This window comes from Candoia aspera, chromosome 15 (genome assembly GCF_035149785.1).
Source record: "Candoia aspera isolate rCanAsp1 chromosome 15, rCanAsp1.hap2, whole genome shotgun sequence".
NCBI lineage: Eukaryota > Metazoa > Chordata > Lepidosauria > Squamata > Boidae > Candoia > Candoia aspera.
This window is the reverse complement of record NC_086167.1, coordinates 10,241,533-10,526,587: the sequence shown is the minus strand read 5'-3', so window position 1 is coordinate 10,526,587 and position 285,055 is coordinate 10,241,533. Positions and strand designations below refer to the sequence as shown.

The 285,055-nt window shown below is 44.5% G+C and overlaps 11 protein-coding genes across 14 annotated transcripts; 5 read left to right on the top strand and 6 right to left on the bottom strand.

Annotated features, from left to right (window-relative positions):
* Positions 1-4,950: 4,950 nt before the first annotated feature.
* GP1BB (glycoprotein Ib platelet subunit beta) lies at positions 4,951-7,025 on the bottom strand. Its single transcript, XM_063315711.1, has 2 exons — positions 6,886-7,025; positions 4,951-6,311 (listed from the first exon to the last, which is right to left on the bottom strand). The coding sequence occupies exon 2, from the start codon at positions 6,301-6,303 to the stop codon at positions 5,698-5,700; it is 606 nt and encodes a 201-aa protein (XP_063171781.1). The 5' UTR covers positions 6,304-6,311; positions 6,886-7,025; the 3' UTR covers positions 4,951-5,697.
* A 7,003-nt stretch (positions 7,026-14,028) lies between these two features.
* Positions 14,029-28,258, bottom strand: SEPTIN5 (septin 5). Of its 2 annotated transcripts, XM_063315455.1 has the most exons (11): positions 28,125-28,258; positions 24,403-24,499; positions 21,981-22,067; positions 21,122-21,245; positions 20,685-20,819; positions 19,511-19,628; positions 17,847-17,948; positions 16,832-16,928; positions 16,249-16,384; positions 15,934-16,036; positions 14,029-14,943 (listed from the first exon to the last, which is right to left on the bottom strand). In XM_063315455.1, the coding sequence occupies exons 1-11, from the start codon at positions 28,212-28,214 to the stop codon at positions 14,887-14,889; spliced, it is 1,146 nt and encodes a 381-aa protein (XP_063171525.1). In that variant the 5' UTR covers positions 28,215-28,258; the 3' UTR covers positions 14,029-14,886. The 2 variants fall into 2 exon arrangements, with proteins under 2 accessions (XP_063171525.1, XP_063171524.1); XM_063315454.1 differs by lacking the exon at positions 28,125-28,258 and having other exon boundaries at positions 24,403-24,615.
* A 28,878-nt stretch (positions 28,259-57,136) lies between these two features.
* On the bottom strand, positions 57,137-102,049 carry LOC134505635 (septin-2). Its single transcript, XM_063315457.1, has 13 exons — positions 102,027-102,049; positions 93,687-93,739; positions 92,311-92,410; positions 88,879-88,965; positions 87,901-88,024; positions 85,203-85,337; positions 83,861-83,978; positions 78,097-78,198; positions 76,397-76,542; positions 74,626-74,709; positions 72,272-72,329; positions 67,152-67,243; positions 57,137-58,003 (listed from the first exon to the last, which is right to left on the bottom strand). The coding sequence occupies exons 2-12, from the start codon at positions 93,711-93,713 to the stop codon at positions 67,175-67,177; spliced, it is 1,050 nt and encodes a 349-aa protein (XP_063171527.1). The 5' UTR covers positions 93,714-93,739; positions 102,027-102,049; the 3' UTR covers positions 57,137-58,003; positions 67,152-67,174.
* Positions 81,746-203,704, top strand: LOC134505632 (protein HIRA). Of its 2 annotated transcripts, XM_063315451.1 has the most exons (25): positions 167,658-167,842; positions 175,118-175,180; positions 176,644-176,754; positions 177,956-178,046; positions 178,294-178,388; positions 179,747-179,842; positions 180,516-180,676; positions 181,804-181,971; positions 182,705-182,818; positions 183,881-183,951; positions 186,834-186,939; positions 188,012-188,233; positions 188,709-188,794; positions 191,622-191,816; positions 192,656-192,826; positions 193,578-193,770; positions 194,449-194,550; positions 196,154-196,302; positions 197,057-197,218; positions 197,326-197,384; positions 198,463-198,568; positions 198,994-199,116; positions 200,752-200,915; positions 202,248-202,336; positions 202,667-203,704. In XM_063315451.1, exons 1-25 carry the CDS (start codon positions 167,806-167,808, stop codon positions 202,781-202,783), a joined length of 3,051 nt encoding a protein of 1,016 aa, XP_063171521.1. In that variant the 5' UTR covers positions 167,658-167,805; the 3' UTR covers positions 202,784-203,704. The 2 variants fall into 2 exon arrangements, with proteins under 2 accessions (XP_063171522.1, XP_063171521.1); XM_063315452.1 differs by lacking the exons at positions 167,658-167,842; positions 175,118-175,180 and adding an exon at positions 81,746-81,751.
* Positions 113,285-115,557, top strand: CLDN5 (claudin 5). The gene has a single exon (XM_063315594.1). It carries the CDS (start codon positions 113,524-113,526, stop codon positions 114,181-114,183), a length of 660 nt encoding a protein of 219 aa, XP_063171664.1. The 5' UTR covers positions 113,285-113,523; the 3' UTR covers positions 114,184-115,557.
* CDC45 (cell division cycle 45) lies at positions 128,168-141,199 on the bottom strand. Its single transcript, XM_063315336.1, has 18 exons — positions 141,129-141,199; positions 140,163-140,222; positions 139,255-139,347; positions 138,596-138,733; positions 137,730-137,867; positions 136,865-136,920; positions 136,657-136,705; positions 136,212-136,273; positions 135,698-135,748; positions 134,537-134,656; positions 133,678-133,809; positions 133,104-133,202; positions 132,144-132,305; positions 131,894-132,032; positions 130,844-130,927; positions 129,604-129,722; positions 129,270-129,346; positions 128,168-128,258 (listed from the first exon to the last, which is right to left on the bottom strand). The coding sequence occupies exons 1-18, from the start codon at positions 141,177-141,179 to the stop codon at positions 128,194-128,196; spliced, it is 1,695 nt and encodes a 564-aa protein (XP_063171406.1). The 5' UTR covers positions 141,180-141,199; the 3' UTR covers positions 128,168-128,193.
* Positions 142,087-154,821, top strand: UFD1 (ubiquitin recognition factor in ER associated degradation 1). The gene is made up of 12 exons (XM_063315419.1): positions 142,087-142,284; positions 143,955-144,087; positions 146,691-146,723; positions 147,465-147,586; positions 148,661-148,791; positions 149,902-149,974; positions 150,686-150,754; positions 151,088-151,153; positions 152,147-152,194; positions 152,456-152,544; positions 153,346-153,427; positions 154,371-154,821. Exons 1-12 carry the CDS (start codon positions 142,282-142,284, stop codon positions 154,443-154,445), a joined length of 924 nt encoding a protein of 307 aa, XP_063171489.1. The 5' UTR covers positions 142,087-142,281; the 3' UTR covers positions 154,446-154,821.
* C15H22orf39 (chromosome 15 C22orf39 homolog) lies at positions 156,695-159,420 on the top strand. Its single transcript, XM_063315511.1, has 3 exons — positions 156,695-156,765; positions 157,578-157,745; positions 159,196-159,420. The coding sequence occupies exons 1-3, from the start codon at positions 156,742-156,744 to the stop codon at positions 159,322-159,324; spliced, it is 321 nt and encodes a 106-aa protein (XP_063171581.1). The 5' UTR covers positions 156,695-156,741; the 3' UTR covers positions 159,325-159,420.
* On the bottom strand, positions 160,071-165,573 carry MRPL40 (mitochondrial ribosomal protein L40). Its single transcript, XM_063315510.1, has 4 exons — positions 165,458-165,573; positions 164,384-164,470; positions 162,274-162,432; positions 160,071-160,658 (listed from the first exon to the last, which is right to left on the bottom strand). Exons 1-4 carry the CDS (start codon positions 165,514-165,516, stop codon positions 160,349-160,351), a joined length of 615 nt encoding a protein of 204 aa, XP_063171580.1. The 5' UTR covers positions 165,517-165,573; the 3' UTR covers positions 160,071-160,348.
* A 1,875-nt stretch (positions 203,705-205,579) lies between the features above and the next one.
* On the top strand, positions 205,580-256,752 carry PPIL2 (peptidylprolyl isomerase like 2). The gene is made up of 20 exons (XM_063315453.1): positions 205,580-205,679; positions 207,299-207,348; positions 209,207-209,252; positions 209,451-209,513; positions 210,696-210,747; positions 222,067-222,118; positions 225,229-225,320; positions 226,800-226,889; positions 228,816-228,891; positions 230,717-230,877; positions 231,436-231,511; positions 233,145-233,251; positions 239,839-239,928; positions 241,652-241,685; positions 247,464-247,581; positions 248,556-248,612; positions 251,326-251,398; positions 251,538-251,600; positions 253,211-253,347; positions 254,731-256,752. The coding sequence occupies exons 1-20, from the start codon at positions 205,648-205,650 to the stop codon at positions 254,819-254,821; spliced, it is 1,560 nt and encodes a 519-aa protein (XP_063171523.1). The 5' UTR covers positions 205,580-205,647; the 3' UTR covers positions 254,822-256,752.
* A 6,856-nt stretch (positions 256,753-263,608) lies between these two features.
* YPEL1 (yippee like 1) lies at positions 263,609-280,466 on the bottom strand. Of its 2 annotated transcripts, XM_063315674.1 has the most exons (5): positions 280,306-280,466; positions 273,270-273,552; positions 266,758-266,801; positions 265,608-265,716; positions 263,609-264,348 (listed from the first exon to the last, which is right to left on the bottom strand). In XM_063315674.1, the coding sequence occupies exons 2-5, from the start codon at positions 273,384-273,386 to the stop codon at positions 264,259-264,261; spliced, it is 360 nt and encodes a 119-aa protein (XP_063171744.1). In that variant the 5' UTR covers positions 273,387-273,552; positions 280,306-280,466; the 3' UTR covers positions 263,609-264,258. The 2 variants fall into 2 exon arrangements, with proteins under 2 accessions (XP_063171744.1, XP_063171743.1); XM_063315673.1 differs by lacking the exon at positions 280,306-280,466 and having other exon boundaries at positions 273,270-273,908.
* Between the last annotated feature and the right edge of the window lie 4,589 nt (positions 280,467-285,055).

The window sequence follows — 285,055 nt, the reverse complement described above, 5'->3', positions numbered from 1 at the left end:
TTCTGTAGGGAGACACAAAATCTCTATATGTTTTCTCCCATATTGCTGAAGCAAGGTCAGCAGGAGGCCGGGGCGGGAGGGGGCAGAGGCCTGGCCCAACGAAACCCCCACCACCACCTCCAGTTAGATTAACATTTTATTCAGAAGCCTATTTATCAAAGTCAAGAGCACAGCATAAACTGGCACCAGAAGGGAAAAAAATGTCTGGGCAGCTAAGACGATCACTTTGTTTCTATCCTTCTAATTCTCTGGCTTAACTTTACCCCAGTTTGTTAACCCTCAGCCCCACAACTTGGTAGGTTGGATCTGACTTTGACTACCAATGCTGGCTCTCATGAAAAGCATTCTGGATATTTAATGTGAAGGGAATGGAGTGAAATAGCTGAGCCCCAATGCCAAAGTAAGCTGGGTGGGGCAGTCTTTCAAAGGTGCTTTGATTTAAATTCAGAGTAGAACTGAACCTTTTAGATGTTCGGAAAAAGTTCTGAAGCTGTTTTTCCCTCCTTTCTGCTCCCCCACCCCAAACAGGAGAAAAGAAAACCAGGTTGTCAAATGTTCTTCATCACACTTGTGGCATCTACAATTTTTCCACCCTTGAAATCTCCTGGAATGGCCTTCTCTCGCCTTGATGTCCTCCAATACAGGACACAGGACATAGGTTCCTGTCATTTTATATCCCACTTAATCTAGATCTGGAAGGGGGGAAAAAACTTGCTGTAGACTGCGCATACTCTTTCCTCCAAATCTTAACAGGGAAAAAGGGAGGGGACAATCTTCCCCAAAATCTTAAGAGGGGAAAATATTCTGCAGTGTGGCAGAATGTTCCTTTTTGCTGCTGTGTTCTCGTAGCTCACCACCCAGTTAATTCACGAGATGCAGCCACTGACATTCTTTAAGCTCTTACAGGAAAACCATACAGTACAGTATGTCTGTAATAAACCAAACAGCCTTACTGGCTTTTAAATCAGCAGAAACAAGCAATTAGAACAACTCCTGGGGAAGAATCAAGAAATGCAGCAAGAAGACCTCAGAGCAGGACCTTCAGTAATTTGAGGAAACAAGAAGTGGCATGATGGGAATCCTACAGTGCTATCCACACCTTAAGTGGCACCTTTGAAAGACTGTCCCACCCCAGCTTTTTTTTTTTTTTTGTCTGCAGGAACTTTCACTGCAGGAACTTTTTTGACAACCTGGTTTTCTTTTCTCCTGTTTGGGGTGGGGGAGCAGAAAGAAGGGGAAAAAGCTTCAGAACTTTTTCCAAACATCTCTCCTAAAAGGTTCAGTTCTACTCTAAATTTAAATCAAAGCACCTTTGAAAGACTGCCCCACCCCAGCTTTTTTTAATCTACAGGAACTTCCAATGAAGCCCAATACCAGAGTTTCAGGACAGAAACAAGGTGGGCCTTCTTCACACAACCCTCATTCACCTATGGCACAAGATGTTGTGATGACCCCCAGCTTGGACCTCTTTTGAAAAGGATGAGACCCATTCAGAGAGAAGGCTATGAAGTCTACTAGCTGTGAGGGTCATCATGTTTTCAGTTGCTGAGGAACCTCAAGAGAAAGTTATTTCCACCCTCAGTCTTGCATATTGAAACTAATTCATGAAGTCTTGGATACTGTTCTGTCAAACTTGTCCTGTATTTAGCCTGGAGAAGATTGAGGAGGACCACACCACCACCACCACTTGATTTCTGCCCTAAAGTAGAACCCAATCTCATCTCTTTCAGCTAAAGGTAAGTGGGTTTCAGTTGAACCTTGGGGGAAGCTGTCTTAATGATCACTGCATCCCCACAACCATTTGGTAGGAATTCTCCATCATGGCATTCCATGTATCCAATCAAGGTTGGACACCGTGGTCTCCAAAACCTATTCCAATTCCATAATTTCCTTTTTTAAAAAATAACTTTATTACTTTTCAGAATATAATTAAAATACAAAATATAGAATATAGAATATAGAACAAATAGACTACAGAACTAAAGAAAAAAGGAAAACTGTAAAAGTGCAGAAGAGAGAGAACAGAAACAGAAGGTGACTTCAGACCTTCTCCAATACAGATATAAATACATTTACAAATATATCTCTTACCATTAGTTAAACCTTAGTCACATTATTTCTATCAAATCAAGCCATTTAATTTATACCCAAAATCAAAACTTGATTTTTTTCTGACACAAGCAAGTAGTCTAAAAGTGGTTGCCAAGTAGAAACAAATCTGGAAACAGTGTTTTCTCTTATCAGCGCTGTTAACTTGGCCATTTGGACCAGCTCCATCAGTTTGATAATCCAGTCCTCTACTGTAGGTGCCGATTCCATAATTTCCTGATTAGCATCCATTGCTAATGCGTTATGCCTGCAAAATCCGGCAGGCCAGCCCATCTATTAAGTAAAGTGTCTACTCAAGCAACAGACCTGTAGGGTCGGTAACAAGGTAGCAAATTGTGTGTTCTTATACATTTTCACACTGTTTGTGAAAGACGCAGGATCCTGTAATGGTAGCTTCCAGATACCAAACTAACTGAGTTGGCTCTAAGCCATGATTGGCAGTGTGGAATAAGAAGGCATATTGTATACTATTGGGCTAACCTATCAGAAAAGTTTTAAGTTTGGGGCGTGGACACACCTCACATAGATGGCATGGAAAGAAACTGTGTTGCAAAGGGTTTTCAATAATAATAAATTTTGTCTGGTGATGTTAGCAATACAGAAGGAGGCACAATCCTATTGCTGATGGATGTTAACCAGTCATAAGAATGCAGCAAAGTGTGTGTGGGGGGGGGGATTCCTTATTTCTACTACTGATGTATTATAGCATATATATTATAGCTTTTTTTAAAAAAGGAAAAAATGTATTATAAAACTGTGCCCAGTGATAGTTGCTCTATTGTATTCATTAATGGAATAGAGAAGTTTTATCATTCTTCTTCTCCATCTGCAGAGGGTGGTCAAATACAGACAGCTGTTAATAAAACAACAAAAATTATCCCAAGAAAGGTGGAAGACAAACCCCAGGAAAATTCCTCCCTTGCGCAGACTGGTTTTTGTACAAAATCGATGTCAGCATGTTCTCTAACAGAGCCATTGTCTGAGAAATAAAATCTCCCTTCTTCTCTGGCCTTGATCAATGGAAAGAAGTTAACATCTGTCCTGGGAGGGACCGCACCAATTTGCTAACAGAGGGATGAAAGATGGGAAAAGAAAATGCTGTGAAGTTTGAGCACCACCTTCTGGGGACAAAGAAAACTTTCCACTCTTCTGCAACTGAGATTTTGGGGGGGGGGGTTAAATCAAAACTCAATGTACATCAAAAAAGGTGCAAAGAGAGAGAGAGAAATTAAGCAACGTGAATTGAGAGCATAAGAAACATAATTTGTTTGCTTTCGAAAACTGCCTGGATAAAATCAGTCATAAGCATGCATGTTGAGGAAGAAATAAAACACTTTCAGATAGAGATGTAGATGCAATCGTTGTCTACATTCAGGGGGCCTCAAAAGTCAAGGACAATCATTTTCAGATAGGGTCAAATGCTTGAGAGAAATCTGTGGGGTGGGGGAGAGATAGGCTTGGGAGATAGGACTGATAGATATTGATTGATTGATTGATTGATTGATTGATTGACAGTGCCAAACACATTTTATTCACTTACAAACATCCACAGCAGTAAAGCTATTCCATATTTTTTTTCTCCTGCTCCTAAATACATTTTAAACTTCTTCATAGCCTGAACACACATTTTTGACTATGGGGCACTCTGCCCTAAGAGAATGAATGAAAATCTGTAGATATATATAATGATCTGCCCTCCACCCAATGTAAGGTAAGATGAAGAAGCTGAAAAGGGTGGGGTAAAAGAAGGGAGAGAGGGAAAGTGAATGGCCACGTCCTTGCAGTGAATTTTAGTTCCACCTATTTTGAGTGTGCGCCCCCAATCAATTCCTTGCAAGGGAATTCATCCAGATGATCAATATTCGAAAATAGGATTTCAAATATTGTCAGTGTTTCCCCAAACATCAACAAGAACAGTTTATTTTCTATTTTGAATTTTATTTAGAACTATATCATGAGCCATTATGCCAAGCAGATAACATCCAAGGGTTGCAATCAGGAGGAAGGGGAAAAACACTTAAAGAATAGAATGCTAAAGCATGGGGGCAAACCATTCTTTTTTTTTTAAAAAAAAATGAAACACTGACATAGCATAAAGGAGAAATTTTAAAAGCTACACTACTTGCAGAACATGGTCAGAAACACAGCAAAGCTCTCGTAATTCCAACTTAGTTCAGAAGGCAATACAATTTGGTGAACAGCAACTGTGACATTCTGCTTCTAATCCTTTCAAATCATTCATATCATTAATTCTCAATATGACAGTGATTATTAACTGGCTTTGGAATTCCAAGGAACTGCCAGAACGAAGATGAAAAGGAAGAAAACCACAGGAGCTGTGAAAGATCTAAGATGGAATCAATCTGTTAATTAATGTTCTTCACAAACATCCCCCCTCACCATTGCTAATTGGACCAGATAAATGAGATCAGTTTAACACCAACAGCCAGCATATTGCAGGGCTTAATAAAATGGATGTAGATGTTCATCAAAACCGCATATGGCCACCAAAAGCTGGGGAGCAGACCTCAACTTCTCCAAAAGTTGTTTCCAAATCATATTTTTTAATGTAAGAGGATTCTAACTTTATTGAGTATATATTAAATACATATCAATAGATATTAGGATATGTATTCTAAGAGAAGAAAATATATCCAATAGAAGAGAATATAAGGTGTGTTTTATCAGGTATGTTAGTGAATATGCAACTGGAGAATAATCTTATCAACTATGTTTAGTTTTATCTCAATCTGAATGTAAATTAAAGCTAGCTAGCTAGCTAGCTTGCTTCCTTCCTTCTTCCCTGTCCCTCCCTCCCTCCTTCCTTCCCTCCATCCCTCCCTCCCTCGCCTGGGCCCTGTTACTTCTGCTTCTGGCACTCCACTCAAAATCCAAGGGTTAGGGTTAATCTCAAGACCTTAACCTCAGAAAAAGGCTGGTATCTCTGGTCTAGAGATCTGTGAATTCAAACCCATGCTGAACCACAAGAAATACCAACTCCAACTAAATTCCTAGATTTTGGACATAACCACAACTCTTCCCACTTTTAATAGAAAGAGCAAAAACCAGTCATTTCAACCCCACTGCACTGTTTGAAAGAACAAGGAGCTAGACATGACAATCGATTTTGAGAAGAACCCAGAATAATATCTCTCTGCTGTGTAATCTAGTTAACCTGTGTAATAACTGAAGCTAATCCAGATTGGAGGGAAGAAAGGCCTATTAATATGTTGAAATAAAACAGCAAAAGCTGTCACATGCTACTTGAAAGAGTAAAAGAATACTGGAGGATTATATATAATAGGGGACATCAGACAGCCTTTGGCACAATGGGGCTCAATCATGGGCCAAAAACCATTTTTTTCAATTATTAAAGAATTCTACAGAGTGCAAGTACCAAATGGTGGCACAGCAAATGCCAACCTTTACCATTTTGCCATTCTGCAATTAAGTTTATCCATCCCAAGCATTCTGTGTAGAAGCCTGCTGCTTCTTTTTTAAAAACAAACATCTTCCGAATTCCGCCTAAAACTTCCAAGGTCCTCCAGGAAATAAGGCATTTGGGAAAAAGCTACTGGAGGATGGGGATCAGTCGATACTGTTCTTACTAGTGCTTTCCCATGGATCCACATTCTCATAGAACTCTGCCCTTGCCCTCTTGGCTTCCTTGGCTACCCGCTGGAACCTGCAGATGTAGAAGACAATCAGAAGTAGCAAGATGGCCTGCACCAGGATGAAGACAAAGAGGCAGATCTGTGCCACCAGAGCCACACCACAGTACCAGGACTGGCAGGTGGAAATGATCTCATCTTCTGACAGGTAGGTTATAATCCGGCCTTGAAGATGGGCAGGGGATGAACACACCACGTCACGATATAGAGTCCGGTTCTTTTGCCATTGTAGCCAGGAGCGCAGATAGAGAATGTTGCAGGTACATTCCCAAGGATTCCCCCGCAGATACACAGCCTGAAGATTGTGCAAATTGTCAAAAAGACCTTTGGGAATGAAAGTGAGATAGTTGTTGTTGAGATAGAGCTTGGTCGTTGAGGCCGCAAAGGAGAGGGGGATCACGTCGTCCGTGAGATCTGTTGACATGCAGTCAATGGTGTGGGCAGCACAACGGCAGGGCTGGGGGCAGTCTGGGGTGACAAGAGGGAGCAAGCTGAGGCTGAAGAAGCAGTAGAGGGGATTCATCTTCTACTCTGAAAGGCACAGGAATCATTAAGTAGAGCACACTGTTTGTAAAAGCCCGTTAATGACTCAGGAACTTATCACCACCACCACCACCAGAGGGGCAGAAGCCTGGTGGTAGAGTTTCCTGCCAGTTTGATATTGGAAACCTTCAAACCAAACCCTAAAATAGGCTAAACATAGTTTAAGAAGCCAAGAACTGTAAACTTCCCACCACCCTCACAAATCACAAAGAAAAAAATCCAGAGAATCATGGATTGGCCTACTTGACATCATCATCATCATCATCATGGCACCCTGGGCCATGTGAAAAAAATGTTAAATATAACATCAAAAGACTGTCCATCCTTGGGCACTAAGTTAGTGGCCCAACCAAAGTTTTACATGGAAAAGGTGCAACATTCAAATATTGGGCATCTCCCAACTGAAAGACTCGAAGAGTTGGAAAGATATTTCTCTATCAAATAGGCTGGAAAGCTCCTGATGATTACCCCCAAACAATAATGGTCAAGGTGGACCCGTAATCTGACTTGGGACAAAAAAAATTTGCTGTGTAAACTGAAAGAAAACGGGTTGAGAACTTACCTCTCTGGTATGCAGCGTCTCTCTGGAATGAGAACTGAAGGACAGCTGGCTGGTACAGCAACAAGCAGCAGAAATAGAGTTGATAAGCTCATGCATGTTTCAGAAAGATAACAGGAGCACTTGTTCTCCTTAGTCATTCTCTGGAAATCCCTGGAGGTTGCCCTGTGACAGGGCCTTTCTTTCAAGCTGACATCTCTGAGCATCACATTTCAAAAAGGCTTGAGCGCAAGGAATGGTAGAGTTGTAGCAAAGCCTATCGATGGGGTCCCTGAATTATACATCATCTTGGTTGACAACACTGTGGTTCATTATTGAATTGAGTTTAACCACCTACTGAGCCCGTACAGGACACTGACACATGAGGCAACCAAATGAGTTGCATTTGCAGCATGCAACCCCAAAAGGTGCTGACCAGGGTTCAAACTAACCATGTTCAGTGGGTTCTGGGAATGTGGCCACGGTTCTCTCATTGTCATGGGTTTCCTAAAGCAATCGTGCTAATATTGAGAAGGAAATTCCACTGAATCTAAGGTGGAAGTTAAAGAACCCTAGGGTTTAATCCTGTGCCCATGGACCCCTGAGATTTCCATTAGTCTGCAAGCAAAGAGTCTACATATTCTTTGCTTGCAGGCTAGTTCAACATGGCCCATTCAACTAGTTCAACATGGTTCAGCGTGGCCCATTAAGCCGTCATGTGGTTGGTTTCCATCTTGTCTAGATCCAGCTACTGTAGTTTGTACACCATGTTTACAGTGTGTGATTCCAACCCAATTTGGTTTATTGATTCAACTACCTTTAAACTATGGTTTAGTATGATGGGCGTATCCAGATGTTTGCTAGCAGTGGTAATGAATCAAGGCAGCTTAAAAGGCCAGTCTAAAATGATATTCCGTATTCTAATTATATGTCAATGATTTTATCTTGCATAGAGGCAAAGCCCCAAAGATGAATCAGTAGAACGCACAAGAGCAGCAAGCTGATTGGACTGAAGGGGAGGGAGGGGATTCAAAATCTGTATTTAAACAATACTTTTAATAAACCGAATAGGTTTTTTAGGTAAGTAAGAGCTTCAATATGGATTACAAAAAAAGAGCCAGCGTGGTGTAGTGATGAAGGTGCTGGATGAGAAATAGAGAGACCCAGGTTCTGGTCCACCATCAACCACAGAGGCTCCCTGGGGGACTTGGGGCCAGTTCCTCCCTCTCAACCCAAGAGGCAAAATGGCCCAGTGGTGAAGGTGCTGCACTAGGACCAGAGAGACCTGGTCCCTCTGTCTCAACCCAAGAGTCAGTGTGGGGTAATGATGGTGATGGACTAGGAGGGGGAGACTCAGGTTCCAGGCCCCTCAGCCATCGAAGCTCCTTGGGGGACTTGGGGCCAGTCCTTCCCCCAGTCCTCCTCCTCTCCTCACAGAGTTTTTATTCAGGGAAAAGATTAGCAGAAAAGAAAACCGCATTCACTGCCTGAAGGACAGGCTGGATGGAAACCAACTAACCCAACAAACCAATTGTAGAGCCACTCCTACCATCGTGAACCAGCATCTCCTTCAATAACCAACCTAGGGCCAAAAAAGGGCAAAGTCACAATTTGTTCCCATCAGATAGGAGAAAAGTTCTAGCCACAACAGCCAAATATTTCCTCTGGTAGACACCCAGGAGCTGACCGCCCAAAACAGATGCTGCCTTGATGGAAGAGCGAAAATTCGCCATGCCCTGTGATAGAAGGAAACGTGCTGTGAAAACGATGACTGGCCCCTTGGTTGGATTTGAACGTCTCGGAGCCAAATGCAATAAACCCAAGGTGCTCAGCCTGAAACTTTTCAAATGAATGACAATTCTATCCACTAAAGCAGTCTCTCTCAATCTTTTGGCCCTGGAGGAACCCTTGAAATAACTTTCAGGCCTCCGGGAACCCCTGCCCATTCAGGCTTAAACATAGGCCAGAAGTTACAAAATTGTTATATTCGTTTCATGGGTGGGCCTGTCCATGGGCATGAACAGTGTCCTTAAACTGAAAATGAAGACTGAAACTTACCTCTTTCATGTGAAGTTGTCTGAATTTGAAATATTTTTTTAAATAAATTGTGTTCTCCCAGGGAACCCCTAGTGACCTCGTGTCAAACCCTAGGCTGCCACGGAACCCTGGTTGAGAAACCCTGCACTAAAGGAATGGGGCACCATTAGGGATAGACCATGATCCCAACCCCTCTTTTCTCCTTCTACTTTGTTGGCTCCTTCTCATGACTGCCTCTCCAGGGTGGCATTTTTTAAAAAATGACTCTAAGAGGTCCCCAAAAACCAGTCCTTTGGATGCAAGGTCCCCTCAAGTTCAGCCCCGTGTCCTGATACAGACTTCGTTTCTACACCGTGATCAACAACAGAGATACATGGCTTGTTTCTGTTTTTTGTTTGTTTGTTTACTTCTTTGATCAGTTCAGGTAGTAGCAAACATAATAATAATAATAATAATAATAATTTTAATAAAATGGAGATATTTAAAAGGTCCCAGATCACGATGACGAAATATTCCACAAAATATTTACAAAACGGAACGAGGAACCAACGAAAGCGGAAGGCGACGCAGGAGCAAGAGCGACAGAAGGCAGAATCGGCATTTAGAACAGGACCGACGGGACGGGGAAGCAGCTCGCAAAAATCCACGGCACAGAGAACAGCCCCCCCCTTTTCTTTCTAGGAAAATAAATAAATAAAGGCATGCTGAACGGGGCTATGAAACAAGCACAGATGTTGGACCACATCACTCATCGTGGGTGCAAGTCAGCACATTAGCACAGAATTAGGCTCCATGCTCTTCCCTGGAAGGTGCAACATACCTAGGAGAGAGAGAGAGACAGACACACACACACACACACACACACACCAATGCTTTTTTGTTTTGCAGGAATGAGGAGGAGGAAGCAAGATTCTTTAATGGGAATTTTCAAAGTATGGGAAGGGGGGAAACCACATTTAAAATCCCTATGAGTTTCTTCCCTTAATTTGGACCTCAATGCTCACCTAACCTACTTTAAAAATGAATACTGGTTATTAGAGGAAGATTGCAAAGTTTAGGAATGGGTTTTTCTGCAGTCTATAATTCAGTCATCTATTTATTGCCTGATGATCAAAGAATGTCCAAGCTATAGGCCTGTGTTTCTCAACCTCAGCAACTTTAAGACGTGTGGACTTCAACTCCCAGAATTCCACAGCCAGCATTGCACACATCTTAAAGTTGCTGAGGTTGAGAAAGTCTACTATAGGCACTCCACATGTTCCACTGGGGAACAGGAACTTCAAAAAATCAATGTGGCTTGTGCAAATATTCCATGCTATGAATCGATCAACGCCATCCCATCCATTTGACAAATGACATCAACAGCTTCCCAATCTAGCTGGACCAATTTGGAGATCTTCTACTCCTGCTATTTGAATGGTCTGAAATGATCCAAAGGACATCAGGTTCAGTCTGGAGACACCATCTAAATTGATTGGGACATCTGGCTTGAAGCAGCTTGATTTCCCAAATCAGTTTCAACCTGTGTCAAATCGGATTCACGTGTCTCTAAAAATCCACCAGACTTATTTTCTTTGGAAGGGTCCCAGCAGGCTCAGAACTCTTGTTAAGGCAGCTGTCTTTTAAAAGCACAAAAAATAAACCACCCCTCCACCTCTCAACTCCAAATTTTAACTACTTCTTAGACTGCAACCCCATCCCTTCCACTAAACTTTTCTAAACCTTTGTTTTTAAGTTAAAATTTTCTAAACCCTAAACATCTTCCTTGCATGTTGCTGAGGATGGTCTTCTTCCAAGACTAAAGAGAATATCCTGCCCCTCTTTGCACAGACAAGAACGAACCCAGCTGCAGAATGGAGATTATTTTATTCAAAGGCAATTGTAAAATGTAAAGTTTCTTAATGACCTTCCAAGAAAGCTTTTTTGAAAGCCCTTAGGAAATGCAGAAAAGAAAGCAGCTCTACGGATGAACCTTAGCTTTTTATGAGACATCATTCCCCGTCTTTCTCCTGACTGTTCTGGAACCTGTAGGGGTTTTTTAATGGAAAAACGGGCATTGCAAAATGGTCTGATATCTTTATCTTTCAGCATCTTGGTTGGGAAAACTCAGGGTCAAACCATGGAAGCTGAGGGTGCACCAAGCATTATCTTATCACTCATCTTACCTACATGGCCATAGCCCTGGGGAAGTGCTATATATGCTGCCTGGCAGAATATAAATCTGACTAATAAATAAAATAAATCTACCACGATGTGAATGCAAGGGCCTCTTTAAAGGCAAGGAGCAGAGGAGGGCCATGTTACTGCAATCCTACCACAAGTTCACAGCTTCCTGTAATACCATCCAAAATCTGCAATCTCAAACATGGACACTGAACACTGGGAGTGGACAATCCATAGTGCCACAGGCCAGTTTTCCCGAGCCCCTTTTGAGTGACACAGGTACACACCCCACCAGAAATAAGGCCATCAGATTTCGCTGGCAAAGTGCTACAACTGCGGGACCAGGGAGGAAAATTAGTGCATAAACCTTCATTAAGTCTTACCCCCAAAACCAGACCTACGAAAATTAGTGATGAAAAAGTAATCGTCCCAGTCCCGTTCTAGCATTATCGTATTTGAGTCCTAGTCACTGAAAAAAAAATATTCACCAAAGTTTCCCAGCCATCAGAAAATTGAGAGCAAGAGGATACAATCATCTTCCCCAACTTTCCAGATGCTTGGACTAACTCCCAGAATTCCCCAGGAAGCTTGGTCCTTGCTGAGGATTCTGGGAAGCGAACCCCCAGCCCCAGAGGTTGCCCTGGCTGTCGAAAGCTGACACATCGTCTTGTTTCTTTCCAGAAATGAGTGCATGAAGGAAATTTGGTTTATTCCTATTTGTACAGTCATATTTTGTTCACACATTGCACTGAAACTGATTCTGGATCCGGTTTGCACAACATGATCAGTCATAAACTCAACCAGAAGACCTAATTCACATAACCGGCTAAGACACACACACACGAAATAGTTGTGTGTGCTGTGGAAAGATTTGGCTAGATTTAGTTGGGTTCCATTTTTTTACCGTTGTCGTTAACTAACCTAGTAAATGCTGCAAGAATCCGGCCATTCTTTTTTTCCACCAGAGGCTTGCTGGACCGAAAACTTTGGGTCAACTCAGAAGCCTCCAAAAATGGTTGCAAATTTTAACTTTTAAAGTGGCAGGAGAGGAGAATGATTAACATGTAACTGGAAAGTCACGGTACTGACATTTCGTTTTAACCAGCAACTGAAATCCAATTTGTCTGTTTTTCCCCAGGTTTCCGGCCATTTGGTCTCCAAATATGGCCCTCCCTTTGAAAAAGGTTGTGAAATGCTCAGCTAGAGTGAAACGAGGGTTGGCAAAGACATGGGGATGAGGATGCCTTACTTTCTTATTTTAGAATAATTCTTTGGGGGGGAAAGAAGCATATCTTTCCTCAACAGGGTATGAAACTAGCATTAAAAAAGCATCCAGCTGGTTATATCCATGGCTTGGGGGAGGGGGCGCAGAATCCCTATCTCTCCTCAACAGGCAAAAGTGTTATCATGAAACACATCCTTTCGCTTCTCTTTAAAAAACAACAACAGAGAAACACAGAAAGCCAAAAAAAGGCTTTGCAGCACCAAGTTGGCAAGAAAGAAACAGTGGGAGAATATGTGGGGAGTGGGATGGAAAGTCCCAAACATTTTGGATTTGAAAGCAAAATGGTACATCCAGGTATGTGGGGATATCAACACAACCCGTTTGCAGCCTTTCAAAGCAGCTGCTTCTTTTCCTGGATCGCACAGCCGCAGAGGAAGGCGCTATACGATCCTGGGAAAAGGTAGAGTTGCAAACTGGGTTTGTGCCCTCCGCGGGATCCAGTGACCAAACATCATCTAGGACTGCAATTTTTATTTAAGATGGCCCCTTGTCCTCAGCCCTACCCTTCCAATTGGGTTCGAAGTGGCATGCAAATGCAGACGAGACGGGCTCAGGAGCTGTCAAGGAGAGGGGAAAAGGGGGAGAAACACCAAAAAACAAGCGGGGGGAGAATAATTCGCAGGTAAAATTGCAAGCAGGTGTGTGATCAGATTAAGGGCAGCTTCCTTCTGTTCCGTTTTTTGCTGTTTTCTGTTTCCAGATGCATCAGGCAGAACAATAATAATTTATTACATTTATACGCCACCCGACGCCTAGCAACTCTGGGCAGGGAGTGATGTCTTGGGTAGCAGATGGTGAGACTGGTAGAAAGATGGCTGTCAAGCAATACGCAGCCCACCAATTCGTCTGTCCTCAGTCATAGCCGAGAAGGTATCCAGTCCTACATTGAGGCCAAAGATCTACTGTACATGAAATACTTCTAGCATCAGCCTCTCCCCTTACCTGGATTTCCCAGAATGCCCTTGGGCTCCACCAAGGGCCCTGTGGCATCCTGGGAATCCAAATGGGCCCCTTCTTGCAATCCAACACGTTCACAGAATGTAAAATGTAACGGCTGGGAGGTACCCAAGGAATCACCTAGAGTGCAATGCACGAATCCCTTATTTTGGAAGTGGGTTCACCAGCTCAGAAATAAAAACCAGGGGAAGCTGGAGGGGGACCAAAAAGAAACTAGGAAGCCAGCAAGGTTGTTGGATGCAACACTGTCATTTTGCCCTCTGGTAAATAAACGTTTTGTGTTGGACACAGCCACTTGAGCATCGGGGACATCCAAAAGTCTCCGCGAAACCTACCTGCCTATCTTTATCATGGAACAAGGATGTGCCTAGCTGGATTGCGGCTTGGAAGGATATTTTGATCTGCCTTAAAATATCCGCTCTCTGCCTACAATCTACCAGGCCCTGGGAGTCAATAAGGCAGCCATTGATGCCACCACGCTCCAAGCTTTGGAGCTGCAACATTGCTGGACTCACCCACCAGCCTTAAGACCACAAAACCCACGATGCCCCCAGGAAATGAACCAAGCTCCTCGCATGGGGAGCATTTTTGCACTGAAGCAAAAATGACTGAGACCCAAGGGAGTCAAGAAGAAAAATGTGCTCCAAGCTTTGTTCCTGCATAGCGGAAACTGGGAGAATATCCTGGAAAGACATTCTCCGGGAAAGCCCAGAGAAAGAATCTACCAAGAACCAATACAGATCTTTATCGGTGGATCCTGTTTTTATCTGTGTTTGGCAAGAGAGGCAATGCCAACCTGTGTGCAAAGACAATACTGAATCTCACAGTACAAACAGAAACCTTGGTCACTTGGAAAAGTCACACATCTCTGGAGAGACAGGTCATTGAAAGGAAAGGCAACAATTTGCATTCTCATTCACAAGACATTTCACACTTTCTTCCACCCTGCCCGCCAGTCCAAAAATGCCTTGTGTTTCTTGGAGGGTGGAGCAGGGTGGAAAATCAGCCAGGAACGACGACACCCATCAAAAGACTGTCCCCAAACACAGCCAACTCTCTGCTACTTGCCTCAAACCGGGCCAGGGGAAAAAAGAATGAAAAAAGCGTGTTCTCCAAGCAAGATCAAATCCGTCCAGGAAGTCTCACAAGCATTTCATTCAGAGTATTACTCAGCATTTTGTCCCCACAAGAAGGCGGGTGTTAAGGGAGGGGAGGGAAGGCTTGGAAGAGGAGGAAGATCACAGCACCGTGGTTAGGAGTAAACATTTACGTGCATGTCCACAAAGTCCTCAATTTTCATATGCCCCAGAAATGGATTTTTTTTCTTTTTCTTTTTTTTAAATACCAGAATGCTCTCGGAGAAGAACTTAGTACACCTATTCTGGAGAGGGGAGGTGGACCATCTTCCCATCTCGCTGACATCTTGCAGACCATTCTTCAGCTCTGGAGGGAGAAAGTGGGTGGTGCCCCTCGCTCACAAGTCTCTTTGCTTGTTTTAATCACAGGAGAAACTTTCCTAAAGCAGTTATAGGCAGAAGGACACCAGGGCGCACCCCCATTGCTTTCTTCATCCTGGCTTCATCTCACTGCTCTTGAATTTGCTGCTGCATCTTCTGCAGCATCTCCTGCATTCTCCGAAGCTGCAGCAAAATAAGAAAATGAGTGGGATCACAGTTCCATTAAAAAAAAAAAATGAAGACAGCCTTTCGTTATTAGCTAGACTTCAAGCCCTTCCACTCATCTCCACAGCCTGTAGCTCTACTTTTTTAATTAATCCATTCAATTGTGTCTGATTCTCAGAGACTGCCTGGACAAGCCCCTGCAGTTTTCTCAGCAAGGTTTTTCAAAGTGGTTTGCCATTGCCTCCTTCCTGGGGCTGAGAGTGAGTGACTGGCCCAAGGTCACCCAGCTGGCTTTGTGCCCAAGGTGGGACTAGAACTCACAGTCTCCCGGTTTCTAGCCTGATGTCTTAAACCACGACACCAAACCGGCTCTGTAGCTGTACTAATGCAGTGCAAAAATTGCATTTGGGGATTCGATTCACAGACGGTTGGATCAATTCTCTGAAACAAATCAGCTTTCAGAACTGAATTGGAAAAATGAATAGCATCATCAAATCAGATACCTTAAGGTTAACTTAGCCAACTCTGCTCAGGTGAAGAAACAACTTTTTCCTAATCAATTTGGAAATCCAGCTCAGATTGAGGCAAATCAGTCTAAGCATCTGAACCGAAACAGGCGAATTGATTCTAACCATGGCATCAAATCAGATCAATTTTCTTGATCAAACTGAGGACTTGAGTCACTGCTTTGCCCAAGTCTAATTTCTATGTTACAATACAGCCTTTGGAGATCGTGCTAATGCATAAAAGATCACGCTTGCACTCATATGTTTTTACTCAAACTGCATCGTAACACTAGCGGTCACATCTGCAAACTGCATGCGAACTACCAAACCCACGTTGCATGGCTACATGAGCTAAACAATCATTCCTGTGCTTACACCAGTGAACACAAGCTTCTGCCAAGTCATCAATACAACCATCAAAAATCACACGGCTCCCTGAACCATAGTTACATAGGAAATTGAGCTGGTACTTAAAACTTTATCAGCATCTCCGGCAGCCTACCTCTTCATCCTTCATCTTGATCAGCTTCTCTGTTTCGGCATCTGGGGTTGGAAGTGGCAAGATTGGGATTGGGCTTTCTATCCTGTTGTCCTGAGTCAGTTTGCTGAAAAGGCGGAGAAGGATTTAACCTTAACTTCTTTAAATCAACTTCAGTCCTTCTCTGCTGTAATCAAAGAAACTCCTCCCATGGAGTAAGCCGTTTTTCAAGTCTCAGCTATGACCAAGACATCTTGGTGCACCTCCCAACCATCAGCAGCTGCCGCTAAGGGCTAACTTACACATATCTGTCCATATCCGATGGATCAGGGAACCCACCTGGTCATCTGTTGGATGCACTGGGCTCGATAGTTCTCATAATGAACATCGCATGTGACATCTTTCAGGTCATGCATATGAGTTCGGATCAGCATGTTCCGTAGCTTCACGAAGTCACAGTGCGCTTGGTTTTCCACTACGGAAGCACAAAGAAGTCTTTTTGGAGTTTGGTGGCATTAACAAATCAAGCCATCACTAAATTAAAGAGAGTCCACCATTGCATCCTGTACCAGCAAGATCATTGATTCAAGTCAATGAAGAAGAAGGAAAGAGATCTTCCCATCTAGCACTCAATGTTACCTCCATGATAGATATCCATCCATCAATACTTCACATCTCTGCAAGGACAACTGGGAATGTCTTCTAGTTGGATTGGAATATGCCAAGATCAACCAGCATTGGTTCTAACCTTGAACTGACCCACAGAGTTCCAGAAGCAGTCATAACTAAGGTTTTCAGTCTGCTTTGGGCCTCAGAGCTACATTGCTCCCAAACTTGGAAGTTTCACTTAGATTTAAAAGAAAATATTTTAATAGATCCCTCTGTCCCTAGGGTCAGTGTAAAATTCAACAAGACAGTTTACCTTCCACAATGCCCCAGGGATAGAGTCGTCCTCGCACCCTCTGCCCCTTGGCTTCAACCACCGTGTTGCTGCCAATGACTGCAAAGGGGGCACTCTCCTGGAACAAAGGAACAAAGTTATGAGAAGTTAGAAGAACCAAAAAGAAAGAGGTTGCCTTTCCAGGACACCCATCAGGAAAACAGACAAGTTTACAAAGAGGACCTGGTTGAAAGCTTACCCAGGTTGATCTTGGCTTTTGAATAGACAGCAAACCCTGGGCACATTTGATGCAACAAATACATGTTTATCTATGTAGGTTAAAACTCTCATTGACCAAAAGGGAAGCGGTCTATGCTTTTTATGCTTTTTAATACGACTGTTTTTGACATGCTTATTGTTTTATATTTTTTGCTGTATGCTACCCAGAGTTACTTCTTTGTTTATTTTATTTACTATGGCTGCCCAACTCACACAAAGTGACTCCAGATGGCTTACAGATAGCTTCTTGTGAGCAGCCGTATAAATTTGATAAATACATACATACATACATACACATACATAACCCTGCTTCTATTCAGACTATTTTTGAGAAAGAAGTATTAACTTTTTCCCCAAGTGAATTGAGAAATCCAAATCAAATCTTTCCAATTAAACCATTCTACTCAGATATCCTCACTGGATCAGCTCCCAGAATCAAATTGCAAATTCAATTTTGGCTGATTTGCAGACACCGTGTTGATGCCCCTCTGCCCCATTTTTGACAGAACTGCCCTCCTGTAATTATCTCATTCTCCCTTCTCCCAACCCCCCAATTTTTGCCTCCCTTCCCAACCCCCCAACCCCCAATTCTCCCTTCCCCCAACCCCCAGGATAAAAAGGTTGCTACAACTGGGCACTCAGTATCTGTAACCCTTAAGGCAATGGAATGTTCAAAGGATTAATCATTTTTATGCAGCTGAAAAAAGCTATGCACCATCTTAATAATCTTGTAATATAATATATACCTGAGTCGCATTAACTATGTAAATTTTCTCACCTTCAGCTCTCGGTCTTGTTGCTTGAAGTCTTCATCTTCATCAGAATCACATTCTGGAAACTGGTAAACTTTAATTCCAAACTTATCAATCTCTTCCCGGATCTAACACAGGGATAATTAAAACCATATTACGCTGCGCTGTAGTGCGATGTATTATCTGCCCTTTGTCATACAGGCACAATGCTATGAAAACATAAGTCCTGTTGGGTTTGGCAAAGGGATATTTTTAAGGTCCTCTGAAGTCCCCAAATAGTTGCTATTTATTTACTTTTCTTTTTTTTAATATATCAATTTTTATTAGACGTTTTAAAGAAAAGATAAAAACTAGCAAAAACTCATGTAGAATAAAGAAAGCAAAGGAAGAGAAAAAGACAAAGACAAAGACAAAGGTGCAGAAAGAAAAGATAAAAAGGAATAGAAAGAAGCAGCTGCCAATTTTCTTGGCGGCAAATACAAGCACGATTACAGAATTACCTCTTACTCTAAGTAAAGTGGTCACTTTTTTCTATTATCTAATTTTTTCCTAATCATCAAAACTACAAGTCATCAGTGCATTTTTTTTTTTTTTTTTGGTTTCATGCAAAAAGTCCACAAGGCATTTTTGGTCAGCCACAAATGTAGATATTGTCTTTTCTCTAATCAAGGAAGTCAATTTAGCCATCTCTGCAAATTCCATCATCTTCACCAACCATTCCTCTGTTATGGGTGGGGTTGAGCCTTTCCACTTTTGAGCACATCATAATAGCTAGTTATTTACTTTTCTGCTGGATGAACTATCACCACTGCCCACAGGGGAAGGGTGGAAATACACCTTCTCCAACCTTTCAGAGTCTAAAACCAATTACCTACAATGATCTCCCTTGAGAAATCACATGGGGTGAATGGCTAAAATAGAGCTCTCCATTATCATTGCTCCTATTGATTTTGGAGCGCCCTGCAAGACTATCCCACCTTTTTTTTTTAATCGTATGGCATAGCAGTTGGGTGTTCATGCTGCTTTTTCTTGCTGGGAAATCCTTGTGAGGTCCAGCAGCCAGATGTGTAGACTATTTAGCCATGACAAGTCACATTGCCTGGGGTGTACCATGAGGAGGCTGGTCTACATTGCACCGAGTTGGGCTGAGAGTGAGTGACTGGCCCAAGGTCACCCAGCTGGCTTTTGTGCCTAAGGCGGGACTAGAACTCTCCTACCACACCTGATTGGCTTTTGGGCTGAGAGAAAGTGACTGGCCCAAGGTCACCCAGCCGGCTTTCGTGCCTAAGGCGGGACTAGAACTCTCATTCCACGCCTGATTGGCTCTTGGGCTGAGAGAGAGGGACTGGCCCATGGTCAACCCGCCGGCTTTCATGCCTAAGGTGGGGCTAGAACTCTCCTACCACGCCTGATTGGCTTTTGGACTGAGAGAAAGTGACTGGCCCAAGGTCACCCAGCCGGCTTTCGTGCCTAAGGCGGGACTAGAACTCTCATTCCACGCCTAATTGGCTTTTGGACTGAGAGAAAGTGACTGGCCCAAGGTCACCCAGCCGGCTTTCGTGCCTAAGGCGGGACTAGAATTCACAGCCTCCTGGTTTCTAGCCCAGCGCCTTAACCACTAGACCAAACTGGCTCTCACTATCCCACCTGATAAACCCTTTCATTCGGATATAAGTAATTCCCCGCTCACCCGTTCTTTTAGCTTCTTGATCTCGGAGGGAACAAGGCAGTCGGCTTTTGCAATGAGGGGAACAATGTTCACTTTTTCATGGAGCGCCTTCATGAATTCCACATCAACTGGCCTTAATCTGCAACAAAGAAAGGTGCAGTATGCAAAAGGGGGTGAAAGACAAAAAGAGAAAACAAGGTTCCCTTCTGCCCCCAAAGTGACCATTTCTTCATGTAACTCCTCAGTATCTGATCCCTGAGCTATACACACAGAACAGAGGGGTGGACAGATTAAACCAGTGTTTCTCAACCTTGGCCACTTGAAGATGTGTGGACTCCCAGAATTCCCCAGCTAGCTGATTGATGTCGGCCTCAGAGGGTAAACCAGATAGGAATCACAACCAGATGAACTGATTCTACTTTATTGTAAAGCTACATTGACAGAATCTTGCAAGTCTGAAAGTACAATTCTCCCCCTGTCTTGGGAGGGTCCCTCCTGAGCCTCTTGCCCCACCCATTATGTAGCTGTGGGCTATGCTATCTCTTACCTGACCATTCCTTAGGCAGTGTCTCTGGGCCCAGTCTCCCAAGGTCTTTTCCACATACATTACATCACCCTCCCCTTCAGGCTCATCCCCCCCATCTCCTTTACAGCCCGAGAAACTAGGGAGGGTCCCTCCTGAGCCTCTTGCCCCACCCTCTATCCAGCTGCAGGCTATGCTATCTCTTACCTGACCATTCCCTAGGCAGCATCTCTTTGCCCCATCTCCCAAGGTCTTTCCCACATACATTACATCACCCTCCCCTTCAGGCTCATCCCCCCCATCTCCTTTACAGCCCAAGAAACTAGGGCGGGTCCCTTCTGAGCCTCTTGACCCACCCTCTATCCAGCTGCAGGCTATGCAGTCTCTTATCTGACCATTCCCTTGGCAGCGTCTCTTGTCCCAGTCTCCCAAGGTCATTCCCACATACAATACATCAGCAAACACCAGTTGTGTAATCCATCCCAATCCACAGGGTTGGCTTCTCATAAACAAAGCTAGATGTGGAACTAGAGACATTCCCTCCCAACTGAATTCCAAAACTAGAAGGGGAAGCAACTTGGATGTGGCAAAGGGAAGGTGTAACAGCTGTAGCAGATGCATCAACACTCACTTCCAAACAATATGGCCATAACCGTTCAACCTCAGCCTTACCCGTGGCCAAAGGGCGAGATGAAATAGAGGCAACAGTGCACTCGATTGTCTTGGATGTTCTTCCGGTTGAGGCCACTCTCATCCCGGAAGTACTGTTCAAATTGCTGGTCGATGTAGTCAGTGATCGGCTTCCAACTGGAAGGGAGCAGCAAACAAGAAACATGAGAGCAATGACAGTTCCCAGCATAGGTGGCTGTGAAAAAAGTTAAGGATGACATTTTGGCTGTGTTGAGACATTGAACCAACTTAATGGAAGATCTGGTGGCTGCATTCCCAGAATGTGTTAACTTTGGTTGGTTTTAATCTTGATTAATGTTTGTGTGTGTGTGTCTTTGTGTCTCATGCAAACCCCAGTTTTTGGAGGAGTGCAGCGAATGGATGAATTGAAAGGAGGTGCATTGTGGGCAAACTCAGCCAAAGGAGAAGGAAGGACTCACCACTCTGAGTTGTTCACGGCATCTCCGAAGCCTGGGGTGTCAACTATTGTTAGCTTCAGCTTGACCCCTTTCTCCTCAATGTCCACAGTATGTTTCACAATCTCTACCGTCTGATTTATTCTTTCTTAATAGATAAAGATGAAGGAAAAACAACAGTGGAGTTTAGCAAGTCCCTAAGTCCCAACCAAGACTGTGACTCAAGAGTCATTCCCAGGCTGCATCTTCTCTCCCTCTCCTCCAAAATAACCAACGTGCTGGGTGGTCTTGTCACTGCCAAGACATTGGTAAACCACTCCTGTATTTTTACCAAGAAAACCACATGGACAGAAAATTCATGGCGAAATCTGTCCATCTGGTTGCTAAGAGTCAAAAAAGACTTGATGGCACATAATCAATCAATCAATCAAAAGCAAGGACAATATGGCTCAGTTTCTCTCTAATTCTGCATGCAACACCCTTCAAAGCATATATAACAAGCAAACAAGGATTTGTAGGCTAACGCAAACGTACTGTAGTTCTGATGGTTTGGGTGAGATCAGGTGGGGTGGATGATACATACTTCCCTGATGGATTAAAAGGACACAATGGAAGATTTGAGGATTATAAGGGACAGACTCATCCATTACACTGAACCACACTTTCAGCAATCCCATGATGCAGCTCTGGGCCAGGAAGGATCCCAGTTGGTCCATGAATCAGCTCATTTTGTAAAACAGACCCCTCTAGGATTACAAAGACACCCACCCACCCACACACACCAAGCATAAACAATTAAGATCCAGAAGCTGTAAACTTAAACTTTAAGGGAATCATGCTGTTGGCTGGCCAAAAGAGTTTCTTATATAATTAATAATGGTACCCTCAGCATTAAGAAGCTTTCGGTCTTTGTAGAGATCTGTCAGAAACAGGCTGTTCACCAGGGTTGATTTGCCCAGACCAGATTCTCCTAAAGGGGCAAGAACAAACAGCAGATTTATTAAAAAAAACAAAATCTTGGAACAAGTCTGGAATCTCAAGATGTTGCCAGCCTTCAGAAATGGCACAACAGAATGAACAGTATCTTCTCTCTGTATCAGATATTCTTATTTAGAACACTCTGCCCTTGGACAGATACAGCATTTTGGTCTAATTTTTAATCTCCCTTCTCAGTGCTTGCAGAAAAGTTGTGTTATGTGGACAAAGGAGGGTTTAGACACATTCTAGGCCCAGGTCAAACCATGAGCTGGAACAAGAACATCCCAAGGACAATTTCTCTCTCAACTGCTGGAGCAGGAAGATATTCCAAAATAACTGTTAGAATGGCAGGACCGACTCTTGGGACATTTGAAGATTTAAAAAAACCCTCATCTGAGGATATAAACAGGGCCTTTCCTTGGTATGGATTAACCAGCTATTGGCTTTCACCCATCTCAAAGAGGGAAGCAGAGAATAACCAAGGTCAATAAGCACCTGTCTATTTTTACAACTAATATGGCCAACTCTAATTGAATCTTGTAAGTCCACCCCCTCCAGGTACATCTCACAAACAGTCCTATTTTGATCTGTAGGTGTTTTGATGATTCTGCATTTTCAGCTCAAAAGTTTGCTGGCTTCTTTGCAACAGCATAGACTCTTTCAATTTGCAACTGCTTTCTAAAACCAACCAATATAGTTACCTTTTTTTTATACTTATTGGACCATTTGATGATGCAGTTTGGTGCTTTGCAGTTCTCAAATTCAGCACTAGTTGTGTTTCACAAGCCACCTGGTGGTTTCAAGGATTGTGCATCCTCCCTTAGGAAGTTCTTTCAAGGAAGAATAAGGACCACCAATCCCAGCTAAAGCGCAGTGGGGGTGAAAGTGAGCCACCAATCAGTCAAAAAGACTTGTATCTTAACTCCAGGTTGCATGAGTTTTCTACTCCCAAGGAAGGGTAAAATCTAATCATCATCATCGCCAACCACTCACAAGTGCCAGCAGATTTATTTATTCATTTATTTATTTTCTATCCTGCCTTTATTATTTTTATAAATTACTCAAGCTGGTGAACATACCTAGAACTCCTTCCTCCTCTTTTCCCCACAACAACAACCTTGTGAGGTGGGTTGGGCTGAGAGAGAGGGACTGGCCCAAGGTCACCCAGCCGGCTTTCATGCCTAAGGAAGGACTAGAACTCACAGCCTCCTGGTTTCTAATCTGGTGTCTTTCATCTCTAGACCAAACTGGCTCTGTGCACGCATTTATCAATCCCTGAAGTTCTATTATATGGGAAACGAAAAAAGAGGAATAAAAAAAGTCTCAGATGCAGAAAAGATCACGGATTCACCCATGTAGGGGAAAAAAACATGAAAAGCAGTATTCAACATTAACAAGTCCCAATGCTTTTCAGTCAAAAAGACCGTCCATAATTTTGTAAAAAAAAAAAAAAAAAAGTCTGTGTGTGGGTCTGTCTTTATTCTGGAAGCAAGCAAATGTTTTCCTAGGATTTAAAGTTTGTCGTGATGAAAACCTGTTTATGCTTGAATTAAACTTGGCTTTGTCTTCAGAAGGGAGGGAGGGAGGAAGAGACAGAGACACAGAGAGAGAAAGAAAAAGGAAGGAAGGAAGGAAGGAAGGAAGGAAGGAAATTAAACATTTATCTCTTTTGATAATTGTGATTCATCCACCCCTAGAGGGCCACAGCCTGCCCACCTCTAGCAACGATGAGGTTTAATATGCAAGCTATTCACAAGTATACTTTGGGTGGCCATTCCTAACTGATTTTGGATGATCTTGGAAGATGAAGGCCAGACTGGTTAGTAAATCCCAGAATTGTAGATTAGACTGGGAAGCTGAAAAACCACCTTAAAATAATTAAGAACCTCATCCATGTTGTTGTTTATTCATTTAGTCGCTTCCGACTCTTCATGACTTCATGGACCAGCCCACGCCAGAGCTTCCTGTCGGTCATCAACACACCCAGCTCCCCCAGGGACAAGTCCGTCACCTCTAGAATATCATCCATCCACCTTGCCCTTGGTCGGCCCCTCTTCCTTTTGCCCTCCACTCTCCCTAGCATCAGCATCTTCTCCAGGGTGTCCTGTCTTCTCATTATGTGGCCAAAGTATTTCAGTTTTGCCTTTAATATCATTCCCTCAAGTGAGCAGTCTGGCTTTATTTCCTGGAGTATGGACTGGCTTGATCTTCCTGCAGTCCAAGGCACTCTCAGAATTTTATTAAAATAATAAAATAATCTTAAAATAATTAAGAACCTCATCCATACTTGTCCTTAAAAGAATATCCTGAATCTGGGTGGTCCTTACCTGCCACCATGAGGGTGAAATCAAAGCCCTTCTTCACAGATTTCCGATGAACTTGATTGGGCAGGGTGGCAAATCCCACATATTGCTTCTCATGGTCCTGAGAGGGAGAGATAAGGAGCCATGGGTCAGACTGGAGAAAGAGGAGAGAATGAGAAAGAAAGCAAACTCCTGGTCTGCACAACAAATACATTGACTCTTGAGACTGGCTACCATTGAGTACAGTCGAAGCTGTTGGCTTAATGGGCTCTTATAGGAGATTCCACCCACTTGTCAAGAAGATCTCTATTAATGGATAAATAATGGAGGCTGGGATAGAGGTGGTGGTCATAATCCTGCCTATCCATTGGATAACAGCCCCAACAAGAGACAATGACATGCCATTCAGATCAAATGCCATAAGGAGAAGAAACTAGAATTGGAGATACATTGCTGGTAAGCGGCACCAGAGCAGTGTTTTCCATCCTGGGTATCTTCCTGAAGTAGGGACTTCAGCTCCCAAACTCTCAGCAATGACCGTGCTGGCTGGAGAATTCTGGGAGTTGAAGTCCTCACATCTGGAAGCTGCCCAGATTGGGAAACTCTCTATTGGACAGTGAACAGATGTTAGCTGAAGCCAAAGGGGGTTGGGAGAAATCCCCTTTCCTTCCCCAACTATGTTGAGTAACATCTCCCATTTTTCCAATTAGTATACTGGCTGGAACGATGAGAGCTGTAGCCCACCAGGCTTCAAAGCCACCAGGTTGAAGCTGGACCTAAAAGGTGACACTTGAGTATGCTAGTCCTTTCCATCAGCCCAGGAACTGAAACATTCATATAAAATTTCCACTTTATGTGGCAAAGAGGCTCTTAAACGCACCATTCATAGTTCCCACTAACTCAAGGATAACCAGACAACCAGTTTTTGCTCCTGCTCTACAGAGGTTTCTTTCTCCCAAGCTGCCATCTTTAAGGACTACTAATTCAGTATATCTTGTCTGCTTTGTGTCCACCTCCAGATCTCTGTCCATGGATCCTCTCCATGGATCCCAACATCCAGGTGCAAAGAGGCAGGTCTGCTTGTAGGGAGTAGCAAGATCAGGCACTCGCCAACATCTCAAAAGCAGAGTGGGACCCACCAACCTTCTGGAGCTTTCATTTCCACCAAGTGTGGAGTATCCAAGCATAACTGAAGCCTAAGAGAAATCTCTGCTTCTCCGTTCTGGCCCTTCACCATTTGCCTTAGAAGGTGTGCCACACAAGGCTTCCTCAGATCTACTATCCAGCACTTCCCAAACTGATCCAAATCAATTGGCATACCCCCATTTTACAGTTGAGAAACACCGAGGCTGAGAGGTTACCACTACCAAGCAAATGTCTTTCCTCTTCTCAAAGTCTGGAGCCCTGAAGATCTATTCCAAAGCAACCAGGGATCTATCAGGAGGCCCTAATCAATAACTGGCCCTTCTTGGTATATATCATTTGCCAGTCTTTCCAGGATTTCAGACATAATTCAGAACCTATTCATCCCCAGAACACACAGAGGAATTGTGGACTTTCAGATGTTCTTGGATTCCCAAGAACAACAGGACCAGTCAGAGTTGTGGGCAGCTGAATTCTCAAAATTTCTGGAAGAGTTAGTTGCAGGTACCCTAACTTACTGGACAGCAACCAAGAATAAATTTGCTGGAAGAGCAAGACTTTGTTAATTGACTCTGTCCTGGAACAGCTTCAGAGCAAGCCAAGAATGTAGAACAGAACTAAATATCTCAGTGTTTTTACTGAATGTTTGTACATTTGAATGTATTTTATTAAAGTTCGCCCACTTTTGTGCAGGTTTTATCTTACTTGTTACGACCGATGGGGAAAACAATGAAACGCACTGAATTGAACTGAAGGTTTCTTGTCTCTAGCAAAAGTTTATCTAAGTTTCTACTTGCAATTTGCTTTTCTGTTTTTGCTCAAAAGAAAGCGTGCTTCGGGCTGAAGCCCTCGATCACACGGCACGCTCAAGCTTAAACCCTGGCTTCCAAGCCTCCACAGCTGGGTTCACACCAGATCCCAAACCAAAACTGAGGAAACCCCATTACAGCATAGAACAGTGTGCAAATCTGGGCCAAGCTGCCCCTTTCCAGAATGATCCCCAGCTTTTGTGAGTAGAAGGGAAAAGAACCAGTCCCTCATCTCTACCTTGGCATAAGAATGACTCAACTGGTCCACTGGCTTCTTCTCAAAGAAAGAGCGAAATGCAGGAATGTCATTTCCTGCAAAGCCAGAGCAATGTTGATAGGAAAGCACCATGAAACAGCAGAGCACAGGCATGCATACCACAATCTAGTTGAAATATAATCTGCCCTTTCTTTGATACATTTTACCTTCTCAAGTCAAGGCTGGCACACAGTGGCCTCCGAAGCAACTCAACACATTTTTTAGGCAATACAAACACCCCCAATCTAGTGCCCCCTAAGTGTGTCTGATTCCCATCATCAAAGGCCACGCTGGCTAGGAATTATGGGTGCTGAAGTCCCATCCATCTAGAGGGCACCAGAGCCGGGATGTCTTCAAGTCACAACTGCTGAACCGAGTCACCATTTTTATGGCGGATAAAACAATCATGGCTTCTTGGCATCATACAGGACAACTACAGTCGCACATGGGAGATGGGTGGCTATATACATCAGATAAATAATAATGAAAAGAAAGGAAAGAGCTTCTCTGGGGAGCTTTTAAGCATGAAACAGACTTGTCTTCAATTGAAGACCCTTCCCAAACTACTGAAACAGCCTGCTTTACTCTTCAAAGGGGGCATTTTTTGAGATTTGAATTCGGGGAAAAAAATGCATACCCCTAGGAGGACGTGACACAGGTTTTTCAGCTATTTGTCTTTGTAATAGGCTCCCATTATTATCACACACACATACACACACCCCAGAGGAAGAGGATGAACAGAGCGAGAAAGAACAGCCAGGGGAATACAAGGACAGGACCTTATCTGAATATTTTAAATAAAATAAAATCCGGGTGTCCATCAGATTCTGGAATTCCAGATTACTTCTCAACGGCCTGACCCTGGTCCACAAACAGTTGCTTTCCGGAAGGTGTTCTCTGTAAATCGGGACACACAGTGACAGTCCTGAGCTGCTATTCTCATTAGACTCAGCTTGGCTGTTCAATTCTCAGGAACTGGACAGTATTTGTCTGACCCAAAACATCATCATCAAATCATAAGCCAATTATTGACCACCATACAATGCACACCAATCTGCTTGCACCAGCCCAATGCTCACCTCGCCAACGTCCACCCACTTCTCCTGTTTGGGCAATACTGGGCTGAGGGCTGGGAAGAATTCCCCCAGGAGAAAATGGTGGGGAGCTCCCCCCCCAAAAGGCAGCCTCCCAAATCGTCATCTCAAAAAGTATTCCCCCTCAAATGCCCATGTATAATTTTTCTTCCTCCTCTTCTCTGTTAACACATCCAAATTAGAGCAGCCACGGAAAACCACCAGTTGAAGGAGAACATAGAAATGAGGTCCTTGGCTTTGCCCATTGCTCCACTGCGGCGCACTTGCAATTCTCCCTTCAAGGTCCAACTCTCAGCAATTTTTGTCCTTATCCTCTTCTTCCCTTCATTTTAGAAGCATCTTGGGCAGCAAGATGCTTCTCCTGGGGCACCCTTCTATCCAACCCCCTTCCCTTCCTCTTCCCCCTGCCCAAGCTCGGCCCTTGATCCACAAATATTCTGGTACCTTCAGCTTGGCCGAATGAGCGCGCTGGGCTTGAGAGCGGGGTAAAAGCAGCTTTGCAACTAATTGCTCCTGCAGAATCATAGAATCCATCCGAAGGAGCAGCACAGAAGGCCCCCGGGGAGCCCCAACGTCTAAAACTATAAAGGGATAAACTCGAGGACAGCCCCATTCGGGAGTTCTTATCCAGTTTTGCCAAACTGTATCTGGCCGTCAGCAGTCCGCCCACACACACATACGCACTCGCACCAGCCAGAGGGCTAGAATTTCCTGTCCAACTCTTACAGGCTTGCTCAGAGGGGGAGGGGGGGACACAAAGGGGAACATCAACTGCAGCTTACAGGAGCGAGCGGTTTTCAGGCTGATCGTGGCAGCACAGCCTAGAAGTTATAATCAGGGCTTTGGGATAGGAGTTGGGGGCAAAAGCCCAGCACCACCCCTCACCTACTCTCAATGGGGGTCCAGGGAAGGTTCCCCCCACCCCAATCATGAGAGGACAGCTTGGCACATGTTGGGGCCAATGGAACCATGCCCGCTGAGCACCTCAAAGGGAAACCTGGTCATGTTAAGTCCAGAAACTAGGGTTATCTGCTTGCCTTGGGTGTGAAAATCTCTGCCAGCAAAAAAAGTGTTGGTATGCAGAGATATGGGCCCTGGTAGGTCCAGATTCACTGAAACACATACAGATTATCATTTTTTAATGGTAATTTTGGTGCCCACATAAGGCAAAGATTATTTCGGAGTCAACACACACAGGTCCTTCTTCTGTTGAGGGTGTGTTCCTCTACCAGGTTCTTCAGCTAAAGAGGTGTTTTTGCATTTTGTTACAGTAAATCCGAGCTGCAATTTCTTTCAACCACTTCCCAATTTTACTTCCTTTTGCCCAAGTCAACTGCTGTGCAATAAGGGAGCAGCCCCTTTGCTTGACAACTTGCTAGAAATTTATTTATATATACGATTAATATTGCTTAGTTGCGTCACCTTTCTGCAAAATATATTATTCTGGGTCTTCTGAGATGATGGAAAACAGATCCTGGTCTTCTCTTTGATGCCTCTTTAGATACCAACCATGTGCAGTCTTATCCTCTCATAATCTTGTATTTTTTCTCCTCTCAAATTCCTTTAATCTTTCCTGGGAGGACTTAGTTTCTAATCTCCTGATCAATCTCCCCATCCTTCTTGGCATCTGCCCCAGTTTCTCTGAACCTTTCCTAAAATGTGGTGGAGCAGATTGGATGTAGTATTTGAGGTGGGGTCTGGCCAGTGTAGAAAAAAATGTATTCTTGCCCACCAAAGCATACTTCCTTCCATGCCAACTGAAATTGCATCTGTCTGTTTAGCAGTCTGCTGACCCTCTTCAGCTCCAGCATTAGGGTCCTTTTCACACATCCCTAGTACCAAGCCAGGAATTCTGACCCCACTCCTAAACTGGTGCATTTGGTTTCTTTCTCCTAACTTGGTGCCTTCAAGACATTCTTGACTCCTGGTGGCTACCAGGACAGGTTCCTGTAGTTTTCTTGATAGCATTTTCAGAAGTGGTTTGCCATTGCCTTCTTCTTCTTCCTAGGGCTGAGAGAGAGGGACTGGCCCAAGATCACCCAGCTGGCCTTGTGCCCACGACAGGACTAGAACTCACAGTCTCCTGGTTTCTAACCTGGCGCCTTTAACCACTTCACCAACCCTCTTTCAATTCTGCATTTGCCTCTAGTCAATTTCACTCTGTTTTTTTCAGCTCAATTCAAGATCATTTCAGATTTGGTTTCCCTCTAAGGCCTAAGCTATCCTTCCAGTTTGGGATCATCTGCAAAGATGACAAGCATTTCCTTGACCTCTTCGTTTTTGTTTTTTTAATTAAGCATTTTAAGGAAGCATAAACAAGAAGGAAAAGAAAAGAGATGAAAAAAGAATAATGCATGTAGAAGTAAAGCACAAAGAAGGATCTAGAATTTCAGAGATGACAGTTTTCCAATATATCATTAATTATTTATGTGTTACAAAATAACATTATATAACTTTTAAAAATTAGGACTATTAAGCTTTAAGCTAAAGATACATAAGGTTACTTGTCAATTTGGGGCCAAGTCCCTTTCTTTATTCCTTGTTCTCTTATTTCTTTATTTGTCCTTATCAAATTTATTTATCAATTTATTTTATTTACTTATATTTCTTGTTTTCCCCCAAAGTTTTCCTCTAAATCTGTTTGGTTTTTTTTCCCTCAACCTTACTTTCTACAGTGTAAAATTACTTCTTTGGTTACTTATCAATTATTTTGGGGGTGAACCCCCATCTCCAAGTTCAGTAAGGGCTGAAAATTCCAGGGATGACATATGTCTATATGATTTTAAAAGGTCATTGAAAAAAAAAACACCCTTCCTGTCCAGTGTCCATAAAGGAATGCAGAAACTATTGCAGAACGGAGGAATGACCCCATTTTGATTCTGTGGTTATAAGATGGGGCAGAGGGAAACTCCGCCTGGCTTTCAAGATTGCGTTCATACCCTAAAGCAGGGTTTCTCCACCAGGGTTCCATGGCACCCTTAGGTTCCGCGAGAGGTCCCTAGGGGTTCCCTGGAAATCACGATTTATTTAAAAAATTATTTCAAATTCGGACAACTTCACATGAAAGAGGTAAGTTTCATTCTTTAGTTTTAGTTTAAGGACACTGTCCATGCGCATAGACAGGCCTACACATGAAACAAATAGAATAATTTTGTAACTTCTGGCCTATATTTGAGCCTGAATGTGCCGGGGTTCCCCAGGGGCTGAAAAATATCTCAAGAGTTCCTCCAGGGTCAAAAGGTTGAGAAAGGCTGCCCTGCAACAAGAAAGTAGCATTGTGGTGCCTGTTTCCTAAGCTCTTCTTTTTTTCCTGATTGACTGTCAACAGCCTGTGACTACTAAGCAAACTCAGGGTTTATCAGGGTGATGTTTTTTCCATCTGGTCTTTTTCCAAATTAAGATGTTGTTGCTATTATTATTATTCAAATGTTCAGTTCCCTTAGGCATGCCAATACATCCTACTTATTTCTCACCAACCCTGATTCAGGCTCCCTGGAGTTTGCTGTGAAGGGCGACCGCTTCCAGCCTGCAGAAAGACATCTCCATAATGAATCAACTTTTAAAAGATGTTGACAGAGACAGTGGGAAGACATCCAAGTGACCGAAAGGTCCAAACTGCCCCCCCCCCCGCCCACTCCAAGGGCAGCATTTCCCGACAGCATCATTCGGAAAGTTAAAAATAGGATGTTTCATCCCAGCTGCTTCATAATCGGAGCAAGGGTGGCTGGGAGAATTTCCAAGAACCCCGTTACGTCCTTTCACACAACATCTGCTACAGCTTATCACTCCCTGATCCCGCTTTCCAGGACTTGCTTGAATTATGATCAGGGTCAGGCCCAGGCCAAGAACGACAAAGAATCAATCCAGCCACACTTCAGTTCTTTATTTGCTAGCACCGTATAGACAGAATCTTGCCAGACTAAAGCTGCTCTACCTAACCCAAGGAAAAGCTCTAGGGTAGGGCTAGTCTGAACCTCCTGGTTTTCTCACAATTGCCTCCTGGACTGTGTCTCCTCTTATCTCGTTCTCCTCCTTGGAATGTGCTCCCTCCATCCTGAGAACCAGCAGCATTACTGAAATCCACCACAACCATGTTCCATGGATGCCAACGGGCGTTTTGCAAAACCTGGAAATTCAAGGGTGTTTGGGAAGGTTTCTAAGCCTTAGCATCCTGGGAGATGGGTCACTCATTTAATTGGGTTAGGCAGATGTTTGTCTCCTCTGCAGGTGGCTACAAAATAAGCCGGTGGCACGTGCTGATCTTGGATCTCCCCTGCCAGGATAAAGCACGTGTTTTAAACTGTGTCTTTTTTCTAGCTCTCAGACCCAAAAGAAAAACCTCTAGTTTCAAATGCAGAACTCTTAAAACGCGGAGGAGATAAGAGCAGCCATCAACGGATCGACTGAAATCCTCCAGATGTGTCTGTCGGGTTTTCATTCAAAGGCATCAAGAGTTCCAAGAAGATGGTGGGGACAGAATGCTCGGATCGTTCCTGGTTGCTTCAACAGCAGCTGCGGACTTGGAAGGACAAAGACACTTTTTCAGAATGGCCAAAACCCAATGCACAATCTGGTGGTACCAAGCGGTAGACGGGCTGCAATATAGCAGCATTTGTATTCAAGAGTCATTTGAAACTTGATGTCTTTGGGGTTCCCAAATATCCATTCCACGAGGAGACCAGGGCTAAAATCATTACAGGTAGTCCTCACTTAATGACCACAATTGGGACTGGAATTTTGGTTGCTAAGTGAAACAGTCATTAAGCAAGTCTGACCCAGTTTTATGACCTTTTGTGGCGGTCAGTAAGCAAATCACCATGGTCATTAAGCAAATCACGCAATTCCCCATTGATTTTGCTTGTCAGAAGCCGGCTGGGAAGGTCGAAAATGGCGATCACACGACCACAGGATGCTGCGACGGTCATAAATATGAATCGGTTGCCAAGCACCCAAATCATGATCACACGACCAGGGGGACGCTGCGACAGTCATAAGTGTGAGGACCGGTCACAAGTCATTTTTTCAGCACCGTTAAGTCCAAACCATCACTAAACAAATGGTTGTTAAGCAAGGACCACCTGTATTTCCACTCACACTTCATCAATTTCAACGGTTTGGGATTATGTTATGGCATCCCAAGGAACAACCATTTCATGTTTTAAAATAATTTTTATTCAATAAATTTTAACGAAATAAAAACAGTACCAATTTTAGAAAAGAAATGAAGAAAATAAAGAAAAATAGTGAATAGATAAGAAAATAGAAAAAAAGGAAAGAGAAAGGAAAGAGAAAGTTATAAAGCAGCAGCTTCTGATCTTCTTAACAGTGGTTATAAATGCATTTATATTTTACCCTCCCTCTCTAAGATTACATCTTTCCGTAGTCTACCCTTTATAATCATTAAACCCATAAATCACAAGTTTATTTTTTTCTTTCTTCAACAAAAAGTCCATAAGGGGTTGCCACTCACTAATAAATGTAGTTATTCTCTAATCAGACAAGTCAATTTTGCCAGCAGTGCTAGTTTGGTCATCTTCACTGACCATTCTTCCATGGTGGATATTTCAGAGGAGGGACTAAAACCGTGTTTTAAAAACAGACCCACTTCCACCAGTTAAACATAAATGTCAGATTGCAGAAGTGATGTGTGCACTAAAAAGTCAACTCTGTAGCTTTGGGGCATCCTCTGATTTCCATTTCTCAACATCAGCCACCAATTTGTACGCGTTTTATTGCAACATCATTTACTTACTTAGAAAGGAAATTCAGCAGTCACCCCAGCTACCAATGACTTGGACTTGGCCCACAATACATAGAATTAATGTTAGCCATTTTAAACAGCTTTGCTCTAAACCAGTTCAAGTCTCTGTCTTGTGCTGCCCACTCTGGCATTGAGATTATCAACTCCCCTCGATGGCTGCAAAATTCAGCTAGACCAGCAGAGGGACGCCGAAGACCATGATATGGATGATTCCCATCTAGCCTTGGTTGTGAATCATTGCCCATCTTCAGACGTTCAAGAAAAAAGGAGGAATTTTATATCTCTATGGTCTTCTTGACATGTCCTCTCTGGGTTGCTCAGCAAAATTTGCATGCTTGTTCACTTGCCCCTCAGCTTCCCCTAAAAAAATAAAGAAAAACAAATAGGATGGGACAAGAAAGAGCATTGGGCTCCTGCAGGATTTTGAAGGCGCTGCAGGTTAAACCGCTGAGCTGCTGAGCTTGCTGATCAGAAGGTCGGCAGTTCGAATCCGCGTGGCGGGGTGAGCTCCCCTTGCTAGTCCCAGCTCCTGCCAACCTAGCAGTTCAAAAACATGCAAATGTGAGTAGATTAATAGGTACCGCTTCGGCGGGCAGGTAACGGCGTTCCATGTAGTCATGCCGGCCACATGACCACGGAGGAAGTGTCTTTGGACAAACGCCGGCTCTTCGGCTTTGAAATGGAGATGAGCACCGCCCCCTAGAGTCGGACATGACTGGACTTAATGTCAAGGGAAACCCAAGATTTCACAACAGGGTCAGATGAAATTGGAAGATCTTTTTGCAGAATTGCTCAGAGGAAATGCCTCTCTTCCAGTCCAGCAAAAAGGAGGAGACAGAAGCAGAACGCAGATTTTTCTGCTCAACAGAATCGCATCCAGGGGTAGCTTCTGTGACATCCCCTTCCAAAACATTTCTTGGATATCTCCTTCAGCATCATTTGAACATACAATGAAAAATCTCATTTGGTACACGCAGACCTCGTTTTATTGCACTGTGCAGATGTTGCCTTTTTTTTTTTTTTACAAATTGAAGACTTGTAGCACCCCTGCTTCGAGCAAGTCAGTTGGCGCCCTTTTTCCCACAGCACTGGCTCACTTCGTGTCTCCGTGTCACATCTGGGTAATCCTTGCAATATTTCAAACTTTTTCACGATTATTAATCAGACGATGATTAGCATTTTTTTTAGCAATAAAGTGTTTTTTAATTAAGGTGTGTTCAATGTTTTTTTTAGACGAAGTGCTATTGCACACTTAATAAACTACAGCAGTGTTTCTCAACCGTGGTGGCTTTCAGATGGGCGGACTTCAACTCCCAGGATCTCCCAGCTAGCAGATTGGCTGGGAAATTTTGGGAGTTGAAGTCCACACATCTTCAAGCTGCCAAGGTTGAGAAACCCTGTTCTACAGGGGGGCAACCGCTGAGTAAATATGAGTCCCTCGTCTCTATTTCCACCACAAAGACTCAAACCAGGTTTGGTTTATTAAAAGCTTTCATCAAGGAAAAAGCTACAACTTGTCCTTCTTCCACCCAAAGTTTTCCCTGGCCTCGATGAGGACCAATAAGGGCTCAAAATCTTACGTTTGCCAGCCAGCAATATCAAAGCAACTAAACGGGATACAGAATGAATGGAGACAGATACTGAATGTAAAACACGGGTCCAACTTTTGATGCAAAAAAGGACAAACCCATCCCCAAATGCACCCCCCCCCCATCACAATCATCCCTTTGTCCAGAATGAAATCAAAGGAGCCTAGAAAAGCAATGTCCCCATCTGACACATTGGGTGGGAAAAGCACTGATTTATAAATGGGCAAATTATTTCACCCAAAAGAGCTGCCCATCAATTAAAGTTGGCGGAAAACCAATTTTATTTCAAGTCCTTGGTACAAGAAAGGGTCACTGTAGAATAATGGAATGCGTGCTTTGCACAGAAAGACAGAACATCCAGACATCACTCCAAGCCAGTGTTTTTCAACCTTGGCAACTTTAGGATGAGTGGACTTCAACTCCCAGAATTCCCCAGCCAACCTGCTGGCTGGGGAATTCTGGGAGTTGAAGTCCACACATCTTAAAGTTGCCAAGGTTGAAAAACACTGCTTTAAATCCTACCCCTGGATTATCAAAACACAATGCCTGCATTCACAAACCATCAAAACAAATCCTATGGTAGTTGGAGAGGAATAGCCAGGTTATGATAAAGGCTGAGTTCACACAATACACTGAATCAGAAATGTCCCCCTACACCATTTTCAGCCAGCCTAAGATGTTGGGGGAACCCAGCCAAAAAACAGATCAGAATCATTCTCGCAGGCCAACATAATAATTGAAGCTCCCTTGCTAATTCTTCGTTTGCTTCCTCTGTTTCTCCTGAAGAAATGAGCAGAGTGCAAAACCAAGCCAGAAGAAGCCAGTTTTCTGAGTTTCAACATTAACCCTGTTTAAAGCAAGCCAACATGTAATAAATATAACCAGCCAGGTGTAAAACAAGTTAAACCGAACAGAAGGCAAAGACAAGACAACCTCATTACAGCTTATTGTGTTATATAAACGCGTTGCAGGCCACCCTCACTCTTTATTTCAAAGAACTTTCTCTATTTTTATACTGTCCTTGGGTGGTAGTTATTTTTTTCTCATTGTTTTTACAGGAAAAAAGAAGAAAGGATATAAATATTACATATTTAGACATACGGTATTAAAATAGCATTATCCCAAAGTTACAAGAGGGGGAAAAGGGAAATTGAAAACTTCACTGGTTTCCAGAACAGAAAAATGATACACACACACACACACCACCCCATCACAGTAGCTAGCATGGTTATATATAGATAGATAGATAGATATAGATATAGATATATAGATATAACCATGCTAGCTACTGTGATGGGGTGGTGTGTGTGTGTGTGCTAGCTATATATATTCGAAAATTGTGCCAGTCTTCCTGTTCCAACAAAAAACAAAGAAAACGAAATATTTCAACAGAATTAAAAAAGAAGAAAGGTGGAAGGGTTTTCAAAAACTATCTGGCCAACTTCTTTATATATTTATATTTAATAAATGTATACAGCCACCCATCTCATATACAGTACATGCCTCTGGGTAGCTAACAATTAAAACAAAATAAAAACACAACTGATAATTAAAAACATAAATAACACAACCCAGCATAAAATAGCAGCTAGGAATAATCACAACACTTTAATACAGTATAACCAAAAAGCAGGCTCACCCACATTATCAGGACCCCAGGCTTGACAGCAAAGCCAACCTTTTCATGCCTTGCGAAAGGCCAGTTTTTCAAATTCCCGTCATACGTTTCACGAGACAAACTCTCTCTCAAGGCACCATCCCTGAGCTCCTCATTCTAGCTAAGCCATCGTTTTAAAATTCTGTGGCCTAGAATGAAAAAAGCAGTTAGGCAGAAAATCATGCCCATCACTGGAGGACAAGAAAGGGAGAAAGATTTGGTGGGATTCAGCCAAGTGGAATTCTTTCAGGAAATCCATTTTGCCAACAAATGCACCACTGAGTCATTGATGCTGGAAAATACACCTGTTTCCCTATCCGCCCAGCCCTGAGGGGAAAACTGTTCTGGTCCTCGATGTACAAAACTGTGATAAAGGAAAACTCCCTCGCAAAAAGTGAAGTTTCTGCTCCAAATTAAAACCTAAGGCATGAGATGCAGCCAACAGCTTCTAAGAGCGACAGTCCCTGAATCAGGAAAAAGGTCACTATTCTGCGGACATTCTCCAAAATATAAAACACCGAGGTGGTGAATAGTGCCAGAACAAATTTGCTGGGCTAGGTTTCTAGATCTCATGATGGTGGAAAGCGATGAAATGCCCGGCGAGAAGATCTTTCAGCTCTGAGAAGTTTGCTCATTCTTGCATAATATGACTTCTTCCAACAGTTTTCTTGTTATAACTCAAAACAAGAGAGAATGCAGCTCCTGTCTCAGGTTGCAGGAGGAATGGAAGGAGAGGAGGGAGAAGGAGAAGGAGGAGGAGGAGAAGGAGAGAGAGAAGAGGGAGAAGAGGGAGAAGAAGGAGAAGGAGAAGGAAAAGAGGGAGTAGGAAAAGAGGGAGAAGGAGAAGGAGAAGAGAGAGAAGAGGGAGAAGGAGAAGGGGAAGGGGAAGAAGGAGAGAGAGAAGAGGGAGAAGGAAAAGAGGGAGAAGGAGAAGGAGAGAGAAGAGGGAGAAGGAGAAGAGAGAGAAGAGGGAGAAGGAGAAGGAGAAGAGAGAGAAGAGGGAGAAGGAGAAGGAGAAGAGAGAGAAGAGGGAGAAGGAGAAGGAGAAGAGAGAGAAGAGGGAGGAGGAGAAGAGGGAGAAGGAGGAGAAGGAGAAGGAAAAGAGGGAGTAGGAAAAGGAGAAGGAGAGAGAGAAGAGGGAGAAGGAGAAGAGGGAGAAGGAGAAGGAGAAGAGAGAGAAGAGGGAGGAGGAGAAGAGGGAGGGGGAAAGAGGAAGAGGAAGGTTATATGCTCCCTGTCCATCAGCAAAGCATTGTATAATTATATAATACACTTGGAGAACACCAAGTCTGGCAAGGCGCGTGTAACATCCCCTCTACCCCGTTCAGAATTTTCATGAAGCGCACATATAATTTGTTTATTCTTGCCTCATGCAACTACGATCCTCCTCCAGTCTTTCTTATTTCTCCTCCAACTGCCTGAGCTGGTGAAAAACACCCGTCTATCAGCAACTACATCCCCTACTCGCTCTCCAACCCTCCAAAGTTGGCAACCGGATGGCTCGCAACGCCCCGAAACTCGGCAGACAAACTCCCTTCTGTACGGTGTGAAAAGTCATCTGTTGACGATCCAGAAGGGGGGAAAAAAAACACACGTGTGCTTTTTTCCCCAGGCCTAGCCAAAGTTCTTGCAGCACATTGGCCCTTTTGCTCATTTGGGGCCAAGGTAAAGAAAATAAAGGGCATGAAAAAGCTCACTAGGTCTACCGGTTACGCTGATTTTCCATAATCAGGTTTCGTGAGGTCGGTTAAGTTCATAGCAGCCTCGTTTAAAGGATGAATTTGTCCAGCTCAACATGTTTGGCTGTACTGCTGTTTTTGGAACTGGGCTTCAGCATTTCAAAACAAGGAAAAGAGAAAGAAATGGGGCTCCGATGAGAGCCAGCTCCTTCCTGGGCTTATCCAGGAAAGGGACCTGGGGTTTCAAGAGATTTACGCTATCAGAATCGAGAGGTGATGAAGCCGACATCTAAAGACACATGAAAGCTCAGCAGCCCATCACCCCTTTCGTGTGCTCCAAGCGGCGGATTCGGTGGCCAACATCCCTAGCCGAAAGTTGCTGATGAAGAATCCTGGCAGCCAGATGGGACAATAAGCAATCTCTCAGCCTTGCATGGTAAACCAGATAGGAATCAAAACCAGATGAGCTCGTTCTACTTTATCGTAAAGCTACATTGACAGAATCTTGCAAGTCTGAAGGTACAATTCTCCCCCCATCTCCTTTACAGCCCAAGAAACTAGGGAGGGTCCCTTCTGAGGCTCTTGCCCCACCCATTATGTAGCTGCAGGCTATGCTGCCTCTTCTCTGACTGTCCCTAGGCAGCATCTCTTGGCCCCATCTCCCAAGGTCTTTCCCACATACCATTACATCACCCTCCCTTCAGACTCATCCCTCCATCTCTTTTAGAGCCCAAGAAACTAGGGAGGGTCTCCTCTGAGCCTCTTGCTCCACCCTCTATCCAGCAGTGGGCTAGGCTATCTCTTATCTGGTGGTTCTCTTGGCCCAGTCTCCCAAGGTCTTTCCCACATACCATTACATCGCCTTCCCTTCAGACTCATTCCTCCATCTCTTTTAGAGCCCAAGAAACTAGGGAGGGTCTCCTCTGAGCCTCTTGCTCCACCCTCTATCCAGCTGTGGGCTAGGCTATCTCTTATCTGACCTTTCCCTTGGCTCCGTCTCCCAAGGTCTTTCCCGCATACCATTACCCAATCTTTTAACAGCTGGAGGCCATGCCTTTTCTCATTCATATAGGTCCATATTTATATGCAGATATATGCATATGTGTACATATGGTGTTTCTCAGTCTCCATAAGCTGCAGGGGTATGGCAGTAACAACTCTAGAAGGGAATTTTCAGCCACCTATAAACATCTTCAGGTGTTGCTTTTTGCTTACAAAGAAGAGAAGGACTGTTATCCTACTTATTTTGCTGGTTGCTTTCTTAAAAAGTAGAAAAGAGCACCGCTCATTTTTAGCCGTTGGGTACCAAAATTGGGTGGCATGCTGTTTTCAGGGTGGAGAAGATGCAGAAAAGAGGTAGGGGGCCCAGCCAGTTCAGTGTAAAGGGAAGAAGGAAGAACCTTGAGGAACAGGAGGAAGAGCCGCAACCAAGACAACAGCCAGATAAAAGAAATCTAAGTCCGGGCCAGAATTGTAACCTAAGAAAGCATCCCAGGTAAGACCCTCCCTAGTTCTCCTGAAGATAAGGGGTGGGGGGAGAGTGCATTCAGGCTTGCAAGATTCTGTTACTATAATCTTGGGAAGCTAAACAGGGTTGGACTTGATTAATACTTAGATGGGAAGGAACACCACCAGGAAATCCACTGGCCATAGGCTGAACAGAGACATCAATAATCTGAGAGCCAGTATGGTCTAGTGGCCAAGGTGCTGGACTAAAAATCAAGAGGCCATGAGTCCTGGTCCTGTTTTAGGGATGAGCACTGGCTGGCTGACTCTGGACCAGTTGCCCCCCACCTCTTAGCCCAATTCACCTCACAGGGCTGTTGTGGGAAAAATAGGAGGCGGGAGTATGAGCTCAGTTTGCTACCTTGAGTTGTCCAAAAATAAAGGTGGGATAGAAATCTAATAAATAAAAAAAAATCACCCCCCAAGCAATGTCAAACCACTTCAATATTGTTGCCAGCAAACAACACAGATGTTTCCATGAAGTCCCTGGGAATTTGCTTTATTTATTGTGTGAAGTTGCTACCCCGCCCCAATCCCACATGACTCTGGTCAGCATAAAGCAAGAAGCAAATGTGCATAATCCCAACACCCCCAGATTAAATGCAGATGATGGACACTCCCATTTGGACATCATTGGCCTTGCAGAAACCATACAGCCATCCCTTGTCCCATGTGCCTGTGGGATATTTATTTTATTTTCTATTCCACCTTTATTATTTTTATAAATAACTCAAGGCGGCGAACATACCTAATATTCCTTCCTCCTCCTCTTTTCCCCACAACAACAACCCTGTGAGGTGGGTTGGGCTGAGAGAGAGGGACTGGCCCAAGCTCACCCAGCCGGCTTTCATGCCTAAGGTGGGACTAGAACTCACAGACTCCTGGTTTCTAGCCCAGCACCTTAACCACTAGACCAAACTGGCTCTCAGATTATTGACGTCTCTGTTCAGCCTATGGCAGGGGATTTCCTGATGATATAACAATGAGATGGGCTATGGGTACCTCCAAGGGTAGAGGTCCTTGAGAAGTTCTCAAGGAACACGTCCCATAAAGCCATTGAGCCTGCGTCAGTCCCTCATCAGCCTGATGGGATGTGTTCCTTGAGAACTTCTCAATGGAGACTTCCCAGCCTCAGAAGCTGGACTAGCTAAACCCCTGATTTAATCCAGGAGTAGCCAACATACCCCTAACCTCCATTTGGTCACTTCAAGGCCTTCTCCATCCACAACTGTTGAAAGCCAGCAATGGGAGTTGCCGACATTTGTTGACAGGAAACACCCAGGAGCTATATTAAGCCCTAAAACAGGCCAACTGTTCAAGAAGAACTGGAACAGAAGCCAGACTTCCCCCATAAATCCAGAAAAATACACAAAATCTGGCCATCCCCCACCTATATAACTTGGCCTCCACTCATTTGGCAGCACTGCCCCACCTACTGCAGCCTTCGCCATCCCAGAAAATGATGTGGGTATCCCCTAGCTATGCACAACTCTTTCAAGCCCAAATTGAGAGAGAATTCAATTTAAACCATTTACCCATTGTCTCTCCTGCAAAACAGCCACAGGGTTAAGCTTCTCGATCTTTAAGCCTGCCGTTCTGACCTGCTGCCCCCTGACATGTCTGACTACACGCCCCATCCTCCCCAGCTGTCCCAGCAGAGGCTGTCCTACAGAATTCCTGCTGGACATCGACAGAAAAACAAGTTCAGTTCTGTTTCGGCATCCCCCCACCTCGAGCGCTGCTACCCTTCTGAACTTGGAACCCAAACCAAACAAATGGTGAGTAGGTCTAGCATTTGTTGGAAAGGTGTGAAAAGTTTTGACTGCGTAACAGGGAAGTTGTCTTTTGGCAACCAAGTCTTGAGCCCAAGGCCACCTTGGCAAGCTCAAAAAACACACCCATCTCACTATATTCTTTGGCACCGGAACGGCTATTCCCACCCTAGGCTGTCAATGAAGGCATCCAGGCAGAAATAACTCGGTTGCTGCAACACCTAAAATGCTGTTTGATTTGTCTTCCTTATGAGAAGACATTTTCTTCCAGTTAGCTTCATCCCTGAGACGACACCGAACCAACATCTGGAAGCTTTTCACGTCGAGCAAAGGCGAGTGTGGGAAGTCCCAACCAAGCAGCCGTCTCCATCCAAGCACCCTCCAGATGTGCCGACTGCAACTCCCAGAATTCTCAGCAAGGGCCACGCCATCTGCAGAATTCTGGGAGATGAGATCTACATATCCGGAAGGCGGATAGGTGGGATCAGGGTATCGAAAGAATGTTGAGCAGGTACACCATGAGAAGTTGTCCGTCCCTTATTTTGACATGAAAGACGGAGAATTCAGGCCTATCGTTCGCTCGGCGTTTCGCTACCCTGGGATGCAACAATCAGCACGCACAAAAAGGAGGATGAGTAAATTCAGAGCCCAAAGTTATTCATAGCTACTAAACCCAAAGGCTGCTTATTGTGTGCTGAATCACAGGCCCCTCCTGGTTGGTGGGTGTGTTTATAAGCTTTCTTAATGCAGCTAGGGAGCCACTATGTAACCCCAAACAGGCTGGACCCCTGGAGGAAGCCCAGCCTTAGGGTTCATCTCCTCTTCAGTTATGAATTAAAAATTCCAGCAGCTTCAGCCATCTATGCTCTGTGGCACATTTTTCTTTCTTCATTACATTTATTGAAAACTTTCACATAACAACAAACCAAAGGGAAAAAAAAACAGAAAAGATAAAGGAAACCAAATTTAAGGAACCTATAGATGACTTCCAACCTTCTTTTCAACAGATAATTATGTTCTTATTGTCCTCCTCCCTCTTAAGTATTTCACAAGTCCCTTCACCCCTTCATTCAGTCCTCATCTTTCTTAAGTCTTCAAATTCATAAATCATCCATTCTCTAGGTATGTCATGAAGGTGCACACACCTGGCCCTCAATAGGTGGAAACCACAGCATGACATTGCAACGCTGGTCTTGTTGTTTCAACCAAAGCAGTGAGAACCTGCAGGTGACACCACCAGAACAGGATGGTCTTCACTGCCTTCCAAAAGGGAAGTTGGGTAGGAGCACCTCAAACCTTGGGAGAAGGGTGTTCCATCACACAGGGGCCACCAATAAGGAGGACCACTACTAGGTCCCCACTTTCTTTGCTTCACATGCGGTGGGATTCCCTCATCATCCCCTCTTGGGGTGAGCACACCAGGGCAGAAGACAAGCCACGTTGGGCTTGATAGAGCAACACCAGCATCTTGAACTAGACTTGGACATTATTGGCAACCAATGCCACAACAGCAAAACTGGAGTTAGGCTCCTAAACCTCACGTTCCTTGTGGCAACTGGAATGTTGCATTTTGGACCAGTTGCAATATATAGCACATACAGGTAACATGTAGAGAAAAGTCTCTTTAAAGTAGATATGTAGCTTTCCCAGTATAGCACAGAAGTGGTTGTCTTCTTCTGAGAGGTTTCCTCAGCTTACCAGTCTACCCAGCACCTCATAGATCACTGTATAAATACACTCAGACACACGCATGTATCTTAACACAGAGGCGCACATTCCTGTACCATCTAAATTTTGCTCAGCCATAAGCAGTACTCTGTCAGCAGCTCAACGCACTGTAAAAATCCAGCTATGGTTTACAGACCACCATTTTGGCTTAGTTGCATGAAGCCAATTGGGGCTTTGACAAAACGTGGTTTAGCATAACGTGGGAACCCAGCCACACACATAAATGAACACCTACCGCAGTGTTTTTCAAACTTGGCAACATTAAGATGTATGGACTTCAACTCCCAGAATTCCCCAACCAGTCTGGGAGCTGAAGGTTGAAAAACACTGATCTAGAGGTATCAAGGCCCCAACTGAGCTGTTCCTGCCTTCTGTCCTCCAGAAAGTAGAGGCCTAACGTGGTTTTACGGTCGACTTGCAACCATGTCCCGATACCAGCTGGCACCAGCGAAGAATGTTCCAACGAGAATGCGGCTTTCAAACAGGAGAGCTTTGTATGAACCACCAACAGAAGCTGGCTTGAAAGAAAAGGGTCACAGCGCTTCGTGGCAGCCCACTGCCTTTCCCCAGGAGCCGAAACGCTGCAGAGCAAAGAAATTTAGAACGCCAGAAAAGAGGAACTCGGAGATCCGTTCCTACTGGGCCTTTGAACAGTTTTTATACTAAAAGGTTCCAGTCTGGAATTCTCCCAGCAGGGCCTAGAAGTGCGGAAGCTTCATCAGACATGCTGCACAGAGTCCCCCCCATCACCCAAAAATGACAGCACTCCCTTTGATGTTCCACAACTGATTTTTCTTTTTTTTAAAGGGGGGGCAGAAAAAACGAGGAGCACAGTCTAAGACTGTGGGGGGCCTTCCTAATCCTACACACTGGATTTTTTTTCCTGCCAATTGCACATGTGATTCAATTCCTCTGCGCTTCAAGTATTAGGAAGAGTTGGCTTTTAATCCAGGGGTGGGCAGCTTGTGAACACGCGCGCACGCACACCCGTTGCCCCAAGTAACTTTCTGCAAAGCTTGGAGCTGTCTCCAAAATCCAGCTCAAAAATGGAAGCTGTGTTTTCTACCACTTGGAGATGTGAAGCACACAAAAACTGTAGCGTGGACCACAGAAAGCATTTCATCCTGCTTCACAAAGGGGGAGGACCCACAACCCACCCCAAAATAAGAAATCACACCCTGCCTACACGTGATGACATCCAATGGGAATTACAGAACTACTTATCACCAGGTCCAAATACATGAAGTGTAACCATTATCTACAATGAGTGTTACCTTGGTCTATTTGTGGCAGCCCAAGACTTCGTACAAGACAAGATGGCACATCGCGCAAAGCTGCAGAAGTAGGATCAGCCTAAGAGTCCCAATTTATGACTTGTATTTCTTGTGCATTGAACAATTCCCTTGTCCCTAGAAAACTGAATTTGAGAGCTGCAGCCCACAAGGACTGCAGGTAGTTCTCGCTTAACAACCACAACTGGGACTGGAATTTCAATTGCTAAGCAAAGTGGTCATTAAGCAAATCCAACCTGATTTTACCACCTTTGTTGCAGTGGTCATTAAGTGAATCACCACCGTTAAGCAAATCACACAGTTCCCCATTGATTTTGCTTGCCAGAAGCTGGCCAGGAAGGTCGAAAGCAGTGATCATGTGACTGCAGGACACCGTGATGCTCATAAATGTGGACCAGTTGTCAAGTGCCCAAACTGTGATTGTGTCATGGGGGGAAATACTGTGATGGCTGTAAGTGTGAGGACCGTCATAAGTTGGGTTTTTCAGCACCGTCGTAAGTCCAAACCGTCATTAAACGAATGGTTGTTAAGCGGGGACTACCTGTATGGCCTTATGCGCACTAGAAAGCCAAGATCACTGAACATTTGGCCAGGAAGGAGAAAAAAAATCTTTTAATTTGCAACTGAGCCTGAATGCACGGCTCTGAAATTAGGAACGCTGGTACGATCAGCAGAGGCTGATGGCGGTCCAAAGGCTCCGAAAAGAAGGAAGTTTGTATTTAAAAAAAACAACCTTCCACTTTCTATTCCCAAAAAGTTGAGTCCTGCATGACAAACCCAGCATATGCACAGGAGCAGCCGTTCTCTCCCAGCACAATGTATTTATCTGCTTGTAGCATGAATAATTTAGCAGACGGGGCCTCACTCTCTCTTCAGCCGGCTTCAAAATGTGGATTTCCATCTGCGGGGGTGTATATAGGCCATTCTCAATTTCGCTACACAGTAGTGTCAAGCCGAAAGGCGCCCTATATTGCAGAAGTTCCTTTCGGGGTGGGGTGTTATCTGGGGCGGCAGAGAACCTACTCTATCAAAACTGTCTGGCAACAGCTGATGTCTGGCCAGATGTCTCTTGCAAGGCAACAGGTCAAGGGGTTGACCTAAGATGATCGTCACTTGACCCCCCATCTGACCAAGAATCTAACTGCCCAAGGGCACCAAGCAAGCCACAGGCCTTGTTACATCAAGGCGCTGCTCCCTTTTAGCAGGCAAAAGCAACAGTTACATTTCAGTGCCAAGCCCAGCTTTAAGTTAAGCAAAGCTGGGGTGGTAGGAGATTTGCAGCACACGTTCTCAAATGAAGGATCTGTTTTTGATGCCTACCAAAACATCACTTCTAATGCAGCGTTTCTCAATCTCTGCAGATGTGTGGACTTCAGCTCCCAGAGCTCCCCAGCCAGCAGGGGAAAGAAATCCTGCACAGAGAGCTGAAATTGACCAGGAAAATTAACTCCTCTACCAAGATGGAAAAAAAGCTAAAAGCAATGTCAATTTCAAAGTCACTCTGCATCTCTGTTGGAGACATGAAAGAACAGGTTAGGGATAGATTGCCTTGGAGAAAATCTAATTATGCGGTCGCTAGGTGTCAACAGTGACTTGACGGCACATAATCAATCTTTGCATCTTTTTGCATTCTGTGGCCAGAGAAAGGCAATGCAAAGACTTCCTCTCTCTCGTGCAGAGATCTGTCCACTGAGATAGCAGTAATTCCCCAACCCAAATTGAAATGGCCACTTTTGATACATCAGAAGCTTCAACAGTCAGCCCCATTCCAAATGGATGGATCATCAGGGTGTGGAAAGACTCTGGGTTTGTCTGACTGAGTAATATCTTATTTAAAAATGCTTTAATCTTGGAGCTGAGTCTAGCGGGAAGTATAATGAAATTAAGAGGGGGAGAAAGTTCGGCATCCTCCTCCTTCCAAATCCTATTATTTCTTCCCTGTTCATTTCAACGGGCACACTACATTTCCACTAAGGACCATACATTATTCTCTTCCTCTCTTCACACCAACCTGGTGAGGTAGGCTCGGGCTGAGAATAAAGCAACCTAGCAAATGAGTGAGATTTACAGCTGCTGCAGAGACAAAACCCAAGTCTCTCAGGTTTTAACTCAACACTTTATTATTCAAATTTTGTTACCGCTCATCCCCCCCAAAGAGAATGTTCTCTTTTCATTTAGATGGAAATGGTATTACCATATTTTAAACACTCCATCTGGCTAAAGATTAAAAAGAGAGACTAATATTCTTTGCAATCGACAGGATCTGAAAACTGCTTATCTTGTGGCTTAAGCTTAACCCAGCTACAACTAGATTAGCAACAATTTAACTACCACTCCTGGTACCCTCTGCTACCCAGAATAAACTGGCTGGGGATGCTGGGAAGGCCCTAGGGTGGGCAAAGCAATTTACCCCAAAGGAAAACTAACTTGGGAGCAATTTCACAGATGGCGCACATGAAAACAATCCTCTGATACTGTAATTTCCACTGTGATGTGGGTGGATTTGGAAGGGGGGAACCCTTCCAAATATAAATGCCCTTCCTGTCCCTTTATGAGGAAGAAAAAAAAATGGGGCATGCAGTAATCTGGAGGAGTCCAAACAAATCAGCAAAAACTGGATCGGCTTGCTCTGCAAAGCAGAACCCCTGCAATATGGAAACTTGCTCAGCCAGCTTGGTAAATGCCCGTGTTTTGAGCCATCAGGAGCCCCATGGTGGCCTTGGGAATCCTGCTTTGGAGCGTCCGGGTGAAAAAATTCAGCCGATGACGACGAGGTCCTGCAGAGCGGCAGGCAAGCCCTCCATTTCTGCAGCGCCAAGCTTTTTTCCTGCATAGCCCACGAGGCAGATGTAAAAGGAATCCAGTTGAGGGATGCCTCGTTTGCACTCCACCTAAATTAAAGGAACGCCTCAGATCTGGGCAGAGTGTTTTCATCAGCAATAAGCTGGGGATTGCTGGAGGAACTCCCCAGGGATTGCATTTCTGCACGTATTTATGCAGGCCAGTCCCTGAAGAAGCCTGCAGAAGGACGGGGCGGGTAGAGAGGGCTGATATACTGTATATTGGGGAAAATATTGAGGTATATCAGCAGCATTGGGCATTCGCTCTGCCCATGGAGACCGAGGATGGCATAACACCACCCTGCTGGGTGGGATTAAAGGTTTCACCATCCCTTCACTCCATTTTGCACAGCAATCAAAGAGATGCCCTGCTGGAGATGGGGGGAAAAAGTGTATTTATTCTACAAGCATCCCCTGGGGAATATGGAGCTGTGGTTGGGTGTATTGGAAAGACAGCAGGTTAAAGAAGGCTGGAATGGAGCTTCAAGTTCCACAAAGTGGTGGGGCCACCAGTGTCTCCCCAGAAGTTGGACTGCAACATCCAGCAGCCTCACCTAACATGATCCATGGTGAGGGATACTAGGTGCCTCTCACTTCATCTGGTCCCTCTCCAAGAATGTGGACTTCACCTCTCAGAATTCTTGCCAATACCTGGGGAATTCTGGGAGCTGGAGCTGTACAGCTCAGGAGTGGTAAGGTTGCAGAAAACCTACAGATTTCTTCGCTAGGATCCAACCTCCATAGAGAAGATCTCAACCCACTCACGTTTGAGGCCAGTTCTTTAATCCTGCCAGCTGATGAGGTACAACCTCCTATGCGCCTTCCCCCATAGAGTTCAATCACGGCAGATGGAATTAGGCGGCTGTTTTAAACAATCCCATGCTCTTTCCCAAACACGTATCTGCACTGTTGGCCTCCCGTTTAATATTGCTAGTACGCACAGCAAACGTGTCTCTGTAAGAGTGTGCAGATGCCTCCCGTTGCTTAGCAACAAGACTGGATGGAGATGCAGAAACGTTTTCGGCTTCTAGCAATCTTGCTCGGGCTATTCTTAGACCACGTTTCCGGGCCCGTTTTTCGCTCCCCGCCTGATCTACAAAGACACGTTGCACGTGTCTAAGCAGGATTTGGAGGTGACCCAAATGTCACAGAGGGCAACAATGAATTCAGCCCACCGGAATTAAGCAACATAATTACCTTGGCTCTGAATTTCTCACTCCCAAATGGGGCTTTCATCAACAGACACGCAGACGATTGGAAGCCAAGTATGCATATTTATAAGCAAAATGCAATAAGGCCGATTCACCGCAGAGATGTTTAGTTAAGCAGAATATAGGCTGGATTCTCACTAATATGTAATGGAGTCTGTGGTTTGTGAACCAAGCCCCTGCAATTTGTAAACCATGACTCATGGCTTAGTATGATGAATGAACCTAGCCTATGGTTCTAGATAATCAGCAGTATAATAAGATTAAATACATTAAAGCAATCCATGGTTTTACATAAGCCCAGCCTCACTCTCCATTGAGCGCTGTGCAGTTAACTTCCAGTTATTAACATATCTTCCAAATCTTTCCATAAACATCCTTATTCCATTTCAATAATTATATCCAAAAATCAGGAAAGGAAGAATATTGATGTTTTTGAACTTCACTGTTGGAGAAGATTCCTGAGAATGCCATGGACAGCCAAGGAAGCCAACACATGGATCATCAAACAAATCAGCACAGAGGTCTCACTCAAGGCACAAATGACCAGGCTCAAATTATCATATGTTCTGGACACATTATGAGAAGACCTTTTGAGATGTCCATAATGCTAGGAAAGGCAGAAGAAAGAGGAGGACCAGCAGCAAGGTGGGTGGACTCAGTTACAGCGGCAATGGGTGTACCTTTGGAAGACCTGAAGGACCAGGATAGGGACGGATCATCCTGGAAAAGGACTATCTATGTGGTCACTGAAAGATGGCATTGTCTTTGTGGCACATAATTAATTATACCCCATATCTGCATGAAGTCACATTACAAAAACTACGACTTCAAACAAAGCTGATTTGAGTTGGCTCGGATCAGAATTCCCCCTCCCCACAAAACTCTATTGAAACCCCACAATCATTGTCTGTCAATTCAAACACAATCACCTGTAAATTATGGCTTGCTGTATCTTAGCAGCCAAATCACTTAGATTTAAAGAAGAACGTGTACCGTACAGTGTATGACTACGGAACCAATCTGTGGCACCTCACAACCTACCACACCCTTTGCTGGGATCACGTGGCCATCTGTCAATAGACCCAACCGCTCGAAGGCACTGCAGGCGGGTGCCACATTCCTGTTCCTGAATACTCTGATGCACCTTTTGGAGATCAAACCCAAAGGGTCACACACCCAAATATAGCTAGATTGACTGAATCCAACCCATGTCCAAAAGATGTTGATTGTTGTTCTGGCCACCACTGACAACAGACCTAGCTGCCTTTGAACAACCAGCATGGTCAGTTGTGAGGGATCCTGGGGACTGTAGTTCACAACATCTGGAGGACCACAAGTGCTCTGTCCATGAGTTAAACTATTAGTGCAGCTAATTGAAGACAAATTGTGTTGACCAGCAGGTCACCAAGTTGATTTATACTAGGCAGGTTGGTCACCTCCATACAGGGGAGAATTTGAGGACCTCCAGATGTTGATGCTGAATTATAACTCCCAACTCTCCAAACTGGGATGGTGAAAGATGCTGAGAGCTGGAGTTCAGCCACCAATGGAAGGTCACAGTGTTCTCACCTGAAGGACTCTCAGATCTATCAACGGTGTTTTCCATTAGCCAAAGCTTTTGCTGAGGGAGAGAGCCAGGTTGGGCCCTTCACCATGTAAATCTGGGGACTCCTAAGCTGCATTCTTCGCACTAAAGCATATCATAATTATTAAGGATCTTGATCCATCTCCCTCCCTGGGTAGAAAAGGAGGAGTTGGGGACAATCTGAGCATGCTTGAGAAACACCACCAAGGAGGAGAAAGAACAGGAAAATCAGCCAGGGATGGGGGAAAAAACACAGCAGAAGGAACAGCAAGGTTGCCATGTTAGCTCAACCAAGCACAATCCAATTCACTCCCTAAAGTGGTTTCCTCCAGCCTGGAGGTTCCCCTCCCTCCTTGGCCATCATGAGGAAGAGTCAGGCAACTTATTCAGAGGCACCGGGCGGAGAAAGACTCAAGGAGGCCAATTTACACTCCAAATCCTTCTGCCTCAAGTCTTTAGCATCTGTATTCTCTCCCTCTCCAACCACTAGAGCAGGGAAACCCAAAGCGTGGATTCCTGCTCCCATGTCTTCATCCTGACTCCAGCCACAGCTTCCTAAGATATCAAGAGCCACAGCACAATCCTTTTCCTCCTTAGATGACAGGCAAACAGTTATTTCAGAAGGGGCAAATAAAAATCTTCTGCATCTCTCCTGGAACCCAACCTGCCCTTCTACCAGAAAATAACAACAACAACTAAATAATTCTGCATCTCTCCATCCATACGAACGGATATGGCTGCACAAAGTGAGCACTCCAAAGCCAGCCAGCAAAATTGCAGATAAACAATCTTTCTCCCTGCCACAGAATTACATCACCCTCCCTCCCCCCACGCCCAGCATCTCTCCAGGGAACGAAAACTCGGCAGGCCGAAAGGATGCTGAGAAAAACAGCCCCAGACCATAACAAGGCAAGACGTCTCAGAAGCCTGCTTTGAAATTGCAAACTGCTCTGAGGGACAGAGAGACGCACACGCACATCATCTTGCTTGGCTTGGCCCACATGGCCGGAGTATCTCAGCAGGCTCGCCTGTTGCCAACCAAGCGACAAGGCGTGGGATTTGCCCCCCCACTGAAATCTGCCTGTCTGCAGGAAACCATATTCCTGCGGGGGTGGGGAGTGCCAGTAACCCTCTAGGAAGGCTGGGCTTTACTCAGCCTCCTTTTATTAGCATAGCAACAGTCTCTGTAAAATTGAGGGGCTCGGGAAAAGAGGGGGATCTACTTGTTTTTCCCTGAAGCCGGCAAGAAAATGGAAGTGCCCCCCCCACCTTAGCATCATCTTGGATGACAAGCCAGAGAAAGAACAGGGAATTAACCTTACCTGTTTTTCCTCTGCGGGAGGGAAGCAAAGACGGGCAGTCCCCCGCCGCGGCCGATGGAAGAGAAGAGCAGAGACAAAGCAAAAATTAGAGGAAGCCCCCGCCTGAGGCTCAAACGCCCGGAAAATGCGGGCAGGTTTTTAAAATGTGCCTTATTTCCCACCCACCCCCCAAAAAAACACCATCCCAGCTCACCTGGGTTGACCAGCTTGCTTTTGTACCGCAAGCCTGTGCTCATCTTGAGGACCCTCGCCCCCCAGAGGGGATTTGGGGCTTCCTGGACTCGGGGTGGCTGCCCCCCCGGCGGCTACCTCCCCCTGCAACCCGCGCCCGGCCACCCACCCGCTTTCCGGACAGCGAGCCCTGCCCCACCGCCTCCCCGCCCTACAAACGCGCGGTAGCTCAAAGCGGCTCCGGTTACTCCGCCGCCGGCGGCGCCTGCTGCATCGGAGAAGCTGAGCTTAAAGAAGGTGGGGTATTAGAAAAGGGGGGAGGCGGAGCTAAAGGCTGCCTGGCCCCGCCCACCCCTCGCCGGAAGCCAATCAAAGCCCGGACCTAGGCCGGCCGATCTGCGCTGCTTTCCAGCGGGTAGCGCCTGCTACATGGAGCGTCTTTCTCATTCCCCCAAGGTTTAAAACCGCGGAGGAAGAGCGAGGCGCGTCTCCCGGCCCTTTCCCATCCTTGCTTTGCGTCGAGGTCACTTTAGGCGCTAGTCCTCATGGTTTGGCTGAAAATAGAGGGCCTCTGGAACTAGTCCGGTAAGGCAGCACCTTCTGCTTCCCGCGGAGCTGGGCGGATGGGATTACCCAGAACTGCCTGACAGCGTAGCCAGTGGGGATTCTGGGAGTGGCACGTCCCAAGACATCTGAAGGAGGCAGGCTCTCATTTAAGCCCCCTGCTATGATTGGAGAACGGCCTCGTTTTGCTGCAGCCCCCCGCCTCTCAAACAGAAACAGTCTTTGAGCCATTATGCCTCTCTCAGCCCCAGAGCCAGTGTGGGGCAGTGGTGAAGGTGTTGGAGTAGGAGTGAAGAGACTCAGGTTCTAGACCATCAGAGATGCAAAGTCCCTGTAAGTGTTTGAGCCACTCCCTCCCTCTCAGCCCAAAAGCCAGGATGGTCCAGTGGTGAAGGTGCTGGACTAGGAATGGAGAGTCCCAAGTTCTGGTCCCCCCTCAACAGCAAAGTCAGGATGAAGACATTGGAGCAGGAAGCCTCCATGTTCCAGTCCCTGCTAAGCCACCAAAAATCCCTGGAGGTCTTGGGGTCAGTCCCTCTCTCAAGGGGGCCCAAGAGCCACTGTGGTGCAATGGTGAAGATGCTGGACTAGGAGTGGGGGGACCCAGGTTCTGGCCCCCCCTTAGCTGTGGAGGCTCCCTGGGGGACATTGGGCCAGTCGCTCCCTCTGAAGGCAAAAGAACCAGGGTGGTCCATGGAGAAGGTGCTGGACCAGGAGTGGGGAGACCCACGTTCTGGACCTCCCTTGGGCATGGAAGCTCTCTGGATGATGGTGAGGGGGTTAGTCCCTCTCTCACAGCCCCAGAGGTAGTGTGGGGCAGTGGTGAAGGTGCTGGACTAGGAGTGGGGAGACCCCGATTCTGGTCCCCCCTCAACCACAGAAGTTCACCAGGTGATTTGGGGCCACTCCCTCTCTCTCAGACCAACCCACCTCACAGGATTGTTGTGGGGAAAAATAGGTCTTGTTCTATGCTAAGATATAAGTACATACCAAATAAAAAATATGACATGAATATACTCCTGAATATTTATTATGCCTCCCCCTGTAAGGACATGGGCTTCAAAGCCAGATCCATCCAGTGAGAACTTTTTCCCGAAGGTTTTGAACTTATGGTGCACATGTGCGTTTATTTACTATTTCTACTATTTCTTATACTGAACTATATTCTCGCAAAGCAGTTTGCGAGCACTATAAACAACTGCCAATAAAAATACCATAAATATTTTAAAAAATGAACATGGACCATCCGTTGATGGTAACACACCAGTGGGTGGTAGGAATGAAAGAAGAGCTCAGCTGCCTTCTTTCAGATATATTAATTTCCGAACAATTACAATATATCAAAACAACACCAAAATAAACTTAAAATGTATAAGCAAATGTTCAGGCCACCCAACTGCCTAGCAGGGTTTCTCAAACGGTTCCGTGGCACCCTCGGGTTCTGCAAGAGGTCACTAGGGGTTCCCTGGGAGATCATGGTTTATTTAAAAAATGATTTCAAATTCAGGCAACTTCACATTAAAGAGGCAAACTTCATTCTTCATTTTCAGTTTAAGAACACTGTGAATGCATATAGACAGGCCTACCCATGAAATGAATAATTTTGTAACTCTTGGCCTGTATTTGAGCCTGAATGGGCAGGGGTTCCCCGAGGCCTGAAAAGTATTTCAAGGGTTCCTCCGGGGTCAAAAGGTTGAGAAAGGCAGCTCCACAGGAACACAATTTTATGTAGGGTAACTTAGTAATGGACAAAAATCTATTTAGAACTGAACACAGTAAAAATAATCTCATTGCATGGGGTTGTGTGTACTGAAAATATGCTAGCATTCGGATATTTCAAACCTCAGCTCTTCAGCCTAGGTTGCAACATACAGTAAACCATGGTTTGTTTCATGGTGGTCTGTTGAATCAACTGTAATAGCACTTGCATTATGTGACTCACACAGGCTGATCATATCTGGAACCAACCCTGGTAACTTCCAGATGCCTAGAGTTCAGCTCCTAAAATTTCCCACAAAGGTATGTATTAAGCAAAACCAGCTTGTGATGTTACACCATTACACTGTAACCCCAACAGTAGAAAAAATGTGAAATTAGGCATATAAACTATGAACGCAGTTGGTGTCTTTGGCTTTAAACCAACATAGTCTACCATCCTTTCCCAGCTAGATCCTCTTCCCAGGTAGATTTTAGCTCCTAGAATTATCAAAACTCGTTTGGAGGACATTTGGCTGGAGATACGTGCCCTGCGTTTTTATTTGAACATGAATCATTGATGCTGTAAATCAAACAGCTTCTTTTGGGAAGTGTTGTTGCAATCATTATTTCAAGCTGTCACTTTTTCTGCATAAAATACCTCCCTCCTGAAAATACCACACACACACACACACATACATACACACAGCCCTACCAAGCTGATTGTCTCAGTAGCGATAATTCTCAATAAACTCTCCGTTTGATTCAATCGATAAGGCCAGGGATGCGGTGAAGAGAAGATCAGTAAATGCTTCCATCTTCACATGGTTTTCAAAGGCTAGACAACCACACGACATTAGATATTCAGCCACATCATAAACAAGACCAGTGGGCAAATAATATTCAGCTGCTGAATTGCTGGAGAATCTTTCTATCCGACTCAAACAGAGACTACACAGATCATATTGCAGTTTATTCAGAAGAGAAGGCAAAGGGGGAAATGTTGTTTTGTCTGGACGATGACTAGGATGGTGAGGAATTTGGAAAATGAGCTCCACCAGAGGCAACTGAACAGATTTTTTGTTATCCTGATAACTTATGGAACAGACGGTTAAGGAGAGATCCAAACAGTCTTTTCAACACCTGAAGGATCATCATGCACCAGATAATAGTGACCAATCTGATCTCAACTATCAACTCAAGTTCTTCATTTGAGAAACTGACTCAGAAAATCAAGTCAATTCCATTTTCCAAATTCCATTTGAAAGGGCATCTGATTTGATCCAACTGGGCAAGTTCAGCTTAGAGATTCAGTTGGGGCAATTCAGTTCAATTCAATCTCCGAATCAAATCTTTGCACAGCCTGGGAGCATCTCGGTCCTCCTTTATCCTAAAACATAGGATTAGAACCAACAGGTGTTAAGACATAGGGAAGATGATTTTGGTGACACCAAATTAAGAGAAATTTCCAATGATAAAAGCTGATCAACACTGGAATGGTCTTAATAGGCAAGGGATGTTTCAAGAGAAGCTAGTCAGGGATTTAGATGCTTTTTCAAATGGAACGTAGCAAAGGATTGGGTTGAATGATCTGCATAGACCTTTCAAATCTACAACTTCTGATTGCAATGTTTCTTGGACCATGTGAGGAGCCTTCTGCCAAATTAAGAACTCTACATTCCTCAACTTGGCACCTTCCAGAAATACTGGGCCTACAACTTCATGGATTCCCCACCATTCCTGGTTGTGATTCCTGGGAAGTGCCATCCCAAAGCTGTTGGAAGGCATTGGGATAAAGGAGACTGGTAGATGCATGGACTAGCCTGAAGGAATGGAAAGTGGTAGCTGGTCATGAGCTCTTCAGGTCCAGTTTTGAAGTTCTAGGTTAGGTAAAGCTGGACTGGTCTTCCCTGCTCTTATGAGCCAGGCACTTCTTGAAAGTTCAACAGTTTCCACCTTCTGATAAACCTCTTCTCCACTATTTATTCCACCATCCCTTTCAAAATCACCTGTGCTGGAAGCGAGTCAACCTTTGCCATCCTCTTCCACCTGGCAACCACTCTGTGGGCATGCATGGGTGTACATCTGCTGGGAAGCTGGCATAATGCAAGGCGAGGCATCAGTCTCCTATGCTTCCAAGAATGCCTCTGAGGTCCACAAAGGCCCCTTTAAGAAATAAAAACGATGGGCCATTGCAACACAGTGCTTTGGATAAAATTCCATCAGCCACAAAAAAGGGCACACCAGGGACTGTAGAATGAGCTGGGTAGAGATTTTTATTTAATTAGTAGGTTACTTTAAGGTCTCATTATTCCTCCTATTAGCAATTTAGCTGACATTGCAAATTAACACCTTTAATTATTATGGTTGTCTAGACACCCACTCTTATCCCTGCGCATTTGTTTCAATGCATTATTGTTGAGTTGGATGTTTGAGCATTAATATCGGTTGACTGGGTTGTAAGGGAATTTACTGGAGTGATTTGTAAGTATGATGCCTTTTTATTCAGGTAGCATGCTTTGGCAGAGGTACCAAATAAGTACATGTATTATTATTACCACTATTATTTACAGCTTGCCTTGTCAAAAATGGGAATTTGGTGACTGGCCACGTCCATCACAGCAACAGCTGAACGAGCGACCCGTGCGTGGATTCTCTAAGAGCATCCGTGCGCTCTCGGCATTCCAGATGTGCCCAGCCAACCAAAAAATTGTTCCAGATGTGCTCGGCTGGGCTGAAAAAGTTGGCTGGCCCTGCTTTAAACTGAGAGCTCTTATAACTGCCAAGCACGGCAACGTTTACAGCTGGTGAAAAGGCTCCGCAAGATTTGTTCCAGAAATAGAGAAGGTGGGATTTAAATGGGATTTGGTCAGTTCTTGAAAAATGGCTATTAAGGAGGCAGTCAGAAGGTTGTACCCCTGCCTAGCATAGTCCAGCTCTGCTTGATTCTTTTTCAAAATTCAGAAGATGTCAAGAAAGGACACTACTATCTACTTACCTTCCCACCTGCTGTCCAGACCTCCAGAAATTTCACCCACAGCTTCATCTCCCTCTAAAACCAACTGACAGAAAACCCAGACTCTGTTTTCTCACGTTGTTTCCATTTATTACAAAAACTGTCAGGAAAATTAGTGTCATGATGCATATAAAATCTTTGAGCATTTATACCATTGTTCTCTCAACTGAGCGAGACTTACACTTGATAGAAAATGTGGCTAGAACCTAATTCCTGAAAAGCCATGACAGATCTTTTCGGAAGCCTCCGAGAAAGTACGGCCTGTAATATTATACCCATGATTTTTAAGGCATGGTGGGTGAAACTGTCCAAACGTTTCACATCGCTGACATGATAAAGCTTTACTGTTCTGTACCGTTGTTTTTTTTTTAAAGGGAGCACCAGAGAGGAAGAATTTGATCCCAATAAGACCTACAAAGCAGAGAGAAGAATGCTATAAACTCACAAGGTGCAGAAGAGTTTTGCAAGTCTAACTAAAATATAGTTCTGATAGGGCACATTTATAGTCAAGATTCAGGGATTTGCTTAGGGAACAAAAGTAGAAAAGTATCAAGAACCAACTTGGCAAAAGAGAAGAAGGAGAAAAAGGAATAAATCCTGCTTCTAAAGGCTAGTACGTACAACGTGGCTTGTTAACTTGGGATTTCAAAAAAAAAAAAAAATTCAAGAGACACATCGAGGGGCAGAAAGGAGAAGAAAAATAGGTTCCACATTGTTATGATATATTCATGCATATGAAGACATGAAAGAAGACATAAGCAAGGTTACACATGGATAGAAGGGTACGTTTTCCAATATGAACTCCAAGGCTTTTAGCTGCACTGGGTCATATTCCAGACCTGGGTCCAAGGGCATGAACCATTCAAATCCATTAGTGTCGTCATTCAAATTCAATTAAAGCATGGCCCCTTTTTCTTAAGACCATCAAGTGACCACTGTAAGGAAGAGAAAAAGGCAAGCGTTTAGAAGGAAGGCTGGTGTACTCCACATATCTCAAAGCAAGCTATGCCCTGAATTTTTCATTCTGGTATTGGTTTTACAGGCAGGATGAGTTCAGCAGGCCCCATCCTGTGCCCTATTTTGCACACATTGCCTGCCCTTTCCCGTGAACAATACCAGAGCTGCAAGAATGAACATTAAAGGCCGTCTGGACAGAAGTGATGGTCAACCCAAGCTTCTGAACATCTCCTCCCTCCTGCCCACGCAAAACCCAGTTTGGCTAGGCCTACCTACAACTACACTGGGAGCAGATCTAGACCAGGGAAGTGCACAGTGGGGAAATTCAGCTCCACAGGGATGGGATAAAAATTAGATCAATAAAAAGTAACCAGCTTGGGGTAGAATTGTCAAATGAGAGCTAGTGCGGTACAGTGATTCAAATGCTAGACTAGGCCACAAGGGAGCAAGGTTCAAATCCCTGCTCAGCCATGATGTTTCTTGCATGACCTTGGGCTGGTCATCGTGTCTTTGTCTAACTCATCCTACAGGGTTGTAGTGATCAAATGGAATCAGAGGAGATGGGGAAGAACCTTGGTGTCCGGGAAGAATGGTGAGATATAAATTTAAGGAAATAAAGCAAACAAATGCCCTGATCTTACACACTGATTCGCTTGGCTCATAATCCACTGTCAAGGTTTCCTCCAAAGAGGAATAAGGAAGGATGGAATCTCCCAATCTGTTGTTCCTACACTGTATCTAGGTCAGGGTTTCTCAACCAGGGTTCCATGGACCCCCAGGGTTCCGCGAGAGGTCACTAGCGGTTCCCTGGAGATCATGATTTATTTTAAAAAGTATTTCAAATTCAGGCCACTTCACATTAAAGAGGTAAGTTTCATTCTTTATTTTCAGTTTAAGAACACTGTTAATGCACAAAGACAGGCCAACCCATGAAACGAATAGAATAATTCTGTAGCTTCTGGCCTATCTTTGAGCCTGGATGTGCAGGGGTTCCCCAAGGCCTGAAAAATATTTCAAGGGTTCCTCCAGGGTCAAAAGGTTGAGAAAGGCTGGGCTAGGTCTTGAACTGTCTTGGGGACCCACCCAAGAGCCTTCATTAAGCAATTACACAAAGACAATCCAGTTGTTGCACTCAGATTGCTATGGGTGGAGGACTGGTGAGGTATTGGGCAACACATGAATGTGAGGTCACCAGGAGTCAAGCTCGTTGCTGAGAAAACTTTTCCAACTCCATCCTTGCATTTTGACAATTAAAGCTCATCAAGAGAAATCCCACCTCCCACTCCACCCAAAAATAAATAAATAAATCCCAAGTTCAAAGCTTCCTACCAATTTAGGTGGAGGAGCTGGTTCTGGCACAGAGCAAGAAGCGATGTAGATGATCTCCATGTGACTGCTGAAGCCAACGGCAGGCGAAGAACCATTGTGAGAGACTGTGTGGGGGAGTTCTGAACATTTCCTGATTTCGACAGGAGTGCTGGCTCAAACAGGATGAAGTTGCTGTGCCAGACTTCTGTCAAAACTGACCCAGTTTCAATTGTTGGGAAGGCCAACAGGAGGAGCCACAAATCCTCACTTAAGACAAAAGCAAATTTGTCTTACTTGTCTTACTTAATTGGTAAACTACCAATTAAACAAAAGGAGGGTTGGGTCAACCTTCTCTCTCAAGCTGCCTTCAGATTTCTAGCCTCCTGTAGTCTCTAGCTACCACTGAGCTTCTCAACCTTGGCAACTTTAAGATGCGTGACATGGCTGGCTGGGGAATTCTGGGAGCTGAAGTCCACACATCTTCAAGTTGCCAAGGTTGAGAAACCCTGATCTAGCCCCACCTCCCCCATTTGGTGTCTTCCAGACTACAGCTGCTGTAATTTTGAGCAGGAGGCAGGAACAATTACAGCAGTTGTAGTCTGGAAGACACCAAATGGGGGAGGTGGGGCTAGATCAGGGTTTCTCAACCTTGGCAACTTGAAGATGTGTGGACTTCAGCTCCCAGAATTCCCCAGCCAGCCATGTCACGCATCTTAAAGTTGCCAAGGTTGAGAAACCCTGAGTTAGATGGACCAAGTATTTTTGACATGGGAGAAGGCTGCTCATGGTGTTAGCAGCCATCAGAGGGCCAGGCTATGACCAGGACACCAGGTATAAAACCAATGCTCAACAGCAAGGTGGACTTAGTGATCTGGGGCTCAGGAATTTTTGGTCCTCCTGAGTTTCTGCAGTGATATCTGTTCATCCACACCCAAATTTGTAAACGTTTTAGGTGGCATCTCAGCAAGAAAATCCTGCCCCCACTTTAAAAGCTGAAAATCATCTTGCCAAACCCCTGCCTTGATGCACATATATACAAGGCCCAGTTCAACTAAGGGCAGGAGAGAGGCAGCTATTTTGGTCTGCACGAGTTTTGCCAGTGTTCATTCATAGATTGTGTAAACTTGGCGTTCCCGGACAGGTCAGAAAGCTGACCGAACGCACAGGGGGGTATCTGGTTCAGAAAGGGTGCTCAAACTGAGACAGAAGTATGAAGAAGTAAATAGAAGAGGCATGCGGTGCCTTGTGAACCAACACAATTATTGTGGCATACGCTATCCCATCTCACGGTCCAAGATAGCAGGTTTATGCACAGGAAGTCTATTAAAAGTTCAGCAATAATAAATGTAGAAGTGCCACAAAGACTCTCTCTTGTATTTCTTACAGAATGCCCCTTTTCTGAAAAGGGGCATCACACTTCACTACATCACTGACCTAGTGAAGATTTTCTACCAACATTCATTTATGGCCTAATTCAGGTGACTGATCCTCTCTGCTGTGGATTGCAGTTTAGGCAACTTTAACACCCCTATCTGGGATTATATTTTTGTTTAAGAATATGCTTTTATGGTATTGTATTTTAATGATCATTTATTCTGGTTTCATCCTGGTTTTATTGTAAACCGCCCAGAGTTGCTCTTTGAGTGAGATGGGCGGTAGCTAAATTTGAAATATAAATAAATAAAAATAAATAAAACTTGCTCATAATACACGTTTAGCAGCCATTGGCTCTTCTCTCCCAGACGCTTGGCTAAGCTCATCCTGTTTTCTCCCGTTTTTATTTTGTTTTTATTTTTTAAAAATATTTTATTGGCGAAATATAACCACCGGAGGATATGAGGAAGTACAACCAAAAATATACAGGGCTAATATTTTCAGAAACAAATATACAGAATAGTAGTTAAATGAGTGACATTTAAAAAAAAACAAAACTAAAGATGTACCCATAAAGTGTTAATATAGAACTGGCTCAATCCTTTCTCCCATTTTTAAGTGCCATTTTTGACTTCCTTTGGCAATTTTGCTGCTGTTGGGCTTGTGTTTAATCTGTTGGCTCCCTCTGTTTTATTATTTGTTATAATTTATATACATATTTGCTAAAGCATATTGTAACCTTATTTAAAGCGACTTGTCAAAGATGGGATTTAAAAGGCTGAAATGAGAGTAATTTTATTTACGGCCAAAGGACCTGAATAAATCCTGAAATAGGATGCAGCAGGGGAAAGTCATTCAGCCATAAAACTCAGCGCTCCAGCCTGGAATGAGCTATTTCCCATCAGCTAAGCCCACCTTATAAGTAAAAGAATGTAACACGGTACATACGCCTTTATTCCACAGAGAAGGACCAAGAACCACAAGAATAATGAAGAAAAAGGATGGTGACTACCTTTAGCAACATGCTGGCTGTGATCGCATATGCTGGGCTGAAGTGTGGTTTGCTTATTTGTGGTTTATTATGCTAAGTAACCAGTCCTGGCTTGTAAGCCATGGCTTATCGATTAGCACACAGGGCCAACCCACAAGATTTGGATTTATTCAACAGAGAAAGCCCAGTTGCAGCATCGTTGCTTGACAAAACTCTTTGCCTTGTGAGTCTAAATGGCCTGGCATTCCACATAATCCTCAGAAAATGAAATATACCAACTCAAAAGATGGAAAATCTTTAGATTTCCCCAAAGGCTAAAAGACCACTCTTGTTCATCGTTTCGGACTGAGTCCTCCCAAAAGACAAGCAATCTTCAAGCATGGCCTTAATAAGGAAGAGAAAAAAAAAAATCTCAGCTCACACAGAGAAAAGTGACAGGCCAACATGACTCACAAGGAGACAGGATCTGCTCAAACAGTAGGGCAGTTCTGGCAGTTCCATTAGCCAAAGCTGCCAGAAACTTCAACATGGTGGTTACTCTAAAGAAGGTCTAAAATCATGGCTAAGTTTCATATTCCAACCTGAAGGAGTTCTGGGCACTCTGCAACCTTCTCCCCAGATGACTTCTCTCATCAGACCATGCTTTGGCATCAGACCATGATTCAAGTCTGGTTGCCATGACGATGCCAGACCTATTTGCCTTTTAAAAGCCCACATATCCATTATCGCAGGGAGCAGGGTTATTTTTCAACCTTTTGCAAAAATGTGCTTGGCAGGAACAAGGCTAATGGGTGTTACCAAAAGCAACTTGAGATAACAGAGAAAGTTATATAAAAGTTTTTCAAAAAGGCTCCCCCACCTCTGTTTTCGTTGTTTTAGATGGGTTTTCATTATTATTTAGCAGTCGTAAGTGGAATGAGTGAGTTATTAGCGTCTGCCAGGATTTAAATTATTGCCTATGCTCAGAGCCGCTCCAGATGTTATCTGTAATGAACTGAAGAGAAGATAAAGGGAATTTAAAGGATCTTCTCCTTTTTTTCTTCTCTTTTTTCTTTTTTTCTTTTTCTGCATTTTTCCCCTAAGGGGGAGAAAAATCAGGACTTATGGTATGTGCTCCTATTTCCAGAAAGAAAAACGAAAATGGCATCCCATCATTCAGTAGCTATTTCTGCAGCACTGGCAGATTCAGATGCTATGAGCCATCGGGATATAAACACTGGTCAGATTTTTGCAGTCTTAAGCAAAAGGGCGCGGAAGATGCTGAGACGACTTCTGTGAAGTTAGGCATAAAGAGTTTTTGTACTGCATTTATAATCTGTTTTTCTTGCAGCAGCCCAGGGCAGCCTCATTAACATAGCTCCTCCCATTTAATTCCTGCAAGAACCTTCTGAGACGAGGTTAGGCTGAGAAGTAAGTGGCTTGCCCATGCTCAAACTGCATTGCTGATTTGCAGTCAAAGTTAGCGTCAGCCCCACGAGGTAGACCAAGCCAGGGTATTAACTCCACAGGAAGGCTGAAACTACTCTTACTGGGATTGGTAAGGATTTGAACACTGGGGAGAGATTTCTTTTGTTTTACTTGTTCAAGTATGGGATAAGTTGGTTTATGAAAATGGATTTTTCTGAGGAAGCTAAAAATATGTATATTACTATCTGTGGTAGCTTTTAATAGACTTTTGCTGATTTGGATTGAAAGGTGAGTTTTTATAATTTGATCGTTGTTAAGGGATTAGAAATGGGAGGAAGAGTCCTATCTTTCTTGCTTGCTTGCTTTTTTTTTTTTTTTGCTTTTTTATTGAATTCCTAGAGAAGGTGTTAAGTTATGGTGCTTGTCCATAATTTTCTGGAGGGAGCAGGGGAATCATTTTTCATATATCTGTCTTTTTTTCTCTTTCTTTTGTCTAGCTCTTTTTACTTCTTTTTCTTTACTTTTTATATTTCTTTCTAGCATCAGCCCCACAAGGTAGATCAAACCAGGGTATTAACTCCACAGGAAGGCTAAAACTGCTTTTATTAAGATTGGCTGTAATAACAGAATCTTGCAAGTCTGATTGTGCTGGACCTTCTCTTCCTTACAGTTCGGTGAATTAGGAGGGCATCTGCCTGATCCACTTCCGAATGTTATCTGGACCTTCCGAACTTAAAAAATGTTTTATGCCTTGTCACTTTGGCCACGAAGCTTGCATATTCTCCGGCAAGGTCATCTTCCTTACTCTTAACAACCAGTATCTCCCCAGTCTTCACCCAACATTTTAACCCCAACACCAGTGAAAAAGTGACACACATCAATTGGCCCAAAAGACAGTTCTAGCTGTGTTGCCGACAGTCAACAAGTATGGCCTCCAGGCATTGGGGCCAGGACGCTAGTGAAGCCCATTTGTGAGTAGGACGGTTTATGCTGAAGGAGACTTTTTGTTGGGAAAAAAATTTAGGGTGGTTCAACTAGGTTAACTAATTGGTTTTGCCACATTTTCATTGTTTTGTTCCTGTTCACCACCCAGAGTTACACTGGTTAAGATGGGCAGCCTTAGAAGTTTGATAGATCGCTAGCTAGCTAGAGCGAGCAGGTCCTCGGTTTAAGAACGCGTTCCGTTCCTAAGTCTGTCCTTAAGTCAAATTTGTATGTAAGTCAAAACAGTTATTCAGCATCAGTTAGTCAAATGTTTGTCTTAGTATATAGTATATATTTTACCTTTCTATGCATATAAACCACCCAGAGTCCTCCCTTTGGGGGGAGATGGGGGGAGGCAAAATTTGATAAATAAATAAAACACGTAAGAAACACTTCCAAATACACTAAAACATCTTAAACATAATAATACACAAAGTAGTATTGTGTATTTAACCCGAAACGTATTTCACTCAAATTTTTAATATAGTCTTTACTGCATTCTGTTCTCAACTAGGAGTCGTCCGTAAACTGGGACGTTCTTAAACCATGGACCTGCTGTAGATACGCATCGAAAACAAGATGATCTTGATATTTATACATAATAAAAAGGAGCTATTTATCTATAAAAAATACCACCTTTGGAATGCAGTTGCAAATTCCTGAACCACTTTCTTCTGAATCTTTCATAAAAGGGTGGAATGAATCAGCTAACCACAACCTGATTCTTCAGATATTGAGCTAGGACTCTCGTGATTCCATCCCATTATGTTTTCTGGTCATGGACAATCTAACCTTTCTGGTGGACCAAGTTCAGAAAGACGATTGGTCCTGTTTCATATAAGAATCAGCTTGGTTTCTCCTACTGTATTAATACTAGTTGGAGGAGAAGTTGCACTTGTTCATCTCTGCTATAGAGAGAGGCAGAGTTTGGAGGAGGGTTGAAAACAAAGGTGAATGTTGGGTTGGTGTGGTGGTTTAAGGCACCAGGCTAGAAACCAGGAGACCGTGAGTTCTAGTTTTGCCTTGGGCATAGAGTCAGCTGGGTGACATTGGGCCTGTCCCTCTCTCCCAGCCATAGAAAGAAGGCCAGGGCAAGTTACTTCCAAAAATGATGCCAAGAAAACTGCAGGGAATCATCCAGGCAGTTACCAGGAGACGAGACTGACTGAAAGGCAACGAGAGCCAATTTGGTTTAGCAGTTAAAGGTACCAGGCTAGAACTCTGCATTCTAGTTCTGCCATAGACATCAAACCAGCTGGGTGACTTTGGGCCATTCAGAAGAAAATGGTTCAGGAACCATTGGGCCAGTCCCTCTCTCCCTCAGCCCTAGGAAGGAGGTGGCACGGGCAAACCACTTCTGAAAATGTTGCCAAGAAAACAGTAGGGACTCCTTCTCATAGCTGCCGGGAATCAGAATGGAGCTGAACCACCACAAAAGTAAAAGTAGGAAATGATCTGGTAAAGCTGGTTGCATATTAAAGTCTTCTGCCTTTTTTTCCGCCCTCCATTCCTACTATTTCAGCTCTTGAAGCCATCAGACTTGGACTCCTGCCTTGTTCTCCCAGCAGTAGATACCCCTCTTGGCCGCAGCCATGTGGGAAAGCTTGGCCAACCCTTTGACTGTGTGTGAAGCCAAGTTCAGTATGACACTTCCTTTCCCAGGAAAGTTTCCATTCTGATCACTCCAGTTCTGAAGCTTTAAGAAGCAACTGTAAAACTTGCCTTTCTCTCCTTGTTTCTTGTGGGAGGAGCCAAGCCGAAAAAAAGCAGACCATGGGCACCAGGACACCTCATTCCCGAGAAATTCCAAAGAATTCTGGCTCATTGCTCTGTCTAAACTGGGAACTATTACACGAAGCCAGTTTCAGAAAGTCAGTTTTGAAAAAGAGGGATGGTTTCTGTTAGAAAACAAGCTTCTTCAGGAAGCATATGAGGCTTCCTCAAAATGCCAAATGTCATGGCTTTAGCCCATCATCCCTGTCTGAAATGGAACACCAGCCAATCGCCAATAACTTCCTGGGTGGAGCTGTAAGTGGGAGGAGTTTGGTTTCCCAAATTTTACTTTTCTGCTCTTCCAAGGGGCATAAAAAAACACTGTTCCCATTTTGGTCGAAGCCTGAAAGTCTCCCAATCAAAAGTCCATCCTTTTCAATGTCTAGGTTCATACATCATCTTAGGACGTAACATGGATGTTTCTTGGTTCTGGCCTGCATGTTGGGTCAATCCACCATTGTGGTGTGCAAAATATAGGGCTTAGCCCCAAGGCTTAGTCAGCAAACCATGCCACAAAATGCGCCATGGCTAAGTGAGACGTGTGAACCCAGTTACTAGTTCCAAGAACCCTCTTCCTCTGCCCCTGAATTATTTTGCAAACCCCATATTGGGATTAATCCTTTGACTGGAGTGGAATCGCCTGAAGAAAATCTAAGCTTTGAACTTCAACCGTTACTTTCCAAGTTGTGGGAAACGCTTTGCATCAGTGTTATGTTCTCTTCAGCAAGGTAAGCAGGCTGGGATCATACTTACTCCAAGCAAGGGAAGCAGAAGTTGGATCACAGACAACAGAGGAAAAATAAACTCCCTTCAATGTGGAAGCCGTTACAAAGCCGTAAAGTAGAATACAAGCCACGTTGCTCAAGGTTTTTCCCCCTAACAGGTCAGCAAAGCAAAGCAAAGCCGGTGCCTCAAAACTGACCAGCTGAGCAGCACCCAACATCCTACAAGTCTATGTTTTTCATTTCCACCATTTAAAGAAAACACGAGAAATTTACCTTACTGGACACAGAACCAATCTTCAGGCAAGGTTCCTTCCTACCAGTGGCAAATGAAAGGAGCCCTACACAACTTCCCTGAATACAAAAGATGGAGTTCCATCAGAATGTATCATTGTGTCTTTCTTGCAAGCATAACATTCTCCACCTTGATGGGTGTTCTGCTTGCTGACCAGTGTTGGTCTCCATACTACAAAGGACTGGAGCCTGATTTCTATTCCTCTCTACATCAACCCCAGAAAAAAAGCAAGTGTGCGTTTCTGAAGTCCAAGAAGGTAAAGCCAGACTTACCATCAAAGGCTCAGGACTCCTTCTCATTCATCCCCAGGTTTCATCCTCATCTGGGCTTGCATCTGGGCTATCATCTCCTGCATACGACGCAACTGAGTGGGAAAGAAAAGGAGAGAAAATGCGCTGAGCACAGTTAAACCTACCCCCCATGAGGTGGGATGTGTTTCAAGGGCTTGATTTTCAATCCAAACTGCCATCTCAACTAAGGCTTTGACCCATCTCAACTAAGGCTTTGAAGGCAGTAAGGAAGATGACCCTGAAGGAGATATGCAGGAACTGTCGCCTAGGCAAAAGGAGATGAAACATTTTTTAAGTCCAGAACGTACAGATAACATTAGGAAGCGACTTAGAATGACACCTTCCTGATTCACTGAAGTATAAGGAGGAGGAGGTATGACACAATCAGACTTGCAGGATTCTGTTATACTTCCCAATCTCAATAAAAGTAGTTTTCGCCTTCCTGTGGAGTTGATTTCAAGGTCTGGCCTACCTGGTGGGGCTGACCAATCTTGCAGCTCTGACTGTGCTGCACCTCCTCCTCCTTATACTTCAGTGAATCAGGGAGGTATCTGCCTGAGATGCTTCTGAAAGTTATCTTGTTGTGCTGGACTTCAAAAACGTTTCTTCCCTTTTTGTCTAGGTAGCCATTCTTGCATACTTCTGTTGAGGTCATCTTGGTTACTCTCCACAGCAGTGTTTCTCAACCTTGGCCACTTTAAGGTGTGGACTTCAACTCCCAGAATGCCCCAGCCAGCATTCCCCAGTTACGGCCGGTGACACTATTTTTACGATGAAGGACCCGTTTCAACCAGGGCCCAAGTAATCAACAAATACCTTTTGTTGATTGTACCACATGCTGCCTTGAACAAGCAAAAGGATTAAAACATGCTGGGATAATTTTGCAGCCAGATGGCCGTTTAACCAATAAAAACCGTCAGTTACAGTCCACACTTTTTTCAAAAAAATCCACTGGGTTCTGTAGAGGAAGACCCAGAAAATTTCAAACCACAAAGCCACCAATAATGGGAAGACATTCCCATGATGCTATAACATGCTGTTTGGTATTCAAGGTATGTTTCAACTAGCCACTAATCTCGAGGCATATGGCCAAAACACACATGCTGTTACAAACTGGCTGCAATTATTATTTTCTTCAAGTCTCCCGTGGGAATCTTTTCTTCCATGGGACTTCCTTGGGTATGGTAGAAGCTACATTCTTCAACTGTGACCAGCTGCTAGCTCCACGCTATTTACGGACGGTGATTTATTTTATTTTACTTTCTCTGTCATTTTTGCATTTACAGTAAATTGAACAAGAAAGGACAAGAAGAATTTTTTAATAAAAATAATTGGAAAAAAAATTGGAGTGGGGGCAGGAAGGGGGATGAAGAATTCAGCCAAGAGCGTGTCTGTATCATTATAAAAACATTTAAAAGGGGGGGGAAAAAAGTCAACCGCCTAACTAGTGGCTTCAGAAATGTTAATTTCTCCAAGGATGAATAATAATTTCAGTGCAGATTAAACATCTATATTCTTGTTCCTACACCATTTTCTGCTTTATTCATTATCATCCACTATCTTCTCCAGATTCCTACGTTATCTGCATATTTAAGAGGCCTGGGGATTTAGCAGCCACCAAGCTTACACAACACCATGCCCTCTCGTGGCTTTCTAACTCTTGTATAGGTCTGCTTCTAGGTTTCTTTTTTTTATCTCCACCATCAAACCAAATGCAATGAAAGCAAAATTACTAGAGGTGTGACCATAAGGAAAAAACAAACCAGTATCAGCACAAGCCAGTGCCCAGCGTTAAAATGCAATTACAGGTAGTCCTCACTTAACAACCACAATTGGGACCGGAATTTCGGTTGCTAAGCAAAGCGGCCATTAAGCAAATCCTACCCGATTTTACGACCTTTCTGCAGTGGTCATTAAGCAAATCAAAGCTGGTGTTAAGCAAACCACGTGGTTGTTAAACAAATCACGCAGTTCCCCATTGATTTTGCTTACCAGAAGCTGGCCGGGAAGGTCGAAAAAGGCGATCATGTGACTACAGAACACTGTGACGGTCACAAATGCAAACCGGTTGCCAAGTGCCCAAATCATGATCACGTGACCGCAGGGACACTGCGACAGTCATAAGTGTGAGAACGGGTTGTTTTTTTCTACACTGTTGTAAGTCTGACCTGTCACTAAACGAATGATTGTTAAGCGAGGACTACCTGTACAGTATTCTTTCAAGAGTTGCCCTGTGCTCTTTTAGAACACCAGTTCATTTCCCAACCTGAATATCTGAAACAAAGTTTGTACCGAGAAAAGGTATCAGAGGGAAGTTGTCCTGCGTTAAAGGAGGACGAGAATGCCTTTTTCCATATTTCAGAGATCAGACAACAATGGGTGGGCTTTTGAGACTTAAGACTCAAATCACTCTTTTGGTTTCCAAAGAGCCTTCCTTTCTCAAGACTGAACTTGCTTTTTTGAAATACAACCAAGTTTATATTTGGATGGAGAGACAGAGACAGAGATTTAAAGGCAGTTCAGGAAGCAGAATCCAACAGGCTAAGAGATTCAGAACTAAAGGGATGCATGTAAGGAACAGGCCTGTGCAGCAGCTGAAAAGAAAATGGAAAAAATTAATGGTTCTCAAAAGCCAAGGACAGTATGCTTTGATAAAATCCAGAATGAATATTTAGCAGAAGTTGATGTCTTGATCCTGATGAATCTGGCAACTTCCCCAAGGTCTCTATCTTGCCCCCCACCCCAGGTTATATAAACTTCCCAGATTTGTAAACAGAACTTCAAGCACTATTATTACTCAGAATATAAAAACAAAAAGGGAAATTGATGTTTGTGCTCCCAAAAAAAGACTAAGGAATGTAAGCCCATTTCCTCTGTCTTCTTGTTCCCACTTTGCCGGTCCTCCTCAGCTCCACAATATCACTTTGGAGAACAGGCAATTTCTTAAGTAGAGGAAAAACATACAGGCCTGCAAGATGGTTCTGACAATAAAGGTACTGAGACTTTAGAAGAATGGAATCTGAGAACAGTGGCCACAATATCAACAACATCAGTAATGACATCTGCTTCTGTGGACAGACTTTGTCCAAATATTGAAGAAATATTGAAGAAATGTCAGATATTGAAGAAATGTCAGATGTAGAATAAATTTTATTTGGCCAGATCGAGATGGTATCAAAAGTGGATTTACAACTGACAGGCCAAGGGAATGACTTAGAAAAGGATGTTTCCTTGGATCTACAAAAGAAACTGGCTGAGGTTTTAAAATTTTAAAGGGAAATACAAATGACAGAGAGTGACCTGGGTAATTTTTTCCTACTGGATTTACAAAAGAGGCTTGTTAAAACCTTGAAGAACTCTGTGAGATAGGACAAAGAAGAAATGAAGAGAAATCAAATTCTACAGTATTTGAATGAACTAAAGATTAAGACTGTTAGGAGTAAAAGGAAGGAATATAAAGATGGTTTATTTGATCAAGGTTAAAAGAAGATACTGTATGTTGTTACTTCTGGCTACCCTTTCTGGACTTTCTGCGGACACCAGGACTGAAAAAATGTTTTATGGATTTGTTTATAGGTAAGAGATAGGATATGGGATGAAGAGATAAATGTTTGTAACCTTGGAGGGGGTGAAGAGTCACTAAATTTGTTTATACTTGTGATGAAGGTTGGAAGTCACTTCTTTATATATTTCTTTTTCTTTATTATGTTCTTATTTTTCTTTTTCTTTCTTTTTCCTTGCACTTTTTACTCCTTCTGTCCATTTTCTTTTCTAGGTTACTTGATGCACACTCTGCCTCCTTACTGGTTTTTGTTTCTGGGGAATTCTGGGAGTTGAAGTCCACACACCTGAAAGTCCACACCCTCCCTTAATCTCACAGAGCAAAGAGATACAGATGTTACATTATACCATAACCACCAGGAGGCAGGGCGTTATGTGACCACTTTTGGCCTGTTTGGTCCTTGTCAGATGTACGCAGGCAGATGTAATTCTATGGGGCTCCCAGTAGAGGACTGGAATTCCGCAGAATAACATCTGGCTACCTACATCTGACAAGGCCCAAATAGGATGAAACCTGTCATGTAGCACCTGTCTCTTATTTCTCCATGGCCCATTTGGAGAGCATATTAAAACACTAAAACCAAGTTCATCATGAAACACATAGGCTGGCTAAACTCTCTGGAGGGTTGGAAGAGTTTATTTCCTCCATCAGCTGGTTATGAAAAAGCAAAATATACAGACTATACAGGGCTGCATCTTAAGCTCTGCCTTTTTATTGGGGTTTTGCATCTCTATAGTAACAGTTCTTTTCTAGGTACTCTTACCAGTCTAAGCCAAATTAAATCAGTGCAAACATTTAAAAAAAAATGTTTTAGAAACCCACTCCATTCCATTAGCAGCAACACTCAGAAGGTGATGAATGAACACACAGACACAAAAAAAGGATGCAACTAGGATGCCCTGCCAGTTCATCCTACTAGTGATTTCAGAGTCAATACAAGGCAGCTAGCCGTGGGTGTTAGCAACTTGGCTGTCAGATGGAAGCAGATCAAAATTGAGATTATAGCAGATTTCCCCAGCCTGGCCCCTGCAAATGTGCCAGACTATAATTCCTATGAGAGCCAGTCTGGTGTGGTGGTTAAGGCACCAGGCTAGAAACTGGCAGACCGTGAATTCTAGTCCTGCCTTGGGCACGAAGCCAGATGGGTGACCTTGGGCCAGTCACTCTCTCTCAGCCTTAAGAAGAAGGCAATGGCAAACCACTTCCAAAAAACCTTGCCAAGAAAACTGCAGGGCTTGTCCAGGCAGTCTCCGAGAATCAGACACAATTGAACGGCTTTAAATAATAATAATAATAATAATAACAACAACAACAACTACTCCTGTAACACCCCAGCTGAGGGCCATACTAGGCAGGGACCATAAGAGCTGTGGATTCTTAGGATAGGCTGGGAAATATTTACTAGGTGAAGCACTAAATGAAAGGATTGCCAGCTAAATTGCATTACTTGTCCATAACTATACTTTTAAAGAAAAACTGGATTGCCCTTGGCTTATTTAGAACATTACTAACATTCTCAGCTTGGCTTTTAGATCCTTACCTCGGCCTCCTTCTGCTGAAGGATCCTATCTTTGTCCATAACTTCTTCTTCCACTGGCCTGGGAGACATAAGATGGACCACAGAATTAAAGACAAAGAACAGGCACTATTTCAGCTGGATCTCAGAGCCGGCCCTCCCATTAAGCAGATTTGGCCTCAACAGAAGATGTTGGAGAGAAGAGAGTGGAGGCAAGGGGTTAGAAGAGAGAGATGTGTGAAGTCTACATCCTGTCCCACGTCCTACTGTCCTTCCCAAGGACACCATCATGAGCATTCAAGGAAGATTCAACCATCAAGTCAATCAGCCGGTACCTATGAAGTAAACCAATCTTCTGTTGCAACAGACACAAAGAGGGCAGGGTTTCAGTCTCATGGCTGCGGCTGCCATCTCAACTTTTTGATCCCCTCCTTGCGAATATCCCTGGTCAAGACATTTCATTGCTGTGCCTGTTTAGCAGTTGACACTATTTCCTGCTTTTAAATATCACTGCTCAGTGGAAATATATGCAGCAGGTCCCTGGTTTAAGAACGAGTTCCATTCCTAAGTTTGTCCTTAAGTTGAATTTGTACATAAGTCAAAACAGTTATTCAGCATCAGTTAGTCAAACGTTTGCCTTAGCATATAGTATATATTGTACCTTTCTCTGCATATAAAACACTTAAGAAACACTTCCAAATACCCAAAAACATCTTAAATGTAATAATACACAAAGTAGTATTGTGTATTTAACTTGAAACATTGTACTGAACTTGAATTTTTAACGTAATAGTTTTTATGGCAGTCCATTCTTAACTAGGAGTCGTCCGCAAACCAGGACATTCTTCAACCGGCGACCTGCTGTACATTCATTTTCCATAATCTCTTAAAATAATCCTAGTCTGATAGGATAGCCTTAGAGCATTAAGAGTTTTAATCTACGAGGTTAAACTTGTATGATTCCCCCTTCCGTCGGTCAGGGAAGGGGGAATCATAGAATGATCTAATGGAAGTTTCTTTTGATATTGTAGACTTTTTCCCTGAAAAACCTGACAGAGGAAGCCAAATTCAGACAAAGGGAATTACTGATTTTTGATAATGGTTTTTCAAGCCTCAGGAAAGCTCTTCTTCATCTTTCCATTCTTGACATTTATTTAACACAAGGAAATGTGCTAGATCAGGGTTTTTCCACCAGGGTTCTGTGGCATCCTAGGGTTCCGCAAGAGGACATTAGGGGTTCCCTGGGAGATCACAATTTATTTAAAGAATTATTTCCAATTTGGGCAACTTCACACTAAAGAGGTAAGTTTCATTCTTTACTTTCAGTTTAAGAACACTGTTAATGCATATAGATAGGCCTACCCATGAAACGAATGTAATAGTTTTGTAACATCTGGCCTATATTTGAGCCTGAATGTGCAGGGGTTCCCTGAGGCCTGGAAAATATTTCAAAGGTTCCTCCAGGGTCAAAAGGTTGAGAAAGGCTGTCCTAGATTGACACAGCTTCTTCTGTCCCACCCTACAACAGATTTTATTTTCCTTCCACTATCTTTCACGTACGTACTTCCTTTAATGCACAAAGGGAAGAACCAGACTCACGCACCCCTATGCTCTCACTTCCTTAATAAAAAAATATACTTCTGTACCGGCTCTACGTGTGTTGAAAGAGAAGCAGAGGAACAGGCTAGTTGCTAGGAAGGGTGCAATGCAAACGAACAAAGAAGAACAACAATTCAAAATCCACATGAAGGCATTGGCCAGGCAAATTCAGATTAGAAAACAGCCTGCAAGTAGAAGTGTTTTCTAGAATCCTTTGCTAGGTAAGGTGGTAAGACTAAATAGGGAGCGGGGAGACTGGATGGACAAACAGTCTGATCTAGCGGAGTCTTGTAGCATCTTAAAGACACGACTGAACAGGCCGAGATGCAAAAGAACGTTACGCAACAAAACATTTGTCTGTTTTTAAAGGGTCACAAGATCCGTTGCTGTTTGGGCTGTCAAAAGCTAAAGCATCTACACCTCTGAAAACAGCCTGCTCTATGACAGCTGCCTGAATTCATAGGCCATGGTGTGTGATCTCACCAATGGACAAGTCTCATATCAAATGAATGAACAAAGGAGATATTTCATCCCTCCAAGCTCCCATCTCCTCCTCTGGGGAGCATCTGCAATCACAATGGTTATTTTTGCTGCATCTCTAGCTTCCTTCTGCTAATTAACCCAAAAAGACCCATTAAAAAGGAAATCCTCCTCCTTTTTGTAGCTTGCCAGGTAACAAAGAAGAGGGGTGAGGTTGTGAGCCTTCCACCATAAGGGAGGCTTGGAGCTGTGGCCTAAGTAGGAAAGCAGCAAGACACAAGGAAAGAAGGGCAACTTACTTGCCGGTCCTCTTTAATCTCTCTGACCGGAAGTTTTCGTAGTGCAAATCCTGAGTTACTTCTTGGAGATCCTGCATGTGTGTCCTGAAACAAGAGACACAATAGGGGACGATCAGAAGTTACACTAAACCAAGTGTAATGGGATGTGGGAAAGAGCTTGGGAGACTGGGCCGCCAAGGGGATGGTCAGATAAGAGGCAGCTTAGCCCACAGCTGGATAGTGGGTGGGGCAAGAGGCCCAGAAGAGACCCTCCCTAGTTTCTCGGGCTGTAAAGGAGACGGCGGGAGAATTGTACTTTCAGGCTTGCAAGATTCTGTCAGTGTAGCCTTGCAATAAAGTAGAATTAGCTCATCTGGCTATGATTCCTATCTGGTTTACCCCGTGAGGCCAACATCAATGTTACAAGTCTGAAAGTACAGTCCTCCCCGCATCTTTAAACCAAGCCTAGTCAGAATTGTGTAAGAATTAAGGGCTTGGACCCCTTGTTAAATTAGGACTGTTTGATTTCTTTACAGCAAGTCAGCAAAAGGAAAAAAAGGCGCAGCGCCCAACTTCATCACTGCTTGTTGCAATGCTAATCATCTCTTAGAATTCTGGGCACAGAGGATTTATACCCACAAAACCCATTTTCCATATTGCTTGTTAAAACAGCCTCTGCGGCCCAGACACTTTTAGCAACAAATAGGACAAAATTTCCAAGTATAGCATGAAAATTGTCCAGTAGAGGGAACACTCTGACTGGAATTAATCCATTCCAAAGATGCAAAATGGAATTAAGTTCCAAGTGCCAGGAAATGCTCTAACTCACAATGTATGATGAATGGTTTGATCTAACAAGTAATAACCTAGGTGTTATTGTGTGTCATAAAGCTATTGTGGGGCAGGAGTGTAGATGCTGGACTAGGAGTGGGGAGACCCAGGGTCTAATCCCCCCTCAACCAACTCCAGGAAACTGGAATTCTGCTCATTCAAAATCCTCCTTCTGAATTCCAGCTAATACTTTGACACTTTGAATTCAAATTAGAGAATTTCATTTCAACATGAGGTAGAATTAGACATATACACAAAAATGAGTACAGCCAGTTTGGTGTCGTGGTTAAGGCAACAGCCTAGAAACCGGGAGACTGTGAGTTCTAGTCCCGCCTTAGGCACGAAGCCAGCGGGTGACCTTGGGCCAGTCGCTTATTCTCAGGAAGTAATGGTAAACCATTTCTGAAAATCTTGCCAAGAAAACTGCAGGGACTTGTCCTGGCAAATGCCAAGAGTCAAGACCGACTCAAAGGCAAGGAGAACCAGTTTGGTGTAGTGGGTAAGGCTCTGGGCGAGAAACCAGGAGACTGTGAGTTCTAGTCCCGCCTTAGGCACGAAGCCAGCTGGATGACCTTGGGCCAGTCGCACTCTCTCAGCCCTGGGAAGCAGGCAAGGGCAAACCACTTCCGAAATCTTGCCAAGAAAACTGCAGGGGCTTGTCCTGGCAGTCACCAGGAGTCAACACTGACCCAAAGGCACGCAACCCCACCAACAAAAACGAAGTTATTTCCCTTGTGTTCTTCACATGGTGGCGGGGGGAGAGAAAAAGTGATTTTAATAGAAAGAAAGCTGCATTATAAATATCAGAGATCATTTGTGCTCACCTATCTAACTGAATCTCACGTGTGTGTGTGTGTGCATGCATCTTCCCTTGTCTCACTGGTATCTATGAGATTTTGCTAGCTAACACAATTCGTAAGTTTTGCCTACAAACGGAGGCCAGATAAGGGATCGTACTTACACCAGCATTGTGCGTAGCTTGAGGAAATCGTTGTGTTCAGGGTTTTCCACCTCTACCACCCCCCAGGGGTAAAGGCGACCTCTGATCTTTTTTCCTTTCACTTCAATCAGCTGGTTGGACCCGATCACAGCAAAAGGAACACTAGCCTAGACGAGTCAATCGGAGAAAGAATTCCACATTAGGGGAATCATCACAATCAAACGCCCCACGTGAAAGCTGAGTGAACACGCACAGGCTAAAAGCTGGCAGATTCAGAAGCCATTCTTGCACATCTGAGAGTCCATGGAAACCACAGCTCATAGACCCTGGAGTCCCAAATCTGAGCCCACAACAAGCAAACATTTGTTCCCCCTTTCAGTATCTGGAAGCTTCAGCTGGTCCAGAATGTGGGTGTGCAGACAGTTATCGGGGCTGTAAAATCAGCCCGTGTCACACCACTGTTACGCGAGCTGCGCTGGGTACCAGTTTGCTTCCGGGTCCAATTCAAGGTGTTGGTTATCACCTTTAAAGGCCTACATGGCACGGGGCCAGGTTACCTGAGGGACCGTCTCATCCCCACAACATCAACCCAACCCACCCCACCCGATCACGTAGAGAGGGCATGCTGCGGACCCCGTCTGTAAGAGAATTCCATCTGGCGGTGTCCAGGAGGCGGGCCTTCTCTCAGTGGCACCCGCCCTCTGGAACATTCTGCCCCCGGAGGTGAGACAGACCCCTTTGCTCCCGGCCTTCCGGAAGGGTTCGAAGACCTGGTTCTGCCACCTCGCTTGGGGTAGAAGGGGCACCAGTCCATCTTGGGGGTGGCTAGCATCATAGATCTCTCCTCAGCAGACAAGATCTGCGCTGCTTGGATTTTATATTTTATACCTATTTTATCTTTTTTACTGATCCATTTATACTGTAATTTGTATGTTTTAATTGTGATTTTATTGTAAACTGCCCAGAGTCCCCTTTTCGGGAGAGATGGGTGGTGATAGAAATTCGAAAAAAAAAAAAATTAATTAAATTTCAGCTAAAAACATTCAGGAACTAACATGCTAAAGATGCCAATTCTAGAATGAATCCAAGGACACACCACGGCATGAAAGGGCCTTCTGCTAATCGATTTTCCAAGATGTAACTGCTCAGTTTGCGTCATTCAGTCCAGGAGCAGCAAAGAAGAATTCGACTCGGCCGTTATTGGTGACAAAGCAGCGGTAAAACGAAAATAAAAATTAGTAATTAGGTCAATAACGGCCACCTTTTTTTTATGAAGTCCTTGTTACTGTTGTTTGCTGTTGTTATTGCTCATAGTGCTCTTTGCTAAAATAGTATTTATTAAATTATTTTCCTATCATAAATGTTTGGGGGTCGAGGAACCCTCTGGAATTTCGTGAAGGGATCGATGAGCTGAAGAGTCGGGGGACCCCTGCTTTAATGGATACGTTCTGGAACGATGCCTAGTCTTGCCCAAATTTCTTATCCCCACTCCGCTGAAGCAGGAAGCTGTAGGAACCGTACGGTCAGCCGGCAATCGGTCTGAATGCACTTCAAGCCATGCTTGCTCTCAAAATGCGAGGAAAGACATTTAAACGGCATTGTCACCCTCCCCGCGGCGATTGTGCCTTCCCCAAAGTGTGCCCACGGCCTTCAAAAGGCTGCCGCCCTCTCCGCATTCTTTGCTGAAGGATTATGACAACGGCAGCATCATTTTCGCTTACCTTCAGAACACGGGTCTGTTCTTTGAACTCTTCATCCTCGTCAGAATCCGCATCAGGCAGCTGGTAAATCCGGATGCCGTGCTCAGATATTTCATCTAACACCTGCCAGTGCGGCAAAGAGACAGGGCAAACATCATTTCCAATGCCAGGCCATGAGTCCCCAGCACTTAACTGTATTTGCTCGGGAGCCACTCAGATTCTGCCCCATTTCAAGAGCAAAGCGATTTGATTCGCAGGGCGCTGCCCACGTTTATCTTTTTCTGGACTTTTCATCAGGGATGAAACCGAGTTGGGAGCCGGCTCAAGACCCCCCCCTGTTCATTTAGAGATGCTTTTCTCAGCCCTGTCACGTTTTCCAAATCACCTTTTTGTTCATTTTTTTTAAAACGAAAACAAAACATTCCTCGTTTGCACTTCTGCTGTGGACTCCACTTGGAGACATGCATTAATAAAGCGATTTTTGTCGTTTTTGTTCGTGTGATCACTCTTAAGGCACAGAGGGATTCAAGAAAGCAAGAGGTTTTCCAGGTTCTCCTGGATAGGGAGAACATGAATAACCAGCTGTTTTTCAAATCTGGTGTTTCACTTAACTGGAAACTTTTGTGGCTTTGCTGATAGCTTAGCGTTGTTGTTTTTTAAAACATCTTTTTTAACATCTATGTCTTGGGTTATATTTTTTAATTTAAAAACATTGTTTGACTGTATTTTAACTTGTATTTTAACCAGTATTTATTCTTGCTTTACGGTAAACCACCCAGCTTCGCCCACCGAGATGGGCGGTGACTAAATTTGAAATATAAATAAATAAATATAAATAAATAAATATTGGCTTTGCTGATAGTTTAAAATCGGCTCCGTTGATAGTTACTGTTCTTTATTGATTATCACATCAACTTATAGTTCTTTTAGGGATCTTTGGCACTTCAGTTTTGAAAGCGCAAAGGTGACTTGGAACACGCAAAGATGCTCACATGACAGCAACTTGTATTTTCCTAGTACACACAACAGCTTTAGCGGGCAACCCCGTGATCTTAAGAAAAGATGCCATGCTTTAAGGAACTGCAGATGGAGAATAGTCCTGTGTCCTCCGAAGCACAATTTTACCTTCAAATCTGCAGCCCGACACAACCCTAGTTTCTCTTGGCTTTAAACCATGAGAAAGACATCTACTTTAAAAACACCTCATCCGAAAAGCAATCAGCTATTGATTCTTCAACATTACAAAGTAATGGGGGAAAGGTGGAGAGGAATCCTTTTTGCAAAGTTCAGCTACGATCTGGCAATATCATTCGAAGCTGAAGTTATATTTATCTAACCTGCCACACTAACTGAAAATTTATTATTTATTTGTCAAATTTGTCACCGCCTATCTCCTCCGACTGGAGGGACTCTGGGCGGTTTACAATACAGAGTAAATATACAATAAAATTCCAATAAATATACAATAAAATTCGAATAAAATCCCATTAAAACTAAAACTAAAACAACCTCAGTAATTTTAACCAACTGGCCAATGGCCTTAATAAAATACACTGGGGTGGTGTGTTCGGTAATCTTAACACTGTGAAAAATCTAGCAACCCTTCTGTTGCTATGATTTTAATAAGCTGGACCTTTGGAATAACAGGTTGATGTTGTTATTTAGATGTATTATGGATGCCTGCTCCAAAAGACTCTGGAAGGCTTACAAGATCAAAATATACAATTAAAATAGTTAAAAACATCACCCAAGAAGTGAAAAAAATGGCATATGGGTTTGGTCCATCGTCACTATCTAAGCTTAGGAAGCCACTGTTTATTAACCAGGGACTACTGCACTCATGGACACCCTCCATGGCTTATTTAAACCATGGTTTCCAGCATAGTTTATTTAAAATACAATTTCTAGTTAAATTCAAACTGCGACTCCTTCTCCATTTCCCATCACTGTCCAGTTTCCAGATTCACTTGCCCAGCTCAGTAACCAGACACATACCACCCCAGATGGGATGCCAGAAAAGGTAACAGGAAGGAACGGCCCTCACTGTATCCAGGCCAGCACTACAAATTCTCTTGCAGGAAAATATAAACCTCGGCAAGGAAATAATAAACCCCAAAAGATCAACAGAACAGAACGCCCAGGCCTAATCTGTCCAAACACAGATGCGCACGCATTTAGCAAATCTGGCAAGCCTCTTTCCAAAGGTGGGGCTTAAAGAACTGGAAAAGGCACAGGATGTTTTAGAAACACCTTATGGACTTTTTGCGTGAAAAAGATGAACTTGTGATTTATGGTTCTGATGATTAGACAGGACAGATTATAGAAAGAACAGAGTTATGCTGTAAGCTCAGAGTTAAGAGCAAACTTATAATTGCACTTATAACTGCTTTAAAGAAAATCAGAAGGCCCTTCTTTGTATCTTTTTTCTTTCTTTTCTATTTTTTCTTTTACTTTCCCCCCCTTTCTGGCACTTTTACCTTTCTCTTTGATTTCTTTCTTTTTCTCTTCTTTTTCTGACTTTACATTAGTTTGCACTAGTTATTATCTTCCTGTTTAAAAAAATATTTAATAAAAATTATATATTAAAAAAAAAAAAGGAAAGGCACAGTAATTTTAAAAATAGGTGGCAGGACAGAAGGACCCTCCTAGGGACAGCCTGGCAGGAGGGGATGGGCCGACATTGGCTAGCTTGCTGTTTGTCAGTGATGGGGAATAAGAAAGCCCATTTCCCTGGGCAGAGATCTTGGTGATAAACTGTAAAACCAAAACAATGGCGGGAAAGCCAGCAAGGGTGCAGGAATAATATATCACAGCTGTTCAGCCAAGCGCTTTCCTGGAAGGAAAAAAAAAGGATTGCAAGGAAAACAAACTGCATTTCATACAATAAAAGAGCATTTTGTTTCTTCAGACATCAGTTTATTGGCCCCGGGAGGCTCTGTGCGTCTTAAAGATTAGGCTTCCCAGGGAAGGAGTAAGAAGTCAAAATCCAAAGTTCCCCTTCATGCAGAGTCATTCTTTTCAGCCCAGCTTCCTCTTGTGGGTATGTGCTGTGTGGCTTGTGAATTGGGCCTCCATTGGTTCCCACTCAAGCAGTTCAACGGATTTTTTAAAAGGAAGAAAAAGAAGACTAAGTCAAAACAGGAATTCCTTCAAGGTGGGTTTCCTTAACAGAAAGCCCCGCCATGAAGGTTTCTGCTTATTCAAATAATTTTTAAAAACCAGAAGAAGAAAAAAAAACCTGATCCTTACTTTAGATTGATTGCCAAATAGCAGAAACATCTAAAAAAAACCCCAAAGCTTCGAAGCTGTGCCAAGAGAGGCAAATTCTGATCCCCTGCTTTGATTAGAGATTTTGCACTAAGAGATGTTTAGAGGAAGAAAAATATACAGTAGCTAAAATTTCAAAGCTTTGGATCAACTTGAAACATTCTGCCTTATAAAGCTGTCTCTAGGGGAAAATTTTTTTTTAAAAGGGCTGATTCAAACTGACCAAAATTCAAACAATGGGCAAGATGTTTACTTGCCCTTTTCGCTGCTCTATACTGGGGCCGTGGCTTTTGTTAAGCCGTCTGTGGACATTTAATGCAAAAATAAGCGCCAAAGATTTACAAGCTCGCAATGCAAAGGCTAAAGAAGGTGAAACCAACCAAGGGATTGGAGTTTTCTGGAGGGCAAGGTGGTCAAATCAAGTTTTTTTAAAACACTTCATTTCTTCAAATTTAAAGAATAGTGTAACTGATATGCATTGATGGATGGATGGATATACAGTATGTATGTATGTATGTATGTATGTATGTGTGTGTGTGTATGTATGTATGTGTATGTATATGTATATATATATGTATGTGTGTGTATGTATGTGTGTGCATATATGTGTATGTATATATATATGTATGTATATGTATATGTATTTATATATGTATGTGTGTGTGTGCATGTATGTGTATGTATGTATATGTATGTGTATGTATATGTATTTATATATGTATGTGTGTGTGTGCATGTATGTGTATGTATGTGTATGTATGTGTGTGCATGTATGTGTATGTATATGTATTTATATATATATGTATGTGTATGTATGTGTGTGCATGTATGTATGTGTATGTATATATATGTATGTATGTGTATATGTATGTATATGTATGTGTATATATATGTGTATGTGTATGTATGTGTATATATATATATATATATATATATATATATATATATATATATTCCATCAATGCATATCATATTATATATCCATCAATGCATACCAGTTAAACTATTCTTTTATTCCCACTATTCAGTTAAGCTGTCCTGTATATATGTATATACGCACATACACACACACAAAGATAGACAGACAGGCACTGAGTTACACACTGCCTTCTCCAAATAGTCTAGATTTTACATCAACTATCTTTGGGAACTGTTACTACAAGGAGTGCCCATAACATCAGCTTCTGCTGAGTCTCTGTCCATCCCAATCCTCACATTTTTTCCATCTCTCTTCTGGGGTAAAGAAAATCATTAAAAAGTGAGGAAGATTAAGCACCCGGGCACCCTTTGGCAGACTAATATATGCGTCTACTTAACTGGACAAAGACTTCACCCAGCCAGTTCCATTTTAAGACCCATGCCTTCCACGGAGAGAAGAAAGCAAGCTATTCCTGAATGACGCCTGCAATAATTCATGCCTGTTTCTCTGAAAACCAAAAATTCAGGCTTCAAACCCAACGCCTGCCCTGCCTGTGTTAATCTGACTGCTCATTTAACCATTAAGGTGCAAATGAAGCACCAAAGATTTTCTGAACAGTAATGCAGCCCTGCTAAACACTGAAACAATGGAGATGCAATTGAATCTTGATTTTCTTTTTGCAGTATTTATTTTTATTTATTTGTTTGTCAAATTGTATCACCGCCCATCTCCCACCTAAGGGGAGTATTACCATCGTGGCCAGTTAGGAAGACATTGTTTTATCTTTTCCAGGAAGGGCAATTCGATCCTGCAGGGTTGGCAAGCTCTGGGTTCCTTCCATTAAACAGTATCATCTAACAGGACCCTAGAAGTGCGCCTTCTCTGTAGCAGCGCCTGCCCTCTAGAATGAGGTTCCCTCTGAGATCCAAATGGCCCCCTTTCTATGTGGTTTAGAAGAGCTGAGAAGACCTGGCTGTTCATCCGGGCCTTTGAGGAGGAAGACTGAGACCCCTAGCTTCATTGCCTTTGCCATCTTTTATCTTTATCGTTTTATTGATTTGATTCGAATTTCGTTTGTTGAGAACCGCCCAGAGTCATGGAGAATCTGGCGATGTACAAGTTTAGTAAATTATTATTATTATTATTATTACGGAGAGCCAGTTTGGTGCAGTGGTTAAGGCACTGGGCTAGAAACCGGGAGACCGGGAGTTCTAGTCCCACTTTGGACATGAAGCCAGCTGGGTGACCTTGGGCCAGCCACTTTCTCTCAGCCCTAGGAAGGAGGCAATGGCAAACCACTTCTGAAAAACCTTGCCAAGAAAACTGCAGGGACTCGTCCAGGCAGTCTCCGAGAATCAGACCCGAGTGAATGGATTAAAATATATATATTATAATTTTAACAGGGGCTGTGATCACACAGAACATCTTCACCTTCTTTTTTGAAGCCTTTGGTTCTTGTCACAAAAAATCCATGATGGGAGAGGACAGAGATAAGATCTTGCCCTCCAACACCCAACTTCCAACCAAACACTGTACGAACTGAGAAAAATCTGAAAAGGTACAGAGGTGGGTTTTTTTTTAAAAAAATTGACACATTACCCTTCTCTTCAGTCGTTCCCTCTCTTTCAAAGTTAAAGTGTCTGCCTTAGCTATCACAGGGACAATATTCACTTTTCCATGAAGGGCCTTCATGAATTCCACATCCAAGGGCTTCAGTCTGGAAAATAATTATTTTTAAAAAGATTAGACAACAAAAACTGCAGTCTTTCGCCTAACATCAAGCCAGGATCTAATTACAGCTTGTCCAAAATACCACAGTGCCTGGTTCGCATGTACTTAGGAACCCTAACAGGTCAGATTTGCACCAGGAAGACCCATGACTCCACCCTCAGCTGTGGAAATTCACTTGGGGGATTCTGGGTTTGTCCCATTCTCTTGTTCTCAGTCCAGCCTACCTCACAGGGTCCTCTCTGGGTGAGTAAAATGAGTGGAGACCCCACTTCTGAACATCCCTTTAAACTCTCAGCGGAAAAGCCAAGATGCAAATACATGAATTTAATAAGATGGCTCTTATTTAGTAGATTAAAACGCTCACCTCCCAGGCTGAAATGAGCTTTGAAACTGCTTTTCTCAAGCTTAAACGGGGTTGCAAGGCAACACTACAAACCAAGGGGAACTCATATATCTGGCTGTCAAACCGGGATAAGGCCATACCCAATTTTAAATCAGGACTAAGCTATGCGCAGACCCTTAAACCCCCTTTTATGACCCACCCCCAGACCCTTCTTTTGCATTGCCCATCATTGGTAGCAAGGCTTCTGCTCATCCTGAATTGGAAAACCCATAAATACTACAGTGTGTGTGTCTTGAAACGAGTTCAGTGTTGTTTAAAAGAAAATGAAAACCCAGCCCTTCGCCCCAAATTCAGAAGAAATAGTCAATCCTAACCCACCCTGTATTGTCACTCTGCTTACTCCACCCTGCAGCCACGAAGGTTATATCTGATTTAGGTATTATTTTAACCGCACCTAAACCAGCACTTCAACTGAAAGAGATGAATCGTATAAATTTTAAAACACCGTTTGTGAACACATCACTCGATGAGCTCAGGAAAGTTCTGTTTTGCACACAACTCAGACTTGGTGCCATGTAAAGCAATTACATTTCCCACATTACAGGGATACGTGGTTCTAAATTCCTGCTCGTCATCAATTTCCAGACGTGCCCCTGGAATGTTTCAGTGTAAATCCTTTCTGAAACAGAGGCGACACCAGGATGGAAAGAAACCGTTAATCCCAAAGATGATTTTAATTGAATTGGCTAACGACCTGGACAGCGGCTCCATTAACAGGATGATTAAACCCCCTTGCCAGAAGTTACCCAAGTGAGGTTTAGGAGTGAACCTTTCATCCTAGGACATAAAGAAAAGCTCAACACTGACCCGTGTCCAAAAGGGGAAATGAAATAAAAGCAGCAATGGACTCGGTTGTCTACAATGTGGCGTCTATTCAAGCCGCTCTCATCATGAAGGTATCTTTCAAATTGATTGTCGATGTACTGGATGATGGTCCTGAAACTGTAGGAAGACGAGGGAGGGAAGACAATGGGTTTTGCAATGAGACAGGGCTTGGGAAAAACATTTCCTCCTTTCTTAGGGTTGCACGTTTTCCTGGCCTACTTGATTTCTCTCTCTAGAACACCTCCTACTCTGCCTTTACTACAACAGCCCTGTGGGGTAGGCCAAACTGTGAGACAGGGGATGGATGGAGTATTTGCTAACTGAGGAGCGCCTCTTCTGACTTAGACCAGCACAACAGGCTGGACACTGGAAGCATTTCTCCCCTGCTTTAGCTCGAAGGGCTCCCGAGCCAGGGGGCTCATCATCTAAGAGACACGACCCAAATGGAAAAGAAGAGGCAATGAAAGAGGGAAAAAGCAAACGCCGTCACCAATTAGTAGTTAAGATGTTTTTATAAGGGGGAGGTGAGATGGACAATGGTTTGAAGGAAAGCAGGAGCGAAAAAGTTGCTGGTCTGCTACTAAACTGCCCTTGTTGTGTCCACGTCGCAGGGGTCCTGCCAATAGGCTTTGCTTTCGTTCACTCTCCTCTGCTGCGGTTGGATGCGGTCCTGAGCCCCAATGGATGTGCTTTCTAAAGCTAAAGGGACTGGGCCCTCGCGGAGCTTTTCCCAAAATGATCTGAGAGAGAAGCCTCTGTTTTAACTCCTTTGCTTCCTTCCCAGCCAAAAGAAACTCCGTGCAGGCATTAGTTGTCAGCCTTACCAGGTAGACCAGACAGGAAATACGACCAGATGAGCTAATTCTACTTTACTGTAAGGCTACATTGACAGAATCTTGCAAGTCTGAAAGTACAAATTTCCCGCCGTCCCCTTTACAGCCCGAGAAACTAGGGAGGGTCCCTCCTGAGCCTCTTGCCCCACCCACTATGCAGCTGTGGGCTAAGCCCTTTCTTATCTGACCGTTCCCTGGGCAGCATCTCTGGGCCCAGTCTCCCAAGATCTTTTCCACATACCATTAAATCATCCTCCCTTCAGACTCATTCCATCTCTTTTACAGCCCAAGAAACTACGGAGGGTTCCTCCTGAGCCTCTTGCCCCACCCGCTGTCCAGCTGCGGGCTAAGCTGTCTCTTATCTGACTGTTCCCTGGGCAGCATCTCTTCACTCAGTCTCCCAAGGTCTTTCCCACATACCCTTACATCAACTGCATGTCATAACTGCATCTCCTGAACAACCAGAGTGATATCTCAAGGGCAGGGGCAATCAGGGGACTGCTGAAGGGGTCCTGGGGAGCACAATTCTGAGAACTGGCCCCTACAAATCTGGAGAGCGCCCAGGCTGGGAAATGCTTGTTTAGCGCTATGCGTGAAATCCATACCTTATTGCCCAAACGATGGGTGAAACGATTCGCTGCCTAACACATCATACAAACCCAACTGTCAGTCTCGTGATATTCAGAGTAAACTTTTCTGCCAGAGGGAAATAAAAACATCTGGCATGATGTAATTGTATGAGGGAATGACCTTGGGAGACATGGAAGAGCCGCAGCCAAGGCAACAGCCTGATAAGGGGAAGCTGGGCCCACAGAAGGAATGGGGATATGGCAATAGGGTATGTCTCAGAAGGGACCGTCCCTAGTTTCTTGGGCTGTAAAGGGAATGGAGGAGAGATGTCCTTTCAGACATGCAAGATTCAGACATGTAACCTCGCAATAAAGTAGAGCTAGTACTTCTGGGTGTGCTTCTTGTCTGGACTACCTCGCAAGGCTGACACATGGATGGACAACGTTTCTTAAAGCATCTCTGGTGCTCTGAAATTTGGGGGCAGGAAACTTTCAAGCATTGTTCCATTGTTCCCCTTATGGGGATCTTGCTTTGTATCTTCCAGATTGAGGAAGCACCCGCCTTTCACCGAGACACCAGCATTCATGAGATGACATTATATCCTGTTCTCTGCATCACAACAGCAAAGGTAGCTGAGTTTCTTTTTTTTTTTAAACTGCTTGGAGAAAATGAAATATATGTAACATCATGGAGATGGACTAACCCTTCCTAGCCAAAGGAAGTTTGGAGACCAGAGCGAGCATTAATGGTCAAAACGGCTCGGCGAGAAAATCTTTACGAATGTGTAATTCATCATCAATGCCGTGAGAAGCACTCCAAGATGATGAATAAAAAAGAAACACAACGTTCCTATTGGTTGGGGAGAGAAAGGAAAAGGAAGGCTCCAGTGGCCTGTTTTTTTTTTAAATTATTGTTTCTACAATCCTTTGAATTCTCCGTAGCAAGTTCAACAACACGATGTAACAGCAGGCCTTCGAATTTCTGGCTTTCTCCCACCATGCCTACCCTCTCCCGCCCAGGGAAGAAAAAAAAAAACAGGCAGAGCTCAGATCTGCAGACCTTCAAGAAATCTTTCCAAAGAATAAACACAGCATCAGAACACAATCAACAGGAAATTCTTCTTTCAACACAATGGCCAAGCTCAAGCCACTCAGATTTCCAAAAAAAAAGAAAAGGGTCAAGCGAATTTTACTGGGAATGAGAAAGCAATGTAGTAGGGGGGCAGGCTGGAGCCCCAATTTTTGTCAACTGTCTATGAAAGCAGAGCAAAAACCTACCAGTTTTGGCTGTTTATGGCATCTCCATATCCAGGAGTATCCACTACGGTCAACCGGAGCTTCACGCCTCGCTCTTCGATTTCGACAGTCGAAGCTTCAATCTGGACCGTTCTTTCAATCTTTTCTGTTAGAGGAGGGTAGGAAATGTTAACACAACACACACAGAGATCCTATCGCCCCCCCAGCACAGACACACACCCACACAACCTCAGAGCATTCCAAGGTCGGGCTGGTTATCTCTTTTTAAAAAGATCAATAGTTAGCAGATTCTAACAAACAGGCGCAGCCAAATAGACCACTGAGCAGAACGCCCCTATTCCGTTCACTCTGTTCCACCTCCTGTTCATCCACCCGCCCATCACTCCAGCAATCAGCTGTCTGCAGCTTCAGAGCAAGCTGCCTCATTGCTGAATTCATTGGCTCCTTCTTCCTCCTGTGTTTTTCCAAAAGTTTCCTCTTTCAGAAAACTGGATTTCCAGTGAACAATTCCCTTCTTAAGAATTCAAGGCTGGCCCAGGGGTCAATGCATTGCTTTTAGAGTGGGGTTTTTTTTAATCCGTTCAATCGTGTCCAATTCTTGGAGACTGCCTGGACAAGTCCCTGCATTTTCCTTGGCAAGATTTCAGAAGTGGTTTGCCATTGCCTCCTTCCCAGGGCTGAGAGAAAGTGACTGGCTCAAGGTCACCCAGCTGGCTTCGTGCCTAAGCGGGGACTAGAACTCACAGCCTCCCAGTTTCTAGACTAATGCCTTCACCACCACAGCAAACTAGCTCTAATGTGTATTAATGGTTGTTTTATCACCTCAAATTGGCAGATTTCGTAAGATGCTACCAATATTGGGCCATGCCATCAGAGAGGGTTCTAAGGCTGGGGAATTCTGGGAATTCTCATGCTGGCTGGGGAATTCTGGGAGTTGAAGCCCACACGTCTTAAAGTTGCTGAGGCTGAGAAACCCTGATCTAGAAGAAACCAAATTACCTGCAGCTCCAGGAATGTAACGTTCAGGATACAGATCCGTCAGGAATAAACTGTTAATTAAAGTGGATTTGCCCAAACCAGATTCGCCTGTGAACAAGAGGAATATTTAAGCACTGGAATAATCTTTCCTCCATTTCATTTAAACTGCAGATTTGTCACACAGGAACAGCATTTCCTTTCTCCCAGTATCCACCCTGTTCTATAAGAGAGTATCATCTTGTCTTGCTAAATTAGTCTAAAATTAGTCTCAAAAAACAACAACAACTCGAAAAGCATGTCTGCGCGCAGGATTCCACGTTCCAATTCTAAATTCAGTCAGCTGATTTATAAGAAGCACCCCAATTATTTCAATCTAATAATGCAGCTTAGCCCTCCACTGCATCGCGGGGAATTTTAAATGGGCTACCTAAGGCAGCCGCTATCAAGGAAGAGCGAGGTCAGAGTTAGATAACTGAAACCCTTTTACAAGCCCCCTCTTCCTAAATCCTGTGCCAAAACATGACTGTGAACTCAGAGGCTCTTTGCCACATCAGTGTGTCAATGCACTGCTTTGACCCGTAAGATTTGAGTCGTTCCTCTAGCACAGGAAGAAATAAGCAGAAGTATTTTGTCCTACGTTGGCACAGAAGTGCGCATCCCCCTTGGACATTCTCGTCAAACTGACTGTCGAAGATGTAACCCTTTTTATAAAAGCCTGTGGTATTTGAAAAGCGTAAGCTTTTGAGAATGAGCCTGCTGGAAAACAGCCCTGCGGTTGCCTAGCTAAATAACAGTACAGGTAGTGCTCACTTAACAACCACTTGTTAGATGACAGTTCGGACTTACAACGGTGCTGAAAAAAACAACTTGCAACCAGTACTCACACATACAACCATCGCAACATCCCCACCGTCACGTGATCATGATTTGGAAGCTTGGCAACCGGTTCGCAATTATTATTTATTATTTTATGATTTGTTTATTCGATTTCTATAGCTGCCCATCTCAGCAAGTGACTCTTTATGACTGTCACAGGGCCCCATAGTCACGGGATGGCTATTTTCAACCTTCCCGGACAGCTTCTGGCAAGCAAAATCAATGGGGAACCGCGTGATTTGCTTAATGACCACATGGTTCGCTTAACCCCTGCAGTGATTTGCTTAACGACCACCACAAAAAAGTCATAAAATCTGGTCAGATTCACTTAATGACCATTTTGCTTAGCAACCAAAATTCTGGTCCTAATTGTGGTTGTTAAGCAAGGACTACCTGTACCATCTTCTCCTTTGCCTGGAGAATTCTCTTTCTCTTTTACTGGTTTAGAAACAATTCTATTATTGATTTAGAAATAAATGGAAAGTCCAATCTACCCATATGGGGGTCTGCTTTCATTTTATTCCCTAACAAACATCTCATGGGCAGAGAGAGTGGCTAACCCAAAGCCACATGGCAAATTCTGCGGTCACATAGGAATTTGATCCTGGGTCCTACTCCAGAACCTGCATTGCGACACCACCCCGAACTCTGATAGTTCCTCTGCACCATATTTTATTTACTAATTTGATTACAGGTATTTGCAGAGCACCGTATCAACGACTTCAGGGGAATTACATTAATAAAAGCAAGAAAGCCATGCCCTGAAAACAACCATTATAAATAATACTTCGAAATATAAAATCTTATCACCTTCATCACACAAATTAAACGACAGGCACCTTTCAAGGAAGCACCCACAATTAGGCGGCACCCTGTGCTCCAATGGATCGATGGAAAAGAATCAGCTTGATCGTTCCTGAACATTCAGGGGGGGGGGGGGCAAATTGTTCTACTGGAAATGGGCTGTGACCAAAAAGTCCTGTCTGCCCACCCACCTCCTAAACTCTCCAGAGGGAACATTCACACTTGTCCCCATGGGCAGGATGTAACAGATGGGCAGAATTTACTTGGTGCAGACAATCCTAGAACGACTATTAATGCCGGCCCACAGGTTGCATCAATTCAAAATTTGCGACTGCGGGTAGGCATTGGCTTCTGAGTTAATAAATGTAGACAGGATTTTATTTTTCATTAATTGTTGTTGTTATTTTTGCACTGGACCTTGGGAAGCTTGTTATTCCTTGCAGCCGTTTCAGGTCCCAAGACATGTCAGTACTGGAAGCAAAACCTATTTTAAAAAAGGAGATTGAACCATCTGAAATAGCCTTGCCCCATTGTCCAGGCCCCAGTTCCTATCCATCTCTGCCACACGCCTATCCGTGGTGCCATCTGAAGCACTTTACCTTCATCCTGCTGAAACCCAGCGCTGATCCTGAGCACTGCATTATTTAGGAAGGTATTTTTTCATTTTCCTTCTAAAGCACAAGTGCTCGTTTCTTGCAGAGTTCTCAACTCGGAAGCTGTTCCAAGTGATTTTGTTTTCACAGGTTTAGAGGGGAAGGGAGGAACAGGAAAACGGTGGTGCGATAGGGTCAAAACTAGCCAAATATAAGCTGATCTCAACAAGAACGTTAGCAAAGCAGATATAGGGAACCATTGGGTCATCGTTTCAGAGACATTTCCTTACCCGATTCCTCAATGCCTTCAACAGTGGCAGAGCTTCTAACACACTGGAAAAGTTCTTAAAAATTCAGGGAGACATTCAGAGATGTCTACGTGCCTTGAAATTAGCTCACGTTGAGATGTATAGCACAGTCAAACATCAGGAGTTGACCCCAGGAAATGTTTAAAGACATTTTGTATTATGCCATAAAATGTTTTATAATTTTTATGTCATAAAATGTTTTATAAAATCTGCCAAATTTCTATTCCACAGAAATAGAATTCCTGGGGTCCCGGGTTTTTGATACATTCTGTAAGTTATCCCATTTGAGGTACCTCGGTTCAAAAATGGTTAGCCTATGACGCCCCGTTTCGCCCAGTTAAAGGTTACAAGTATCAGACAGACACAACACTTTTAGTAGTATATAGATACCTGCCCTTGGAAAAAGCTATCTGAATATTTAAAAGAATAATAAAAATAAAGTGGAAGGATTTAGAAATAGATCTAGGCTTCCCAATCGTGAATTCTCAAAACTGTTGAACTACTTGTCCAGTTAGCTGGGGCTAATGGGTACTATTGTCCTACATTATACTGGGACTCATGAACAGATCAATGTTTAGGATTTTGTGAGAGGCAACATATTTGGTAAAATTCAAGCAGAACAGAATAGTGCTTTTTTGCAAGATGCAAATTTTAAGACTGAGCCTCTGCCTCTACCCTCAATGGTCAAATACAACATTGTATGAAATTCATACTAAACACACCATGTGTGGTCATGTTCAGCCATAAACTACCCTTAAGCCAGATTCTATGCTTAAAAATCTGAGTGTGCACAAAGGCCAAAAATGCATTCAGTGGCTCTGCCATAGTTTGACAGCCAAACTTTTATAAAATGGAAAATCAAAGCCACATACCAACAACCATGAGGGTGAACTCGAACCCTTTCTTGACAGACTTCCGGTGGACTTGGTTGGGGAGATTGGCAAAACCCACATATCCTGCAGAGTCGGAAAACTGGAATGGGAAACCAACAGCGAGTTGGAGATGGAATTCATGAAAAGAAAAACACACCAATATTGGAAAGTTATAAGCTGGAGACCAAGTTCATAAAAGAGAAGCACGCAAGGACCATAAGGGACATTAAGGAGATCAAGACATAAGCTCAACAAAGCCTTTAGACGGAGCTGCAGTAGAAGTACTGTGATTCAGACTTCCTCTTTCTGGATTATTTGTGTGTGGGAGAGGAAGACGAACATTCTGTCTCTGGATTAGGAGAAGATCTCTTTGCAGGAATTTTATGTGGTCCCCGTGGGCTCTCACTGCAAGGAAATACGGTTAGTTTTACTTCCTCCCTCGCCACTTCTTGAGAATCTGAAGCAGCAAAAGAATGTTTGAAAAAGCATTTGGTTTCACCCTGCAGGAAGACCTAAGCTTTCTGCTTAACCCATACCAGCTTAAATATCAAATTGGATTAGCTGCACATTGGCATACCACTGCTTTGCCTGTCCATTCACAGATAACAATGAAGAAAATCTTGCATTAACTATGGTTTGTTTGAAAACCCACACTGAAAATCTATGGTTAAAGACTTGGGGTGGGGAGAGGGGAAGCCAGGACATTCAGCCAACTTCAGAGTAAAGCAGGGTTTCTCCACCAGGGCTCTGGGGCACCCTCGGGTTCCGTGAGAGGTCCCTAGGGGTTCCCTGGGAGATCACCATTTATTTGAAAAATTATTTCAAATTCGGGCAACTTCACATGAAAGAGGTAAGTTTCATTCTTGATTTTTAGTTTAAGAACACTGTTCATGCATGTATACAGGCCTGCCCATGAAACAAGTATAATAATTATGTAACTTCTGGCCTATCTTTGAGCCCGAATGTGCAGGGATTCCCCAAGGCCTGGAAAATATTTTAAGGGCTCCTCCAGGGTCAAAAGGTTCAGAAAGGCTGACGTAGAGATTCCTATCTTGTCTTGACCTACAGTTGTTAACCACTGTTTTCTGTAATGGATATAGCAGCATTCAGCAATTTACAGAGAATTTTCTATTTTCTTCACTTCCTTGAACAGAAAGGAAGACAGCGGAGTAGAATGAATAAAGCTGGATCATTATTTCAAATTATTAAACTGGGATACACTTATTTAAACAATAATAATTTATTCAAGCTGTTCTTTTCCCTACTGCCCACCAAAATTATTGCAAAACACAGGCTTTAGACCCTAAAACCCAAAATGAAACATTGAAAGCTAACAATTATTTTGATTAGCTATGTCCCAAGTTCTTCCCCCTCACCTTTACTTTTTCACCAGACTGAGACATGTTCCTGCACACCAAATTTCTAAAGCCTGGAAAAAAAAAAACGCAGAACATTTAGGCATTAAATCTGAATTAAAGCTATTAATTCATCTCTCTATCTTATGCTGCTGGAGTCCAGAGATACAAACATACTCAACATACATCCTGCAACAAGCTGCAGTGATGGAACTACAAATTTTACAGGACTCAAATAAAAGCGAGGTATAAAAAAAATACTACATATTCAAGAGTGAGTCACAAGGAATGCATCATTAAATGACAAATACCTTCCATCCTAGCCTGCCCAGGAGGGTGTATTCTGGTGAATGGCTCATGTTCAAGAACAGCAGAACAAAGTACAAACTGAATACTCATTGGTCACCACACAGGTGACTTACGGACAGAATATGAACGGCTTAATCACTTTTCACTGATCACGGTTCAGTTTAATATATGGGCAAATGGAGAGAATCATACAATTCTGCTTTATAAGCCCCAGAAGAGACAACCAGGTCTCCTTCATCGCAAGAGCAAAGAGAAACCAATTCAATCAATTGGTTTCCTACTGATCAAAAACTATTGTTAAAATCTGTGAAAGAAGCAAAGCAAGGATAACAAAACTCACTGACATATCCCAGGTTGTTTCAAAACCGTGAACCATACCTTCCTGATCGGACTCTAACACGGCAATGCAATTAACAAGACTTTCTGGTGGGGCTAGCATGCATAATATGATGCCACAATGAGGTTTCCTTATCTGTAGCTTAGCATAACGGCCGGATTTGACCACTTCAGCTTGTAAATCATGGTTTATGGTTTAGCATGATGTGAGGACCCAGCCCAGCCTGCTTGCTCAGAAGGGAGAAGGAAACTCCATCGCACACACTGAATTTCTCCCCGCCTGCCAAATTGGTAACTTAACAGGATCCAGGTCAAGAGTAAAGTTTTGAATCACATCTGTAGGTTGCAGAATTTTAAACTACCTGAGTGAAAACCCCTTTCAAACAGAGGGAGCAACAAAGTTAGCTATCGTCAGAACTGTCCAGCAAACACTGACTTTTCATTTGGGAGATGGGCGTGTGATTGTTCATGGGCGGACGTGCGTGGGGATGTGCCCGTATATCTTTTTTATATGAAATTAATGGCTTCTTTATTTAGAACACTGACAGCAACTGAAGAGGAAAGGCACAAGACATTTCAGCGCTGTGGGATCTTGACAAACGCACCTCAGCCTGAAAGGGAGGAAGTGATCTATAGAAAGACACCTGCATTGCTTAATGCAGATGCTTTCCTGTTCCGAAAAGGCAGGATGCGGCCCAAAGCTGTAGAGGGGAAAAAAAGCCCAACAGGTCAGCTAAACGCTTGCACTCACGAAAAACGGATAAATGGCATGAGTGAGTTTTCTAAACTTTTAAACGTTCCCTATTGCCAGCCAGCGTGAGTCTGTACACACACACACACCATCAACGTTCGTAACTATAACCATTCACATATCCTTTTAGCAAAACTTACAGATCCACTGAAGTTCTCTGCAATTAACTACTTAGGGCAAGAAAACGCGCAGACCGCATTATATGACAATTTCACGTGGAAAATAAACTTCAGTAAAGGGTGCAAGGATTGAACCTTAATTGGATGATATGGTGCTGGGTGCAGAGGAAAAGGTCTCAGGTTTGACCAATGGCTATTATGATTAAAAGACTTTGTGTCCCCATCAAAGTAGAGCAGGGTTCCTCAACCAGGGTTCCGAGGCACCCTAGGGTTCCGCGAGAGGTCAACAGGGGTTCCCTGGGAAGTCATGATTTATTTAAAAAATTATTTCAAATTCGGGCAACTTCACATTAAAAAGGTAAGTTTCCTTCTTGATTTTCAGTCTAAGAACACTTAATGCACACTGACAGGCCCACCCAGGAAATGAATAGAATGATTTTGTAACTTCTGGCCTATCTCTGAGCCTGAATATGCAAGGGTTCCTGGGGCCTGAAAAATATTTCAAGGGTTCCTCCAGGGTCAGAAGGTTGAGAAAGGCGGAAGTACAGTTTCTATGGTCCAGTAATGCTCAAGGCAATCTGAAATCTCTTTCTACACTGTCATCCAAGCCACCTTGTTATGCAACTTCATCCAAGCCACCACATTTTCTACTTTCTTCATTATTATTATTGCAACCACAAATACAACTGGTAAGTGTTGAAAAACACCACACTGCAAAGGAAAGGGGTATCTTTTAAAGTGGCACAGCTTAATCCTCATTTTTATTTTATTTATTTAAATTTTTATCCCGCCTTTATTATTTTTATAAATAACTCAAGGCGGCGAACATAGCTAGTACTCCTTCCTCCTCCTATTTTCCCCACAACAGCAACCCTGTGAGGTGGGTTGGGCTGAGAGAGAGGGACTGGCCCAAGGTCACCCAGCCAGCTTTCATGCCTAAGGCGGAACTAGAACTCACAGCCTCCTGGTTTCTAGCCCAGCACCTTAACCACTAGACCAAACTGGCTCTTTTAAAGATAAGCAGACCAATAGTGCAACTCTACTTTGACACAAATCATTCTTTTTGTATCAGACACTTCTGTTTTGCAACAAACGCTTTGTCACAAAGCATTTGTTTCCTTTAAAATTAAACAAGCAATTAAATGGAGATTATTTTTCAGACTCATTCTACATCTTTTGATTGATTAGGACAACTACTTTAGTCTCAACACATTTTCAATTGTTGTCTATTCCTGACCACCTCCCCACCATATACACACACACAGCAAAGCACTGCAGCTGAACAAACAGAGCTTTCAGTAGCCTTTGGATTAATTCCCAGATATTTTTCCTGCAGGTCAGCTGGATAGTCAAATCAGCTTTGCTTAAGGCCTGACTTGCAGCCAACCTGTAGCCTTTTGCCTCCAAAATTTCTGACACCCGTCTTTGTTAGATGTAGGGTTGTTATCCTGCAGCTAACATAATCCATGCTGTCAGTATAGTATTCATAATTTAATCCAGGGAATTTTTTTGGTCAAAAAAGGCTAGCAAGAGAATTATAGCTCTTTTTAACTTTCTCTGGCTACCTAATCAATATCTATTAAGAATGGAAAGAACAATCCATTATGCCCCCATATTCATTTGCTTACCTGGCTGAAATTCCTCACCCTCTATGGCTGAGGGTGTGACTTTTAAAGCCAAATTGGCTGCCATAATTAACCAAAAAGTTCCAAAATCCTTCTTTAGGCAGTATGCTAACTCTAACAAACAGCATGCAAGCTCCTGAATTCTGGAGTACTCTTTATCCGATAAAGGAATACATGAACAAAACAAGGGGAATAAATGATAGGGAAATCACTGGCTCACACATGTTAACTCATGGTTTGCTTACTCATGGTTTGTTCAATAAACCACAATTGACTGGATTTGCACATCTTACTCAACCATAAACCACACCTTCCAACCGTAACTGCTGGATCTGTTCAACGTAGAAGGTGCAGAAACCACAATACAGATTAACGCAACAGATTAAGCCCAATCTTAAAGTGACATGGGAAAATTTCAAACATCACTCATACAGCTCTGTAGGCACTACAACTATTTCAAGTTCAACTAGCACCTACTGAAACCAACACACACTAGCTAATTTCTCATTTCTTGATGCTAAAATCCAATTGTGGCTCAGAACAATCTTCCAGCTACGTATCCCCTCGTGCTAACGAAGTGCTGCAAACATTTCATGAATGCATAAGTAATACTGTGAATAATTACCTATCTGTATTGTAGCTAGAAATAAGCCAACTTAGGCTACAGTAACTTAACATAAACACTGGGGCAATGGGGGAAGTTTGAAGAACAATCCAGGAAATCTAGTCTCTTCTGCACACACTGGATTGTCTAACCACCCTTCCATTAAAAGCAAGCTAGGATTAGGCCTGATGCAAGGGAGAGGTCAAAAAAGGCAGGACGTTGGTTGCAACCATACAGTGAAAAGCCCACCTCTTTTTTAGGTGCACTGCACATATGACAGGCATAAAAAAACAGGCAGGGCTTCAATTGTGTGGCCATGACTGGCCATCCATGTCACCAGGAGTTCAGCTCAACAAAGTCCTTATTTTTAATTCATCTTTGCTGAAGCAGCTCTGCTAGCATCTCAAAAGAACAACATTAAACCTAGTATGCAGAATAGATCAATCCACAAGGACATAAAAACAAGCAGGCCAGCTTCTGGGAACCTGATTACTGTACCAGCTAATTGAGAGAATCAGATAGGAAGAGTGGTTTATTTTATTTCCAGGACCAACTGCAAAGGCCCAGCAATTTCTGGAGACTAAGGATAACTTTTTTTGAGCTGGGAAAGTCAAAGGACATATTTCGCCATTATATAACTTGACCAGTCACTGCTCTTCAAAGATGACTCCTGAACTACATTTCCTGTACCAAGACACTTCCGGTTTTGGGGAGAACAGCCTTCTAAGCATTAGACTCCAAGAGATCAAGTTCAGACTGTCCTATTCAACCCAACCCAACGTGAACATTGTGGAAGATGTCGTCATGCCAGAATCCCAGTATGAGATGGGGCCTCCTGCAGAAGAGGCAGGAAGGAAGCCAATTCATTTCCTTTGTAACTCCAGGATACAAAAAGTAAATATACCAGCTGGCATCTGAGGATTTCCCTCCCAGACCACAACAAAATGAAATATTATATGAAGTTTTCAAGTTCATGGGATATAAAAGATGCCTGCCAAATGGCTTGTGGACCTAGGAGAAAGCAAACATCCATGTCATAATAAACCAAGGTTATTTCAGCCTCATTTTTTTTTCTAGTCCTGCTAACCCATCTTTTCCACAATACATTATGATCCAACTCCTTAGTTGTCCCTTACTTGTTGTTAAGCCTAAAGTCAGGAAACTGAAATTACATTGCAGGTAAGTCTGCAGTCAAAAGAAAATTTTGGAAACCAACTGCGCCAGCCACGAGGCTTAAGGCAGAAAAATTACAGCTACTGAATCTTTGAAAATTATTATTTCAATGAATGTATATGGCTGCCCATCTCAAAATCATGACTCTGGGTGGCTAATAGCAGTTAAAAATACCGTATTTGGCTGAGCAGACTGGTACTAGCTGCTAACGCCCTTCCGCCAACACCTCCTTAAGAATGTGCAACACTGTAGGTTGTATAACAGGACTCACACTCCTCTTTGCACAATGGATTGTGCAAGAATTTTGTTGTACTCAGTTGAAACGTTTCCCATGAATGTTCTTGCACAGGGCGGAGAGCCCATTGCCTTCCAGACGCTACTGAACTATAATTCCCAGCATTTCTTACCGCATCAGCTGCAACTACTCTAATGAGATTTGTTGTTCAGCAACAACGGATTCTTGTCTCTGCTATAGAAGACGCCCTCCGTGTAGCGAGACATACATTTGAACCAACTTCCCATTTTATTAATGTGCCTTCAGAGTTTAGTAAATAGACTTAAGAAAATGGTGCCCATTATTGCAGGAGACACAGTTATTATACAATGGCTTATACCTCTTGAAGCATTTGTAATTATGAAGTGATTTAACAACAGACAACCATCCTCACGGTGCCTGATGCTTTCGAAACCTGGATGTCTGAATTCAACAGCTTTATTCATTTTAATATCCAAACCAGACATTTTACAGGCACTGGAAGGGAGACACAATTGGATGCAAGACACAAGTAACTTTTAGACTCTGATTTAAAATTATTTCTCAGATAGTGACAATGACCTCTGCAGAAATCAAATAATCACTTCTTTGGCAAGGAGTCAAAGAACGTTTAAAGGCTGCATATCCCACAGCTTATAACCCGATGCTGTGGGTGGGGATGGAAGCAGGAAGTCCTGAATGGATGTGGCATTCCTAAAATGCTTTGGGAATTGCAAAGCCAAGCACAGATTGGGAGCTGATGAGCAAAAGCAAAGGGGAGAGGAGAGGAACAAGATTCAGAAAGTCAGAACAGCTAGCTGGATAGCCATACGTAAAAAGCAATTTGGTAATAAGCAGTAACTCTGCTTAACCCAGAATTCTAATTGACCCACACTTAAGTGCCTCCATTTGGCTTTTCATGTCAGATGGACGAGTTCAGCAAATTATGGATTTTCCAACTGGCTCTCTTTTAAGAGGCCAGAATCAAAACCATGGTGTGGTGGGTTTCATTAATGCTGCTGGCTCTTAGGATGGAGGGAGCACATTCCAAGGAGGAGGACAAGATGAGAGAAAACACAGTCCAGGAAGCGACTGTGGGAAGACCAAGAGGTTCAGACTAGCCCCGCCCTAGAGCCCTCCCAGGTTATTTCCCCTGAGGTTAGGTAGAGCAGCTTTAGTCTGGCAAGATTCTGTCTATACGGTGCTGGCAAATAAAGAACTGAAGTTTGGCTGGATCGATTCTTCGTCGTTCTTGGGCTGGGCCTGACACCTGGCTTGCTTTAAGCTTCTAGTTTGTGATTTGTTTGGAAACCTAGAAAGGTGCTTTATGCAGTAGATACTTCCAGTATTAGGGGCAGCCAAGCAGCATGTTGACATTAAGGCAGAATTCTTCATAATGTTGGCTTTTGCTGTTTATGCGTTCAGTCGCTTCCGACTCTTTGTGACTTCATGGACCAGCCCACACCAGAGCTTCCTGTCGGTCAACACCCCCAGCTCCCCCAGGGACGAGTCCGTCACCTCTAGAATGTCATCCATCCATCTTGCCCTTGGTCGGCCCCTCTTCCTTTTGCCCTCCACTCTCCCCAGCATCAGCATCTTCCCCAGGGTGCCCTGTCTTCTCATTATGTGGCCCAAGTATTTCAGTTTTGCCTTGAATATCGTTCCCTCAAGTGAGCAGTCTGGCTTTATTTCCTGGAGTATGGACTGGTTTGATCTTCTTGCAGTCCAAGGCACTCTCAGAATTTTCCCCCAACACCACAGTTCAAAAGCATCGATCTTCCTTCGCTCAGCCTTCCTTATGGTCCAGCTCTCGCAGCCGTATGCTACTACAGGGAACACCATTGTTGTCTTACACTAGCATAAAAACTAAGCCAATATGAGCAGATGTCACATGAAGGCTGCAATTACCTAAACACACAGTAAGAGCAGGGATAAGCAGATAACTGAACTCAGTGATTTCTCTGAAAACAATCAGATTAATTCACCAAATCAGATTTTCTAATCCAACCAGCAAATGGATTCCAATTACTGTAAGCAAACCCAGGGCCTCCAAACCAATTTAAACTACTTCAGCACTTGTGAAAAACGGCACTGCCAATCCAGTCAGTACAGTTCAACAGTTTGGACTTTCTATTCAAATCCATGCTGCTTTATCAAAACCGAACACCAAATGACATTACAAATCAAAACCAGATTTTAAGTGACTGGTATATCCCTAACAAATCATTTTAGCTGGTCTTAACATTTGTAGCTTCACCCAGAAAGACTTCTGGGACATTCATTGTTGGGGACCATGCTTTACCTTTTGAAATAAAGACTGGGGAAATGCTATGATCAAATAATAATAATAATAATAATAATAATATAAAAAAGCACACCTCTCAAGAAATGCAAAGGAAAGCATGCTTAGAAGAAGGAAAAGAATAGGTCTTCTGCATATTTTCTCCTTTGAGACAGAGACCCGTCCCGTTATATTTTGATGAAAACCCTTACTAATTTAAATAAATAAATAGTAAGAATTATTCCTCTCTTTGGGAAAGATGAGAAGGTCAAGTGCTCTCCGAGGATGCAAAAATAAACTAAGAGCTTTTCTGCAGACTTTGTCCTTAGAGGGAGAAACCTGCCCTATTATATTTTGCCGAAACCCTTTACTAATTTAAATAAATAAATAAATAATAAAATAAAAATAGAGACCCACCCCATTATATTTTGCTGGAAACCCTTTCTAATTTAAATAAATAAATAAATAAAATTCCTCTCCTTGGCAAAGAGGGGAAGGACAAGTGTTCTCAGGGGATGCAAAAATCAAACGATCTTCTGCATATTTTGTCCCTAGAGATAAAGACCCGCCCCATTACATGTTGATGAAAAACCCTCACTAATTGAAATAAATAAATAAATAAACAGTAAGAGTGATTCCTCTCTTTGGCGAAGACCGGACGGCGAAGCAGTCTCAGGGGATGCGCAATGCAAACGAAGAGGTCTGCTGCAAGCTCCCCCTTTGCATTCTTGCTCGCCCACCCCCCAATATCTGACACTGACACACCCACACACCCTCCCACACCCACACCATGCCCGGGACGGCCAGCGTTGTTTTTTGCACCCCGGCCAGCGTTGCTCCTGCCAGACGCTCGTGCATTGACGGCAAAAGCGCCCCTCGCTCACGCCCGGGAGGGGCGAGCATCCCTTACCTTCCCCCGAGCCCTCGCTCCGTCGGCTCGGCCGCCGGGCCCAGAAATGCGGAAGCAGGCGAAGGATTCCCTTTCCCAACCCCACCTCTATCCCACATCTCCCGCGGCCCTTCTAGCGCTCTCGTCTCGATGCTCCCCGCCGGGCCTTTTGGCGATTGGAATGAATGGGCGGGCTATCGAAAGTGAGTCCCAGAGCGGCGTCCTTGCTGTGGTCCTCTTCCCTTAAGATGCTTCAGAGCTGATTCCCGGCTTTCCTTTGCAAATCAGGGGAGGGGCTGAAATAAGCAGGAGGGTTTAATCTTGGAAATAGAATTCACGGATGAGTTAAGACTGGGTGTTCCCAGGCATCTGGCGTCCTCCCAGATTTCATTATTATTTTTTCTTTAATCTCAGCGCCATTAAATTTTCTTCAATTTTGGCAGCGAAAGGTTTAAATTAAATAGAAAGTTTCGCAATTCAGATTAAGTTTTGCAATTCAGTGCTCCATTTTGCATAGCAGGTTTAGCGCGGTTACTGAGTTCACCCCTTTTCTGGGTTCGCCTGAAACACCGCATCGTAGAATTCAAGAAGGGAGTGGTTGCCACAATAACTGGGTGAAAAGTGTTGTGTGAACAGAGCCTTTTCTAAGTTTACACCCCAGTTTAAGCTTCCTTACTGGATGCCCTTTCAGATCTGTTGGACTACAACTCTCATAATCCCCAATCTCAGCAGGGCCTTAGCCCCAGAGTGGCTGTGATTACATAAAATCATACAATCTAAATATCCAATTATTTAAATCTAAATGCCTGAGATCATCAGGTTGGAGAAAGCTACTTTATTTATTTATTAATTCATTCATTCATTCATTCATTCATTCATTTTCTATCCTGCCTTTATTATTTTTATAAATAACTCAAGGCGGTGAACATCCCTAATATTCCTTCCTCCTCCTATTTTCCCCACAAAAACAACCCTGTGAGGTGGGTTGGGCAGAGGGAGTGACTGGCCCAAGGTCACCCGGCCGGCTTTCATGATTAAGGCGGGACTAGAACTCACCATCTCCCGGTTTCTAGCCCGTTGCCTTAACCACTAGACCAAAGTGGCTCATGTGACCATGGGGTGTGTATGTGCCATTGCACATGCACAGTTAGAAAGAAACCATCTAGGTACCGCTGCTTTCCAAAAAGCAAACTGACAGATTTCTATCTGAAGAGGATTACAGTCTAATCTAATCCCTAGTACAGGTACTAGGGAATGAGCAGAACAAGAGGCATTAGCGAAAGGGAAAGAGGAAATGTGATTGTTTAAATTTTCAGGAAGATCTGAACATTTAAAGTTTGAGAAGGGACTCAAAGGAAAGTCAAGGTGGGAGAGATTTATTTTGCACAGCAAAGAAGGCTGAGAATTGTGGATGGCTCAGAGGTAGGGGACCAAAGGTACAGGACAGATGCCACTGTATAGTGATGCTGGTGGTATTAAGTGGAAGTAATGAGCTGATATTCACAACCTTCAGCAGCCAGAAATGCCTTCTTCCAGGACACCCCATTCCATTCCAGGACACCCCATTCCATTCCTCTTTCCCTCTTATTTCCTATCAGATATAGTTTTCCTGTCCCATTCAGTGTTCAGTGTAGGTCAAGGGTGTCTTCAGAGTGTGGTCAAAAAAGTCAAGAGGAAGGCCATGAGAATGCAATTGAAGCTCTGCTTGTTTCTTAGGTGTGTCACCTGTTCATGTGCAACACAGAGAAAAAACAGCTTCTTTCGCACGATTGCAGCTGTCATCTTGACTTTTTTGACCACACGCTGAGGACACCCCTGGTGTCGGTTATCGGCCATCCTTAATCTCTACTAGATTGCTTTAAGAACTACGTTCCTCCCCCTTTACAGGTTCAAACCTTGATTTTTTTTTCATTCTCCCACCAAATAAGGAAACCACGCAAGGCCAAATTGATCAATATGACACAAAGATCACTCAACACTCACACAGCTTTCAGCTGCACAGCTACCAAACTGGGATGACTTTCATCTGCAGAACTGAACACTGAAATGCCTTTCCTAATGTTTGAACTTCTTTCTGCTTCTTCCTTATCTCTCTCATTCTTCCCCCCCCCCCCCGCCAACATCTTCCTTCAGAAAGATTTCCAGAGAATTTAAAAGCTCGCACACCATTTTATATAACGCTGGTTGCTCCTAATAAAGTTCCCCTGCCCATGGAACAACATGAATTTAAGAAGATCTCTGCATGTAGCTTCTACTTGATGTTAATCCAAGAGCACCCTTTGCTCATTTTCATACATAAGCCCTGAGCAAGAGAGTTTCTCAAAGGATTGAAAGCATTTATTATTTCTCAGCGTCACCTATTCCTTTGGGAAATTGGGCAAGCTGGAAAAAAAAATAGGTTGGACCCGTGTGGCTGTATGCAGATAAATTCTAATCTAATTTCTGAAAATATGTCTGTTTAGACTATTTTCTTTTAATCTCTGCCACCAGATTCTTAATACAATAGTGTTTAGATAAGTGGTGCTGAAGGTCATAGGATGTTTATTCTATTCATATGCTACTTATAGACATTTTTTACTGCTTCCCTGGACTGGCAACACAAGCTGAATCTTCTTCAGTGGGTAGTCTTTTAGGTTAAATTTTATCTCCATACCTTAGGATCCCTTCCTTGACGGAAAAGCAAACCTGGACAAACAAAAATAAATATGAGACTTGGGTTTTACCTCTGCTTCTGTTACAGTCTCTCTCCTGTATCATTTTGTTTCTTCTGATTGCAAGCTGCTTAGGGCATTACTTTTTCAAACCTGCTCCACTTACGTAGGTGATGCTATATATGCCTATACTTTATATCTATATTGAGAGAGAGAGATTAATATGGAGGTTTATACTACTTGCTAAATTTTCATGTGTCTGTTTGGTTTTAGCTTAGCACACTGTGTAAACCCCAACACTGTACTTTGTAAAGCATGGTTTAAGGACTGACCGTGCAATGTGAACTTAGCTGGGCTTATTCATTAAATGAAGTGGCTTAAGTTGGCAATGGATGTCCTGCTGTTAGCCTTTCCAGATCGTTCAGATGAAGCACAACCAGGAGTATTAGCTCTACCTTTATTGTAAGGTTATATTAATAGAATCTTGCAAGACTGAAAGTCTTTCTCCCCTCCTCTCCTTTTACTCTCCGGAAAACTAGGGAGGGTCCCTTCTGAATCACTTCCCATGCCTCCTCTTCTTCTGTGGACTGAGATACCTTTTAGTTGTTCAGGTTTCAGCTCTTCCTCCTGTCTCCCAAGGTCATTCCCACACACCATTATACCTGCCCGCCATTTCTTTAGATGTAGCTTTTGAATTTGGCCCACCACAGGTAATCATTATAGGCCATTTTCTCTGGATATTGTCCTGTTTGTTCATGTCAGTTTTAAAACACAGCATCAAACCTGAACACAGTAAATAAACAACAGGAGTAGATAGAACTGGACACAACCAGCTGGCCAAAGCAGAATAGCCTGGAATTCTGGCATTTTGTGACAAACAAGGTATGCTTAGCCCTAGCACCCTTTGGAGTTTTGGACTTCAGCTCCCATAAAATGAGCCAGCATGACTTGGGGGGATTATGGGAACTGTAGTCTAATTGATCCAGAAGGCACTAGAATGCCTACTCTAGAACATTTATATAGTTCCATACATAGATCCATCCGAGGTACAAATATCCATTGCAGTAAACAAGGTATAATAGCTGAGTTTATACTTAGCTTCAACCTGTGGTTTGTTAAAATAAGCCATTATTATTAAATTAACCACCATTAGCTAGCTTCGTAGAGCCTAAGGATACCCCATTTGGGCTGCAAAAGTTCTGATGGTTGCTAGATGTCGGCCCTAAACCACGCCACACCAAACCAATCGCATTAGGGCTCAGCACAATCTGTGAACCTAGTAAGTGATATTGCCGCCCAGAGTCACTAGTCTGAGATGGCAGCAATATAAATTAAATAAATAAATGAGCTATAAATGAGCTATACATTATTTTGGAGGAGGAGAAACCAACATGCTTCCTTTAGAAATGAGATTTCAGCAGCCACAAGGGAAGCTTGCTTGTAAAGCGGTTGTTTCATTTCCACAATCAAAACCGAAGGATATTTAAAAGCTCTTAAGGAGCAGGTGTTAACGAGGCCGAGAACATAATCCATGGATATCCCATAACCTTGAAATCAGAAGGAGTTTGTCCTCCTCTGTTTTGCTCTCTTCCCCCCTTAAAAGAAAACGTTTGCAGATAAATACTCATACTCCAATGGAATATGCTTCCCTTTTGTAATGAATGGCAATTTAATGTAATTTAATGTTGTTCATGAAGGGTTATCTTGAGTTCTATGGAAGAACATGTATTACATGAACTTAGAGAAGAATACTTTAAAGGCTCTGATTAATTATGAAACAGAGTCAGCAGCTTTGAATTCATTTAGACTTTTCCTCCTATATTTCACAAGTAAGGACTTTTAAGAAACGGACAACGCTGGAGAAGGAGGTACTTTTGATACCAGATCCCTATTTTTAGAAGTTACAAAATTGAGCAACGTGAGACCTTGTGGTGACATGACGCTTCTTCCTCATTTGTTTTGGTGGACGTGACATATGGCCTTAAAAAGAATAACTCCGAGAAGTGTTTTCCAAAATCTGGGTTTTCTTATCTATAGAATTACAGTATATCTTAATTTGATCTGTATTGACTTGATGTACTCCTTATTGTTTATAGTTTTGTCAATTAGGTGTACTGTGTTAAGCAAATATATTTAGTTTAAAGCTTAATAGGGATGGTGGGGGGGGTTGGTTTGAGAAAGAATTCAATATATTCTATCATATCATCCATTCTTCATGACACACTGGACCATGCTAGGTTTTAGGATACTTGAGAACTGTTGCTTACCAACCATACTTTATAATGTGCACCTTATTTCTCAGTGAGGGAGAAAAAAGAAAACTTTTCCTGCTTATAACTTGGCTTTGAACCTGTTTGGTCATTGGTTGCCCTGAAGATAACATAGCCTTGAAGATAACTTCTCTCTCTCTCTCTTTATTAAATTTATATAGCCACCCATCTCAAACCAGTGACTCTGGGTGGCTAACAATAATAAAAACAATCAACGATAAAAACAATACCAAAAAATTAAATATAAATATTAATACAGCCAAGAGAGCTTAAAAGCCACTGGTGTCAGCACAACCAGGAAATGGGGCCCTTCACACACTCAGGGCCCCAGGCCTGGGCACAAAGCCAGGTCTTCAAGGCCTTCTGAAAAGCCAAAAGGGTTGGGACCATCCTAATCTCAGGAGGAAGGATGTTCCAGAGGGCAGGCACCACAGCAGAAAAGGCATGTCTCCTTTTTGGAAAGCAAGCCCAGGTCTGCTAGATAATCTATTCCGGCAACTGAAAATGTAGAACAGGTACACAGAAAGACAGAACTGAAAATATAGGAATGTAAACCCAATTCTGCCTTTGCCTGCTGTGTGTTGTTTTAAGCGTGTACATTATGCAAGATCATAATATGGGACATAGAAGACTGACTGTCATAGACCTATTCTGTGACTCATTTGAATCACAAGCATGTCCAGTGTTCAGACTAAAGACAGAACAGCAAGGCTTTGTCATGAAATAATGACTCGTCCCATCTGACAAATTTCTGCAAGAGGCCAAATCATACTGTACACCTTTGTGCTTCCTTCCTTAGCCATCAGCCCTCGATCTTGCAGCTTCCTGTAGCTGAAATGATTCCACTGCTTACAAAATGGTTTGGGATTTGTCTGGGGCAAGGAATGGGACAAGCAGAAGTAGAGAACCTGTGGGCTTCCAGATGTTGATAAATGACAACTTCCTTGTCCCTGAGGATGCTGGGAATTCGAGCCCAGCCAAACCACACGTTTGCTAGCCAACAGAGATGATGAGTCCTAGATAGGTGTCAGTATGACCTTGGCTGGTCTGAAGAAGATCAGGACCAGAGCTGGTTAGTACTTAGATGGTAGACCTTTAGATAATCTGAGATTTACAAGTGTTGACAAACACCGTTCCTAAAGAAGTCAGTGACAACAAAATCCTTATGATCCTCTTTCTACACCACTTGTTTATCGTTCTTCCCATGTACCATTCACATACACTGCATCACTTCCCTCTGCGCACAGATGAAGCTTTTGTGGTCAAAATGTGCACCCTCCTGGAGCATTTCCTTTTTAGGCCTGACAAACTGAGCACATTGCATGAATTGGCAAGGGAAATCAGGAGTCCCATGCTTCAAATTGCACACCAAAGGATATGACCAGATGTTTCCTAAAACCATGTTTTCTGGGCCACATGTCAGGTTTTCACCCAAACTGATTCACCCATAAAGTTTTTTTTTAATTAAACATCCCTCAACTACATCCATGTACTTTTCTTGGCAGCAATACTGGTTTCCCATTGCCTTCTTCCAGTATGTTTTTTGGTCTTCCCAGGGTAATTGAGAATCCATGGATTTTGTGGTGCTGTCTGTCATCTCAGGCTCAATCTTGCTTACAATCAGACAAGAATGGAGCTGCTTCCATCTCAGAGTGTGTGTGAAGCTCTTTTCAGACTGATGTGTCAGCTAGAAGTCTCACAAGCAGGAATTCAAGGGCACAACTCTTAATAAAACAATTCTCATCAAGCTCTATCATGATCTACAGATATTATAAAGATCTAGCAAGATCTACAGATACTGTAATGGTATATGGGAATGACCCTGGGGGACAGGAGGAAGAGCTGCAGACTGGCTACAACAGATGTATCTCAGTCCACAGAAGGAGAGGAAGTATGGGAAGCGTTTCAGAAGGGACCCTTCCTAGTTTTCCAGAGGGTAAAAGGAAAGGAGGGGATTCTATTATATTAATAGAATCTTTCAGTCTTGCAAGACTCTATTAATATAACTTTACAATAAAGATTGAATTAATTGTGCTTCTTGTCTGGACTACCTTGAAGGCCTAACAGATACTTATGAAGATCTATCAAGATCTACATGTACTAGAAAGACTGTTAACAGGAAGAAATCCAGCAACTGCAAGACTCAGGCCATGCATATAGCAAACTCAGGTATCAAACCTTACATGTCTTCTCTCTGTGCACCCTAGGAGACTGAGGACCATTCATTTTGAGATGGGAAGAGGCACTGACAACTATGCAATTATCTCATATATGGTATGGACCTTCTATCACTAGAACAGCTGTTGAGGCATTTCCCCCCCCCCTTAATAAATTAATGTACTGATTCTTAAAGGTGATCCAACAATCTGGCTCAAATATTGCACTATGGCATCATGTGATGTGTCTAGAATTGGTTCGGCACGTTGGGTGAATCTAGCCATTCCAATTCTAAAATCCTGGTGTATGAGTTAGTACCTCGGGCAAAACCAGTCAACTGCAGATTCTTCCACAAACCATGGTTAAGCAAACCACCAATTCATTGAAGAGATGAACATAACTGAAGATCTTTTGCTGTGGCTAAGAGACTAAGGAGAGTTCAGAGCCAGTTTGGTGTTGTGGTTAAGGCGCTGGGCTAGAAACCAGGAGACTGTGAGTTCTAGTCCCACCTTAGGCACGAAGCTAGCTGGGTGACCTTGGGCCCGTCACTTTCTCTCAGCCCTAGGAAAGAAGGCAAGGGCAAACCACTTCTGAAAAACCTTGCCAAGAAAACTGCAGGGACTTATTTAGGCAGTCTCCAAGAGAAGGATAAAAAAGAAAAAAGGAGAGTTCAACTCTATTATTGTTACTCCCCCTTCTTTTTATGGCTCTTAATGCTCTGCCCTTAAGCTAGAGAGAATTTCCTTTGCAACTTAGAAAAAAAGCAGGAGAAGCAGGATGGCATTTATTTTATTGTTCTTCAGGCTAGGACACAGTCACACGTCCCCCTCCTTTCCAGAAACCTCAGACAGCTGCTGGACGCCAGCTTCCCTGCCTCCAGTTTCGTTGTCTATCAGCACCCTGAGCCAAGCCTACATTTCTCCCACTCCTGAGCAAAAAAAATCAGGGGTCTTGACTAAGACAAAGCACACATTTTATTGCCATCACCAGGAAAGATCATTTCCACTAATTACACCACCATCCTTTCAAAACAATGGGGCAAAGCAGCAAAAGGAAGAGAAGGTGGTCTGGGATTAGGAGGTCTGGTGAAAACAGAAGAAAAAATTGGCAGCTGTCCCAGACCCCAAAATCTGGAAGGAATCACATGTCTCTCCAGATAGAGCCCATTTTCATCTTGATCGCGTAGACCAGTGTTCAAGCATCTGTAACAGTCACCTATCTAATTTCCTGATGAGCCTCACCAGCCAAAAATGACAAGGGGATTGTCTTCGCTTAAGGTTGCAAAGATGAAAGGTTAAGTGCAAAGATTAGGACCTCCAGGTGGTTTGATTTGATCAACCAGGGGAACCTAATTCTCCATGGCTGAAGATAGACTGAAGCTGGGGGGAAAAAGGAGGATTTCCTTATAAATCAGACTGCTGAAACAAGCAAGCCATTGCAAAACCATCTAGATGGGCCCACAGATTACAAAAATATTCCAGGGGGGAAAAGGGTTTGTCATTTACAAGCACACAGCTAAACATCTGAAGAGGACCCTTTGCCTTTCCACTAAAGCAAAAAAGATATTGAATAATGCTGCTGGGGAATAGAAATAGAAAGAACAGTTTGGGATCAAGAAATTTTTGTTTTGTTTTAATCCGTTCAATTGTGTCTGATTCTCGGAGAGAGCCTGGACAAGTCCCTGCAGTTTTCTTGGCAAGATTTTGGAAGTGGTTTGCCATTGTCTCCCTCCTAGGGCTGAGAGAGAATGACTGGCCCAAGGTCACCCAGCTGGCTTTGTGCCTAAGGCAGGACTAGAACTCACGGTCTCCCGGTTTCTAGCCTGGTACCTTTAACCCCTGCACCAAACTGGCTCTCCTAAGGAATGCTTAGACCATTCCTTGGTTCAGAGATGCTGCCTTTTATATACTTAAGAAATATGACCGACAGACTCAATGGAATGTACTTGTTCTAGGACTGTATTGCTAGTAAGCAAAAGTGGCCTTCATGAGCCTCAAGTGGGTTTAAAGCAGCTTAGATACAAGAAATGCAGCTTCATTGGGAGTGGGCTTGTCCTGAAACAAACTAATACATCTTGAGAGAGATGTAATGCTTTATCCTAACGAACAGAGAAAGCCAGACTTCTCAAATGCAAGATTTGCCTCCCCTGATTCCCTTCCCAATCCTTCGTAGCCAAAGGGAATTAGGTGTTCTTAAAACAATGTCGCTGCCCATTTTTTAGGCCATAGTGTAGCTCACTTGCAAATTAAGATAACAAGGGTAACAGAGGGCCCTTTGATGGATAATAAATATTTACTACATACTGTTTTTTTGGACAAGCTGATTTAAAAGAAACTCGCTTTTGGCTCAGCCATCACTATCATTCTTCAAGGAAATGGACAAACTATCACCACAGTACATTTTCCCATCTTGGCTATCCTTTAATACTCCTGAGAGAATCCAATATTCCTGGCAACTGCCCCCCCACATCCTTTTATTCTCCCCAATTTGAGTCAGCAGAATGATCTGTAGTTGGGAAGCGAGGTATGGTTAAGGGGAGGGGGTGCCAAAGTACATTGTCAATTGCACTTCATGCCCTTTTGACAAAAATGCAATAATAATAATAATTGTATTTTTGTCAAAAGGGCATGAAGTGCAATAATAATAATGTCTGAATGAGAGTCTTTATTTACTCTTCCCCCCATATCTGAGACTTGGAGAGATTTGGCTCACTTTGAAGGTCTACCCTCAGTCTATTTTTCATTTTAACCGTACACATCTCAATTCCAATTTTTTGGGACAACTTGCAAAACACAGCTGTTCAAAAGAGGCATTTCATTGTTGGTTTTAATTGTTTTTGATTGTTGTTTTTCTTATTTCTGGTTTTCGGGGGGGGTGTCTTACCATAAATGGCTGAGAGACAGTGCAAAAGTGTAAAAAAATATATCAGTAGATAAATACTAGATAGTTCAAAACTGAACTGAACTCTGAAGAGGCATGGCAGATGATATAAGCATCAACTGAATCAAATAAGGGCACAGAATCCTCAAATCACAGAGTTGGAAGGTCCGTTGAAGCTGTCAAATCTATCCCACTACTCAGGAAACAGAGTTATCCAGACTCTGCTTGGACACATCTAGCCAAGGGAAGCCCCCCTTCCCCCCCCACCCCCGTCCAGCTGCTCTCAACAGTTAGGCAGTTTTCTCTAACATTAATTGGATTAATCTGAAATCTGCCTTCATGTACTTTAATTCCACAACCTGCACACCGGAAAGGTAGAAATCCTATGAATCCAAAAATCCTCGAACCTCGGAGCGAGGCAATTTGTAAACCTTATACATCATTTTTTTAAAAATAACCTCCATTCTGAGAAAGGGGGCTGCTGACAAAGCTTCCCTCAAAAGCCTGGCTGGAAAAAGCAGAATTGAAAGAAACATTTTTGGCATTTTTTTTCCAACAGACACAAACTTGCAGCTCACTCATTCAGAATAAAGGATATACCTAGGTTTATTTTATTTTATTTTTATTTTACAGTTTCTTTTCCCCCCTTCACCATGGAACTACCATTTATCTATCGGTTTTCCTAGGTCGGTGCTGCAGATTTTTTTAATTTCCCTCTTAAAAATCCATCTGCCAGAAAATAATATTGAAAAAGTAAAATTCAATCAGCCGGTTTTGGCCTGTTATCTCTCTCTCTCTCTCTCTCTCTCTCTCTCTGAAGGTCATCAGGGGCAGGAGCAGCCCAGGTTGTGCAAGGCACAGATCCTGTCCCCATTTCCCGCTGCCCTGCCTGAACCACTTTGCACACGAGGGGACCGCGTTCAAAGCTTCTCTCACCTTTCTGGCCAGACGCCCCCGCCCCCCAAGCCCGAGGCCGCTCCTCGATTCTTTTTTGCAATCTGGGAAGTACTGTGCGCCCTATCCCTCACCTCCTCGCCCCTGCTGGCAGGCCCCGAAAAGGGGAAGAATGGCTAGCGGTGTGTCAGATGGAGCCCCCCCACCCCGCCCCAGATACTTTTTCCTGCCCCCGCCCGCGCCCCAGCCTCGCGCCCTGAGTCACTCGCCCGTGTTCTTTGATAATTCCTTTTGATATTGCTACTTTCTCCGTCTCCAGCCCTTCTGATTGGCTGCGGGGGGGCCGTTCCTTTTTTCCCATTGGCCGGCGGAGAAGCCAGCGCCGGGTGGGGGCGTTTCTCTCCTCCCGTTAGACGGGGAGAGCACAGCGCCCGGCTGGGCAGCGCACCTCGCCTATATAAAGTCAGCGCGGGCATCCTTGCGCACCAGCGAAGGCAGAACGTGTGAAGCGCGAGCGGAGGAGAGATCCCCGACGGGCGGAGAGAGGAGCGCGGCGGGGCACCCACGGACTGGTCCAAAGAGGAGGCCGACGAGGAGAAAGCCAGCCAGACGAGAGAGCACCCCCTTTTTTTTTTCTTTCTTTCCTCCTGCGCGTTCGGAGCCCCGATGGCGTCTGCAGCGGTCCAGCTGCTGGGCTTGGCACTGTGCGTGCTGGGCTGGGCCGGAGCGATCCTGGTGGCCGCCCTGCCCACGTGGCAGGTGTCGGCTTTGATCGAGGGCCACCTCGTGGTGTCGCAGACCACCTGGGAGGGGCTGTGGATGGCCTGCGTGGTGCAGAGCACCGGACAGATGCAATGCAAAGTCTTCGACTCCATCCTGGCGCTCAACCCGCAGGTCCAAGCCGGCCGGACTCTGATGGTCATCGGGGCGCTGCTGGGGCTGGTGGCGCTGCTGGTGACGGTGATCGGAGCGCAGTGCACCACCTGCTTGCTCGGGGCCAAGATCAAGGACTGGATCGCCGTCGTCGGGGGCGCCCTCTTCGTGATCTGCGGCTTCCTGGTGCTGGTGCCCCCCTCCTGGTTCGCCAACACCATCATCAGGAACTTCTACGACCCCAAAGTCGAGGCGTCCAAGAAGCGCGAGCTGGGCGCGGCGCTTTACCTAGGCTGGGCGGCCTCTGCGCTTCTCCTGCTGGGCGGCACGCTCATCTGCACCGCCTTTGCCTGGAAGGACGAGGGCGCCCCTTTCCCGGTCAAGTATGCCGCTCCCCGGCGGCCCGCTGCTTCCGTGTCCAACGGGGAGTACGACAAGAAGAACTACGTCTGAGGAAGGCGGTCGGGGAGCGCGAGGGCTTGTCCGCACTAGGGATTTAGAGCGCCACCCACCCGTCGCGGGGCCGATTTTGAAGACACAGGCAGCTTGACATCGGCCTGGCGATAGCTGGGGGACCTCCGAAGACGCGTCAATGCAAGAGTTGGCAGGGAGGAAACTACGAGGGGTGGCTTGTCCTTGGACGAAAACGAGGATCGGAGCCCTCCTGTCCACTTCTGTGACTTTAGGAAAAAAAGAACTATTTGGAGGGAGGGGGGAGGAAAACCCATATCCGGGACTCTTCATCGCGTTTAGAATTCTTCTTTGTATGGATTTCAAATCGTTCTAGCCCGCATCGAATGCCCGGCTGCTTTGCTTCCTCAGTGGAAGCCATCAGGGTGTTCTAGCTCTCTCCTTGTACCCACCTTTCCCCCACTTCTGAACTTAGTTTTTAGATTATGTTAGTGGAGAGGGGGGGTTGCCCTCTAAATAGGAATCCAAAAATCAGTGGGTGGGGGCAGTGGGTGGGAGAGGGACTCAGTTTTGTTCTTGTTGTAAGTATAAGTGGGGGTGTTTCAATCTTGGGTGTATTATGCTGGGATTCAGGTTTTATTAGTAATGTGAAGGTGTAAAAGGTGGGTACTTCTAGAGGAAGCAGTGAATCTGCACCAGTTTTTGTGGAATTTTATTGGGGGGGTGTATGCGTGGGCACGCAGAGAAGTTCTCTCCCATTTGTAAACTTCCCATCTTTTCCTATCACTACCATTGTCTTCTCTTCCCCATCTTTTTAAACACTGGGCAAAACATCTGGTAAACAAAATTGGAGTTGGGAAGTTTGGAGAGCAATTCCGTGTATGGTTTCTCTTCAAATACGCTTGGAATGAAACTGTAGGATTCCTGTGTTCTTGCTGGTCTTTGCCGGACCAACTTTGAAGTTACCAGGAGCTAGATCAACCGTTTGCAATTTGTGCTGTGCTCTGCCTTGTTTGGTTTTTTAAATGATGTAACTATTATCCTTAAGTTACAGGATAACAAGATGAAGTTTGGACTGGACGTTTTGTTTCCAAATAACCATTTCAGTATTGACTTTTTATTTTTGTGCTCCAAATAAAGCCCATCCCAGTTTTAAAAAGTGGTAGAGAACAATCCGTACGTCTAAGTTGCCGATTCAGATTTGGACCTGGTTTTCTTTCCATTTGCATTCATTGCCTTTTGGTTAAGCCTTAATTCACATCAGTGGATTCAGAGCAGGGTACTGTATTTTATATTATTTCATACTGTAACTTAAACATCTGTCTTTACCCACAGTGTTCTCAAATCAAAGATCTTGGTATATTCTATAAATCTGCATATTTATAATATATATAAATATAGATGAAATGATTACATGTCTCCTTTTCCCCACTTTTTATGTTTTTAATGCCGTTGTCCATAAAGAACCTGACTTGTTCAGATAGCAAAAAAAAAGAAACTGTGACCATTTCTCTTTTTTCTCAACTCTCCGTCATTTTGAAGGACGTATTTCCACTTGTATTTGCTGGGCCTTTTCTTAATGGCTATTTGATTTTTAAAAAGTCTTCCAACATCTTAACGTCGGGGGAGAAGAGACTGGCAGAAGACACAGCTGGGCACCGTCGTGCATTTGGGGGGGGGCGGGGGATGTTTTCTTAGCCCACTGTCTCTTTCCAGATGTTGCCATCCTGGGCCCAGGGTATTTGTTTAATTTCCAAGGTTGAATGGTTGCATGAGGCGATGAGCTCAAACCAGTGAGGAAAAACATCAGCCTGGCATTTGGCTTTTAGTAGCTATGAACTTCTTTAGGACACACATTAGCACCTCTTCCTTTTCTTTCTTGTGCATTTCTGCCTTTCATTTTCCTCTGGGCCTGCAGTTCCCCCCTTTTAGATGTCCTATTACATGTGCCGCAGCAAAAAATTAGTGTACCAGGGCACCTCAGAGGTGAATGCTTTAGTCTGCAGAAGCTGATGCTTGCATGACACGGTTAAACTTTCCCACAGCATCAAATTCTTGAGTACGGATACCTGCAAAATCAACATAGGACCTCATGGGTCCAGTGAAGTGAGGTGTGGTCTGTGATGCAACCACGAGCTTTGCTCCATTGCCTTGGATCGTCTTCAGGGCAAAGTAGATTGATACGCAGAAAAACGTGATCAAGGCTTGTAAGGGCTATAGGGAAAACCAGTTGCAACAAGAGAAAATGACTGGTTTTGCTAAGCTGCCTGCAGGATTCCCAGAAATAGGAAATTGGATGGAGTTGAGTGCCAGGTTATTTCTAGTCAGATCTGAGGATTTCAAGTTCTGTAACGCACAAACTGGCATCTTTCCCCTTTCCAGGACTTGCTTAGTTCAAACTTGGGAGGATTTACATTCCAGTCTTGATGGTATATGCAAATATATTGGAAGTGATTTTTGCTCAAGATGGCTCGGGGGGTATCTTCAGAGACAACACCAGAAATGAAGGGGTGGCCCAGGGCATGAGCTCGACACGTATGAACAAGGCCTTGAAACTGGGAGGAAAGATTGTTGCTCAGTGGGTAGAGCAAGCAGAACTGATAGGAGCGGTGTTTAGCTGGAAGTACGGTAGATAGTACTGGATTGAATGGGGAAATCATCTGCATCGGTGCAAAGCAGCAACAGCTTTTTTAAAAAAAAGAATCGGAGTTTTACAAAACAAGACGACTGGCATAAAAGTCCACAAAACACGCTAACCCTTTATGCGATTCCTTTGGGTTAAGATTTGGCGTGTTTTGTGACCTCAGGAAGTTACAGTTCGTACTTCGAGCCCTGGTTGAAAAAAAACCACAGCTCAGGATAACAGCCAAATTCAGTTGGAGTATAAAACCCCAGGTGGGATTATTTGGAAAAGAATCGTGTCGGTTAAGGCAGGACGTCTTTGGCGCAATGGGATGTTTGTGTTCCACAAAGCAGAAAGAAGGGATAAAGTGCAAAGGGGAGCAATTATGAAGGCAGGGAGGAAAGGAAGCGGGAGGCATATATTATTTTCCTGGCCAATTTAAACAGAGTCGTGTTTTGAAGGCTGTTATGCAAGGAGAGGAGTAATGAAAGGGAAGGCACCTGCATCAGCTTCTCCAAACTGGTGCTGTCTGTATGCGTTGCATTACAACTTTACAGCCTGGGGAAGTGTAAGACCAGCACATCTGGAAGGCATCCACAAGGAAGGTTGCATTTGCACCTACTTAGATGAAAAGGGAAGTTGCCATTCTGCTTTGGAGCGAAGTGGTTTAAGAGTTCATCACAGAACCTCAAAGCTGGGTTCTGGCACTGGGGTTTGAGGGGGGGGGGCGGAGAAAATTGCAGGAAACATGTTCCACCCATGTTCTTCTCTCTTGCTTCCCCCCACCCCCAACATACACACACAGCCCCCACCCCCTTCTCTGAACTAGCAAGGGCACATAGCCGTCCGAAGACAGGGATTACATGGTGATCTTCTGACCTAAAGCCTTGATCAGACACTTGGTCTGTCAGGAGGAGGAGTACACTGGACAAGAGTAAAACCCCCCCACTGTTTTACAAGCGAGAGCCTTAGATTTATTTGTTTGTTTGTGGTGGAGTTAGTAATGAGTACTTTTTCGGGGGAGAAATATCTGAAAGCCAGCTGTAATTTGGAATCTGGATGATTCCTGCTGCCAACAAGGCGGTGTTTTAATTTCAAAGGCATGTAGCTTTTTTTTTTTTCAATCTGGCCTTTTGGAGTGGCATGTTGGGAGCAATTAGGTGCCCCTCTGTCACATAAAGTGCTGCTTATATCTTGGCAAATTTTGGAGAAGGGACTCTGGGGTTTTCAGGGGCCTCAGACAGCACTTTTGTTCTCCATATATCCTTGGAAGGAGGCACTGTTGGGTTCCAATAAAGCTTATCCACTTGTATTGTATAAACTGCTTGCATGTTCTCTCCCTCCCTCCCTCTCTCTCTATATATGTTTATTTTATTATTTATTAGTTAAATTTATATTACCCCCCATCTCCCCCATTGGGGACTCATTGGGGTTTACAATAAAAGATATATATACATGGGCACACTTCACTGATCTAATATTTCTGACTCTGCATTGCCTTTAGAAGTCTGGATTCATACATGTGTTTATTAAACAGGCTACCTTGATTGGGTTTATGCAACATACAAGTTCATAAACTGGGGTTGACCAGCCACAATAGCTGGGCTTGCACCAATCCAGACAAAGACGATAGCTTGGCACGAAGGACATGCCAGTCTGCTGATATATCCTGCTATGCCAGGCCCAGCAATTGGGAATGCCTGATAACGGGCTTTTGGTCCATCTGGTTCAGGGACTGACTTCCTGTTTTGAAGTCGCTTTTAAAATAAAAATAGATTTATTTCAGAGTTTATCACAACTCCTTGCTTTCACTCTTGCGACAGCCCATTTCCATCTCTAAGCTGACCTAGATCAAAGGTGTCTACTTGGGGGATTTTACTGTAAGTTTTTTTGGGGTCCCCTATTTCATTTGAGAATTTCATAGTTAAAGGGTTTAACTGTACCCTCCAGATAACCTAGCAAATCCAGCTCAAATCTGCCTGTTACACCAGAGGTAAACACACCAGTCAGCAGGCAAAGGAAAAGGAAATACTAGGTCATTTTTGCAACAGAATGTTTAGGACAGCATTTCCTCTTCCTATATACCCTCATGCAGATGTATTTGCCATTCTTCTGCTCTTTGAAATAGACTGGGGGCCCTTTATTTTGTTAACAAGAATTGAATTGGGAGTTTTCCATATAGCACACCAGGGATCAAAGAGGCTTGTAATGCTGTGTTAAACACGCACATCCATAGGCCAATGTAGAATGGCTTTTCAAGGCAATTGTGACCCAAGCTGTAGCAAACTGTGGTGCCCTTTTTGATAAGCCCAAAGTATTGGGTTTGATTATGTGCCATCAAGTTGTCCTCGACTCTTCGCGACCACATAGATCTTCACCATTATTTTATACTCGTACAGTATATAGGCTGGGCTGACACGTCATACTAAGCCATTATGTGGTTTCGTTTTGGCTTAATGCATTGTGCAAATTCAGCCAACAATGAATTGTCCCACATGATACTTAAGCAAAGCCCGGTTAAGGACAATATATGAACCTGGTTGGCAAGTAACACCTGTGGGCTGGCAATCTGTGTTTTTCCCAGGTGTTGTAAAACTCTTAACTTCATTTATCCTTTCTCAGATAAGCAACCTGTTATTATTTGCAAAGTAGATAGATAGCCAGTTTGGTATAGTGGTTAAGGTAGCAGGCTAGAAACCAGGAGACCCTGAGTTCTAGTCCTGACTTAGGCACAAAGCCAACTGGGTGACCTTGGGCCAGTCCCTCTCTCTCAGTCCAAGAGCCAATCAGGCGTGGTAGGAGAGTTTTAGTCCCGCCTCAGGCATGAAAGCCAACTGGGTGACCTTGGGTCAGTCCCTCTCTCTCAGCCCAAGAGCCAATCAGGCGTGGTATGAGAGTTCTAGTCCCGCCTCAGGCATGAAAGCCAACTGGGCCAGTCCTTCTCTCTCAGCCCTAGGAAGCAGGCAATGGCAAACGCCTCAGGCATGAAAGCCAACTGGGCCCTTGGGCCAGTCCCTCTCTCTCAGCCTTAGGAAGCAGGCAATGGCAAACCACTTCCAAAATCTTGCCAAGAAAACTGCAGGGACTTGTCCAGGACAAGGAAAAAAAAAGATAGATTTTTAAATTCAGCTATCCTAAAGGTAGGGGGTTCATTTTAAATCTGTTGTTGTTGTTAAAAAGATTTTTTTTTTCTTTTAAAGGGATAGTAGCTTCAGGCGGTCATTATGTAGTTCAGTGTCCACATCAGTTGCTAATCACAGATCCCCAAAGAAAGGGCATGTTTGGGAATGTTGAGACTGTGAATCAGTGCAACCCAAAATGATAAGTATACTGTGCTAATCATTTTTAAGGTGCAATTACATGGATGCAGGATCCTTCCAGCAACCATTTTACAGCTGTGGATGGTGGGGGGGCAGGCTTTACAAGCAGTTTTAATTCTTGAGTTTTCTGACTCATAAAAGCAGGCAAAGGACTCTAAGCTGATTTGAAGGGCCTTGTTCTCCTCCCCAAATAAGACAGGGAAAGCTTCTATTTTTTCCTTGTTTGAACTTGAATTTCATCCCTGCTCTGCCCAGCTCCAGAATCTGCTTAACGGTCACAAAGGATAACGTAGGTTGGGGAGACAAGGAGGCAGGGTAGGTTGTAAATAAGGTCCTAAAATGCCAGAAGATAATACAAGCCTTGGACTGATTCATTGCCAAAGGCTTCGTCCTGTGTTTCAAGTGGGGAAATGGCCTAACAAGGGTTGGGTAGCCAAGCAACGACAAAACCTTTCAGGTTACCATGGGGACATTTATCCACCATGTGCTGGCTGAAATCGTCCTGTCTTATAATTAAAGGTCTTACTAAGGAATTGAGGAGGTCAGGTGGAGCCTAACCATGGGGTTGCTCGGTTTTATAAGCCTCCCTAGAAGATCCTTTGCTGGGATCCAGTGGCTTTCAGGACAGAAATACTGTTATTAAAAAGGAATGCACTGGGATGTTTGCTGCACAGAAATAGGTGGTTTATATTCAGATCTAAGCATTCTAACCTTCTAGGATAGAAGAGCTGCCCATCCCCATGACAGCCCCACCACTTCATTTAGCCCCCCAGTGTACTGTCTACTGCCCTACTTTTTCTTGCTTGGAGTTTAATTTCAAAGGAAAATTAGGTTTAAACAATAAAGTCAGGTGGGGCAGGGAGCTTGTGAAGCACCACCAGGGCATCTGTGGGCCCCACATCTTACCCTGTAGAAATCAAGGCTTACTTTCTGCCCCTTAGTCAACCCAGGGCGATCTCCAAGAGAGCGTCAAGCAGGGTCAGATCCGTTTAAATATATGGATAGGAGACCAAAAGGAAATCCCAGGACTCTGGGCTAGACTGGGAAGAAAAAGACTATCCCTGAAGACAATGGCAAAATACTTCCCTGTTGTTGCCAAAAAAACAACAGCATGGGCAGAATCTTGGAGTCACCACAAGCTCAGCATGTATTGAGGGAGATTTTATTTTATTGCTTTCGATCATCCCCAGGATCCACACTGCAGCTGCATTTGGTTGTTCTATTTTAAAAGAGTAAGGGACAGAAAATGAGGGTAGGAACAGTTTCAGCCCTACCGTCTAAGCAGACCATATCTTGGCTGAAACTTCCAAGGAAATCATAGCAGGAAATATGGCAAGAAGAAATCATTTTTCTCCTTTGGCAAGCCTTTTATACTTTTCATTCCTGCCTTCTGTTTGAAGATAAGAGCAAGGTTTATTTGTATTCTGAAGCAAAAGACTGTTATTGTTGTCACCATAATAGGCTATATAGCTGATAGGAAAGGGCACAGGGTTTTCCTGGCCAAGGCAACAGATATCCTTTTTCTAATAAAAAAAGACGCAGCTTGAATAGAGCTATTACCAACAGGTCATCACCTTTTAGAAAGTTTTCAAACAAGACTGCTGCTGTTTGTGGTAGACTGCCGGCACCGATAAGAAATGACTTATGGAGAATTCACTTTCATTTAGAATAGGAGAGGAGTCCGGCTGGATTAGATCAGAGAGACCTCTCAGATCCAGGATCTGGTTTCGTGCTGGGGGATCTCACGTGATACACTTCATATACCAGGTTTGTTGGCTTAATATGATGCAGGAACCCAGAAAATTGGGATTTAATAAGCCATTATTAAGAGGGCATAGAGCAGCATGGTGTCAATAGCAGGCCAAGGTGAGGGGGAGGTGATACACAGCCTTGAGGACAAGTCAGAATTGTCCCCAAGAAGGGACACACATTAAATCAAATGTAGCTCTTTGTCCCAGAAACTCCCATTTCTTTGCTATAACTCAACCAGCTTTTTTGAAATCTGGTTCTCAACATGCCATCTAAAGGACATGGGTAACCTGGAAGAGTTTGGCCTGTGTTCTTCAGTCTGGCTGCATTCTCACAACAAACTAAGCCTCTTCAATGGGTTAATGAGTATGTGTGTGACCACCATCTTACTTCACCACCTTTAACCAGGAATGATGTTATTTGTTGCTGTTTCCAATTTATAGAAACTAGATCTTGAAAGCCAGCCTTCGAGAGAGTAGAATACAATGCAAACACAGCCAATAGCTTCTTTGGATCCCCATTAAGCTACAAAGAACACATTTTCCGGAAATGGACATCCATTGTGAAAGGCTCTGCCCCCAGCTGCTCCTTGACTACCAGCTGAAATTTGTACACTCCCAAGAATGTCACCTTTAAGCTTTTCTAGTCTTTTGAGGACTGCCAGATTTAAACAAAAAGTCGAGGCTAATGGTTTTATTTCTCTCAGATTCCCCTGGCTGCTGTTTTTCAGTTATCGTCAAAATCTCAGATCGGGCAGCTTTTCCACTTACGTATTTATTACAGTGGCTTTTATATTGCTTCAGGCTTTGGCTTACCAAAATCAAATCTGGCTTATTAAAATCACAACACATAACAATAGGAACAACGTAATTTCATAACAACACCCATGGTACCCAGGACAAGTATTATATACTTAATTCCACACCCAAAGGCATTTTGAAATGTCTGGGTCAACTAGCTTCCAAAAAGTCATGAGAAAGGAGGCCGATACCACACCAAGGGTCAAGCTGTCTTACAGGAAGGGGCCCCTGCACAGAATGCTTTTCAGTCCCCTCCAATTTTTCCAAAGAAATAGGTAAAGAATTTCACCTTTTCTCAGCTAGGAAAACAAGCACTTTCCTACCTAAATGGACAGAGAATGCCACGTCCCGTCAAGAGTACCAAATCCTTGAGAAAAGACCACATCCTGCAAGCAAAAAATTGAGGGGATGCAACTGAAACTTTTCAATGAGCAAGTTCAGAAATGTTTCTTCTTAAGAGTTATCCCGGCAGAAACTTCCAATTGGTCTGCTCACAGTGCAAGATGAATGCAACCATTTTTCAGGAAATGCCTAGCTGCTTAGTGTCCGAAGAGATCTTCAGATATCTTGGTGACTAATCTAATGAATCAGAGCGGCAAATTTCTCTTTCACTTCATGCACTGGAAAGGACCCCCATAACCAGAGTTTACATAACATGCCAACCACGATTTAGCTGAACCATAATTTACTTAATTATCCTAGTTACCTAGGCTTGCATAATACAGTGACTAATTAAGTAACCGCACCAACCCAGGATCAACATTTTAAAAATCTTGGCTTGTTATTAATTATTCCAAGCTGGATGGAATAGCTATTGACTAGATTCACGCATCTACTTGTCATACTCTCCGATCACGATGTCTTCGGAACATCCTGATCGGACTCGCATCCATCTTCATTGAACCCGTGTCAACAGACCGAGAGTCGACAGAAACCCAGAAGGGAGGGGGTGTTGACCTGGAGTGCAAAGTGGGTTGTTTAGGCTAGGCGTTTATGGCCCATGGCCATCTGGCCGAGTACCATCCGGGCCATCTGTTGGCTGAGGGGGGAGTACATGCTTTGATGGGTAGAAGGGGGGGCGGAAGTAGAGAATATGGATTTTAAATTGTAGAACACGGGAAAGAAGCCATTTGCAACTTTGCTTTGTACCAGATGCTTCATTAAGCAGTTTAAAGGAGCCTAAGTCTCAGAACTGTCCTTGAGTGAACGCTTGAGCGTGTGGATCGTCACACCACGAAACCACAAAGTTTTAACTTAATCTGTTGTCTGAACCCAACCATTATGATCTATAAATGAAGATCTATGGCTTAGCATATTGTCTGAACCAGCGTTATCATTTATTCAGTAAAGGACGGTTATTATCTATTTTGGATATTCATGTCTAAAGCATTAAATGCTGTCAGAGAGGAAAAAAAACTGGGTTGGAAGAGAGAAAGAAAGAAAACTTTCATCTACTTTTGGCTTTCTTCTCACAGGTTTAATTCTAAACCTGCCATTGTCAGCATTCAACCCAATCCAACAAAATACCCCCAAGGGAATGTAGACCATAACAAAGTCCCACATCTTGTCGTTTCAAATGACTTCTTCTCCAAAAAACTTCTCTGAAACTTGGCAAGTTTTCTTAACACAGAGAAATGGGTGCTTTCAGAATTAAGGATCTTAATAAGGCAAACTCCTTGGACATTATTAAGCTCCTCAAATGCCAGATGAATGACAAGGCAGAAATTCCATGCTTCTGCGTAAACATATCTCCCACTGTCCACCTCAGACCCATCTAAAAAAAGCCTCTACATTCTTGATCATTAATCTTTGCCTCACTTCTTTCACTGTGCCAAATTACAAACAGTAATTTCGGAACCAAAATGCCTGCAAATGACTGGCTTTCAATTTGCAATCAAGGAAAAAGCTCCCCCACCCTGCCAAGTTCGTATTGTTCGTGTTGCACTTAACACTTCTTAATGTTTCCTGTTGGCAAAATGTATATTTCTAGAATGCCTGAAATTTTTATGTTTGCACTGGACTAGGAGGCTCCACCCTAGACGCCATGTTTCGCTTTGCTGCAAGGATGGCATTTTGAAAGACAGAACACAGCAGCCAAGGAAAAGAATTTTTTAATCTGATTGTCTGATGTGGTGTTTCTCAACCCTGGTGACTTTAAGATATGTGGACTTCAACTCCCAGAATTCCCCAGCCAGCATGGCTGGCTGGGGAATTCTGAAGTCCATGTATCTTAAAGTTGCCAAGGTTGAGAAACACTGGTTTAATGTAAGAGAATCAAACAATGCGTATTAGAATGGGCTGCACCCAAAGCAGCCAACACACTTCCAAAATATTTAACCCAGTCTTGTTCTCTGCATGCAGGTAGTCAGTACAAGTTTTAATGTCAATTTATTTGCAGAGTTTTGGGATGAGGATCATCTTAGGTATGGTGCCTCATGCCACAAATCCATATCTACCTCTTACTAGACTAATACCTGCAGTTTTAGTCTAGCTAATGGGGTGGGAGTGAACAAACCCAAATATCTCTTCAAGCATATATCCATCTTTTCCCAACATTAAGATTTTTTATAGCAGGGGTGGTCAACTTTTGGCCACCTAACCGTAGACAGCTGTGAACCCTTTTGTGAGCATCTTCTGCCTGCACTGTTATAATTCAGTTCCACTGTAAGCCTAAAACTTAATACAGATTTTAGAACAAAGAAAGAAAGAGTAAAAGAGACAATAGCTGATTCCCCTATTTGCATTATGCAGCCTCCTCTACTCTACTCTCCCTCCCAAAAGAAGTGTGACTTGTCCTTCCTTTATAGTCTTTAAAATTCCACACATACTACAGGGACCTGGTTATCCCTACAAAGGGAATTCCGCAGAACAGGACTAAGACCCCATAGTAAAAGGGTGATAATTCCTCTTGAAGGCTATGGAATTTCAGCTGGTAGGCCTTGCTGTCTATGAAGCAGCTGTAAACGCTGCAGTCATAATTAAAAGAAAGTCCAAGCCTGACTATTTAGCTTAGATAGAAGCCAGAAATCCTTTATATCAGATGGCCTACAGAGCATCTGATAAGAATGTCTAGACGTACTAAGGATAAATCTTTTATATACTACGAAGTATTCTTCTCTGGAGAAATTTAGAAATAAAAAGCAACAAGAACAGGGATCGAATCAGGGATTCGTTATAGCAATAATGCCTCCTGCAGGGATATTAGGTGTCTTTGTCTGCTACGAAATGAACGAGGAGCCAAGAAGTTATTGAAGCAGCATATTACAAGAAAATAAATAGAAACAAGTCATCGCATTAAGTCCAGTAAAGAAAAAGAGGAGGGGACAGTGTGGCAAGTTACCAGAAAGATTCATTCTAGTAATAAGTATGACCAGCGAAAGAAAGACCACAGAAACTTCATTTTTCTGATGGCTATATGGGCAATCCAAATAATTTTAAAGCAATGTTTAAGGGCAATCTAAACAAAACAGCCAAATAATTTTTCTCAATGTTTTTAATGAAAAATGCATGAATGAAATGATGGAACCGTCAGGTGAATGACTGAAGCTTCTGGGTTGCCGCGTCTATCGCAGTTTCCCCAGTATCCTCAGAAACGGTTAATTTAGCAGTGCAGAACCTCTGCTTTCTACCTTCCACTAGAGGGCTAGTTAACTTGATATCTTGCCAGTACACGGAGCAAGAACATAAAGATTTGGAGCCTACTCTGTTCAAAGCACGTGGCATGGGCATAAGATTATGGGTAAGATTTTTTTAAACAACAAAAAATTACCAACAGGCTCACGGTTTTTTAGGAACAGAAAGACGAGACCCAAGCCGTAATGCGTGGTTCGCTTGGTTTTGATTTTGTGCAACGCGTGAACCGAGCCACTGACTGAATGCATGCGTTGCACTAACCTACAACTGGTTTACTAATTATTTATTGAATAAACCTCAATAAGTAAGCCTGCGGAAGCACACCCACCAAATAAACGAGGCCACTCGGTGGGTGGGCTCGCACACCAGGCTAAACTAACTGGTAGCCTGGTTTTGACTTAAGAAGAGGGCTAAACTCAGTCAGTTGTAGCTTGCTCAACCAACTGAGTAAGCTAGAAAGAAGGTGGAGCTGGAGAGGGATGGTCAGGAGCACAGAAATTGTTCTTCAGAGAGAGGAGCTGTACTGGTTGCATTGAAGCCAATGGCTCTGTCCGAGGTCCTGAAATATCTGTGTTTGGCCATCCTTGCCTCTGAGATTCCTGAAAGGTAGTGCTGTTTCATTGTGATAAAGAGCTACAACACTCTGGTGGCATCTTAATGATCGACAGAAAGCATATGCAGTAGTCCTCACCTACCGACCACTTGTTCAGCCACTGCCCAAAGTTATGAAAGTGCTGAAAAAGGTGACTTACGATCAGTCCTCAAAGTTGTGGCTGTCGCAACGTCCCCATAGTAATGTGATCACGATTCACGCACTTGGCAACCAGCACATATTTATGATGGGCGCAGAGTCCCAGTCACGTGATCGCCGGTTGCGACCTTCACAGCTGGCTTCCGACAAGGCAAGCCAATGGGGAAGCTGGCAGGAAGTTGCAAGTGGCGGCCACGCGACGTTGCACTTAACGATTCGCTTAACAACTGCAGCCAGAACTGACATCGTAAGTCGGCATGATCACCTGACATTTCACTTAATGACCGCACCGCTTAGTAATGGAGTTGCCAGTCCCAACTGCAGCCAATACATGAGGACCACCTGTATAAAATACGAAGTGGCTGAGTTTGCATCTCACATTACACCAAACTAGTAGCTAGCTTAGAACTCAGCACGCGGTCCAAATCCAGCCACTGTTTCCGTCATCACTGTCTGTTTTTGCCTCAGGCCTAGCTAGATCCTTAAACGGCAAAAGAGGAAGTTAAAAGTAAAGAAATAACCCAATGCAGTTCATCAGACTGGATGCAGACTTGGTTTGCACATCACGAAAACTATGGCTTATTGAATATAACCCAAATGGCTGACTTCACACAGTAAATTTGGCTGAAAAACATGGCTTACAAGCTACAATAGTTCACAAGATGCTGAGCTATAGATAAATTTAAAAAAACAACAACAGATATGTGAACCTAGTTAGGTAATGAAATGATATTTAGTGCATTATCACGTTTCAGCAAATAACAATGCACGTAGAACCCACTCTGAAAGGAACATTTCCCCATGTAATATTTTTGATGTATAGATAATGGCACGATTAATGTTCATGTACTTTAGATAACAAAGGGATCCCATATCAATCAAGATATTTAAAAATTTATTTGATTACACTTTTCCAAGAACAAACTGGCACGGGTTACACTAAAACTCGTAGTTTTAAAACAGGGCTTCTATAAAATCTAGTCACGGTTTTGATAGACACAAGATATTTACATATTCATATATACAAAATAAAACACACAGATGGCAAGGCATCAGTTCCCTTCTACCAAGAGAAAACCTTTTCAAATACAGCCAATGACACAAGGTGATAAAAAATGGCAAGTGGTTCTCTTGCCCCATAGTGGGGCAAAACCAATATTCTTCAACAGCTTACCATTAGGATAAAAGAGCAATAAGTGCATCCAGAAATTTGCTTCTATCTTCCATTTTCAATTCAATTACTAAAGTAAAAAAGGAAATAAGCGTCAGAGGGATAATTCATCATCATCATGAGAGTGCACATTCTACACCAGACGTCAGACCTCTGACGTAATAATCAATAGCCTGGTATCGCTCTATATTCTTAAGAATCAATTCAGAATTTAACTAGCTTTTGCAAACTAGTTTATCGCCGTAAACATTAAGCTCGGCCCAAGACTCATTCAGAGATGCATTATTACTTGACTGCCTGCAGCTAAATCTATTAACGGTCCACACAGAAAAGAATGGCAGGCCACAGGTCTGTAGAATGTGATAGGAAGTTACTGTTTTATGCATGTAACTAATAAATTGATGGTCTTCTGGTCATCCAGTGATACGTATGCGTGTGTGAACAAGCCCTTAAGCCAGGGTTTTTCAACCAGGGTTCTGTGGCGCTCTAGGGTTCCACAGGAGGTCACCAGGGGTTCCCTGGGTGATCATGATTTATTTAAAAAAATATTTCAAATTCAGAACACTTCACATTAAAGAGGTAAGTTTCAATTTCTAGTTTAAGAACACTGTTAATGCATATAGACAGGCCTACACATGAAATGAATATAATAATTTTGTAACTTCTGGCCTATATTTGAGCCTGAATGGGCAGGGGTTCCCCGAGACCTGAAAAATATTTCAAGGGTTCCTCCAGGGTCAAAAGGTTGAGAAAGGCTGCCTTAAGTATTAATGCTTTCAGTACAAAAAGAAATCAAAATACGTGAACAGCTCTGGTGGGAGAGAAACTTGGATGTTATCTTTAAAAAGAAAAATAATTTGAAAAAAACACGGTTCGTCGACTCCCTGGAATGTCATGAGACATACGTCCTTAGCTAGTGATGTGTAGCGAAAGTCTCAGTGGCCAAACTATAGCTGATTTACAAATGCAGGGAGGCATTGTTTGTTCACCTCCAGTTTTACCATCATGTGCTTCGTGTACCATCATATAGGGAAAAATACATATGTGGACTATGCAGGAAAGCTGCAATGAATTTACTTACTAGACATGTCAAAATGGTTGTGTAACGTCCGAGAATTGGTGTTTTCTGCAGCTTTTTCAAACGCTCTCCCAAAAAAGCTAGAAAGAGGGAAACGCACATCTTTGTGAAATACTTGCAGCTACATGCCTCAAGTTTCTGATCTCGCTTGCCACTTATTACTGCTCTCCATGCCATATCCCATAATATGCCAAGGGTTCCACCCAGTCCCCGAAACAGTTGCTTTTAACAAGTCCTGAGTTGGCCTATTTTCAGTGTTGAAGAATCTCAGATCAAAGAGACCCTCCTGTAAGTTAAGAGAATCTCATCTAATGGAATCAGCAGACAGACCCCTTACTTCTTTTTGTCAGAGTTTTCGGTGTGTGGCGGAGTCCCAACCATGATCACCGTCCCTTGCTCGAGATTCATGGGTGCTGCCATAACCATGGGCAGCAGTTTGCAGCGCTTGTTTCTTGTCTAGAAATCAGAAAGGGATCTTGATTAGACAAGGCTCAAAGGCAGAAGCCTAAGACTGATGTCCTGGGTTTGGGGTGTTGTTGCTTTTTTGTTTTTGAAGTAGAGACGAAGAACTAATTTGAGGATTAAAGTTATCTGAAACAGACTGCAGATAAAACCAAATGCTGGAGAAAGTTTTGACTTGTAGGCGTCCTTAACCAGACAGACTTTGTTTCTACTGACTGTCCTCACTTGTTGCACTGCCAAGTTTCAGATTTTTATCTCACCTGCTTTTAGAAAGGAGACCTACATACCTCGCAACAATAAAAATAGTTCAATACAAGATTAACATACTTTTAAGATACCACCCAGAGGGCTTATCCAAATAACGGTAGCACCAGTTTACAGCACCAGGATAGATGTATATATACATTCAAGTATGCTAAGTGGCATTTGTTACAGCCATGACGACAACAGAATAACATGTACATACGTTATCATTGCACAAATGGGGCAATTATGTACAGAAGCCATGACATTCGATTGATGTTATTTGCGTGCTGTGACATTATCACATGTCATCATTCCCTTCCCCCCATAGACACTTCTAAACATGCTTTGCTACTTTTTCTTGCAGGATACTATTTTAGATTTGCAACGCTTCTTCACGTTTTCAGGGAATCCGATGCTATCTAACATTGTAATATTTAGAAATAAAGCTGTCCTGCGTTTTTCATCTTACTCCGTTGCTTTTCATGCTCATTTTAAAGAGCCGAATAAGTTAATATAGGGCCAGACTAGGTGGAATGTTAAAACCAGTCCTCACAGTTAATTTGCATATTTTCTTCCAAAAAAATGGCATTAGTGTGGTGGGATGGATTACAGAAATAACATCAGATAGGAAGCATGTGATTTTTAGTTTTTCTCCCAATCCTCATGCAATCTCAAGGAAACTTCCTCTTTTGAAAACGTGTGTGTGTTAAGAAAAGCAGTCATGCTATTTTTAAAGCAAACGTTGTGGTGTGTGAGTCGTACCTAGTTTGGGCATTATTCCGGATATTTTTGTTTAATATAGCTTAAGCGTCACGCTTCAAAATAAAGCTCCTAATAGCAGATACACTGTAAATCAATTGCTTACTTACAGAGCAAACAAAGGATCTGAGCAAGCACTTGGTGAGCAGGCATGATGATATTGGCCTGGAGAACAATTTCACATCTGGGGTACCCTGAAAAAGAAATACTCATATCTAAGTAAAATAAAAACATAGAGCAACCACTCCTAAGTATATGTCAGAGCCGAAAGACATCTTAACAATATAAACAACAGTCTCTCTCCCCTTGCCCTCCAAATACACTCTGGTCAGTGTGCAGACTGCTGTTAAGAAAAATAGAGTCCCAGTCAGTGTTTCTCAACCTTGGCAACTTTAAGATGCGTGGACTTCAACTCCCAGAATTCCCCAGCCAGCATGGCTGGCTGGGGAATTCTGGGCGTCGAAGTCCACACATCTTCAAGCTGCCACAGTTGAGAAACACTGGTCCCAGTGAACAGCTGTGGAAGCTCAGACCGACTCCTAGACTCCAGCTACAACGTTAGTGTTACCCTCATACAGACAGAAATCCTAGAGTTTAAAAAACAAACAAACAACTTCTTCGCAAAAACAAGAAAACAGTGCTTTCTTCCAAGTTCTCCAAATCAGTCAAAATGAACAAAGCATTGGGTGTCGAAGACGAGATCTCTTTGCCCCTGTTCATTTCTTTCAACAGCTTCTCTATTCTCTGTTCTACATTTGGCCCGCAGAAAGCGGCTGTTTACTGCAGAAGTATATGTTAAAGGGGGAAAATATGTAGCTTGCTTTATTTATTTATTTATACATACTTCAAATCTAGTCACCGCCCATCTCACTCAGAGAGTGACTCTGGGCGGTTAAAGAAACACCAAAGCAGGTTTTAAAAAACGATCCTTCAACGATCTAAGTGGGAAAAAAAAGCTTGCAATTGTGTTGCATCTTCGCCCAACCCAGTGTGTCCTCTGACCCCCAAAAACGTCACCGTATGGCTCCAGTGATAAAAAGGTTGAGCCTATGTGGCGCTAAGCTAAACCGTTCAGACGTCAAAACTCCGGCTTTGATTTGGCACGTCTGATCGCAGGTTCTGGAGTATAGAATGGAAAGGAGAAATGAGTGAATTTTCACCTCCATGAGGTAGCAGTACAGGAACGGTCCCTGATTGATTACAAGATTGGTGCAGATGCAGCTGGCCACGGTCTGCTGGATGGCACAGAGCTGCTTTTTGGCCAGCTCCAGCCCTTGAAGCAACTGGTCCAGATTACTCCTGGAAGAAGAAGCAAAATAAAGAAGCTGCTTTTACGTGGACGGCTGCCCCACAGCAACTTTTCCTAACTTGACTTCACATATGCTAGGATTACAAGGGAGAAAAATGTACCTGGAAAGGCTATCCAAAGCCTTGATGAAAGTATCAGTTCTGCTCTCATCCCTTTCCACGTTCTCCATTAAAGCCGCAGTGGCGTATACAACATCGCTGGCCAAAAACTTATTTTTAAAACCAAAATGGACGCTGAAAGTTTGTACTCTTAGATCCTTCATTCTGAAAAAAACAGGAAAGGGAGTCCGTGGAGATGTTAAAACAATTTAAAAAAAGTTCTACTATTGTAGCATCATCACCATCAAAATCCACTGTGCCGTAATAGCTGAAACCGCTACAAATTTAATAGCGCAGTCCTATTTATTATTTATTTTATATCCCGCCTTTCATACCGACTCAGAAGTATCTTCCCATAGAACTAACTTTCAGCTGAGCACAGGATTGGAGCATCAAAGCCTCACATGTTTGATAAACTGGTTAGATGTTAAAAATAAAAACCATCGCTCTGAACTTTGTATACAATTTTCTGTACATATTATGGTTTATATTTACAAATTTAGTATTCCGGTCATTCTTTCTGCAGCATTAGGGTTCTCTGATGATCAACTGCCAAAGGTGTCCTTTGACTGCAGTACAATATATCATAACCCTTTCCTTATTCCTTAAAGATTTCTTCTTTCGATTCAGTAATTACTAAAACAAACCTGTAAGTCCACTCTTTGCTCTTCTCATATTATAGACAGGCTACAATGAATTCCTTAGGAAAAAAGGGGCAGGATATGACTGTTAACAGCAACAAAAAACCTTTGATATAATAGACAGCAAAATCACGTGCTACAGAATTAACATGGCAATATGGCTGTAGGTAGAACTGTTCAGTGGCTGGGAATTTAGGAAAAATATACAGTTATATTTCAAGAGTGCTGTTTTTCACTGGGGGCCCCCTTAGGTCATCACACCCCAGCAATGAGAAAGTCAGTTCAGAATTCTGCACAATTTTAAAGAAAAAAACTGTCCTACCCAAACTTATTTGCAGATTCTTCAATCATCTCCCGAAGATTCTCTTTCAAGGACATGTCCATGGAGTGAAATTTCTGTTTGACTTGCTTTAAAGGCAGCCTTTAAAACAAAACAAGGAATTAAGTACGTGGGGAATGCTAGCAGGAACACTTTCCAAAAGAAGATTCATCTGCTGGCCTCTGTGTGCTTATCCTCTAAGTAGCTCTAGTTTCTGATAATGATGCCTTTCTTGAATATTGGAAACTCAGGTTCAGATCGCGGTCTTAGTATTCTCTACTGGCCAAGGGTAGGAGTTCTCCAGGATTTCAGATGTTTTCTTTCTTGCCCTCCCCAGAAATGCTGGGTTTGAACCTGGAAACGTCTATGTGCAGAGGTTGTAAAAGAACAAATGCTCCAGATATCCAGGTGACAGCAAGCTGACTTTGCTTGGCAACTTGCTCTTATTTTATTACAGACCATGCTACCCACGTTCTTAATTTCTTCAACACTACCTTCCATCACCATCTAAAGATCTCCTAACCATTACGCTTCGGGATTTTTCCTTTTAAACACCTAAGTCTCCTGATTAACTCACCCCATATCAGCCAGGAATTCCTGCAGTCTCTTCTGGCCTTGAACAGACCAAAGCTTGAAGCTGGCAGATGTGTAACAAGTATTGCAGAGGCTTTCAAACAGAGACCAGTGCTGATAAAGTGCAAGGCACAAGCTAAGGCCATCCAGAATTAGGAAAAATAGGTGTAAATAATTACGATTGGGATTGCAATGCTTATTTCCCCTCTTCTATCATTTCCTTCTCCAGAAATAACTCTGATCAGGTTGTCTTTTGCAAATTACCCTCCAAGGTTTATTTAATACTCCTAGAAAACATTGACAGCCTGTTAATGGATTTTTCCATTATTTGAGCCTCATGAACAAACCTTAGAGTTTTCCCAACATTTCTGATGTGGGAACTAAAGCAGAAATGCACAGGGTTATTCAAGGCCTTTCAGAAGGCATGGGGCTGATATTTGGAACATTTTCCCCACCCCTCTTTAAAATATTCAGAACCACATTCGTTCTTGCTCATAATCTGTTGCTGTATGATCAAGTGACGAACTGAAGTATGCTTTTCCCCTATCCCATTCTTTGTGAATGCAGAGGTGAGATCTTGGTTTCTTAAGCCACAATTAGCAGTGATATTGGAATCAGAGACTCTCAGTTAAATACTGCTGAAAAACTAGGACCAGATTTGGAAACCTGGAATGACAAAGAAGGTGGACAGGGAGACAGAAGACACAAGATCACACACTCAAAAGTTGCAAGGATTGGGGGTAGGAGAAGTGGCCCCATTACGACTGATCTGAGCCAATGATTCCACAGGGAAAATTCAGTTTGTGTCAAGTTGTAACTGAAATCCTGAATAACTGTGCTTCCATCATCCTTTAGAAGGATACTCATATTCGAAGGCTATTCTCATGCAGTCGATAGAAAGGGAGTTATCTTCATCCCCATTGCGATGATTATGCCGAGTGACATGACGCTGGAGAGTCCCAATGTCTGTTACGTATTTCATTCTTCCGATAAAGGAAAAAAAAAAAGACAAAATATTATTGATTGATGATAGCAGTAGCTCCCCCACCCCTTTTTTTACACTGATGTTCAGAAAATGAAAATGTTTTCTGGGATAAAGTTAGGAATGAGTTAATTTTGGAAAGGTTTAGTGATACTGAATGAATTATTGGGTCAAGCACATGCATAATTTTTCTTTAATTCTTCAGATAGTCCTCACTTAACAACCATTCATTTAGTGATGGTTTAGACTTAAGACAGTGCTGGAAAAAACTTATGACTGGTCCTCACACTTATGACTGCCACAGCATCCCCATGGTCACATGATCACGATTTGGGCACTTGGCAACCGGTTCACATTTATGACCTTCACAGTGTCCCAGGGTCATGTGATTGCCATTTTCAATCTTCCTGGCCAGATTCTGGCAAGCAAAATCAATGGGGAATTACGTGATTTGCTTAAGGACCATGTGATTTGCTTAATGGCCACCACAAAAAGGTTGTAAAATTGGGTCAGATTCATTTAATGACCACCTCACTTAGCAACCAAAATTCCAGTCCCAATTGCGGTTGTTAAGCAAGGACTATCTGTATCTGCATTTGTCCTCTGATTTATTAAGTGGCTCCAGGGTCATAGACCTCAGGGATCTATAAAACAGTGATACATCTTGCAAGACTGAGGCCTTCTCACACTGCTTCAGGAGAGATAAAATGTGTGCGTGGGGGGGAAACTACCAGCAATGCTTTGTTAACAACACGGATACTGTTTTGGGCATCCTAAAGAAATGACTGTCCTGTCTCCCTACATGTAGCATCTTAGCAATCCTTATATGTGCTCCATGTAACAGAGATTCTGCAATCATACTTAGTTTACTGTAAGCAAGCACACAAGCACAGTTTAGGAGGTGGATCTCTACATCCTTAATTCATTATAATTAAGGAAATTAAAGAGTTCACTTCTTATATTCATTATTTTAAATACCATGTAACCTTCTGGGAGGTCTGAGGAGCCAATGATTTAAAGGAGGCATCAGCTGTTCACTTACTGAGTGATTTTGTCTTGGATCCACTGATCTGTTAGTCCAACAACAGCCCACCTTAAAAAAGAAAAAGAATTGCACCTATTCTTTCTTCCTGTATAGTGACAGAATACTATGCAGGGATTTCTGAAGAAGTCTGACTATTTCAAATGGTAAGCTACATGGCACCTAAGTCATATCCACAAGACAACTGCCTCCCTTGTCCAGTTGAGCATATGAAGTTACTTTATACAAGAGGCTACACAGAACGCTTCATTCCAACTAGAAAAATCTCTCCCACTTTTTTTTCCCATTTGTGTTCTCTGAAAATTCTAAGGATGGAACCTGAAACTTTCTATACTGTATACAAAGTATCTGAATGAGTAATATGAACTACCATAATCAGAACTATTTATTGTGCCTGTGCAGGGATCTTTATAACTCCATTATTGTTTTTCTTCTTTAAAACAAATACATTTTCAGAAAGGGGGAGAGGACCTTTGAAATTCAAATTAGCAATGTCACAAACAAGGCTACCTACCATAGCATGTCGTTCAAGTCTTTGGACATTATCCATGCTAAATCAAACATCATCATGGCAGACTACAAGAGGAAAATTATGAAGTAATCAGGGTAAACAGAAACTGTTTGGAACCTTCAGGAAAGCAAACCTTTTCAGGGACACATTCCATAGCCAAAAAAGTAAACTCTGCACTGTGCATCACCCCAGGCTCACCGTTTTTCTATTGCACATAATAATAGGACCTGAACCAACAGGTTAAAAATTTAACTAAACAGTTGGAAATGTTTTGCACCATAAGAACTATGCAAAAGCCAGGCCAATTTCCTTAGAAGATAGTATGGAACCTTTAAGTTTGCTTTATAGAAATTAAGACATCCAACATTAAGCTTTTTAACCATGCAATAAACCGTTCACTTAAAAAACAACAACGAATCATTCTGTGAAGATGAGATTTAATACATACTGATGTCCCATGATATTCGTATTGTTCATAGTCAAAAAGAATTTCTTGCCTAAATAACAGGAAAAATAAATTCAGCCACTGCTTTCGCACTATGATCATAAATAGAAATTACCGCCCAGAGTCCCTCCCTTGGGGGAGATGGGCAGCAAAAAAATTTGAATAAATAAATAATAAGATATCTAGTAAGCAGGTAGCTTGGGACACATACCTGCGGGCCTCCCACTCTCTTCTTTCACGTCTTTTCATTGTTCTTTCCACCAATTCCTATATAGAGATTAGGATAAACAATCACATTCCTGTGCTCAAATAGACAAGATTATAAAGTAAACTTGAGAATAGGATGTCCCTTGTTTTAACCTACCCTCCATCAATGAATCCCATTTAGGTCCAAATTTTGTATTAAAACATGACCTAATTTCAGTGCGTTTATTAATATAACTTTATCAACAGGTGGTCCAGCACAAAACTGAGTGGGATATACTAGACTGAACTGAAAAGAGATGGCAAGGCAGAAGCTGGAAACATTCAAGTATGTGTAAGAAACAGACAAAAGTCCCCAGTACTCTGGAAGTAGCATAATGTTAAAACAAAAACAAAAAACTGGAATTTATTATTTGCTGGAATTTTTGATACAACCAAAATGCTAATCTCTCTAACATTTTGAAAAGTTGCTAGACTGGAATACTTTCAAATAGTTATAGGCGTCATTAGCTGCTGCCTTAGTTTAGATCAATTCCTAGGCAAAATACTTTAAAAATAAATATTACCAATTCAATCTCACAGCTGACAACAATGTAACATTTAATGTTAAAACCACGTTAACTTAGAAAAACACATTCCTTAAAAGGGAAGGATTATGACGTGATAGTTTCAAATGATACAATATAGCCACAAGACCAAAACAAAAGAACAAATATTTTCAAAAATCACCTTTCACTCCCTGAAACAGACTTATATTCTTCCCTGATGCATCTTCTTTTACTTAGCATGGTCACTATTGAACTACCTTAATCCAGTTACAAATATGAGTTTCCTTTAAAACCCCATTTTATTTTAACTTGTTCAAACCTAACCTCTTCAACTCGTCTACGTTTTCCTGAAGGCTCTGATCCGTCACTTTCATTCCCAGAATCTTCCTCTTCCTCCTCCCTGAAAATGTCATCGTAGGCAGGAATTTCGAGGTCATCATCTTGCTTGACCAAGAGTTTGATCTAGTAAAATTTAAATGAAATAATTTTAAACCCAGTAATGACCTTCCTGAAAGACCAAAAAGTGAAGCAGATAGAATTTCTTGTATGGATCATGGAAAATTTTATACTACGTAGTACAATATTTTACACTATACTAAATTTGAAATTTATACTACAAAGTTTCACCCCCACCTTCCCCCCAGCTGGATGACTGTCATATACATTGGCAAATAGATAATTGATTTCGGATAGAAACAATGCCTTGGATGGAGCCGAGAGATTATGAAGGTAACAAAACACTGAATCATATAGAACTGCAGAAGATTAACCACAAAATAGGTGCTGATAAAGCCCCTCTGCTGTATGTCATTGTTGTTCCTTCAACTTTATTAAAAGAACGTTTGAGTACAATAACGAAAAACATCTCCAAAACAGACAGGAGACAGTATTGAGCCTAAACAAAACGTAAACCACATCTGTTGAAGACTGGCTTGGAATTCCTAACACAGGACAGCTGAACAGAACACAAAGGGAGGTAATTCCTGTATCTTTCCAGTAATTCATACAGTAAACAGTGAGTGTCCCCAACCCAGGCAATATCACTCTGCTCAGATGAGTTAGACACATAGCAGAACTCAGGGATTCCCACAATCATGTAGAATGACCTGATATTGTAAGAGCAAACCCCAGGGAACTGGGCCTCATCTATCATGACAATATTTTATATTTTCTCAGACAGGAGAACTTACTTGTGTCTCATTATAAATGTTCACTACATTGATAGGTCTATGGGTATCACAAAGAAAGAAAACGGTATCATCTTCAGGTTGAAGAATATCCAGCAGGTCAATGTTAGCACCACAGTTTACGAGAACAAAATACTGGAACTGTAAATAAAAGCAACTCGATTATGGAAATGGACTTAATGTGCATGAAAGGGCATTTAAGGTCCCGAGTAGCTAAAGTCTTGGCACCATACCTGCCCCCCCCATATGAAATAATTATTCTAGTATCAACAATCCTGTGAGATAAGCTGGAATTTCCAAGTCACTGTAGACAACAATTAAGTTAGACAAACCAAAGATTTACATAGCCATACGGCCTTACCACCAAGTTCAACACATGCCTGTTCCGACAGAAAACCTGGCTTTATTATTGCACTCTTATTTATTTTTTATGCATCAAATTTATATGGCTGCCCATCTCGCAAAAGTGATTCTAGGCAGTGTACAATAAAAATATAAAACAGTTAATTACCCGTCAGGAAAAAAAATTAAAATTGCAATTAAAAACAAATCTTATATAAGTTATTTGGGAGTAAGCTCCATTTAGCAAAATAGGATTTCCTAACCAAACATGCAATTCCGCAAGATAAAGCGACTGTATTCCATCCCCTTCATTTCTTTACCTGATCTTTATGTTCAAGAAATGCAGTTTCCAGTTCTTGCCATCCAGATATTGGGACTAATGTATATTGCACATGATCACACTGAAATAAAGCCTGAAGAAAAATGAAACTAGGTTTTAGACCTACACTTAGCTGAGCACAGCAGCAGCAGCCAAGCAAGTTTTTTGAGCATCTGTATATTTATCACATACAATTATACAAAATTAAAGACAAGCTACAACTGTAAAGCTTTGTTAATTACTCATGTTGTTTAACAATCTGTTAATTTTTGTATCAATGCCTTTTTATTACAATTAAGATAACAAATGATCTACAGGCTGGCAGGAAGTCAGCATTTTAACTAAATCATGGAAGGGTGATTTTCTTTTCCCTTTCTATAAAGTTGTTGTTCCAGACACAGTTTTACATACCTATACACTATTTCATTCATTATTACAAAGACCATCCTGAGAGCACTTTCTGTAGGAATGAACTGGGACATATTTGGAGGTAATTGCAAATGAGAATCATGAAGAGTTTTTTTTTTTTTTTTAAGACAACAAGACTGACCCCTTCAATCACCTCACCCATGGGCCATTGCCACTAATTGCGTTGCAGGAAGGATACTAGATAAGATACGAGATCTTATCGCTGCTTGGATTTTATATTTATTCATTCTCTATTTATATTGGTCATTTGTACTGTAATGTATGTGTTTTATGGTTTTAACTGTCAATTTTATTGTAAACCGCCCAGAGTCCCCCAAGGGGAAGATGGGTGGAGATAGAAATTTGAAAAATAAATAAATACTAAAAGTGTATTCGTTTGTTTGGAAACCATATTCAGTGTACGTCTATTTACAGTCGTTTTGCCCCATTGCACATCATTTTGCCCCTTGCACATTTAAAGAACTCGAAGGGAAGACTTACCTGGAGGATTTTACAAGCGCATAATGCGTCTATATCAGAAGCCACCAGCAGCAGCACCCGCTATAAGAAATTATATATTTTAGTTAGTATCTAAACTAGTGTCTTGTTTATTTCCCTTTCATAGTGAGGAGCAGCAGATCCCACACTATTATCCTTTAATCCATCTCTGATGTAGTTAACTTATGCTTTACAGCCTCAATTTCAAAGGGTGACTCTTGCTTCCACAAAGCCAGTTCTGAAAACTTTTCTCTGGTTTCAGAGTTTTGCCCCATCCCATGGGATCTCATTCGCCCCTCTCTGACCCCAAGACAAGAGGGATCATAGTGCCCATACTCCCCAGCCACCCATCCCTAAAACCCTGAGAGGGAAACCCGCAGCCCCCCCCCCCAGCAGTGGAGGCCTGTACAACCGCCCCGGCAGGTCAGCCCATCAATGCAAAGCTTTCCAATGCTGGATTACAATACCCATCCTCCCCAGCCACCAGTAGTTTCCCCCCCCCAACAGACCCCCAGACTGTGTCCAAGCCCATCTGCATCGTCCCAGCAGTGCAGGCCCACACAACAACCCCACACAGAGCTGGATTACAACACCCATCCTCCCCAGCCACACATCTAGCTTCCTTCCCCCACACCCAAACAGTGGAAGAGAAGAGAAACCCCCAGAATCTGTCCACGGCCAGCTCCACACCCGTCCCAGCAGTGTAGGGCTGCACAACAGCCAGATCAGGTAGGCCCGTTGCTGCAAAGCTTTGCAACGCTGTGGATCACAACCCCCATCCTCCTCAGGCACCGCTCTGGCGTCGTCCCCGCCCTCCTCCGAGCACTGAGAGGGGAAGTCCTCCGACGCTGCCCAGGCCCATCTCCACCGCCCGGCAGAGTAGGCCTGCACAACAGCCCGGTGAGGTGGGCCCGTGGGCGCCAACTTTCGCGACAGCCCCGCCAGGAAAAAGCGCTCCCGCCCTCTCACCTGGCTCACGACCACCTCGTAAAACTCCTTCCGAAAGTCCGTCAGGAACATGACCGGCCAGCGAGACAGCCCCGAGCAGGAAAGCGACGATGGCGACGAAACGCGACTTCAGGCAAGAAGCAGCAGCTGCTTAAAGGAAGGCGCCAAAGCAGCGCCTTTCCCCATTGGCCGCGGCGATCAGGAGGTTGACCAATCGGAGCCCGAAGATATCGCTCTGACGGTCATTCGGGGCGGGTCCCGCCCCCTTCAGTCCCGCCCCCTTCAGTCCCGCCCACTTCTTCCCCTCTCCTAGCAAAGGGCAGAGAGAGTGGAGGGGCTACAGTCTTTACAGTTCCAGCAGAAGACTTCCGGCTCCCAAGAGCATTATTCCCATGTGCGGGGTGAGGGGGGCGGGAAAAGGTGCTTGAAGATAATCTCGGAGCGGGGATGAGAGCACGTCCCGTCCCTTCCCAGGGCTTGAACTAATTAAATGAAAAGAAATAAAAAGAAACATTACCGGTAGTAGTTATTGTAACGCAATACTTCCCAACTCTTGGGCCAGGAGGGCCGACCACCATTTTGTTTCCTTTCAGAAGGGGGGGGGAACAGAGCCAGGGCAAATTGGTGGCCGCCATGTTGGGTAAGGGCATTCCCTGCTCTTTAACGTTCCCCACGGTCTTGCTGGGTTGATAAACACCTAAAGCAAGCCTAGGCGCCTTATGAGGAAAGACATCGTGCATGGCTAAGTGTATGCCTGTATTCCAGGGTATCTTAAAGATGCTCTATTGCTTTGACTGTAATGGAAAGAAGGGATAGTTTTATAGAGTCGCTCTAGCCGTTTGCACACACTCGGAAGACAATAAGAACCGGACCGGTGGCTCGAACTGCATTCTGGGAAGCCTAGTTTCTCCGCGGCTCTTCGGCTGCCTGCCTGCTCTGCCCCGCAGAAGCGTCCCGTACTCCGAGGGGGCGGCTGATCCCTGTTTGCTCCCCAGGAGGGGCCGATTTGGGGGTCCCTCGGGGCAGAGCCTGGGCCTAGGCCGAAGAGCGGCTCCGCGCGTCCCGCGGGAGGCTTCCTGACGGGACGAAGAGCAGAGAAGCGGCTCGGCGGCTGCCGGCTTTCGGGGGGACGCCTGGCCGGCTGTGAGGGGCGGCAGAAGCAGGCGTCGCCATCATGGTACAGGCCACAGGGAGACCCCCCCTTCCTGGCCTCGGGGCACCCCGGTCCAGAGCGGGACCGAGGGAGAGGCAGAGCTCGCAGGGAGGGAAAATGCAGACTCATCTGGCTGGAAGGGACCTCGGTTATCAGAAGCTGGGCCCCCTCCGGGGGGGTGGACTACAAATCCCATCCGGGAGGGGCGGACTACAAATCCCCAGGCGGGCAGAATGGACTACAAACCCCACCCATGGGTTGTGGACTACAAAACCCCGTCCAGGCGGGGTGGACTACAAACCGCATCCTGGGGGGTGGGCTGCAGACGCTCACCTGGGAGGGGTGGACTACAAAACCCCATCCAGGAGTGGTGGGCTATAAATCCCATCCAGGCGGGGTGGGCTACAGACCCCAGGTAGGTGGGGGGACTATTAATCCCATCCAGGCGGGGTGGACTGCAAATCCCATCCAGGGGCTGGGCTACAGACCCCATCTGGGCAGGGTGGAGTACAGATCCCATCCAGGATGGGTGGACTACAAAACCCATCCTCCCCTCCTGCCACATGCACCCTTTCCTCTGCAAAACAGGTGGGGGGCAGTTCCCATCCCGTCCCCCTTGCCAGAGTTGGGGGACTTGGGAGGGGTCTCAGAGCCTTCTTCAGTTGGCTGCCTTCTGTCTGTGTGGCCGTTTAATGTATATATTTCACATCGTAATGTGAGAGTTGCCTTATTCATCTTGGGTTATTCAAATGTTTAATAAGTTGCTGCCCCACCAAGGTTTCCTGCTGGTTTTTTGGCTAGCTGTGTTGAGAAAGGATCCGGAATCCTCCTCCTGAAGAAGAGGGTGGACTTTTCAAACAAGTTGTTGTTTATTCGTTTAGTCGCTTCCAACTCTTCGTGACTTCATGGACCAGCCCACGCCAGAGCTTCCTGTCGGTCGTCAACACCCCCAGCTCCCCCAGGGACGAGTCCGTCACCTCTAGAATATCATCCATCCACCTTGCCCTTGGTCGGCCCCTCTTCCTTTTGCCCTCCACTCTCCCCAGCATCAGCACCTTCTCCAGGGTGTCCTGTCTTCTCATTATGTGGCCAAAGTATTTCAGTTTTGCCTTTAATACCATTCCCTCAAGTGAGCAGTCTGGCTTTATTTCCTGGAGGATGGACTGGTTTGATCTTCTTGCCGTCCAAGGCACTCTCAGAATTTTCCTCCAACACCACAGTTCAAAAGCATCGATCTTCCTTCGCTCAGCCTTCCTTATGGTCCAGCTCTCGCAGCCATATGTTACTACGGGGAACACCATTGCTTTAACTATGCGGACCTTTGTTGTCAGTGTGATGTCTCTGCTCTTAACTCTTTGATCGAGATTGGTCATTGCTCTTCTCCCAAGCATTACGCGTCTTCTGATTTCCTGACTGCAGTCACCATCTGCAGTAATCTTTGCACCTAGGAATACGAAGTCTTTCACTGCTTCTACATTTTGGCCTTAAAACAAGAAGTGGCAAGGATTCAGAGCAGGGCATGAACTTCTTTTAAAAGAATCAGGGGTGGAATGGAGGTCTGAGCCGTCTTTTCCCCGTAACCAAATGTGGGGCAGAGACAGGATGGGATTTCTATTAAAGGGGGGAAATTCTGTCCAATTTATTCTGATATTTCTCCTCTTACGCCTTCTGTATTTCTCTCCTCCTCCCCCCAGTTTTCCTTCAACATGTTTGACCACCCAATTCCCCGCGTGTTCCAGAATCGCTTCTCCACCCAGTACCGCTGTTTCTCCGTCTCCATGCTTGCTGGCCCGAACGACAGATCAGATGTGGAGAAGGGCGGAAAAAGTATGCGTTGTTATGTTTTGTTTTAATTTCTCCCTCCTTTGGTAGGCTGCAGAGTTAGCCTCTGAAATGGCAGTCGAACTATTTGGTCTGTAGGTAGCATCTGAAATAACGTGAAGCGTTCCTGGCTCAAGCCTCCCCCTTTTCAATACGTGAGCATCTGCCCATCGCTTTGCAGGCTAAGCCGGAGTTAGGCAGCTTATTCTTTCATGACTCAAATTTTGGGCATTTTGGATACGTTGAACTAAGCCAGTAGTTCTTCAACTGGGGGTAATTATCCAAGTGGGTGATTTGGGCACATCGTGGGGGTTAATGGAGCAATTTATAATGGTGTGTTTGTGAGAATCCAGTTTGTGACAGCCACTGCCTGAGGTGCTTGTGTAAATCAACAGAGTCTGTTTTGGGGGAGAGGGGTATTGGCGTTATTCAAGACTGGGAAAAGGGGTAATTGGGCCAAACGGTTTTAACAACCGCTGAGCTGAACTATCTGCTTGGTTGAGGAGTGCTTTTTTTTCCCCCAGTATAAAATCAAGCAGGTGGTCTTTCCACAAGAATCTGTCCTTGGTTTCCCCCTCCCCCCCCACCTCCAGCTTTCTTCCTATCAGTTTCTCAATTTAGGGTGGAAAGAGCTGATTGTTGACACCGTTGTGCATTGGAAACCCCTGTTTGGGCGCAAAAAAAGTCAGCTACCGATCTTGAGGATGAGACCCTAAGAAGAGCCCTGAAGCTGGATCAGGCTCATGGGTTGTTTTGTCCAGCACCCCAGATGTCAATCGGAGCCCACAAGCCAGATACTTGCACAAGGGTGCTCCTTGTATGTCATAGGAAATCAGGGATGCTATAGGATGGTACTACTTTCTAAGCAAAGCACACTACCACACTAAGACTTTTAAAAAAAATACTTTTATTATGGAAACTGCTTTCATAATAAACTTGGCTGCTGGACTTAATAAATACAGAGATGCATTATTTACGGAGCTTCCATTTGTGTTTTCCTAAAAGCGCTTCGGTTTACCAGCCTCTCAGAGTGATTTCTAACAATTTTCTATGCAACTGCTATTAAGAGATGCAGTGCCTCCGATCTTAAAAATAACCTAGAGTCAGCATGGCTATTAGACATTAATAGCCATATCCTCCGTTGCCTAATTCATTTTCAGAATTGACCAGCTTATACTAAATGCAGCCTCCGAAGCTTGTAAATCTGTTTACGATCCAGTGTTTGCTGGGAACGTGATTTATCTCTTTCAGCATGATTGGATAACCTGGCCTTGTGCTCTGGTTAAGAAGGTCAGCATTTCTTCATGAGTGCTGGGCCTCCTGTCCTACCTGTTTGCCAACCAACTGGGTGTGTCCCTGAGCTGTTGTCCTGCGGGAACATCCTGTTTCCTTGTCTGTGCTACTTCTGGAGCCTGGCAGGGAGCCTGGTTTCACCTCTTGACCTAAAGAATGTTCATTGCAGCTGATGCCAGGTTCTATATCCCACATAAGAATGTATAGCATTGTTTTACACCCATATTACAGGTAGTCCTTGACTTACAACCACAACTGGGACTGGAACTTCTGTTGCTAAGCAAGGTGGTTGTTAAGAGAGTCACACCCGATTTTATAACCTTTTTTGCTGCGGTTGTTAAGCAAATCGCCATGGTCGTTAAGCAAATCCAGCTTCCCCCATTGACTTTGCTTGTTGGAAGCTGGCCGGGTAGGGTGCAAATGGTGATCATGTGACCCCCGAGTGCTGCAACTGTCATAACTGCAAGCCGGTTGCCAAGTGCCTGAATTTGATCATGTGACCACAGGGATGCTGTGACAGTCATAAATGCGAGGACCAATCGTAAGTCACTTTTCAGTGCCATCGTAACTTCAAGCGGTTGCTAAATGAATGGTTGTAAGTTGAGGACTCTCTGTGTTTTTATTAATCGATTAGCTGTTTGTTTCTCTATTACCTAGGTTTTATTTTTAGTATCTAGGTATCTCTATGCGTTGTAGGAAACTTTTATGCATTTTTATTGAGGTTTTAGAAACATTTTAGGCATTTTATTATCCTCTCTAGAGAATATTTGTTTTCTTTACTCATGCCATGGCACCTTGTGTGATGTTGTTCTATACTTTTATGAAGCCAATTTTCTCACTTGCCAGACAGTGACTGTAATAAAGGTTATCTATCAATCATGATAAAAAACATGTCTTACTTGGTGGCTCTGCTTTTTTTCCCTCACTTTATCATAGATGGGTAGTAATTGAAGGAAAATCTCTGTGATTATGCTAAGCTAAAATGACTTTGTAGGGAATTTGGCCTAATCTTGTTATTTGCAGAGATGGTTCTGCTTTTCTTAAGATAATTTGGATAGCCCTTTCAGTCTGTTGTTTCCAAATATTACAGATGGTGTTTCCAGAATTTCAAGCCAGTGTGGTTGTGCTGTTGAGACTTATGGAAAGTACTAGGTTGAGAAAAGCTACCCAGATATCTTTTAAATGTGTTCACTGTTGGTGAAACAATTGCAGTGATTGGAATTGTGATTGAAATGTCTGGGATTGATTTTCTTTGCCACTTGCGATCTGTTTTTCCTAACATTTTTCCCTGATTATTGTTTTGCCTTTTCCCACAGTAATTATGCCACCCTCTGCTTTGGATCAACTCAGTAAGTAATAACTATTTACCTATTGAGTATCTTTAATGTGTTTTCATACTTGATGTTCTCTGGTTGCACATCTATTTCTTTAAAGGACTGTTCTCCCACTCTTCAGCCAAAACAACTCATGTGGCAGCTTTTGCACAAAGACTGCCCATCTGCAGTCTCAAAGAAACTTTTTTTAAAAAGGAGCAGGAGGAAGGGTGGGGCAAAGCAATTCTTAAAGTTTAAACAAATTTAAAACCACCAACTGAAAACCATTCAAGGAGAGATGGATGGTGTCAGCCCTGCTAGGTAGACCAGACAGGGAAATCAACTCCACAGGAAGGCTAAAACGACTTTATTGAGATTGGATACAATAACAGAATCGTACAAGCCTGATTGTGCAGGACCTCCTCATTCTCCTTCTTAAAGTTCAGTGAATTAGGGAGGCATCTGACTGAGCTGCTTCTAAATGTTATCTGGACATTCTGAATTTTAGAAATGCTTCATCCCCTTCTGCCTAGGAAATGGTTCCTGCATATCTCCATGAAGGTGGTCATCTTTACCCTCTACACCTGGTATTTTGGCCTGGCTGATTCTCATGTCCATCTTCAATGGCCTGGTGAAATCTTAACGATGGCATTTTGGATCAATTAAACCTTGGCCTTGAAGTTCTTCAGAAGCAGTCCAAGGGATTTTCTGCGAGCTTCAAGAACATCTCCTTTGATATACTGTAACCCGCAGGTTTTCTCCTCTTGTTCCCACTAGGTCGGCTTAATATCACCTACCCGATGTTGTTTAAACTGACTAATAAAAATTCAGACCGGATGACTCACTGCGGTGTGCTTGAATTTGTGGCTGATGAAGGCATTTGTTACCTTCCACACTGGGTAAGTGGATGGTTTTGTTCGATTAAATTAGAGATACAGTCCTCAGATCAAATATGTGGCAAGATTCATTTTATCATAAGAAGTTCCATTTTTAAATAATCTACTGTACATCTGGTTCGGCATTCCTCAGTATAGTGCCTTCTGGATCTCTTAGGCAATGTGGAATTGTCTGCGTGCTGTTTCACACAGTGTCCAAAATCCTTGCCTGTTTAGTGTAGTGATGAGAGCATATGATACTCAACAGGTTTCTTGCTCCTAAACCATTGGTTGGGTTCATTAAAGTGGCTTACTTAATGTGGGTGGGGTTGATTGATTTATACACGTGTATACCACTTTCAATTTAAAAAAACCCAAAGCTGTTCACACTCAAATGTGTATTTTGTGACGGTCCTTTTGGGGGTCTTTAACCTTACACAGCGACGCGGTGGCGCTGCGGGTTAAACCGCTGAGCTGTCGATCGGAAGGTCGGCGGTTCGAAACCGCGCGGCGGGGTGAGCTCCCGTTGTTAATCCCAGCTCCTGCTCACCTAGCAGTTCGAAAACATGCAAATGTGAGTAGATCAATAGGTACCGCTTCGGCGGGAAGGTAACGGCATTCTGTGTCGTCATGCTGGCCACATGACCCGGAAGTGTCTCTGGACAACGCCGGCTCTAAGGCTTAGAAACGGAGATGAGCACCGCCCCCTAGAGTCGGACACGACTGGACTTTACGTCAAGGGAAACCTTTACCTTTATCTTAACCTTACACAGCAGTAAGACAGCAGATGAGGGAAGTGGTAGTCAGTCAGTTTCTATAGCCTCCTGGCCTTCCTTGTCTATTTCACCAATGTATTTTCCCCAGATCTCAGTTTTGAGACCTTTTTTTAGTAAAAAGATTTGATCTGGAGAGTCTGGTGGGGGTGGGCATCCATGGGGAAAAAGTAAAGAAAGATTAATTTCTCCTCTCTGGCTGTCGCAATCCTCTTTGTTATCCGTTCTTCCCACTCCCATTGTTGCTGTTTGCAAACATCATCAGAAAAATGTGTTGAACTTCGTGCCTTGCTTGAAATGAGTTTGGCTGTGCTTCTTTTCCAAGATGATGCAGAACCTTCTCCTGGAGGAAGGGGGCCTGGTGCAGGTGGAAAGTGTCAACCTTCAAGTAGCCACCTACTCCAAATTTCAGCCCCAAAGTCCTGATTTCCTTGACATCACCAACCCTAAAGCAGTGTATCCTTTTTGGGTTGTCCTTCAAGAGGGAACAGCCTGGTTGATTGGAGCTGAAGCGCTTTGCTTCTAAACGTGGATGTGGGGAAAGAAGCCACGCAGGCTAATACTACTTTTATTATAAAATTATAGTAACAGAACCTTTCAAGTCTGAATGGGCTTCCCCCTCCCTCCCTTTGTCTTCATGAGGACTAGGTATGGTCTTGCCTGAGACGTTTTCTCGGGTTACAGTTCTGGCCTGGACTTCGGTTTCTTTTATCTGACCGTTGTCTCAGTAGCAGTTCTTCCCCCTGTTCCTCAAGATCCTTCCTTCTACCTATTACACATACATAGAATGAAAGGACCCCTGTAGACCGTCCAAAAACAGATTTAAAAAATACGCCTATGGGGAGGTCCTTGTTTTTATAGCTACCGAAGGTTTATAGGCACCAGCTTGAGGGGAAATAGCTAGAGACAGAATTTTCAGCTCAGATTTGCTGCCAACGTTCACCTGACCCTCCACAGATAACCCATGATGAGAATCTCTAGGAAATTAAGCCACTCTTTTGAGAAACAAAAATAAGAGGACCCTGCTACATACATGTCCTTAGGGGGAGATGGGCGGTGATAAAATTTGACAAAATGTCCTGATTGGCTGTTTTCCCATTTATTTATTTATTCGTGCCAGAAGCATCACAATTAAAATAAGGCGTACTGTAAACATAGAATTTAAAATACGGAAGTTAAAATATATAAAAGTTAAACAGATCTTGCCCAGAAACGGGCACCATTACTTGCGTTCTGTCGCGCTGTCATGAGGTCCTCAAATGTGCATTGATCGGGGCACAGAGGACAGGTGTACATGTGTGTTGTTGTCTGCATGTCTCCACAGTCACAAAGGGCAGAGGCCACCGGGTAGCCCCATTTGCTCAGAGTATCTCTGGATCTTGTGCCCGTGAGCAGTCTGTTCAACGATTTCCATGCTTCCCAACTTTCCCTTGAAGAGCGAAAGAGTGAGGCCAGACACAACAGGGTAGCATTTAAACCAGCTGCTGGTCAAAATCCCAAAGGGGTTGCCTCACCTTTATACTGCGACTGGAAGGTATCTATCTTTCCCTTTAACGTTCTCTGAAGATTGGAAAACGCGCTCCGAAATTTTGCTTGCCTGACCACTGGAGACGTCATTGCCATCAACTACAATGAGAAGGTAATTGTGCCTACATTTACAGTGAATTCTGCAAGGGGATTTTCAAGCACACGGTCAGTGTTGCAAGCAGGATTAACTCCCAGTCGTGGAGAGTTGAGCGCAACGGCCTCTGTAACAAAGCACAGCCACCTCAAAATGGTGACACGTGTGTGACGATAGGCGCGTTTGTGTTGCTGTGTCCAGTGCAAGGTTGAAAATGGGACCTGCTGTCATTTGTGGCCCTCCTGCTCCGACGCCCGTGGGTAGGGGTGAGGATCATCCCAGTTTTAATCAGAGCTGGGAGGGGGCCGTCAAAACAGTTAAGGGCGCTATAGCATGACTCGCTTGTTAAAACTGCTTTCGAGACCCTTTTTATGTGCTTTTTAATCCTTTCCAACGAAACCGAATTATAGGGCAAGGCTGGGGCATCGATCTGTTGGCAGGATAACTCTTTGAAAATGCCCGAGTACAGGACTAAATTGGATTGGAAATGGGCAAAAAATAAATAAAAACAAGTCTGAAAATGGGCCAGAACTGGCAAGGAGCTGCAGGGAGGAAAATCCAGAAAATTCATCCCTATGGGAGGGGCTTGGGTTGCTGGCCACTCCTCTGTTCTAAGCCCCTCCTCCTTCCTTCCCAGTCATGTGACCTGGAACCAAGCTACTTTTAAGGGGTGGTAAAGATGCCCAAACACCCTGTTCTTCATGCTTTTTCTTTCTTTCTTTCTTTCAGATCTATGAACTTCGAGTCATGGAGACCAAGCCTGACAAAGCCGTGTCCATCATTGAATGCGACATGAATGTAAGTCAGAGATGGGCGATCTCCATCTTGTCGACTCAGGCTTAGCCCCTGGCAGGGTTGATGTACCATGCAGGCCCAGATGGAAGAAAGCAGACTCTGACCTAGTAGGAATCCAGCCCTCCTCTGCTGAAAATTCTCTAACAAAATAAACTGTCTGGCAAAGCCTTCTAACAAGCGGTCTGTAAATCAGTGTTTCTCAGTCTCAGCAACTTTAAGTTGCTGAGATTGAAAAACACTGTTGTAAGTAGATTGGGTTTGTAAACAACTTGTAATAAGGGTGGCTTGATGATTGTGAACTGGCTGTAATGTTTGTGTTGCATTGACTTAATTCAGGTGGACTTTGATGCACCTTTGGGTTACAAAGAGCCAGAAAGACAAACGCCTCACGAGGAGTCTGCTGTAAGTTGCTGCTTGTTGTGTTGTTGGCTCCTTGCTTCTTTCTCCCCGCCCCCCCACCCCCTCCCCTTCACTTGAAAGAAGTCGTGATCCGTTTTATATTCACTGAAGATGTTGCCTAGTCTGGCAATGAAACGTCTGCAAGAAAACAACAAGGCTCAGAGAGCACCCAGGACTCCATATATTCAAAATGTCTGAAGAATTGAAAGCCCTGTGAAACACGGGACCGGCGCAGAATGCTTCTCTCTGTTGGATCAGCTGATCCAACTCCATTCTCCGCATCACAGCCTAGCCACTTGGCACGTTTATGGGACGCTGGATTTTTCAAAAGATTCATTTGTGCCGTGATGAATCTCAGGGTTATTCCAAGCTTACTTAAACCTCCAGTTTAGAGGTTATATTCCTTTGGCTATATGGGTAGTCCTCAATTTACGACCATAATTGGGATCAGAATTTCCATTGTAAGTCGTTGTAGTCGTAAGTGGAGTACCACATGACTTGACCTGATTTTACAACCATTTTTACAGTGGCTGTTAAGCAAATGACAGGTCATTAAGCGAATCACCATGGTTGGTAAGCAAATCCAGCTTCCCCGATAGGGATTTTTTGATGGAAAACGGCAAATAACATCGCAAAGCGCTATCACATGGCCACAGGACACTGCACCTGGTCCTAAACGTGAGCCGGTTGCCAAGTGCCCAAAATGTGATCATGTTACTGTGGGGGGGGGGTGGGGGGTGCCATGTTTTGCGACGCTTGGAAGTGCTTTGCAGGCCATGAAGCACACATTTTGAGGCTGTCGTAACTTTAGACCGTCGTTAAACGTACAGTCGTAAGTTGAGGACTATCTGTATCCCCAGCAGCACCCAGGTTGGAAACAGAGCTCGTGATAAGCCTAACAGAGCAAATTCTTCTTGAGGAATATTCCAAACTACTTATTCTACAGACTGAAGTCATGATAAAATAGCTTTGTTTATTTCTCCTCTTGCTTCCTAGGATGTTGAAGCAGATCACAGCGGTTATGTGAGTGACCTGGGATTCCGTGTAAGTCTCTTTATTGAGATAAGGCTTGCCTATGTTGATAATTAAAGGTTAAAGTTGACCCCTGTTGGACTGTAAACTCTTGAGTGCTTGTAAGGAAAAGCAAAAAGGTGATCTTTGACGCTCCACCTTTCATTTCTTTGGAGATTGGCTTCAGGGAATTTTTGGATTAAATCAGTTTTAAATCTATTCAGTTGAGTTTTGATGGCACCCTTGGCAAACACAGACTTAAACGGTGAATTTTTTTCCCCCTTCTTCCCTTAGGCATTTTCTGGATCTGGGAACAGGCTGGATGGAAAAAAGAAGGGGGTTGAACCAAGTCCCTCTCCAATTAAACCAGGAGACATCCGACGGTTGGTTGGCCCCCTGAAGTAGTTCTTTGTTTCCTTCCACCACAGTTCGCTTAGATGGTTATCGTTTTTGCCAATGGCCTGGTTTGCTCATTGCAAGAAGCCACTTTGGTGTCGTGGTTCAAGGCACCAGGCTAGAAACTGGGAGACTGTGAGTTCTAGTCCTACTTTAGGCACGAAGCCATCTGGGTGACCTTGGGCCAGTCACTCCCTCTCAGCCCCAGGAAGGAGGCAATGGCAAGCCACTTCTGAAAAAACTTGCCAGGAAAACTGCAGGGGCTAGTCCAGGCAGTCTCCAAGAACTGGACACAATTGAACAGATTAAGAAAATGGTTTATTTAGGCCTGGTTTAATATATAAGTCATAGTGGGCTGGGTTTGCCCAATGCATTGGGCCACAAACCATGTTAATAACCACAGTGGCTGGCTTTGTACAACCCCTTAAGCTGAGGCAGAATGCTGTGCCCATATTGGCTGGGTTCGCACATTATGCTGAGCAAGGCTAAAATAGGGTGAGGTGGTCAAAAGAGTAGAGTGTTGTGAGAATCCAGTGATTGTCTTTGTTTATTTCCTGGTTGATTTTGAAAATGCATGTGCCTGCCCGCGTCCTCGTGACTTATGTGGGCTTACAAAACACAGTAAAATCTCAATGTGTTAAAATATCCAGAATCACAGAACAAAAAAAACGAATTAGTAAAAACATCACAAGTTGTGGTATAACCTCTCGGTCGCAAAATCGACTTAATTAAACCTTTTGCTTGATTTTGCCTTTCTGAACGGATACATTTTCTCCCTCCTTTTGCAGGGGCATTCCAAATTACGACTTCAAAATCGGCAAGATCACATTCATTCGAAATTCTCGGCCGCTGGTCAAGAAAATAGAAGAGGTGAGTGAAGCTGGATAGGGACTTTTTAGCTGGATCTCAGCAAGGCAGATTGTGAACTCAAATACGTGCAACCCTTCTGTGAGGCCCAAACCAGCCAGAGAATTCGTAGCTGATTATTGTGGCGTCTTACAGATCACGTTATAAACACCAGCAATGTATCATTTTCCAAGAAGCCAAAGAGATTAGAAAAAAGAAACAAGCATCTCAAAAAATGTGGTGAGAGTCTTTTCTGTGTTTGCTTTTTTTAAAATTCAAGTTAGATGCCTTGTTTGTTTGATTATTGGATTTGTAAGCCCCCCCCATCTTAAAACTCTAAACCAGCCTTTCTCAGCCTTTTGACCCTGGAGGAACCCTTGAAATATTGTTCAGGCCTCGGGGAACCCCTGCAGATTCAGGCTCAAATATAGGCCAGAAAGTTACAAAATTATTCTATTCGTTTCATGGGTAGGCCTGTCTCTCTGCATTGACAGTGTTCTTAAACTAAAAATAAAGAATGAAACTTCCCTCTTTTGTGTGAAGTTGCCCGAATTTGAAATAAATTTTTTATTAAATCATGATCTTCCAGGGAACCCCTGGTGACCTCTAGGGAACCCTGGAACCCTGGTTGAGAAACCTTGATCTAGATGGTCATAACATATTGCATAAAAAAAAAAAAATCCGATGCCTTTTTTCAAACGAAATCAACAGAAATCTTCAGATGCTATGGTTATGTTAGGTAGCTTGCGAGCCAAACTCTGAAAATCCCCAGAAATTTTGTGCAAGCTTTTCTGTGTTGTTTTTTTTAATTATCCATCCCCGGAATAAATCTGGATCCTCCATCAGCTTGAGAATCAGACTTCCTAACGGCATTTGAAGAAGGCCCTTTTGGCTTGGTGAGTGCGGTTCCAGAAAACAATTAAACCAGTCCAAATAATCTTTCCCACCCTTTGCTCCGTTTTCTCAGGATGACGCTGGAAGCCGTTTCGTTGCATTTTCTGGAGAAGGCCAGTCCCTGCGCAAGAAAGGAAGAAAACCCTAAATTCTGCGGTCAGAAGACAATAAAATAACCATGTAGCATTTCTGGCAAGACTGCTTGTTTTCAGTGGGACACATTAATACATTCAGCAGGAAGTGAAGATCAGGTTCTGAAGTTGCATTCTCATGTTAAGAAAGTGGAGCTGCCCTAACGAAGAGCGCCTTCTAAGAAGCGGGTTTGGGAGAGTTCGGCTCTAAGCCGGGCCCTGCTTTCGCCCTCCTGCGAAGCAGAGTGACTCCACTGCCATGGGGGACGGATGACTTGGGGGGCAAGCTATCATCGCCCACTTCCCCAGCCACCCATTCTCCTTTTAGGAGAACAGAGCAGTATTTGTGTAACGGCTTTCTCTGCAGCAATAAAGCTGGTTTGTTACCAAGTACGCAATCTCATCCGTGAGAACTGAAGCAAGATTCAATTTAGGTCAGTCGGATTTTGTAGGACTGGGGAGGGGTGGTGGTGGTCTTGGACGCAAACATATTTTAAAGCTGGATCTGTACCCCTGTTTTATGCCTACAAAGAGGGCCATAACAGAACATTAATTACTGAGCCGAAAAGAAGCTTGGCGAACTTTCCGTTCCTGGTGAATAGGTTTTATTTTGGTCCAGTGACAAGTGTAGGCAACAGCGCAGTGTTTTTTTCTTGCCTGCTTCTCTTTATTTGGTCATTCTGAAATGCGTTGGGAATCTTTATTCAAAAAGGGCTGTGGAGCTAAGCTGAAACATGCTGATAGTGTGCAGCCAACTTTATACAGGTAGTCCTCAACATACAACCGTTCATTTAGCGACCGTCCGAAGTTACAATGGCGCTGGAAAAAGTGACTTACGGCCGGTCCTCACACTTACGACCGTCATGGTGTTCCCCACAGTCCCGTGATCGAAATTCAGGCACTTGGTAACTGGCATATATTTACAATGGTTGCAGCATCCCAGGGTCATGCGATTACCCATTTGCAACCTTCCCCCGCCAGCTTCCAACAAGCAAAATCTATAGGGGAAGCTGGACTCACCTAATGACCATACAATTCACTTAACGACCACAGGAAAAGGGTCGTAAAATCAGGCACAGTCACGTGATGCCTCGCTTAACAGCCACATTGCTTAGCAACCAAAGTTCTAGTCCCAGTTGTGGTTGTAAGTCAAGGATTACCTCTAAGTGTTTCTCTACCCTAGAATGTGTAATGGTATGATACAATAGGTGGCAAGATAAGGAATGAGATCAATTGAAAGTGTGTGCGTGTTGGGAAAGGAGAGCAATTTTTCCCACGCACGTAGAGCTGTTTTGGGAGATTTCTATTCCACCATACAATTGTCTTAAAAGAATTTAAAAAAAAAACACCGTTCCCTAGCCTTAGTTGCCCTCTTCCAGGAACAGCTTTATAAAACTTGAAGGTTTTCACGCTGTTCCCCAGATGTAATGATCTACAGATGTTTTTTCAAATGCTGAAATAGGATTTTGTGGCCCACCCATGTTTGAAAACAAAACAAACAAAATCACCCTTAGGAGTGCTATAGAAACAAAATTGTGCACAAAAGTAAGGAAATAAAGAGCGCACGTAACCCAGCTAAGTTAGACAACCAAATAGCTCGGGGTCAAGATGGCCGATGAAAACAGCAAAAGGACATCAGGACGAACACCGCTGATAATCTATTGCTGCTTTCCCCAATCTGCATTTTTTATACAGGTCGGGGTTTCGAAACCCAGAATCCCCAGCCATTGTGAAGTTCAGATGGGGAAAGACTGGTCATTCCAAAGGCCAAATTGCATTGCTTTAAAGGGGGTGGGTGGGGGGGTGGGTGGTGAATCTCTCTAACGTTCTGACCCGAACCAATTAAAAACGGGCAATAAAACTGCGGCTATGTTTAAACGTGGTTTCCAATGTGAGCCTTCCCCCCGTGCAACTACAATTCCCAGAAAGCCCAGCCAGCACGGCCATAGCACTCCCAAACCGTCAGACTGGAAAAAAGTCGAACCGAAACCCTCTTCCTTTTTGTTTTTGTTTTAACCCCGCACATGGAGGACCTTTTCAGCTCCGTCTGGGAACCGGAAGCGGCGTATACGCACTACTGGCTGTAGCCCTGAGTTCCCCTGCGATCCAATCGACGCCTGCCCCGCCCATCCAGAGGTCGCTTTTTCACTACACCGGGGAACCGGAAGCGATGGCTACGTGCTACTGACTGCAGCCCTTGGGTCCCTCTAAAGGTCCAATCGGCGCCCATCCCCGCCCATCCGGAGGGCGGGGCGACAGGCCAGAAGCTCCGCCCCTGCTGGGTCGTTCCTCCATTGTGGCGGAGGCCGCGCGATGGCGGGTGAGGCGTTTTGGAGGGTGAGCATCCCGGGTCAGAATCACCCCATAATCCTTGACTAATAATGAAAAACTAGGAATTGGGGGGTCATCCCTTGAACCAATAGGAAGGAAAATCCTTTCTCGGGGTGTAGTTCGCGGGTCGTGCGAATGCATGACACGGGAGTTTGCGTGTGGTGTGAAGGCAGCCTACTATTGAATTTCTCCGGGATTTAGCAGCCCGCCCACCCATTAGAGCGAGCTCTCCGATGCCCGTGGGAACGTCAAAGTTTGGAGATGGCTTTCTGAAAACTAATTACTTTGAATTATATTATAACGTCCGCTTATATTTTATATTACATTGATATTTAAACCTTCTAAACTGTATTAATTATAAATTGCTATTATTCTAACACAATAATAAATATATTAGGATTGATATATTTATAAATCATTCGTTAAAATTGTACGCTGCCCGACTCTCACCGATTCTCTGCAGCTCACAACAATCAGACGAAGAAATTACAGTAAAATAAAATAGAAAAGTTAATAGTCTAGGGAAGCATAAGAACAGTATGAGACCAGCAAGTGCCAAATTGGGTAAATATTGAGGCAGAGAGTGAGAAAGTTAGGATATGGTCAATTGACTAATCAATAAAGTACGTTGGAACAGAGAAAGGAGGCGAAACTGGACGAAGCTTCCTAGAGTTAGGCATGTCAGGATGGAATCAGTCTGTGCACTGCAGGATTTCTTCTGATCTGGGCAAACCTCAGATGGCGAGTCTTTTAACACAATGGCGAACGGTGCCAACGAGCAGGCGCTGCTTGCTGTGTTTTGCGTGTTTGTCTGACAGCCCCCCCGAGCTTGCGCAGATTACTGGTCTGAATGGAAGCTGTGCCGGAGCATCCGGAATCTATACCATAATTACTACACTTACGGGCAGACGCCATCCTGCGCCCAGTGGAAAAAGGATTACAAGAATTGCAAAGAGTGGGAGAGAACGAAAAACGCCATGGCCAAGGTATGGGATCCAGCAAGGATCTGCACCGTGGAAGTTGGATCGGTTGCTTCATTCATTAAGAACCGAAAGAGCCATTTTACCCCCCACGAATTGGCTGATCAGCTGCAGGAACGACACTCAACGGATGTCCGAGGATGCCTCTTAACATGTCCCATTCTGGAAGAGGCATTCCAGCCATCTGATGGGGCAAAATACTTCTTTTAAGAGCAAACGGGCCTTGCTGGAAAATAAATGCTATGGCATTCTCCCCCCCTCCCCCCCGTCTAAAATTGCTGCTGTATATTAGAGTCTTTTGGAGTGGGCAGCTGTAACTCTAATAATAATAATATTTTATTGATTTATTTGAAGGTATTAGCTGCCCAACTCCAATGGACTCTGTTCTTCTCTGTTCCCCATTTGACCAGAGAGTTAGTGGGATCATGGCTGTAGCTGGAATGGTTGCAAATGTTACAGATGCTCTGCTCCTAGCATCCCTCGCTGTTAGCAATCCTGGCTAGAACAGCTGGGTTTCCTATCCAATTCTGCAACATCTGGTGGGCTACAGACTCACCACCTATTGACTGATGTAACTGAAAGACAATCTGTGCCCCTTAAAATGTTGCTGTGCTGGAACAGTTTTCAAACTTTTCAAACTGCCTGTTAGTTAATTTTTTTAAAAAAAAACTGGAACTCCTGCTCAGGAGGCAAAACTCTCGTGATAGAAAACGGGCTGTGTTTGAGTGAATTTTTAATTTTTTTGCCCTCAAGTCTTTCCCAGAACCCCATCAAATTCTTGTGGAGCTTTACACTTCCACAGAGCCCAGCTTGAAACACCCTGCATTAAGACTCGTACATATATGTAGTTATTGCAGCTTTGCAGAAAGGATGGGTGGCTTCCTATGAAGAGGTTAGGTATGGCCAAAAGTTGATTTTATCAATCAAATAGTTGGCTGATTGTTCAGCTGCCTGTGAAAATGTTGCCGTTGCCCATGGTCCTTTGTTCTGGGTAACAAATCCTTAGCATGCCTAACAGAAGGTAAAAATCGTGTCAAATCCCAGAACATAAGCCATTCAGGACACAGATCTCTCACTCTGTAAAGAAGCCTTTCTCAACATTTTGAACCTGGAGGAACCCTTGAAATATTTTTCAAGCCTCAGGGAACCCCTCCACAATCAGGCTCAAAGACAGGCCAGGCGTTACAAAATTATTATATCCGTTTCATGGGTAGGCCTGTCTAGATGCATTCACAGTGTTCTTAAACTGAAAATACAGAATGAAATGTACCTCTTTAATGCGAAGTTGCCTGAATTTGAATTTTTTTTAAAATAAATCATGTTCTCCCAGGGAACCCCTAGTGATCTCTCGTGGAACCCTAGGGTGCCACGGAACCCTGTTGGAGAAACCCTGCTGTAAAGCATTGTGTGTACTGAGTGTTGGGACATTATTAATAACAACTTCTGTCTGTCGCAGGACCTGTTGTGTAACAGCGAGCGAGCACGGGTTGCCAAGAAGGAGAAATATGCACCAGTGTGGAAGATGAGAACAAGTCCTCCAGCTGATTGGAATTCACCCATTGGGGAAGAGGACTTCAAACGATGAGGCCCTCCATTATCTTAGGTTGGACTTCTGTCTGATGCCACTCAGTAATACTGAATGTGGGGATTTTTCCACTATAAATCTGTGCTGCCACCAGGCCATACCTTGCTTTAACTGTGTCAGATTTATTTTTTACGTGAATAGCTCCTCTGAGCCCTTTTCCTAAGTCAATGCGAAGTTTCAAAGGACGTTTACCAAACATCCCTGCAAAGGATATATTTTGCTGTTTACAACCTCTGTCTTTAGTTGCAAAATTAGCTATGAAAATACTGCTGCTGAGTGAGAAGGTGACACCAAGGAACTCTTTAATTCACATGCAACATTCAGGTCCTGCTTAAAACTTCCTTTATAAGCCACTGGGCCTGAGTTCATATAAACCTGATAAGTAAAAAAATAAAAAATCAATGCACCATGACTTAACAGGATGTGTGAACTCAGCCCAAGGTAGGAAGTTGAATGTTTGGAGACCTGGACTGACAAACCTGTGACGGTCAACTGCACAGTCCAGATATATAAAAATGGCTTTTCACCAGCACTCTTATCTGTGTCAGGCAAAAGTACTTTAAAGGGTTGGTAAGTAGAGTTTATTCAACATCCAGAATGGGAGCAAAAAGTGGAATTTCTACAGAACGCAGAACAAAAATTTAACTTCCTCTACCATTAATATCCTAGGAATCAGCTAAGAATAGTAATGATGGGGTCTCAGAAGCTTTGCATTTGCAATCCCCAAGAAAACTAACACCTTCACATTGGCTTCCGTGTATCTTACGACAAGATTATATTTATTTAATAAATGTCTATGGCCGCCCATAGATGGGAGCGTGTAGCAAACGTGGTTCCAACAAACCAGCTCAATTCAAAAGAACCAACATTCAAAGCCTTTTCCACTGATTCTTGTATGATCGATTTGTCTCTGGTGATTTTATTGAAGAGCCGTATCAGGCTGGTCCTTGAAATCTAGCAAATGACCAGGCAGAACATAGCATGTTTGCTGCTGTTGATGGCATTGACCTTCTAGCAGCCCGGATCAATATGTATATATTCTTGTGAGATCGTTACTTTTACCTTCAGGAGCTTCGTATTTGGGCTGAGGGGGTGTGTGCAGGGGTTCCTGCCTGTCAAAAGGGAACAGGTGAACATCCCTTCGAATGGCTGCCTGATACAGCTCTTCCGACTCCAGGCGCAATTCCCTTAAAGCCTGCTCCTGGGCAGCGACAAGAGATTTCATTGTGTCCATCTCGGCCCGGTCCTGTCGATGCTTGTACGCAGCCCACTTTTTCAAAAGGAGAGCTCGTCTTTCGCTCTCTTCAGGGGACAACGGCATCATGTCTCGCGCCCTGTCAGAAAAACACAGAGCAGCTTAGGGGATGGAGGGCCTAGCCGACCTTGGCTCATCTCAAAAGGCTAAACTGGGCAGGACCTTGTTAGTGCTTGGATGGGAGGCTGTGACAAAGTGGGTTTATTGCCAGAGAGCTGCGTGGAAGCCACCGTGAAGGTGTAGGGAGTCAAGATTCAAAATGTTACCTTTTGACGCACCCTAAAATATTACCTTTCTTTAGTGTTTCTCGACCTCGGCAACTTTGAGATGTGTGGACTTCAACTCCCACAATTCCCCAGCCAGCATGCTGGCTGGGGAATTGTGGGAGTTGAAGTCCACACATCTCAAAGTTGCCGAGGTCGAGAAACACTGCTTTAGAAGTAGTCACAGGGGAATAATAACCATGTACACGAAAAGGCCTGTGTACCTGATGCCAGTGTTAATTAATTATACCATTGAATCAGACTGCCTTATGGTGGTCTACAAGCAGATGAAATCAAGCTACAGTAAAATTAGCAAGTAAGTAACACCGTAACTAATAAAAGAATAACAACAGAATAAACATGTGCCGGTTCAAATGCATTTAGCAGCCATGTTACACCTCGAAAGTTCTACAGAATTTTTCCTTTTGATGGCCTTCTGGAATGATGCCCAGGTAAGTGTCAAGCATGCCTCTGGAGGAATGTTCTACAGGTTGGAAGAACAATCCAGCGGTGGTGGTCAGACTCTTATTCCTAACATTTCCCATTTGAGGAAACTTCATTGAAACCTGAAGGCACTGTTTTTCATAATTTTGAGGTGAGGAACAGATGGAAGGTAAAGCATAAGCTAGTCTTTCTCAACTTCAGCAACTTTAAGATGTGTGGACTTCAACAAGTCCACAAGCCCACACATCTTAAAGTTGCCAAGGCTGAGAAACACTGGTATAAGCTCTTAAAATACTGTAGGTGTATTACAATTAAAAACAAAACCAGAGAAACTCTCCAGGACAGTCACAAGCACAGCCCTATCTACAGTTTAATGCAGCCCCACCCAGCGTGTGGACCTTTGCCCTCAAATCTATTAAACACAGTCTCAGCCCTCTGAAGTTGGTGCAATTTTGTGATGATCATTCAAATGCAGCCAATGTCAAAACAAGACCCTTTAAGGCCAAAGAAAGTCATCTTTTTGGTAGTGAATATCCCAGCGCTACTTTCCACGAGAAGAAAAAACTTGAAAAATCTGGGTTGGAAAATAACTGGCCTCCGTTGTAGGTCCACCATCAATATCCATCATGATCAATATCCGACTGGCCAGAGTTTCAAACAGGGCCTCTCTCAGTAATGTTATTACTAACCTCCAAATGAACACGGCTTTGCTTTTGTTACTTTATAGATAGATCTTAAAGACTACTGTTAAAGGGGGAGATGGGCGGTGGCTAAATTTGAAAAATAAATAAATGTACCACTGCTTTAAGCTGTGGATTTTGTTGTTTCTAATCAACTGGAAACATCCAGCTGAAACAAATTTATTTGAGGTGCCAATGATGTGGAAGAACTTACATGTGAAAAGTGAAGCATAAACATCCAAAATAATTTTTTTTAAAAACTGCAGTAACAATCTCCAGTGACCCCCATTGACCAGCACCCCATTACCTTTTTTCATCCATGAATCTGAATGGTATTATGAAGTCTTCAATAGGAATCAGCTCTTGAGCTGCTTTTTCCAATTTTCTAATTTTCTTTTTCAGACGTTCTTTTAGAGCCTGGTCTTTCTTTGGATCCACCCTTTTTTTCTTCTTTGGGGGTTCTGCTCTAATGGAGGGGGAAAAATGAAATCACTTGAACTTTACAGAGCACTGTTTCACATTCTCAGAATGACTTCAATGCAAAAATCTCAACATGTTTTTTTTGTTTTTAAATCAATTGGGACAATGTTCTATTACAGACTGGCAGTGATTCAGAAGAAATCCTCTGATGGTTTTCAAAAGTGGATAAATGCAGCTAAAACTTTTCACAATCCTTTTCACTGAGTCAATTATTATCGACTTAAGCGTCTTCTTTGCTGTCTGATGCTGCAAATTTGCTTTTAAGTAAATGCCTGTGTTCAGTGGGGATTAACTCCCAGGTAAATGTGCATAAGGGACGCGGTGGCGCTGCGGGTTAAACCGCTGAGCTGTCGATCGGAAGGTCGGCGGTTCGAAACCGCGCGGCGGGGTGAGCTCCCGTTGTTAATCCCAGCTCCTGCTCACCTAGCAGTTCGAAAACATGCCAATGTGAGTAGATCAATAGGTACCGCTTCGGCGGGAAGGTAACGGCGTTCCGAGTCGTCATGCTGGCCACATGACCCGGAAGTGTCCTATGGACAACGCCGGCTCCAAGGCTTAGAAACGGAGATGAGCACCGCCCCCTAGAGTCGGACACGACTGGACTTTACGTCAAGGGAAACCTTTACCCTTTAAATGTGCATAGGACAGAAGATTGGATATTGTTATGACTTCCATGATAGCATTCCAGAAACTCAAGTATTCAGAGGGAGTTATCTTGATTACAGAAAGTGACATCCACCTGACAGTCTTTATGAATTGGGAAATCCTCATCCAAGAAAGCTTCAAAATGGCATGGAGTAGGCAGAGCTGAATCTTAAATCTCTCTGACACTCTATCACACATTCAAATATCAAGTAAATTTGAATCAGACTTACATTTATTCTGTGTTCCCCTTTCCCCCCTCTTAAAACACAAACAAATATATCCATACTTCCAGTCAGGCATTTGGAAATGTCCAGGGTTATAGACCAAGCAAAGAAGCACTCTATTATACTATGGCCATATATATGCTTACTCCAAATATAAGCCCTGTTGGATTCAACAGCGCTTTTTTCTACATAAGTGAGCATTAAACTGCAGCCTTACTGGTTAGTTACTTGAGTGCACTAGATAAATTTGAGGTGTGAACTTAGGAAAGCAGGCTCAGTTCCTCACTTTAGAATGTTTGATGGATTAGCCCACCCAAGTTACCTTTTCTCAAACTACTAGTCCCTGTAAAGATAAATCATATGTGTATTAAGAGGCTGACTGGGCTCACCCATAGGACTAAGCCATAAAAGCTATACATGTAGTCCTCGACTTATGACCATTCGTTTAGTGACCATTTGAAGTTACAACTTACAACATGTCCTTGCACTTATGACTGTTGCAATGTTTCTATGGTCACATGAGCAAAAGTCAGGCACTTGGCAATCGGTTCGCATTTACAATCGTTGCAGCATTCCAGGGTCACATGATCGCCATTTGCAACCTCCCCAGTCGGCTTCTGACAAGCAAAGTCAATGGGGGAAGCCAGATTGGCTTAATGACCGCAGTGATTCGCTTAACGACCACAGCAAAAGGGTCATAAAATCGGGCCTAACTCACTTAACAACTGCCTCGCTTAGCAACAGAAGTTCCAGTCCCAATTGTGGTCGTAAGTTGAGGACTACCTGCAGCTATTTAGCTATGTTTCAGCATGTGCTAAATCAAACACGGTACGTTCAGAAGTAATTAGCAGGATCAAACCTGAAATCCCTCATTCATTCTCCACTCAAGTTACCTTACTGGGTTCTTGGGATAATATAACGAGGGAACGGAGAACATAACCACAAGATTCTACAGTTTCTCGGAGAAGGGAAGGGAAATAAATATTTTCATAGCTTTTCCTATATTATCAAATGGAAAGGAGCAGTCAAAAGTCTTGGTTGAAAATAACAATTTGAGCTTTACCTTACCTCATGGGCAAAGCCGTTCTCAGTCCAAGGAGTGAAGATTGCCAGTGGCTCGCTCGGAGTTGTTGTACATTCCAGATGAACGGAGAACTAAAAAATATATAATGTCAATCACATGAGATAAAAGATGATCAGTAAGAGGTATAACTCATTGATTCTTTGCCAGAAAGAATTCTAGCGGCTTCAGATTCAGGGGAAGCAATTTGTACTTCTTTAGCAAAATTCTCAGAAGATAACAAAATTCTCAGAAGATTTCCAAGGGCTCAGATGCACTGTTTCTTTGTCCTTCATGAATGCTGGGGAAGGTTCATGCGTGCATACGCGAGACATGCGGCTACATAAAGTGAACAAATCAACAAACCTCGTGTTGGCTGAAATGATATATATTCCAACAGAGGCACCTGCAGTAGAAAGCTGATCTATGCAGGGGATTTAAGAATGCACAAAATGGAACATAAGGGGGGGTGGAGTGGAAAATGGTGTGTGTTATTCTATAAGGCGCTTACAATATATCCAGGTAAAGATACAGGGATAGAGATTTTTATGACAGACCAGTATTGCTTTTCGCATTGGTATTTGTAATGTATTGGTATTGCTTTTTGCTTTTAAATGGGTCGCCGGGAGGTATATAAATGTAATATATTATTATTAGCATTATTATTAGGGAGGATCAGGGCAAACAAGTTTCAGAAAGGATCAGGAAGCACCTCCAGCCGAGTCACATTTGCGAGATGGGCGGCTATATAAATGTGAGGAATTAAATAAATAAAATAAAAATACATTTCTACACGCCTCGAGGAGTTCACGAATCTACTCACCCGGGGGATCCCTAAACACAATATGCGAAGGGGCGTGGGGGGGGACACAGACGGCCTAATCAAGGTTAAAATCAACCAAGTTTAGCTTGCTGGGGTGGGGGCAGCTGCTAGCTTTTTATGGCGGGGCTGGTTTGGGGGGTCCCCAAGGGCGTTCGTTGCCCCTCCCAATCCCCAAAGACGCGCGAAGGGGTGGGGGTCGCCGCTGAAAGCAGCCAAAGGGGTGAGAAGAACGCCCCCGGGCTTCCTTTCGGCCGCTTACCGACGTAAAGCGCCTCCCACCCCGCTCCCGAAGAGGCTCAGCGCCCCCCTGGCCCACATGGCTCCGTCCCGAAGGAGGAGCGCTCCAGCGACGCACCGCGGTCCGACCGCGAATGCTGCTCCCCCGCTTCCGGCGCCCCGTCAGGAAGGTTCCGGAGAGGAGGCGGCGCGCTCAGCCCTCGCTTCTTCCCTCCGCCCCCCAGTCCGGGCGGGAGGCGCCGCGTTCTCCAACCTTGCGCTCTCCAGAGAGGGCGGTTAGGACCCTGATCCGTGGCATTCCCAGCCAGCCTGCTGGTGGTGGGTGGTGGGAAGCGGGGTCCCAGCGCCTGTCTAGAACGCCAGGTTGGAGAAGGCTGCTCCAGATAGGGAGAAGGGTCAAATTGATGCAGTGAGGAAGGTGTTGGGCTGCGAGTTCTAGTCCTCCATCAGCCATGGAAGTTCACAATCCGACCTACGTTGCAGGGGTGTTGCTGGGGGGAAATAGTGCATCTGGTATGTGTGCTGCCTTGAGTAATAATAAGTGAATAATAATAATAATTATTATTATTATAATTATAATCACCCACTCCAGAAGACACTCTGGGCACCAATAAATAAGAGTAGGTTATAAATCTAATAAATAAATGAGTCTTCTTTCTATTTGTATGGGATTTTTTTCCCCCTTGGGAGGTGGGATCTAGGATTTGGAGAAGGATATGCTGAGGAAATTTTCAGTACAGCAACTGTCTCATCATACCAGTGCAATCCCATCCATTCCTGCTAAGGACTCTGGTTCAGTTCTGATATGCCAAGATTGCACCCTAAATCAACTGCCTTGAAATAGTTAAAAACGAAATGGTTTAAAAAGCCGCCATCTAGCACAATCATGCATTTCTCAGAAACAGGCCTCACTGCCTGCTCTTCCAGAAGGTGGCTAATTCTCCTTCAGGGAATCAAAGTTTCTTGATCCAATTTTCTGGGTTGCAAGATTTATTGATTTATTTGTATATTCATAAAATGTATATACTGTTTCAGTCTGCATAGTGTAGAGTTAAAGCAACAGCATCTAAGGTACAGAGACAAAGTATTAGTAAGGATACATTAACGCCCAGAGTCATTGTGAGGTGGGCAACATACAAGCTTAATAAATTATTATTTAACACAGCAATTTTACATAAAAACAACCAGCCTCAGCGCCATCATGGACTATTCCAGGATCACTGGCCAGCTCGGACGGCCCCCCGTTCTGCTCCCGGAAGTCCCAAATGGAATTTCTTCTGCCCCCCGCCCCGCTCCACTTTATTGTACTGTTATAAATCTTGATATGTTCTATTATTTCAATACCCTCGTATGGTCCTGGACTGGCATTCCCATCCTCCCCAGCCCGCCTTGTGGAAGACAGCAGGTTGGCCAGTGCTGCTGCGCGCTTTTATATTATTAATTAATGAATGAATTGATTGATTAAACTTGTATGCCACCCGACTGCCAGCGACTCCGGGCGGTTTGCCATTGTTAGAACATTTAAAGCCAAAGAACAATTGAAGGAAAAAATACATTAAAACGGCACGAGAGCAATAAACTTTCTCTAGGAGTCAGAGACGGGCACTCGCACGGCCGCTGCTGACGTCACCCCCAAGTTCTCTCTCTCTCTCTCTCTTTCTGTCTTTCGCTCGCTCGCCACTCCGGAGGCTGAGGCACCCCGTCGCCTCCCGCTGAACTACACCTCCCGGCATGCCTCAGCCCCGGCCAGGGGAGCGGAGGCTTCCGGGAGCTGTAGTTCCCCATCGTCTGGAGGGCCGCCCCTCTCTCCCTCTCCCGGCCCTGCCCTAGGAATGCCGAGCGCCCGCGCCTCTCCGCCGCCCCCGAGGAGCCCCCAGCCGCCGTCCCCTCCGGGGGGCCACCCCGGCCCGCCCCCCCGGCGGCGCCCCCGCGGCCCCCCGGGGAAGCCCCCCGCCGCGCCACCCCGGCCTCTCTGGGCGGCGTCCCTTGTTTCCCGCCGGGCCGCTTGGGTCGTTGCCCTCCGCTGACTTCCGGCGTTGCCGGGGAGCCGCCGGGAGCGGGGGATGCGGCCGGGTGGCGGCGGCCGCTGCTGCTGCTGCTGCTGCGACGGGCACGGGCGATGGCGACGGCGCGGCTGCCGTGAGGCCGAGGCGGCGGCGGCCGGGGGCGCGGGGGCGGAGGCAGGCGGCGCGGAGGCGGCCGGCGGGGCAGGGTCGAGCGCCGGGGCGCCACCGCCGCCGCGGGCAGCCTGAGCCGGGGCCGCGGGCGCTGTCCCGCCGACGCCGCCCCGGCCCGCGGCCGTCCCCAACACGGAGGTCCCGGCGCCCGAGCGAGGAGGGGCGGAGGCGGGCGGCGGCGGCGGCGGGGAAAATGAAGCTCCTGAAGCCGACCTGGGTCAACCACAACGGTGAGCCCGGGGAGGGCGCCTCTGAGCGCGTGCAGAGGGCCGGGCGGGGCGGGGGTCCTCGGCCGGGCTGCCCCCCCACGCCCAGAAACACTATGGAGAGGAGGAGGAGGGTCCTCTGAGCACGTGCAGAGGGCCCCGAGGACCTTGGGAATGCTCGGCCGGGCTACCTCCCACCCCCAGAAAGAGGGAGGAGGAGGAGGAGGAGGAGGACGACACCTGCCTGAGCACGTGCAGAGCGCCCCGAGGAGTGGGTGGGGGGTAATCCTTGGCCGGGCTGCCCGCACCCCCAGAAACACGCGGAGGAGGAGGAGGAGGGCCCTCAGAGCACGTGCAGAGGCACCCAAGGGGGGAGGCGGGGGGAGGCAGATCTTGAATTTAGTTTAATTAAATCTCGCCCCCCCCCCGGTCCTAAAAGAGGAGGAGGCTGGCGCTGAGTCTTCCCTGGGACTTCAGGGAAGGAGAGGGGAAGGGAGGTCGGCAGTCTCTGAGCATGAACAGAAGCCCCCGCCTCCCCGGGGAGCGGTGCTGCAGGGACTTGCCTTCTTTCAAGGCGTGCCTCTGGATCTGGGTTGGTGGGGGAGAAGGGCATGACCTGTGACCCTTTGCTGAGGGGGTTCTTTCCTTGGATATTCTGGGCATGTGCAGAGGACCCTCTTCCTTTAGGGGCCAGGCATCTGCAGGGTATCAGCCTCTCAGCTGGGAGCACACCATGCCCCAGGTTGGAAGTTCTGAGCTGTTTGGTGTACGCCTGGTGATTTGTTTTATTTTGCAAACTGTTCTGCTGCTCGGTCCCCGGCTTGCGATAGAAGTGCATAAAGCACAAGTGCGAATGCAGTGTGAATCCAAGGTGCAGACCCTTATTCGACCTTTCCAGCAAAGTGATCCATGAGCGATGGTGGATCTGCTCACAATAAGCCGATACAGCGCCAGGCGTGTCTTTAGGTCAGCCTGCTGAAGCGGCTTTAAGCTGAGCCGCATCCCGCCGAATGGGATCTAGGGGCCTCTGAGCATATGCAGAATGCCCCTTTTCCTCATTCCTGTGAAACTTAAAATCTCCTCACCCTCAGCAGGAAGTAAAGGTAACAACTGGTCTACCTTCTTTATATTAAGCCAGCCTGTCATTCTCTCTGCTGTGTCTTGGGACAGAGGCGATGGCTCTGTGATGTGTTAGTGCATTAGGGGTTGAGCCCTGGGGCTAAAACAGCGGGAAGCCTCTGAGCATGTATTGAGTACTCTTTCCCTCACTGTTGAGTTGCTGCAGCATATAACCCCCCCTAGTTTAACAGTGCATTCTCTTAACTTGCAAAAATAAGGCACAGCGAGGCGGTGGGGGGGGAAAGGAGAGGGCACATCCACTTAAGTATTCACTGCATTGCAACATCAGTGTTTGAGGATGTAGGTAAAGGATTTGAGGACAAAAATACCTTTATGCTGTATTAGGCATTTGCTCTCTTTTTTTTTTTTATCCTGACTGGCAGCACTTTCCAGGGTTTTTGTGACCTTGCAACCAAGGGGCTGAGGGCCTCTAAGCATATGCAGAGTTCTCCATTTCTCAAGAAAATCGGAAGTTACGGCATACAGCAGCATGTTGACTGGCTTAAGTAGCACATGGAAGTGTTGGCTGGCCTTCGTCCTGGGTTTTGATATTGTGTCCTCAAGACGCAGGAGGATACGGAAAACTCTTACTTAGAGCTTGGTGGTTTGGTGCTTTAAAAAATGCCTCACTTGGAGGATTTTGCATGTAGTACCTGCTTTGTTTGACATGTTTGATGGCAGTAACTTTTGCAGCGCTTAACATTTTATATTCTTTTTTTATCTGTATCATTGATGGTAAACATACCTTGGAGGAGGAGTTGTTTTTTTAATCCGTTCAGTTGTGTCCGATTCTTGGAGACTGTTGGACAAGTCCCTGCAGTTTTCCTGGCAAGAGTTTTCAGAAGTGGTTGGCCATTGCCTCCTTCCTTGGAGATGTTTACTGACATCTAGATTGGGCTTCCTGGTTTGTCTCCTTGTTCGTTTACCATAGCAGATAAGTGTGTTAGTGACATCTTAGTGTTTGAAGCAGTGTTGCTCAACCTCAGTGACTAAGCTGTGTGGACTTCAACTCCCAGAATTCCCCAGCCAGCATGCTGGCTGAGGAATTCTGGGAGTTGAAGTCCACACAGCTTAAAGTTGTGAGGTTGAGGAATGCTGGTTTAAACAGAGAGTTTCCAGTGCTCTCTGGTCCATTCCACTACACACTTTGCAGGGGGGGGGGGTTGGAAACAATATGGCTTACCTGCCCCAGACCCTGGATGGATTATGGACAGTGTATATCTTCCCAATAATATTGTCAAACTGCACAGTTCCATGTTTTGCCATTCTACTATTTCCAAAATGGGAAGGCTAAACTGACTTTTTTTTAAAAAAAACTTTAAGTGCTCCTTGAAAGTAATCTAGTGACCATTTGATGACCTCTGAAGGAAATGTATTTTCCATCCAGATCAGAGCTGCTTGGATGCTCTATGATAGAGTGGGGCATTTTTCCCTGGAAAAGTACTAAAATGTACTTTGGATTGCTGATCAGAACATAGGGTGCTCCCTGTAGGAGCACAGATGTTAGCATCTCTAATTTAGGAATGTTTTGCAATGTGTATTGGTTCCCTCAAAGGGTCTCGTTGGGCCCTGTGGAAAGCAGGAATAAAGTTCAAACGGAGAGCATCTTCAGTTCTTTATTGCCTCCTAGAGAGTTAAGCTTGCATTCAAGAATTTATTGCTGGCAGATTTGTAAAGAAGCCAACAAGGGGGCTGATAACTGAAGATAACCTATTAACCATCTGAAGAATATAGATTGAGCACAGCTCCAAAGTGTTTTGCTGATTTCCTTCCTTCCTTCCTTCCTTCCTTCCTTCCTTCCTTCCTTCCTTCTTTCTTTCTTTCTTTCTTTCTTTCTTTCTTTCTTTCTTTCTTTCTTTCTTTCTTTCTTTCTTTCAATTTTGCTACCACCCATCTCCCCCCAAAATCCTTACTGTCAGGAAGAATCTGGTAGCATAGTTGTTTTTCCCCTTCTGGAGGTGAGGAAAGGGCTCCAAATTTCCTGCCTGCAAAAATGTAGCCCTGTTCAAAAGTGTTGGTAATAATAAGCAATAAGAAGATACATTTTTAAAATATTAGATACGGAACATATTCTTGATAAGGCACCATGTCTAGTTTGGGGAGAAAAATGCCATGGCTTTTGAAAGAGGCTGTAAAATGTCAAGTATTTATTTAATGTATTTCTCTAACCCCTTCCTTCCATAAGGAGCTCAAAGTGAGATGAATTGGATTCCCAGACAGGCCTGTGGAGACGCCCTGTCCAGGTTTGTTTAGCTTCAACCAAGTTGCTCCCTGTGTGTCTTCAAACTTTACACCGGAGCCCAGATACAAAACACTAATCAAAAGCAGAAAATCTCCATGCAGAAAATCTCAAAGCTGATTGAGTCTGTTTCTGTTAGTAAAGGCTCACTTTGTAGTATTTAATAGCTCTGCTGAAGGACCTGTACGCATTCTTGGCTTGACAAATCTCATAAATGTACACTTAAAGTGCCTGGCTTTATTAGTGACCTTGTAGTTGTGTTGAAGAGAAGAATAAGCAAAAAGGGCAACTGCTATTAATGAAGTGTGGATAACCACATCCTCAGACACAGGTTCTCAAAACTGTTTATAGCTGTTGAATGGCTTGGCAAGGGAACGTGGAGGGCCTCTCATCGGTGAGGGTTTTCGCCATGATGTCTGCAGGTCCTTTCCTCCAGTTTTCCATAAAATCCTCCTTGGCACACTCATCAGTCCCAAAGCAGACCTCCGTAATTCGCCATACGTGGGACCACCCTCAAGAACTATCTAGAAGCTTTGCCCCGTTCGTGTTGCAGCTGCCCAACTAGAGATGAATGTTAATCATTTAGATCATATTGTTGTCAGTCAATCCTCTCATGTTACATTAATCGGGCCCAATTTAACCTGTTGGTTTTGATCTCGAAAGCTTTAAATAGCTCCCTTTCCTCTGTATAAGCCTGCCTAACAACTTGATCTCTCTTCCAAGGCTTTGCTTTCAAGCCTCTGCCATCAAAAAATAGTCAGTGTGGGGAAGAGGGAAACCATCTCAGGTGTGGGTCCTGCAACCTAGAAGAGCCTCCCCAGAGAGCCCGCCTGGTCCCATCACTGCTTAGTGATGTTTAGGTGGGCGGCAGGCATAATTCCCCCGCCCCTATTTGCCCTTTTATTCTGTTCTGTTTTTTTGTTTTTTTTAAGCAGGGGTGCCTATTTCTATTTCTTTTTGTGTGCGTGTGCCAAGAACACTGGTGGTTTTGTCTCGGACTGTTAGCTGGCTGAAATATTCCTCAGAAAGCTGGGGAGCGCGTAGAGGAAAGTAAATAAATATAGGCAAGTGAAAGGGACTGTCCTCAATCTGGGATGAGAGGAGGCTGGTTTCTCAAAAGCCACAAGCAGCGGGAATGTTTATTCCCTGCTGGGAAACCTTAAACTTTGCCTGGCAGAGTGACGGCGATGACAATGATGGGTGTCTCCTATTGGGCTCCCGTTCGGAAGCTACTCAGAAGCTACGGTTGATGCAGGAACTTCAAGAAGAACCAGACTGTCCTGTTCACTATCCCAGAAAGGCACGTTTGATGTTCCTTCCATTCAAGGGGTTGGTGGGAAAGGGCCTGCAGGCAGTGTTTCTCTGCTGTGGCCCCTTTGCGGTCGCTTCGTTGCAGAGTTTCAGCAGGGGCCATTCTGCTTAGAAAGCCAGCTAAGATGGTGTTGATCAGTGAGACCCCTGGAGCACAACCATTACCACTGCGCACCCTCGCCACAGAAGGTGTGACATCTGTAGGTTTTAAAATGTATTATTAGTGGTTTGTGGTTTTCTTTGGATGATGCGTTTCTCCTTTCAAGCGATAGGTGAGTGGCCACCTGCTTAGACAGCGGCTGGCTGCTAGAAATGTTCCCTTTTGGTTCTCCAGGTTTCCAAAACAGCTCTCCTAAACTAATGCAACCACATGCTTGTTTAACTTTTAAACCTCAAATGATAGGATTTTCAGTGTTTGGTCTATCCTTTTTTGCCTTCAGAAGCTCCAATTGTTTAAACGTATTTCAGGGAGTATCAACGTCGGTTGAATATTTGTTGTGATCGTGGTTGGTTATTTGAGCTTCTGATTTCTTTTTTCCTCTTAAATGGTCAAGTTTCAGTAGAGGCCCTGTCTTTCCTTTTCACCTGCTCAGCCAGTCATAAATCTCTTCCAGGCAAGAGCAAAAACTAATCTGGCTTGTTCCAACAGGTAAAAAATAATAAGCCAACACTCAGAGGAAGAAGAGAAAACTCAAGTGTTAAAGTAGCTGCCAGATCCATCCAGATAAGATGATGTATTGAAGGGTGAATGGAAAGTGCAGTGGTTTTAATGTACGGTACATATAAGGCTTTAGCTTCATGCCTTAGCAACATAAATTAAAAAATGCACATAGCACCGAAGCGGCTAATTCCGTCCAAAGCCTGGAGTGGGGCAGGACAGAAAAACCTTTGGCATAATTTAAAAAGAGTCCCTTTACTGTCCCTTCTCCCTTGTACACCTTCATGAGGATTGTCACCTTGGATGAAATATAAGGGCAGTGAAGGAGGATTTGCTGATGAGGTCAGACTTGGCCCCAAAAGAGATCCTTCATTCTTGGTGAAGGCGCATCAGACAGCTGCCTAAAACAAGGGTTGGAACCTAGGTGTTGCTGGACCCAAAGCCTCATCCTTTCTCACCGTTGATCAAGGTGGCAACCCACCCCTGCCCTAAAGCTTTCTAGTCACGTGCTTAGCCCCTCTTTAGAAAACACAGAAACCATGTTAGAAACCTCAGCACCAGCAGGATGGAAGCTCTCCAGATCTTGGCAGGTCCTGTCCCTGCAAAATGAAATGAGCGGCTTGCAAAGGAGGAGGGAAAGGTAGATGGTGCACTGCATTTCAAGCCTGACCGTTTGAAAATCAGATCCTGCTAGGACAGGTGGAGGTTTTGTGGGCTTCAGAGCAGCCCAAACGTTCAGATCTTAACAGTGTGCTGAGACTGATACTACTAGAAGATAAGAAGGCCTCTCTAGATAGACAGCTAGGGCTGGCAACTCTCATGGTAACACTTATGTGGGTCTTGAACAGTGGTAGAAACAAAAGTATGTAGGTACCCGTGCCATGTCTTCTACTGTATAGTATCACATCTGATATTTATGTCAGCCTTCTTCAAAAGACTCCATCCCTTGTCTGGGAATTCCCCATGCTGGCTAGGAAATTCTGGGAGTTGAAGTCCACATGTCTTAAAGTTGCCAATTTTGAGGAAGACTGGTATAGAGCCTCCTTGGCCATTGATCACTGAGGTCCTTTTGAAAGCAAGCATGGAAGAGTTGGTGTCTTCCTCTTTAAATTCAGCCTAAGCTTTGAAGTTTTATTTTGGATGTTTTTCTCAGGAAGATGATCATGCATCCAAAGAACTGCAGGTGGGACTCTTTCAAAAGCGAGACTTTGTGGAAGGGTGCTGCCACTGGATTCAGTTCTTGTTTTCCTGCTTTCATTTATGTGGAAGTTTGCTGAAGGAACTTCCCAAATGGAGGACTACAGCTGGATTTAGTTTCTCATACAGCTCTCGAGTTTAACTGTGAATTGCTTGAGAGTCAAAGCTCCATGGTGATCTACAGTGGAATATCCAGAGTTCGTCAGTAGATCCAGATCTATCTTTTGCCCACCCATTTCATAAGTTACGTCTTTATATTTGAATGTATATCTCCCTGTCGTGGTATGTGGGAATGACCTTGGGAGATGGGGAAAAGCTGCAAACTAGGCAATGGTCAGATAAGAGGAGGCTTGGCCCACAGCAGGAATGGGGGTGTGGCAAATGTCTCAGAAGGACCCTCCCTAGTTTCTTGGGCTGTAAAGGGGAGCGGGGAGAGATGTCCTTTCAGACTTGGAAGATTCTGTTAATGTAACCTTACAATAAAGATAGAACTTGTACTCCTGGGTGTGCTTCTTGTCTGGACTACCTCGCAAGGCTGACACCCCTGAGTCCTGAAGGTGGATAAAGCATGATAGGTTTGTGTCGCTTGTTTTCCTGGCCAACATAAGAAGCAATTCTCAATTGACAGAACTTGCTGCTGGCTTGGATTACATATTAACTGGCCAACTATCACTTTGTTAGAGGTAAACTGTCTTTCTATGCAGTGTGGAGCATTTACAAGCCAAGGTTACTCTGCTCAAACTATTTTTCTCCCCTTTTACTGTTTTTTTTCCAGCCAAGCCGATATTTTCAGTTGACATTCATCCAGATGGGACCAAGTTTGCAACCGGAGGGCAAGGTATGTTTGCCAAAAAGGTTTCTTATGAAAACGCTGCACCCAGTCCATAACAGGAACTTAAATGGTAGCACGTACAGGAAGTCTTTGCTTAGTGACCACTAGCTCAGTGACCATTGGAAGCTATGACATAGCTGAACAAGGAGACTTAACAACCAATCTTCAAACATGCAGCTGTCAGTGTCCCCACGGTCACGTGATCACAATTTGGGTGCTTGGCAACTGGCATGCATTTATGACGGTCACAGCATCCTGCAGTCACGTGATTGCCATTTGTGACCTTCCCTGCTGGCTTCCAACAAGCAAAGTCAATGGGGAAGCTGTGCGGTCCTCGCTTGGCGGCTCGTGGTGATTCACTTAATGGCCACCACAAAAAATACCATGGTAAGTCGTTGCAGTCACAGGGGTCCTTGCTTAACCACTTCGCATAGCAACAGAGTTTCCGGTCCCAATTAAGGTGGTTAAGTGAGGACTACCTGTAATACAGCAGCCACTTGTCTCATTGACCCCTTTTGAATCAAGTATTGCTAACCATGTGCATCTTACCTAAAGAGAGTTTCAAAATCTTAGTCTGCTTCCTTCACTTGGGATGCAGAGGGCTATAAATGAAATGTTGCTGGACCTGGAACCATAGAAGCAGAGCGACAAGCAACAAAGACCAGAAGGAGCAGCACCCCTAGAGTTATATCTTACATGGGGACGCTCTATATGCAAAGGCTCCCTCCCTGCTAAGATGGAGGGTGTTCTGTCAGCTTATAATAGCCCTTGGCAGTCTGAGTTTTTCTGTGTTCAGTTTTGATTTATTTGGGGGGTGGACTTCGCCTGCAGCGAATCCCACAGCATGCTGCGAGCATTGCAAACAGCAAGCGCTGAAATTCTTGGGATAAAATATCAGAAGGAAATGTGCTTGCCAGCCCTGAGGTTATAATTAATGTGGCATTAGTTGGATTTACTTATCATGTGCGACTTAATAGGCTTCAAAATTCAGTAACTACCCCCTTTATTTATAGTGGCAGGGGTCCATTTTTCCCCTAATTAAAGTGATGAATTAAACTGCAGAATTAAACTCTCTGCCTGAATTAAGTGCCTTAAATGTTTCCTGGGATCTTAAATTATAATTAAAAAATATTTCTTGCTCTAGAAGTTGAATTTTCTGAAGAATCCAGGTTCTAGCCACGTGTTTCATAGCTCCTCAGCTTTTAGCTAAACTTAGGTATGTGAAGCCTGATTTAAATTTCGTACTTCTTTGTACGGTATTTGTGTTAAAATTCTATTCCTGCAGTAGAAGCCCCAGTGAGCTCAGTAGGCAGGCACGGCTACTGCTCCATCATTTGCTAAATCAAGGATGAAGTTGCTGTCTTCTGCGTTCAAAGAAAGCCCTAAGGACATGTCAGCAAAGGAGCACAGCCTTTTCTTACTCTCCGTAGAAACCGCGGTGAAAAGTGTGGTCTTTTTTGCATCTTTAGGACAGGATTCCGGAAAGGTTGTGATATGGAACATGGCTCCTGTTGTGAAGGAGGAGGATGAAAAGAACGAAAATGTGCCCAAGATGCTTTGTCAGATGGACAATCATTTAGGTATGGCAGAATAGGTCTTTCTTTCGGGGGGGCCCAGCCTAATATCGTACAGTGCCGAAAGCTGTCCTTGTGTATTGGAGGACTGAAAACACAACCTGTGCTTTGACGTCGTCGAGCAAGCCAGCCCACTTTATATGTTCTAGCTCCATTCTCCCCCGCCCCCCTTTTTTTTTTTTTTTGGATTCCGAGTGAAAATGCTTTGCGCTTCCGTTCCAGGTGACTGTAAGTGAGAAATTAAGTGTTCACCGCTGAAATCTTCCTATGAAAGCTCCCTAATGCTTTGATGACGTTTCGAACCATCACTTCCCACCTGAATTCATTGCAGACGTGAGGCAGTATCTGTGATTCTGCCTTTTGTCCTTATCTGAGCACGGAGGGGCGCATGTGACACAATTTCTTCTGTAATGGCTCCAACCTATAGAATATCTCATCTGGGTTATGTTTCTTCGGGTGTTTATTATATTCTCTTACTAGATATCTGGAAACTATTTCATTCAGCGCATGCATTGTATTGGATATTGCTGGCAGAAAAACAGCAGAACATTAAGAATCCGGTTTGGATTTAAAGCCATGAATTAATAGCACTTGGCTTGGTGGAAATAACCCATTTTTTGTTTAGATCCCTTAAATCAAGGTTTTTACTATAATTTCTACCATTTATGTAATTATGTACACTGACTGATATTCACAGTTCTATTTACATTTAGATTTCAACAGAGATTCAGATTTTAGATGTTCCTTTCTCCAGATGGCCTGTCAAATGGAGCGTTTATTGTCTTTTGTTTTTATTTGCATAAAATGTTCCATTAAAAGAAGCATCATTTGAACTGTGACCATACTGGAATTCTAAAAAGTTGGTCTCCCTTCATCCCTATACCCCTATTTCTCTCCTGTTACGTCATGTGATCATTGCAATCCCCCCCCCCAATCTTCTTTGATTGAGCCTATAGAGTTTATTATGGTAGTTTTCTTCAGCAAGGACTATTTCTTACTGTTTTTTTCCCCAGGCAGAAACTTGGTCCGTTGCTTCAGGCAAGGCCAGAGGTATAAACACTGCACCAAGTACCAGGACCATTATCTGGGCACACAGAACATTTCACTGGGCAGGAACACTTCCACTGATACAAACTCTAGCATTAGTGCAAAAATGTGTTCTGTGGCAGTTTTTTTCAAGCATCTTCTTGTTCCCATTCTGATCTAGCGTGCGTGAACTGTGTGCGATGGTCAAACAACGGCATGTATCTTGCCTCTGGGGGTGACGACAAGCTGATCATGGTGTGGAAGAGAGCAGCGTAAGTGTGTCTTCCTCCCCTCCCCTGCTAAATTTAATTCTTGGCGTCTTAGTTCTTTACTTTCGAAAAAAGATTCTTTAACTTATTTTCAGGGTTGGGTAAAAATGAACAGAGAGAGAGCCATGTAGATAGAGACTAAAACCCGTGTTTTGTTTGCCGAAATGGACTTCAGCTGTTTTCTGTGTCGGTGCCGCAACTTGGCCCTTCTTACTAACCCCTTACTAACCCCTACCTGTTTCTTCAACAGGTACATTGGACCCAGCACGGTGTTTGGTTCCAGTAGTAAACTCGCTAATGTAGAACAGTGGAGGTGTGTCTCAATTCTAAGAAGCCATTCAGGCGGTAAGGGTGCTTGAAACTCAAAGACGGCATGGTCTGCTTTCTGAAAATAAGACCCCTCCTTATTGCCTGACCAGCTAAGGTGGATGATGTTCAGAATGGCCAGTGTTCTTTTCTCATTGCATTGTTCCAATTTAGTTGATTCAGAAGTCCAACAACAGGGGTATCCACAGGGCGTGGTCCCAAAGAGGATGGTTGTGATGGCACGATTGAAGCTCTGCCTGGTTTTTATGTGTATCGTGGAGCTTCAGTTGTGCTTTCACCACCACCTGTCCAGCAGAGTAGAAAAGTAATAGGAATGATCAAAATCTGGACTATACAAGCTCGCTCAGGTGTTCCATTGGGCTACGACCACCAATATCCAGATTCTAGGCCTCCATCAGCCACCGAAACCTGCTTGGTGTCTTTAATCTGGTCATGGTCTCTCCCAGACCACCTTGCCTTACTGGGCTCCTGTGGGAAAGAGTAGCCGGAGAAAGAAATGTGGCATATACTCCTTTGAGCTCCTGGAAGAAAAAAATGGGAATATAAATCTAATGGCTAAATAGATAGAAGCTTGCTACAGGTCTAAAAAGGCCCTAACTCCCAACAATCCAAAAAAATACCCAACAGGATACTATTCTATCATCTGCTCATTTTTTTTTAAATTAAAAAGTGGTAGAAATGGATAGACATCTGATTATTTCAGATTTAGCTATGTGTATCTTAACTGTGAACTGTTTGGAATGCACTTTGATGCAGAAAAGTGGAATGAACGTTTTTATAGTGGAAGTATTGAAAAAAGTATCTGGATGGTTGGTTGCATATAAATCAGTTATTTTTAGATTATCCAAAAGAAATCAGGTTTTAGAAATCAGGTTTCTCAGGTTTTAGGTATCTGATCTCTCCCTTGTGTTGAATACTTACCCTATTTGATGCTGAAGCTATTTTGCTGTTGTGTTTACATGATGGATTAAATGAGCTCGTCAAAGAAATCGAGCTCAGAGAAATTGATTTTTCTTCAAAGAAATCGAGTTTGGAAGGTTTTGGTGGGTTGTGGGACTCCATTCATTGTCTTGGAGGCGGCATATGGGGTGAACCAGATATTAAGCCCTAACGTGGTTTGTTTGTTTTTGGCCCAGCATGGGAGATAAACACAGAAATTGTGACTGGTTAACCTGGGATTAGGATTTAGTAGATTGTGTGAACTAGCCCCAGAATAGCAAAGATTGAACAAATGGGTCAGTTATTACATTACTTTAACTAAGCGTGGGCCCCTAGTTACATTTCTAGTTCAGCGATTAAACTGATCGATTGGTATGGGCATTAAGTTCTCCCTGGAATTCATATCACTGTTTTTTTTTTTTTTAACTTCCGCATAGATGTCATGGATGTGGCATGGTCCCCACACGATGCTTGGCTGGCCTCCTGCAGTGTGGATAACACTGTTGTGATCTGGAATGCTCTCAAATTCCCAGGTAAGACGCCCAGTCCTCATGGAATTATTCTGCAGTGCTGAAAATTACTGGTTGATGTGGCGAACCTCAAAAACTGGGAGAACCAACTGGAACCCTCCAGATTTGGGTGGGGTGGGGGAGCTGTAACTCCCACAGACTATTCCTGTGGAAATGTTGGGTGGGTCTGAAGCATTCGAATTCCCCAGAATGCTTCTACTCTGCTCTAAAACCTCCTTTACAGCCTTGCAGTTAGGCTGTTTCAGAATTGGTTTCAACCCCTTGAAACAATTTCAAGGCACTATCATTGTTTGACCCAACTGGGGGGTGTCCTGTTGACCATGGGACTTTGGATGTCTTTGGGCTACAGACTTCAGTTACAACCAGCCACAGTCCATGAGCCAGTGTGTCTCAATCTTGGCCATTTTAAGACGTGGGGACTTCAGCTTCCAGAATTCCCCAGCCAGCATGCTGGCTGGGGAATTCTGGGAGTTGAAGTCCCCACGTCTTAAAATGGCCAAGGTTGAGACACACTGCCATGAGCATTGGGCCGAAAGTATGACAGCTGTAACACAACAGCCTCCGAAAGGATCACAGATCCCCCAGGCATTGCTGTGAGAAGATCCTTCTCCTGGTTGTCTTGAATCAAAAGCACTTCCAAAAACAAATCTTTCCACCCTGTCTTTGCTGTATGCAGAAATTCTTGCCACTCTGAAAGGTCACTCTGGCCTGGTTAAGGGGCTGACGTGGGACCCAGTTGGGAAATACATTGCATCACAAGCCGATGACCGAAGCTTGAAGGTGTGGCGAACTATGGACTGGCAGCTAGAAACCAGCATTACCAAACCCTTTGACGAAGTATGTACTGTGTTAACGATCTTCCATTTTCATGCATTGTTCCATCCTCCCCCAATACGGAATGCTCCAGAAAATTTACCTGCCTGCAACTCTTTAAAGCAGCTGCATCTTTTTCCTGGAATCTCACAGTGGAAAGACACAGCTGCTTGGAAAAGTTGGAGAGGGATGTTATGTTCAGGCTCTGAAGCACAGTCCTGGGCCATAATATATCCAGCGAATGTTGTTAGGGTGATACGCCCCATAGCTATGCCGGCTGGGAATTCCGGAAGGTGTTATCCAAGCCCAGCTGGAGGGCACCACGTAGAGCAAAGGTGGGCTATCAGGAGCTCTGTGGGCAGTTTTCCATAATGGTTGAAAACCACGACACATTTTCCATTCATTGTTGGGATTCGTGAAAACAGTAGCGTGGATTCTAAAACGCAGTTAAAACCGAAAGATCTCCCCATCCTGAAGCAAGAAAAATCTCTCCATGTGCATCGTTCGTTATTTATAGCTAACAAATAAGCTTGAGTTATTTCTAAAAACAATTAAAAAAATAAAAACAAATCAAGGCGGGCTATAAAATAAATAAATAATAAATCAGCTCCTCGCAGAAGCTTGTACCTCGAGTACGCTGCCTTCCTTCCCCTCTTTCAATTCTATATTGTGATTATAAAAACAAAACAAAAACACTGAAGGGTCTGTAATTTTTACAAAATGGGAAAGAAGGTGTTTGTAAATTTGTAAATTGCCCAGAGTTGCTGGGAGTCAGGCGGCATGTAAATGATTTATTAAACTGTTTATTAGATTGTTTATTAGATTGTTTGATAAATAATTAAATAATTGTTTATTTATTCCCAGCAACTCTGGGCAGTTTACAAATGTACAAATAAGTTTTTTTTAAATAAATATCTTCCTTAATACCTGCTTTAATAAAAAAAAAAAGCAATGGCTATGGAGCTAAAATTATTGGATGACTTGCCTCTGAGTAAATAAATCATCAGCCGATAATAACATCCTCAAAAGAGAGGAGAAGTAAGTGAAAAATAAGACTGGCCTTCCTTTTTTCTTTCATACTTCTCTGCCTATGAACTTGGCAAAGCTTTGTCCCGAGGCTTAGCTTTGTCGGTGCCCTAATTCTCTTCTAGTGCGGAGGCACAACGCACGTCTTGCGCATCAGCTGGTCCCCTGATGGGCACTACCTGGTCTCAGCTCATGCAATGAATAATTCTGGGCCCACAGCCCAGATCATCGAGAGGGACGGATGGAAAACCAACATGGATTTTGTCGGCCACCGCAAAGCAGTGACGGTTGTGGTAAGTTATTTCCCATCCTGAACGTAGATAAATTGCCGCAAAGTTAACTAATACAGGAGAAAACGATGACCAGTCGGGTCTTGAAAGAAACCCTGCTTGGGGGTTCGCAATTTTGACATGGGTAGATTGAAGGAGAGTCAAAACAGATTCGGAATATCTGGGTTTAAAATTAAGCCAGAGTGAAGAAGGCAAAGAAGTCAGAAGCCAAAGCAGCATTTCTGTTTTCTGTTTGTATCATCGCAAAAGAAAACACAACAACAGTATCTTTAGACTTGGTAAGCTCCATTGCATTGATCTCTTTAAGGCTGTCACGGGCTGTAAGAATAACCTTGGGAGACAGGAGGAAGAGCCACAGCCTAGATCAGCCTTTCTCAACTTTTTGACCCTGAGGGAACCCTTGAAATATTTTCCAGGCCTTGGGGAACCCCTGCGCATTCAGGCTCAAAGAGAGGCCAGAAGTTAGAAAACGATTATATTCATTTTATGAGTTAGACCTGTCTGTGTCCATGAACAGACAGTGTTCTTAAAACTGAAAGTAAAGAATGAAATGTACCTCTTTAATATGAAGTTGCCCAAATTTGAAATAATTTTTTAAATAAATCGTGGTCTCCCAGGGAACCCCTAGTGACCTCTGGCGGAACCTGAGGATGCCACGGAACCCTGGTGGAAAAACCCTGATCTTTTCTTAAAGTATCGGGTTGTTTTTTTTAATCCCTTGATCTTTCCTTTCCAGAAATTCAATCCAAAAATCTTCAAAAAGAAGCAAAAAAATGGGAGTTCCACCAAGCCAAGCTGCCCTTACTGCTGTTGTGCGGTTGGCAGCAAAGATCGCTCTCTTTCCGTCTGGGTAAGTTAATTTATTTATTTCGTATGGCATAGCAAAATGCAGCATTGTTGCATAAAATCACAGAAACAATAAATAGAAGTGTACAAAATATAGGACATTGGGACAATAAATCATTTTAAAAACACGCAGTGCAAATGATGAATAAAATTATGAATAAATTAAGTTACGTATGAGCAGTTACTAAAGTATCTAAGCCTATGGCCGGATATCTAGATGGTTTAGCCATTGTTACTGGGTAAGTAACAGGTCAGGTTAGATTTAAGTCGGGTCGGGTGTCTTCCTGTGTCTGTATGTTTGCACGTATTCCCCTAGGAAGGATTCAGATCTTTGGGCATTTCTTGGGTCAATCTTCTAGGCTTACTCCGACTGAGATCCTGCTTTGCTTTAACTGGTCTCAGACTAAGCCAGGTTCCGTGCCTTTCAGAGTACTGGGTTTTTAAAAGACCGAAATTGTGAGTTTTCAATCTCTTCCCGTTACACATGAAAGAGAGAATATAGGAAAGCTTGTCATCTTCCTGCAAAAAGAAAGGAACGCAGAAATGGGTTAGGGGACGGGGGTAACTTCAGCCCTTTAGGATTTATCTTGCACTGGGTATCCAACTCTTCACACCGAGTTTCAGGCAACAGCATTGATCTACCAGTTGTGTTCAGATTCCTGAGCTTCATTGGCTGTTCCTTGTTGTTAGGTTGTTTTTTTTTAAAGACAATGATGGGGAACAGATGGCAGATCAAAGAATTTTGCATTTGTAGCCAATCCTGCCCATAGCTCAAAATGACTACTGGGTTGTAAACTTCATCATCTCTCCTCCTTCAGATTCAAAGGTGGGGAATTTGTGGTTCTGATGTTGTTGTGAAATTCAGACGTTGCTGAATAACAATTCCTGGCAGCCCTTATTTTTGCCATTCCATTTGGAGCTGCTGGGAATTGTATTGTGTCAGGATTTGAAGGCTGCTCCACCAACTTGCTTAAATTCTCCAGTGTATGCTGAATTAAGTATGTCATTAAATCTTGGGGTGTGAGGCTCCTTTGTGATATTCATACACATGTAACTTTGTTTTCAGCTGACATGTCTGAAAAGGCCTTTGGTTGTCATACATGAGCTGTTTGACAAGTCCATCATGGATATCTCATGGTAAGATGGCTTTCATGGAGACAAAAGTCTCACCTCTTAAATGTTATTTTCCATTGCCCCACACTACCATTTTCATTAGGAATGGCCCTTTCTACCAAATGTTTTGCTTGTGGTTGCCTGTTGATGGCCAATTATTGATATCCCATGAAGTTCTGGAACACTTTAACTTAGCAGTGTGCAAAAAAGGTGCTTTGGACCTAGCATGAGCCTGCTTATGTATCTGTCCACATCACCTTAAACAAGTCCCAACCACAGCTTCTGTAAGGTGCCACACACATTGTGAACCTCCCCTCACCAAATCCAAAGCATCTTTCCCAGTTCGTATCCAAATACATGCACACTCTCTGTAATAATATATGGGAAAGACCCTGGGAGACTGGGTGAAGAGACACTGCCAATGGAACGGTCAGATAAGAGGCAGCATAGCCCACAGCTGGATAGTGGGTGGGGCAAGAGGCTCAGAAGGGACCCTCCCTAGCTTCTTGGGTGACAGGAGACTTGTATTTTCAGACTTGCAAGATTCTGTTAATGGAGCTTTACAATAAAGTAAAATTAGCTCATCTAGTTGTGTTTCCTGTCTGGTCTACCTGGTAAGGCTGACACCCTCCTTGATATCCAGTATATTAACACCTTGAAAAAAAATTGAATTTGCACCTTTTCCCCACTTCTGTAAGAAAACACGATCCCTTCTACGTCTGACAAAACCAAAAGAAGACCATCGATGTTCAACTGAGATACCAGCTAGGGTGACTGAGGGTCAGGATCCTTGGCCATAAGGATTCTTGGAGAAGAGGAAATTGAGTAGTTGATTTAGAGTCAAAGCCAGCTGGGTGGCCTTGGGCCAGTCACATTCTCTCAGCCCTAAGAAGGAGGCAATGGCAAACCATTTCTGAAAAACCTTGCCAAGAAAACTTCTCCAGACAAAGAATCGGACACAATTGAACCAATTGAAAAATAGTTGATTGCTTATCCATCTGCCAGGAAAGAGAAGAAGCAGGCATGGTCCCTACCGAAAGCCCAAGGGTGAATCCTTTGGGGATGCCAAGCCTTGCTGGTAAGGCACCTGCTTGGGACCTGGATTGTCTGCAATTCTGGGTGATAGAGATCTGACTCGATAGAAGCCAGCTTCCTTGACCAACAGTAGGCCATGCGCGCTAATACTTCCTCCCCACTAGAAGGCACTGTGCTATTTCAGACGCATATTGGGGTACTGCTCCTTCTTACAGCTACCACCCCTGCTGGTGCAGCAGACTTGCAGACTATCCTGCAAAGAGAAACGTAGCAGTCAAGCAGTCCGGCGAGCTGGGCCTTTCCAGGTTCGGTGTGACATCGCAGGGGTAGAAAGTGAGCCTGCCTCTTTTTTTAAGATCCAAAGGTTTATGCACTTGGAAGAGTTTTGGGCCGCCTTTCCGCAAAGCTAGGAGGCTTGCTTACTAGCTATGGCTTAGCGTGAACCTCAACCCAAGCTTGCACGTTGCCCTGAGCCTTTTCGCCCAGAAGATCCGAGAAACCTCAAGAAATGCGGCTCAAAAGCCACCGGCTGCGCGTTGTTTTTCATCCTCCCGCCTTAGATGCCGCAAGGCAAAATGTTCACAGGCTCTGCAGTCCTGGCGTTAGGTGCAAGATTTATCAGAGCAGCCACGGTGGGATAGGGTGTGGGGTGTGTCCTGTTGATGTCTAAATTCTGGAACAGTCGGAATTGTCCTTAAATGTTGCAGCAGGCATTTGTAATTTCCTCCAGTGGATCTTCTTGGAAAAGAGAAATTGATGCGCTTGTGAATTTCTACTTCCTCCTGGCGAAGCGGGGTGGGGGTCCATGCAGGCTCATAATTCTAAGGGCACATTTTTATGATGAAAATTAATTGAGGAAGGACAGATAGCTAACTGCCACCTTTAAATGGCCAGACTCGGAATGTGGTTTGTGGGCTTTATTTATTTATTGTAGGCCAAGCGTTCTTTAATTACAATTCCATGCCAAGGGGATTCTCCCGGGCGGTGGGGGGGGGGGCGTGAAACAGGATTGGGCAAAGGCCAGGTCATCCCATGAAGCAGATTTAGTCCCAGAGCCTCCCTTTGTTTGGGTTTTCAAATGTGTCCCCTGCCCTGGATATTGTGATGTCTTCCAAAATAATTTGGGAGTTAGTGGTGTAACATCACGTGGAAGCTAGCTAAGATGTGGCTTTTTATGCCACCAGTATCAGTGTTCGGCTCACGGGGTCGTCTTTCATTGCTCTAAAGCTGAACATGTCATCCCTGCAGTGGGCAAAGAAGCATGATTGGTACCAGGCCTTGGAAAATGCACACCAATTTTGTGTGTGTGTGTGTGTGTGGGATTTGGTTTGCCAAGTCACTCAATTTCACTGACACTTTTGTAAGACACCTGATGATTTGGAGAGCCTGCAAATATACAGGTGGTCCTCGACTTACAACCACAATTGGGACCAGAACTTCTGTTGCTAAGCGAGGCGGTCATTAAGTGAGTCATGCCCAATTTTACGATATTTTTGCCTCAATCATTAAGTTAATCGCCGAAGTCATTAAGTGAATCCGGCTTCCCCCATTGACTTTGCTTGTCAAGCTGGCTGGGAAAGTCGCAGATGGTGATCACGTGACCCTGGGACACTGCGACCATCCTAAATACATGTCAGTTGCCAAGTGCTTGAATTTTGATCACATGACTGCAGGGAAGCTGCGACTGTTGTAAGTCGCTTTTTTCAGCGCCGTCGTAACTTCAGACGGTCGCTAAACGAATGGTTTAAGTCAAGGACTACCTGTATTAGGTTTCAGTGAACGTATTGACTGCCCTTCAGTCTTCAGGGTCCATGAGTCATTCTTTCCACTGTAAGTTGCTAGCCAAGATTTTTTTATTGCTTCTCCTTCAGGACGTTGAATGGGCTTGGCATCTTAGTGTGTTCCATGGATGGGTCGGTGGCATTTTTGGATTTTTCCCAAGACGAGCTGGGCGATCCACTGAGCGAGGAAGAGAAGGTGCCTAAACATGTCAAGTATCCATTTCCTGTATTTTGAATATTACTGGACTGCCTTTCAGATTCACCAAGATGACATGGAGCAATGAGAGAAAACCGTTACCGCGTAATGTTTGGCAGCCAAATCACAGTCTTAAGTACCATGTGAAAATGATTTAAATAATTCAGGGATTACTCAAATCACTGAAACTATTTAAAAGTTTATGTTGGAGGTATGCTGTGAACCCCCTTTCTGAGTCCAGATTAAGGAATTCCACAGCGAGAGTGTTCCAAAGTTTGGGGGACACACGGGCAGAGGACTTTTTTCCCTGAGCCCAAGAAGAGAGCTTTTGAACTGAGCCCACCTTCATAAGAGCATCTCCTGCAGATATGAAGGTGCAGTCAAATCTCTAATGGAACAGGCAGTCTTCCGAAAGCCAGGTTTTAAGCCCTTTAGAAATTTACAGGCTAAAATCGTGGCTTTTGAGTTTGGCCCAGAGAACCATTGACAGTTGGTACCAGCATTTCAACGTGGATGTGCCATGGTTATGATAACGTGGCCTGTTAGTGGCTGCATTTCACACCTATCACAACATTCAGACTGTTCTCAGGAGTTGCTCTATATCAAATGCATCACTGCTGCCTAATTGTTTTGTAAACAAGGCATGCAGTCTCCAGATCAAATCAATTTGGTCATCATTAACGTGCAATAGCAACTTGCCATTTCAGTCTGGGATGGGCAACAAGTGTGCCAAACAATAATTTTTTTTTTTACCTGATTCTCCAAACAAGGTATGACCAAGCCAGAACTACCGAAAGTTTTGCATCACCTGGTCCTTCTCTTTTTATAAAATGGTGGGCCTGCTTGTACGCCTTGAGTAAGATGCTTTGTAGACTCACCTGCTTTTCTACAGGGGATCCATGGCTCTTACTCTTGATGGCCGTGGGACCGCCTCTGAAGACCATCTGTTGAGAGACGAATGGGCTTCCACATGCACTTGATTGGCCACCAGAGAACAAATTGCTGGACTAGATGGGCCAGGGGTCTGATCCAGAGGGCACCACTTACGTTCTGATGTTCTTACACCTTTCAGAGCAACATCCATCAGTCCACTTACGGTAAAAGTTTGGCTATAATGACGGAGGCACATCTCTCTACGGCTATTATTGAGAATCCAGAGATGCTTAAGTATCAGCAAAGACAACAGCAAGTGGAAAAAAAGAACGAAGCCATCAGAGATGCAGCTGGTTCAGGAGTAACAGCTCCTAAAGTGGCCAGCATGGTGAACGGAGAAAGCTTAGAGGACATTAGAAAGGTAGTCATTTTCTGTGCCCTGTTCCTTTCTTTGGTCCTCCTATTTAATGACATGCTGTACAAAAACATACATGGGATGCAACGTGGCCATGGAAGATCTGATGCCTCTTTGATAGAACGTAGTCTTCCTTAAGCTGGCGATTTCTGATGATTCTGAGTCTAGGAAACACCAGATTGAGGAAGTCCATTGGAAACAGATGAAGCGGAACTGCCCTTAAAAGTGGGGTTCTCGATTAACTGCTTTTGAACACCTCATTCAGAGTACAAAGTGGCCAAATGGAAAATAGGGTCTTTTGGATCAACCTATAAACCAATGAATATTTGATATACTTACTTACTTACTTATTAATTATTTCTTTATTCATCCAACCTCTGTGGCCACCACCTTGAACAAGTGACTCTGGGCAGCTAGATCTTGGCCGAACTTGGTTGGGATTATAAAGCCAGAATTCTAGTAATTCTATTTCTCCTGGCAGAACCTGTTGAAGAAACAAGTGGAGACTCGGACAGCCGATGGTCGGCGAAGGATCACACCCCTCTGCATAGCTCAGTTGGATACAGGGTACTCTTTTCCAAATGTTTTAAGACTTTTATCTTGTTTTGAAATGTCATTGCAAAGTCGCAGTGGGCAAAAGTTTTCCCGGGCAAAATGTTCCCGTTCCAAAGCATCCTTCCTGACCTCGCTGCGGATGTCAGAATGGGCCATTCCCAGCCTTGCCAGAGTTGATTGGACCATCCAAGAGAAATCAGAAGGTGGCCTTTGAAAGATCTTGACCTCGAAAACATTTTGCCCCCCTTCCTTCCAAATCCATTCCATAATTCCATTCCGGTCAGGCAGAGAGGGCATGTTACTGACCTTGTCCATGAGATAGTGCCAATTGGCAAGATCCAGGAGGAGGGCCTTCTGTGCCATTGCGCCCGCCCTTTGGAATAAGCTACCCCCAGAGATAGGGCAAGCCCCCACTCTCCCGGCCTTCTGAAAGGGCCTCAAGGTGTGGCTATGCCGCCTTGCTTGGGGTGGGAGGGGGAATAGTTCGTCATGGGGGTAGCTGGTGCCCTGACGCGACCTCAGGAAATCTTAAGACTGCAATTTTGCCATCTTGGGTTTATATATTTTATACTTAATATTTTAGAGTTTATTATGTTTGTATATTTATATTTTTATAAAGTGTCTTTGTAATTGATATTCAGCTGCTATTGTTTTAAATGTTTTGTAAATCGCCCAGAGTCATTTTGAGATGGGCAGTATAAAAATACAATAAATACATACATACATACATACATACATACATACATACATACATACATACTCTGCAAGAGCTCTTTCTTGCAGTAGGACTGGTTGGGCAACTTGGAGGCCACCAGCATTAATTGGCGATGACCTGGTTGAAGGCCTGTGAATAAATGGACTCACGGAGCTGCAGTTGATCTGGAATAAGATGAGTTAGGGAAGGATATGTATTCCTCCTGAAAAATGAAGAGAGTAATCTGTGATTGCTGCTGAATTGGCTTCATTGCTTAATAGCCACGCTCCCCTTTTGTGAGCCCCATCTGGGAAGCCAGTTGTGTTTGCAACTGGCAGTTATGCTCTTTTATATACTACCTTCCTATTTCAGTTTTTCTCCAAGGTCCTTTAGATCTCACGTCTAGCTCAACTGTCCCTGTAATGGTATGTGGGAGTGACCTTGGGAGACAGGACCCAGAGACACTGCCCCGGGAACAGTCAGATAAGAGACAGCTGAGCCCAGAGATGGATAGTGGGCAGGGCAAGAGGCTCAGGGGGGACCCTCCCTAGTTTCTTGGGCTGTAAAGGAGATGGGGGGGGAATGAGTCTGATGGGGAGGGTGATGTAATGGTATGTGGGAAAGACCTTGGGAGACTGGGCCAAGAGATGCTGCCCAGGGAATGGTCAGAGAAGAGAGGGCTTAGCCCGCAGCTGGATAGTGGGCGGGACAAGAGGCTCAGGAGGGACCCTCCCTGGTTTCTTGGGCTGTAAAGGAGACGGCAGGAGAATTATACTTTCCGACTTGCAAGATTCTGTCAATGTAGCTTTACAATGAAGCAGCCTTAGCTCATCTGGTCATGATCCTATCTGGTTTACCCATGAGGCTGACAGTCCCTCATCAACTGTGATGCAGATTAAACAGCCCGGTGGCCATCTGTCAGGTTATCACTGAGCTTCCTGTCAAGTGATGGTTGGAACCTAAACATCTTCTAGTTAAAGTCTCTTAACTGTTGTGCTGCGAAAGCTGTAGCCCCGGGCAGATTGCTACAGCACCCTGTAAATGTCTGGCAACTGGCTTTGCTGCCATCTGGGGGTTCTTTTGTTGTTGTTGTTGTTGTTGTTGCTTTTTAAACATTGTTCCCAGGAGGAGTATAAAAGAACGGACGTCTTGTTACTTCCTAAGTCAAACACAGCTGGAATCCCAGAAGGGATTAAAATACTCACCTCTGGTTCTGCATTCCACTCTTTGGGAGGGTAAATGGAAGACTGACCGAGTGCATGGTCACGCTCGCGGCCCTGACAGTGCTTTCAAATCTCGATTCAAGTCGCTCTCCCTATGACTAACGTAGACCAAAGGGAGAAAGGTTGGGTTCGCACCTCATGTTAATCCATGATGTGGTTTGTTAGGAGTTAGGGTTAGCATGTTGTGCAAACCCAGCCTAGCAGAGCCAGTTTGGTGGAGTGATTAAAGGCACGAGGCTAGAAACCGGGAGACGGTGAGTTCTAGTCCTGCCTTAGGCACAAAGCCAGCTGGGTGACCTTGGGCCAGTCCCTCTCTCTCAGCCCAAGAGCCAATCAGGCGTGGTATGAGAGTTCTAGTCCCGCCTTAGGCACAAAGCCAGCTGGGTGACCCTGGGCCAGTCACTCTCTCAGCCCTAGGAAGGAGGCAAGGGCAAACCGCTTCTGAAAAACCTTGCCAAGAAAACAGCGGGGACTTGTTCGTGTAGTCACTAGGAGTCAAGAATGACTCAAAGGCAAAGAGGTTGGTGTAGTGGTTAAGGCATCAGGCTAGAAACCAAGACTCTGAGTTCTAGTCCTGCCTTTGGCATGAAGCTAACTGGGCCAGTCCTCCTCTCTCAGCCCTAGGAAGCAGGCGAGGGCAAACGACTTCCGAAATCTTGCCAAGAAAATCGCAGGGACTTGTCTTGGCAGTCGCTGGGAATAAACACTGGTTCAAAGGAACAACAAAAAAAAAAACCAGCCAAGGCTGCAAATAAAAAAAAATAATAATAATACGTCTCCAAGGATCACCTCAGCTTTTGTAAATCACAGATATCAGCCCATACGGTCCTGTTTAAAATAATTCTCTTGCCCCGATCAGACAGGCGGGGATAATTTACCCCCATTTCCCCCTGACCTCTGCTCTTTCTCCTTTTTCCAACAGGGATTTTTCTACAGCCCTTTTTAACAGCATCCCGCTCTCTGGATCCTTAGCCGGGTCCATGATGTCAGCTTCCCAGACGAACCAGCTCGTAGTGTTAGATTACAATGCAGCCAACTCCCTCAGCACTGCTAAGCCTGCCTTAGAGCCAGTGGCAGCTGCCACTAAATCAGCTGAAGATGCAGCCAACAAGGATGGGTGAGTATCACGCTGGGGGTTTCCTCCTTCCAACTCTGGCAACCAAGGACCTGTTCACAGAAGCCGGTGGCTTGCTCAGTGAGGTGGACGCTCTACCTGTGGTGGCCTTTGTGCTCAGATTTACATTGCTTGCTTGCTGGAACCCGGATACGCAGACTGAAATTCCAGGGTTAGATCAGGCTGAGTTTCTGAATGACTTGGATGTGGTCCCTGGTATGGTTAAGGCAATAAGTAAAAGTTTAATGTAGTAGGTAAATAGATGAGGAACAACCCCATCCTCTTGTTTAATTCCGTTCTGTCCCAGTCCTGAATCCTTTAGAGCAGTGTTTCTCGACCTCAGCCACTTTAAGATGCGTGGACTTCAACTCCAGGAGTTGAAGTCCACGCATCTTAAAGTGGCTGAGGTCGAGAAACACTGCCACGGGCAGTGGGCAGAAAGTATGAGAGCTGTAACACAGCAGCCTCCGAAAGGAGCACATCACCTCATTGCTAAGGTTGAGAAACCCTGGCCTACTTGGTAGTTAATGGCATGCTGGCTAGGGAGTTCTGGGAGCTGAAGTCCCCGCGTCCTAAAGCTTGCTGGCTGGGGAATTCTGGGAGTTGAAGTCCACACGTCTTAAAGTGGCTGAGGTTGAGAAACACTGCTTTAGAGAGTGAAGCTGTCTGCAAGGCACTCGGGGACTGAGTGTGGCCCTTGTCTTTGGACTCGGTGGGGTGGGGGGAAGACACTGCAGCTGTTTGTGTTGCTGTTTCTTGGAGCTTGTGAGCATAGTGGGCCCTTGCCGGATACGTGGGGCACGTCGAGTCTGTCTGTCTATTTCTGCTTTCTCTTTTCCCAGTGTGAACGCTACCTCTGCTTCAGCTGCCCTCCCCACGTCTTCGTCCTCAGTGCTGCCCACCTCTTCTAAGATTGAGCCAATGAAGGCGTTTGATTCTCGGTTTACAGAGCGATCGAAAGCCACCTCAGGGACTTCTCCCGTCTCGCACGCCAATCAGGTTACCTTGGACAGGTGAGGGGCAGAGCGGGAAAAGAACCAGCTCAGTTGGATGCCTTTTTCAAGCAAAGGAGAAAACACAGATGGAACAGACCGCACCAGCCGGTCTCCCCCATGCTTCTGAGAGCTGCAGTCCAATGTGTCCAGAGGGTGCTGGCTTAGCGAGCTGAGGGCTTCCCAAGTTGCACTTCACAAATTTAAATGTTCACTAGATGGCAGCAAAGAGACACAGAAACCCTCATCCTTTGGTGCCATCTAGTGGTCAACCCGAAGCTTACAATCCAGATCTAGCACCCTAATAACACAGCAGTATGTGTCCATTTGTTATGTTTTAAGTTACATTTACATTATATTTTACATTTTACATATATTCTATTTTACCTCCCCCCCTTCCAAAAAAAAAATGCTCACAGTGATTTTCAGTCTTCTCCTATCCTACCTATCCAACCCCCTGTGAGAGAGAACAACTGACTGAAAATAATCAAGGCCAAAAGGAATTTTGAATGTTGGTCGTCTCAGTTCCAGCGTGGAACCATCCCCATGGCCCTCCTTCCCACCAGAAACTGGCAGAGCAGGCCACTGTTGCTGCATCCATCGCCTTCCAAAGTGCTTGAAAGCAAAGCTGCGGCCCTCTTGAAGCTTCCTCCCCTTAAATGCGCAGCCAGGAATCGAAGACTTCGCCCTGCGCTCCCTGAAATAGCACGCCGTGTGTTGTTTGGGGAAGCCCATGCAATTGGTACGCTCAGCCCTTTTGTCTCTCCTGCAGACTGAAGGAGCAGAACTCAGTTCGGGAAAGTAAACCCAGGGATCTTCTGGAAAGCAGCAGCGACAGCGAAGAAAAGATCGCCATTAAGCCCATGTCGCTATCCAAGCGGAAGCTGGAACTTGAAGTTGAAAAGAAGAAGAAAGGGCGGCCTCGGAAAGACTCCCGGCTCATGCCTGTCACTTTAACCGTTCAGGTAACCTAAAGGGGTAGCCACCTCCTTTTGACAGGCAATTAGAGGTTCTTTTTCCGTTTTAGGAACGAGACTATCCAGGTAGTCCTCGACTTACGACCATTTGTTTAGGGGCAGTTCCAAGTTACAAAAGCGCTGAAAAAAGTGACTTACAACCGGTCCTCGCACTTACAACTGTCACAGCATCTCCATGGTCACATAATCAAATTTGGGTGCTGGCAACCGGCATGAATTTACAATGGTTGCAGTGTCCTGGGGTCACCTGATCGCCATTTGCGACCTTCCCAGCCAGCTTCTGACAAGCAAAGTCAATGGGGAACTGTGTGATTCGCTTAATGACCACATGATTTGCTTAATGACCCATGATTCACTTAACAGCCAGGGCAAAAAAGGTTGTAAAATTGGGTGCAGTCACGTGATGCCTCATGTAATGACTGCACTGCTTAATAACAAATTTTCTGGTCCTATTGTGATCGTTAAGTCGAGGACTACCGGTACGTTCTCAACCCAGCTCCACGCAAACACACTTGCAGCTGATTAGCCTCCTTCAACCCACTGTTAAAACAAGCTCAGATTCACCTTGCAGAGGTCTTCCGAAGACCTGCAAACCCAAATCCCCTGATAATTGGTCCCGGATTGGAGTGAAGAGGGGCCTTTTAACGTGCCTTTTTTGTCTTTCAGTCTCCAGCTATCCTGGCATCTGAGAAGGACGGTGCTTGCCACAGCGCACCGTTAGCACTTAAACTGCCAAGCCCAGTCCTACAGAAATCGTTTGCGTTGCAAGTAAGTGGTTTGTTTACTATTAGACATTCGTCCTGCCATTTTTATAAATAACTCAAGGCGGCGAACATACCTAATACTCCTTCCTCCTCCTCTTTTCTCCACAACAACAACCCTGTGAGGTGAGTTGGGCTGAGAGAGAGGGACTGGCCCAAGGTCACCCAGCCGGCTTTCATGCCTAAGGCGGGACTAGAACTCACAGCCTCCTGGTTTCTAGCCCGTTCCCTTAACCACTGGACCAAACTGGCTCTTGGTGGTTGGTGAATTTGATGGCGCCCAGTAGCATCAGAAGGACGGCTTACCTTTCATCTAAGATAGGGGGGTGCGACTTTTCATCAGCCGAAAGGCCGCACCAGGGTTTATGGGCACAAAGGCTGCGCTTCCAACGTGTGAAGTGCCAAAATTTGGGGGAGGGGGGAATCTCAGAAGTTTTAATTCAACCCCCCCACTGATCCTGAGCCTGTTCTTAATGGAGCGGATGCCAAAGACAGGTTCAAGGACCTCTGCAGCGTTTTTTTAAAAATGGCAGGAGTGTTTGAACCGTAAGAAAATCTGTTTTTCCTCGTTAATTTTGTGCTGCCTTTTTTCCTCTTCCATCATTTATGTTCTATACGTCTGAACAATTCCTGAGACTTACCTGACATTTTATAGAGTCTCTAAAGCCTCCGGTATGTCTTAAGATCCTTTCTGAGAATCATGAAAAAAGATTTCAGTTGGAAGCTTGGGTAATGTGTAGATAAATAAAGCAGGGGATTAAATTGACTTAAAAACCTCAGAAGACAAGCCCTAACGGAAGTCTGAGGCTTTTGAACATAATATGAATGGGCTGAAATCAGGAATTGGGCAGACAGGCAACAGAATGATAAATGGACTTTCTGGCTTATTGGAAAACAAAGGTTGGGTCATAGCACGCAGCCAGCTTCTTCTCCAATTTGTTATTATTTTGCTTACAATATTAGCTTCTTTTGGAGCAACAAACCAGATTCCAAGCTGAGGCCTAACGATAAGCTATCCCATCCAGATTAGTTTGACTCCCTCAAAGAAAAGGAGGTACAAACGTTTTGCATCCGTGAATGCTGGTTCATTGTAGCCAAGTTTCCTGCTCTTTCTAGTGATGGAAAAGAGTCTCATGGCAATCACATAAGTGTGGAAGTCTCTGTAACTGTAATGTGGGGAAGACCTTGGGAGACGGGGCGAAGAGACGCTGCCTAGGGAACGGTCAGATAAGAGGGAGCTTAGCCCGCAGCTGGATAGTGGGTAGGGCAAGAGGCTCAGATGCGATAGCAATTCCCATAATCTCCAGCCCACACCACCAGTAGAGAATGCTCACTTGAGCAAGCAGCCTCACCAGCAGCATTACGCAGAGTTCTCCTTGTGCTCCACAGTTATGGTCATATCGTACCTGTACGTGGACAGGTGTAGCAGGGAACCCTTTGTGCGCAAGCAGGCGGTGCATTTTTAACTCTTCCAAAACAGCACCTGCCCTTTTAGGTCCTGAATCGGTTCTCCACAGACCTCCAGGTTTCTGTTTCTGTGCTGGCTTGAACTGGGACTGCTCTGTGGCGTTGTTGTCATGTTCAGGGTTGAAAAGAAATCTCTCTTGCAGGTGAGCTCTGACCCTTCCATGTATATCGAGGTGGAAAACGAGATCACGACAGTGGGAGGGTCCAAGCTCAGCAGACTGAAGTGCAACCGGGAAGGGAAAGAGTGGGAAACGGTGCTCACCAGCCGGATTCTCTCTGCAGCGGGAAGTTGGTAAGCCTGTGAGTCTGAGGACGTGCAATAAAGAGAGAATGTATAGGTGCATCAGTCTAAAACCTTGACATGTTGGATTAAAAAGGATGATGCCCTCTGGATTGGACTGAAACTCTCCGAATCTAGTGCAGCATCTAATGCAGCCTTACTCAACCTTTTGACCCCGGAGGAACCCTTGAAATGCCGTTCAGGCCTCGGGGAAGGAACCCCTGCCCATTCAGGCGCAAAGATAGGCCAGCAGTTACAAAATTATTATATTCATTTCATGCATAGGCCTGTCCGTATGCATTCACAGTGTTCTTAAACTAAAAATAGAGAATGAAACTTGCCTCTTCAATGCGAAGTTGCCTGAATTTGAAATACGTTTTCAAATAAATTCTGATCTCCCAGGGAACCCCTAGCGACTCCTCGCGGAACCCAGGGGTGCCACCGAACCCTGGCTGGGAAACCCCGATCTAATGTAATGGCTCAAATATCTGCATTTCAGGCCTCACTTCCCCCTATAAACTAGTTATCCAGAACCATCTTTGCGTGATTTTTTTTCTGTCCTGGATCTCTTGGCCCTTTGAAGCTGGTTGTATTACTACTTTTTTTCAAACGCCTTGTTCACCCGGATGTTGATTTTCATTCTGGCTCTGTGATTGTTCTGCACACAAACCAGCTCTGGAAGCAGCTGCTGGGAAGCTTGCGGCGTGTGCCTCTCAAAGAAAGAGAAGCGCCAAACGGCTGTTTCTCTTGTGTTTTCTCCCCCCAGCGAGGTGGTGAGCGTGGCCTGCGAAAGGCGGACCCTGTCTGTGTTTTCGGCTTGCGGGCGTCGGCTCCTCCCTCCCATCGTTCTGCATTCCCCCATCTCCACTTTGCACTGCACGGGGTTTTACATCATGGCTCTCACGACCGCTGCAACGCTCTCGGTCTGGTAAGCGCTGTGCGTTTCCCCCATGCCGGGTTTTAATTCCTTCCCTTGCAAGGACGTACCTTGCGGGGCCGAACAGCCCTTTTTCTTCCACACCTTCTCCCTTTCAGGAATGTGCGGAAGCAGTTGGTGGTGGTGAAGGATGAGTCCCTGCAAACCATCTTAACAGGTAATGGGGCCCATGCCCAGCGGGGGCCATCTAAATTCTCTTTATTGGGATCAGGTCAGCAACCCGATGCCCTTTAGATGGCCTGGACCAGGGCTAAAGTTGACAGGAGGTCGACCCAAACACGTAAGAGCTGCCGTTTGCCTATTCTTATGGGAACGGACGTTCAGGGTGGGAGGCCAATGTAGTAATTCTGCTGCTTCGCTTCCTTGGTATTTCATATAGATATTGAAACATTCCTTCATATCTCATATTCGTATTGATCGTTCGCCACCCAGAGTCACGGGTTTGAGATGGACGGCTATACAAATGGAATAAATAAATAAATAATATTTCAGCCCCATAGTTCGGTCATTATTATTATTATTATTATTATTATTATTATTCGGGCTCCTTATTCCTGAGCAATAAACTTCTTTTCTGGCCCTCTCGCTTTCTGGCACATTCTTGGCAATGGATATGAGTTATTCTCCTTTTTCCGCTGCTTCACAAACGCTCCGTAGAAGTTGATTTTAAACATTTATCCTCGGTCGTCTGTTTCGATGCATTCGGTCTTCTTTGGGCCCCCCTACAATTCAGCCACCAGATTCTCTAATGCTGAAATTTGGGAGATGAAATCTGTTGTGAAAGGAATACAGCATCTGAAGTTGCCTCTCTGTTGCTGTGTTCCCTGGTCGTGCTACTCCGTAACATAGTTCCTAGGATTTTGGCTTAGCACGTTGTGTGAACTAAGTCACTTGGGAGTTGCACGCCTTGGCACTCTGGCTGGTGGCTTGATGTATCGGGTGAATCCAGTTATTTACGGCTTAGTTAGCAAACCATGGCTAAGCAAAGTATGCCATAGGATGACGTGTAGATCAGGTCAGCTATCCATCTGACCTAGTGTTTTCTACTCTGCTTGACAGCATCTTTGGATGTTGTGTTACTTGGGATCCTAATTCTCAGATAATGTCAAGATTTGAACCTGGGACTCACGCAGTCCCTTTGCTCCACCAGGGAGCTGACAAGACCCCTCCCCACCCTGTTCCACCCCCATGGCTCTGCTCCCAAGAAAACTGATGTTTACATTTGATCTTTGCAGGAAGTGAAACCACCGTCTCTCAAATCCTGCTGACTCAGCATGGCATCCCCGTGATGAATATGTCTGATGGAAAAGCATATTGCTTCAATCCTTCTTTGTCTTCCTGGTAGGCCCCAGATTGGAAGGTACAGGGGAGGTGGACCTTGAGAGCTAAGCAGGGTATATCTGCTGCAGAATCTCAGCAGTTAATGCTTCAGGAGCAAAATCTGAGTAAATATGTCAATAAGGTGGCTTTTTTCCCTCTGTTCCCTTGGGCTTCCTGCGGAATCATCCCTCGCTAGAATACAGCTTTAAACTGGAAACGTACTTTGCAGTTGATCACCCTGTTCCTTCAGATGAGGGCTGCTGCAAAGAGGCTGCAGTACCTTCTTTGTGCTGTGGGATGATGGATCCAAAACGGGGTTTGAGGTTCACCCATTTGGCCGGATGGGAAGTGAAGCCGTGGGTTAGACCTCCATTTTGTGTGTTTAATTTTAAGACGAAGTCCGTCCTCTCCCTTTTGGTTAACTGTAATATGTATTGTCTTTCCAGGAACCTTGTCTCTGACAAGCAGGAAACTTTGGCACAGTGTGCAGATTTTAGGAGCAGTCTACCATCCCAGGAGGCCATGCTGTGTTCAGGACCTTTAGCCATCATACAAGGAAGAATGTCTAAGTACGGCCTTGAATGTTTTGTCCTTTGCACTGGTGGGTTGCTTCCTTAGGCACAGCTGAAGACTTGTACACCTGTCAGCTCTTGCAACTTTTTCCCACTGAGAACGAAGAGAACTAAGCTACTTGAGCAACACTGATTGATCGATGGATGTATTTAACTTTGTTGTAGCTGCCCAACTCCAACATGAGAACCCTCTAGAATCCACCAAGCTCTAAATGTTGTGATATATGAAAACCGACATGACTTTAGTTTGGTTAGTGACCGGCCTTAGATAAAATCCAAAATGTAATAAGAGAAATACAGCCAGCACGGGTATAACTTTCTTAGTAACAGATAAACCATATTATACCCTGAGTTGGTTATCTAAAGTTTTACTGAAGGGACCATCATAAATTAAAACCAGAAAGAGGTAAATGGGAGGATTAATAATTATTGTTACTGCTAGTGGTGCTCTGTTACCAATGACTCAAATGCAGCCCCCACTCGATCGCTGTCCTTTAGAAGAATCAGCATTATTTTTATGCTGTTTTTGCTCCTGTGCTGATCAAAGAGAAGAAGTTTGGGGAGAAGTCCTTGCCAGAAACTACGAATGAAAGCCACTACAGGTTGTCCTTGACTTATGATCACAATTGGGACCGGAATTTCCGTTGTAAGTTGTTGTGGTCGTAAATCGAGTCACCGTGTGACCAGACCTAATTTTACGGCCATTTCTAAGGTGGTGGTTAAGTGAATCCAGCTTCCCCTATGGGCGTTTTTTGCTGGAAAATGGCAAAAAAGTCGCAAAACGTGATCACGTGACCATGGGACGCTGCAACTGGTCGTAAATGCGAGCCAGTTTCCAAGCACCCAAAATGCAATCCTGTGACCGCGGGGAATGGTGCAATGCTTTGCGACGCTCGGAAATGTTTTATAGACCATAAAGCACCCATTCTGAGGCCATCTTAACTTCAGACCGCCGTTAAACAAATAGTCCTAAGTCAAGGACTACCTGTAATCACTGTCTTGCACTGAGGGAGGGGAGAAAGGGGAAAGTTGAACCTAGGGTTGTTTTTGCTCAAAGCAGCAAACGATGAGTTGCTACTAACTCAGTAACTCTCCGACTGTGACATATGTTGACCACTAGAGTCTGCTGGAGTGGACGTAAACTGTGTTGTTGTTAATACAGTAGATTCTCAGTTAACCAGAACTCAAGCAACTGGCAGAAAAATCTGTATCTCTCTGCTGCCATCTAGTGTGGGTTTAATAGTAACTCTCAAGCAACCAGAAACTACATTTATCTGGCATCTACCAATCCCCATGGGTGCTGGTTAACCGAGAGTCTACTGTGCTTTGATTTCATGGCAAGAGCAATACAAACCTGTTGACCTAAAGCGCTTAAACTTAGCACAGCTTTTTTTTTTAACCCCCACCCCTGGATAATAAGAAAGAAAAAGCAGAAAAACCCCAGCCCTGGCCATGCACAGGACCTTGTCTGCTTCACTCTCCCTCACTGCCCTTCGCCCTCAGGCCACCAAAAGCTTGAACTCTGAGTGCAGCCCCTGCTAGAAATCCGCAGATTTCCCGCAAAAGCTCCTCTGCCGGGCCCCCTCCCTTCTCGGCTCCTGAATGCTGTCCTCTCTCGGCTCCTTTCTGCAGCTCTGGGCGACAGGCTGCCAAGTTGTTCTCCATGCCTCATTTGGTGCAGCAAGAAACCACAACGGCGTACCTGGAGAATCAGGTGGCTGCGGCCCTGGCCTTACAATCAAGTCATGAATATCGTCATTGGCTCCTTATCTACGCACGGTATCTGGTGAAGGAAGGTAAGGGGTGCTCTTTGCGTTTTCCTTTTCTGCTGCAGATGGTAGAAGAGAGCACTCGGAAGGGGAGCTTAGATTGCATTCTGGTTCCTGGAAAGGTAACCCACGATCCTGATTCAGGCATTGCATTAAGAGAAAGGTGTCAGCCTTCCCAGGTAGACCAGACAGGAAACACGACCAGATGAGCTAATTCTACTTTACTGTAAAGCTACATTGACAGAATCTTGCAAGTCTGAAAGGACAGTTCTCCCCCACCCCTCACATCTTCTTTACAGCCCAAGAAACTAGGGAGGGTCCCTCCTGAGCCTCTTGCCCTACCCACTATTCAGCTGCGGGCTATACTGTCTCTTATCTGACTGTTCTCTAGGCAGTGTCTCTGGCCCTGTCTTCCAAGGTCTTTCCCACATACCATCACATCACCCTCCCCTTCAGGCTCATCCCCCCCCCATCTCCTTTACAGCCTGAGAAACTAGGGAGGGTCCCTTCTGAGCTCTTGCCCCACCCACTATACAGCTGCGGGCTAAGCTGTCTCTTATCTGACCTTTCCCTAGGCAGCATCTCTTCTCCCCGGTCTCCCAAGGGCTTTTCCACATACCATTACAAAGGCGAAGCACTTGTGATTTCTTTAGCTTACCCTGCTGTCAGCGGGCAATGTAAAGTAACATGTTTGCTTGTTAAACCAGAAATCTTGGGAAACTCCAGCTTACTATTCTTATTTCTATTTGTGTGGATGCCTCTCTCATCTAAGTGACTCTGGGCAGCTCACACCAGGCAAAAACAGCAGTCTAATAAAAGCAAGTTTAAAAAAATCAATATACAAGCATATAAAAACCATCAGTAATAATTTTAAAAGAAACATAGTCCTGATCAGCAACAGAATCCATCTGTACATCAGCTCAACGCAGCCATTCTAAAAGCTCCCCGCCATTGCCCAACCCGCAGCCATGGGGCAGAGCCATGCCTTCCTAGAGCTTTCCTCAAGGCCAGGAGGGTTGAATCTAAGGTCTGGGGAGATGATGTTCCAGTGCCCTTCTTCTTATAGAGAAACATGAATCGCAGCCCAGGATGGGGGCAAATGTCTACCTGACAAGAGTTAATAATTATACCAGCTTCTAAACCAGCGTTTCTCAACCGTGGCAATTTTAAGATGTGTGGACTTTGACTCCCAGAATTCCCCAGCCAGCCAATTCTGGGAGTTGAGGTCCACACATCTTAAAATTGCCAAGGTTGAGAAACGCTGCTCTAAACATTTGAAACACACGTGCCACTGGGCTTCATTTATTGGAAAGAGTTGCACTGTTTCCGAGTATTCTTTTGTTTGCCGTTCTTCATCAGGGTTTGAATATCGATTGAGGGAATTATGCAAGGATTTGTTAGGACCTGTCCACTCTTCATCCGGAAGTCAGTGGGAATCGACTGTCGTGGTAAGTGTTGGTTTCCTTGTGGAACACATAAAACAGTGTTCCCTGCTGACGCTGGTTTCCCTTCATGGCGTCCCCTGATGACTCGGGCTTACCAACGAAGCAGGCTTTATTACATCTGACGTTTTGTTAACCGATTTTTTTAGTGACTGGAAAAGAGCCTCTTTCTGTAGAAATTGCTGCAAGCCAAGACGTTGTGCCCTCTGTTTAATCCACAGTGTGTTTCCATGCAGACGAGCAATGGAAACAGTTCACTGCAGTCCAGCCTCAAACCTTGACTTTTATGAGATGCTCATTCGTGTTCACATGTTCGTTTGTTTTACTTCTGCGCAGGGCTTACGGAAGCGTGACCTGCTCAAGGAACTGCTACCCGTCATCGGGCAGAACCTTCGTTTCCAGCGGCTTTTCACCGAATACCAAGAGCAGCTGGACATCTTGAAAGACAAGTAGCGCCTTCTCAGATGTTTCGCCAGCCTACGTGAGAGCAGGAAAGCTTTAAGGCAGAAGGAGAGGGTCCGTTGTCGGAAGTGAACACTCCCAGGAAACGCGGGGCAAGAGGCAGGCCTGGGGCCTTTTAACAAGCAAAACATTGTCGTTCTGAAAGAAGATTGCAAGAGGGAAGTGTGAAAATACGGGGATGAATGGAGGTGTTTTTTCGGTTCCCTCCTGGAATTTGAGCATTACAGCTTGATGGCTGCCATGGAAAGAGAATGGCCTTCAAAAGGGACCGTTGGACTCCAGATCTGATATAAGAGATATCAAAGAGACACTGTTTGTGAGCCTTTTGAATATCCTTTGAAAAGCACATTACAAGAAGCTAAACTGAATGTCATACAAGCCCTTGCTTCAGGGTTCTTCACCGAGGATTTATGGAGGCTCCTGTATTTGGGTTATAAAGCAGGAGCCGCATAAAAGAGAAAAATCGTAAAATTCCTAAAGAATTATGCAGCCAACAAACTCTTTAATTGCGAATAACAATAAGAAATTACAGGCTGTTCGATCACAATGGACTATTTTTATACTAGAATTTGCTAACTTGTAATATGAGAATTTTATTTGGCCGATAACCAATAATTCCCCCCTCCCCTGAGTCCTCTTGTTGTATGAAACGTAACTTCATTAATTATGACAGCTACGTTGCTGAACAATTGTACCAAAATAAATGTCCTCTTTTTTTTTTTAACTATTTGTAAAAGGTATTGGCAAAACGGGGAGGGATAGCTGAAACCGGAAGGGATTTTGGGGTGGGGTGGGGCCTTTTTTGTAAGTACAATTAATAAATGAACATTGCATTGATCTAAGAACAAACATGAGTGTTCTTGTGCTGCTTGTGGTAGCATTAAATTGTACAGGCCTCCGCCTGTGAAAACAGATCTCGAACTCAGCCTTCGTTTGCGGTCGATAGTCGGTTTCGTTTATTTTTGACGGTGGGTCACTGTGTAGCACCACTCTTAAAGCAAGGGAGGTATCAGAAATAACACTCTTGTAAACAGCCTTCCTTTTGTTACGTGTCTGGTGGTATCCACAGTATTACATGTACTGTATGAACTTGCTGTTAAGTCTTCTTTTTTTCCTTCCTCATTTGCAGCTGCATGTAATGCTGTCCTGTAATGAAGATGTGTTTATATCATTTCCAAGGAATACCAGTTGAGCCTTTCCAAGCAGGATTTTCAGCCTAGTTTGTTATGGGGGATTCTCCTGAAAAGCCAAGCAGTCGGGTCAGGCATTGTTCAGTGTTGTTTCAGAGAGATGGGTCAGATCATTGATTTGACAGATGGAAAGGAAGATGGGGCCAGCCTCATTTGCTTTCAAAGCCTAGCTACACGTTCCAAGGAAAGGCATTAAAAATGTAATATGTTATTGTCCAGACTAAGACTGGCGAGATCCAGATCGAATCCCTCGCACAGCCATGAAATTCACGATACGTCCTGAATTGTTTCAGAGATGGAAATGTAACAGGAACTAAATAAGATGAGCTGGGTCCAGAGTTAGTTGTGATTAGATCTTCCGAAATCGAACAGGACAAGCATGTATGCTGGGTTGGCCTATAAAAGTCTCCGTGGGTCTACGTGGTTGCATTTATCTTAACCCGTCCAGAGGCTCAAGGCTGGGAAATGCAGGTGGCTGGTGTAAGAGGATGAAGGCAGAAATGGAGAGGTGGAACTCTGCAGAAGGGCAGAGGATGGACTAAGTTTGACAGCTTGAACTTCTAGTTTAAAAATGCTGGGGAATGCCTCTTAGGTTTCATTCAAGGGAGGAACTCTATCTTCACTTGGTTTGTGAAATTGGTAAAATCCCATTTTATGCAAACATGCCCTGAGCCTTAAACCACACTGGACTTGTGTGGGTGGTCAGTTTGCAATCCAGCCATTATGACTATATGGAGGAAGAACAGCTTATACCAGTGTTTCTCAACCTTAACAGCTTTAAGATGAGTGGACTTCAACTCATCAAGTGGGAATATCAAGATACCCTCAAGCTGAGCTTACTGAACTTGCACATGTCTGTGCATTATTTTTGGCAACAGTAAGGAAGTGGATTGGTAGATTTCTCAACCTAGCCTAGCTGTCCTAGTGGTCTCCTATCCAAGGGATAACCTAGGCTGTTTTTTTGAAATCAGGCAAGGGGGATTAGATGCTGTCACCTGCTATGACTAAGATGAATCTTTTGAGCAAAGCCAATTTTGAAGACTTCATGCAATTTTCTTTGTCCTGGTTGAAAGAAAACTTCCCAGGGCCTCCTTACAGAATATTTTTCCAACCTTGCTGTCTAGCCTACAGCCCTGCAAATTCCCTAAAGGTTCCCTATCCCAGGACTAATCAGACCCTGGCCCTGCTTAGATTCCTTAAAAACAAAAAAAAGCTCAGAGGAGGCCCTCTAAAGCAGTGTTTGTCAAACTTGGCAACTTGAAGATGTGTGGACAACTCCCAGAATTCCCCAGCCAGCTGAAGAGAGATCCACATTTATTACTGGAAAAATAAAAATCCATGCTTGCCGTGGTGGCTGGGGAATTCTGGGAGATGAGGTCCGCCCGCCTTAAAGCATGCTGGCTGGGGAATTCTGGGAGTTGAAGTCCACACTTCTTAAAAGCTGCCAAATTTGACAAACACCGCTTTGAAGCGGCAAAAGAAGAAGCGGAACCTTAACTGGCAGCTTCCCGTTTCCACGGCGGGGACCGCTTTATGCGGCGCACCCCGCTAAACCGGAAGTAGAGCCGCGACTCCTCTTTTCCGGAAGGCGAGTATTTCGGGGAGCCATTCACTCTCGCTGGGTGGTTTCGGTCCGGTGCGGAGGGAGAGAGACGCGCCGCCGCCATGGGGAAAAGGCAGCACCAGAAGGACAAAATGTAAGCGAAGCGGCTCGGGAGGAGTCGCGGGGGCGCCTTGGCAGCTCTGCGGGGGCGGAGCATCTCGCCCGGCCTACCTGGCAGGGAGGTTGTTGTGGGGAGGAAAAGGGTTCCTGGCGGGGTATAAAGCTGGGCACTGGCGCTTGTCTATTTCCTTGCTTCCTTAGACTTTGTCCTGCCAAAGCTGAAGGCAAGGTGGGAAGCCGATTCAGTCCGCTGTATATATATAAAGAATAGAGTAGAATCGGCTAGAATAGAAAAAGAACAGAACAGGACAGAATTTTATTGTCATTCCACTGTGCACCAAAGTGCACGTTAAAATGAAATTTCGTTGCAATTGGCTCACAAGAGATAATTATTATAATATATAATATATATTCTTTACCATTCCACTCCCCTAATCATTATCCCTGATAAATATCACGGTCCCACATACAACATGTACCCCATGAAGTAAGAGGGGATTATTAAAGAGTTCAGGAGTCTAATGAATATATAACATTCAGTCTGTAGAGATCCCTTGATAGAGTGGAGCCTGCTAGACGGCTACATGATGGTTCAGGGGGAGGCGCTCTCTGTATGGTGGTGATTGTGGTCATTGTTGCGATTTTGTGTTTTACCTTTTTAATTTATGTTGGTTGTATTTTTAATTGGTTTTTATCTGTTTGGATTGTTTTATTGTGTACGCTGCTCAGAATCACTATGTGAGATGGGCAGCTATATAAATGAGATAGACAGACAGACAGATGGCTGGGAGTTGAATGTGTAATGTAATAGGTAAATAGATGAGGAACAATCCCATCCACTTGTTTAATTCAGTGTTGTCCCAGTCCTCGATCCTTTAGAGCAGTATTTCTCAACCTCAGCCACTTAAGATGTGTGGAATGGTCAGATAAGAGGCAGCATAGCCCACAGCTGGATAATGGGCAGGGCAAGAGGCTCAGAAGGAACCGTCCTTAGTTTCTCAGGCTGTAAAGGAGATGGGGGGAGAATTGTACCTTCAGTCTTGCAAGATTCTGTTAATGTAGCTGTACAATAAAGTAGGATTAGGTTATCTGGTCGTGTTTCCTGTCTGATCTACCTGGTAAGGCTGACAATAGTTCAACTGGTGTGGAGTGCACTGGGTGAAGATAGCAGCTATTACAGTCCTCAGTGTAATAAATTGCTTTGTGTCCATTTATCCCAAAGAGGCTGCAGGTGTTATCCTGCACAGGGAGGAGGACCACTCAGTCCCATGCCTACCAGATTTGGGCTGCAATATCAATGAGGACCATTAGATGGCATTGAAGAAAACCAGAAATCTTCAACTGCTGCCACCTGTTGATTGCCTGGATGTTTACAGCCCAGGTATGGTTGCTCTAATCTGGCTCCATCCATTGGCTGCAGAAGGAACAGCAAGGGATTTACTTCCCTATAGCCCAGTGTTTCTCAAACTTGGCAACTTTAAGGAATCTGGATTTTAACTCCCAGAGCTGAAGTCCACACATCTTAAAGTTGCCAAGTTCAAGAAACCCTGCTCTAGCATGTCAGGGTGGACACATACAAGCAATTTGTTACTAGGATCTTTTCTTCTTGAAAGTCTGGGTACATCTTCCTCTAATTGTCTCTTTCTCTTTTAGGTACATAACATGTACAGAATATACACATTTTTATGGAGGCAAGAAAGTTGGTATGTGACCTGGGCCTGTTGAATTTTTTTTTGTTTGATATATATATATATATATATATATATTAATATATAAGAGTGTGTGTGTGTATTCCCCTGGGAGTTTAAAACAAGATACATATGTTCCTCATTTTATCCCAGCTGTAAGATAGGCTGAGCTAAAAGGGAGATTGGCCAAAGTCACTTGGAGTAGAGTCGTTTAGTGCAATACCTTAACCCAGTGTTTCTCAACCTTGGCAGCTTTAAAAAGGGGGGACTTCAACTCCCAGAATTCCACAGCCAACATTCCCAGCCAGCATTCTGGGAGTTGAATTCCCCCCATCGTAAAGCTGCCAAGGTTGAGAAACACTGCCTTAACCAGTCTGCCACTGCCTTCATCTGAAGAGCCTCCTTTGTGCTATATAAGTTTGAAGAAAACACCATAATTAAAATGGGCAATTGGCTTGTACTGTCGCTCTGGGTCCCTGCTGGCTCTGATATCTTGATCCTTGCACATTGAGCATGGATGAGTGCAGGGAAATATCTGGCCTTGGCTGGCTGCTGCCCTGTAGGTGCTCCATGCAGTCAAGATTTTTGCATGAAGCTCCTACTCAAAGGTAGCAACGTCCTTGCAGCTATGTGTAGGTGACAGGAGCATCCTGGCCTCATTCTGTTTGTGTAGATCAGGATTTCTCAACCAGGGTTCCGCTGAGGTTGAGGGTTCTGCGAGAGGTCACTAGGGGTTCCCTGGGAGATCAGGATTTATTTAAAAAATTATTTCAAATTTGGGCAACTTCACATTAAAGAGGTAAGTTTCATTCTTTATTTTCAGTTTAAGAACAGTTAATGCAAATATACAGGCCTACCCATGAAACAAATAGAATAATTTTGTAACTTCTGGCCTATATTTGAGCCTGAATGTGCAGGGGTTTCCTGAGGCCTGAAAAATATTTCAAGGGTTCCTCCAGGGTCCAGAGGTTGAGAAAGGCTGGTGTAGATGCTTCTCGCATGAAATGTGAGGTGGGAACTCATGATCCTGTTGGAGGTTTCAAGATCTTTTTCTCTGACATTGATCGTGCATTCATCTCCTCTACTTTTCAGTGGGCCAGAGGGCAGGATAGGCTTCATCTAAGCATCTGTACATTTTATTTAATTTACTTTAAATTCTGTGTGATATGAGACTGTTTGCAAAAAAATGGACATTTTTTTTCTAATGTAAAGGAAAGCACAGGCTGGGATCACACTTTGCACTAAGCCATAAGAGGTTTTATTTGGTGTGGGTGCAGCAAGTTATGTGATTCCAGCTAAGCGTGATTTGCAAAGTGAAATCTATGGTAAGGATGGGCAGTTTGAGGTTGTGAGACTATAATCTCCTGCTTGTGTCTTAAAGGCCTCTCTGACTCCGGTAGGTACAGATTGATCACAACTGCAGGGTCCTAAAGCACCATACTCAAAACTGAAAACAAAGCAGCACCCTTGCTCTCCCCAAATCCCCACTTTGCCTCCTAAAAGGTAAAGTGTGATTCTTAACCACCGTTGCCTCCTTACTCGTGGCTTTTTTTTAAAATCAATTTATTTACTTTATGCTTACACAATTAAGGCAATCTTTACTCTTAAAATTTTTTAAAAACAAACTAAAAATACAAACCTAGAAAGAAAAGAAAATTATCTGCCTTATAGTTCATACTTATCAATAGTCAGTGGTTTGCTAATGAATTTGCTGCTGTAATATGAGCAGTACGACAAACCCATCATTTATGTTTTTTTAACAAACCATGCCTTAGCGCAATATGTTATTTATAGTGTATGTGAGGATGAATATGCTGGATGTGTGAGATATAGATATATATATAGATATATATTTTTTTTTTCCTTTGAATAGAAATCCCACAGTCCAACTTCAGGCGCCTGCCGTTTGATCACTGTAGGTAAGCTTGAAAGAAATTGTGGAGTCTAATATGCCAGTTCATTCCTTCATACTTTCCTAGGAATGTTGGAAGTTGCTTTTTGTTGGAGTCAGTATTACATGGGTGGGTCATCCATCTCCGTGCGTTGACTTAAACTTGTGCCAAACGGGTTCACTGTGTTCTTTTTTACTGAAGTGGAATCCTTTCTCTCCTTGCTAGCTTATCTTTGCAGCCATTTGAATATCCAGTTTGCACACCAGATGGGACCATCTTTGACCTGCTGTAAGTTATTTTTATTCCTCCCTCCCTCTCCCTCTCCCTCTCTCTCTCTCTCGTATTTATCTTTTAAGTGAGTTAGGATTTGGGTGAGATACCAAAGTTAGTTCCAGATAAGGTGGGGATGATGTTCTGCAAAGGGCCTTCAGAGACATCTTTTGCTTGTGAGCTATGCTTTAAGACTTCCAGCAAGTCTCCTGTTCGCTGAGCCTTGACGATACTGGTGGTAGCCTCTGCTGGCGGTTTCTCCCCATTATCTCTCTGGGATATTGTGGCACGCCTAAACAGGACAAGAAGTTCCTTTGTCTCCGGGTTGGAACCCTCGGGCAACACTTCTTAATTAAGGGGTCCCATTCTCTTGTGGGGGAGCACACGACATTAGGTCTGCTCCACCCCTTTTGTTTTTCCGGACGTCCCTCGAGGCCTGGTTGTGCCACTGTGCCTGGGGTCCCAGGGAACCGGAGAGTTGTCTAGAGGGCTCCACTGTTGAGTTGGATGTACTCATTCTCTCTCTGCTTGGGGTTTGTATCTGTTTTAGTTTTAATTAATCTCTGTTGATTTTTATATTTTCAAATGCCTGTTTTTATATATGTACTGTTTTTTATTGATTCTTGCATGCCGCCCAGAGTCACTTCTTGTGAGATGGGTGGCTCTATAAAGCTGATGAATGAATGAACGATGGTGGGGATGAAATAAGGGGCATTTGGGAACGTGGCCAAAAGTAAATAAAGGTCCCCTTTCTCTTTCTGCCACACACTTCTTTCTCTCCCAAGCTGCAGGGAAGGAAAAGATTTGTGCTAGAATGATGAGCTAACAGCTTACCAAGGGTCCTAGTTGCCCGTCCTTGGTTTCTACTAGCTGGTAGCAAATCTCCAGAGTATCTGGCTTTTTCCAAATCTGACCTGTGGTTGGAACTCACACCTGCAACTTTCTGCCCCAAACTGAGCCTTGTGCCTGATGATGTATATGGATGCAAAAGCTAAATTGAGGCATTGTGTGCTACTGTCCCAGGACACGCTCTGAAAAATCCATCATGCAGAGTCGTACTGAAACGAAGTAGATTTGCCTGGAAATCCCACAGAGATCCCATTGAGTTCCATGGAAGAACGGGTGGAATATACTTAAATGTAGAAACCAGTGTTTTCTAACTCTCCAAGCGCTTCTGACTCTGTGTCTGCATTGTTTTAGGAATATTGTTCCGTGGATAAAGAAGTATGGAACAAATCCAATCACGGGGGAGGTAGGTATTGTTGAATTTTAAAATATGAGTTCCATTCCAGCCCAAGACCACAGATAGCAAAACCTCAAATAATGAGAACTTGAAAAAGCAGGCGTGAAAACCCATTTCACATATGTGTAAAGTATCAAGAAACAAGCCCTAAATATATCAGTCCTTCAGGATAAGCCAGATTGGGAAACAGACACCACTACTGGAACTCTGTTGTTGTCGAGTGTAACAACAGAATCTTGAAAGCTTGACAGAGATTCTCTCTTTCCTTTCTTATACGGGTAGTCCTTTCTTAATGACCACAATTGGGACCAGAATTTTGGTTGCTAAGCGAAGCGGTCATTAAGCAAATCCAGCCTGATTTTACGACCTTTTGTGGCAGTCATTAAGCGAATCCAACCTGATTTTGCAACCTTTTGTCATCATTAAGCGAATCACCGCAGGCATTAAGCAAGCCATGCGGTCATCAAACAATCACGCGGTTCCCCATTGATTTTGCTTGCCAGAAGCCAGCTGGGAAGGTCAAAAATGGTGATCACGTGACCAGAGGACGCTGCGATGGTCATAAATGCAAACTGGTTTGTGCCCAAATCATGATCACATGACCATGGGGATGCTGCGATGGTCATGTGAGGACCAGGGTCATAAATTGGATTTTTCAGCACTATCATAAGCCCGCACCGCCACTAAAGGAACGGTTGTTAAGCGAGGACTACCTGTACTAAAAACCAAAGTGGGATGATCTTGCGTTTCTTCTTCACTTCCTCCTCAGTTGTGGGGCTAAGTTGGTGTTTATCTAATGGCTGTGGAAAACTTTCTTCAAGGCCATCTCAGTTCTCCTCTGTAAAACCACAGATACGTGAAAACTGGGTACTAAGGTCTGGCCTCTTTCTAACACCATAGATTCAAGAAACGGTGAGTAATGGAACGATAATGAGAGCCAAGGCCTGTTAAGTTTTAGAGCCTTCTTCCATCATGGTTTGTGTTGCTCTCCAATGAAAGGCAGAAGAACGCAGGTCCTAGGCGCACATCCGTGCTCTTGGATGATTTCCAGAAAAATTGCTGACAGCCTTAATACACTAATAATAATGGGGTCTGTGGCATTTTAGAGTAGCGTTCTGTGTTTCATGGTGAAATTGTGTGACCCATCCAAAAAGGCGTAGTACTTGAATCCGTGGTCGCAAAACCGAAGAGTTGTTTTTTCTTCAAACGCAAGAGGGCAGTCGAGTTCTTTGGCCTGAAAGGTTTGGCCAAACCAGCGATGTGTTGATTCCACAGAAGGATGCCCATGTGCTCTGTGCCGTTTCTGTTCTTCAGGGCAGTGCATTTGGAGATTGTTGGGCCGGATGACTCTTGATTCCTGGGGATTTTTCTGGGAAGGTCTGTGAGCAGGGACACCTAGATTACAAACCCATTCTGCCGAGGGAGATTTCTGCCCCATCGAGTCCACTGCCTGTTCAGGGCAGGAAGTCCAGAGATAAGGCAGCTGCTGCTGCTGCTGCTGTTAAATTTATTACACCACCCATTTCACTATATAAGTGACTCTGGGCAGCTTACAAATAAAAGCTATAAAACCATTATAAAAATAGAAAAAGTACAAAAATAGAAGAAGATAGAGGGAAACTAAAAGGCGGAGAGAGCGTCTTTCAGCCACCAACCACCCCCAGGGATCCCCTAGCTAGTTGGCAGAGCCAGGTCCTGACGCTCTTCCTGACGGCCGGAAGACGGGGGGCCAACCTCACCTCAAGGGGCAAGATGTCCCACAGGGCGGGGGCCACGGCAGAAAACGCTCTCCTCGACCCCGCCAGTCGGAATCCTTTAGCCGACGGCGTCCGCAACGTGCCCTTCCTGCCGGACTGGGTAGGATAGTCAACATGATTGGGATGGGACGGTTCCTCAGGGTGGAGGATCTTCATTGAAGGAGGCCCTCTTTTTACTGTTAGTCTAGTAAACATTACCTTTTCATGGAATTTTCATGGAGGCTCTTGCGCATCCCTTGGACTGCAAAGATAACAAATAAAGAAGTGTTGAAGCGCATAAAGCCGGTCATGTCACTAGAAGGAAAAATAGTGAAACTTAGACTTAGTTACTTTGGTCACGTCGTGAGGTCAACATCGCTGGACAAAGACGTTATGCTTGGAACGGTCAGTGGCAAAAGACAATGAGGATGCCGAAGAACGTGCTGGTTGGATGTAATCAAAGCAGACACAGCCCAAAATGCAAAGAAACTGAAAGAAGCTGTAGGTAAAGGTAAAGGTTTCCCTTGACATTAAGTCCAGTTGTGTCTGACTCTAGGGGGCGGTGCTCATCTCCATTTCAAAGCCGAAGAGCCGGCGTTTGTCCGAAGACACTTCCTCCGTGGTCATGTGGCCGGCATGACTACACAGAACGCTGTTACCTGCCCGCCGAAGCGGTACCTATTAATTGACTCACATTTGCATGTTTTCGAACTGCTAGGTTGGCAGGAGAAAGAAGCTGTACAAGACCGGAAATCATGGAGAGAGCTGCTTATGGAATCGCCAAGGGTCGAATATGACTGAATGGATAATTCGATTCGAATAAAAATTGCAGGTTGAACCTTAATGGGGAAGATGAAGATATGTCCGCACCTTAGTTCAAGTGCCATGGGTGTGATAGATTGGGCTGTTGAATTCCATGCAAAAAAGCCCAGGATGCAGTCTCTTGAATTAGGAGTGGATTCTATTTGTGAATTAGCATGTTGTTGTTGTTGTTGTTATTAACATCTATATACCGCCTGGCTCCCAGTGACTCTGGGTGGTAATAAGTTCAAGCCAGTTGACCTTACATCAGCAGCAACCAACTTTTTGTGGCTTTTTAAAAGCTCTGGATCGTTCTTGAGAGTAGTCTGTGTGCATGTACCCCTCACCTCCACCAGATCTGTGTGCACAAAGCAATCACCATCTTCCCTTGTTCCATGTTGAAATAGTAGCATTCTGCGTACTGTTACAGGCCTTAAAATCTGACCGCCCATTGCGTTAGCCTAGTATTTCAGATTTAAAGTAGCTTTTGCCTACCTGAGTCTTGTCTAGATATATTGGAATGTTAATGCCCAGCTCGCTAATCTAACCATGGCTTAGCACTGTGTGGGGACTCAGCCACTGGCTTTTGACCTCCCTTCTCTCAGCTCGATGTTGTGTAAAAGGAACGGGCTGCCTTTTCAGCGAATGGAGGTTAAGGCCTTGGAAGCACGCATGGGGCACAAATCTAGATGCTTCTTCATAGCAATAGTTTTGCGCCTGTCAGCTGTTTCACGGAGTGGGGATTTGTAGTTACAAAGGACCTGCAGTGCAAACCCAACATCTCAGCACAGCGAGCGATGTGCCAAATACACAGCCCAGCTTGCAACTTTCTGAAGCCAGCCAGCAGAGCGGCCTGACTGGCTGCAGTTCTTTCCTTTGTTGGCAATCATTTTTGCTAGCCTTTGGATTCTTTTCTCCAAAAGGGAGTTTTGAAAATTCAATCACCCCCCACTCCCCACCCATCTCTGCGGAACCTGGCCTCCAGTCCTCCACAGAATGTCAAAACGGGAAGTCCTGGTTTGAACTCCAGCCTTCATCTCTGCAGTTGCAAGTAGCCTGTGGGAACCACTGAGAAGAGGATCTAGCAGATCCTGCTGCTGTTTCATGCTCCTGTGCTGCCCTCTTGTTGATGTCAGTCCTTCCTTCCCAGGCGGAACCCACGCTAAGGCTTCCAAGGATTGTCTTCTGGTTTCCAAGCACTAACCAGGCATGAAGCTGGTTAATTTTAGCATATCAGCTATACCAAAGGTGTCTCACTGGAGCCAGGACAATCAACAATCTTGATAGCTAGAAATTCTGGGAAGGCGCCAGCTTGGGGAAGATTGCAGCACAGCGTGTCTGTATGTATGTCTGTATGTTTGTTGTTACGAGGGAGGTTGCATATTTTCCACTTTATATACAGGTAGTCCTCACTTAATGACTGTTTAATGACGGTCCGAAGCTATGATAGCCTTGGAAAACATGCTTTAAGACATGTGCTCACACTTACAACTGTCACAGAATATTGCACAACCCCCCCCCCCCCCGTCTCCTGATCGCAATTCAGGCACTTGGCAGCCAGCTTGCATTTATGACCAGCTGTAGCGTCCTGTGGTCACGTGATCGCGATTTGCGACCTTTTTGCTGGCTTCCAGCAAAAAAAAAGTCCATTGGGGAAGCTGGATTCACGTAATGACTGTGGTGAGTCACTTAATGACCTGTGACTCACTTAATGACCATCATAAAAATGGTCATGAAATCAGATCTGGTCCCGTGGTGACTCATTTAACAACCATACCGCTTAATCAGTTTTCCAGTCCCTATTGTGGTTGTTAAGCGAGGACTACCTGTATAATGGTTTTAGGCTTGCTTGATTATCCAGATTTAAACCTGGGCATGCAGCTTGACAAAGGGGCTTCCGTACCCTGCATGGGATAATTGGGGAGTGAGGGGAGTGATTGGCATTGCAGGCTCCATCTACTGATTTTATGCACGTGTTACCCCGTTCTAGAGTAGATCAAGCTACCCCAGGCCTTTTCCCTTTGCCAGCTTAAAGTCTCAGGAAAGCCTTACGTAGTTTCTAATCCCACCCCGTTTTCTCTGCGCTTGCTTGCGGGCCATTGTCCCCAACTTTTGTGGTTTTGGATGGCAGCGCGTCCGCCCTTGACCTGTTCATAGCAGAAGAGAAATATTCCGGCTAACCTGCGATGCCAGGTCCATCATCCTGAAATGCAGGGAACCCAAGTGCATTAGCAGGCATTCGTGGCAGCTCTGAGCAATATATTGAAAGCCAGTGGGAGGTTGCTTGCTTTCATCTCATTAAGGAAATTGGGATGAGTTGGCAACACTGTGGAAGGAGCAGAACCAGGACTGGTTTGTCAGACAGGACCTTGATGAGGACAAAATATTCCCTGTGTGCTTTATGCAATTCCTTCCTTCCTTCCTTCGCCTTTCCCCCAACATTTACATTTCTTGGTGGGTTTTTTTTTTGCTTTTCTTGTCGTCTGTAGGTGGGAATATGATGCTTATGTCCAAACAAGGAAGAAATCTCATTCGTTCACCTTTGTGATTTCCTTTCTCTGCCCAGGTGGGATACCATGAATGGGGAGTTTTAGAGTCGGGCCTCTATTGAAAAGATTTAGTCTTGTGCAACACGTGGCCCGTCTTTCATTACTTCAAACCTCTCCTGAGATGGTGTAGATTGGCTGCCTCGTGGGAATTTCAGGGGTTTTAAAATAATCTGCTCAGTTTGGCCAACACCAGTCTAAAGTTCCATATTAGATTTTTTTTTTTTAATTATTTCTGGAAACCTCCTGAGTTGCTGATAACTGCCTCTTCTGCCTAGATATTGGCTATACAAAAAGTCCCCCTGCTAGTTAGTCCTCCGTTCACTAATATATAATAATAACAATACTGTGATTTTTTGGTTCGATTCTTGTGAGCCACCCTGAGTTGTTGAGAGTCGGGCGGCAGGCAAGTTCAGTATTATTTTTGTTGTTACTGTTGTTGTCGTCTGCAGGGTAACTGTTAGACACAGACCGTGCTGGCCAGCTGCCAAGATGTGTGATTTTTTTTTTTATTCTGTCCCGTTTTCAGACAGTTCCGTTCGTTACTCCTCAGATCCCATCCACCTTTATTACAGTCCTGGATCGGCACGTTCTTACGCTCCTATTTTCATAGTGTCTGGCGGTTCTGGGGATTTGAACTTGAATCTTCCTGATTCTAGCTGCCCTCCTCATCACAACACCACAGCTGGGCCTCTAGGACAGGAGAATCCCCCAGGATGTAAAAGTCAAGGTGTTGATTTCTGCCATAGCTGCAGCCTCTGAACCGACTTGACGGACAGCCCCGCGTTTCTGAAGCTGCGCTCCGTTTGCCAGCCGAGCCGGTGGAAGACAGATGCTTCTTCCTGCTCCGTGCCTAATGGCACCCTTTAAAGTCAAACAAACATTTTAACAAAGCGTGGTGCAGGCTGACGAAGGACCAAAGAGGCAGCGGGCATCGCAAACAGCAGGGCGAGAATGTGTGCGCTAGATCCCCGGTCGTGCTCCCGTCTGCGATAGGAGGGCAGTTAATCTCCATCCTTCCTCTTCTTTCATCTGGAATTTGCCCTGGTGCCCTAGTAACCTACACCTTCAGCAGGCTGCCACTCCGTGCGGGGAGGAGGGGGCGGCCCTCCTTGGTTCTGGGAGGAATGAATGATGTCAGCTGGCAGGCAGGAAGCAAAAAACACAGCAAGCGTGACTTGTTCAGGATTGTTGGGAAGTGGGTCACTTTGCCAAAAGCAGCTCAGCCGGCGTGGTGGACCTCGAGCCTGAAACAAAAGGAGGAAAAGAGGCAGCCAAGATGGGGGAAGAAGTGTTGCTTTGCCCTAAGTGTTGAGCAGCACGGCACATAGAGGTATTGATTCTAGGGAGCTGATGTTCTCTTTGGACAAGTAGAGGTAGTCCCTGCTTAACGATCAAGTGGTTGCTCACCCAAGCAGTCATTAAGCGAATCTGACCCGATTTTACAACCTTTTTGGTGGTGGTCATTAAGCGAATCACTGGGCATTCAGCAGACCATGTGGTCATTAAGTGAATCACACAGTTCCCCACTGATTTTGTTTGCCAGAAGCCAGGAAGGTTGAAAATGGCAATCATGTGACCACGGGATGCTGTGATGGTTGTAAATGCGAACCAGTTGCCGAGCCCCCAAATCGTGATCACATGAATGCGGGGATGCCGCAACGGTCGTCAGTGTGAGGACTGGTCTTAAGTTGTTTTTTTTCCGCACCATTGTAAGTCTGAACCGTCGCTAAACAAATGGTTGTTAAGCAAGGACTACCTGTAATAGGTGACTTAGAATCCATAATAGTGTTGAAAAGTTGGAAGTGAGGAAGAAACAGTAGGGCAGTTTCAGCAACTGTTGAAGGAGCAAAAGTTGCAGGTCAAAGAGGTCATGGGATAGAAGACTTAAGGGATGGGTAAACCCCTTGCTTCAGCCTCCTCTCCTGTATGGCCCCTCCTCAAGAGAAAAGGGGCCCAATGCTGCCTTGGGATTTAAGTTGGCATCTCCTTTCCACCAACTCCTGAAGGCCTCCCCACGGCTTGGGTTCGAACAGCTGGTGGAAAGGGGTCTGCCTACGGAGCAAGTGTTGAAGCCTTGGAAAAATCTCGAAGGGTTGAGAAGGTTTTCCAGGACCCCCAAAGAGGCAGGAAGCCCTGGGACGGAGGGAGGAATAGTGCAAAGCCAGGCAAGGGTAGGTGATCATGGCTACAGCATCCATAATTAAAGGAAGTCCGTTAGTCCAGCTGCTCAGTTTTTCTGCCTGTGCCACTGACCCTTGTAGGAAACTGGTTCTGTTCCTGGGTAGCAGATGGATCAGATGTGCTGATGTGGAGTTCTGTTTTGTCCACCTCTCAATACAGACTAAGGAGACGTGCCTTACACCAGATTAGATTATCTCCCCACCTGATCCGGCTTGTCTGCTCCACTTCCTCTGAAGGGCCTGTGGCAATGGTCTTTCCTGCCGTTGCAACCTGATCCTTCTAATTGGAGAGGCAAAACGGGTTACTAGGGCACCAGGGCAAATTCAAGAACAAAGAAGGCTTACCAGCTCTGTAGCACCAGCACTGTCCATAGATGGAGCGTGTCTAAATCAGGAATCTCGGATTGTCCACAGGGTATACGCAGAATGACGCCGCATTTGGCCTGTCACCTATTTTCCGGACAATTCTCTGCAATCTGGCCCTCTGTAATGATTCTCTGCCACCCGTCCCTCTTCTGTTGTGCCGGGAACCGAGTTTCCGCTGGATGGTTTTGCACCAGCAACGTCCCTTTTTCTGGGCCAGGCCTCGCCGTTTCGTTGGCCAGGGCTCACGGGCCGCAACGGCCCTGGAACATTACCGGCAGCTCTGTGATCGACGTGGCTTTGGCCACAACTGTCACCCTGCAGTTTTTACAGATGGCTCCGAGTCACAGGACCGCGTGGGAATAGCAATCCATATGGACCACGCTGTTGTGAAGAAGCTCTGCTCTGAATCATTACTGTTGGTGGTGGTGGTGGTAGTTGGTTTTTTGTTTTTTGCAATCTTACATTAATTCACTGGGCTTGGAAAAATCTGTTGATTTCCTGTGTCTTGGGTCCTTTTGCTTGTTATTGGCATTCCCCCGTTGTTTTCTTTCTCGTTCCCTGCTAGAGATTGAAAGCTGGAATATCTATTTAGCCAGATGGTGACTAGAGAAATAATCTTTTTTTGGGGGGGTGGGGGGGTAGAAAGAATTAATGATTGCAAAATTTAGAGCAAACATTTACATAAATCCTGGCTTGTTCAGAAGCCAGGTGCAAGGCTGGTAAGAAACTGGGAACTTAATTCATCACCTTTTCTACGTGTGCCTGGAATGGCAGGAGACCTGGGCATCAATTGTCTGGGATTAAAAAATAAATAAAATTAGAGTTTGGACCGGACCAGGCAAGTTTAAACCACAGATGAAGAAAGGGAGAAAATAGCGATGGTTCTTTTAGTGGGCCAATTAATAAGCTTAATTGCAACCTTAACTTGCTTGCTTTGTGACCTTTCTGCAGAAACTGCTCATGCAGTTGTCACTTTTCATCAGCTTGGCTGGCTATCAAATGTTTGCTGCAGGGTTGCTCTGCTCGCTCAGAACCCAGATTTGTGCCACGACAAGCTTAGAGCTGAAATTGACTTCTAGTCCCTTCATTACATTTCTCTTGCCCTAGTTACGGAGAATTTGTTTTAGTAGCAAGCAGAGCCTCTAGTTCAGTGCTTCTCAAACTTGGCAACTTTCAGACCTGTGGACTTCCAAGTCCCAGAATTCCCCAGTCAGCATGTCGATTACATTCTCCCCTTTTACATTCACATCATCCGCCTTTTGCATAGGCAACACAGCAGCAGTCTGGGGAGGGGACACCCTCCACCAGGAAGAAGAAAGTTTTATCAGGTAGTCCTCGACTTATGACCACAATTGGGACTGAACTTGTCACTAAGTGAGGTGGCGGTTAAGTGAATTATGCCAGATTTTACAACCCTGTTGCTGTGGCCATTAAGTGAATCACTGCAGTCATTATGAGATGGGCAGTGATAGAAATTTGAATAATAAATAAATAATCACGTCCTTAAGCGAATCCGGCTTCCCCCATTGACTTTGCTTGTCAGAAGCTGGCCGGGAAGGTCGCAAATGGTGATCTCATGACCCCGGGATGCTGCAATTGTTGTAAAGCCATACCGGTTGCCAAGCTCCTGAATTTTGATCATGTGACCATGGGGGACGCGGCGATGGCCGTAAGTGCAAGGGCCAGTCGTAAGTCATGTTTTTCAGCACCGTCGTAACTTCAGATGGTTGCTAAACAAAACATGTTCGTAAGTCAAGGACTATCTGTAAGCTGTTGACTTTCCATCTCAGTCTGTAGATCCCATTCTAAAGAGTTACAACAGTTATTATCTATCCAGTGAGTAGGTAGGGTCAGAGTTACTTATGAAAGGTGCCTGTTTCTTTGTTGCATGCAAGGAGTTGCAATTAGTGCAAGTTGAATAGCGCAAAATTCAGTGTTGTGCAATTTAGAAACTGATACCAGGTTGGGTTTAATGCGAGCCAAAGTTCGGTTAGTGCGAGGCTGGCGCCCACGCAGTTGCCGTTGGGGTTTTAGCCGTAATTGTTGTATGTGCAAAATGGGGAAAAGGAAGCTTGCGTTTGAGGAAAGCTCAAAAAAGAAGAGGCTCCTTTTGAAGAACAACAGCAGAAAACAGGAGACAGCAAGTACGCTTTGCAAATGGGTTTATCCTCCTTTGCTGTTATACAGTCTTTCATTAATAAACATATAAACACTTAAGCTTAAAAATCTTCCATTGCCTATTTCCATCAAGCTGAGACCAGTTACCCTCTTTTCCATAGAAATATCCCTGCGAATAGTGCAAATTTGAATAATACAACTATTTAGTGGGATTCATTAACTGCTGTAATCTGAGACCTACCTGTACCTCTCCATTTTCTGCTGCTTCAGAGGCATGGATGGAATCTGCGCTTCAGAGTTCTCTCTGTCCTTTTTCCCATTCTTGACCCCTATCTTTTGTTTTACCGTCATCAGGTTTATTGCAGCCCGAAAGCCAGATTTAATCCAAATATCTAATAATAGCAATAATAACATCCTTCTCTCTATATATATAACCAGAAAAACAATAAATATGGTAAGATCTAAAAATAATTAAGATCTTTTGTTTTATTCAGTTGTAACTGAAGCAGACAGCTGGCCTCCCTGGCATTACAGTGTAGAAAAAAGTAAATTAAAAACGGATAGGAAGAAGAATAGCAAATTAAAAAGAAGAAAAATCAGAGAGCCTGCATTCAAAGCTGCTGATCGGTCGCCATCTTGAGGCCACCCCCCTCCCCAGCAGAGCCTCTTTTAAAAAAAAATGCCAAAAATTGTAAAGGGATGTAATGAAGACTGAGAAACTATGACTGTTCAGGTGAAGTGTTTCTCTAGCTTGGGCATCATGCTTATATTTAATTTTACCATACTTTAATCTGGTTTATTGAAAATAGTAGCCCACAGTTGGGACTGGAATTTCCATTGCTAAGCGAGGCGGTTGTTAAGTGAGTCATGCCCAATTTTGCAACCTTTTTTCCTGCAGTCATTAAGCAAAGCCGGCGTCCCCCATTGACTTTGCATGTCGGAAGCCGGCTGGGAAGGTTGCAAATGGCAGTCGCATGACTCCAGAACGTTGCAACTGTCTTAGGTGCGAACCGGTTGCCAAGTGCCTGAATTTTGATCATGTGACTTCAGGGCTGCTGCAGTGGTCGTAAGTGCGAGGACTGGCCGTAACTCACTTTTCCAGCACCGTCATAACTTCGAATGGTTGCTAAATGAATGGTCGTAAGTTGAGGACTATCCGTAGATAGATGTTCTCCATGACGATCTATCCCTAAGCTGTTCTTTCAAGTCTCCCAATGATGTACCCATCACCACCACAACTGAGTCTGCAACTTGCTGCTGGTTGTCCTCTCCTTCCACCTTTCCCACCTTAGAGTCTTTTCCAGAGAGCTTGGTAGACAGATATTACAGGGGTTTTTTTTCCCTTTTTCCCTTCTTGTTAAATGATCTTCGACTACATTCTCACATCCGGGAGTCAGAGTCAGATTGCCTTCACGGCTTTCTCTTTGTGTGTGTGCGTGTTTTTGTGTACGAGAAGAGCATCTGTGTTGGATTCTGAGTCACTTTGGTATTGTCCTAACTTCTTTCTTTTTCGGGTGCTTCAGTCGAGGTCACCACCAAGTGGATGATTAACCGTTGTGTGTGTTTTTGTCTCTGCAGAAGCTTGAGGCCAAATCTCTCATCAAGTTGAACTTCGCTAAGAACAGTGAGGGTGAGTTGGCACTTTGGGCTTCTGCTCCCTCCTCCAGTTTCTCCCCCCCCCCCATTTGAAGTTTATGAAAAAGTGAATTATTGTGCCAGGGACTGTGCAGATCACAAAGAGGCCCATGGCACTGCCGGTGCTGCTCATCGCCACCCACCCACCCACCCTGGAAAAAAATGGTTGTGCCATCCTTTTCTCACAATTAGTCATTAGTCCCGATGACATCAGGGCTACAAGTTGGGAAGACCCCATCACTAATAGTGGAAATATCCACGCTCTGATGCCCTGTTTCTTATCTTCCTTTGTAACTCCATGTTGGTAGAGGTTGGTTTGAAAACTAGATCTCAGCTCAATTTATTATCCTTGGTTATTTTTCCCCAGTTTTCATTCTATGCCAGCCACCCAGAGTCGCTGTGGCAACATGGCCGGCTCTATAAATTGCGCGTAATCAATCCGTCTCTGTCAGCGTACAGCTGTTTATCTCCCTTTTATATGCCCGCATGAACGCATGCGTACACTTGAAAAAATTGGCTAGGGCAGGGTGTGGAAGGCTTTCCATCTTTTCCTTTAAACATGAGAACTAGAAACTTGGGTCTTGATTTGATTAATAAGTATGATTAAAGCAGCTATTACTGAGGTCATATATTAATAATAGCTCAGTTCGCAGTTGGTTTGACACCCACCCCCTCTGTGCCAGGAACCTAGCAAATTGAACTATGAAACAACCTGCTACTAAGTCAGTCTGTTCCTTCTAGAGTGATCACCAAATTTTTAAAATGTGTCAATTATTCTATCCTAAGATGACAAATGTTCACAAACTGATCATGTCTTTCCTTCCTTCCTTCCTTCCTTCCTTCCTTCCTTCCTTCCTTCCTTCCTTCCTTCCTTCCTTCCTTCCTTCCTTCCTTCCTTCCTTCCTTCCTATAAATTTCCAGAATCCATTCATTTTTATTGCTTTGTTTACCGAAGAAATGTTTAATATTAATCCTTACCCTATGGAAAATATACAGTTCAATTTCCTCCAAGTGAAGTCATCGATGCACAGTCAGATTTAGAGAAAAATGGCTCACTTAAGTGGAATGCCAACTATTTTGCAACCTTGAGTTTGTCTGAACTGCTTAGAGATGGCTGCTGCCCCTACACATGTTTGGTCAGGGCTGAGCCTTTGAAATACGGGCACTGAATGGCAGGCGCATTAAATTATGTCTCCAGGGTTGCTTGTTAGCTAAAATTTTATCTCGCCCTCTCTCCGAGGAACTCGATGTGGATTGTATGGAGCTTTTGTTCTTCCCAAAGACCCAGTGCTGATGCTGAGTGGCATTTGGATTCTGGTCTTGTGGAATTCTAATTTAGTCAGCTGAAATATTTATGGCCCAAATGTGATCCCGAGGATCTCAGAGCAGTTACAATTGTAGAATTGGAAAGGGCCATTTCGCTGTTCTGCTCGATGCAGAAATCCAGATGAAAGCATCTCTTAGCATGGTTATCCATCACCTGCTTGCAAACCAAATTTGTACCCCAATGCCCTAGACATTTTCACTGTTGCTGTTTCAGTTAGCCAGTCTTTCCTAACGTTTAATCATAACCTGCCTTTCGGAGATATAACCCTCACAGACTTGAAGAGTGCTATCAAATCTGCTAGCCATCTTCTCTCAGGGTTAAACTTTCTCAGTTCATACAACTTAGTTTCCAGACCCTTAGGAACAAAACTTCCCTTCTGTGAACTTGCTCCAGATTGCCACAATTCTTCTTAAAGGAGATCTGGTGGGGTAAATGTGGATCATCCCATTCTAAGCATCACTCTGGTTTCAGTCTCTGGAAATTGAAGTTGAGAACAAGGTTAGCCAAGGGGAGCCCAGTGCCCCCCACCCCCCGAGAATTGGTTCCCTGTCAAACTGCTGTTATTGTTAAGAACTTGTTCCTAAAACTCAGCTGAAATCCACTTCCTCTCTCACTTAAGCCATTCGTTGGATCATTTTTCGTTCCTTTGTTTATTTCTCCACCTTAAGCCGCCAGGAGTCACTTGCTGAGATGGGCGGCTATAGAAATTGAATAAATAAATAAATACAATAAATAAAACTTGTTTGCTTCTCCAGTCACAGTTTCCCTGTAACAACAAACCCATCAAGAATAGAAATAAGAAATTTACTTACTTATTTATTTTCTATCCCACCTTTAGTATTTTTTATAAATAACTCAAGGTGGCCAACATACCAAATATTCCTTCCTCCTCCTATTTTTCCCACAACAACAACCCTGTGAGGTGAGTTGGGCTGAGAGAGAGGGACTGGCCCAAGGCCACCCAGCCAGCTTTTAAACTATCTTTTAAAAAGCAATCTTATAACAATAATGGCCAACTGGAGGTGCCACTGGTTCTGGGTTCTGCACTCTGTGTTGGTAAAGAAAACCTCACTGGTAGGTACTTAACCAATACTATCATGTCCTCATAGAGCCAGTTTGGGGTAGTGGTTAAGGCACTGGGCTAGAACCGGGAGACCGTGAGTTCTAGTCCTGCCTTAGGCACGAAGCCAGCTGGGTGACCTTGGGCCAGTCCCTCTCTCTCAGCCCTAGGAAGGAGGCAACGGCCAGCCACTTCTGTAAAAAAAACCTTGCCGGGAAAACTGCAGGGACTCGTCCAGGCAGTCTCTGAGAATCAGACATGATTGAACAGATTAAAAAAAAATCATATGACTTCCTTTGTTTTCTTCTTGAGACTCAGCTACCTCAACTATCTCTTTCCTAAATCCCTGCTTGTGTTGGGTAGTTCCCAGGCCTTCATTCTAACACTTACCCTGCTCGAGGAGCTGTTCAACAGACTACCTTTAGGATTTCAGGATTTTTTTTGCAGGATTTCCTGTAAGCTGAGGGGAGGAGGGGCTGCCACCCATTAGTAGGATGCACTATAACTATATACTGCCCTGCCAATCTGGGGAGATGGTATTGAAGATGCTGTCCAATAGTAAAATCCTATTATGTGATGTGTACTTATCTCACCGATAATGCTAGTGGCTTTTTCTGCTTCTAAACTAAATTAAAACAAACTTCTAGGTGGGCGTCAAGCAAGCAGGAAGTGTGCCACATCTGTGGTTCATTTCTCTCTGTTTCCTTCTTCAACTCAGGTAAATACCACTGCCCAGTGCTTTTCACAGTGTTCACCAATAACTCCCACATCGTGGCCATCAAGACCACTGGGAACGTGTTTGGTTTTGAGGTGAGCGCTTCTCAGAATCTGCTCCAAGATCGGTGATGCATGGATATATGGAAACGGTGGTAGAGCCATCCTCCCCAAATGCATGCCCTCCAGATATTTCAGGATGACAACGTTCAGAATTTTCAGCCAGTGACGTAAGGCATTAAGGTTGGGGTTACGCAATTAATATATAATTGAATTCATTCCAAAGCTGCATTCTAAGGCGCATTTAAGCCGCCTTTGTGCATGAATCACATGTTAGTTAATACATGGATAGGGTCAAGCCAAGACCATGGCTTCCATGCACAACAGCGCACACTTCCCTATATATCACTGGCATTGTTCTCTGTGTAGGGATACTTGCAGATGGCCTGTATGCACAAGTACAGGCCTCCCCAGTACAACAAAAGCCTTCAGTGGGAAACTGATTAAGGTCTGGTCAGTTTCAGGCATGGAGGTCAGCAGGCAGGGTTCTAATCCTCTAAGGTCACAGAACTGAGCTTGTCAACTTGCAGTTAACACTTTTTTAGGGATGGCTGGGCTGCAGAGAAAAGCAGCTCAGGAAGAGATTGCTTATTTAAGCAATCTCTCCGCTCTGCAAGGAGGGGGGAAAAAGGGAGAAAAAACGGGTCAGGCACAGGACACTGTGAGAGAGAACTTTATCTGAATGAGATGGCAGCAACCAGCGATCTTCATAGCCTCTCTCTCTCTGTTATGTGTTTATTTAACAACCATTTCGCTTAACAACCAAGTTGTCAGAACCCACTGCAGTCACTAAACGAGGACTGCCCGTAGCGAATCTCCTGCCTGTATTTTTCATAGGTTGCAAGCGTTTGTAGTCAGCAGAAGAATTGGAGGCTGGTGAGGGGGGACAGGAGTTAGCGGCTGGGAGAGACCTCCCCAGTCCTTGCCCTTGGCCCTGCGTGTGTGTGTGTGTGTGTGTGTGTGTGTGTCATTATGCAAGTAGCTACAGTAGATCTATGCTTTATTAATGTGTTCCAACTGTGGCTACTGCTAATGGTTAATATAAGGGCTAACTAAACACTAATACGTTCCTTTGGAGAAGATAATATTTGTATTTTTTCCCTCCTCTTTAAAAAAAAATGCAGCTGGTCGAGATTTTTTTTTTTCTGTGCTCCTATAGTGAGAGTTGCAGAAACGTTATGGGTTAATGCTCTGAGTGGCATAATTTCCACCACGGTCTGAGAAAGGTTAGGCTGCTTTAATAAATAGCAAAGAGGTGCTGTGCCCAGGCAGCACCCAAATGCCGCTTCTAAAGCATTTCCAAAGCACGTCCAGGCCTCCTATCAATTTGGAAGAAATCCCTTTGCCTGCAAATAAGTATACTTATCTGGTTATGCCACAGTTAGCGGGGCTGGCTGAGAATTCTCTGGAATTCTCCTGCCCTGTTGGGCTTGAAAAGACAGGGAAGAAAAATTAATAGGCTGCTTCTCAACCATCCGTTCTGATTTCCCATTTCTTCACGTTTTCTTTTTTAAGGCAGTTGAGCAGCTGAATATAAAAACAAAGTCCTTCAAAGATCTGCTGAGTGATGAACCCTTTTCTAGACAAGATATTATTACACTGCAGGTAAGTTTTAAAGATGGGTTTTGTTTTTGGCACTCTCCTCTCCTACCCTCAATCTCTTAAGGGTCTTCTATGGAGCCCCAAATATGCTATATATTATTTCAACAAAACTGGCCACCAGCCGTGGCAGGAGGGAACCTCCAGCTCCATTTTTCTCTCTCTCTCTCCTTATCCCTGCCCATTAATTTTTTGGTGCTTGAAGCAGAGGCAAAACATGAGAAATCTTTGCTTGTGAAGACATGTTTCCACGGATAGATCAGCTTAACAGATGTCCAACAACTGTGCTTGGGGAGACGCGTCCAGCCATGCAGAACCTCAAGCGTTAGCCCATAAAGCTTTCCGTGTTGCCTGCCTCCCTCCTAACACACAACGGAAAGAAACCAAATATGCCTGATTTGCACATGCGGCTCAGATGGAAATAACCAGCACCAAAATAACCCCCAAATTCCAGTTTATTAAGCCGCCATGTGAGCAAGCACACAAGCTGTTCAACTCTCTTCTCTCAAACGAGACCTGTTAGAACCTGGAATGATGGCTCATCACATCCGTCACTGTCAGGAGACATCAGCCAACATCCAACCCTAGGTTAAAGATTTGAGTGTTATCCCTTTGCTGATTAATCCTTGGAGGTATAACACAAGGCACCCAGTTTTGTTCTTGTTTTGTCTAACAATACAGCAAACTTTTTTGTCCTCCTGTAGGGCAAATGGGAGAGGCCATTAATTCAGGGAGGTAGATAGTAGGGTGCTCATTGGTCCCAATGCTCCGTAGAAGCATTTTCTGATCTCCAGATCTTACCTGATTTTAGGGTATCTTAATTTCTTTCTTAATGGAAGCAGAGGTGGAGCAAAGCATCAGCATTTTCTGTATTTCTAAGGATGCCTCTGCAACCCAGTGTTTAGTCAGGGAGTGGGTCCATCTGCTGTGAAAAACAAAGGAGGGAAAGGTTGGTTAGTTTTAAGACAGGACATTGGGTGCTTTTTTGGGCAGTGGTGGAAACCCCTGCAGCACTTCACTTCTCAAGAAATGGAGGGTGAAGGTCATCCTCTTGCAGTCAGACAGGAAATCTCACAATCAGGTAAGTAAATTTGCCTAATCTCTTTGTCAAGCCTACGACATCCATAAAAGATGCATCAGGACAGGACTGGAACTGGCTTTGCACGCAGGCTGTGTCATCAGCCAACGTGCTCATCCACCCTTCCTCCCTGGGTCTATGCAGTACGCTTTTCCCTAGTAAAATCTCGTGCAAGAGGCTGCCTCCTGCTCTCTGCATCGGAGAAGGCGAGTGAGGAAACAAAAGGAAATCATCAAAATGGTACAGAGAAGAGAAAAGTGGGGGGGGGGGGAAAGCCACGGGGTTGTCATTCGGGGGCAGCCCCCTCCTCTCCTCCCCCCCCCCCAGCTTGACTTACTAAACGTCTTTTGGTTTTACTGCCAGCCATAAAACTAAAGATTTATTTACCAGCGAAAGCAAACAATTTCAGGGCTGAGTGAAAGGCATAATTATGTCATTTAATGAGAGATGGAGCAACCAGCTCTCTCCAGCGAGTTTGTGGCGATGGAATATTGGAAGCTGCCTTATCTGAAGACACAATGCCACATTCATCTTGAGCTCTGCCATTTGCACTCGAACTGACGTCTTCGGCCGTTCTCTCAGCTCACTTTGGATTTGGGCCATTGTGTGTTCATCCTGCCCACTGTGCCGGGTTTATTTGTTTATTTGGCGGCGGAGAAAAAACATTCTGGACGCCCGCCGTGTCGAGTCTCGTCACCCCCGGAGAGACGGTGCCGGAATGAAGCAGAGCTTTCTGTCCGAGCGCCCCTGTGGCTCACAGAAATGCAACAGCGGCTGAATTGCTCTCAGCAGCCCAGAGAGTTTTGCCCCAAAGCTTTCGATGTTGATGTTCTGTCTTGGTTGATTTCGTTTAGGATCCCACCAATCTGGACAAGTTTAACGTCTCCAGCTTTTTCCATGTGAAGAACAATTTGAAAGTGACCGACCCGGGTAAGAAGGGTTGTGGAGAACTATAGAGATAATTAGCAATGGCGAGTCCAACTTGAGGCTTTTGGTGAGCTTAACTTGTAGCATTCTCTATTAAAAGCAGTAGACTGCTGTTTTAATTTCCCACAGAGCCCCAGAGTTGTTTTGTTCCTGTCTTTTTCTGCTCTGCAGCCTTCCCAAAGCTGGTGACCTCAAGATGTACAGGTAGTCCTCGCTTAACAACCACAATTGGGACCGGAATTTTGGTTGCTAAGCGAAGCGGTCATTAAGCGAATCCAACCCAATTTTACGACCTTTTTTGTGGTGGCCGTTAAGCAAACCATCATGGGCATTGAGCAAACCATGTGGTGGTTAAGCAAACCATGCGGTTCCTCATTGATTTTGCTTGCCAGAAGCTGGCCAGGAAGGTTAAAAATGGCAATCACACAACCATGGGACGCTGCTACGGTCATAAATGCAAACTGGTTGCCAAGCTCCTAAATCGTGATCTTGTGACTGCAGAAATGCTGTGACAGTTGTGTGAGGACTGGTCATTAGTCGGTTTTCCCAGCACTGTCATAAGTCCAAACCATCACTAAACGAATGGTCATTAAGCAAGGGCTACCTGTATCAAGCCTAGAGCTCTCAGGAGTTTCTACCCAGCATCTAAAAGCTGCAGTGTGTCATGAAGAGGGCAGCAGGTTGAGGAAAGGCAGGGATATTGTATCCCACCAGAGAACCACGTTTTCTGAGTGGCTTACATTAAAATCCAATCACAGTTCATCAGCAACTGGTCAGTAAAAAGCAACTGAACAAAAAATAGAACATTAACACGTACTGCATCTCTAGAAGCAGACAGCAGATCTGGTGGGGGACGGAGACCTTGGAAGTGCTTAGCTGACTCCCCAAAATAATAAGCGTGAGCACCAGGTTTAGAATCAGATAATCACTATAAACCAGGGCTTCACACCAACATCTGGGCTCCAGAAGCTCTCCAGAAGGTACCACCAGATTGTAACTTCAATCCTACAGAAAGGAAAGGGCATTATGTATGTGGGGACTTGTATTCAGTCCAGCCCACTTTACTTGTCGTGGCATCTGCTCAATTTTGAAATGCGCATCCCTGCAAAATCAAGAGCGTCCCTCACCTTGAAATACATTTTCAAATGCTTGTTATCAAGTATGCCTGTTTGGAAAGTTTGACGGTCATGCGGGTCCACGATTGAACGAGGTGTGCAAGAGTGCTAACTTTCCCCCTGGTTTGTACATTGTTCCTACTCTTTTCTTTTTTCTTCCATTTCTCTTACGCGCACTTCCACAATGCCACATTGCCCAGACCTAGAACTATGGTTAGGATTAACAGGGTTTATTTTAATCAAGGCAGGCCTCAGAACCATGGTTTGGTTGGCTGCTCAGAAGCCAAACGCAATTATTGTTCATCCTGGCCAACTTGATAAAATGTAATTAGCAGAAAACTAAAGTGAAAGCTTGAGAAATCCTCCTTGTTGCCTGGAGATGAAGAAGAGAGCACGGGAACCTGACTCTTTTGTTAAATAAGAATTCAGTACAGCATACAAACTCAACCACCCTTCGTCCATTTAGATCAGTGTTTCTCTGGCTGGGGAATCCTGGGAGTTGAAGTCCACGCATCTTAAAGTGGCCAAGTTTGAGAAATGCTACTTTAGACGCTGATTCATTTCACCTCCCCCCAATATTTCGCTCTGCCGCCTTGTTGCATCTTTCGGAGGGCCCAGAAGCAGGTGGTGTTTTACTGGGGCCTCGATTGGGCCAGATAGCCAGTTTTCCCAGTTTAGCAAGACCTTTGCTGGACTGTTACAATGTTTTGCAGATGAGGAAAAGGCCAAGTCAGACCCATCCTATTATCTGAAAAATGCAAACATCGAGACCCAGGAGACTCTCTTGGAGCTGTACAAAGAATTCAAAGGGGACGATATTCTGGCCGCCACAATGAAGGAGCCGGAAAAGAAGAAAGTGGATAAGCTGAATGCGGTAAGTTGACCTGTCCAGGGCCATTTTCAAAAGGGAGCGGAGGATGGTGTTGATGCAGAACTGTGTTTTTCAACCTTGGCAACTTTAAGACAGGTGGACTTCAACTCCCAGAATTCTCCAGCCAGCATGCTGGCTGGGGAATTCTGGGAGTTGAAGTCCACCCATCTTGAAATTGCCAAGGTTGAAAAACACTGATGTAGCTTAATCGGGCTCGCTGCATCAACAGTAATAGGGTAAAACTACTCAGGGTAAAATTACAACTGCTCAGAGTCGCTCTTTGGGGGGAGATGGGTGGCAGTATAAATTTGAGAAATAAATAAATAAACTTTTCTCTTTACTGCTTTTGTTGAAGCTGTAAGCTGCCCGAAGTCATTCTGAGTGGCCTCTAAATCTAATCATCATCATCATCTCTCTCAAGACTGGATGGGCCTGCCCTGGCTACCATTTTCAGAATAGGCAACCTCTCCTGGCAGCCACTCTGTGTGCGCACCCCCCACTTCCCCTTTCCGTATTCCAGATGTCTCCCCCTGACGTCCCCATCTGTTGCTGTTTTAACAGGCTCACTATTCCACAGGCAGAGTAAGCGCCTCTTTCACATCCACAGCCATGGCACCTGAGACGACGCACGAAGCAGGTAGGGCTCAATTTGGAATCTCCCCCCCCCAAACACATGCACAGCCACTGTGGCTTCTGAGATTGACAGCAGAAGGGACCTTTTTTGGAGACCGCCAGTGGGCTTCTTCAAGGAGCAAATTGTTGCTTTGGATCTGGGAAAACCCAGGTTTATTCTCCAGCACTGGGGCCTTAACACCATGGCCTGCAGTCCCTGGATTCAGGAGGAGAGACATTTCTGGCTATTCACAGGGCCCTGGTCCTGGTCCTGATGCTCTTTTGCTCTATAATGCCCTGTTCTGATTATCTCCTACTTAAAAAGGCAAGGAAAGGATCCAGACTGCAGCTTCTGGAAATCTTTCCAACCTTTTGTACATGGGCACCAGAAAGCATGGGGAGCTGGCAAATGCTTTGTTCTAGGTCACATGACTAGGAGGGAGGGGTTAGAATGGAACGGTCACTAACATGCCCCTCCCATAGGCACACCCCTAACGGGTGGCTTAGGATCTGGCCCGTTTTTGAACTCGATAGTTATTTTAGCAGCTTTTCCCATAACCTCGGTTTTGGTCCTCTCCCATTGTGTTTTTGGAGACTTTTCCCACCGACGGACAGGCAGAGTCCTGACCTCTTTTGCAGAACTTCCGTCCAGCATTCATGTGGTCAAATTACGAAAAAGACATGCTAGATCTTTTTTTATATATGTAGTAATTTTATTAAACATTACAATCAAAAAGATAAAAACTAAGACAAACTAAAAAGAAGAAAAAAATGGAAAGTGCAGTAAAGAGAAAAATAGCAAGAAAAATGGAAAAGAAAGAAAGAGAAAATAAGAGTAGAGGAAGGAAAAAGAAAAGAAATATATAAATAAATGATTTCCCCCTTCATCACAAGTATAAATAATTTTAGTAACATATCACCTTCTCTTAAAATACAACAAATGATCTCTTCTTCCTAAATCTCATCTCTTTATCTATAACAAAATCCTTAAAGCAGCCTTTCTCGACTTTTTGACCCTGGAGGAACCCTTGAAATATTTTTCAGGCCTCAAGGAACCCCTGCAGATTCAGGCTCAAATACAGGCCAGAAGTTGCAAAATTATTCTATTCGTTTCATGGGTAGGCCTGTCTATGTGCATCAGCAGTGTTCTTAAACTGAAAATAGAGAATGAAACTTGCCTTTTTAATGTGAAGTTGCCCGAATTTAAAATAAGTCACGATTTTTTGTAAATAAGTCATGGTGTCCCAGGGAACCCCGAGTGGCCTCTCACAGAACCCTGCTTAAGAAACCTTGCCTTAAAGCCTCACTGTTCAGTCCTGATCATCAAAAGTCCATTAAGGTTTAAAACATGCTAGATCTTAAAAAAGAATTCCAGAGCAAAGGAAACATTTGTACATCAACATCACAATTTTAGAAGGGGAGGGACGGTTTTGGATGGCTGGGCCGAAGGTTCGTTCCCACTGTTTAGCAGCGTCGATGATGCCTGGCCCTTCCAAATCCAGGCCACACAGCTAGGAAAAGCTTGCCGTTCAGCAGTGCCCACATTGCCATCCAGAAGCAGTGTGGAAATCATCCCAGGTGGCAAGGCGGCAGAGTCTGGTTCGTTGCAGAGGGGGTGCCACACATTAAAGGCCTGTGCCCTTTGCTTCCGTGAACAGCTGCCATTGACGACGACGTGGTGCGCTACCGGTACGTGAAGAAGAAGGGCTATGTCCGGTTGCACACCAACAAAGGGGATCTCAACTTGGAGCTACACTCCGACATGGTAGGGAGTTACTCTTGCTCATTACCGTTGGTTGCCAAGTCCTCAGATGCAGGGCGCTCAAGGTAGATGGCCCTCAACGTCCTGTGGGCCCCACTGGTGGTGGCGATTTGGGCAGGGCGTGATGGGAACTCTCGTCCCACTTGCCTGGAAGGTGCCACCTTAGGGAAGAGAGTTCTGTTGTTTAATGGGCATATTTCCAGATGTGCTGCAAAGCTTGGAGTGCAAGCAACTACCGTTTCAAATTCGCTTGTAAACCGCCTAGAGTCATTGTGGAGATGGGCGGTGGGAAAATGCGATCAATAAAAGTAAACAGGTCTGCAGCTGGGTGTCAGAACAGTCAGAGAGGACCCGAAGAGGGAAGGTGTGAATTTCAAGTTGTTTTGGAAGAAACAGAGCCATGTCTTTCTCTCTTTTTAAATTGAACGGTAGTTAAGGAAAATTGACAAGATATCAAGGAACATAAATCTGTAATGTGTAGAAAGTGGGGGGATTTTCACTAGAAAATGATAAGTAGAAAGAAACAGATAAGAAACCCCTTCATGTTTGCCATATATCAAGGGTATTACTGATGATAGCTCTGGTATAGTTACGATAATGTGTAAAATCTACCCAGATTTGGTAACATTTTGGTTCCTGCCTCTGATGTTTTATTATTCTGACTTTGAGCTGTTGTAGCATGGCAGCTGAAGAAGCCTTGTTGGTCCACATCTCAACTGTTAGAATGTCTGAAGATTTTCCATTGTTGAACAATTATTATTTTAGCTCCTTAAGAGCTCTCCTGGTGTTGAATACAAAATATTGTTGTCTTTTATTTAGTTGAATGGCTAGAACCTTATGAGATATTGCTGTTTCCACCAGAAATCTTGCAGGTTTCTGGGCAAGAATGCCAACATTGTATGAGAATTGGTGATTTCTAGATATTTGGACTGGTATATATTTTGGTGCCTGCACCAAGAACAGCCTGACTGAGGGAGTACATCGGCTTAGCCGACCTGAAGGCATCTACCTGTGAAAGGCTAATGTATATAAAGTTGTTAAAACAGCTCATGAACCACTCGTAAGATCACCTTCGAAGATCAATGCTCTTTCATTACTTGGAAAGATCTCCCCAGGGAGAAGATGGGTAGGGACATAACATTTCTCAGATTTGCCTCCTGTGCGTATATTTCTATCTTCCACGTGGAGGTGAGAAGCAGGGGATGTGTGCGGCCCTGGCTTCAGATGTGACAAATCAGCAGTGGTGCAATTGAGTGATACAAACATTTCACAATTTGGCGTTGCGCAGGAGCCGTAAGCAGGGGCTTTTCACTGACTTCGTTTTTCTCTCCGTCCGTTGAATAACACTGAGTTGGGAGGATGAATGCTGAAGGATTCCATCACTTTAGTTTTTAGGAATAGCACCAGAGCGCGTTGTTTTAAATAATTTATTGAGCCTCATGTCACAACATCACCTATTTCAATCACCGTTCAGTCGCTGGTGTTGCTTCTGTCTTTCGGGAATGTGGGTGGCTAAATTCTGGGTGGCTTTTTTAGCAACGAGATGTCGTTCTCCTTGGCGCTTTGGAAGCCTTCTAGAGTCCTAGAGTTGGAACTGGGCTGTGGAGATCACGGAATCCTAATTAAAGCAACCCTGACAGATGGCTGTCAAGAGCCTTGTATGGTTGGAATCACACCCTTGTACGGTGGCTCGGCGCCACATGCATCTCTTTGATTTGAGGTGTTGAAACCAAGTCATGTTTTTGTGTCTTCCCCTGAGGACCCTAGCATGTACTTGTGAAGATTTCAGGAGCCAGTAGGTTAGATATCACCAAAGGAGATAATTTTGGACAAAATAGGGTAGTTCAGAATGACAGGGATGACTCACAAATGGAAGGGAGAAGGCACTGTAATCCAATGAATCTGTCAGGACACTAGCACTGGGCCTTACTTGTGGGCCCAGCCATTAAGCTGCTGCTCCTCCTCCGTGGGGGCATTTGGATTGTTTGTACCATGCTTGTAAACTCCCCCAACCCATTAAGACTTTGGGCTTCGAACAGCAAAGCAGGGAAAACACGAAGACTGCAATAGCAAAAACAGTATTTGTTTTTATATATTTATCAAATGTGCACGCCTGTATGAGTCACGGTGAAATTGGCAGATCTGATAAATAAGAACCCCGTGCACACAGAAAGCCAAGATGAATGCCCATGATCAGTCTGGGCCAAAGTGACAGTGGAATGGCCCAGATTTCACAACCTGTGAAGGGCAGGGAGGGAGGGAGGGGGCCACTCATATGCCTGATGGTATCGTGTTCCAGAGCATGGGAGGTACTGTGGAGAAGGCCTGTTGTCTCACCCACACCATACATATGTCTTGTAGGGGGAGCTCTAAGCATACCCCCTCTGGTGGTTCAGACCAGATGGGCATATTTTAATTTTGACAAAGCGGCTCTGCCATAGTGGGCTTTATAGGTGATAGCCAACCTTTGAATTGAGCTGGAAGCCTACTAGCATCCCATGCAATGACTTTAAGAATGGTGTTACTCTGCAGTGGCAGGATTGACTGTAGGTAGGAAATCTGGTGCTCTCTTTGCTGTATCTCCCATCTCCATTCCTGATACCCTTGGGCAGACATGCTCTTGATCCTGAGCAGCAGCCAGAATACCATCATGAAGTTCAAGATCAAGATCAAGGAGAACCATGTGCAAGTTATGAGTTGCGGAGCCCTGGATCTTGGGCTGGGCCTGAGAAGGAACCAGAAGCCTCTTAAGCCAGATTCCCTGGATGGCTGGCCGCCTTAGACCAGCCTTTTCCAACCTGGGCTTCTTTCTTGTGTGTGGAATTCCCAGAATTCTGCACCCCATCTGGTCATTATGGAGGCTTCTGGGTAACAAAGCCCTTGGGCGTTATTTGCCTTTAGATGTCTCTCTGGACTCCTTGCCCCATCTGATTCTTTTGAAGAAAAAGGAGGTTGGTGAACTAGCACTGAGGCTACTAGCCTCTAGCATCACCTTCACTTCCGAGAACACCCCAGTGGTCCCAAAAACCTTCTTAGAAAATAAAAGCAGAAGCTGCCCTGTCCTTTATTAGAAAGTAGTGAAGAAAGTGAGCCAGAATGGTAGAGAGCAAGCTGGGGACAGAGGGACTAGAAGAAATAAGAAGAGTTTTGGAAGACTGGTGTTTTGCACCTGGCCACATTTGATATCCCAGCCGTTTTGGACATAAGTGAGATCTCCAATACCTGGCAGCAGCCGTTTGGGACACTGTCATGAACAAGTTTCCCCCTCGGGTGTTAGGATGAAGCTCTGTGTTGGCTTTCTAGAAAGAGGTAGAAAGAGAACTTTCCTCTTTCAACTGGGAAAGTTGAAAAGATCTGAGCTTTAAAAGGCCCAAGAGATTTCAAGGACTTGGGTTGCGTTGGCAACTGCCTTGGAGCAGAGAGGTTCTGGAGAACTCTCCAAGGTTCTGTAATTCCTTTTTGGCCCTTCCTGCTAATGCCACCCATTCTCCACCATGGGCTTCCACTTTTGAGGGCAGGCAGGGTGGGGTGTGTGTGGGCTTTAGGGGAAAGGACTTGGGGCAGATGCCCTCCTGTACAGGTTAGCAGTTGGGCAGAATTGATTGGAAACGGTCCTCAAAAGTGGCAGATGGAAGAGGAAGGACGGAAAGTCTAAAGATGCAAAATGCAGAAATACGTCTTCAATCTAGCGACTGGATTGTTCATGGGTTTTGCATCTGAAAGGAGCCAGAATGGACTTTTGCTGCTAAGAGGTGGACATCTGTGGTGGGGACATGGTTGCCTGTCAGCGGATTTTGTCCAGCTCAGGGCCATCTTCTTTGCTGTGTGTGGACCCTGTTTTTCAAGAGTGGCTCCCGAAACAGGAAACAAGCATTTTACGTCTATCAGAAGATGCAGTAGAAGATGGATAATACAACTGGTTTGGCAGAGTTGGTAGAGCAACTGCATTTCTTGATTGCAGAATGAAAACTGGTGTCTCTGGGTTCTGATCCAGGTCATACCCTGTGATGTTATTCTTCTACTTGCAGAGAACTTGCCTTATTTTATCTTCAGTCAAAGACTTCTCAGTTACCCTGCAGTCATTTGTAGATCTGGCCAAGCTCTGTGAAATGGCTACTGGCACGTAGCATTCTGGAGTGTCTCAGAGCCAAGTTGTTCTGAATTCCTCTTTGCAATGTCCCTTTTTTTTTTAACCAGAATATCACCTTTCAGTTCTCCCATCTTTCCCAGTCATATAATCAGGAAAAAATACAAAATCCCGTGGTGAGGCTTTGCTTTGTTCTGTTTTAATGCAGCAAACATAGTTTCCCCCTTTCCAACCCCCTTTAGCTTTGACAAAGAGCAATTGTCGAACACATGAGCAAGATGGGACTTTTTTAAGAGAGAGAGCTGAAAGCAGAAATTCCAGAATCTGGGATTGTTACGTAGGTGAAGAAACAGCAGGAAAAATGGAAGGAAGGAAGGAGGAAGGAAGGAAGGAAGGAGGAAGGGAGGGAGGGAGGAAGGAAGGAAGGAAGGAAGGAAGGAAGGAAGGAAGGAAGGAAGGAGTTGGCTTCTAGGAAGGAAGGAAGGAAGGAAGGAAGGAAGGAAGGAAGGAAGGAGTTGGCTTCTAGGAAGGAAGGAAGGAGGAAGGAAGGAAGGAAGGAAGGAGTTGGCTTCTAGGAAGGAAGGAAGGAAGGAAGGAAGGAAGGAAGGAGTTGGCTTCTAGGAAGGAAGGAAGGAGGGAGGAAGGAAGGAAGGAAGGAAGGAAGGAGTTGGCTTCTAGGAAGGAAGGAAGGAGGAAGGAAGGAAGGAAGGAAGGAAGGAAGGAAGGAAGGAAGGAAGGAGTTGGCTTCTAGGAAGGAAGGAAGGAAGGAAGGAGGAAGGAAGGAAGGAAGGAAGGAAGGAAGGAGTTGGCTTCTAGGAAGGAGGAAGGAAGGAAGGAGGAAGGGAGGGAGGGAGGAAGGAAGGAAGGAAGGAAGGAAGGAAGGAGTTGGCTTCTCTTTCCAGTGAGTGAAGAAGCTCTAACTAGCTTTTCCTGTCCTCTTTCAGGAGCGTTGCTAAGGCAACCGCTTGCTTGCCAGAATGTTATGCACCTCGCATGATGCACACACAGTGGCCATGGGAACAAGCTTTTTCCATGAGTGTGGAAAGAGGGAGTGTGTGTGCGTGTGCATGTGTATGTATAAAAATATAAATAAAATCAGGGGAAAATAATTTGCAGCCCACAGAGTATTTGCAAAGGAAAGAAGTCACTTGTCTCTTCCCACTGTTTGTTAAATTCATTATTGTTTTACTGAGTGCTGAAATGGGATTGTGTGTTCTCTCCTGGGCTCTCACTTCAAGGAGAATTCATCTTTGCTTAAAAAAAAAAGTAATTTGCAAAACAATGCCCCATCCTGTGTTGTCAGTGGCTTCTTTTATAGTTGTTGGTGTGCATACCAACTTGCATTGAAATCTGCTTATTCTTTAATTCACAAAGAAATGAAAGCTGGCTCATTGGTGCGTCTTTTCTCTGAACTCTTTCAGCCAATGGGCAGAGGTGGTTTCTGTTGATCATTCGCTACAGGTAGTCCTCGACTTGCGACCATTCGGTTAGTGACCGTTCAAAATTATGACACCACTGAAAAGGTGACTTACAACCAGTCCTTGCACTTACACCTGTCGCAGCGTCCCTGCAGTCACGTGATCAAAATTTGGGTGCTTGGCAACCCACATGCATTTATGATGGTTGCAGCATCCCAGTGTCACATGATCACCATTTGCGACCTTCCCAGCTGGCTTCTGACAAGTATAGTCAATGGGGAAGCCAGATTCGCTTAACAACCAAAGGATTCACTTAATGACTGGGGCAAAAAGCTTGTAAAATCAGGTGTGACTCATTTAATGACTGCCTCGTTTCCAGTCCCTATTGTGGTCGTAAGTCGAGGACTGTGTTTTTACTTCCAGAGGGAAGGGTAAGAGAGACCTGTTGCGTCTGTTCCATGCATGAGAAATTTGGATAGCCTTAAGGTCCCATATTCCTGTTTCGTTGAGTCGGTCAGGCCAAGATTTGCTGATGGTGCCTGAAGCAGCCCCTTTGGATAGAAAGGCAGGGTATAATTCAGTGGGAGAAAAGAGGAAAGTATCTTTGGTATAGACAATGCATGTCATTGCTCAAGACAAAGGCAAGATGGCTCTTTTCCCACACTAGGTCCCAAATCCAGTCAGACCAGCAACATCTTCCACCATGCTGCTCTCTTCCTTCTTGTGTGCCATATTTGTGGTTTAAGGCTGATGAATGACACATGGCAAGTCGTTCTAAACATCTGGATCAGTGTTTCCCAACCTGGACAACTCCTGATGTGTGGACCAACTGCCAAAGTTCTCAGCCATGGCCACATTGGCTGGGGAATTCTGGGAGTTGAAGTCCACATACCTGCTTGGCCATTGCCCAGGTAGGAACCACTGAAGAACAGCTGGTTCTCTGCCTCTAAGTTAGAATGATCTCAGCCATGGCTATTTTGCTGTGGTTCATGCCCTGAAACATATAGTTGGTGACTTTCCTGTGTTAAAAAAAACCCTTGATTTAATTATAAGCAGCTTGTTTTGTTTGTTTTTTCCTTTCTCAGACCCCTAAAACCTGTGAAAACTTCATTAAACTGTGCAAGAAAAAATACTACGATGGGACCATATTTCACAGATCAATTCGCAATTTTGTGGTGAGTATTGAGCTGGAAGGCCAAAGACATAAATGTTTGGTCTGCAAACCAGAGAGCAGTTGCTGAATCTTAATTAATGGCTGTCCTGGTGCTGTGGCTTTCATCCCCTCTGGATCAGCCACTGCAGTGGACATAAACTAAGGCTGACGTGAACAGAACATATTCCTGAGTGCTCGAGTGCTGCTCGGTTGCCTTGCAACCCTCGTTCCATAAGTCAAGCTGTCATCTGCTGAACCTCAGAAGCTGTGTTTCCAGATGCCTCTTGCTTTGAAGCTCGAGTTAGATGAGCGAAGGAAGGCCTCCACCCCTAAGTCTGGGTCAGCTAGGGTCAGCCTGTGAGGGAGTCCAGACAGGAAGCACACCCAGGTGAACTAATTCTACTGTATGGTAAGGTCACGTTAACAAAATCTTGCAAGTCTGAAAGTACAGTTCTCCCCCCCATCTCCTTTACAGCCCAAGAAACTAGGGAGGGTCCCTTCTGAGCCTCTTGCCCCACCCACTATCTAGCTGCAGGCTAAGCTGTCTCTTATCTGACCATCTCCTTGGCAGCCACTATTGGCCCAGTCTCCCAAGGTCTTTCCCACATACCATTACATTCCACATACCCTTCCCTTCAGATTCATCCCCCCATCTCTTTTACAGCCTGAGAAACTAGGGAAGGTCCCTTCTGAGCCTCTTGCCCCGCCCACTATCCAGTTCCAGGCTAGGCTGCCTCTTCTCTGACCGTTCCCTGGGCAGCCTCTCTTCACCCGATCTCCCAAGGTCTTTCCCACAGACCATCACAGTTAGTACTAATTGTCTCCTACGGTGTAATAAAGACAAACCATACTTCAACTCCTGTAACAGGTTCCACCCTGCAGGAAGCAGCGTGAATCGTGGACATCCGGGCTTCAGTAGCAGGATGCGCTGCAGGCACCCCTGGATACTGCATTCATGACCTGAGATGGGGAGGGGTTCAGACCAGCTTTGGCAGTCCTCTAAATGGGGAGGGTTAAAGCTGCAGGCCTGAACTGAGGAAGGGGGCTGTGCACCCCCCACCCTCAGAGACATGAGCCATGTGGTTGTTTTCGCCTTCGTGAGCTGGGGGAAGGTGGCCACCCTAGTGTGTAAACCTGGCTTTATGCCCCACCATGTGGCTTAAGCCCAGCCCACTACAGCTTCTTCAGCTAATCATACTTAAGCAAACCACAGCTTAAAGGTGACATGTGAACCTCTGTGTTCATTTTGGGGAATCAGCTTGCTGAGCTGTTTTACCCAGAGTTGCCAACTTAGCGAGCAGGTTTTCAAAGTCTCTGGCAAGATACTGTTTCCCTGCCTAATTCCTTGAGATCCGTGGAAGTGGAGAAGCTGGAGATCCAACCTCACTCCCTCTTTCTTGGACTCTGGACTGCAATCTCCCCTGTGAGGAAGTCCACCTGGAGAAATGGAGGGTTTTGCAACCTGAGTTATTTCCCCTTTGCCAATCCAGAAGACTTCTCTTTTTTTTTTATTCCCCATTCCCTGTTCAGCTGCTGAAAACCTGATTACTGTAATTTGCTCCTTTCAGGAGATGGCTGATTGATTATGGCAGTGCCACGATAAAAGGAGCAGGAGATAAGAAATAATGGTTTCCTTTTCTCCAGTCTGCTGATAAAAAGTAACATCCTGAATGATCTTAACAATAAATCCATTGCTGTTCAGCTTTTCCCCCACCTCACATTTTCTTTATGTTTTGATTGCATAGATCCAAGGAGGAGACCCAACAGGGACTGGAACAGGTAAACAATTTCAGGATTTCTTCCTCCCTCTTATTTGATTTCTTTCAGATCTTTGAAGGTGTTGTAGGAGGCGAACGGCATTAGTCTATGGTGGTAGAAAACAGGAGGAGTCTGCTGGCATTATTAAATTAATCAACGAAATTATTTCTACCATAATAAAAATGGGTAGTTTGAAAAGGCATTACCAGACTCCTTCTGAGCCTTAGTTTTTTTGTACCACTTGCAATCTGATGTTTTTGGGTTCACCACATAGATGAATTGCCGCTCAAGACCAGTTTTTTCCACCAGCATTAGCTTGTTTTCAGCATTTGAAGTCAAAAAGTTCAGGTAGAAAAACAGCCATGAGAGTCTTACTTATCTTTCCTTGACGTTTGTAACAAAAACCAAGAGGAGACCCATTTGGATAACATAGATTGACCACAGGAGGGTGTGCTCAGGGCGCTTTCAGTTGTTGAGAAAGAAATTGAGCTATTTGGAATTGAAGGAAAGAAGGCAAGCTGGATTGATCTGGAGCAGTGTTTCTCAACCTTGGCCACTTTAAGATGGGTGGACTTCAACTCCCAGAATTCCCCAGCCAGCTGTGCTGGCTGGGGAATTCTGGGAGTTAAAGTCTACCCATCTTAAAATGGCCAAGGTTGAGAAACACTGATCTGGAGGCATCTCAAGGGGTTATTCCATTTCTTTCCCTCAACATGCTTTTCTATCCCAGTCCCCCAAATTAGGAATGTCCTTTACTTTCTCTTCCTCAGTAGGCCTTCAAGGTGTTTGTTTTTTATTTTGTACTTGTGCAAACTGAAGTGATGGCTTCTGTCGATGAGTGTGCTGTGGTTTTGACTTCCGAAATTCAGCAGGAGCAGCCTGTGTACTCAAACCCCAGGTCTTCTCGAGCTAGAATGGTGGACATAACACCACCCAGTCCAATCTGCATTCTCTTTCTGTTAGCCTGTTGCTAGGAGGAAGAGATCTGCCTGGAGACAGAGGCATTTAGCTAGGGAGAAGGGCATGCAGACCCCCTCCGAGCCCCCTGCGGTCTCGGCCAATCTCTGCAAGTGGCCCTTGGAACTCAAACGTGGCCAGTCCTGGTCCTGAACCTTTTGGTAATAGAACCTCCGTTGCACGGGGTATTTTATGACTGCAGTTGAGTTTGAATTAGAATTTCAGTTTAGTCCTGCCAAGTCTAGTGGAGAATCTTGGGTTTGCCATTGGGGCAGGGAGTTGAGAAAACATTCAGGATTCAGGGATGGTGTTCTGCACCGGTGTTCTGCACCACAGCCCCCCGTCGCTTCCAGATGCCACTTTTATTTCTCCCACCCCAGCCTGGGCCAAGGTTGCCTACAGCAGGAACAGCACCTCAGATGAGCTTTGCGGTCGTAAAGAGCTGTCATTTCACAGCCAAGTGCTCCCGAGCTCTTCTGCAAACAGCCATCCTTCCCTCTGAACTGGGAGAGGGCGCTGCTGGTGATGTTTCGCGGTGGAAGGTTAAATCTCAAACACAAAGGGGAAGATTTTGGGGGATCAAGGCAGGCTAGGACATTTTTGGTTTTTTTTTTTTAAAGTGCCCCTGCTCTTGCAAAATTGCAGGCAGAGTTTGGGTTTTCTTAATGCCTGGAAGCACTGAGCATGACTCTTTCTCCTCTAAATAGATGTGGGTTTAAGGGACTGACTCTTCCTCCTTTCCCAAAGCAAAAACCCCTGCAGGCAGAAGATTAACACGTCTGGGAGAAGGCAGCTAGCCTCTCCCGTCCCTTATAAGCTGCTTTTCTGGATGTGAGAATTAATTTTTTTCCTTACCAGCCATCTGGCATGGTACACAGTCCAGGGGTAGACTTGGTGACAGAAAGGACTAGTTCCTGGAGTTCGGAGGTTTGGACTGCAAAACTCTTTCAGGAAGTCAGCTGGATCAGGGAGCCTCCACCAGGAATAGAAAGGGATCTGTGGTCTTGTGGCAGCGGACAGCAGCTCGCTAACAGCGGCCTTGGCTTCTGTAAATTCTAGGGAAGGGATTTGAACCTTGCTGAATAAGCACGAGGCTCATCTTCCTTGGTTGTGAAGATGGTCCTTTTCCTGGGTAAGAAATCGATCACTGTGATTTGGGGGTGGGGATTTAATAACCACTTAATAACTGCATCCTGCACTTCTGAAGGGCACTAAGTTTGAAAAGAGAATTAGACTGGATATGAAGTAGTCACACAAGCATTTCTGGAGTTAGCATCCTCTGTGAGGTTTCTTTTCTTCCTGTTTAAAATTCCACAAACTGGGTCTGTCCAAAGAAGCAGGCTTTAGATCCATGCTTAGAAGAAGCCACCGAAGGATGGCCTACCTCTTGTCTAAGTCAGCCCTTAGTCTCCCAGGGAAACCTGATTTATGTTGCCGCCTGTATAAAAGTGGTTGAAAATCTTACTAATTGGGTCGCAGCAGGGGTTTCCCCCCATCGGTCCGAAACGTTTCTAGAGTGAGTTCTTGACTGAACGCCCCTCTCTGCATCCCCGGTTTCTCCAGGGGCAGAATGAGACAAAAACTTCTGTTCTCAGAAACCAGACCAGATTGTCCCAAACTGCTCTTTGCTGGCCCAACCTGGAGGCTTAGCTGAGAGGCAGCCGGCAATGGGGCGTCATCGTGATCAAACCCGGCGATGAAGTTTTGGTGAAGTCCCGAATCCTTAGGGGCTGATCCCACGCCCGGATCTTGATTCTGCAATAATGGAAACCTTTAAGAGACAGATGGGGAGACAGGAATTGAGCACACTCCACCGTCTTTAGATAGATCTGTGTGACTGTTAGGTGGCTGCAGGCGTGGGGGGAAACAGGCGTGTGTGTCTGTTTTTGCTGGGGGAATCAAAAAAGGAAGTATTTCTCACTTGTTTTCTCTGTGTCTGGAGTTGCGTTTAAAATATGTATTCCTGAAAGGGGTGGGGGGAGATATTTTGGTGCCTTTATCCCAACAGCCCTTCGTGTGGGCAAAAAACATAGCTTGAGCTTCTAGCAGCGGGCAACCGAGTACGGTCTGTTAAATGCAGAAGACACCCCCCCTCAAAACTCCAAAATCATACTGTGTTTTGTGCTCTGCAATCCCTCCCTCTTGATTTTAACTAAATTCTAGCCTGCCTGATTCACCCTTCTTGGGGACCATCTACTTCTAACAAAGAAGCAACATAGCTTGGATGTCTGCTTTGAGTTTCTCCTAGAATTCCCTTGCCATTGTTTGCCAGCACAGAACAAAGCTTGGACTCCGACTAAATTGCCCGCTGCATCTTCGTTTGGGTGTGGGGGTGTGGGTGACCTGCTTAGGAGATGAACAATTAACCCCAAGCCAGCCCTCAACCCTGCAGGGGAAATTTCTTGTAGAAAGAGGGAGCGCTGACCATTTATTTACAGGCCGGAAGGTTTTGTGAGCTTGCTCTCTTTTTTGCAGTGTTTGCGAAGCAGCAAGTGGTGTCCGTCTTTCTTAGGGTCAGTTGTGTCCTTTTGCAACAGGGGGACCCTGGAAAAAAAAAACAGTGTACGTTTATGGTAGAATATTCTGGAAGCCCTGCAACAGGAGGCTGTTTTGGAGGCCAGAACTGGGCCGCAATGGTGGAAAAGTTGAGCTGCCCATCCCTTGAGATTTCTCTGCTCAAAAACTCCTCTTGAACCCTTCAGGCCTTTGATAAGGAGGCAGGGTAGAGTAATTCCCAAGAAGCAGGGAAGCAAATTGCTTGAGCTAGATGTCTGCGGTTGCCCTTCCTTCCTTTTCTCTCTCTCTCCCTCTCTTTCTGACTCCTTCCTTCCCCATTAAGACACCCACTTCCTTGTAACATTACAACTGCCCAGGAAAGTTTGCATCTCCCAGCTGCCTCTTCTGGCTTTTGACACATCACAAGCTTTTGTTATTTTGGCTGGGCTTGTTAAAAAGCAACAGAGGCCAGAGTCTAGCCAGCCGGCAAGAGGGAGCCAAACTTTTCCTTGATAAAGGAAACGAGTTGCCGCAGTTTGGAGACCCGCTCAGGAATAAATACCTGCAGCTCCCGGGGTATTGCTAGGAACACAGCGGCCCAGGGCGGAGGGAGTTCCTTTCTTGCGCTTGGGTGTTTGAAAAACCACCGCCACCGTCTCAGATTATGTCTTTTTGTCTCCCTTACATGGGTATTGCTCTTGGTTCGTGGGGGCTCTAACAGTAGAGACGCTTGTTGAGAGGAGCCCAGGTAGATGTACCTGGGTGCTTGTGGAAGTGTCTGCGTGTGAATCCCTTGGCATCTCCAGGCCAACCTGGGACAGCTGGCTGTGACTGGGAAAGTCCCCGTAGTCAATGGAGGTAGTTCTGAATCGGGGTTTCTCAACAAGGGGCAGCCAAAAATAGAGGGAAAATGCAGGTGTTCCTATGAATGAACTGTACTGAGTTCTCCCTAAAGGGGGAAGAATTCAGTGGGCATACAGCTCCATTTGCATGTGGGGCAGCGGGAGGTGGGGAGAAGGTGCAAGCAAGCTGCTGGTTGAGTTCTGCCTTTGATCAGCAGTATCCTCTCTCTCTGCACTTGATGGCGTATCCAGTTGCTGGGCAGAGCAGGCGTGCCAGGCGCCTCCCGAGTGCCCCAGATGCTTCTGCGAACTGCTGTCCTGCAGCGATACAGCTTCTCCAGAGGACTCTTGAGCGTGCTCTACGAGCAGCCCAGACCCAGTTTCTTTCCCAGACTCCCCCCTTCAAAACAAAGCAACTTCTTCGCATGCATGGCTGGCGTGTTGCTTTGTTTCAGATCACGCTGCCGCTGAAGGAAAATACATCTCCCTTTCACGGTTTGTCAATTGCGAGTGTAAGAGGTTGACTCGCTAATTATGGAAATGAGCCTTTTCAGCACTTTTTTTTTTTTTTTTTTTGCGCTCCTGATAAGGACCACTTCTTGGGAGAAGATGAAAGCAGTTCCTCTGTCCTCAGGTAACGTGGAAGTAACAGCCACACAACCTGGGGGGATTCACACAGATTCCATTTTGGGTCTGTTCAGGAACAAAAAGGCCAGAAAGACACCGAAAGGGAGATTAGGAATCCTCAGTGGATTCCATGGAGGTGTCTCCTGTGGAAGGAGGTGGGATGGTTCTCCTGGCCCAGAGTGAATGTTGCACGTGAGGGGTGCTTAACTTTCTATTAAACCCTTGGTCCTCCCAATGGCAGAAGGCAAACTTGGATCCACTGATAAAGCTGACTTTTTTTTTTTTTTAAGGGAATTGGCAAAGACTTCCGGCACCTAGCCATCTACCGGTAGTAACAACAAAGCTGCTCCTTTGTCTTTCCTGTATGTTGTGCAGCCGAAAATGTGGGGTTCACTAGGGAAGGGTTTTTCTGCTGGTGGAAGGTCCGTACGTCCGATTCTTCTACTTGAAAGGAAGGCTAGGGTCTCAGAATCCTTTGATTCTATTGTGTGTGTGTTCTTTTTTCACAAATCCTGGGTTGGTGATGGGTATTGGGGGTCAGGCAAAGCCGTCCAGGCTTGAGTGTGCGAAGTCTAGAAGAAGGCCGCAACTCAGACCGCTGCAGGTAGCTGGACCGGAGTGACAGACAGATCGGAGGGCCAACCAGATGCAAATTTGTGTGGCCATCAATGCAAAAGTCTCCTCCACCGTCCACAGAAGGTGCATCGCAATAGCTACAGTGCGACATAAGCGTGGCCAGGAGGCAGCATGTGGACCACCTCTATTCCGTGCAGAAAGTGCTTCCCGATCCACCTTTCCAGCCTCTTCCCTGTGTGTCCTCGTTCCGTCAGGGTGGAAGGAGTGCCGGCTTTCGGACATTTCTGTGTTTTCGTTTCAGGAGGAGAGTCGTGCTGGGGAAAGCCCTTCAAAGACGAGTTCAAGCCCAACTTGTCCCACACGGGACGAGGCGTCCTCAGCATGGCCAACACAGGGCCCAACAATAACAAGTCCCAGTTGTAAGTGGTGACTTGACTCTTCTGCTTTCATAGTGGTGACTTGACTCTTCTGCTTTCATAGCATGGTCCCACCTGGGGGACCCGGAAACAGCTTCAGGGTTGGCTTCAACCTGGAGAAGACTTCTCAGTCATTCAGAGTGAGAAGTCTTCTCCAGGTTGGAGCCAGCCCTGAAGCTGCTTTTAACTTCATCTGCTTAATGTTTGCGCCTTGTACTTTGTCATTAACCTTGAGAACCATCCAGAAGAAGATTTTAACAACAACAATTTGTCGAACCTTATTCTTTGTAAGCAGTCTCTGCCAGTCTTTCTTTAGAGACTGGACAAGTAACCTCCCAAGACAGTTTTCCAGTGCCTCTAATGGCCTTTTATTTTTAAGAGTTGGCTGATGCCATGGGCTGTTAACAGTGGGCCTCTAGGTGGTCTTCTAGACACGCAGGACCTAGGAGGTTGCCAGAATTATCCCTCCCCAGATTCGTACCTTGTTTTATTTTACGCGCCTAAGTTTGCATGCAGCCCTGCCATCCCACAAGCAGTGCAGCAGATAACTGGAGGAATGGCAGGGGTGCAATCGCTGCGGACTGAAATTCAGTAGTTTCTGGAGAGGCCTTTGGCTCCCCCCTGCATCTCGTCATGTGTAAAATGCACACTTTTGAGAATGCCGTGAATTAAACCTTAATCAACCAAGTCATGGGCCTGGCATCTTGTATTGGATTTCCGAAGCAACCGATTGCAGAGCCGGTTCTATGATAACAGACGATCAGTGCCCGTTTTAGAATTTTTTCAGATTCAACTGGAAAGGTTGAAGCTTTGTTCCCACTCTCTGCCATTCCATCTGCTAAGATAGGTGTGTGTCTTCCTGGAGCCAGTACAATTTGGCGGAGGCAAGCCACAGCTGTTTGGGTCGCTGCAATTCCCTAGTTTTTGGAAGCTCTTGATGTATTCATTTTATGACATGCTTTTTTTCTTCCTACCAGCTTCATTACATTCCGCTCCTGTGCGTACCTGGACAAGAAGCACACCATATTTGGAAGGTAAACCAAATGATTTAACTGTTTCGTATGGAACATTTCATAGTTATCTTAATAGCAGGCATTGTAGCAACCAGTTTATTTTTAAAGCGGGGGGAGGGGGGCTGGAGAAAACTAGGATTTGCAAGTGCCCTCAGCCATAAAATAGCTCAAATTCACAAGCACGCTTACCAATGCAGTGATTGTTTTATTGAGAGTTCTTTAGAAACCAGTGTTCCGCCATATGTAAATAAGAGCTGTCCTTGTTGTCCCCATCGGAGCTGGCTTGAAAGGTCCAACAGCGCGGAATCTGTACAGACAGTAATTTGAGTACTCGGCCTGGTATGGATCAGGGGCCGTTCTTTTGTGATCCGAAGTTCAACCTTCCAATAATGAAAAAGCCAATTCTGCAGGGGGCCGATTGGTCGGACCCTGTAACTCTCGCAAGGCCAAGTTAACATCTGTTCCCTTGTCCTAGCCAGTCATCACGACTGCTGATGAGATTGCCCTTATTACAGTCACAAAACCACAACCACCTGCTCCCCAAGTCGACAGTTAGGCAGAGGGAGGTTTAAACAGCTTGGCTTACATGAAAGTACAGGTAGTCCTTGCTTAACAACCGCAATTGGGACTGGAATTTTGGTTGCTAAGCAAAGCGGTCATTAAGCAAAGCCAACCCCATTTTACTATCTTTTCTGTGGCGGTCATTAAGTGAGCCACTGCTGGCGCTAAGTGAACCACATGGTTGTTAAGCGAATCGCACAGTTCCCTATTGATTTTACTTGCCAGAAGCTGGCAGAGAAGGTAAAAAAAAAATCACATGACCACGGGATGCTGCGACGGTCAAAAATGCGAAGTGGTTGCCAAGCGCCCGTCTCATGTGCACATGACCTTGGGGATGCTACAACGGTCGTAAGTGTGAGGACTGGTCGTAAGTCAGTTTTTTCATCACTAAATGCCCGGAGTCGTCGTGTACAAGATGGGTGGCAGAGAAATTTAATAAGCAAACAAACAAACAAAACACATGGTGATTAAGTGAGGATTCTCTGCATATTAACACACGCCTGGTGTATATTGTTCTAAGCAGCAACCTAGACTGTTAAGTACGAGAAGGGGAGAAAAGGAACACGGGTCAGGCCAAAAATTGTATCGAGGAGCAAAGGTGGGAAGGAAGAGCTTATTTTCTAAAGGGCAAACTGCACCTGTTCCTTCCCTTGTTGAAACACTGACCTGCTTTTCTCCAAGCATCCTGATCTGCCCTACCAGTTTTGACTACTTTGACCCTGGATTTTGTCTTTGTCTGCATCATGCTACTAAACTGATTACTAAAATCTGCCTTGTTGAGCAGCGTGTTTTTTCAAAGGGGGACTGAAAAGGCTGAAAGCAAAGCGGTAGGGAAGACCTTTGCATTCCTGTGTTGGAAGAGAGACTTTATTGGGGCGCTGTATGGCGACGTCGCCTTTCTCTTAAACGTGCGCTGCAGATGCTGCTGGCACGAGGAGGGGGAAGGGCCTGTCCACTCAATTTTTCTAGATTGTGTTTCACAGCAGGATTTTTCGTAACAGTGTATTTCTCTCTGCTTTTGATTAGTTCAGATGTCAACCCATCTATGTTACTTTTTTTTTAAACTTCTTTTTGAATAAAATTGTGGCAAGGACAGTGGTACAGAAAAAAATGAGGGTCTTGAGTTTTGCAGCATGTGGTGGTCTGAATGTTTCGAATGATCTCAAGGGCTAATTAGAGACACACACACACACACACCCCGAAAAGAAGATATTCAAGTTAATTGTGAGGGGAGCTTCCAAGCTTTATATCCTAAATGCCCTCCAGGGACAATTAAAAATGTCAGATGGGTTTTCAGTCTTCAACAATGAGCAGAAAATCTATTGTCAGGGGGAAAAGGGGGCCACCTTGGGTTTTCTCGGCTTCATGGAAATAATTTGCATAACAGCTGGTCTGAAAAGCCGACCCTGAAGAGTTTTATCCCCCCCCCCCCCCCGGCAGGTTTCAAAGCAAGGAGAACGAATATGCTGTTGCTTTTATTTTGACATATTATTTGGCTGATAAATTCAAATCAGTAATAAAGTATTTATCTCCCAATCCCGAACGGAGAACTGGCCGTAATCCAGACAGAATTCCAAGCAGACCTTTTTTTTTTTTTTTAACAGTAAGTGGTAGGGTCAGAGTTTGCAGCACGTCTTTTTCCATGGCTAGCTCAGACCCGCTTCCAAAAGAAAGGTAAAACGTTCGCATCCCAGCTGGCCCATGGAACGAAAGAACAGCTTGCGAACTTTGAAAAATAGCTGGATGGAAGTTGGGAAGAAACCCCCACGCCAGAAGGAGACCCATCTTTCAGCCTGTTTTTAGACAAGAAAAGTGGTGGGATCCGCAGAAGATACTGCCGTGGCGTCTCCTTTGGGCAGTTAAAATTTTGTCTCACCCCGCCCCCCAGCTTCTCTGAAAGATTTGAAGGAAGGGAAGCTGCATTCCCCAAAGTCTTTGGATCCTGAATCCGTCATTGGCGTTAATAAACGAAACAACTTTAAACACCCCAGCTATCTTCCATTTAGTGCTTACGGTTTCTCTTTGACTTCTGAAGGCTACCGCTGAGCAGCCTTCTGTTTCCTACCTGAGTTTGGCAGACCAGCTCTTGAGTTTCGAAGAAATCGGGGTGGGGGGGAAGAGCTGGCTTTTCCATCTCTCTCTTTTCCATGTGGGTTTGTCTTCCTCTCCCCAGAGTGGTTGGTGGGTTTGAGACGCTCACTGCGATGGAGAACGTGGAGAGCGACCCCAAAACGGATCGCCCCAAGGTCAGTGTCGTGTGGCAGAAATCAAACTGAAAAAGTCCAGGGCTGAAACGGCCTTGGGCACGTTTCCCCCTTTCAACTTTGCGCCAAGAAACAAGCCTGTGCAATTTGTTTCCCCCCCCCCCCCGTTCTCTTTTCTTAGGAGGAAATAAAAATTGAGTCAACCACTGTTTTTGTTGATCCGTACGAAGAAGCAGATGCTCAGGTGAGAACAGGAAGCAACAGCATTGACTTGTGTATGGAAAGAGTTCAAGAAGAAAACCGACGGCATGCCACTTGCGTACCCTTCACTCTCCCAAATTCTCTTTATTTATTATAGGTGTTTGTTTCTTTGGGGGGTGGGAAAGAGAGAGAGAGAGAGAGAGAGACTGGAATTTTTGCATTACAAGCTGTAGCAGTAAGTAATCAGCGTTCCGTTCTATCAAAAACTATCGGCCACAGATACTTCTGTACATGAAGGAAAAGGGAGGGAAAGGCTGTGCTCTGCCCTTCTGTCCTAAATCTGAGCTTTCGCAAGGAATCTTGGGTGCCCCCTGGGAAAACAGGATGCTGAAAGGCCCCCGAGTCCCAAGAGTGAATTATGGTAGCCAAGAAGACAGCCATCATATTCTGAAGCATCTTTTTTCTCAAGGCCAGATTTTGGTGGGAGGGGAGGAAAAACCGCAGTTATTTTTTAAGTCTCTGCTTCTTGGCAGCATCATTCTGGGGCCTCTACAGGCAACAGGATGTTCTCTAGATCAGCCTTTCTCAACCTTTTGACCCTGGAGGAACCCTTGAAATATTTTCTAGGCCTCGGGGAACCCCTGCACCTTCAGGCACAAAAATAGGCCAGAAGTTACAAAATTATTATATTCGTTTCATGGGTAGGCCTGTCTAGATGCATCAGCAGTGTTCTTAAATTGAAAATAAAGAATGAAACTTGCCTTTTTAATGTGAAGTTGCCCGAATTTAAAATAAGTCATGATTTTTTGTAAATAAGTCATGGTCTCCCAGGGAACCCCTAGTGACCTCTTGTGGAACCCAAGGGTTCCACTGAACCCTGGTTGAGAAACCTGGTCTAGATGGACCTCCTTCTCCTTCCCAAAAGGCATTTCTGGCTTTCTTGAAGAGGGCCCTACAACTGGCCAATGCTCTCCCGTTCTCATTTGTTTGGGGCTAGCCTGCCCAAGGCTTCCATTTTTGAAAGCTGTTTGGGGAAGCTACATAAGAGTGGCAAAATTAAAGTTGCAGAAATCAAGCATCCAATCGTTTTCTGGCCTTCTGTCTCAGTTCTTGACCACATCACTATTGAAAAGCAGTGTTTAAGGCCAGTTCTCCTGTTCAACGAGGTGGGAAAAGCTTTGGGCCAGGCAGTTCATCTCTGCCCCCCTGAAGCTAGTGGAGCAGGCCAGCCCATGACCTGACATCAGTGAGACCAGTAACGTATTGCAGTTGCTGCAGCCTAGCTTAATTCCATCTTGTTCTTTGCCTGCCAGCATGGCTCCCGCCTCCAGCTTCTGCAGAAACTTTATTTCTAGGGAGGACGGTTAATCGTTCAGGTATTGCCAAGAAATGCCTTGCCTTGTTCAGAATCCATCAGCTTCCTAGGCAGCACCCCCCGCATTCAGTAGTAGTCCTGTCTTCGTGTTGTTTCTGTCATGGCCTATCTTGGCTTCCTTCCTCCGAAATGAGGAAGCAACAGACAGAGGACAAGGAGATAGGAGACCTTTGTGCAACAGTTGCCCGTCTCAGCTTTCAGCCCAACCATGCTCTGTGGCCTGTTTGAAACCTGTGCTATTTTGGAAGACTGATCTGGCTCTGTTCACTTTCTCAAAGGTTGCTAAAGAAAGGGAGAAGGCCCAGCAGGAAGAGGAGGCAATGAAGGGGGAGATCAAAGACGTCCCAAAGAAGGAGCATCACGCACCAAAAACTTACCGTGCGGGGGTTGGGAAGTACATCAATATAGCAGCCATGTAAGTTCCTGCTGCTTTTTACATTTTAGAGTTTCTGGGTTCCTTTCTATGGGGAAATAAAGCAATACTGCGTATGTCTGCTACATAGAAAAACACCTTCTGCCCAGTTGGTCATTTGGATCTTGCATAAACGCTCTTCTGTGGGTTCAGGCAGTGAAAGGTCTCTGCTCTATAGAAACTGCCAGTCTTTGGCTCACAAAGCAGATGGCCCATTTAGAAACACCCTGTATTGGGACTCGACTTTTCATTTGGTGGAACTCAATGCATCTTAGCTGAAAACCCAGGAGAAGGTGTGTTAAGATTTGAGCAAGGCATGGGAAAGAGGGAGGGCGGCTCGAAAGAGAATGGAAATGTGGGGTTGAAATTTGTTTTTCGACCCTAAAAAAGGTAAATGTTTCCCTTGACATGAAGTCCAGTCGTGTCCGACTCTAGGGGGCGGTGCTCATCTCCGTTTCAAAGCCGAAGAGCCGGCGTTTGTCCATAGACACTTCCGTGGTCATGTGGCCGGCATGACTAAACAGAATGCCGTTACCTGCCCGCCGAAGCGGTGCTTATTAATCTACTCACATTGGCATGTTTTCGAACCACTAGGTTGGCAGGAGCTGGGACTAGCAACGGGAGCTCACCCCGTCACACGGATTCGAACCGCCGACCTTCCGATCGGCAAGCTCAGCAGCTCAGCGGTTTAACCCGCAGCGCCACCGCGTCCCTAACCCTAACCCTAAAGTTATTAACCCTTTTGTGCCATGGGCCCCTTCAAAGTTAACCAATGTTTTTGGACTCTAAAGGCTACACATTACTTTGTGGCCTACACACATTATTGAATGAAAAACTACATTTCAGTTACGGGGTAATGAAAATGAAGTTGGAGCCCTCTGAAATCTATCCACAGACCCCAAGTTAAAAGCCCCTGGCCTAGAGGGAGCAGGGAGAACTCTTCATTGCCAAAGTCCTGAGATGTTGAAAAGGCATTTAGAAATCTCTCCCTGCCTACTTTAAAAAAAGAGAGAGAGAAAATATCAATTTGCCCCAGTGGAAACCTCCATAGTGCCAGTGAGATTAGTAGAAGGCCAGATAATTTAAGGTGATTGGCTTCTGCTTCTCTTGACCTCCACTTTAAATCAGTGTTAGAACTTTCCTTAATTAATTTCCCAGACCAGGTTCCTATGAAAGATGAGGTGGAAAGGCTTTTATTTTCTAATGGCCATAAGTAGGGGAAATCCAGGTCATTTGTGCTACTTAAAAGTGGAAGGCAAGGACGAAATTGACTTTCGGCTCCTCTCTCCCATTCTCTTTGGAGAGCCTTAAGCCAGTGTCTCTTTTGGAGTGTGGTCTACCTCCCAGGAAGGTGGGTGACTTGGGACTCTGCCTTTTGTGTTACAGGAAGCGAGCAGCAGAAGATGGGCCATCCACCAGCATAGTTGCCAAGAAGGAGAAGAAAAGTGGAGGGTTTGGAGACTTCAGCTCTTGGTAGCCCACAAGGGAGGACCAGCTCCAAACCGCCCACAAATGGAGAAGATCCGGTTTGCGCCTCTGCTGCTGTCGCAAAAAAATCAGACCCTCCACAATATTCTTCCCCTTCATAGCATTTCCCTGGCAGCCGTTTGTCGGTTGTCAAGTCCTTTGGAGAAAGACGTGGCTTTTCGCTGAGTGGCCTGTAAGTCAAGGGTGACTCTGGAAAATCGGCAGATTTCAGCGGAGTGTGACCCAAACCGAAGGAAGGAGAGGGGCTCCACTTCACAGTTGAATGGCTGATGGACAAGTTTGGGAAGAGAAGGCAGCACTCAGTTTTGATCGCAAAGCACAATCCTTCCCAAATTGTGCCTCCCGGTCCGCCGTTCTGAACAGCTGCCTAGATGTTCCTGCAACAGCAGCTGGCCTCTGCAACCTGGTGACTTCCCTCTTAGAAATATAATTCCAAGCCACTATCTTTGCTTTAAAGCAGCGTTTCTCAACCTTGGCAGCTTGAAGATGGGTGGACTCCAACTCCCAGAATTCCCCAGCCAGCGTTGCTGGCTGGGGAATTCTGGGAGTTGAAGTCCACCCATCTTCAAGCTGCCAGGGTTGAGAAACGCTGCTTTAGAGCAAGTGGTGGAAGATCCCCAACTGCTGTTTGGTGAGATGCCTGCTTAAAAAAAGCTACATCCATCCATTCCACAGCTTCGCTCCAGTATTCCTTAGCTACTGAAGAGCCGTTGCCCCACCTCCTTTGATCTGCAGCATAAAGATATTCCAGCCCGTTGAGGACACTCTAGGGAAACTCCCCGTGGCTTTAAGCCTCTGGCTCATTGGCCTAATCCAGCCAGCCCGTGTTATCTCATCCCCTTTGGGGAATTAAGCCATCTTCTTTGGGAGCACAGAGGGATTTCTAGACCCTGGGTGGAGCCTAATCTTAAACGTGGAAGCCTGTAAGTGATGCGTTGCTTGTTAATGGAGAGGAATACAGGTGGGTGGGTGGGTGGTTGAGCAGAGAATAGTAACTGGGAAGGGCCTATTTGAAGAAAGGCAAAACAGCAAGGAAAGGTCGAAGCACCTTCTGCAAACGGCAGCCTGTCAGCAAAAGGGCCATATTTTTAGCCCCCTTTTTAATCACTGCCCTTCAGGTAAACTTTCACGGCGATGCTTTCGTGCAGTGCTTAGTTCCTTGTCTCCACCACAGTGCAGAGTGCGTCAGTTTGTGTGCTCAGTTGCTGCACCTCAAAATGGCGCACAGATGTGTGCAAGGGGTACGGCCTGGTTCAGTCCACTCCTGCAATTGCAAGCACATGCCATCCAGCTTGGGCATTCTGGGAACCTGCACATCTGGAGGTCACCAGACCCCTCGAGTTTGCCACTCAACCTGACAAGGCCAGGAATAGGGGCACTGAGTCTTGGCCCAGCACAAACGTTCTTATGCCTCTCACATCCCTGTTTGTAGGTAATCCAGCAGCATCCAAGCTAAAGCACAGAAAGTGTTTTTTTTTTTTAACTCCTCCCCACCCACTACTTTTCCTTCTGCGATGATCCCATTGATGAATGTTCTCTAGCAGGAGGAGGTCGCCATCAAAGATGACAATCAATTCCATTCACTCTCCCAACTAAAACGAGAATTGCAACTTGTTCTACCGAGCCAACCTAAAATAGAAGTTGCCTTTGTATACAGTGTATGGGGGTCTGTGCTGTCTGGATAGAGATTGTGCCCACTGCACCCCAACCAGTCAGTGGATTTTTCTTGGACTGTTCAGTGATTTGCTGAGATTTTTAAAAAGTGTGTGTGTATGTACACATACATCATCTGAGTAAATTTGAAAAGTTATCTTTGAAAATTAACTCCGGCAACATTCTTTTGCACGCAAGTTCCCGTGTCACAGAAGTTGTAAACAGGCTAAATTATATGAAATATTTTTCATTAAAGCTTTATATTTTCATTTGCTCCTGATTATCCATTTGGGCTTTTTTGTTTTTTTCCCAGAGGCCTGCCAATGTGGGATTCCCCGCCCCCGCCCAAATTTTATTGCCAGAAAATGAGTCGGCCATAATTTCCAAGATTCACAACAGGGAGCTAGGGCTCTTTTGAAGAAACGATTGCAGTTTTGTGTGTGTATAGCAATAGAAAGAAGGAGCAGGACAAGAGGTGGAAGGAAGTTGACAAAGCTGAAAGGTTGGCAAAACTTGCCAAGTTCAGAATTACCTAAATTTATGAAGGAGGTATGTTTTAAGCGAAAAACAATCTCGTTTTCTGCAAACTGGTTTTCAGACCAACAGAAAAAGAGACGTGATGGGCTGGGCGATGACTCTACAGTCAGAACGATTAGCAGAAAGCCACGCCGAACTAGAGGGGGAAATTGTTTAGGGACTTTTTTGCTCACCGATGAGGAATTATGTGAAACTGAGAGATCGTTCATATCTCACCTGAGGCTTATGCAACATGTAGTGACTCACAGCTTTGTGCGCAACTGTCTCCTTTGAAAAGCAGTGAATTCCACTTCACTTGCCTATCTCATCACTGGCTGACAGGCACCTTCTCCCCCAAGCAGAGCCTTCACCCACCAGGCTTGGTACATTTCGAGCTCCTGGTGGCAACTAGATCCAAATTAAGAACACAGTGGCTTTCCTGTTTCTAAAATGTGAGGATTTGGGGTGGGGTGGGATGGGGGAGGGGGGAATTACATTCTGCATCTCGTTGGCAGCTGCGTTAAAATGAAGAGAGGGAAAGCTGCTGCGTTATTCAGGAAAACTCACTGAGCATTTCTGGTGTTCGAGGATCAAAGTGGTCTTCATCTTCGGAGCAGATGTAGGTTTATCCATAGTTATTCTTACTGCAACAAAGGGAGATGGTGCATCCCAGTTCCATACATCAGGAATGGGCAACCAGCACCTGTTTCGGTTGTGATGCGATGGCCAAAGTAGGGCCAGACCACTGTGAGACGGAAAATACACAATAGCTGGGATCTAAGCCAACGAATCTGATCCCCAAGAGGGAAAAAGGGAAATACGTAATCCGAATCATCTGGCTCGGCCCCAGAGCCCAAAAAGCAAAGAAACAAAAAAACTTGGCCATGCCAAGAGATTGCTCATGTCTGCTTTACATCAAAAATAGGGCAGTGCCCTCCACATCAGCTGTTCTTATGATGAGCAAAGGAGAGAATATGATTCACCACGTACCATTCCACTTAAAACTATTAATGACTTCTAAACATCGGAAGTGTTGCTGGTTTAGTTGCGGCTTCTTTCACAATGAGGTCTTGACTTCAGTGTTTAGGTGACTGAATGGGCAGAACCAACCATACATGGAGCTGGTTGTTAATGGTAAATGTTCTGAGTCATTGAGATGACCATTTCCTGATAGCACACAGGGCTACGGCTGGTCAAGGTCCCCCCAAGGAAACTTACATTAAGTTTGTTAGTACTACACTCAAGAGAAACCTATAATACTCTGCATGGAGTTGTTCCAACCATTTATGGTTTCTATGGGATGTGTGCGGGCATGACGGAGGAAGATAACATAAATAAGAACCTGGAAATCATTCTGGGACAAAGATGTCTGAAAGCACAGTAGCAGGACCATTAGTGGCTGTAACAGTTCTCCATAAAGAACATTTAACAAAGCTTTTAATGTCTAGAGCAAAGTGTATCACAGAATGAGTCATTCCTATTAGGAGAGGTTATGTAGGTTACATTATTTATGTTTTATTGAGAAGTTCTAATTTTATATAGAAGACTCCCCCTTTTAGTGCATGATTCCTAAAATAATTTCTTAAAGATTATCAGAAAATGAATATTCAGCGTGGAAAAACAAAGGAGGGGCAAGTAAAAACCGGAAGATAATTCCTCTGATCTGGGTGCCCTTGCACTCATTAAGGACATACACTGAATGCTTACCTCCTTTCCTGTGATGACCATCTCTGGACTGGAAGTGATGTCAAATCCTTTGGTCGACCAAGTGTGAACAGAGACAGCCCTAAGTTGAATTAAGAGCAAGGAGGAAAATGAACTGGCATGCACTAAAGTCTTCATTATATCTACATCTTTGCATCTGGTCTTCGGCAGACCCATTTTTTGTGTTTGGGCTATCCTTGTTCTGAATTGGCCAGTCCCCACCTTCTCTCTATACTTACCAGCGGGCTAAGAAATCTTACCGTGATATTGGATATTATTTACCACCTACAGGCCAATTTGGTACTTACGCAAAGGATTAAAATTGTATCGGTCACTACTTCAGTTCTTTGTCCATTGGGACACAGCTTGGCTCACACGCCAAAGGAAAGTGTCTGCGGCCTGGGGACAGGGCAAGCTCTCAAACAATACAGGCAGAAGTTCAATGAGGACCAAGCACATTGAGTTGCCACAGAATGCAGATTATCGGATGGAGGGACGAGATAAGGGGGGAAAAGAAACGTCATCGGAGAGACCGTGCTTGGCTGCCTATGTTGGCGAGCAGAAGTTAACGGTGCCAATCATTGTGTTGATTGTACCCACAGCTGTTTCTCCTAATTCTTGGCCTGTATATCATCACCTCCAGGTTGGAGCCTCAGTGAAAGAAAGGGGGTCTTTCTGCCAGATCAGCAGCAGTTTGTGACAATCGGCCTTTGTGCTGCTTCAACACACTGGGAGGGAGGCGGGGAGAAACGAACAGGAGCCCTTTTTCAAACACCCAAAGCTACCTCTTCTGAAACGTGGGGGCAAAACCTCAATCCGCCGTAAATCAATCTGCTCTCCCACGAAGCAAATACGACTCGCTTAGCTCGTTTGGGGACTGAACCCAGCCCAAAGCAGGGAGGAAAAGAAAAAGTGACATTCAACAAAACAACAGAAAGTTTTTATTGTGATACTGTCCAAGAGATACAATAAAGTGAAACAACAAATTGTGTACAGTATTGCTGAGGCAAAAACCAGAAAGAAGCCACATCAGCTGCAAAATAAAGCATTTTTTTTCCCAAATTGTTCCAGCAATGAGGCACAAGCCAACTGCCACCAAAGCATGTGTTTGACGCTACGTGTTTGCTTCTCTGAAACCCTTTTTACAAGTCAGACTATTGGTTGGTTTTGCACTCAGGATAATGAAAATGGTGCTACTGAATCATTCACTTGAATAGTCCCTTCTTGGCCCACAGTGCAACTTAAATATCTCATCATGGTTATCTTTCCAAGTTCACATAAAGTGTATTACACAGATTAGCTTGTGGGGTGGGGGGAAATCAAATCTCACATTTCAAATTAAAGGCCAAAATTATGTACTCTCTTCATGTGGATAACCATTGTTCGTGGCCAATATGGGTTATCGGTTTTCCTTGAAAGCATGGGTACCACGAGGCCTAATTTCCTCTGGATCCAAGTGAATTTTCAGTAACAGTATTTGCCACACAGTTCTACCATAAGTTCTCTAGGACAACCGTGTAATTTGGAGGTGGCCTTAGGCAAGATCAGAACATAGATAATAGATTCCTGGAAGCTGCACAGCAGGTCAGATCCTCAGCATAACAAAACTGGTGGGACAACTAATAAATGCTGCCAACGATCTTCTGGAAGTGTGTGTTTCCCCCCCCAAAAAAACATTGGAAGTCACCCGCAACCGCTAGCCTCAGAGATATAACTGCCACCGAAAAGAAAGAATTCAGACACTCCATCTTCAGATGGTGCTTTCATATGGATGCATCTGCACAGAAGGAATAGCTGAGCCAGTGTAGCTACATAGCAGCGATCCTTCCAAGATTTTACTTCTGAGATGTCCACCAAGAATTATGCATTCTCTCCCCTACGTGGTAACATCTCCTGGGAGTAAGAGCGTCTGAACTGGCCCTGAATCAGGTCAGATTGTGTGATTATTTTACAAGAGCCATGACTATGGACTCCAAAGAATAAAACACACTCCAGAAATGTCAGTGTTGTTAGCATGTTCCTCTAAGTGCCAATGAACAACCTTCTCAAGAACCAGCTTGTAGTCCGTTCACCTACTTCACCAAGGGGAAGGAAATCTAGTAGATAGCGCAGAGATGTTCACAAAAATTGCTGTTACAATTTATAAAATATATATATATATATATAAAATAAATGTTAAGGTCAACAGTAATAAAAATAACAAGCAATGAAAGTGCTCAAGTTGAAGGGAAAGATTAAACTTACCCACAAAGCACACACAAACTCTTAAATAGAATACATTACCAAAAAAAAAAGTTAAATGGGAAAATGCTTTGTAAAATGTTCAAGTATTTTTTTAATGTAATGCTGGAAAGTTCAGTAACCAGACTGATCTTTTATACATCGACCAACATCCAGCAGTATCTGGATTCAATTTTCACCAAATCTGTCAATTTGAAGTATGCAGTTTTAAAGAATTCTTACAATGCCAAGTAAAAGAGCCCACTAATTCCCAGAAATCTAATAAGGGAATGCTACTTGAGACCTCCACAGTTTGTTCTGGATTTAAAATTCCCTACAACCTTCCTATCCCTTGTTTAAAAATTCATTAAAAATATTGCTCTGTTTGGTACCTTCAAATGCTTATCGCTACAAATAAATTGCACTGGATTTTAAGCTGCAATCTGATGTTCTGAGGGCCACTTTACCCTCTTTTTGGCATCCATGCTAAACAAAAAATTCTAGGGAAAATGCCCATGTTCATGCACTCAAAAGGCCTGCAGGACTACACGTTACACGCCAGTATGTGAGAAAGTGCCCCTTTTTTTCATTATGAAAAAATACACCTTGGTAGAGAGCTAGTCAGTCTAAAATCCACCTTAAGTGGATCCTCTATCACTCAAAGTGGATTTTCAGCTTCATGAAAAATACAGTCGCAGTCGTGTGTAATATGTAGTTTGGCCCAAGTATTTCCTGATCAAAGTAAGTTCGCTCGTGAGATTTCCCCTCAGCCTTTTTGCTCCTTCTCTCAAGCTCCCACCTTCTCAAAATCCTGACATAGTGGCCTTTGGATGATTGAGAAATGCATCAGGGTGTGCAGCCACATTGGCAAAGCAAATACTCGCTGCTGAAGGAGAAAGGTTATAGCTGGCATGGCCAACCCACAACATTGCAAGTCTGGCTGCTGAAAACGTCAGGACTGTTGTTGGCGGTGGATACTGATCTCATAGGGATAGTCTAGTTCTCTATTATTGCCATAGAGCAATGGAGGGGATACACCAAAACCAGACCTTTAAAGGATTTCCAGAGAGGAGTACAAGAAGTTAATAACAATTGAATAACCACCAGCTCCTTTGTTAGGGCCCACCAGGCTCATGTCTGCACAAGTCAGAAAACTTGCAGGACACGTTATGGGTGCTGGTTACAGTTCCTATGCTGATTACTCTCAATCCAAGGGACCTGTACTAGCAGTGCGTGGCTGTTGCACTAAGTCAATTATTGTACATCCAAACTTACTCCCCAACAAGCAAGCATCTCATCTTCTAGTAACACTATCAGGGCTGAAACTGCTGCTGTCTGGATGTGAATCAAGATGAATCCCAGGTCCAGTGCACTTTAGAGCAGGCACTGGACTGAAGATTCACGGGTTTAAAAATTCATTCATACTAAATAAAGCACCAGAATAAAGGTCAAACAAAATCTGAGACTAGCTGTCGGGAGTACAGCTCTTTGGATCTCGATGCCTAAAAGGTAACTATATACACACGCGCTTAAATAGATATATTCAATATCCTTTTTGCATCACAGTGTAACCATTCTTCTTCCCAAAGAATTTACTAAGGAATGAATTCCTCAATCGGGAGGGGAGTGGGGGGCATTCAATTTCAGGAGAAGACAGTTCCTATTTTTATAGTGAAGGATACAGCTAAAGTGCAGTTGAGATCTGAAGGTCAGTTAGAAGAGCTTAGTAGCAGCCATAAAGAGAGACGAGGCCAAGCTTTGTTGCAACAGGTAAGAAGAATATTAGAGTTCCCATTGTAAAGCTTCCTATATTATTATTATTATTATAGTTACTGTAATTCATGCTATCAGCAGTTCTGTATTATCCAGGTAAAATGTTCCCCTATATATTTTTCCTCTTGCAAATATTGGGACCAAAAAAAAAAAAACATAAAATGCGACCCCCCACCCCCACCATCCCCCCCCCAAGTTTTCAAATCTCTTGAAATGGTATGCATAAAAGTTCCTGCAGAGAAATGCTACACACATCTACACATCGTGGTCTTGTCTGACCCGCCCCACTTAGAATCAGTGGTGGGTAAAATTCCAAGGCTATGTTTCTTTTACGTAACAGTTTATTATAAAATTGTGCTTAGGGATGATTCAGCCAGCAAATCAAGCACCCCTTTTAAAAAACTATCTTTTCTTTTCTTTTCCCTTTTCTTTCTTTCTTTCTTTCTGAAGAGCTTATGCCAAGTTGCCACTTTTTACTTGCTTACAAAACTTAACTCTCTCCTCCAGGTGGATTAGTGACAGCTTTTCAGACACACTTGTGCACGTGCGCACACACACATTTGGTGTACTTCAGTACTGCCAAAGCAGGTGACGCCAATGACACTGAATTAACCTTTTCATCCAGTGCATTAAAACTAGGAAACTACATGGAACCAGCCATAAAACCTCAATGAATGAACGGTACAGTACCAAAAACGTTTTAAACCGACATATTAAAAATAAGAGCTGCATATTTTTCAGTTCTTTGATCTTGAAGACGCTGCTATACATTCTTTCCTTTTCTTTCCTTTTCTTAACAAGAGCAAAGCTTACACTTTTTTCCAGAATGTATCGATCTGGGTCTACAGTCTTAAGTTATCCGTGTAAATGATTACTCCGTCTCTTCGCTGAGAGTTTCTCTCTTTTAAAAAAAAAAACAGAAAAGCAAACCCTTGCTAATTTCAGTCAGGGCAGCCAACTGAACCTTTCACAGGCCGAGCCACAAGATACCTAATGGGCTGTGGCACACCGTTTTTTTGTTTTTTTTAAAAAAGACATAATAATGAGGAGCACAATACTGCATCCTTTTCACTGCAGAGAGACCACAGAAATGGCTCTATATGGGGTGGATTAAAGAGGGACACTCCCATACATTCCCAGGACTGTTCACACAGGCCTCCTCTGAACCTCTGGGGCGGGTGATCAGCAAAAAGCACGCGCAGCACAAGGAAGCAGTTGAAGGCGTCGGTCAAAAGAGAGATGCTATCTAGCAAAAGTTACCTGGAGTTACGGGATTATTCCTCGGAGTATAGAAAAAGCTCATCCGAAATAACTGTTCACACAGGAACACATATAGGAAAAGAGGGGACTTACACAGAGGGGAGGGGGAAAAAGGCAAAAGATGTTCTGGAGGGAGGGGAGGACCACAACGTTACACCACGGAGTTTGGAGGCTTTGGAAATGCAGAGGTTTCCTCGACCACCCTACCACTGTTTTGTTTCCCCCCCCCCCATTAGTCTTTTTATAAAATGAAGCATGTTCCATAGATCGGCTGTCCAAAACAAGGAGTCGCACTGCCGTTCATTCCCAGCCGTTGTCTTTGATCATGTGAGCAAGTTCAATGATGAATTTTCCTTCCTTGTACTTCTGACTGCTCTCAAAAGCGTGTTCCTGGGCAAGAAAGGACAGTTAGTTCTCCACCCCTCTCAAATCAGGGGAGAGACCTCCAACGGAACATTTGTCCAACAAACCCTTCTGATTTAGCATCCTACCCCAAAGGGACACGATCCAACCTGAACCCAGAGAGTACAGGTACTCCTCGACTTACGACCGTTCATTTAATGATGGTCCGAAGTCCTGATAGGCTCTGAATGTCGCAAAATGTTGCACCGCCCCTGCGGTCACGTGATCGCATTTCGGGCACTTGGCGACCAGGTCACATTTACGACCGTTTGCAGCCTCCCACGATTACATGATCGTATTTTGTGGCTTTTTTGCCGTCTTTTGGCAAAAAAACACCCATTGGGGAAGCTAGGTTCAGTTAACGACCTGGGGTTCGCTTAACGACCACTGTAAAAATGGTCATAAAATCAGGCTGGTCACTTGGTGACTCAACTTATGACCACAATGACTTATGATGGAAATTCCGGTCCCAATTGTGGTTGTAAGTTGAGGATTACCTGTACAGAGGTCAGTGGGAGCATCAGCTAGTAGGGCACCAGAGTTCAATTCACATCACCTATAAGGTCTTTGTTGCAATAAAGAGAACTTCTGGGGTTTGAGGTGAAAATTACTCGTGACCTTCCCGACATCCTTAGCACATAAATGGAATCAGGCTTTAAGAAACAGGACTTGTACAGAAAGTATATTTCCATTCTCAACAATCCTAGCATGGGCCGGACTCAGGAAGGACGATTCAAGCCACACAGCCTTCTACACCTCACCTCTCACCAGAAAATCAGCCAGATGCCCTACCTTTTATACCCTGGCTACCAAGGCTCTTTGAAATCTGTGTATGCCCAGCTAAGAACAAGTTTCCTTTATCTGAAAATTACCAAGAGCGACCCTCAGCCTTTTAAAGGTTCCCCACCTTGGCTCTGGTTGGAAGAATGTACTGGGCCAAGTGAATCTGTGATGGTGACATTAGCAATAGAAATAGCAGCATGGTAAGTAAGCTGCTGATACTCTCTGCCCCTCAGAATCTGGAGTTGGCCTGCTTAGTAAAGGCTACCCAACCAACCAACCAACACGCTGGTGGTGAAGTCTGGGCTGCCTGCGACTTGCACAAGTCTTTCTTCAACTGTCAGCTCAACCAAATGACCCAAAATGTAAAGGGTTGGCAGGAATCGCGTGCTCCCTCCTTCCCCTCAATCTGACGCCAACCAAGAGGACCAAAGCCACACCCAGTCCAATGCCCAGCGGTTGCTTACATATTTCCATCCAAGTGTGGTTTTGCAGTTTTCACAATAAATATCTGCTACTGCATGCAAGCCCGTCAGAAGAACTCGCTCTTCTGCAGGACCGCACCCCACATTCACCCTGAAAGAGATGACGGGAGAAACATGGACTGTTTTGTTGAAGTAGGACGCACAACGCAGCTTAATGCGAAAACAGAAAAATGGCACTTATGGCCAGGACTTGGAGGAAAATGCTTCCCGAGTTAGATTGGAAAGCTATTTTGAAGTTAAGATAATTGTTTTCATCTTCCAAACCAAGCTGGTTTACAAGTCATGTCTGATACAAAATGGGGATGTGGCGTAATTGCTACTTTACATGAAATAACAAAACATGACTTAAATGTGCATATTGCCTCAGTCCAAGGTAACCAGGCAGAATGGTCCAGCAGTGCAAAAAATTTCAGTGTACGTCTTTTGAATCTGCAGTGCTACCCAGAGAGCCCAAGAGCACCCCCTCGTATCAGTTAAACATTTAGTGGGGCACTAAAGAGGCATTGCTGAAGACCAGCAGTAAGGGGGGACAATGAGGTTAGAGCTTTCCAAATGCCCAACTCGGACCTTAGTAGGGTAGAGCGTAGAACCTATGGCCCATCTGGTATTCAACAGTATCAACAATATCAACATTTCCTGTCATTCCTTAGCACGGGGTTTCTCAACCTTAGCAACTAGAAGAAGTGTGGACTTCAACTCCCAGAATTCCCCAGGCAGGAACTCTGGGAGTTGAAGTCCACACATCTTAAAGTTGCTAAGGTTGAGAAACTCTGCCTTAGCATTATCCTAACAGTGTGATGTTGCTGTCTGGAAGTTGTAATTCCCTCCCTCCCTCCCTCCCTCTTCTACCTTTCTTGTTGTAATTCAGCTTCCTTCCTTCCTTCCTTCCTTCCTTCCTTCCTTCCTTCCTTCCTTCCTTCCTGTTGTAATTCATCTCCCTTCCTTCCTTCCTTCCTTCCTTCCTTCCTTCCTTCCTTCCTTCCTTCCTTCCTTCCTTCCTTCCTTCCTTCCTTCCTGTTGTAATTCATCTCCCTTCCTTCCTTCCTTCTTCACAAACCAAACCCACCAAAAAGCTAGCAATATCAAAATGTTTCTCAGTGCCAAAGAAAAACAGAAATGTCATTGTACTTACACAGAATTAAAGAGGTAGGCTCGTCCCTGGCTTCCCTGAAAAGACTGTAAGAAAGAGAGGAGGGAAATGAACCTCAAATTTCAAAAAGCATTTTCCAAGACCATGTTGTCACTGCAATCTTTCAATGAAGGCAAAGCAGAGAATTTCACCCATTGGAAACGGGCGCTGTTTGGAATGCAGAGTAACTGATAGCTAAGTCGGACTGTAAAAGTAACGGATTTCCAGGTCTGGCTTGGGAGGCCATCAAGTCATTGTCTGCACACCAGTCTCAAACCACATCTTCACCCAACAACTCGTGCAAACAGACCCAGTTATCACACCCTCCCCAAGCCCACAAGGTCTGACCCCTTTAATCACTGCTCTGCCTAGTGAGCTTAATTGTTGTTATGGAGGTACAGCATGGCCTGGTGTGGTACAGCAATTAAGAAGTGATCTAGAATTCCTCAATCCATCTCATAAAATGCGCACGCTTAAAACCACACTGTCTCTCATCCTTCCTACTACCTACCCTCCTCTGCTCTGTAGGATGGGTTTAATAATGGCCAAAGATACAGGCTGGTTGTAACATTAGTAGAATGATGTCAAGGACTTAATGTTGTGTTCCATATAATATGATAGTATTATATTCCACTAAGATTCCACTAGAATAACTATTTGTGTTTCTTTTTCAGCAAGGCAACCCAGCATTGGGATGTCTAACTGTGTCATTCCTATCCAGTTATCTGAAAGAGGGACAGACAGAAAATACCATCATCTCATGAAACGCACCTAACTGAAAATACTCTGCTGTAGATTTAGGATCGGCAGGAATATTGGCACTGCATTGTGACCCAGTGTCTCAATTGAACAGCAACATTTTGCTATGCTGCTTACTAAAGAGACAAACAGAAGTCAACGCAATATTATTAAGTGCGACTAAGCAGTCACAAAGGCACCATGCTAGATGTCCATGAAGTCACCAGCGTTTTGGTTTGGCAGAGGACATTCACATGCAGTTCCACCGGTGTTCTTTCAATACCCCTTACACACATTGCATGTAAGCAGCACTTCAGAAAGGGATTATAAATCTATATGGAAACAGGTTTCCTTGAAAACTCTTCTCAGGACGTGTTTGTTTATATCCCCAACCATTTCTGTCACTTTAAGCAGATGCATCCCCTGGACACCCAAAAAACAAGCAGGTGCCTCCCAGTGCCACAGAAAAGCTGACAGCTTAACATACTTACACGTTAGTCATCATGCTAATTCAGATTTTGGATCCAAAGCTGACAGCTAAAATAGCAACATGCATAACGTCGGTCCAATTCTGACCACCTACTTCAGGGTTTCTCAACCTCAGCAACTGTAAGCAAGCTGGCTGGGGAATTCTGGGAGTTGAAGTCCACATATCTTCAAGCTGCCACGGTTGAGAAACCCTGGCTTACTTGCTAGCTAATGGCTTCATTCACACAAACAGTGGGCTCTGTTCAACATCCTTCAGCCCAGAGCCACAAGGCCGGCAAAGCCCAAGGTCCTTGTTCTCCCCCTCGCCCCTGAAGTCCCATGTGTGTCCCCGCATGTGATTCGGAGCATATCTGGAAGGTAGGTAATAGGAAAGGAAGACCTGCCAGCAATCTCCATTTTACTGACAGACAATACTGTAGACAACCTAATTAATGCAGGATGCGAATACTATATATGAACCTGGAGCGGCAGAGTGCTCTGATGAACTCAGAGAAGTTCACTCTGCAACGGGCTCTTCCCATCTGGAGTCTTCCCAAAGTGTCTTCTATTATCCCCTGCTGGCATAGCCAATATTGGAGATGACGGGACCACTATCAATCTAGTCTTCAATGTCACGCCGCGAGTTGTCCTATTTGAAATGACTAAAGCGTTATTATCAGTTACGCTTCTTCCTTAGCACTTGGCAAAAACAGCGTGCAAAATCATAAGAACCCAATTTTAAAGCTCCTGTTGTGTCAAGGGGGCGGGGAGGGAAATGCATTGCTAAGCCAATGAAGCACACTCCTGCAGCAACGAGAAAAGGTTCTTCTCACCCATGGACATTGGAGAGCAGCATCAATAAATGGGATATGCTGAGTCACACAAACAAATGAACATGTCACACCCATGTCCAAGGTTCTATGCCAAGGGAAGCACATTCTGACATTGCCTCAAGGCTGTTTCTGACTGGAACTCCCATATAGGAGCTAACGTCCCAAATACCTGGAAGGTGTTTCCATTAGCTGCTCCGTAACAGAAGTGGGCCATCCAACAGACTCAGATCCCAGAATCTGGGTCCTACCAGCACTCTGTCCCCATAGCTACTCAGGGAACGTCAAGGACTTCTGCCCATAAAAAAAGCCTGCTAACCTGCCAGAAAGGAGCTTCTATTGTTTAAACAACCCCTTATTGATAAAGCCAGTTTTTAGATAAAATTATACGTGGAGGTAAATCTAATCTCCACCGCCACGTGTAGCAGCCAGAAAGAAATGGGACCACCTTCAGTTTATGTATTAATATTCATTGCACCAGTTAAGTGGCAGAAATGTTACAAATCTTCTGCTTACATGGAAAGAGATGGGATAGAGCTGCAAAAAAAGTAACCGAGGAGAGATGCAACATTTCTTTATTTGTTACTGTATCACTTTAACAAAGACAAAGTGACTAAAGGATAGACGCATCTGTGTTATTTTCACAGGAGGATTTAAAAAGCAGGCCGAAATAAATGGCACGGGAAACCTCCAGTTAGAAATGCCACAAAATGACACAATTGCACTGTTTTCAAAAGTGACAGGTCAAGAATTAGCCCCTTTGGTACAAGGTTAAGGTCCGCATTATTTGAAAGCAAAAAGTTTCCTTTCCAAAATGCTTGATAGGATTGAACTGTTGTTGCAATGAAGTGAATTACCATAAAAAGCCGAAATGGTTGACAACGTACACTATGCACCAAAAAGAGGTCTAGAAGAAAGAAATCTCCCTTTGGTGACTATTTTAAATTGAGAGATAAAACATGGCAGGAAGGCCAGCATTTAAACAAAGTTTTTGCATCTCCCCGCAAAAACTTTTGAATATTTGAGGAAACCCAAAATATTAGTCCTGGCAGCAGCTTAATTTCTGGGCATTGATCATCCAGCTGGAGAAAGACCGCTTTTTAAAAGTGGTAAGGAATGGAAAACAGCAAGCAATTAAACTGTTATGGAAGTGGGCATTCCTATCATTTTGAAAGGTAAAAGAGAGCAGAGGAAGGATATGGAAGATACTAGAGGCATTTTTCAAGGCCTGGAGATCTCAGAATAATTTCCTGGCTTTGGTGATCTTTTTTCTGAAGGCGGGGGAGAGAAAGGTACATCACAAGTAAGCTTGGAACATCAGCTATAAAACTTCCCCCGACTGAGACCCAAAATGGAACACCATCATCCCTCCCATGTCTTTCTCCGGCACCTCCAGAGACAGCAGCTGAACTGCAGTGAGAACAGGATGCTTGGCTTAATTCAGTGCTTCTCAACCTTGGCAACTTTAAGATGAGTGGACTATAACATGCTGGCTGAGGAACTCTGGAAATTGAAGTCCATATCTGCTGGCTAGGGAACTTTGGGAGTTGAAGTCCATACATGCTGGCTGGGAATTCTGGGAATTGAAGTCCACACTTCTTAAAGCTGCCAAGGTTAAGAAACACTGGTCGCAAGTCCCAGTCTTGCCTTTTTTACTTCCGCTCTTCAAGTTTGTCTCACGAGGGCAGCTACGCCCTGGGCTGAAAAGGTGAAGTCTCCTTTTGGCCAAGCTCAAGTCCTGGTCTTCATGGACATCTCCATGCTGGGATTTTTGGCAACAGCGATTGGTTTCTTCCAGAATTAGCTTTTTGTGTTCTAACTTCCCATCATAGCCAATAGCCCTGGCATTTTCTGGGAACCTCTCATGCAAGTCCTAGTGAGGTCCAGTCCTGCTTCACTTCTTCAAGATCTGGCAGAGTTGCCCAGAGGCAGCCTGGAGTGTTACTTCAGTTGTAAATCCTCAGCTACTTAGAAATGGTACTTGCGCAGTGTCAGGTTTCTGCATCAGTTATCGATTATATGCTAGAAACTGATGATATACCCTAATCCATGAGACATTCCTGTCAAGGCACATTTCTAGAATCTCCCAAGATATATTACTTGGATGCTCTTGAGCTCTTTTCTGTGATGAGTAATAGGCTAAAGGGAAAATAGACCTCCAATGGGGGTGTCTGTACACACACACACACACACACACACACACAGCTATTCTATAGAGCAGCAGATTTCAAGCGTTTATTTAGATTTCATTATCACACTGTCAGAAGGACTGAAAGCAGATTACACTATATTATGTGTAGCTTAGCAGCAGTTTTAAAATGTCCAGAACATTACTGGTTGCCTTAGTTGAAATACACTGGCTAAAATCAGTGGGATTTTAGCCACAACTAAGATGAAGTTTCTATCAACCAGTATGTACTTACATTATTATTAATTCCTTAACAATACATTAATTCCTCTGGCCGACTTCCCCAGGGTTGGAATACAAGCATAGTGATCCTAATATACAAAAAAAAAGGTGATTGTAGCCACCCAGAGAACTACAGACCGATTAGTCTGATCAATATCGCAGCTAAAATTTAGGCAAAACATCTAGCTAATAAATCAGAGGACTGGGTCATCAATAACAATGTGCTTGCAGAGGAACAGGCGGGGTTTAGAACAGGATATTCAACAACTGATCATGGTTTTGTATTAGATCATCTGATAAATAAGTATGTAAATCACGCCCTTAACTTATACGTAATAGTGGTATTAAGAGGCAGCGAATCTGTGACATGGGACAGAGTGAAGAACAACAGTGTGTGATTGAGAGCTTGGGGCCTCACAACTATGTAGCTTTCTTTGTAGGACCCACCACCGGAGAAAACTAATTTATGGAGCACTTCCAAATGGGTGGGTTTCAAGACATAATTGGAAATCACATCTCCCAATATCATCCCCTTTTCAGTAGTGTGAGTAATTTACACTATCACAATGTACAGTTTGCAGATCAGGAAATGTTTGGCTTTATGTTAAGGGCAAACATGACTCAATTCCTTACACGGGTAGTGCTTGTTTTTGAAAAAGAAATACTCCGAGCTCCACATCTCAAATTACTGCCATATATACAACTTACATTCCCTTACAGACTTGTGAGCATACTACAAGAAACAGACAAGATGTTTCCCTGTGGCTGCAAACTTCACCTCTCAAGACTGCGCCTGTTCCCCTAACTACATTAAAATTATTGCTGGGTATGTTCTACCATTACATTACACCTGAAATGTACATGAGATCAGCTGTAATATGGTAACCGTGTAAGTATTCAACGGTGGGGATGTTAAACAAACAACATGTCTGAAAACATTTTGTATGCTTGGTGAACTGTTTACTTAAAATCTGCAATGCTTTCACCCTGAAAAGTTTCAACCCACAGGAGCAGAAAGTTTGAGGATAGTTTACAAAACATTTTGTTGAAAGATCTGGTTTGGTTCTGTTTGTTTGTTTTTTTGCACAGAAAGGAAAAATAATAAAAATCAATGAGTGGGAAACTAAGCAGAGGTGTTTGTTCTTGAGTTGTGTATGATGATCTTAACATTCATAGTGTGAACCAACAACAGATACTGTGTTAGTACTAGTGAATTCATTAGTTCCAGACTGGACATCAAGTGTAGATATTATCAGTCTTGATAGACCTCACTGCTAAGAAGGAAAACCTGGACCATACAACGATACTTCTCATCTTACAGTCCAACATTTCTTTCCAATAAATGCAACAGGGATCCAGAGACACCAAAGAGAAAGAGAAATAGAGATGCTTGGGAGAAAAGATGCTCAGTCAAGGAGCCAAAGGGTTACACAGAACTTGGGAAAGGGACTGCTAAGGAATTGCTCACAATATGGTCTCCAGGGCTCCAATTTTAAGTCTTTCCAAGAATGACTTAAAGAAAGAAGAACAAGGAAGAAATTAAAAAGTGTGACTCAAATGCAGAGCTCGTGGCTTCTGAAATGCTTTCACTGAACAACTTAGAGAGAAAAAAATCCTAGCAGTAGAATGGATACAGATTACTCCCTGGTGATATCTTATATAAGTGATTACATCCTTACACATGTAAAAAACAAAACCATCCACCTTTAAGCACTGTGCTTTTTTAATGCATACTCTTCTTGAAAACTGATAAACAAAGCCCGCACACCGCTGATTCTATACTAGTGTTTTTCAAACTTGGCAACTTGAAGATGTGTGGACTTCAACTCCCAGAATTCCCCAGCTAGCATGCTGCCTGGGGAATTCTGGGAATTGAAGTCCACACGTTTTAAAGTTGCCAAGTTTGAAAAACACTACTCTATACCTATATATGTATGTATTTTTATTCACTGAATGTTTAGCAGAGGCTTCAAACATGTAAAATGCTGGTATAACTGTTTGTTTAAGGCAATTAAAATAGGTAACAGAATAGGCACCAGACCACAAATTCATGAGATCTAAAGACTTGCCTTGGAAATTAGTTCATCGTGATTGGCCAGGTGGGCTCTGCAGTGGATACAACTGTAGGTTCGGTGACAATTTGGCAGGTATGCCTGGAAAGTTTTGGATTTTGTCATTTTTACCATTTCTGTCACTGGCTCCTCAGTCTGATCAGGGCTGGCACTTGAAGAAAAACAATTTTGCTGAACTTGCTGACAAAAGAAACACTGGAAAATACAAGCAAAAGCCGTCGTTGTTCTGGAGTGTGTGTGGCACTTTCCACACAGATGCTACAGAAGAATCCGTTAAAACCTGCAACAAAAAGAAATAGGTGTAAGCCATTCAGGGTCTCCTTACAGTACACATTTCACCATCCAGGACATTAGATTACATGCATAATGTATAACCGCTCCCCACTTGATAAAGGAAGAGGCTAGCCCGCATATTTTATGCAGTCACCAGTACACAAAAAGGATTTACACAAGGCTCCACGTATCTTCCTTCAGGCCATCAGGAATCAGTGCAGCAGAAGGCAGGGTACAAATGCAAGTTGTGTAGCTTGAGGCAAGGGCCAGGAATTAGCTCAGCAGAAAGCTACTAAAAGTCGCCGATGCTTGGCCCATATGATACAGTAGCCAAACAGAATAACCACGAACCCTCCTGCTCACTCGCTCCCCTTTTCCAGCTCAGTGCCTTTTTTTTCCTTTGTGGTTGACATGGTTTTTGACAGAGGAGGTCCATGGTGGGAAGAAAGGAAATGGGAGACAGGAGGAGGACCACCTCTTAGCAGTGAAAGGGTTGGTGGAAGTTTGAGCATCTCATCTCATCTCATCATATCATATCTGATTTGGGGGCACTCTGTTGAAATAATACTTGAAGGGCTGCCCCAGGAAGAGGGCATCGATTTATTCTCCAAAACACCAGACAAGAAGCAATGGGTGGAAGCTTGTCAGAGGGTGATCCAACTTGGAAACAAGGAGGAATTTCCAGACAACAAGAACTATTAAGCAGTGGAACAGCCTGCCTCCTGGAGGTGTGGGTGCTCCATCGCTGGGGGTTTTCAAGAAAAGACGGGACAACCATTTGTCTGAGATGGTATGAGGATACCTGCCTTGGGCAGGGGGTTGGCCTAGAAGACCTCCAGGGTCCCTTCCAACCCTATGATTCTCTCACGCATACCAGTTCTTGCTATCATACAGTTCATCCTAGTTCTGACCTCTGTAACCGCCCTCCCGTTATACATTTCTTCACCATTAGTTTCTAGCATAAATAAGACTGTTTCTGAGATTCAACCCTACCAGTGACACAACTAGGAAAAAAGACAGCTGGTGTTTTGTTGTGATGTATTATGATGGGGTGGGAGGGAAGAAGAGGCTATGAGAAATGGGGATGGACTGGCCCATTCTTCAGCTCTCCAGCCCAATTACAAGGAGGCCTTCCAGAGAAGGAGTTATCAAGATTCATGCCATTTCCCCATCCATTCTGGAAATACATCTGAGAAACCCATCTGCCGCAAAAATTAAACTGGCAGGAAAATGGCAGCATGACAGCAATGGCAATTCAAGAGACGAAGGGACAGAGATTAAAGCCAGTCTGTTTTACCTTGTTTCAGGATAAGGGAAAGCCAAAGGCAGCCAGGCTATCTTGGGCCCTCCCTGCTTTTGCTCAAAAGGGGGCCCCGGGCCCCAAATTGTCTGAGATGGCCAAAAAACCCACAATAATGGGACGACCGAATGGGTCTCTATATCAACACTAGGGAAAAAAGGCCACAAGAAATGTGCTGTGACCCAGGTGAGCTTTGGATAGCGTTTGAAGTTGTATAACAGTGTGTTCATTGCTAAGTCTCACCATGACATAGGGGCAGAAATGAAGGATGGTGAAAAGGAAGGAGTCTTTGGGCTGGGCAGACTCAAGAGCTGCGGGGGGACAAGAGCTCAACTCTGCAATGCCCAGAAATCTTACTGAAAAGAATAAACTCTATAAAAGGTAAAATAAGAATTAAGTGGGGATATATAGTAAAAGAAAGTATTGTGCTGCTGATTGCTTTTGAGATGAAGACTTTCAGGACTGGATCATGGTTCCCACCAAGGCTGTGTGTGTTGGTCAACGAAGAGTAAAGATGGTAGACTCTGGAGGGGATTTCAAAGCAGGAAGGCATTTGTATGTGTGTGCAGTTCCCAAGTTTTCCATACTACAACCTCACAATGTGCTTAATCCAGCTTCAGTAGAAAGCACCACGGCCAATGAATTCAGTTCCAATAGAACCATGTAAGCTAGGTGTACTAATATCAAAAGCATGTTGCTTCTAGCTCTGTCCGATACAACCTTTTCTTGCACAAAAGAGCCATCCAACAAAGTGCAAGCATGACAACAAAGTACAGAGCGTGACCAAAATGTTTGCAAAAAGCCACAACTAGCAACAGCATTGCTTCGAAAGAGAGAGAAAAATCAAGTTGCTGGCCTTTCTTTCTAGAAAAACAATTTTGATGCAACAAAAGTCACTCGGATCACTTCAGAGATCAAAAGCTGTTTGAAAAAAAAAAGAATTATTGGAGGTAAGGCCCAGTTTTAATTTATACCACACTAATCACATCTTGACAATTGCTGTCGCCTTTCCTCCACTTGAAAAGGAGCAATGTGCCACCGATATTTTTAGGTGCACAATCCAATTTTCTGATGATCTTACCATTCATGCACCGTGTGCCAGTCTGCCTGTTAGCATGACATCATTTAAAGAAAAGCAGGGCTCCTGGTAGTCGAGCAGCAGCCAATCTTAAACCACAGAGGGCTGTCTTTCCTCTACGCCCGGATGTATAAACAAATACTTAAGCATGTTATCTGCCAGAAAACAAGATTGCAGAGACAATTCCATTGATTATACCCCAGCCAAGGGTTAGATAGCATCTGACAATCCTGCCAGCAACAGGTCACTTGAATTGACCTTACCGCATGTACCACTATTTCATAAATATGCATTTCATGACCATTAGTATTAGAGCCCTTCCTTTCATTGATAAAATATGCTAAGCACAACTGGCAAGCTACCATATCTGCTCCAGGTTAAATAAGAGTTCCTGCCATCAGGCCAGCGATCCCGTGTACTGCATGGAGAGATCAATCCGTGGGAACTTATTTCATCTTACTTAAACATTAAAGGCTCTCGGAGTTATTAAAGCAGACACATAACTGATCATTCGCTTGAAGCCGAGCCATTTCCTTCTTTTATTAATCACGATGAGTTGCCTCCAGCCTCCAAATGGAACCCTTGGCCTTCAGGGTGCATTGCAAATATCCGTATTCGTTCCAGAGCCTGGCAGGGCATCAAGAAAGGCCACTTGATTCTAAACGCGCCTAAGTGTGCTCTGTGCAAACACGTTCACAGTCCCCACGAGAAGAATGGAACAACGGAGCTCACCCGTGCTTCGGCCCAAACAAAGCAAGGACGTGCACCGATCCCCGAACGTCAGGAGTTTCCTAAGCGATCCTCCATCACCACAGACCACAAAGCCAAAGTCAACTGCCGGCTTTGATTTTTTTTCACCAAAGCATCTCTTTTGTGGTGGCAGCGGCAGCAGGAAATCAATACTTAGGAGCCTGGAGGAGAATGTGACTTTTTCATAGAGAGAGGAGGAGGAAGCGCATTGCGAGGCAGCTGGCTAAAAATAGACAGATACCTCCAGCTTGGTTTAGACAATACAGCACCTGGGGAGGGAAGCAGCTAAGTCCCAGACAGCCTCCAGCCCTTCCTGTAACCAGCCTGCACCTGCTGGATCCGCAGAGAAAAGCCCATGGAAGGCTGAATGCTCTTCTTTCTGCACTGTTGACAAACAGCTCCAACAGGGCTGAGCTCGCTGGCTCGCAGGAAGCCGCTTGCCTCGGGTTGCCACCGCAAGGGGAGGGGGTCTGGTTCTGATACAAAGTGAAGGAGCAGAGTTGGGGGGGGGGTGCAAAGAGGCTGCTTTTCAGCTCTCTATCTTGAGCCCCCCTGCTGAAGCCCGACAATATCCTGCAAAGCGTGCCCCTCTGTTCTTCCAGCCAGCATGCAAAGCTGCATCAAGGGAAAGGGGGGAAAAAAAAACACCCATAAAGGGCTCGCCCTGCAAAAACCTTGAAAGCCAACAAAAACCAAAATAAATAGATTAAAACCAGGCAAACTGGCACGGGGTTGGAAACCCAGCAGACCGAAGGCAGAGCAGATCCGCTTCGGAAGCTGAAGCCGAGTGAACGTTCCCCCTTACCTCTGGGGCTTCCCCGTTTGACTCACGGACCAGCGGTCTGGAAGACTCCGACAGGATTAGGAGCTGGACCAGGGGCGGCACGTATACGCAGCCCCCTCCGTGCCTTTGAACGATCGTCATAGGAACATGCACAAATCTCAGTAGTAGACAAACACCACTCATCCTGCCCCCAACTGCAAACTCACCAAAAAGACTGTGCAGAGGCAGAAGGACACCAAATGGACCATGGGGTGTTTACTACTTGACTGCCCCAGGCCACAAACTCAAAAGCCATCTGTATCTCCCAGGAAATCAGCTGGAGGGGGTTAGATGCCCCCCCTTTCCACAGGGGTACAACAAAAGCCCAAGAGGGGCAACGGCAGGGAGGAGAGTGCAAAGCCTCGTCTAAGTACATAGAGAAGGGACCTGACATGAGACAAGCTCTCCTCTGTATCCTAAAAGCAAAGGATTGAATTAAAATCCCTTTGCAACCCCATCATCGCTTTCCAGTCTTCTCCTTCACCCTCCCAACAAACCCACTAAAGAAGGCAGCTGGGTGAATGTGGTTCTCCCCCCTCCACTTCTAAGCCTCCCCAGATTATTCCAACAAAAGCAAGAAGGGGGACAAACATGGAGGGGGTCTGCATGTATATAATCACTGATAAAACTCACATTTAGGTGGGAATCCAGCAGGCCTTTTCAGTAACTTGCAAAGCAGAATGCACTCCTGAGCCTCACCAAGCAATGTCCTGGCTGCAGGGCAGCCCTTCCTTCACTGCCTGCTCATTCAAACTCAAGCCACCAGGAAAACCAAGTCCCTGAATTTGCTCAGAGCTAATGGGGACCCAGTGCAAGGTCCCCAGTCCCTTTTTAATTTCAATCACCGAAGGAAAATTTCAATTTTCCTTCACACACTGGACGTTTTCACTTGTCTGCAAGAGTTTTCAGAAAGGGTAGCCATGTTCACCTTCTGCAGCAGAAGCCACACTCTTTTCAGCTGTTTGTTATTGTATCTTTCTTTTGTTGCTATGAGTTTTTCTAAGCCACAGCATTAGACCCCGGAACTCCACGCAATGCCTCTCAGCAGCCTCCGAAGGCAGGATCGGGCCAGATCTAAGCTCACCTAACAAATTTTACAACCCTTTCCTTAATTTGGATGGTTTAATTCTTAAGACTGCTTCTCCCTTCCTCTGCGAGCAAGACTCAGATCATTAACCGCCTCGTCAGAGGACAGATTTGAGTGGGCTGGCCGTAAGCCACCTGAGCCTCAGAAGGAATGAGATGGGTATCAATATTAAAAGTATTATGAAATCGTTGATTATCGGCAGGGACCTCTGTCAGTAAGAGGCAGACTGACGAAGCTGCTTCTTTTTGCAAGCGGCAGGACACCTGCATTTTACCTGTGCTGCGTCCACTGCCTCGTCTTTCTATATTTGTGCTTTGTTTTATCAGGTGAGAGTCCCACTGTGTGCAAGGGGTCACTTTTCAGCAACACACACACACACACACACACGAGCGAGGGTGCCATTAACGTTTTCACAGGCCGATTGCAGCAAGGATATTTTGTGGGAAGGCTGTGGTGCAATTTTAAAACAGAATCGAGGGCGCTGTTGAAAGATGCCCGAACTTCCACGATGGAGCTGACAATCATCACTGGGAGGCAGTTCTGCATTCAGGGGCACTATAAATCCCATCATCCCCCAACCAGAACACAGCCCAATGCAGGAGTGCTCTGAGTGGATTGGTGACCGGGGATGATGGCTGGGGTGGATTCCAGGGTGACCCTTCCCCACCCCGGGGCTTTCCAGATGCATTGGGATACCAGTCTCCCAGCTGACTGGGAGTGGATGGGATTTGTAGTCCAACCCCATCTACCCTCTCCCATCAGTGCACTTGGTTCTCCAATCTCTAGTGACCCACAGGTGGGGGATAACAGGTCTTTGTTGGTGGGGAGCAGCCCAAGAGGCATGAGAGAATGGGATTTGTAGTCCAATCCATCTGGAACACACACAACAGGGGAAACAAGGCCTATCATCCCCATCACAGCAATTGGTTCTCTAACTTCCAGCAATTGGGATGAGCCCTGGGTGGCTGTGCAGACAGGCCAGGAAGTAGGAGAGGATGAGATTTGTAGTCCAAGCCATTTAGAATACACAGCAGGAGGAGAGCCAAGCCCCATCTTCCCCAGCCCTCCTGGCACCTGGCTTCCAAATTCCCAGCAACACAAGGGCTGGAGATAATGGATTTTTTTTGGTGAGACAATGGGATACATAGTCCAATTCATCTAGAACCCACAATGGCAGGGGAAGCAAGCCCCATCCTCCCCAGCCCTCCCAGGACAAGGTTCCCCCATCCTCAGGGAGGCATTGGCTGGGGATAATGGGTTTTGTTGAGCAGGCCAAGAGGCAGGAAGATGGGGTTTCTAGTCCAATCTACAACCTCCCCAGTGCTCCTAGCCCGCAGCTGGGGAGGATGGGTCTCTTGGTGGGGAGAGGATGGGATCTGAAGTCCAATCCATGTAGAAGCCACAGTGGCAGGGGAACCGAATCCCATCTTCCCATCCCTCTTGGTTCCCCAAACCCCAGGGAGGGAGGCACTGGCTGGGGATCATGGGTCTCTGTTAGTGGGGAGCCAGGCAAGAGGTGAGAGGATGGGATGTGTAGTCCAATCCATCTAGACAAACGGCAGGGGAAGCAAGCCCTCTCCCGGCACCCGGCTGGGGAGGATGGGTCTCTGTCGGTGAGGAGAGGATGGGCTCTATAGTCCAGCCCCGTCCTCCCCGGCCAGCACGGCCCCCGCCGGCCGCCGGGGACGATGGGCCCACCCACCCGGGCCCGGGGAGCGGTACCTGCGGGGGCGGGGCGGGGGCGGGGCTTCCCTCACGCCCCCAACGGCGGCGGGCGAGGCTGGGCGGGGGGAGCGGCGGAGGGGCATAGAGAGCGCCGCGCGCCGCTCAGGCCGCCGCCGCCGCCGCCGCCGCCGCCGCGCTCTTCCTCCTCCTCAGCCCGGGCAGCCGGCGATTCATCCTGCTCCAGCAGCCCCGGAGCCGCCGCAGCCACCGCCGCCGCCCGGCTCGCCTCGGGCTTTGTTTTGCTTGGGGCTCCTCCGGCCCCGCCCCCTGGGCGGGCTCGCGCCCCGGCGCATGCGCGGCGGGAGCCCGCCGCCGGGCGGCCGTTACCCGCGCGCGGAGGAGGAGGAGGAGGAAGAGGAGGCGCGAACCGTCGTCCAGCGTTGCCGCGGGCGACAGCCAATCCCGACGCCTAGCGCTCCCGCCACCGCCGCCGCCGCCGCCGCCGGGTCTTAGTGCCGGCACGGAGACGCACGCTAGGCTGGCTGGGGCTGATGGGAGATGTAGTCCGACCCGGATGCGGGGCTGGGGCAGAGCGTTGGGAACCGCATTTGCAAGACGCCCCGTTTTCTGAGCGCAGCACTCGCCATTCGACTTGTTTCCTGATGGGAGAGGCCGGCTGGGGATGATGGGAGTTGTCGCCCGCTGCTTGCATAGGGCCCCGAGTGGGCTGCGACTTTTCCGCTCGATGAACGGCGGGGCGGGGCTCCTCCACCGCCGTCTCCGCGCTGGGCTTCGTGGAGGAGGGTCGGCGGCGAAGCGGCCCCCGCTGAATCCTAAGCAAGGCAAGCAGGAGACGGCGGTTTCCATTTCCCGGGCCGCTGGCCTGGCTGGGGGAGGCCGATGGGAGTTGTAGTCCGCCAAGGCTGGGAAGGGGCTTGGTTGCTCCGGAGCAGCCTTGCTCAACCTTTTGACCCCGGAGGAACCCTTGAACTACTGTTCAGGCCTCGGGGAACCCCTGCCCATTCAGGCTCAAAGATAGTCCAGAAGTTAGAAAATTATGTATGTTTCCTATGCAGGCCTGTCTATGTGCGCGAACAGTGTTCTTAAGCTAAAAATAAAGAAACTTCCCTCCTGAATGTGAAGTTGCCCGAATTTGAAACAATTTTTTAAATAAATCCTGATCTCCCAGGGTACCCCTAGGGACCTCTTGCAGAACCCGAGGGTGCCCCGGAACCCTGGTGGAGAAACCCTGTTTCAGAGGCGTTGATACTCATTGGGGTCACTCCTCTGATGTTACTGAGCCTTGTTTGGGTATTTTATTTATTTATTTAAAAATGTATATTGGAAGATTGGCCTATCTTTACTTCTATTTGGGGAAGGGGGGGAGGGGGAACAGGAATACTCTTAATTATATCAACATTAGTATTATTATTCATAATGAAATAATAATTTTCCCTAGAGATCCATTCACTCCACCCTTCTTACTCTGGGTTTACTTAAGGCCAGCTTTCTGAACGACGTGGAAATGCGACCTTTTTTTCCCTATGGATTCATTTGATTTCCATCTCACCTTTCCTTCCCCAGCACGAGGTGGCTGTGCGCTCCCCTGCCACACAACAGCCCTGTGAGGTAGGCTGGGCTGAGAGCCCCTGGCCCCAATTTACCCATTTTGGAACCAACCTTCAGGTCTTCAACCATGAAGGTCTCAAAGTAACCCAGGGCGTTTCTGTTAAGCTTAGAAAAATGACATTAGATTGAGATACTTAGCGAGTTACTAAGTTTTACTTACCTATATATTTTGTTTCATTGTGTCTAAGTTTCTCACGCATACAATGAAACAGCAGAAAACTGTTTAAAAGCAGGGGAACTGTAACTGCGGGCCTATCTAAGTCTACTCTGTAGTATTGGATCTTTCGGTGCCTGCGTCTCAAATAAAGCCAACCCACCCATATATAAAACCAAGTATCTTTCTTTACATGGCATATTTCAAAGTTCTTTGCACCCAACAGTAACGTCCCAAAATACTGTAAATAAAACACCAGTCTTGAACTTCATTCCAAAGTGGAAGAAGCGCAGATCTTTTAAGGAAGATTGCTTTAAAGAAAGCGAAATCTTAAAAAAGCAAAATGTGCCATGGCTTTTGATAGGTTTCCCTTGAGAATTCAACAGAACCAAAAAAAATGAGAGATTTTTACAGTCCTAATACTGTGAATCTATTAATACATGTATGGATTAGGTGTTTTTTTTTTTTTTAACCATGGCTGAGTTGCTTTTAAGGTATTCAGAAGTTATTTTCAAACTTTACTTGCTGCTTTAAAACTTGTGGATGGAAAAAAAAATCAGATTTTTTTTTGGGGGGTGGTGGTCATGCCACATAGTAATGCCAATCCAAACATTATGGCTCGGTGCAATGTATGAAATCAGAAAATCACAGGTCCTGGTCAAAGTAACTCAATCAGGTTTTCATTTTGGAGATTCAGACAAGCTTGAGTTGAAGTCCACACTTCTTCCAGTTGCCAAGGTTGAGAAACACTGCTTTATGTATTCTTTCAACAAAATTGTGGGGTGGGGGGACCCAAGCTAGCTGGAGCTGCTGAGGACTGGCCCCATCTAGAAGGCCCCATCTGCTTCCTTGTCTGTATTATACACATTTGGGGGTATTGCAGATTACTTATGAGCGAGGCAACTCTGAATTCCAAACTTAACTGAGCTACCTTTGCGTGTGATGCTTCTAGGAACAAATTATCCTACTTCAGAGACATCATGTTCTCTGCAGAAGGCTCTGATGCTGGGAAAGGTGGAAGGAAAGAGGACAACCAGCAGCAAGATGGACAGTTACAGGGGTGATGGTGCACAATTGGAAGAGCTGATGGACCAGGTTAGGGATTGATCATCCTGGAGAAAATCAATGTGGTTGCTAGGAGTCGAAAAGGACTTGATGGCTCATAATCATCAATCATTCCTAGCAATGTAACATTGGAAGCCAAGCTCAGCTCTTCTGACGTAGCTGCGGGAAGAGCAAAGGGCGGGCCCACAGAGATCTAGAGGACTCAGGAAAGAGATACAGAAATCTCTAAAATGGTGCTGACATCTAGCGGTAGCTCCAGCAAACTTGTTTTTTTCATTTGCAGGATGGATTAACCTGTTTCAAGGGCATTGTGCGTTTGTGGAATCGGGCACAGCACAATGCCAGAAGTAATGCAAAACAAACCGCGAGATGATCATCTCTTTTCCAGCTCTTTAATTCCTTCCTTTTCTTCCAAGAACTTTATATTCCTTCTTATTCCCAGGACAAAACGAAAGGTGGCACTTAAAAAAAAAAAAAAAAAAAATAACCACCACCATGATGGCGGGCTGGGTTTGAGTTCATGAGCTTAGTTATATAGGCAGCAGACCATCTTGAGATGGCCAAGCCATATTGTAATGGGATGGAGACTCCATTTATAACAAAGCACAGATTTATGATGAATCCATCCAATGCCAAATTTACAACAGGTATTCTGAATATTGTATTAATGGTATTCCCCCTTTGGTACAGATGATTAATTGTAGGCCTTGAAAGAACCAAAAACAGGGATCAAAAACACACCCCACATTGCTTGTATAGCTTGGTTTTGGCTTAGTGTGTTAACTGAATCCAACCACTGTGGTTTATAAACCATAGCTTACCTTCACGTGCTATACAGAGTCCAGCAATTCTGCTTTCTTAAATATATTGCAGTTAAATTGTGTCTTAGAATGATTTCCAGTCACAGGGAAAGAGCAGAAATTTTTTAAAAATCTGTTTCCTATTTAATTCTTTAGGGTATTAGTTTTAATTCTTGAGCAGGACTGTTCCTCTAAACAGCAGTACAAAACCACCTTTGCAACAGAAACAGAGATAATGAAGCTTGAAGACTCCTATGTTTAGCACACATGAACTCAGTACATGAAAAAAGGCACGTAAGGTGTGTGTTGATTTCTGCATCCTTTTTCTTCACAAGCCACTTCTGCAGCCCCTTCGAAAATTGCTGGGTCGGGTGGGGGCAAGGAAAAAAAAAGGACTTTCTCCTATTGAAGCTGACAGACTGCAGTGGCATGTTATCTTTCCAATGACAGACTGTCTATATCACTCTCTCAGGCTATAAATTAAGCATATTATTCTCTCTCCCTCTCCCCACTCCAGAAATTATATATATATAATTTCTGAAAGCAGCACTGGAAGTAATGAAAATGTATCACTGTCAGCAAGAACAGAGCCGAAAGGCTTTGAATGCTCTTGTGGGATGGGACCACCACAGTTCTGTTAAGCAACAAAGCCAGAAAAAAATGACATTGGTGCTTTAAAGGTAGCATCAGAGTGGGACATGGACAGGGAGTGGGGGAACGTGCAAGCTCTAGGCAGGCAGGATGAGATGAAGCCTCCGCATGGCAGACCTCCCATCTCAGTTGCCGAGTGTACGAAGTAAGCCAAACACGATCGCTCATGACCTGAAGAACTTTTAAGGATTTGGAGAGAGAGTTAACAACTTACTGCTTAATGAAAAATGGAACTGAGAGATACAGGGCTAACTAGATGACTGCTGTGAGAGATTGCAGGGCAGCGCAAGAGAAAACAAGCACGGCCCCCTGGCGTTCTTGAGAGATCAGTGGTTGGGTTCTTCCAAGCTGTCACCAAGGTGGCAGCCATTTCATCAGATTACCTGAGCCATTTTCATCCCACTGATTGTAAGTGGAATAACCGATATCTGAATTCGCTTCAGAGGCCTCTCCGCCCATTTTCCCTGCTCTCGGTGCCCTGAGATTTGCTTTAATGGAATACTGTAGT

Excerpts from the sequence above, each read along its gene's own strand:
- GP1BB (XM_063315711.1), bottom strand. The coding sequence starts at position 6,303 with ATGAATCCCCTCTACTGCTTCTTCAGCCTCAGCTTGCTCCCTCTTGTC.
- SEPTIN5 (XM_063315454.1), bottom strand. The coding sequence starts at position 24,592 with ATGTATTTGTTGTGCAGACCAGGAGTTTGCTTTCTTTCTCATTCTCTC. Across the intron at positions 16,929-17,846 it reads AACAAGACCGAGAGCTGAAG|GAGAGTGCCCCCTTTGCAGT; the intron begins GTGAGAAAATTT and ends CCTTTGTTCCAG. Across the intron at positions 14,944-15,933 it reads TCAAGATGAAGGATGAAGAG|CTTCGGAGAATGCAGGAGAT; the intron begins GTAGGCTGCCGG and ends ATTTTGCTGCAG.
- LOC134505635 (XM_063315457.1), bottom strand. The coding sequence starts at position 93,713 with ATGTCTCAGTCTGGTGAAAAAGTAAAG. Across the intron at positions 88,025-88,878 it reads TTACATTCCTGGAGCTGCAG|AAAAGATTGAAAGAACGGTC; the intron begins GTAATTTGGTTT and ends CTCCTCTAACAG. Across the intron at positions 67,244-72,271 it reads TTCAGCAGAAGGAGGCCGAG|TTGCGTCGTATGCAGGAGAT; the intron begins GTAAGGATCTAA and ends TTTCCCACTCAG.
- CLDN5 (XM_063315594.1), top strand. The coding sequence starts at position 113,524 with ATGGCGTCTGCAGCGGTCCAGCTGCTGGGCTTGGCACTGTGCGTGCTG.
- CDC45 (XM_063315336.1), bottom strand. The coding sequence starts at position 141,179 with ATGTTCCTGACGGACTTTCGGAAGGAGTTTTACGAGGTGGTCGTGAGC. Across the intron at positions 133,810-134,536 it reads AGAATAGCCTTCGAATATGA|CTTGTGCCTTGCACTTTATC; the intron begins GTATCCTTCTAA and ends GGATGGCCTTAG. Across the intron at positions 132,306-133,103 it reads GAATCTGCAAATAAGTTTGG|AATGAAGGATCTAAGAGTAC; the intron begins GTAGGACAGTTT and ends TGTTTTTTTCAG.
- UFD1 (XM_063315419.1), top strand. Across the intron at positions 147,587-148,660 it reads TTTGTTACCTTCCACACTGG|ATGATGCAGAACCTTCTCCT; the intron begins GTAAGTGGATGG and ends TTCTTTTCCAAG. Across the intron at positions 149,975-150,685 it reads CCATCAACTACAATGAGAAG|ATCTATGAACTTCGAGTCAT; the intron begins GTAATTGTGCCT and ends TCTTTCTTTCAG.
- C15H22orf39 (XM_063315511.1), top strand. The coding sequence starts at position 156,742 with ATGGCGGGTGAGGCGTTTTGGAGG. Across the intron at positions 156,766-157,577 it reads CGGGTGAGGCGTTTTGGAGG|CCCCCCCGAGCTTGCGCAGA; the intron begins GTGAGCATCCCG and ends TTTGTCTGACAG. Across the intron at positions 157,746-159,195 it reads CGAAAAACGCCATGGCCAAG|GACCTGTTGTGTAACAGCGA; the intron begins GTATGGGATCCA and ends TGTCTGTCGCAG.
- MRPL40 (XM_063315510.1), bottom strand. The coding sequence starts at position 165,516 with ATGTGGGCCAGGGGGGCGCTGAGCCTCTTCGGGAGCGGGGTGGGAGGC. Across the intron at positions 164,471-165,457 it reads GTGGGAGGCGCTTTACGTCG|TTCTCCGTTCATCTGGAATG; the intron begins GTAAGCGGCCGA and ends TATATTTTTTAG. Across the intron at positions 160,659-162,273 it reads AGATTCATGGATGAAAAAAG|GGCGCGAGACATGATGCCGT; the intron begins GTAATGGGGTGC and ends TTTTTCTGACAG.
- LOC134505632 (XM_063315451.1), top strand. The coding sequence starts at position 167,806 with ATGAAGCTCCTGAAGCCGACCTGGGTCAACCACAACG. Across the intron at positions 197,219-197,325 it reads GCTGCAACGCTCTCGGTCTG|GAATGTGCGGAAGCAGTTGG; the intron begins GTAAGCGCTGTG and ends TCTCCCTTTCAG. Across the intron at positions 202,337-202,666 it reads AGTGGGAATCGACTGTCGTG|GGCTTACGGAAGCGTGACCT; the intron begins GTAAGTGTTGGT and ends ACTTCTGCGCAG.
- PPIL2 (XM_063315453.1), top strand. The coding sequence starts at position 205,648 with ATGGGGAAAAGGCAGCACCAGAAGGACAAAAT. Across the intron at positions 248,613-251,325 it reads AAGCACACCATATTTGGAAG|AGTGGTTGGTGGGTTTGAGA; the intron begins GTAAACCAAATG and ends TCCTCTCCCCAG. Across the intron at positions 251,601-253,210 it reads ACGAAGAAGCAGATGCTCAG|GTTGCTAAAGAAAGGGAGAA; the intron begins GTGAGAACAGGA and ends ACTTTCTCAAAG.
- YPEL1 (XM_063315674.1), bottom strand. The coding sequence starts at position 273,386 with ATGGTAAAAATGACAAAATCCAAAACTTTCCAGGCATACCTGCCAAAT. Across the intron at positions 266,802-273,269 it reads ACGATGAACTAATTTCCAAG|TCTTTTCAGGGAAGCCAGGG; the intron begins GCAAGTCTTTAG and ends TCTTTCTTACAG. Across the intron at positions 264,349-265,607 it reads CCACACTTGGATGGAAATAT|GAACACGCTTTTGAGAGCAG; the intron begins GTAAGCAACCGC and ends TTTCTTGCCCAG.